Below are 270,766 nucleotides of genomic sequence, written 5' to 3'. Positions count from 1 at the left end.
ATGAGAGAAAGTAGATGACGACAGAATTTTTATTTTTGGGTGAACTATTCCTTTAATAACATATTGAGCCATATAGCAGATTTTTTAACAGGCGGTTTGGCTGGGTAACACGGCCCTGTTAGGCCCTGTTGGGTGATAACGTGACTGGCACCATCTGGCTGCAAAAAAAGCATCTTTCTCCATTGAGGGCCATTCAAAATTGCCATGCAGTACATTCTGATGAAGATGTTTTTGTAAGCAACATATTTCAGGTTGGAACCAGCAGTATTATCCTTTTATTTTCATATAGACAGAATACTTTACAGAAAGTTTTAGACTTTATTTTGTTTTTGACTTTTATTTTGTTGTTGATTTTAGTTTGTTTGTTTGTTTATGTGTACTTTGTGGAACAAGTGTTTTTGTATGCTATGCTTATCCATAGATTATGCATAATTTACCCCCCCCCCTTTATTCAGACAGTCTGAATGCCATTGAGATTGTAATAAATTGATAGATCGGAAACAAGGAGGCGGGAACTGGCGAATATTGAAACATGAATAAACAAATGAACAACACAAAACGAAAGTAAAAGTGACAGCCCCTTACAGACGACTCCCACCCACAAACAAGACAACGTAAAATCCAAGCCTGGTCCTCTCTCTTCCTTACTCCCCCCTTTTATCCTTCCTGAAGCTCCTCCGTGGGACTCGAGACAGTTGAGAGGTGCAGGTGTGGCTCATTATCATTTACTCGCTCTGGTCCCATGGCTCTCGCCCCCTACCCCACTTGTCACAGAGATGAATGGGGAAAGCTAACAAATACCTCTCTTCAGGTATTATAGGCCTCCTCATACCTAACCAGCTCAGATTTAATTAAACAGCAAGTAAAATGCTTCCTCATAGAGTTTAAAGTTCAGAAATTTCTGTTCAGTAAATGAACAGAAATCGCTGGCAGTATCGTAGACAGGTTTCCAGTGCAGCCCTTATTACAAGCACAAAAAGAAGTACACTTAATCTTAGACTTCATCTGATCTTTTTTTATTTTCCAACAGAAAAGTAATGGTCCTAATGTGAGCTTAATCAATTACATGCTATTATCTTTAGATTTCTGTATACTTTTCTGTAATCTTGTATAACTTAATTAACGAGAATAGATGGTGGTGAAGTGAACGCATCAACCACCGCAAGATATTTAATCTAAATAACTATATGGCTGTTAGTTGTAAGTAATGCCAGAATGAAAAGGAAAAGTTATTTATTATGATTTAATGAAGTATTATGAAGACAAACCATGTTTTCCCTTTGTTATAATACATATTTGTGTATATACATTCATTAAAGGTGCTGTAGGGAACTTTTGTAAAAAAAAATGTTTTTACATATTTTTAAACCTGTCATTATGTCCTGACAGTAGAATATGAGACAGATAATCTGTGAAAAAAATCAAGCTCCTCTGGCTCCTCCCATTGCTCCTATTGCCATTTGCAGAAACTCCATCCCGGTAAGAAAACAACCAATCAGAGCTGCGGTCCGTAACTTTGTTTGTGTTTAAAATGTAGAAAAATGAACATAATAAGCGCCATGAATCCATTTTCCAAACCGTGTTTTTAGCTTGTCCTGAATCACTAGGGTGCACCTATAATAAGTGTTTATATTCGGACTATTTTAGATTGCTTCGGGGATACCGCGGCGGAGTAACCCAGTACCTTTGTGATTCTTCATAGACATAAACAGAGAGAAGTAGTTCCGGCTACGATGTTCTTCAGCAAGACGCAAGCAGTTCTGTTTATTAACCGCTAGAGCGTCAAAAGTTCCCTACTGCAGCTTTAAAGACCATTAATTAATATGAATTTAGAAAAAGAGTACTGTACATTTTTATTTCATCTTTTTCACATCATAGTTTACTTCAATGATAAACTTAAGATAATTGATTTTAAAACCTGTCTGATATTCTTTTTTTTATTTATTGTTATTATTATTTCTTAAAATGTTTTGGTGTTCTGAATTCAAATTAAGTTCAAAACATTTTCCTTTCATTCTCAAAAAGCTATATTGTCTTAGAATTGTCTGCTAGCCCAGTTTTAAGGCAGCTGTTCAGATGTGCTGTTCATCAGGAAACGTGAGGCCAATAGGGTTTGTTTGGTCCCAATGGTCATCCTAAATGTGCACTTATCTTTTTAGCTATGGCATCGGCTTTCTTCCTCAAACAGCTCTCCTCTCTCAGTCTTCCTATAGTGGGGATGGCTTTTAAGTAAATCACATAAAGTGATCCACATTGTAAAGAGTATATCCCATGTTGCTATGCTCCTAATGCCTCTGAAGTGGAACTTGTTTTATATTCTCTCTCTCTCTGTCTCTCTTTATCTTTCTCTCGATGTATATGATACACTTTACTCATATTACTTAGGTGATTTATCCAAGCCTAAGTAATAGCCACTCATTAATAACCTTAGTACAATTTTCCAACACTGTGGTAGAGTATACAGTATACTCTGTTTAAAGATTGGCCGGGATGAATCAAGACCAAAAAAAAACAAAACAAAAAACTATGAAATCTGATTGTAATGATATACATTTTTCTTCTGTTTATCTCAAATCACCCTGAAAAAACTGTTGTATGAAAGTATGTATGTATTTATTTATTAACTGGTCTATTTGAGGCACATGTACCTTCTATAGTAAACAGAATTCCATTCCTTCACTTGACATTTAGAATTCTGCAGTCATGATGTATTTTTGCCAACTTTAAGTTAGTATTACCTTGGTTTTCTTGACAAAAACCCAAGAGTATCTTTCAAGAAAAACTCAAGAGTAAATAAGCTCAATGAATATCAAAAGTTATTCATTCAAGTTTTCTTCATAATTATTTTCACAAATGAACACAACTTTTATGAATTTTGAAGCCTAGATGCAATCAGAAGAGATAAAAAGTGAAACATATAAATCATTAACATGAACTATATATAAACTACACCATGGTCAAATGATTTCAATGTCACCAACATTAAGCTTTCAAAGACTTGGTCGTGTTTCAGTCTTTACTTCATGTGCTTCGGTCTTTACTTTAAAAACATTTTGAGTTTATATATATATATATATATATATATATATATATATATAGATAGATAGATAGATAGATAGATAGATAGATAGATAGATAGATAGATAGATAGATAGATAGATAGATAGATAGATAGATAGATAGATAGATAGATAAATAAGTTTGCGGGAGAATAATTTGAATGGATTGCAGGAACAAACACAATGAGTCTGTGAAAGTCCCTGTGAAACCTCTGAAGTCCCATTTACTCCCTTGTTACCAACCGCCTTTTTCAAGACAGGTAAAAGCTTTAAAACAAATCAAAATGTGATGTCATGGATGTATTTTATGCCTTAGAATAATACCTGAAAATGTCTTGAGTTTGTGTTAACCACAGTGTCAGGGACAGAAGATGACGGAGACAGTTTCAAGGTTAACTGGAAGAGTTTATTGAAATCAAAAGTCCGGTGATTGTGATCGGGGATAGTGAGTAGTGTGTGTGCAAGGACCTGGCGCATCCGTGACACACAGGGCCTATTTTATGAAAACATTTGAAAAACCCATTGACTTAAGGACGATGGGACCGGAAGTGTTAAAATAATAATTTCCTGCAGAAATATATCAACCCAGTGGCACTCTACTGTGAAAAATATTTTACATTAAAGTATTTTATCACTTGGTAAGATAAGGGCTAAGACGCTTATCCTAAAAACTTGTTTACTGCACTGGCTGCATGGAGTATCAAGAGAAGTGACATAATCTTACATTTTTAAAGGAACTGAAGCAAGGACATTATGAAAGCAATGAGCTAAAAGTTATCTTTAGAAGCACGGATAAACTGTAAGCATGATCAAGTCAATGTATTATTTAGCAGCTCTTTTATACAAGCAGTACTATATTATTTTGCTTGGTTGTTCCTCTTGCCTTGCTGCCTGTTTCTCACTTCACCTGGGATGTGTGAGGGTGCTAAAGTGTTACTGTGCATACCTCTGCAGCAGCCCAGAGCTACACCTCTCTCCTGACTGATAATAGCTTTTCAGAAAACGGAGCATCTGCTCTGTGCTATTTTTATCTTCTTGATTCCCTCTCCGGTTCTGTCTTCAGGGGGGCTGAGCTATCACAAAGATATACTGTCTGAGGCACCAAGGAAGATCCAGAAACCTGTTTGGCAACACAAAATTCTGGGAATCCTCCCATCAAGGAGTGTTTTCTCAGAGGAGGCAAGAGATCAGAAAATAAAACAAAATGAGATGGTAACAAAAGGTGTGTAAATACAATGATGATAATAAAAAATAAAAATGAATAAATAAAATCCAACAACAACATTGTCTACCAATGACACAAGCAGATAATGATTCAGAGGGAAGCATTTTTAGAAGGCCTCCTGAGGTTGTTGATTCTCACTGAGGTCAAGGGGTCATGTTGTGGATGTGTGGATGGCCAACATGACCCCATTAGCCCCTGCTGGTAAACACGGAAACTACAGTAGATCATCTCTTTCAAATCCATCTTTCTCCATTTCTCTGTTTAAATCATCTGCATATTCTAATACAACACACACACACACACACACACACACACACACACACACACACACACACACACATGCGTTTGTTTTTGTGAAAAGTGGGGACATCCCATAGGCATAATGGTTTTTATACTGTACAAACTGTATATTCCATGGCCCTACACCCCTAACCCTCACAGGAAACTTTGTGCATTTTTACTTTCTCAAAAAAAAAAAGAAAAAAACTCATTCTGAATGATTTATGAGCGTTTTGAAAAATGGGGACATGGATTATGTCCTCATAAGTCACCCTCTCCTTGTAATACCTGTGTCATACCCATGTCATTATACACAGTTCTGTCCTGATATGTCACAAAAACAAGAGCACACACACACACACATATAGTATTATTTAACATCTCTTGATATATCTGTGTGTGTTGTATCATTGTATACTTCTGTGTGTGTTTACATTGCAAATATTTCATATTAGTTGACATTTTAAGGTGATTCAGTCATCAGATTCAAAATCATCTCTTTCTGTTCCTTTATTTAAAATATCTATGTATTCTGAAACAATAATGCAAGTAGATTTATTCTACAGATATATTAGATATTATATTAAATATTATATGCAGTGTGTGATTTTGAAATTTGCATATAGAAATTTTGACAATGTACAAGTTTTATTTATTATACAATTAACAAAAGCAAAAAGGCCTCTAATTCTAACTTGCGCTATCGTTTTTTCTATTCTATCTGTTTTTTATTTATTATTATAAAAAAAAAAAACTTGCTATGTGTACTGCTTTAAGCTAACTGAGACTTTTTTTATAGAACCTGCATATTGCTCTCATTGTCCTCATTTGTAAGTCGCTTTGGAAAACAGTGTCAGCTAAACTGTAATGTCAATTTTATTGTTTTATTGTGTTTGATGTTTTGTGGTTTCTTATTTGTTTTGTTTTAGTAATATTGTACAGCAATTTGGATCAACCGGTATTTGTGTGAAAGTGCTTTTTAAAGAAAGAAAGAAAGAAAGAAAGAAAGAAAGAAAGAAAGAAAGAAAGAAAGAAAGAAAGAATCCATATAATCAGGGTGTGATTTGTGCATATACCGTAGATATAGATAAAGTTTGTTACTCTCACCAACAAATCACACCCAGATTATATGTATTTTTAATCACAAATGTTTAAAGATGCATAAATATTATAAATTATAGAACAAATATCATAGAATTTGTTGTCTGTTATGGAAAAAAATTGTCCACCATAAATCTGTAATCTGGTAGCTGTGTAAAAATCCAATGTAAATGCAAAATGAATCCATATTGGATTTAAAAACTCAAACACAGAGAAGGACTTGTCTCCACATTTTAGATGTTCACCACATATTACCGTTTTCGGGGGGCTTCTCCTTTGATGCCCCACTTCCTCACCTATCACACCTGACTTCACCAAACCAAAAGAGTTGATTCTTTTTATTTGATTCTCTGATTGGTTAGGACACCAAAAGTGTATTAAATTAGTTGGGGAAAGTGCTTACATCTCTATAAAATCACAATTACATGTTGCCAAGAAAATAAAAGTGAGTTTCTATGCACCACCTGTTCTCGAGGGTGATTAGCAGAGAGGAATATTGCTGATTTGCATATAATGGATCTTCATAAGTTAGGCTGTTCTCACCCTGAAGAATCCCGCTCATTCATAACTCAGCAGCTGCATCTAAGATGACTTGTTTCTTTGATGGATACTATTTCAGAATCAGGAAGGAAGAAATTATTTAAGAGCTTACATCACAAGGGGAAGAGATTCAGAGATTTCAAAGACATTCAAACACAGGGAAGCATGTGGAACAGTGTGCGTTCTGTCGAAGAGAGAAAGGTCATGAGAAATTAATCGTTGTGCAGAACCTGTTTAATGGGAGGTTTTGGACAGTAATGATGCCTTTTGAAATGCAGTTTTCCAGGCACGATGATGACAAGATGAAAGTCTGAAAATATTTATTACGGTCGAGTCTGTTGCAGAACAAAATGCATTTGTTTTAACTAGATTACAGCAGTGGTTCCCAACCTTTTTAACTCAAGGCCGGCACAAAGAAACACATATGTTTGTGCGGCCCACTGCAAAAAAATTGACCCCACTATTATTAAGTTAATAATTTAGTACTCAGAAGCTAGATTGTTAACTGTTTTGGCACACACATACATGCTAAATGCATTCAGGATGAATTTGAAACAAGTATATTGTGGTAAATGCATGTGGTTGATCATGCAGAGACAAGTATTGTATCTTTAATTTCACCAAACTGATTACTAAAAAACTCCCACATCATGTTTTCAAGCCTTTTCAAGTTAGATTTTGATGTGACATAAAAGCAGTGATATCTAAGACTGTGAGTTACACACTTACTTTTTAATTAGTGTTCCAGTTAACACCATTATTTATTAATTCAGACTGATTTGCAAATGTAGAATGTGCACAAAATCAGGCAGGATTTACAATAAGCCAGTCATAGTGCAACAGAGCCATTGACTCCACTGATATGACTTTTCCCCATTCATTTTCAAATACCCCCAACCAAAACCACGGGCCACTTTATAGGGTCTATTAAAACTCTGCGGCCTCAGGATAGGCAAGAGAGATGCTGCATTCCACTGAATCTTTAACCACTGATGTTGGACAGCCTCACTTTAGAAAAACGAGTAATTTATATTATATTTCAAAGCATTTGCAGTGTTCACTTAAATATTTTGGTCCTCCTTGAGAAAACCCTCCTGATACACATGGATGAATCATTCATAATAAGACCTATAACATGCATTTAACAGGAAGGTATGGTGAAGTTTCATTTCAACTTTAAGACATTGCATTTTTATTTGATTTTATTTGATTTCCTGCTACATTTCTCATCTCTTGCATGCAGTACCTGTTTTCCTGCACTGCCCTGAAAAAAAAAGCATTTTTAATCTATAATTTTTTGCTTGTTTTCCAATAAAAGTTCCTGAACATCCTTAAAGCAAGATATATTTGCTTGAGAAGCAAACTTGTGAAAGATATGAAGATTTCAAAGGATAATTTTTCATTTTCTTACCCCACTGGACTTTTTTACGCATCAACCTCACAAATTATATTAGATTTATGCTGAACGAGAAAGAAAAGCAACATGGTGATATTTTTAGCAGAAAACCAAAGATGATTTTGTAGGTTATGGTGGACCGTACAGCAGTGTTGCACCACTGAGCACTTAGCAACATTTTTCACCTGAGGGATCTTTTGTTCTGTTTTCTTCCCTCACCAATCAATACTGCACTTTCTCCTCAGGATAAAGATAGTTCAGCAGACTGAAATACATGCGATGTGCTATCAAACCGAGGGCTGATTCCGACTGCTATTTCTGGATGTGCAGTTTGAAAGAATATATGATATTTCAAACGTTATATGATATTTCTGAGGGGCTTACGGAAAGGATGACATCATAAATAAACTCTTTACTTGTTTTGCTATTTAAATCTTATTTTCTGTTCCATTTGTTTTTTGAAACCCAATTACCCAATAACCTTCCTAGAGCTCTCATGATCCCACCGCTAATCTATCTGACCTACAACTGGCTTTGTGTTTTCCTCTTTTGAAAAAAAAGAAAACTATTTGGAGATGAGGCGTTTTGTCATTGGTGCAACCTCTCTGTGACAGATACTTTGAGCTGGTTGTCTTTCTGAAAGAAAGGAGAAAATGTGAAAAGAAAGAATGACGAGAAATGAGGAGACATAGAAATAGTGTCAGAGAAGGAAATAGAAAGCTGAACTGTCCACAGGAATAATTTCTCTGTTATCCTCCAGCATTACTGTTAAGCTCTGAGTCTGACAGAGTATGTGGTTATGTCTCAGGACATCGCATCTGAACCAGTCCGACATGTCAGAAAGCCCCAAACAAATGTATTTATTCGGTTTTAAAACACCTTTTCTATTTAAAGAGAAAATTCAACAATGAACTTTGGCTTCTGATCAAGTTTGGTTTAACAGTAATAACAGTCTTACCTATATGTTAAAAATGAAAATAATTTTTGCAGATTTAGTCATTTGCAATTATCCGTAGCAAATTGACTACTGAATTATTTCTCAGGGCACATAAATGTTTAATTATTTAGAGACAAAGAGGAATGAGAACTGTAGAAGCTAACTAATTAGTGCCTAATCAAACCATTTTTTGTAATGAAGCAATCTTCTTTCAATGACAATCAATTGAAAATCCATAGTAATTTGAAATATTTCTGTGTAAATCTTTAGTCTTTTTTTTTTTTAATGTGAATTGCACAGTATGTTAAACATGTTTTGCTCTACTTCAGCTGCTGGTTATTCCTACCGTTTTCATGGTTGTCTTGCCATGCTTGACAGACAGGGAACAGTGTGAGTAAATCTCATGCTGAGTTTCTATTTACGTGCTGAGTTTCCATCTACGTTTCTTCGGTTGGTTTGTCTGGGTGTTAGATGGAGTGCAGCATTTGTGCACACTGCTGCAATAAAGCAAGTGTCTGCATGAGGCTTCAGGGGCTCAACTGTGCATAGAGGACAAGCTGACAGTTCCATCTGCCTCACAATTTCTCCACAGATGTCCACACACACTCGTACACACACACACAAGCAGGGCAGAGCTGTTTCGTTCAACCCATCACTCATTACAGTGCTGTCTTTGGCATCAGTTTCTGGCAGTGTCATACAGGGCAGCAGCAAAAAGATAGACGGGTTCGAGAGAAAACTAAAGCCGCCCACCCGGTTGTTCTTCCCCATTAGTTTAACAAACTATTGAATGTGTGTAAAGGCTATGAGGATTGCAGCAGCTTAAAGAAACAGTTTTGTCATCATTTACTCACCCACATGTTGTTCCAAAGTATGCTGTAATTGAATGAGACTTCATAGTGACCACTAGTGAACATCAAAAAATGACAACTTCTATTTGCAGTGTGCTGTTCCAAGAGGACAGTCCATCAACACTGGGGCTTACCATTGTTTATATCATTCCACCTGTCTGTGTTTGAGTGTTCTAGATAAACTGTGTATTGGTGGTGGGGATTTTTCAGTGACTCTTTCCGCAGACTACCGTTACATTCATACGGTAGTGACATGAGCCTGCCTTTATTCATGAGCCAATTTAATCATTCATTTAACCGATTAGTTCAAAGCATTAATCCATTCAGAAACAAAATGTCACTGATATGTGTCATTGCATTATTCACTCAACTGATCATTTTTTTCAGTGACTCAGTCTGCAGGGGAGTCATTGAACCATTTTGAATCACTGAATCATTTACTCACCTGATTCACTGAAGCAAAGATCTATTAATCTGATTTCTGCTGCTGCTTTGTTTGGGAATATTTTATTGGCAAATCAAAAATAGACAAAGAAATTGGCAACATTGTGTCTAAAATGTTAATCAATATTCATTTTCTGTTCATTAAATTGTTGTATATACATATGCACAGAGTATTCAACTGGGGGCTGTGGGATGATGTGCTGTTTAATTAAATAAAACTTCTGATTCAAATCAAATTCTGCTTTTGTTTTGTTGACACAGTGTATGTCTATTTTCTTCAGTCACATTGGATCTTGGTATACATACACACACTGAGACAAGACCTGCGATAGTTCACCCAAAAATGAGCGTTCTGTCATCATTTACTTAACCTCGAGTTGTTACCAACATGCATGAATTTCTTTCTTTTTTTTTATGAATACACACATAAAAATATTTTACATAAGGACATAAGTGAACAAACTTACATTTCTGGTCACCACAGAATAATAATAAAACAACATACAAGTTAAAAACATAAAGGTGAGAAAATAATGACTACTTTCCTTTTTGGATGCACTATCCTTTTAACAACATCCTACAAAGGACTGAGTTGCTGTCAGTTTCATGAGGACATTAGAATGAGGAAAAAGACGAGGGAAGGGTGAGATGTCCTTCACTGGGTGAAGAGCATGAGAGTGGGTGTGTTGGGAGAGATGTCAAAGGAAACAAGGGCCACATGGCGCTCACGCTGCTTCACTCAGCATGCTACTGCACAGACGCCTTCACAGGTATTTCTATGCAAGGTTAACAAGACGCAAAATTATGAACATACAGAACGAGTCATTCTGTCTTTCTGCATAGCATGGGACCGAAGCAGAGCTCTCCTGAGATTTCAGACACCACAGCACTGCAGGCTCTGCAGAAACAGCATTCACACCGGCATCAAACATGAGTGGATGGCAGCTTCAGTTGGAGATTGCACTTGCAGTGGGATTTGTGTGAAAATGGAAAGATGTGCTCGCAACTGAGAGGAGACAAATAGCAGAGCGTTTCTCACTTGTTGTCTTTCACTTTCCATCATCACAGTACCTGCTTCTCCAGAGCAAAGACAAATGAAGCATCTCCCCTGCCATCCAAGCCTAAAGTGATTTTAATACAATTGAAAAGCACAGAGTTATTACTTTAGGTAAAAATGTAAATGTCTTTTATTTCAATTTAATAAAGTTAATAATCTGGGCCCGAGAAACACAGTTTCCAGTGCCATTTAAAATCTTTATCACGATATGCCATCCAAATGGATTTGATTTGTGTGATCTTCCATACATCTGGTTATTAATTCAATATTGAAACAGGAAATATGATTTTTGTTCCCTTTGGTCAGCTTCAAACAGCTATTGTATGCAATAACTCTAATGCTCTCAATCTCGTTGTCATTTCCTATCAGCCCAAAGACCCGAATGGTGTAATTTACATCTCATTGTCCTGAGAAGGAAAAGAAAGGAAAAAGTCACGCTTTTCAATTTGAAAGCAAGCGTTTTTTTGTTTGTTTTTTGCCTTGTAAATTAAAGAAAGGCGGCTCTACCGATGGCTTCAGCCCTTTTGGTGCCTGACAATCAATGAATCGGGAAAATTGCTCTGCCTCCCAAGAGTACCATGTACTCTCTAAAACAGCCAGAGACGTCATTATCCCACTCCTCTTCCCATCTGTAGGTCGACTAGATACATCACACCGCAAAGAGCGAAAAAAAGAAAAAAAGAAACTGCAAATTGGCGAGAGTGGATGTGTGAAAGCAATGCATTACAGAGAAGCTCTCTTGTTGTGTAATTAGATAATTTATGCAAAATCATGCATAATGAAAACGATTCAGGGTGAATAATAACGAGGCCTCTGCGGAATAAGATTGTGTAGGATCAAAAGATCAGCAGATGATTTAAAAATAAATCAATAAATATGTGAAAACACCTCTACTCCAGTGAGGTGCCTGTGTCACTATGGGATCTCATTGCTTGCTATGCCCCAAAGAAAAAAAAAAAAAAAAAAACTTAAAGCCCAGTTCAAGTAGAAGAAAATTAGAAAATTAGAAAGGGGCAATTTAGCATCTTATATAACATTATCAATTCCCACTAAGAGGACACATACCCATCATCGCTGTAGCTCAAGATTTCTTGATTTAGGTTCAATAGTTTCCTAGCAACCACTATGATGAAAAAAATAATAAATAAAGTTGAGCAAAACAAGATCTATTATGGCCTAGTTTTGTGCACTGTAAAAAAAAAATTTTTTGTCATTGCCATATTCGTATCCATACAATTTGTTAGTCATTTCTGTTATTTTACTTGCACTAACTTTTTTTTCAGCATCAGTAATTCAATTAAAAGTTGTCAAAAGCAAAGTCCAATGAACTTATCACTACTAAACTCTGGTTTTTATTAAAAAATTTAGTGGAGTTTGTTTTTTAAGTGGACATTATTTCAAGAAGATGTGGTGGAATGGTTTCTTCCTCTTATGATCCTTGATGAGATTAGTTGTTATAGCCAAATGTAAATGAGAAAAAGCTCGGCATGCTTTTCCCACTTACATTTTGTTGATTATACATCGAAATATTAAGTAAAAAAACAACGCCAAACAAAAGCTACACAAGAAACAATGACAAATCATGTTATAAATTCTAGTCAACACAGGAAGCCATTTTAATGGACATTAGTCAGGGTTACCATTTTAATCAAAACATTGCAAACAGGTCCTACATTTATTCACAATTACTTCTACAAAGGAATGATTTTAATTAGCAAATGTTCAGTAGAAGCTGCTTAGGCGTGTGTATTTGTTTGGAATAAAAAATGAGTTAATCACATTTCTAGTCAAGAACGACAATAAAAAATGAATAATGACAGTGCTGTTAGCGCTCCTTTCTGTTAAATTAGGACAGACACTTCATTACAAAAGTACAGAAACAGCGTCCTCTACTGGCAGACTGGCAGAAGATCAAAACAACCACAAATAAAAACGTACTCGTGCAGATAGGAACTCTCTAAACATTTGTAAAACTAACACCAGCAAAAAATATATATACATCACATCTTTATTACCATTTTTATGTGTTAAAATGCACAGGAAATTAAGAATATGTGCTACATTATAGTTTCTTTGGAGAACCCAAAGTTGTTTTTCTATAGCTTGGCTGTGAACATCACATTTTGGAACCTGTGTTTTTAAAGGGTATGAAAGAAGACTGAAAAAGCTTTATTGATGCCACATTATATAAAAAAGAACAGTATGTACAGTATATACATTTTGTCTCACAGAGCTCACTCCATTGATTCTCTATCACTCTCCTGAGAGTGACACTGACAGTGCTCAGAAGTATTGGTCATACTCTCCTCCAGACAGTGTCCCTCCTGGGCATAGTACTCAAACTCAGTCTCTTCCCTCCAGGACATCTCCTCACTCTGGTAGCCCTCCAGATCCTCAGCATTAGCGTGACTGAGAGCTAAGCTCAGGATTTCTTTCTTCTCCTTATAGAAACGGAGCTCCCTGCCGATTCTGCGGGCCTCCCCCAGCTCCTTCATGGCCAGCTGCAGCTCTTGGGAGAGCAGGCCGGGCGATTGCTGCTCCTTCTGTAACCAGTCCAGAGCCATGTGGCTGCGCGTACGCTCGTCCAGACGCTGCTGGGAGTAGTACAGGATCACCTCCTGTAAAACATGCATTTGAACAAGATTGAAAAGGTGTGACATAAAATTGACAAAACTGGATCTATGGACAGTAGAGACTTGCTGGAAGTCTCACAACTCTAACCTCAAAGCAACATACTAATAAATACTCAAAAAACTTTAACAAGTGCATAGCAACACTCAGGCAACCACCTACAACACCTACAGCACCACATCAACAATCACATTTTTTTTTTCAGAAAGAAAATAGTTCATTCTTACCTGGCGGCTACATCTCATCTGCCGAAAAGTCTTCAGAGTGCCATTCCAGTGCAGAAGTTGAAAAACAGTCATAATTTCCTTTAAAAAAAAAAAATAATAAGAGACAAAAAGTTGTTATAATAACTAATATTATAACTAAAACGCCTGTTTTTGTTGATATGTATAGTCAAAGTTCATTTAAAATATAGCCCATTTAAAAGTGTAAACAAGTACTTTTAAATGGACTATATTTTTCAAAAAATATAGTGCATTTACTTATTTATTTATTTAGTTAAATATATCATTTTCATATCAACCTATCAAAGTATGAGGACAAAACATTTTGGTACAATTACCAGAACTAAAAGACCTGCAGCATAATCAAATTCCTGGAGACATCATCACATGGTGTTATTTTTGAAGTATGCTGATCATATTTAACCCTTTAGTGTCTAAACAGTTGCCGTATTGCTTTAGCATTTCTTCTTCACTTCAGATTGATAGCATACTGAGAATTACTGTAGACTTGTGTGTGAAACAAAGCCTCATTCAGCATACAGCGTGTGAATTATATATATATATATATATATATATATATATATATATATATATATATATATATATATATATATATATATATATATATATATATATATATATATATATATTTGTCCTGTTTTCACACTTTTGACAGAATGTGTACCATGAGTAAAGTTCTGACTGCTTAAATATTATAAACATTTCCTTGCAGCTTTTATGAAAAATATGCATGTGAAACATCAGCCTAATTATGGAGTTTTTAATGCTAATAAACCCATAATATATATGTACCAATTTATCACAGTGTAGCTGAAGCTTTCAAGCTTCAAAGAGGACACAAAAACCATAACCATAGCATTAAAGTGTTTCAAGTGACCTGTGCACTGATAATTTTGAGTGAAAAGCAGACTGAAGTTTATTATTCACAGATAATCTCGTTCAAATGTTGAAGGACTGGAAAAGATTGTGCAACTCATTAAAGAAGTATCTTATGCTCACCAATTCTGCTTTTACTTGATCAAAAGCATGCCAAAAACAGAAATATTGTGAAATATTATTACAATTTAAAATAGCTGCATTTGAATGTTTTTAAAATGTAGTTTATTCCTGTGATGACAATGCTGAATTATCAGCATTATTACTCCAGTCTGCAGTGTCACATGATCCAACAGAAATAATTTCAATATACTGATTTGCTGCTCAAGAAATTTTTCTCATTATTATCAATACTGACTCTGCATAATGTGGTTGTGCTGCTTAATATTTTATGGAAAATTAATTAACAACTCCAACCGACAACTACTAAAGCAATTATACAGAAAATCTAAAGTGTCTAATTGTTTATATTGTCACATAATTTAAACTATATTATGATCCAGCAATATATTTAATCTTACATCTAGTATTTCCAACTTTACCTGCAATATATTATATAGCAAATCTGCACTCCATGTTATCACTGCAAAATGTAAACTACATTGGTCTACTTTTATGATGTTGCTTTTTACGTTGCTTTTGTATCCGTAGCTTGAATGGTCCAGTGCTCATTCACTGTCATTTCATTGAAAAGAGCAACCGAAACATCATTATGAATATCTTCTTTTATATTGTAGTAAACAGATTCGAATGACATACATAATGACAGATTTATGGATGAGCTAATACTTCATTAACCAGCGAGATATCTTTTGGTCAACCTGCAAAAACCAGTCTGGACCAGCTGGAGTTTTCAGCAAGGTTACATAAAGGCTGTGTTTTTTTCTAACCTGAAATTCCAGCATGGTTTTCCCAGTGTTCAGCTCCAGCATGAGACAGTACGCTCCTATGCTGGTACTGGGGTCAGATGCATCTGCAATGTTACTCTGTGAACAGCGGGACACAATGACTTACAGACGTCTCATCACTCAACCCGAGCAGACACAAATACAGAGGGAGGTCTGGGTTTCATTAGACACCCCTTTGCTTTGTTATTCAGCTGGAGCAACTTTTCTTTATTGTTGGAGAAAAAAAAAGGCCAAGACTGCAGAGCAGAGGATAAATGACATGAGAGTGAAGGGAGACCACACACACACACACACACACACACACACACTCCTACAGAATGTGAAAATCTTGGCAGCTACATTCAGGTTTGGGGTGAGGGAGGGTGACATGACTTTTTCTTTGTAGGAGGTTTTAAAACATTTTTATTTTTTATTTTGTTCTGGTACAAAGCCAATTTATCATTTGAATTGCATCTTGGCTCTTCATTATACGGAACAAGGTGGAGCAAGTTGGATGGAGCCAGTGCGAAGACACAGATCTATAACTATAGTGTGGGTGGCCTTCTGTACTTCCAAATTAAACTGTTTCTACAGACTGGAAAGCTTTTAGAGCTGTATACACCAAAAGTAATCTACATCTGAGCAGGAATGTACAGATGAGATTTCTTGCTACTGTTAATAATGTACTCGTCTGCCATAAAGGCCTAAACATCATGTAAATCTCATGATTTGTTGATAAGCAGCTTAATAGTACTGAGACTCACGCTGGTGGTGCTGACGGCTTCCTTCACGCTGCGTGATATGAACTCGGGAGTGATGCGGCGGCAGGGCAACTCGTTAAATGTGGAGTTCATCAGAGCAATGCGAGCTGCATCACGTCTGGCCTCGGCTTTACTGTAGCAGTACTGTCAGAGAGAGAAAGGATTTCAATTCATCATCATCCTCAAATGCTGAAATATGATAATCTACACCGATCTGGCATTTTTTTTAATGTCTTTTGTTCTTGATAACATAAACACTCTGATTGTGCTTCAAAGGAAAAGTTCACCACAAAATGTTCAGTGGTTAACAGGTGAAGGGGAAGGTTATCAGTGAATAATGACAAGTTTCACTATCTTTCACTTCAAAATAAAAAGCTAAAAAGAAGAAAACTTAAATGGAATTTTTTGCAATTTAAGTAATCTTTGGTTTAATTACAACTTTTTTTTTTACAGTGTATATTTCAACAACAACAGAAGTAACTGCGAAATAACATAAAGATATACTTAAGTGGGTCAAATTCCATTCATTCTAATTTCTTGGAAAAGAGCAGCCAGCACATCCTCCAAAATATCTCCTTTTGTCGTCCACACAATTATGAAATTCATACTGAGCTGGAACATGAGGGTGAGTAAATGACAGAATTTTCATTTTAGGGTGGACTAATCATTTAAGATAAACTAGTCCTTGCATGTCTTGAACATAAAGCCACAGAATTCCTACTAACCACATCAAAAGATGTTTTAGATGATGTCTGTGGACCACAAACACGATTAAAGACAGATTTGAGGCTAGCACCGCTGAGATTAGTTTCTGGATTTGTTTTATAGCTGAAAACCCTTACAGTGCAAAAAAAAAAAAAAAAAAAAAAAAAAAAGAATAATAATCATTATTCTACAAGCAGCCATTACATTTACAAGCAGTGCTGAAATAAAGATGAATATGTCTGGAGTTTTGAGAATAAGAAAGGAGAAAAGAAGAGCACAAATATATGAGAGCAGTGTTTTGAGCATAGAAGATGTTGCAAAAACATTCTGGGCTGCATTTCCCAAAAGCATTGTATTATAGAAACCCCTGGCACCAATGGTCTCTATCTACTTAGACTTAGAGGTTTTGGTAAATACAGCCTTCGTCTTTGATCTAAAAGGAAACTCCTCTATAGAATTGGGCTGCTCTTTGTATTAAATAATCAGTACAAAATGTAAGAGTATTTTCAATGTGCTCAATCACTGATCAAAGATTACAGTCCATTCAGAAAGCAGTGTCACTGGAGTGGACATTCGCTGGTGTGCGGTGTGCTTCAGTCTTTTCAAAGAGCAGCAGCTAGTCTTGAATTTTCCTCAAAAGTCATTTAAAATATAAACTATATATATATATATATATATATATATATATATATATATATATATATATATATATATAAACTATATATATATATATATATATATATATATATATATATATATATATATATATATAAATTCTAGTTCCTAGTTATTTTTTATTTTCTTATTTTTTTTTATATTAAAAATGACAAGATCTGTTTGCGGTCATGTTATGTGTTTCAGAAATGAATAAACAGACTCATTATTTTTTTCGAGATGAATTTCATAGAACATTCCATTTGAACTGAAGGAAAATGCCACATACTGATTTGCGGCTGGCAGGAGTAATTTAGCAAATAAGAACCACCTGTTGGCCCTCCTCATTTTCACACAAGAGCCTTTTTTATGGCTGAACTGAATAGTACTGATGAGATGCTGTTCATAAAGACACTAGATCTGATTTAGTAATGGGATAAGGCCAGAATTGCACCAAAATGAAGGGATTAAAGTACATTTTAAACAAAACCGTTGCTCATAAATAATAATAAATAAATACCATATTATAATAGCAAGTATTATGTGCATGAATGCATCCCTTATAGTACATGCAGAGTTCACTCACCTTCAGATTTCCGAAGCAGCTGCCACCTGGTAAGGTGACATAGCATATGTACGGAGGGCCGGGTGAGGGAATGGACTCATAGACTACCAGATTCTCTGTCTCCATCATCATGCCTTTCATTTGCTTCTGCTCCCAAAACTGGTGAAGCATTCCCACAACATTTACTAGAAGCAGGAAAAGAAGGAGAATATTTTGAAATGTGATCACATTAAATATATTTATTTAATATTGATGTGCAAACTATGTATCACTACAGGTGAGGAACTATGATTTCTCTTACTCATTTCCTAAGTCACCTTTTGTTTTTACTGAAAAAGAGTTTTAAGTTTCGAAGGGATGGTTCATTTAAAAATGGAAATGCTGTCATGATTTACCACCCACCCCATCAGTCCAAAATTACGTCATGATGAGAAAAAAAAGATATATAAGTCGCACTGGACTATAAGTCGCATTTATTTAGAACCGAGAGAAAACATTACCGTCTACAGCAGCGAGAGGGCGCTCTATGCTGCTGAGTGGTAGACTACAGGAGCACTGAGCAGCATAGAGCGCCCTCTCGCGGCTGGAAAAGGTAATGTTTTCTCTTGGTTAATTTCTCTCAGTTCATGTCAAATTAATTTTGATAAATAAGTCGCACCTGACTATAAGTCGCAGGACCAGCCAAACTATGAAAAAAGTGCGACTTACAGTCCGGAAAATACGGTAATGTCATTGTGTCATTTGTCAGGTTTGGAACAACCTGAGGGTGAGTAGATTTGAGTGCACTATACCTTTAAGATGCTTTGTGATGATATTGTGTATTTTATTAAAATCTTGTCTGTTAGTATTCAATCTTTTACCCCACAGATCACTAATTTGCTACAGAGGCTCAGCTGTTTATAATGTCAAAGTGGTTACAGAAGAGGTTTTTGACTGCTGTGTTTATTGAAATTGTGCCTGTTCATCAAACAAAACCAGACAGTGTCACTGCCAAACCTTTGAGATGAAAGTTACCCTTTTACGCTGATCTATGTCTGTGATACACAGAGTCACCCGATGCATTAGTTATAATCATTGCAACAGGCAAATGAAAACGCATGTTAGAGTGCATGCTTCATCATTCTGCATACTTTTCTCTCTTTACTATATCATCAAAAAGCAAAATGGTAAATGGTCATCAGAGTAAAATTCAAACATGAGGTTATGGTTTGCAGCATTTAAAAGAAAATTATTCAATAATTAAATCATGCTTATGCTTTTCTAAACCTTGTAGTTCTGTTTTGGAGCACAAAAGAAGATATTTTAAAGAATGTTTGAAAATTGTTTTGTCCATATAGTTAAAGTAAATGGGTCCAAAACATTTTGTGTTCACAGAAGAAAGAGAGTCATACAGGTTTGGAACAGCGTGAGAGTGAATAAATGATGACATAACTTTTATTTTAATGTGAACTATGCCTTTTAGTGTATTTTAGTGAGATGTGACAGTGTATTTCCCAATACAACATTTACTTACATTCACACATTTGGAAGACACTTTTATCCAGAATCGATTTGCATTGCATTCAAGGTATATGTTCATCAGTTCATTTATTCAACTTACTTGGGAATCAAACTCACAACTGTCTGAGCTACGGGAATGGTATTATTATACATTTTGTTCGCTCATTGTAATTTTACCATTTTACTAATTTAAGTCATTATAGCTAATTTATTAATTATGTTCTCATTTTTAACACAATTGTAACTGTTTACATCCACGTCTAACTTTCCACTTGTACCAACATTCACTGTAACATCAGTGTGACGGCTGTCCGGCGTCAACACATGGAAACATTTTCCCAGCAAAACAAACAGGTGCCCATGAGCTCTGTGAGGTGGACAAGCATCACACATCAGGGAGTTTTGGTGTGATTTCAGAGTTTCACACCCACAGTAAGTGCAATATTTGTGCAGTCTTGCTTTAATCAGCTCAGGCATGGCATGTAAAACACACCCCCTCTAAAGGGGTCAGCAATAATATTGAGAAAGGGGAACCAAAGGTATATTTTTGTAAAAAGCCCATGTATATGGGAACACAGGCTTGTTTTTACAGCATGAAAATTTCCAACTTTTTGTTTGTTTGAAAGAGTCAGCTGCGGCGAGCACCACCCAGTCTGTGTCTGTATGCTTCAAAACACACTTACGTGAGTGTTTCATTTCAGTCTGCTGCTACAGTATGAGCTGCCATGTTTGTGTTTGTGTATGGACTTTGGTTCAATCAAAAGACTGTCGTTCAAAAAAGCCCCTAAAAATTCTGAGGTTATTTCACTGACTAGCTTATAAAAATTATTATTAAATGTCATTCTTTCCCCTAGTGAATGGCAGCCAGTCATAGATTGTTCATCACAGAGTGTCTTGTCAACACACACAGAATTCTCATCTGAATACTCTTCATTCCAATAAAATCCCACACACACTTGTATATTTACAGGAACTCTCTGTTGGTGTAATGGTTTTTATATTGCACAAACCATATGTTTTATCCCCTTACCCTCACAAAAAACTACTGGCATGTTTACTCTACCAGTCAAAAGTTTGGTAACACAGAGTTCGAGTTGGTAACATAATGTTTTTGAAAAAGGTCACTTAGTCAAAAAAATACAACAAAGACAGTAATATTGTGAAATTTTTCTACTTTAATATATTTTATAAACAGCAATTATTCCAGTCTTCAGTGTCACATGATCCTTCAGAAACCATGAAAACAGTTGAATATATTTGTGCTGCTTAATATTTTTTTCAGAATTTTTTGATGAATGGAAGGGAAATTGAACAAAGAACAGCATTTATTTTAAATATAGCTATTTTGCAACATGTTGACATTACTGCATTAAAAAAAATAATTACTTTCTTTAAAAAATAAATAAACAAATCAGAGGCAATTTTTAATTTGTTTATTTAAGTTGTCAATAGAGCAAGACTAAAACACATAACCTTCCACAATTAATGGATAAATACTCATCATCTCTTTACATTTATTTAATGGGCTGAACCACCCCTACTGAAATCTAACAATTTTAATCCAGAGCTAGGCATATTATTTATTCAAAAAATAATAAAGTTAGTCTTAGTCTTGTCAGTCTTGTTCGTCAACAGGACACATAACTTCCCTTATATAATTCTCATCCATGCTGCATTTCTTCTTCAGACAGAATATGAAGCATAAGGTGAGGGATCAGAACATCCACACCAAATATATTTGCTACGTCTTACTCACAGTCTTTGAAGGCTCTGTCATCATCTGAATCTGGTCCAGACATGATCTCCAACTGCTAGTCCCACACGTCCCGCAGCAATCCTCCTTCTTCGTCTCCAGCTCTCACATGCTCCGGAGAAGTTCGAAACATCAGTTAAGCTCCACCTGTATTAGCCTTCTCCTCTCTAGCCTCCAGAGCAGTCTGTGGAGCCCCCAGGGGTTCTCTTCACTGGCTGGCCCAGCTTTTATCAAGGGTTGAACTAATTAGCTGTGAGGTTGGTTGTTGCGCTGCACTCCCTTATATTCACGCACACTCTCACCACATACACACTCTCTCAGCCTGTTGCACACTCCCACTCGACTGAGTCGACTAAGCCCCGGCCCAGGAATGCAGCCCCCTTCTCCATTCATTCACAGCATGCCCCTGCCTTCCCTCACAACTCGCTTTACATATGCAGTGCCCAACTCACTGAACAAACATCCAAGATGGACAGCAGACAACTTCTGACTGTTTTATTGACCACTTAAATAGCTATTTAACTTAACAAGATTCTGAAATTGGTGGGGGGAAAAAAGACATTAAAACAGTACATTTTTATTTTTTGGTGAACTTTTCCTTTTAATATAAAAAGTTAATTGCAAAAATGTCTCATGCAAAAAATTGTACATGCTACTTGGTGTGGTGTTTTATATATCTAATGTAATGACATGCAGACATTTTTAGAGTCCAAAAACCTCTTGAAGCCACTGATTAAATTGCATATTAATAAAAATGACCATACTGTGTCTAAAACATTTGTTAGTTTTTTATGCATTCCTTGTTCAACCCAATGTTAAGTTTTGTTTTGTTGTTGTTTTTTTAGACCATGATGTAATTTAAGTGATGATCCTGCTCAGACTGCACTGTGTAGTAATACTCTATGAGAAACATTTCAATTTAGCAGCTCTGAATGCTTGAATGGCTATTGTTCTGAGAACAAATCCAGGCAGCGGAGGGCATTCTTCTGAATGGCTCACTCAGTCTGGTGAACTAAAAGCGCACTTTATTCCCTTTTCTCCACTTAGAATCCATGAGCCTACTTCCTCAATGTTTGAAGCTCAATTCACTTTACATCACTGCCTAAACCACATTTTTCACGAGTCCGATGCCCCTTTTTCAACTTTCTTGTGTTTTTCGTCTTGGGAATAAGGGCTCCATTCAGAGTCAGGGTCTATTATGAGACGCCTTGGGAAGAGAGAGAGGTGTTTAGCATAAATGACAATCACAGAATCACAGAAAAGGGGCTTCAACACTGAGACAAACACAACTTGAAGCTGAAATGACAAAAATAAAAGGAGGAGATATATCTGTTTGCAAGAATTCACAGAACTGATTAATTGGCTGGATGTTTTATGAAAAACCAACAACTGTATTAAAAGTTTTTTTTAACTATTCTCTGTCACTTTTGGTGATAAACAGCTGCAAGGAATTCAAGACCACCTGGTGTGGGGGACCACTGAGGTCACTGAAAGCTTCAAGTCTGCAGCTGTCAGATCAAAACCAACCGGGAACCTGAATGTCAATCAAAAGAAAAAAAAAAAAGAAAAAAATCCTGGGTGGGTTGCCAGGGTTGAGTGGCCTTTCAAAGTGTGAGTGTTCATTCTTTTATTTATGTAACTCCATTCCTCTTTGAAGGTCACGCTCACAATAAATGTTTAGTTCTATTCACTTTCATTCATACACATCTTGCTACATTCTAAAGTTCAAGTTTTGTGAACTCTGACTTGCAAAATCTGTAAATAATATAAGATTTATACTTCACAGCATGACCTCTAAGCTGAACTAGAAGAACAAACTTTAAAGCTGCAACATTTCAAACTTCTGAAGTTTGCAGCATTGCAGCATTGCAGAAAAGTGGAGCAGATTATGTGTTATATATTTTTTTGTTGCTATTGGGTCTTGTGGCCTTGTCACAATATGTTAAACATCACCTTTGTTTTCAATTCTCAAAGCAACTTTTTTTTTTTTACCATTTAATACTGTTTATTAATTATGATCATATAGTCTGTTGTTGAGGGCAAATGACAAAATAATAATAATAATAATGTTTCCATGTGTATACTGTTAAATTGTGAACAAAATCAATAATTAGACATAGCAAAAATCACACACACATACAATCCCAAACAGGCCATCTTCCTGTCTATAGGCAGCTTTACTGCACTGTGAATCAAAAATGGACCCTGCACTGGTAGTTAGTGCAATGCATTACTGAAAATCAACATAATAAATACATACATACATAAAACTATTTTCTTTATTGAATACAACCATGTATTTGGTAGAATTTAACACATGTAAGTAAGCAAGCCTATTTATTTACTTATTAGAAGGTAAATTAGTAAACTAATAATAATAATATTATGTATGTTTTCATTGTCTTTTTTACTGAATAAAGCTGTCTGAGTTCAACATTGTATGCTGCATGTTCTGGTTTAGAATTGGTTTCGAAGGCATGTTGCCTTTTAAATGAATATTTGCTCATATCATACAAATAAATACTAAAACAATGTGTGATACTTTATCATGGAAAAGGACCATAATACAAAATATTAATATGATAGGAATATGACAGATAAGCATACTTAGTGACATTATTAATGTAAGGAAACAATACAGGTGAGGAATTGTTTTATCCACCTTCAGACAAAAGACATATGTACAGTATAACTGATTTTGCAGAGCTATGCACACCTAAATCATAATACATATGATAAATGAACCATTAAAGCATGAAATGGGTTTGCTGGGGTAACACGAGCGTTTAGATAAGGTTTAAAGTCCTTAGAAAAACAGCTAAACGTTTCTGAGCACTCAGGTTGTGATTCCCGCTCCAGTCCAGTGTGTGGCGATAATGAGACGTAAAATGAAGCTGATGGCAAAATCTAAAACTCATTTCGCAGTGCCCTCTAGTGTAATGAACTGATTATGAAATACATCTGATCCCTGCAGCTGAGCTTCGCACTTTGCGCTGTCCGTCTCGGTTCGGCCACTCTCCTTTCTGGCGATCCGAGCTCATGAGTCCGGCGACAAGCTCATGCAGCAGAGCTGGCAGCACACAGCTGGGTGAGTCAGTTACATGATTACAGTTTTCCTCGACGAGTAAAACAAAGACACTCTGCCCTTTTATACAAAGACAAACAGCGTATTAATAATAACACATGCAGTCATTCATGTGCTGAGCTGCGGGTCTCCTTATAATTACACAGAATAGGACGGTGCCTGTTTGTTTGTTATTGTTTCCAATGCATAAACAATATTTTGACGATATAACGTGTGGGAGACTCGCCATATCTAGCTGAGAGGATTCCGATATGAACTGGTTTAATCTAGTTGTCTAGCCTCTTAGTAGTCGGTCAGCATCTTTATTATTATCTTAATCTTCTTCTTCATCTTCTTTGAAATTTAATATCCATCATCATAATGTTGTCTTTCCACCCTTTGTCATTATGTGTCAGCTTTAGTCTGCGTCTTATATAAGCACAAGTCAAATATATAATTTAACCTAAATGGTTAAATGTAAATAGAGAGGAAATAAGTTTTCAACCTGTCCCCCCCTCAAGGGAAAACTACGATTGAAACCGCTTCAGAAAATGCAGAGTGCACATATTAGACATTGTATTGTATGCTGTTTTATCACGACAGGATATCTGTGTCCCATCCTAACAAAAAGGACTGTGATGAGTGCCAGTTCCTGACTGGACATGTGGAGTATTAGGTAAGATCCAACTGAGGAGACACTGCTTCAGACACTGCCCTGCCTTAGACAAACAGGATTTGAACCTCGGGGTCACGGACTCGCCATACCCAGAGGAGACAATTCTTCAGTGTTATTATCGGAAATGGCTAATAATAGATGACAAGAAAACCAGAGCGGTCTTTTGGCGGAGTCTTCTTGTGTAGCCGCCACAGCCGGAGAAGACAGACGTCCTCGACTTCGGTAAAATATGTTTCAGTGTTTGTGTTGGGAGATGATGTAGAGTTAGTTTGCAACAGTTTTAAATATATTTCCTTTTGTATTGCATTGACATTCAAGGCATGAACAGTGTAGATGTTTTAAAGCCATGCCAATAATTTCGTTTCAGGTGAATCATGATTCCCATAACTGAGCTGCGCTACTTTGTGGATACGCAACCTACGTATCGCATCCTAAAGCCATGGTGGGACGTGTTCACAGACTATTTATCCGTTGTAATGCTGATGATCGCTGTATTTGGGGGCACGCTTCAGGTCACGCAGGACAAGATGATCTGCTTGCCCTGCAAGTGGGTAGTTAACAAGACCTGTAGAAAGTATTTCAATGCAACTTTTTCTGTGCCCTTGACCCTTGAGCCACAAGGAATCCAGTATGACCTTGATCGCCACCAGTACAACTATGTCGATGCTGTGTGCTATGAAAACAAGCTACACTGGTTTGCTAAGTATTTCCCATATTTGGTGCTGCTGCATACCCTCATCTTTCTGGCTTGCAGCAACTTCTGGTTCAAGTTCCCTTGGACGAGCTCTAAACTGGAACATTTTGTTTCTATCCTACTGAAGTGTTTTGACTCGCCCTGGACCACGAGAGCTCTGTCCGAAACCGTCGTGGAGGAAAGCGACCCCAAAGCGCTGGTGAAAATGAACGGTTCCTTCGATAAGAAGGCTTCGTATGTGAGCGAAGACGTCGAGGCGAGTGTTCCCATGCTGTCGACCACCAGATCTCGTTTTGAACAAGGAATCGTGGACCACTCTGAGACAGGTGTCCTGGACAAAAAGGAAGGTGAACAAGCGAAGGCATTGTTTGAGAAGGTGAAGAAGTTTCGAACTCATGTGGAAGAAGGCGATATAGTCTACCGACTCTACATCCGACAGACTATCATCAAAGTTGTTAAGTTTATTCTTATTATTTGCTATACCGGATACTATGTCCACAATATTCAGTTCAGCGTCGACTGCAATGTGGACATCGAGAGTCTCACCGGTTATCGCATGTACAACTGTGCCCATCCCCTGGCAACTCTCTTCAAGATCTTAGCCTGCTTCTACATTAGTCTAGTTATCGTGTACGGGATGATCTGCGTGTACACCCTCAGCTGGATGCTACGGCGCTCTCTCAAGAAGTACTCGTTTGAGTCCATCCGAGAGGAGAGCAGCTACAGCGACATCCCAGATGTGAAAAACGACTTCGCCTTCATGCTGCATATGATTGACCAGTACGACCCCCTCTACTCCAAACGGTTTGCGGTCTTCCTCTCGGAGGTGAGCGAAAACAAACTTCGCCAGCTGAACCTGAACAATGAATGGACTTTGGAAAAGCTTCGGCAGAGGATCACGAAAAACTCCCAAGAGAAGCTGGAGCTCCATCTGTTCATGCTCAGTGGGATTCCAGACACGGTCTTTGACTTGTTGGAGTTGGAGGTTCTGAAGCTTGAGCTCATCCCTGATGTCACCATCCCACCGATCATTGCCCAGCTCACGAACCTCCGAGAGATGTGGCTGTACCACACACCAGCCAAAATAGAGGCTCCGGCTCTTGCGTTTCTGAGAGAGCACCTGAAATCGTTGCACATCAAGTTCACTGACATAAAGGAGATTCCTCTGTGGATCTACAGCTTGAAGAACCTGAGCGAGTTGCACCTTACTGGGAACCTCAGTGCTGACAACAATCGCTACATCGTCATCGACGGTCTACGCGAGCTGAAGCGTCTGAAGGTTCTGAGACTGAAAAGTAACCTTACGAAGCTGCCTCAGGTGGTCACGGATGTTGGAATGCATCTCCAGAAGCTGTCCATCAACAACGAAGGCACCAAGTTGATGGTGCTCAACAGCTTAAAGAAGATGGTGAACCTCTCCGAGCTGGAGCTTGTCCGCTGTGATCTGGAGCGCATACCTCATTCCATCTTCAGCCTGCACAATTTACAGGAGATCGATCTTAAGGATAACAACCTGAAAACCATTGAGGAGATCATTAGTTTTCAGCATCTTCATCGACTTGTTTGTCTAAAGATGTGGTATAATCAGATTGCATACATACCTATACAGATAGGTACCTTGGTCAACCTGGAGCGCCTCTATTTAAACCGCAACAAGATCGAGAAGATCCCATACCAGCTCTTCTTCTGCCGGAAGCTGAGGTTTCTGGATCTGAGCCATAACAATCTGACAGACATCCCGTCAGAAATAGGAACTCTACAGAACCTTCAGTACCTTGCTGTGACTGCCAACAGGGTAAGTTGGGTTCAGGCTGTGAATTTGTCCATTTGTTTTTAATCTGTTATTGGTACTTTAATATTATTGCTTTTCTATCATTATTTGTTTATAAAACATCTAGGGCTGCCAAAGTTAATGCTCTACCTGGTACAATTTAAACATGTTTAACAGCAGTGAATTTGTATCTAGTGTTTTTATGTTTGACAATATATTGTGCATCAAAAATATTTATTTTACTTTTGTTTTAGTTTTTATGAATGATAATACCACTGCTTAAAACTTTTTATTATATAGCTTGTGTAATTGCCACTGATGCAGATTTTGTTGAATGTTTCTTGCATTATGATCAAAATGTACTTAATTTAAACACAGTTTATTCCAAAAAAAATCTACTAGATGGCAATTATACAACCAGTTCAAAGATGAAGAAAAAGTGCTACTGCTCTTTATGATTAGATGCAAGTAGTACATTCTTTGCAAATCCCATTAAATTAATGAAATGTTGATTGTACTTTAACTCAGCTTAGGTTTTTTTTTTACTTTCTGCTGTCATTTTCCCCCATAGATTGAGGCTCTCCCCCCTGAATTGTTTCAGTGTAAGAAATTGAGAACACTGAACCTCGGAAACAACTGCCTGCAGTCCCTACCCTCACGGTTCGGGGAGCTCACCAGTCTGACACAGCTGGAGCTGAGGGGCAACAGGCTGGAGTGCCTTCCTGTAGAACTTGGGGAGTGCAGACTGCTGAAGAAGAGTGGCCTAATTGTGGAGGACAGTATTTTCAACACTTTACCTTCAGAGGTCAAAGCGCAGCTGTGGAGAACTGACAAAGAGGCTTCTTGAAGCAGATGCGTGAACCTGAGAGCATTTGCCTTTGATGTGAGGAGAGGAATTCAATCCAAAATTTGATGTATGTTAAATATTTCAGGGATCATTAGAATGTTTCCTGAAAGACATAAGGGGTATTTCACGTTACGGCATGTGATGTTTTATTATAAACGAAAGCCATGGCATTTCCATTGACAGACAGTGAGGAGTGAGCAGACCAAATATTACATCAGGATTAAGGTGCTGTTAATTGTTGCCTTAATTTACACTATTCAGATATTGTATTATAAACATTTTGACTCAATTTTATACCAGTGTTACTGTGTAAGTGTTACTGTGTGTGTAAAATCACTCTTCTATTGCCTGTTCTTAAATCCATGTCTCTGTACATTAACTGATTAATGTATTCTAAAACTTTGAGAGCACTGGATAACTTTTGAACATTTGTTTATACAGGCCCTACATGTTTCCTGCTGTACAGTCTCTTTCACATACTGATAATGCAAGTCATCTCTGTTGCATGAATCATTTTACTTTTAAGAGTTTATGAACATGCATAATTCAATATTCATTAACTTTCACCCAATAGTAAGTTGCTGTTGTCTACAGTCAGTCCTTGGAAAGTTTAATAACCTGTGTTAACTGAGTATTTAAAATTGTACAAATAATTTTTGATGTGTGCATGCTTGCAGTATTTATTTAGTTGATGCAAAACAAAAGGTAAGTACATTTATTAAATGAAGAAAGTGAGATGTGACTATCATCTACATGCATTTTTATTTGTATAAATGCATAATGGTATTGTTACTGTAGTAATATTATTACTAACTTTTTCTAAGATTTTTATTATAACTTGCAAACATTATACCGTACAAATACAGCACCTTATTTTTACCCGTCTGCTCACTTTGAAATGCCATGAGAAGTACCTTTGAACAATAATTTCTAATGAACAGTTACTTCTTTGTAAAGGTAGATTATCTAATGTATTCAGCTAACAGACATTTGAACATTCAGACTATACCCTCGACTTTGAACTAAATGTTTTCTGCTCCCTTTACACTCTTAAGAAGACAATCAGAAGTATTTAGTGAAGTGTCCGTGTCCAATGTGTGCAATGCAGTTTTGACATTGACTGAATTATAACTTTAGAGTGTGTGAGATGCAGGTTAATACTTATGTTACTTATTTGCTTCCTGTAGGATTTACAGCTGTTTTGTCTCACCATTGTAATAGCCATAGAAGTTTTATTACTGTTGATCAATTATTGAACATAGATTGTTTCATGTTTACTATTTTACCTCATTTATGAAAAAGTGTAGGATTTTAGAAGAAAGCTTGTTGTTGTGTATATATATACAGATATATATATATGCGCACACACACCACACATTGGAAAATAAGCTAACAGAATTCCAGAAGTTACTCAGGTAAATGCCAATCAACTTTCTAAAAGCTTGTCAAAAAACATTTTTCTCTCCGATGTTAGTGTTATTTTAAATAAAACCAGTGTTTTGATGGCTCCAGCGCTCACGTTTTTGTAACTATGATATAAATTGATGTATTCAATAAATCCAGTGTTTTCTTTTTTCGTTTTTTTTTTTCATTTAGTTTGTTTTGCAAAGTAAATGTACATTTTAATAGAAATTAAGTAAATCCCATTATATATAGCAAGCGAATAAACACTCGATTTTCTTTGTATGTCAATAAAGAAACTTTTTTTATTTTATATTTACTCATGATATATATACAGTTATTATATGTAACACGTTATTTTTAAATATTCAATCAACTTTATTATAATTATTTGTTTACTGTTGTTAAAACTATTCGTATTTATGTATAGAGTGCGATAGGATCTTTTTTTTATTATAACGGTGATAAATGGGAACCAATGTTTTCAACGTCATTGAGTTGCGTCGGACGTTGTTCAGTGAAACACTTACTGAAGGCGGCTTTTTACAATGCTGGACTGTAGTGTCTGTAAATCCTTATCATTTCTGCTTTGCGTTTAAGAAGATGGTAAGATTTCGCTTTACTTTGAATGCTGAACTTCACGAAAAACAGTTTTTAATCCTTATATTTAAGCTTGTATAGAATACATTTGTTTAACGCTTTAGCTGTTTTATGTTAGCATTGTGGTGTAGTATCTTACTCTGGCCATATTACAGTTAACGTTAGTCAAATATTTCATATTTTGTGGCAGGCTTACCTTTAAGCAGGGTGAATTAATTATTTGCATTAAATGAGTAATTAACTTTATATTAAGAATGTATTTACTGACTAATGTTGTAGTTGTAGTGTATTAATGAGCTGAACTCGTTCATCTTCTCGCAGGCTGTTACTCTGCACACGGAGCTCGGGGATTTCAAAATAGAACTGTTTTGTGAGAAGGCACCGAAAACCTGTGAAGTAAGACTCTTGTTTCCATCACACAGACACACGTCTCGAGGCAATATAATTGTGTTGATGCGTTAGTTTTCATTTTTATTTTCTCATAGAATTTTATTGCCCTGTGCGCTAGTGGGTTTTACAATGGATGCATTTTTCATCGAAACATCAAGGGCTTTATGGTCCAGACTGGAGACCCAACAGGTAACTGATCCTGGATTTCATTTCTTATCTCACAGCTTTAGTTTATAGCTTGTAAAGTTGTACATTTAGTTAATGCTAGGTTCATTATTTGAATTTAAAAAAAAAATCATTTCATGTTGAGGTTTATTTGGTTGATTTATAAAAATGATGTTTTTCCCTCAGGTACAGGCAAAGGAGGGACCAGTATTTGGGGAAGAAAGTTTGAAGACGAATTCAGTGAACATCTGAAAGTATGTATTGACATTGAAGTATTATAATATTATGTACATTATTATACTTAAAAAAAAAATGAACTCAAAATTGTATTTAATTTGGACACGTTCGAATTTTAAGGCATTAATTTTAATTGTTTATTCATATGTACAGCAATTTAAAAATATTTTGTATGAAGGTAATTTAATGCCTAAAAGATCTGCATATGTAGGGCAAGAGTTGTGGAAATGTACATAAGACAATAAGTGTAAATTAATTTTGCATGTACACAAGAGGCTTTGTAAAGGTGTAAATTGTGTTTCATTCTTAGGCATTAAGCCGTTAACTGTCACCCGGCCCCCTATGTGGGCCATCTACATTTCCTTTACTATTTTACAGTTAAATCCTAATTTTATCATGACAAACTATATATCGTTGGAAAGGTAAATGGATATTTTACCAATCTTTTTTTGTTAAAAATTATGTAGGAAAAGTAATCGATTAATTTATAACTTGCATCAAAAAAGAAAAAAAAGTCTTATTCGTTATTCGTCTTATTCGTTGTCTTTTTCTCATACTTTACAAATCATCAGAAATGATATATCACTTGAAAACTTAATCTCATAATTCATCCTCTGAAACCAATTTTTAAATCAAACATTGCATTGCCATGAAAATGGTGCATCAAAATCATGTTACAAAATGTTTTTAGTTATATAAAAATTTAGGTTTGGATCATGCACTTTCAAGTCTATGTTCAGAAATGTGAGTGACAGTAAGCAGGTTAAATTACCTTCATACTTTTTAGTCCTATCTAACTTGATCTTTCTTTTAATGTCTGTGTAATGTAGCACAATGTCCGGGGCGTGGTGGCAATGGCAAATAATGGACCAAACACAAATGCATCACAGTTCTACTTTACATATGCAAAACAGCCTCATTTGGACATGAAGTACACAGTTTTTGGAAAGTATGTTTATTTATTTTTTGCTAGTGTTTTCTTTTCAGTTTTTTTATTTATTTATTTTTTTCTATTTTTATTTTATTGTATTGATGGTAATAAATTGTAACACAAGCTTATTCTTTATTACAGAATTATAGATGGACTTGAAACTCTGGATGAACTAGAGAAACTCCCTGTGAATGAAAAGACTTTTCGTCCTCTTAATGATGTCCATATTAAAGATGTTACTATCCATGCCAACCCGTTTGCTGGTTGATTGATTTCATTGTGAAATATTCATAATGCATAATGCCTTGTGTTGTAAATAATAAAAAAAAAAGGTTTTAAAACATGCTGATTTTGTATGCACTGACTTGAGTCTGTTTTCCCTGTAATCTCTTACGTTGTGTTTCAAATGTATGGTATTTTTTTTATTAAAATGATAGTACATAAACTATTGTGCTTTGACAAAGGAGTATTTTCAATAAATTGATAGATTTTCTCATTGTTTTCTGAAGTGGTTTAAATATATAATGCGCATTTATTCTGCAATTTTTTTGCCTCTCTTGTTATTTAGAGGAGACCAGAGCTATTTGTCACACAGGGAAGTGTCTTGAATCGAAAGTCCAGTAGTTTAAGTCTATCGAATGAAGTTAGATTTGAAATATAATGCTGAACTGTATACCCAAGAAAATGGTATTTGCTTTATAAATTTCCTTTTGGGCAAAGACTATAGATTTTAAAGGACTTTGCTGTTGGGCAAGATGTCACATGTTTCACATTCAGTATTATGAGATACACATATAAGATATACATATGTTAATTGCAATATATTTTTGACAGAACAATGGTTTGACATGTTGCCTTATACATATTTGCTCTTTCATTGGCTTTGAATTGTTTGGTTTCATTATTGTTTCACTGTTTTACTTTAGCTGTTAAATAGCAGATTCCACCGTGATTCCAACTTACCCAATAAAGAGTGTGTACTGAGTAAAAAGTGTGACAACTAGCCCCAGTCTCCTTTACCATTTGTAATTGATGCAAATGGCTTGGGTATTATTACTCTACAACACAAGTGTGGTTTTTTTTTTTTCATCTTATTTGAATTATAGAGTTGGCATCAAAGCAAGTACGTGCCAATGCAGTATGGTAAGTTTCTTTCTGTTGTTTAACATGCCACAGAATTGTCACATTGAGGTAATACAAAATGCTTCATTTTAATAGCCAAGGAGTAATTATAACAGAAGTAAACAAGCGTGCAGGATTTGATGAGGACCAGTATACTCAGGAGATGAGTGAAGATCAAATGCTCATTTTACTGTAATGAATGTTTCAAATTGATAACACTAAATTGTAAACATGCATTTTCTGTAAAGCTGCTTTGAAACAATGTGTATTGTGAGTTTGAATTGAATAGCACACTTTCCTTGAGAAGTGCAAGTTGATGCATGCTCTCGGCAGACCAGGTGAAGTAGTGGAAGTAGCTCATGCAGTCGTCTTCCTGACATTTATAACAGATATCAATTCTGGATGGAGGTCGACATGCTATGTGTCCACGGTAATGCTTTGCCACCATGATACAGCTCTGTCATAGTGGTGTCTCATAAAAGCAAATAAACATAGTTGTAATCAGTCTGAATGTAGAAATCCCTAATGTATTATCATGTTGATTTGATGTAGCATTTTGATGAACATTAACAAAAAGAAGTGCACATTTCATGCAGTATCTGCAGTTATTTATTAGTGAGCCAGCAATTTTCTCCAGATTCTGGCATATTTACACAGATGGAAGCATGGAAACATTTATTACAGACAAAGAGTTGCACAACAGTGTTCAAATACAGCTGTCTGCAACTGAGGAAGTTATACATTAGCATTCAAAACTGAAATATGGTATGATCAGATATACTTAAATCTATTTTAATCTTTACAAAAGATAAAACACAGCCAAATGATGCCACAGCAGCATTCAAAATCAACTCAATACATTTCCCTTGATCTGCAATACGCAAAAAGAAAATATTAAACCTGACTTTGATTTTACATGTATCTACCAATCAGCGGACACTTCATTATTGTAATTTAGTGTATTCATTTACAGCAGTGGTTCACAATCTTTTTTGTCTTATTTGATGCACCTGTGTTAATGATGTACCTCTGATCCTTTCTTTAAAATAAATAATAAAAAATGCAACAAGTTAATCTTTGTTTTTGTTGGTTTTTAGAATTTTAATTAATATTATCTGTGATGTGTGCAATGCAGTCCTGCAGTTGGCTGCTTTAAATGTGTGTTTTTTTTTTTAAATTGAATTGATTCTGATTGGCTGTCAATGTTTTAATCGTATATCATTGGAAAATTAATTTGTGAAAAAAAAAAATAATAATGAAAGTGATTCCAACAATATTGTTCCAATGAGTCGTCATTGTTATAGTACTGGTGTGCACTCAGCTATTCGTTTACATTTAAAAATGATATCTTTATCGTTATAATTATCGTCCTTACTGAGAACAGACCTCCTAGTTGAGAACCACTGTTATACAGAATTATGTCTGCATCATGTATATTAATAGAATTTATTTAGACAACAATATGATTTTATATTCCTTCCAGCAAGCTGCCTTCATTGGCATTATCAAAACTGTTTTTTCCATGGATCTGCTTCAGGTGTTTACGGAGAACTGGTTTATGTGCAAACACCATGTCGCAGTAATTGCAACGGTGTGGTTTGTCCCCACTGTGAAGGTTCAGGTGGTCTAGCAGCGAGCACTTCTGAGTAAAAGTCTTTCCACAGATCTTACATTGGAAGGGTTTGATGCCGGCGTGGACACGCATGTGCCGGTGCAGGTTTCCTTTCTGGGTAAATGTTTTCCCACACAGGAGGCACATGAACAGCTTGTGCATCTTCAGATGGTTGGCGTAGTTCTCCAGCTGACGGAACACGCGAGCACATTTCGGGCACTGGTGGTACCACTGCATACTCTTATCGGCATTCCTTGAGCATCCCCAAAGATTCCCTTTCCCCGAGCCACTGGGTCCAGGTGGGGACAGCGAATATTCAGCTGTGGGCTTGACAGCGATTTCGGCGGGCCGGGTTTCCACTGTGGAGTTTATTAGGGAGTGTTGTGGCTCAGGTGAGCGCAGTGTTGGCGAGCGACTTGCGCGACTCTGAAAGTTATCAGGCATTCGCTCATCTATTGACTCCACCTTAACGATGCTGATGGGACTCTCCTCTCCTCTGCTGTTGCTCTCAGAGTTTCTAAACACAGCTGGAGACTTGGGCTGTATTATTACATCATCATCGTCATCATCATCATCATCAAAGTCATCTTCTCCATCATTGTCCGCCTCATCCTCTTCATCACATGCTGTCTCCGCAGCCGGTCGGCCACGCTGTGAGCTGAAGTTGGATGGCTGTCGAGATGATGCATGCTCGCCTTTGACCTCGTGTGGTTTTATGAATTTATTGAGAGCTTCGGTGCACTGCTCTACAATATGACCCATCTGTAGGAAACTAGCAACTGTTAAATAGTGTACTAATTCAAGCTCCGGGAACTCCAGTGTCCCTGTGTAGCAGGACAGGAGAAGCCTCTGTCCAACCTCTGCGTCCTGCTGTGTAGATATTTGCACTTCACGAGAGTCCTGAAGGACAAACTGGTCTCTAAGGAAAGGGGAGCCAGCGGCAAAGACCACTTTGTGTCCAGGCACTTCCAAGTCATTGATGCGGACCACAACATCACAGAAGCGTTTGTCTCGACGAAGAGCATCCATCTTTTGAAGCATGGAGTCCCCGAATGTGGGAAAGTTGAATTGCAGTATCACCCCATCCTGGGCCATGGTGCGCTATTAAATATACACAACATATTTTGCTAAAACATTTAAAATGCACATAAATGTCACGGTAGCACAATGTTTAAAGTGTACACGATGATGTTAGTGTGGTTAGTACAGGCCTGGAAACTGTAACGTTACAGAGCTAAACCAGAAACATTGGATGGACGTCTGCAAAGAATGAAGGAAAACTGACGACGAAGACACATCGTCACGGGAATGAGGTGAATATAAGTGTTTATTTAAAATATGAATACCTGCAGCAATTTGTTTTTGGTTATTTTTGTTTCTGTCTGGGTGTTTTGCTGTCCTGGGGATGAGCATACAGCGCCTGTGTGTTTAGTGTGTGGCTTGAGACGGAAAAGGATGTGTCGACTTTCTCGATTGGTCGGCGAAATTTAAAGGGGCAGGACACAAATACATGTGGCTTAATTTTGTATTGTCTGTATTAAGATTAATTTGACTTTACTTAACGACAGACAGAAAGAAAGATTTATCAACAAACCCGTACAATAAAAAAATGTCATCCAGCAATGGTTTTGAATAGTTCGCAGTAATTACCGAAACTTTAATATTCCAGACATACATTAGTATTACAATAGTTTATTGTTGTTGTTGTTGTTAGAAGTATTAGTAGTAGTATGATTAGGATTATAATTATTATTTCTAGAGTACGATTTAGACTTTTAAGGTTTAATATCAGTTCAAATTAACCATGGTTTTACCACAAATTAAACCAAAAAAAAAAAAAAAAAAAAAACATAAACCATGCTAACTACAAATTAACCACGGTTTTGCAACACTAACCATAGTTTAATCGTGGTATTTTTAGTAAAACGGTGATTATACAAATGTTAATCAATGCGCCAAAAAGCATGGTTACTACACCTTCACAGTAAAACCATGGTTAATCCGTTCATGCTTTTTTGGAAGCCTCTTGAATAATACATACATTATATTAAATGTACTATTACTTTAGTAGAAGTACTAATAGTAGTATTTCATGCTGTCTCTCTGGAAACCACATATTAAAATAGTTTTATTATTATTATTAGAGTAAAAATAAAACTGTCAATGTTCTAATCTTGTTGTGTTTTGTTGATCCCACATGAATATTAAAAAAGTCAATTTGGATGATGATTTCTTGAGTATAATTAATTATTTAAAAGTGCGCTCTACTCTTAAAACAGACCACGTTATGTGCTTCTTGCCACAAGGAGGCAATGTTGTAAAATGGAAGCGGATCTATCTATCTATCTATCTATCTATCTATCTATCTATCTATCTATCTATCTATCTATCTATCTATCTATCTATCTATCTATCTATCTATCTATCTATCTATCTATATTGATAATTGTCTGTTAAGTAAATCATACATTTAGAGTACAGCAGTATTCGAGATTGTTATGGCCACCTGTGGAGGGGAAGTGGGCTGTAAAAAACAAGTCGTTTTGAGAAATTTCTAATCAATGGAAGGATCGTGATGGAATACACCCTAGCAGCTGCACAGAAACCCTCTTCATTTGCCAAAGGCAGTGGTAGAAAGCCATGTCACTTTTATTGTCAGTAATATAGCCCAACAGGCAGCAGCTTGTAATGGCATTTGTAACAATAATAATGTCTGTGGTTCATAAACAATGGTAAAGCAGAAAAAACATAATCTGATGTTTTATAAGTCACTCATGAATAACAGAAACCAAATAAGAGTCTGAGGCTGATAGCTGACAGTCTAAAGTTTATTGTAGAAGCTTCATTTTATGTATCAGTATTTTTACTCATCTGCACAATATGAGATAATATACACCAGGTGCTAGAGCCGAGCTGTCACTCTGAGCAGTTCACACAACTTAATTTGCCAGATGTGCACTCCACATCCATAAACATAAAAAAAATATGACAAAAAGAAATGTCAAAGTGTTGTGAATTATGAGCCCCGTAAAAATTGCATAACTGGTCGGGGCTTCCGGGCCTCCTGTCCTAACATAAGTGTTACATTTTCATTATATGAGCTAACTGCCTATATATTTATGGATAGTAGATTAAAAAAATTATACAGACTTTTCATTGAGTATTTTGGATATAGCATAATGTTACTTCAGCACTGAAAATGAATAATAAAATCAGATTTTCAAGTAATAGAAATATGAATTTGACCTGTGTAAGATTGCCAGAATTTAATTATTTTATATCTGGCAATGATAGTGGAGCAAACCAAAGTAAAGACTCTTATTAACAAGGACTATGATGGGCTGGGACTATAATAGTTGTTTCACCCAAAAAGCCTCACAAAAGCAAGACATTTGACACTACAGAGGTTTGGTGTCAGGGCTTTTTCGGTCTTCATTATCAAAGTGAGGCTGTCTTGATTTCATCCTTTAGCTCGGTTTCTCACACTGAACAGACAGGTTCAAATCCCCATCCACAGCTACATATCATTTTTCTACCACTGTCTCTAAAACTAGTAGTATTCATTCAGGAAATCAGCTAGTATCATATGTATTCAGTTTCACTGTGTGACTTTCGGTCTGTGCTACTTTTAAATGACTCGCTCTACTGCGACTCGCCTTACAGAATCAGACCTAAAGAAAGTGAAGAAGAAATAACATCAGTGAAAATAAATGCAAGACATTAAAATGATTATAAGAGAATGCAAAGAAGTATGTCTTGTAGCTTATAGTCATATAAATTATTGCAATCTCTACCTTGATGAAAAAGAGTTTGTAGAAAAAATAAAGACAGCTGACACATCACTACTTTATAATATCTGAAATGTTTATTCAGGTTTTTATTTATTTATGATTTTTTTTTTTTGGTGGAGTGATGAACAAATCCCTGAGAATAGCCTTGTGATATCTTGTGTAAAGAGTATCCACTGGTAAAGCACAAGAATCTAGGTGACACTTGTGAGCAAGACTCACTTTTTTCGTTCTTCAATCTGTTCAACTTCGCTGGACTCATCCACCACCTTTCCATTTACCATTGTCTGGGTGACCACCTTCACAATCTTCCTTGTTCTCACTTCAGGCTCTTCTACAAAAGGCAGAAAAACAATGCTAAAACTATGAGCAATTGAATTAAAATAGAGAATTTATTCAAGTTCAGTGCTTCAAATGTAGTATTATGCTACTGTAGGTAACTTAAATGCTCTTTTTAGGCAGATCTCTTCACTGTAACTAATTTATTGTGCAGAGATACACTATCAAACATCTGTTGACAACTACAATATAAGCAAACTTAAAGGGGTCATATGTTGCGATTTCAGTTTTTCCTTTCTCTTTGAAGTGTTTCCAGCCCTTGGTGCATAAAAATGATCTATAAAGTTGCAAAGACTAAAGTCTGAAATCCAAAGAGATATTCTTTAAAAAAAAAGTTAAGAGTCAACTGCGCCCTCCTAAAACTGCCCATTGTAACACGTCCCCACATGTCTACATCACTTTGTGGGAAGATTTGCATAACTCCGCTCAAATGTTCACGAAACGAAAGAAGGCATAACTTTGATTCTTTGTTTGGCCTTCCAAAAGAGGACACAGCTAGAAATCAGTGGTTAAGTTGTATTTACAACACTGTTCCAGAACAGTTCAACCCAAATATTCAGATGTGTGCAGCACATTTTACGGAGGACACAGACTGTTTCCTGAACCAGTAGCCTGCAATGCTTCTGTGCACAAAGTCTGTTTCTATAAAGTGGGGCAATTCCAACTTTGCAAGGACAGTCTGACGATTGTAATTCACAGCCTGTAAGTACATTTACATATTTAAAGAATTTGCCAATGATGATTCAAACACAAGTTTTAAACAGTTTAGGGCAGGACATGTGGCATTCAGTCAATCACAATGCACTGGATAGCTGGCCAATCAGAGAACACCTTGCTTTTCAAAACAATGAGCTTTGTAAAAACCAATGCGCTTCAGAAAGGCGTGGCATAGAGGAGCAACAATAGTGTACATAATTTACACAACTAAATGTAATGTACTATATCTTAAACCATCGTTTTGGTCAAAATAAGTTACTAATAAAAATTTTACTATTGTATTTACAGATATAACACATGGAAAAATGCTCCAGTTTCTAACATAACCTCTGTACCCTGAGATAAGGGATTGAGCATTGTGTAATAACATGCTAAGGGGGAAACTCTTGTTTACGCTGGAATTGATTCCTGATTTGTTTATGTTTGTGTAACTGCTCGAATAAATGGTGCCTCAACTAGCTAAAAGCGCTCCCTATTGAACAATTTCTCCCGTTGCATTTAATACGCTTATGGAGAATGTATTCAATAGCGTCAAACTATAAGCAAATGCAGAACTAAGTCAGAGCACCCGTAATGAGGGCTTCTAAAACCATAAGCTAATTATGAGACCCAAGCCATTTGGATGGGGACTACATAGCAGAACCCTTCCACTCAAAGAGAGGATTAGGTGAATTAAGCAGTCATGTGCCTCGAGTGTAGGGACGTCTAAGTTGTAAAACTTAGTAAAGGTTAATGACGATGACCCTCCAATGGCCTTAGAGATATCATACATAGAAATCATGCTAAACCATGCCTGTGAGGAGGCCATCCGTCTGGTGGACTGGGCCCTACTTGCTTGATCGACTCTAGCGCAAAAAGTAGGATGGTCTTGAGCACTAGGTGCCGCAAGTCAGCTGACTGGAGCAGCTCAAAGGGAGTTCCCTGTAGGGCCCTGAGGACTATGGATAAGTACCAGTTCGGTACAGCATGAGAAAGAGGCGTATTCAGTTTCTGAGCTCTCCTCAGAAACTTAATGACGAAGTAATTTTTGTAGACTGACGGGCCTGCCACGAAAGCATGATTTGCAATGATGGCTGCCACATATACTTTGAGCATGGAAGGGGTGTGCCCCATGTCTAGCAGCTCTTGCAGAAAGGTTCACACATCACAAGAGGATGGGACTGTACACAGGTTAGAAAAGACCCACCATTTAAGGGTGTAAAGGTGTTTTATAGATAGGGCACTAGCATCCAAAATTTTATTACTTACACTCGCGGGGAGCTGTAAAGGTTCCCGTCAAGTGGCCAAACATGAAAGCTCCACAGCTCGTGGCCAGGGATGACAAATCATGCTTTTTGTGATCTGTCCTCAGTGGTATCAGTCAAGGGGCCGCAGATAACAGCTGAATCAACTCTGAAAACCACGTCTGATTCCTCCAGAGTGCCATAATCTCAAGGCAGTTGATGTGCAAGTGTTGCTTCAGGTTTGACTAGGATCCACATGGTGGTCCCCAAATTGGATGTTGGATGCATCCAAATAACTGCAGTAATTTTGTTGGGCCAGCCCTGAAGCGAAGGTCCCATTGCAAACAGAGTTTCTGTCACCCACTAGGCAGGGGAATTGAGAGAAGACTTGAGCATTCTTTGAAGAAATTCCACCCTCGGAAGGACCTGACCCTTTCCTCTCTGTATACTGAACGGCCAGAACGGCTTTTGAGGTTCAGGATTCAGTGTCACTCCTTGGTGCTTGGGAAACGGGTAGCATTTCCCCGCCTGGAAATGCTGTGCAAGCCAGCAGTGGAAGGCTTGTTCAGTGATCTTCCACTGCTAGGGGCTCTTCCTCTCCAGTCTTCAGAGTCCAGTGAGGAAATTATCTTTGTCGCTGAAGGAGAAAAATTCTAAGTCGAATTGTATAGCAGTTGGCTCCTCCCCTTTTGGCAGGTTGAACATGAAAAAAATCAGGCTTCAGTATCAGAGTAAACAGGAGTTTCCCCTTAAGCATGTTAAATGCAACAGTAGAGACCATTCGATAAGTAACTTGTCTCATTTGGATGTTTAGTTACGATTGCATGGTGATGCTTTCCTGAAAATATGCCAGTGTTTTATTGTGTTCGCTTATTTATAATCTGTCACAAAAATATGATTATAAAGTAATTTTAGTTTTAATAATAGGACATCCCAGTTTAAGATGATTTTGTACTAGATGTTTGAAAGTAACATACAAATTCCCTGCTAAAGAAACCAGCATTTTATGCAAATAGACCCTAGTCTCCCCTATTAGTATCAATATTAAATAGCATTTTAATGTATTCAAGAAACTGAATACATCTTTAGTTCTATAATAGAACTATCCATTCAAAACAGACTTACTTTTAAGAGTGGGTGTTTCTTTTATCCTGAAAAATAAAAATGAAACAAATGTCATCAGAGACGTTTCCTTCAGCATTATCTGCATTTCCTATCAGCATTATCTGTGAACACTGTGTATACTTGGGAAAGTCATGGCCTAGTGGTTAGAGAGTTTCACTCCAAACCCTAGGATAGCGGGTTCGAATCTTGGGCCGGCAATACCATGACTGAGGTGCCCTTGAGCAAGGCACTGAACCCCCAACTGCTCCCTGGGCACCGCAGCATAAATGGCTGCCCACTGCTTCAGGTGTGTGTTCACTGCTCTGTGTGTGTGCACTTTGGATTCATTAAATGCAGAGAACAAATTCTGAGTATGGGTTGCCATACTTGGCTAAATGTCACGTCACTTCACTTCACTTAAGGAACTTCCATATATAAACAAAAAACATATCAAAAAGCATTGTTCGGCTTTGAAAAACCTCTCTCAGTTCTTACACTTCCTCTCCATCCAGCAGCCTCCGGTAGGTGGCGATCTCCAACTCCAGATTCTGTTTGATCCGCAGTAACTGCTCGTAATCAGTTTTGATTCTCTGCATATCCAGGCGCAACTGTGAGAGTTCGTCCTCCAGCTGTGTTAGTGTGCCCTGAAGATGCTCGATCTCAAGCGTGTACTTCTGATTTGTCTCTCCGAGGTTCCCCTCCAGAACACCAACCTGAGGTCAATCATAACATTAACATTTTCAATGAGAGCCCAAAATACTGTATGTAGGACTGTAGTATGATTAGTTTAAATCCAAAATTAGAGAAGGAAGAATGAACTTCCATAAATCTGATCTAAATCCAGTATGTGTGAACTAGTAGCTGAACAACCTGCTGAAAAGTGTTTGAAAAGGCCATGAGGATCCAATGTGTTTTTAGACTGTCGTCACATGTATTACAAAGTGTTTTTTTTAATACAGGAGTAAACATATATGGTTGTTGTTTGCATGAGGATGAACAGCAGATGGAGAGGACTGTGGTTTTCTGTGCTGAAGAGCTAACCTTGACACGCTCTCTGGATATTTGTTGACAAACTATAGGCTAAATTAGGTTTAAAAAAAAAAGGTAAAAAGAAAAACTGCACAAATATGATGCTTCAAACAGCTCACTGACATATTAATTGACCTTTAACCACATGATAGAGCATTTATTTGTCTGAAGAATGTTTATCCAAACAGATTTACAAATGAATATATTAACATAAGCAAATGATCATAAGAAGGTTGGAAAGAGAATTTTTTTTCCATTCGCTCTTGACTTCAAGCAATTAAATATTGTCCCCTCTAGAAGACATTTTGAAAAGGAACTTTTTCTCACGTAGTAAAGAAAAGTAGGTAAGCAATTTGCCTTTATTATCTTGTACATAAACCTCCCAAAAATACTTTAGAACATTTTAAAGGCAAGACACTGCACACTGCACAATGAAAGTCTGGTGCATCAGAAGAACATATGAGATGTATAATTTTCAAACTGGGGTGCAGCATTTGAGGATCTATAAAGAGTCTATGAATATTTAATATATTTAAATATGTGATATATATATAATAATAATAATAATAATAATTATTATTATTATTATTTATCTATCTTACTCGTGCATAAAGACTTGTGTAAAGTGTTAATATTAGATGCAGTTGCACTGTAAATTTAAAACAATAATAATAAAAATAATTTTAATAATTAATATAATTATAAATAATTTAATTATAAATAATTAAAATTTGGTTTAGTATCAAGTCAATGATCTCATTATTTAACATGAATATCATCCATAATAGTTTAAATTTTTGTCAATTAAAAGTATTAACAATAACATACAAAAAAAGCTTTCTTATTTTAGGAAGGTGATAATCATATTTTTGGTTCCTTGGCATCATAACGTTGGAAATCCCTGTCATACTTCATGAACATGCAACAGAAATACAGTAGAATTTCAACATGTAAGCTCAGTTCAAGTTTAGATAGAAAGTTTGTGAAAGATCTAAATTTGTCCGTTTTATTTTATTTTTTTTTATCTCATTTGTTGATTGGACTCTGTTCTGATTTCCACTACAGTGAAAATATTTTTTTATTATAATTTTCTATTTTTTCAGCATGTTCGTTACAATCCAAACAATTGGAAAAGTTCAGAAGACACATCTAGTGGACATTTCATAGACAAACAATCTCTAGGATAAACGTTCATTCGTCTTTCACCTGTTTGCGCAGATTGTCCAGTTCCACATCTAACGCCTGCAGAAAGCGTCGTCTTTCATTGAGTTCACTCTGAGCACATCTCAAAGCTTCGTTACTCTCCTTTACCTCCGACTGCAAAGTCTCCAGCTGTCACACAGACACACATCACACAGTGCACATATTAGTTCAAACACACCTGTGTTTGCAGTGAAATCATCAGTCTATAAATAGCTTGATGTTGGCAGTGGAGTCTGTGTTGGATTGTACTCTGACCTTCTTCAGGTACCACATTTCAGTGTCCTCTTTATTCTTGCGTGCAATGCTCTCATACTGCACCCTTAGCTCTGCCATGATGGCTCCCAGGTCTGGGCCCTGGGCTGCATCCACCTCCACATTCACTTGCTCATTGGCTAGACGGGACTTCATTGTGTTCTTCTCCTTCATGGAGACAATCATTTACAATCTCACCAAAACTCACAATAAAGCACTTAAAATGTGTGAATTGCATTAGATTGCAAAATATCAAATGATACTACTAGCTGAATGATACTCAGTTAATGATAGTCAGAAATACTAACCTTTAGTATTTAGTAAATCGGCAGTGTGTGTATTATTTAAAATTGAGCAACAATATTTTTGCATAGTGTTTTATTTAAAGTGTGTATTTGTGTTATCTTTCTCTAAGGCAAGACAGGCACAAACATTGTTTTTTCATTCACTCCTCAATTTTTTACATTAGGCTTTTAATAAAAATTTGTAGACTAGTGAAAAGACAAATACAAATCCAAAATACATGTTTCAGTGTTTTTATTTATTTATTTTTTTTATTTTTATTGCACTTATCTATTTGCATCTGTAGATTTCATTTTCTCAAAATGACTTTTAATTCTCCTACACTAAACAAGAAATCTAGACCAAACTACAGTTTTTTTTTTTTATGTATAATTGTAAAGATTTTTAGATTGGCATTTATTCATACCTCATTTGCCTGATTTTATACATTTTATATCTAAAATTGTATACCTGTTGACAGTATTACCTAATTCATATTGCTTTATTAAGTGATAAAAAGATATCAGCTTTAGTTATATAATGACTCATTTTCATATTTCACCATAACCTTTCTAAAGAAAACTGTTTGAAAAAGATGTTTCTATATTGTGCAGCACTCAAAGGACCTGTATATAACATATATGTATATAAATTATATACAGGATTCCCAAATTTGTGCATATGTAAATACTTTTTAGTTTTAGTTGCAGTTAATATTTCCATATAGTTCATTACATTCATTATATAAATATGCAAAAATGTATGTTGTGCAAACTTTACCTATGAATATTAATGAGATCAAGCTGAATAATGAATGTTATTTGATAAAAAAAATATAGCAATCATTTTTTACATTAATATTATTAATGTTATGTTTTTGTGTCAGTTATGCGTTTAACCTCATCATGATTCTTCTTGAGGAAATAGAGCTCCTCTTTCAGACTGTCCAGATCTCCTCGAAGGGTTGCGATGATCTGATCATGATCAGATTTTGCTCGTCTCAGAGCATGACAGTCTCTCTCAACCGACTGACAAAGAGTAGCTTCTGCCTCCCATCTGTTTATGAGCAAATAATACAATAAACCTTTCAACCTAGAAATTAGTACTAAATAGCACAATACACTTCGCAATGGATCTTCTCAGGGAATAGAGGAAGGAACAAAAAAAGCAAAACTCACTTGACCCTAAAGTCATCTGCTGCAAGCTTGGCATTGTCGATCTCCAGCATTATACGAGCATTCTCCAATGTCTTTTTCCTCACCTGGAGAGCAGAAGTGTGATGTTAACTAATAAAGGATCTCATGCAATGACATCACTGAACGTTCCTTCTGCTTTCTTATCTATGAAGCAACTTAAACCAAAGAAAAAAACAGAACTCTTAGTTCCACTAGATCATCAAACCTCTTGTCCAATCGCATGTGCTTGAGCCATCAGTCCCTCGATGTCGTGACCCTTGGGTGCTCGCTCCAACATCAGCTGTTTAATCTTCAGCTCCAGGTCAGCGTTGGACTTCTCCAGAGAACGCACCTTTCCCAGATAGCTGGCAAGTCGGTCATTTAGACCTTGCATGGTCTCCTTGCCACTGGCACCAACTCCTAGACCATTCAGTGAGAGGTTGCTTAGGATGTTCAAGCCATTTCCCAGAGAAGTGGAACGAGACAGAGACAAAGTACTGGCTGAGGAGAGGGACACTGGGATTTTAGAGCGTCCCCGAACCCCAAAGTCACGCATAGACATGCTTGAAAAAGACGGCTGCCGTCCCTGAGAGTGGCTGTGCACAGAGAAGCTGGAGGTCATGGTGCTCGCAGGACCAGAGAGTATGCGCACTGCTGGTGAACAAAATATTCATTGGTTGTTAGTCTGAATTCAGCCTGTTGTTTCCTTATGCCATATGAAAAGTACTATGAAAGCACAGAAAACCAATAGCTCTCCTTCACACTCTTCATCAGACAGATATCTAATGTTTAAGGAACTATTTAATGATATTTAATATTATACTGCAGTGAAGAATTACATTTGGAAAAATGATCCTGCAAATTTGTTGGCTTTAATAAAAAATAAAAAAATAAAAGAAAGAATAGATGGTAATTTGGTTGCAAACCAAGAAGACTTTGTGAATAAGAAATCTAATACTTACATGGATTGTGTCCAAATGTAGTGCAGCACCTGAGTGTGGTTTCACCCGGGGAAGAACTGGTGGCTTTTATTTGTACTTGTTCAGGTGAGTCAGAGTATTTATGCTTAGACTCCTCCTGAAGAGCTGTTGACTATGGAAGTCAACATCCAATCACATCCCTCCACAGGTGAAAGGATATTTTCTGACTGAAACCGATAAAACATGATAAAAATGTTCCCAAAGCACCATCCACATATTATATTGCACATTTGTCTTTGAAAACTGTCAGTAACAAATTATGTGATGCTTAACTTTTATTTGATGAAGCATTGCTAAAATAAAGGCATAGTAAGACTTACAGTTTTTCTATGATTTAAAGTTAAAACAACACAATTCAATAGTGTCCATTGTGATTCTGACTCCAAATTTTTTTATTTTATATTCCACATAAGGTTTGCAGTGACATGATGGTGAGCAAACGATGACAGAATTGTCACTTTTGGGAGAACAATCACTTTAAGATAAATAACACTACTGACAATTTGTTTATAAAAGAAGCAACTTCATATCCACTGTGGGACAGGGTGTACTGTGATAACCATAACCCCATTTTTATTTTCTGAACTGGGTGTAACCTGATATGCTTTAGGGAAGGGGAAAAGTCCATTTCTATACACTGACACTATTCAGAGAGCGTACAATGACCTGTAATGAGAGAACTGCGCTTCACACGGAGACGGTCCTCCAAAGCCTCACTAGCCAGGAAGAGACTCAAACAATGAAGAGACCTAGAAAGAGCAGAAAAGCAAAACCTATGAGAAATATTTGGTTGACCTAATCAGCTGAATGAATTCTAAATGAATTCTTGAATTAAGATTATACTTAATTTAAGTTCAGTTTTTCACTTTGTTAAAACTTTCTTGATGCTTGAAGTTTATACAATATCACTAACAAAAAGTACCTTTACCATGTTTTTTGGACACTGTATCATGGTGTACCATGTATTTTCAAGTACAATATAATAAGAATAAGATGGTGATGCCATGCTACTTTGATGTGAACCACGATACCCTAATTTATTGCAACATTCATGTACCATGGTAGAAATCAAATTAGCTCCATGGCACCATGGACTAATTAGAAGTATAAACGAAATATCAGTATATCATAAATAACAGTTACTATTATAAATAGAGTCTGCACCCTCATGTGGGCACAACAGAAATTGCACATTGTATCAAAGCTGCAAAACAAATGAATTTACCCTGACCCTGAATATATGATGACTGTTACTGACAAACTAGATCTACATTGAAAAATACATGTATTTATGTGCACTTCCATTCAAAAGTTTGTTATCGATAATATATTTACAAGGCATTAATAGTTATATTCATTAAAACTGATCAAAAGTGACATTAAAGATGATTGTAATGTTACAAAAGATCATTTCAAATTAGTGGTGTCAAATCCATTAATCTCATCCATAACAAAAGTTTGTGTTTACATAATATATGTTTGTGTACTGTATATATACACCACTATTTCAAATAAATGCTGTTCTTTTGAGTTTTCTATTCACCAAAGAATCTTTAGGGGAAAAAAACTTAGCACCATTTCCTTAAAAACACTAAGCAGCACTGTTTTGATAATAGTAAGAAATGTTTCTTGAGCAGCAAATCGGCATATTACAATGATTTCAGAAGGACCCTGAAGACTGGAGTAATGATGCTGAAAATTCAGCTTTGTCATCACAGGAATAAACAACATTTTAAAATGCATTAAAATAGGATCCAGTTATTTAAAACTGAAATCATATTTCACAAATCAAATATAACGTTTTTTATTGTATTTTAATCAAATAAAGGCAGCCCTAGTGAGCATAAGAGACAACATCTTACTGACCACATATGTTTGAATAGTATTGTATGCTATACATCTTTGAGACTTGAACACAAGGTCTATTCAATATGTGAAGTGCAGGAAAGAAAATACCCAAAATGACCAGGAAAGATAATCCATTTTAGATCGTTTTTGGCCATTTTGAATTACTGTAAAGCTTAAGTGTCTCCAAATCAATACAACAATTTGAGATTATTTCAAGAAATTGTGACATTAATGGACAGTGCAGTATAAATCAATTAATCATGCAGTATTCAATGCCTGTTACCGCTTGTTGAATTGCTCAATGGATGAATAGTTTAATGGTCATTATTTGATTGGACATTAAACACACACAGACAAAATTGGAGACCTTCAACTTCCTTTATAATTATTTCATACCAATGAACATGGGTGAACAAAGGACCTTGATGACTGGATTATATTGGTGAACTGACAGATAACTGACAATTATTGCTAGAGTGCAATAAAACAAATATCATTAGGCTGTTTTAATTGTGTCACAATTTTAAGCAATGAGAATTGAAAGGTTTTGACCTTTTTTTTCCTTTTTTTGTAGCAAGTGATAACTAAAGATGAAAAGAACGCACTTCAGCATGACAATTAGGAAAGCTTAAACCCAATCAAGTAACAGTCTTTCACGGTTCATTTGATTCATCTCACTTGTTTGGAGCAACTTTCAGCATCAAATTGGCACCAGACTATTAAAGTTGTCAAATACAGATGTGTTCAGTATTATTAAATAGACACCCTTTTCATAATGTACTAATTTCCAGTCGATCATATAATACCTTTAAAACCACTCCATCGCTTATAAATATTATACAGTTTCAAATACTTTAAGTGGGCAAACTTATAAGTTTATATATATATAGAGAGAGAGAGGGGGGGGGGGGTATAGAAAAGGATCTCCCTTTAAAATAATCAAATTTTCCTTTAATTAGACTGTTGCCTTTAGTCTATTGGGATACGTCTCTAACTTTGAACATCTAGACTTTGCAATTTCATCTGTGACTTGTGACCATCCACAACTTTATCCCTGAGATCTTTTGACTGTGCCTTGCCACCCATAGTTGATTGATTACTCTAGCTGCACTACCAAGGACTGACAAGCTCCATGCTGAGCTAATCAAAATGACCACAGTTATATAACGGACCACAAACTTTTGAACGATGGTATACAATTATAAAGCTGTCACTATAACCTAAGATACAAAAGCTAAAATGTAGCTTACCCCAAAATGGTACATATTAGTTCATTAAAAGTACATATCAGCACCTTAAGTGTATGTTAGTATTTATTTATTTTTTATTTTTTTAAAATGGGTGACAGTGACCGTTATGTACCTTTTTGTTCTGAGAGTGATGCTAAAATAGTGGTCAGTCTCTGTGAGTCTCAGGGCTACCTGAGGGCAAGAAGTACTGGTTATGTGACTGAAAGGGCATTGCAGAGGTCTGGTATCTTCATTTTTAAATGTCCCTCATATTAGTGTATTAGAGATGGTTGTTTCTAGTTAGCATGTAAGATACTGTTTTAATGTCCTTTTCAGTTATTATATACAATATATATTGTCCTTTTCAGTTAAAATAATCAAAAGCAGATTGTTAGTGTACACATATCCAAGAAATAATCAAAATTACCATTGTCTGACATGATCTGTAGGTTTGGCAGCATTGTGTCGTAGTGAAGGAGACAGAGAACTTGATTCTCCATCAAGCCGAACTCTTCTCCTGTGGAAAGCTGCCTTTTGCAGACGAAGCAAGCGAAGCAGGCGAGATGATATATATCTTTGCCAGCCTTCTGAACCCAGTCATTTGCACTGACTTGAAGGCCACATCGAGCACATTTTATGCCAAAAAACTATTTTGCTGCTGGTAACGTTTCACCAATTTTGTAATCATGGCATTTGTCAGAACAATTATGTGTTTCTCTTAATCTGTAACAATCTATTTTATGTTTTTTTTATGAGTTTGAACTCAATTTTCTTCAGTAATGTCATTCAAAGTTTACAGACTGTAACTCTAGCTGCACTTTCATTTCAAAAATTATTTTAAAAAGCAGCAATAATTTTAAAATGAATCCCTTTTCCTTTTATAAATTAACATTTTATTTTAACTGAAAGTTTTCTGTTTTCTATAAAATTATGTAAAATATAATAAGCCACATTTGCAGCATGTTTACAGCATACTATAAATGTCAATATATGATGAACGTGATGTAAATAAACGTTTTACCTGTTATAATCCGTTCTACAGAAAATCTTTTTATTTCTGATGAAGATGCTGTAATGTTGACTCAAGGACTCTCCGCACACAGAGCACTGCAAACATTTCGGATGCCACGTTAATCCATTCATCTGCGATAAGAAAAATAAATATCATATTAAACATGTTTTATGCGTCATATTTATTGCAGCAATATTAAATTTGTTAAATAAAATCATTATCACTATTCTTGATGTTTCTTTCTCCGTCATTGCGAGCTCCATAAACACTTTTAGCACTTGTGGGTCCACAATATCCATCGTGCAGCACGTGCGTATGAATAAAGATGAAGGCGATGAACACCTTGATGCCAAAACTGACCCTTTCTCCCTCAAACTCCGACAGTGATGGTTCGACGATGACTTTGGAAAAATATAGGCTATTTAGAATAAATCTAATTTATTTCGTTATAAGCTTTTATCTGGTTTGGCGATCAAGTGTCTTAAAAATTAAAACCTCAGCCTAATTAATTTCATTAATGTCATCAAACGCCACCAGTTAACATTGATGCTGAATATGTAGGCAATGCTACACTTTTATAAAACCAGGTCCAATTATGACAGAATTATCGACTACACTCTTAACTTCTAAGCCTTTCAGAATTGTTATCATGCCATATAATAAGAGTACAGAGAAATTCCATATAATTAGGATGACTTGAAATGTTCAGACTGGAGACAGCCAGTACATTTTCGCTGTCAGTCAAAGGCAATAAGCATCATCAAAAAAAAGCAGAGAGGGAATTCAATGCAGGCAGATTTTGTGCCACTGTGTTTGAGCAAAATGGTGAAAAAGGCCTTTTTTTTTTTTTTGCATATAGTTGAAATGACTAACCTGTGAGCATTAGATGCCAAATCAGAATATTACAAATACAGTGTTAAAAACATGCAAACGCATGTTATATCAGGAACAAAGGAATGTGCAGTCTGTTACCAGAAGTATTGAGCAGACTTTTTTTTGGAAAATGCTCTGCAGTCATGCTTACCTTTTCAGGTAATTCTGAAGGAAGACGCACATGATGAATTTGATCGATCTATCTATCTATCTATCTATCTATCTATCTATCTATCTATCTATCTATCTATCTATCTATCTATCTATCTATCTATCTATCTATCTATCTATCTATCTTTTTTATTGTTTGTGTGAGTGATATTTACATGATTTTTACACATGCGTTGAAGAAAATGCAGGAATTTATATTGGAAATGTGTAAAAGAGTATAGTAAACACATGAAGTGCATCCTGGGAAGCACTTGTTTTCCTTCATTATAAGTCATTACATGTAAACATATACAAATTGACTATACATATCTTATCTCTTTTTTTTTCTGGAAAGAAGTGTAACCAGATGTCTTATTATTATGAATCCAGGAGAGACACTGATTCTAAAGTTACTTTGTAAAAGGTGCTTTCTGAATGACTTGATTATAGGGTTAGTGTCAAAGAGGTTTTTACATATAGTTTATTAGAGTCAGTTATTCCTAAACACATGGGACTGAAAAATAATTTTTGTAAATACTTGTTTAGAATTCAACAGTATCCTGTTAGGCCTTGTTGTTGCGCTGAATAAACATCTACAGATATGATGGTGTTTTGAGAAGAGCTGCAGTATTTTCAGGAATTGCATTGTGAATTGCATTTCCATGCTAAGGCAATAAATTGTTAGATTTTGGATGTACACAATGCATTTAGATGCATACAATGCTGGAGAAGCACAATGAACCAGCTGGAAGCACTGAAGGACTCAAATTGTGCTGTTTTGTGATTTTTAGTTAGGGAGGTGTAGGTAATATTTACAATAGGGTAATTTATGAGAAACTTACCCTGGAGGAGCAAAATAGGAAGGGTGTGGTCGTGGAGCAGCTAGAGATCGTAAAATTTAAGATTGAAAGAGTTAAAGAGGCTTTTTATTTAAGGGTGCCTTTTCAATGTTTTTCAAGCAGATTTAGTGGAGATATTTCTTTCAGTAGGCTAGTTTACAATGTGTTATTTAGTTCCAAAACTGATGTGTGAACAAGTTTTAATCGGGCATACTCTCAGTGCCATACTCATCCTTCAATTTTACATTCATGCCATGTTCTTTCTTTGAAAAAAAAGGGGGTAGTTTCTGTGTCCATCCCATTTCCCTGAAGTTCAGCCCCCTACAGGGCCTTCAGCCAGAATGGTGAGCAATCATTCTGAACCGAGCTATATTAAATTCACCTGCCTGCTGGAACAGGATTCATAGTGATTTGAATATTATTCGCTTTTTCCAGTTTAATGTGTATGACCTTACAGAAATGCTTCGTTTATCTGTGTCATTTACAAAATGATGAAATTGGTATTGCTATATTTTCAACACATTGTCTGTATTTGCAAGAAGCAACGAAACCTGTCATTATTATTGTAATTAATATAATATAAATTGTTACATTTGTTCATACATTTACATGTAGTCATGTAGCAGACGCTTTTATCCGAAACGACTTACAAATAAGGACAATGAAAGCAATCAAACAAAACAGCGAGTGCTGTCACAAGTCTCAGTTAGCTTAGCGCAGTACCATATAGCAATGTATGTGTATGATGTTGTTTACGTCATATTAGGATGCGATTTCATGAGTATTAAGTTAAACTCAACAATATGCTTTTTTGGAGTGCCGCGTTATACAAGTGCGTCTGGTTTTGCTCAGCAGATTCAAACACACGGTGGCGCCCAAGTTTTTTCTTCTTCCTCTCAACTCGCTGTCCAAACTGAATTGCTGTTACATCCTTTTCTATTCTGCATGTTGGTTTAAATCGTGAGTTTGTTCTAGTGCAAGCGTGAGTTTGGTGTAGTGTTTCATGTTGCTGCCACTATAAAAAAGTGAAGTTCCTTTCAGTCGTTTTTTTTTCCATATCAATCTTCAAAAAGCCTCCGCGAGTCTGTGTTTGCACGACAAGACTTTGGCAAGCGTCTGTGTTTTCATGTGAAGATAAACGACATGGAATTATTTATTTTCAGTCTTTTCCTTCTTTAACACGCCACTTTTGAATTAGAATTTTGTGCATTCGAATTGCAGTCTACTCATATTCGTTCTGTTCCAAACTAAAATGAAAGGTGAGCAATGAACATTTTCATTACTTCTATAATTTGTATATAATCTATATCAACTTTTGTGACAAGGCCTATCAGATATTTCGCTTTGTAGTGTTTAGCTTTATACTGAAGTGGACGTTTATCCTTCCGCTGAGTCTTTCCTTGTGTGCCGGTGAAGAAAGCCCAGCTTCATCAAACATTGGTAAGTAGCCTACATATCCATTATATAGCCTATATATATATATATATATATATGAAAGCATTTTTAAATTTTTTTTATACTATACTATACTATACAATATTATACTATGCAGATTCTTCAGTTTTCCAGCATCTTTGCATATTTGAACCCTTTCCAGCAGTGACTTTATGATTTTGAGTTACATCTTATCACACTGAGGACATTTGAGGGACTCAAACACAACTATTTAAAAAGATTCAAACATTCACTGATGCTCCAGAAGGAAACAAGATGCATTAAGAGCTGGGGGTGAAAACTTTTGAACACAATGAAGATGGCCAAATTTGTCTTATTTTGTTGAAATATATTTTTTTCCCATTTATTTCTGCCCTTCGTAAGCAACAGAAGATACTTGTATGTTTCCCGGTACACAAATTAAGTACAATTTACCTTGATCTTCAAATTCCAAAAGTTTTCACCCCCCAGCTCTTAATGCATCTTGTTTCCTTCTGGAGCATCAGTGAATGTTTGAATCTTTTTAAATAGTTGTGTTTGAGTCCCTCAAATGTCCTCAGTGTGATAAGATGTAACTCAAAATCATAAAGTCACTGCTGGAAAGGGTTCAAATATGCAAAGATGCTGGAAAACTGAAGAATCTGCAGGAGCTTAAAGATTTTTATGAAGAACGCTGCTCAGTTTAACTGTTCAGAACAAATAAGGGACTCATGCACAACCATCACAAAACAGAAAGACAGTCGAGGATCATCAGGTAACAGAACACGGTATTAAGAACCAAGGGTTCCCAAACTTTTGAATGGGGTTATTTTAATAATTTCAGCATTTTTTTTGTCTTGTGGTATAAATGTTAAAATATTTTATGTCCAATATCTTACTCAGGACAGTACTAAATAAAAAATAACATGCATTTAGTATGATTTCTCTTATTTATTGAAAATTACTCATATTTTCACAGATTCTGCAAGGGGTGCCCAAACTTTCGATCCCCACTGTATACAGTATATTAAGTACATTCATTTTTATGCTTCTGGGAGGTTTAGAGGTGATTTTAATTCCTCAGGATTTTCTCTCAAGTTAATTGTCACATTTATTCATTTATTTTAATCAAAAACGAACTGCATTTTTTTTGCATAAGCATTAAATTAATTATTAAAGCATGTACGTCTGAAGGCTCAACAATGCATTGAGCAAACTTATTCTGTTTTATTAAAGTGTATTATTATAAGCGTTAAAGCATGCAAAACGTAATCGCAGAGCTCTCCATCCATCATGACTCCTCTTTTCCTTTCATCCTCATGGAGGTATGTGTAAACTGCAATAAACAAGTCTGATCTTGGTTAGAAAGTTGTGTATATTATCTTTGCATCAGTCTCTCTGTTTACATAGTTTAGTTTACTGGAGGAATAAACTGTAGGGATTTTTTGTTTGGTAGATGGATTAAGAAATAAATATGCAAGTGGTTGTCCTAAAATTTTGTCCTGTAATGGTTGTGTTTTTCTACTCAGAGTTAAATTTTTAGGGGGAGTTTGTTGTATAATGCACTGATGGATAGAGGGAGAGAGAGAGAGAGATCTGCTGCACAGTCTGCAATCTTCTATTTTCAGGTTGTGTCCATCATACTGTTGTCAAGTGAAAGAGGGTCATGCATGCCACTGACATCCTTGAGCAAAGATATGATGTCACTTGTATTAATGAATAAGCCTTATCGGGGAAGACTGTTGTCTCATTTCCATTGAGAATGACTGACTGATATTGTGAGAAATATACTCAAAACCGTATTTTAACAAACTACTCTATAAGGCTGGTAGTTAATGAAGAAATTAGTGCGAAGTTCAAGACATTTCAGTCATGGTTCAATGATCATCTATTACTATTGACATTAATCCATTAAATATTTTTATTTAAAAAATCATCCTCAGAGTTGCAAAAACACATGATGCAATTGCCTTGAGGTTTGTAATGAGGATTGCGTAATTCTGAGATATAATGTCACATCTAAACTATGCTTGAAATTCTGAAGTGAAATACATTAGGGAATTCTGGAGAGGATGTTAATGTAACAATTTAAAGTCAAAACACCAGTGAAACCTTTTACAACTTTGAATGTATTATTATGGCTTGTTTTCTTGTTTAGTGAATCCTTGTTGCCATTACCCTTGTCAAAACCGAGGGATTTGTGTTCGATATGGCCTGGACAGATACGAATGTGACTGCACCAGAACAGGCTTCTATGGAGAAAATTGCACTATACGTATGTATTTTGTCTTTTATCTCAGTCCGATTATATGTTTATACTGTATGATGTGAAAACATGGACTTAGCTAATTATAATATTTTGCCTTAAAAACAATTAAGTAATTTCATCAGCTTAATACTCAAGCTGTATACACATAATGGCGTTACAAAGATCACTGTAAAATGTGCTGAATTATTTAAACAGAAAAACTGTTTTGGAAGCATATGCCTCTTTAGACATAGTCCAGCATCTGAGCCAGCATATTCCCGGCAGAGAGAAAGGTTCAGGACTAAGTCATTTTCACTCTCTCATAAACCCCCACCTCATTGTCTGACATTCCCACAGTCTGTCTCCCTTTCCATTTATTTTTTTGCTAATTATATTTCCTGTCTCTCTTAACTTGTTGGCACAAATGAACTGGCGCAATGAAAGGCTTTGCAGAAAGTTCCAGGGAAGTTGCCATAAGCTATTTGCTGCGGTAGGATGATTGTGTTAAATAAAAGATTAAAAAAAAACAAAAAAAACAATGACACTTGTGTTATAAAAGAGCTTTGTATTCTGGAGTAATGAGTTTGCTTAATTAGTGTCATTCCAGTTTGTGTCCAATATTTCAAAGGAATTCCAGGACATCTCATACATATGTCTTATATATTGCTATTAATGTAGGGTGATTCATAATCCCAGACATTAAAACACACACTCTCCACTTGTTTTCTTCTTCAGCTGAGTTCTGGTCTCGAGTCTATCAGCTTTTGAAGCCCAGTCCTAATGTTGTCCACTACATCCTCACCAATTTTGACTGGCTATGGGGCATCATCAACAGGACGTTCCTCAGGGATTGGCTCATGCGCAAAGTGTTAACAGGTTAGTTTTGTTACACATACTCATTATGAGTTGAGTGTTCGCATTCATAATGTTGTTCATGTTTATTTATCATTACAGGCATACATAGGATAATGCCTGTTAGTAGATGGAAAACAAGGTGCATATTTATTGTTAGGTTCAGTTTGTCTCCTGTATAATTCAGAAATCAGTTAGAATAGTTTTAAAGAGCATGATTATAAACACATCAAGGTTGTAAAAGTGGCTTAGATGAGTTTACCTGTTCACAAAAATCACAAGTGGGACATTACTGTTGTATTTTATGTCATACAATTAAACGGAAATGAAAATGTGTTGAGCTCGTGTTAACCATTATTGTGTTAAAGACCTTATTTCAGCAATTTAACCAAAAAACTATTCTGAAAACCCACTGACCTCAGGGTTATGCAAAATGCTCAATCATTTCCGGGATAGTATAATGGTGAAATGCATTGAATTGAGGTGATGCAACTCCAACTTTAACGTTAGTCAGTGTAAACTGTTCGTAAGCGCGGTCTTCAAGTTTGTTTAGGGAAAGAGGAGAATAAGTTAAATCATCAAAAAACTTTGTAAACATCAATGTTTTATCAGTAAAGAAATTCAAGTCTTTGGCTGAGGAACTACTTCCAGACCACATATTCTGTTTGAAGTCTCGGTCAGTAGATAAGATGTTGTCTGTTTTCTTTGCTTTGGCATAATTTTCTATAATCGAAATGGCTTGGATATAGTTCAGATAGCGGTGTGTTTGACCAGGGTTTGCGATTATTGTTTTTTATCATGCTCTGAAGTGGTTGTCAGAGCAAATGGCTGGGTTTGAATGAATTTGACCTAGTTGAGTTTCGTTCTTATAAATGGGCATTTCTCCTTTAACTCAGCATCCTTCCCTTATTTACTCAGTCAGCGCTTTGTCTTAAGAGGCCCTTTCCAACGTACTGCCCCTTTTTTTATCATTTCCTCCCAGTTGGTGCTGTGTAATGTCTTCCTGTAAAGACATTAGAGTCGGTTAAACTTCATGTAATGTAAATGTAGTGGCAAGATACATCAGGATCATAGGAGGCTGTCATTTCAACATGTGTTCACTTTAATTAGTCCTCTGACAGTTGCCATGGCTACACTCATGTACTCTGCAAGAGGCCCTCAAATTCCTCATGTCCTTCACACTGCTGTGGGCCAAAAGAATTCATTGTGTGAGCCAAGTTACTGACTATCCTTAGGTATAGCTTCAGGAAAGAACGGAGAGCATGTTGGCTCAGAATAAGGCTCAAGGCTCTTTTTAGCTGTCTTTAACTACAATGTGTTTACATAAATATATATATATATATATATATATATATATATATATATATATATATACTGTATATATATATATATATATATATATATATATATATATATACTGTATATATATTTACGTATAATGTGCTTATTGTATTCATGTTGTATTGAAAGATACTTGATGCTTTTGAGGTGGGAAATGTATAAGTATAGGTATATTCAATCAAATGATTACTTTAAAGCTTAGTAAAAAAAAAAGAAAAAAAAAAGCAATATAATATAAAGAGGGTCCTAATTTTTTTTGTAATGAATAACAAAACTTAAAATGATATGTTCTTCCAGTTTTCACTATTTTGTTGTTTCAGTGGCATATAACTTTTCATTATTTTATTAAAATGAATAAAACATGAAAACATTTTGTTATTTACCATATATTGTCTGTGTTGCATACAAAAACAAAAACAATAATAAATGATTAAATAAAAAATAAGAAAGGAAAAAGATAGGACATGAAAGAAACATCTCCTTTTAATCTCTCTCCAAACCTGTATGATGTTTTGATGTGGAATGAGAGGATGCTGCTTTTAAACAATCTGTATTATATTGAGCAATACATAAATAAAGGTGACTTGACTTGATAAAGGTACTATAAAAGTAGCCCGTGTGTTATTTATTTGCATGCATTACTTTATGTTGAAAACAGACCTAAATGTAATTTTGTCATTCACTAAAAAAAACTGAAATGTGCATTCAACACCAAATAAGGAGTTGAAGGCAAAGCAGAAGACACTGCACTCAAACCTTATTGGTTCATCTATTGCATGTATCCTTAGCACATATATTTAAATGTGTTAAATTGAATGAAATTTGGAAACTAGGAGTCTCTCATGCTCTCTTACAATACCTCCCTCCTTAATTTGGAGAACCACAGCTGTATGGGAAGATTATGCAATGCTTACTCATATTGTTGCTGCAGTTTTTATGTTGCAAATCACTTGTTGGCTGTAGACCCATAGATGGGAAGGTAAATGTGTAATAAATCCAGTGTCAGTAACAAACCTTGATGCTTTAGGCTGTTGGCTTTCAACCATATTAAATAGGAGAGGTTTTTGTGTAGTGGTTGACTAAGATCTAAATATATGATAAAAATATATGACAGCAATTAAGATGAATGCATACTTTTTGGACTTTGTTCCACTGTTTTTTTCTAAATATTGTTTTGTGTCTGATGGTGTTTTTGAATATTCTTTCCCACAGTAAGAGCCAACTTAATCCCAAGTCCCCCGACATACAATTCCAAATATGATTACTTGAACTGGGAAGCATATTACAACATCACCTACTACACAAGAATTCTTCCACCGGTCCCTCAGGACTGCCCCAAGCCATTGGGAGCCAAAGGTAAGAAACTATAATCAAATTTTACTCCAAATCAGTGGTGCCTCTTCCTTCTGAAGGACACGTGATCTGAAAATGCATTTTTCCTCATAAGAAGCGATACTAAAATACTCTCAAGTATATCAGAATACCGAAAGTCACCGGAAATACCTTGTCTTCTGAGGCTGTGGTAAAATCATTCCGTGTGTCTCTCAGGAAAAATGCAGCTTCCAGACCCCAAGCTTCTGGTAGATAAGTTCCTGTTAAGGAAGAATTTCAGACCGGACCCTCAGGGAACAAATTTGATGTTCGCATTTTTCGCTCAGCACTTCACACACCAGTTTTTCAGGACTCACAACCGTGTCGGACTTGGGTTCACAAAAGGTCTGGCTCATGGGGTGAGACACAGTTTTTGCAATTTACCATTTTATCTCTTAATAAACAAATCAAATAAAATGTTTGATAGCTCTACCTGCAGGAAAGTTTTTTTTTTTTTTATTCTGTGCATAGAGTTTTAGAAAGAGAGAGAGACAATAAAATGTTTCTCTTGGACACTGAATCCATGTCCATTAAATACCTTCTCAAGCAGAGAAATAGCTTAATGCTGTTTTTTCACATGGGACATCAACACATCAACACTCATGTTAGATATAGTGTTGGAAGGAATGGGAGAAGGGACAAAAAATCTTTATCTCATTGTCAGCACACAAGCTTAATATTATATACTATTTTGCAGGAAGGTGGAAATGAATTTATAATTGATTGTTTGCGTGTTGTACAGTACACTCTCAGAAAAGTGGTATAAAACTGTCACTTTAAAGTTTTACTAATTTATTTTATACATTGTTATACCCTGTAGGTACATACCAAGACTTTAAAAGAACATGCTAATTCTTTAAAAGTACATAATAGTATCTATTGAAATGGTATCACACCAGTGACAGTTTTGTAACTTTTTTTCTGAAAGTGTATGCAGCGAAAGCTAAAAATGTTTGACTAATTATGTTTTGTACGGCATAAGCTTATTAGGATGTCTGTATTTGATTGCATATTGAAAACTAGGTGGATGCTGGACACATTTACGGAGACACTCTTGATCGCCAGCTAGACCTCAGACTGCATAGAGACGGGAAGCTGAAGTACCAGGTACCGTTCACCAGTTAAATGTCAGGCATGCTTTAGAGTCATCAGTGGTGACTCCTGCTAGGCTGAGTATGTCTCCAAATACATGAGATATGTCATTCTGATCATTTGTAGGCTATATATCATCTGTAAAACGTTAAATTATGATCTGTCATTCTATTCTTTTCCATTACAGTGGATCACTCAGATTAAAACTGCTTGCAGCTCATAATAAAGCCTCACTTTTACCTGTTCTTATAATATAACTAAAAGTTTATACTAAATCATATTTACCTGTTTTACAAATTATATACACATTCTTTCTGCTTGTGTTTCATGAATGGGGCCCTGTACATTTTCAGTTGCTTCATTTCACTTCATGTGTGCAAGCGTTTCCTTCTGCGGATAACCTCATAGGATTGTGGGTGTGAACATGTGGTTTTCGTTAAGCCTCGGTGATGTAATATAAGATATTGCACACTGTTCAGTCTAGTTATAGTGAGTCTAGTGTGATAAGTTAGTGTGATCATATAGTTATATACTAATCAAAACCAAAATTTCAGGACAGGCCACTGCTGTTTAAAAAGGGGGATTGATATTTTTAAGATTTTTGGAAAAAAGTATTTTCTGCTCATAGAGGCTGCTTTTATAAATAGAAAAATACTATAAAACAGCGAAATATTATTAGAATTTAAAATAACACTTCTCTGTTTTAATATATTTTAAAATGTAATTTATTCCTGTGATGGCAAAACTCATTTTCAACTACTGTTACTCAAGACTTCAGTGTCATACGATCCTTCAGAAATCATGCTAATATGCTGATTTGCTGCTCAATAAATGTTTCTTATTATTATCAATTTTGAAAACAGTCGTGCTGCTTAATGTTTTCATGAAAAGCATGATACATTTTTTTGGGATTCTCAGATCAATAGAAAGTTCAAAATAATGGCATTTATTTGATTATTTCTGGTAGATTAATACGAAGTGATAAGAGAAAATAAATCTGTATTTTACCATGATGTTTCTGTTTGGCACTGATGTAGGTGGTCAGTGGTGAGATATACCCCCCCACGGTGCTAGATGCACCGATCAAAATGAGCTACCCACCATCTGTCCCGCCAGAGCAGCAGCTAGCCATTGGGCAAGAAGTGTATGGACTGCTGCCGGGTCTCAGTATGTACGCCACCTTGTGGCTGCGTGAGCACAACCGTGTGTGTGACATCCTGAAACAAGAGCATCCAACCTGGGGGGATGAGCAGCTGTTTCAGACCTCCAGGCTCATTATTATAGGTAAAGATTTCCTCAAATCCTGCTAATTTTATCTTTTGCTTGGGAACTGTTAGATTATATAATATTTGACTGTTACAATAATTAATATAGAAATGGGCATATTACAATAACTATGTAGAGAGAATACTTATATAATTATATTAATATATTACATTGAAAAATATGTACTTGTGTACTTATAATCAGAGATGGTCATACATAAATGAAAATATTTAAAATAAAGATACAAAATACTGTGTGGAAAGATGTATTTAAATACAAATACAGTATTTTGTATTTTAAAAATACACAAAATACATATGAAATTGGCCATCCAATGTAGATATCCCTGAAATATGACCTATTCTGAATGCAAAAAAACAAACAAACATTTAGATGTGTACAACTGGTTAGAAACTGTTCCTTTTCACTCAGTCACTCTCGACGTCCCGTCGCCTTCGATAGATCAATCTACTTCTACTGTAAACTAAACAAGCCAATGCACATTTTTGGATGTGGTTGTTACCTGGTGCCGGGTGATGGTCACAATCACTGCCTCATGTGTCTGGGCATTAAACATGCTGAGGTGGCTTTTGTGGATGTATTTTCATGACTCATCATGAATGACGCATACTTTCATGTGTCGATCCTTCTGCACCACAGACCTTTTTCTGCGGTTTGCGTTCGAAGGATGGGGCTGCCCCTGTCACCCCATGTCTCCACGGAAAACGTGGAGGCGGATCGTGTTCCCCTCAGAGAACTCTTAATGACTTGCTTATACGAGCACAGTCTAGGGATCAGCTGTGCGAGCACAGAGACCACAGAGACATGGACAGGCCCCCATCTGCACTGGCACATCAGTTGCCTGGAGTTGCTAGCAGTTCACCTTTCCTTGAAGGTAAGCACGTGCTGGTCTGAACGGACAACACAGCGACCATTGCGTGCATCAACCTGCAAGGTGGTCTGCGCTCCTGTCGCATGTCGCATCTCACCATCACTTCAGCGAGAGCACCGCCTATGAGACACGCTTACGCATTGAAGTGGAACCTGTTCGTTGAGTGGTGTTCTTCTCATTGAGAAGTTCCCGGAGATGCCCGATCAGGGTTGTGCTGGAGCAAAGCCTGTCTCCCTCAAAGTTCCAAGTTGCTGCTATTGCTGAATACCATGAACCTGTAGAAGGGAAGTTGGTGGGTAAGCATGACCCAGTCATCAGGTTCCTCAGAGGGGCCAGGAGGTTTAGTCTTTCCTGGCCCCCTCCATATCCTCTTGGGACCTTACTCTAGTGCTTAAATCACTACAGCAGGGACATTTGAGCCTTTGCTTAGTCAAGAAAAAGTTTCTTTCATTGAACACTCTGCTCCTGCTTGCACTGCCCTCTATCAAGAGGGTAGGGGACATGCTACTTCCTTCAGGGATCAGGTGGTGTTCCTGCAAGTGCTGTCCCCAGAAGAGGCAGACCCAGCCCTAGCTTTGCTCTCGTCTAAGCCTTGAGATGCTACGTAGACCGTAGACACAAAACTTTAGGACCTCAGACCAGCTCCTTGTCTGTTACAACAGCTGAAGGGGAATGCCGTCTCTAAGCAGAGGGTGGCTCACTGGTTGTGGATGCCATGACCCTGGCTTATCAGGCACAAGGTGTGCTCATTCTACTAGAAGGCTGGGCGACCACCAACACATTATCTATATTCTATAGCCTTCGCGTGGAGCCAGTATCCTCCTGTGTTCTTACCTCAAACGGTTAGTAGCACTGAGAGGCCCCGGTTTGTGTCGGCCTGCTAAAACCACTCCAGAGCATCCATATCGTAGACCCTATCGAGCTCCTTCATCCCCTCAGCAGCCAGACATGAGAGTTCATCGCCATGGCTTCAGTCGCTGAATTCTTGAGAACAGGTAGAAGGCTGGGTTTCATATGAGAGACATAAGTGGATCCAATATGTGTAAATTCCATGGTACAGCCTTAGAGTCTGTGTTTCCCCGGCCATTTTCCAGTAGGGTTTCAATCACCTCAATTTTTCCATATGCATTTTCATATGTATATTTGCTCCCGAGACTTCCTTCAGGAAGGATGGAGCTTCCGCACTTGGAACAGGAACATTTTCCCAGTGTTATCCAATCTCACTGAGTGGGTAGTGGTTCGACAATGGTGAATGGAACTACTTGTTGCAAGCCCCGGCCTACACCAAAAAGTGTTGCAGGCAGCTCGCACAGGGGACTGGAAATAGCGACATCCATGGTGCTTTGGTATGGAATCCCAAGTCTTTGGTCACTGGCGTGACGTCGAGAGTGATTGACTGAAAGGGAGCGATATCCCAATTCGTTGGTCAACTATGTGATGTCTCCTTTCCCTCCCTCAGGGAATAATGGTAACCATACATAAACGAGACATTTTCATTTCGTGCAGAGTTCGTGCAAACATCCACATCACTGAAATGTGTCCTTAAGTGCTGCTTTTACATCGCGGTCAGTTTTTGTTGTGTTTATTTAGTTATTGAGAGGAATGGGTGCAGTAAATATTTACATATTCATCCAAACAGCGCTCAGCAGTCTCAGGTTCTCAGGTTAACTGAAGTGTTGTATTCTTCTTTTGAATTGAATCAGGAGAGCTGTAATACAGTCTTGTGCTACAGCACCACACTGATCAAACCACATTATTGCAGCCTCTCACATTAGGTAGATACGAGATCAAACCGCTACTAAAAAACATTTGCACACAATTTGTTTTATCGTTGACGTTGTCGATAATGTCGACTAATTGTTTCAGCCATACTATACATATACTAAAGTCAATGTGTTACAGAGAGTCATGTGCTTTCACATCTCCCAACCGCTCAAAATCATCTGTTAACGTCGCAATAAACCGATTAGACAATACTAGAATGCAAAACAAAAGCACCCCCAAACAGAAACTCAAAGAGAAATTAAAGACTTTGACTTAACACAAGGAAAATTTCTTGCGCTGACTGACGCCATTAAGTTGCACATATACGCATATATGCAGCATATATATTATCATATATGTGGATATAAACTGCATATAGGTTTCATATATACACATAGTATATCCTCATATAAGTTCTTTTCATGCGGGTCTCACTGCTGCTTTGTGATGGATTGGAGAACAATTACTCTGAGTCGCCCCCTTGTCGTATCACATTATAAAAAGGTTCAAGCCAGTGTCAAAAAAGCTGTGACTGTTTAGGGAGGATTGCGCCCAGTCAGCAGGTTCACAGTGAACAGCTGTGGCCAAGAGTTTTGGCAGTGACATAAATTTTGTGTTTTGCAAAGTTTGCTGCTTAAGTATTTGTAGATTATTTTCCCCCATGTTTCTATGGTATACTGAAAAACAATGATAAGCATATAATATGGTTTAAAGGTTTTATTGGCAAAAATTTGAGTCAATATTTACAGTGTTGACCCTTGTTCTTCATAACCCCTTCAATTCACTTTGGAATACTGGACATAAGCTTCTGGGCCAAATCCTGACTGATGGCGATACATTCTTGCCTTATTAGTTCTGGGAGTTGATCACACTTTGATCACACAGTTCTATAGTCTAATCTAAAGGGTGAACTCAAAAGAGATAAATCATACAACAAGGTCGTTTTTGAAGATTAGAATCCACTGTAAAAAACAAACAAACAAACAAATCAAAGTGATTTCGCCATCCTATGGACAAAATCTAAAGCATAACCAACTCTTTATTACCACATCCATTGTTATGGAAAAGTACCATCATGACAGAAATTAAAAGCAACAATTAGAAATGCATCATGTAACTGTAAGAGTAAATAACAGTTAGAATAAAAAAATATTAATAGTAAGTACCATGCACCCATTTGTAAGGAAGGTTGTAAATTAACTAATTACTCCAGCCAATGCTGTCACGTCACGGGACAAAATAACGATGAACTAATCAATTATCTTTCCGGCTCAAGACTGCATTGGTTTAGCGTATGGGTCTGTCACGTGATTAAGGAACGAGTCAAAAACCCCAAAGACCCAAAAGATGAACTAATCAATTCTCTTTCCGGCTCAGACTGCATTGACTGACAGGTGAATTACTACTAGCGGAACAGAACCTATAGAATATTGCACATGCGCTACTGAACGAATCACCCCTGAGATGACTCGTTCTTCCTGGATCACATTAAAGATTTTTTTGCTCTATATCTGCTCTCAGTTTGTGCTTGTCACAACTGTCTGACTCTAGTCTTGCTTTGTCCAGTGCTCCAGTTCTCTGCCGATTTTGACTGCTCATCTCAACACTGCATGTTCATGTGTTTGGTTTTGTGGGCTGCGAGTTGAAAAAGGTTGGGAACCACTGGATTAGTCAATTAATGTTAGCTGGTCATTTTGTGTCAGCATCAGAATAATTCATTTATTTATTTTTATTTTTATTTTGGGGCCAAATTTATTTAAAATGCATCTGATCACTTTACACACTAATCTAGAAACAATGTGAATGAACACCACAATAGCTTAAGCAGCAAACTTTGCAAAACACAAAATTTTATGTCACTGCCACAAATTTTGGCCATGACTGTAGAGGCAGGCAAAGTATGAACAAGGCTTCAACTGCTTAAACCGCTTCCACTACAAGAGAAATCAGCAGCTATGCAGTGATTCTGCATCCTGTGTGAAAGGGCCTATAGTCAAAAGTGTCTGCGTTCCACTTGGTCAAAAAACTGCCTGCCAACGTGCGTGTGTGAACTTGAATATTCTTCCGTGGAATACTGCACTTATAATAAATGCAAATGCATCAAGGACATAACACTCTTTTACTCAACCATTCATCCATGCTTCTTTTCCCGCTCCAACGTTTTTCCACTAAAAGCTGCAAAGATATATTTGCTTTCCCAGATAGACATTTTTATGTGTAACAATGAAGAAAAAGTTCAATAAATTCACACTTGATTCAACTATTCACACAAAAAACAACCACTGTTTAACTATCAAAAATGTTCTTCCCTTGTTTGGTGCTCTTTTATTCTGTCATGTTAACTGAAGCCCAATCTGAATTGTGCACTATTTTACTTTAATCAACAAGTAAAATGGACCATGACATCTTCAACTTCTCAGAAAACTGACTCACCCAACGCTGAATGGAGGCATGGCTGAACTAGTTGATGCACAATATCAGCACCTTGATAAAGAGGTTGACTAACACAGAGTATTTATGTATTTTGAAAATACAGTAATACTAATCTTAAATGTATTTAAATACAAATATTTTGAACGCTTTAAAATACAAAATAGCTTTTTTTGTATTTCAAATCCGTATTTTAAATACATGTATCTGAAATACTAACCATCTCTGCTTATAATTGAAATAAGAATGCCATTTAAATTCCAGTTAATTACAATTAGAATTACAATTTTTTTTTTATTGTTCTAAGTGTTGCTTTTAAATGTAAAGTTCTATAAAAAAAATTATATAATTATATACGCTTATATTATATAAAATTATATTTAAAAAATGTAAATCTATATATAATTTTAAAACATAATATATTATTATATAATATATGTTTTAGTAAAAACATTACATAATATGATTGTGGAACTCATGAATTGAAAGCCTTAATTCTGGATTTTCCTTATTTCTTTATGAAGATATTATATTATATTATATTATATTATATTATATTATATTATATTATATTATATTATATTATATTATATTATATTATATTATATTATATATTCAGATCTTTTTTTCTTTTTCAATGAAATCAAGGTGAGACCATTCGTATTGTGATCGAGGACTATGTGCAGCATCTAAGTGGTTACCGGCTGAAGCTCCACTTTGATCCCACGCTGCTGTTCACCTCACAGTTCCAGTACCAGAACCGCATCGCTGTGGAGTTCAATCAGCTTTACCACTGGCACCCGCTCATGCCTGACAGCTTCCACATCGCTGGAGATGAGATTCACTACCCTCAATTCCTATTCAACACCTCTATCCTCACCCACTATGGGGTGGAGAAGTTGGTGGAGGCCTTCTCAACCCAACCTGCAGGACAGGTAATGGCACCATGAGGGATGCAGTCTCATGTAGCCAGACCTTCAGACTGACGGCTGAAGACTGTGGAACTTTTTTGCATAGTTCAAACACACATTTATAAAAGCATAGCTAAAGCTTTACCAGTGCATTATTCACTTACCAAACCACAACCAGCATACCTTTGGCAATGTTAGGAACACATTAACCACAAACATGATAGAAAAAGATTTAACCTTCATGCATGAATTCATTTGTCCATTAACAGCTGAGTTTGTGTAAGATGTTGCACCACACATCACTGAGAATATTTATTTCTCTGAATAAGTATAAGATATGTAGGTCTTCAGGAATTTTTATGGTGGTCAAAGGCCAAAACCTGAGGAATCAGTCTGTTGGTGGGTGAAGGGCAGAAACTGCATTTTGACCAATAGGAAGTCCCGTCCTTCCCGGGTTTTGTACCAAAGATCTTCTTCTTTCCATCTAAGAGGTGTCTGGCTGATGTCCTGGCATCTTTATCTGATGCCATTGGACAGTTTACTTATGTTAGTCCACCAAGATCCAATCAAAATGTAGTAAACCTATGTCCACTATTGTGGTAGGAGAGGGGCCCCACAATAAACTGGGCCCTGGAATGTGCTGTCCACTAGACATACAATATGTACTCACAAGGATTATTTTTCTTAAAATAAAATAACCTTATACATCAGCCAGTTCAACCGTTTCATCATCACCACTCACGGGAAAGGAGAGGTTTAGAGAGATTGATTTTTTTAACTACTTCACACAAGTCATTTATGAATCATTTAGTTAATTAGGTAAATTAGGTAAAATAAAATCTACTTTTTGAGAAAACTAAAGTTTTTTGACCTTGCATGCATGTAAACCTGTTTTAGGACACTCCTAAAACAATATTTGCAACCTTAAAAATTGCATAATAGGAGCACTTTTATATAAATGTTTACTAATTTTTAGTAGATTAAAATACTGTATAATTTCACTAATTATTTTTTTGTATTTTTAATCATAAATCTCTTTGTGTTGTGACAGATTGGAGGTGGTCATAATATTCATCCAGTGGTGCGCAAAGTAGCTGAGGGGGTCATCATTGAATCTAGGGAGCTTCGTCTTCAGCCCTTTAATGAATATCGCAAGAGATTCAATCTGAAACCCTACACATCTTTCTCAGAATTTACAGGTATTGTTTTGCCCTTTTTAAAGCTTAATTTTCAAATTACACACAGGGGAAGACAAATCATCATCATTGATGCCTGTAAAGAGCTTCTTGTGATTTTTTTTAATTCACTGTTGACTGTGTCTTTTTTAAGAGGTTCTGAATGTAGCTGATCATTATTTTTAATGGTGTTATAAGAGAAATGAGAACATGCTGAAAATTTGGGTCGAGTTTGGACTTTTGGATTAAACCAAAACCGAATATTTGCTGAAAATGTAATCATGCCATCCAAAATCTAGATTTTGCTTCGTCATTTAAACAGATGTTTTAAAATAAATTTAGCATTACATCAATTGCTCATCCTTGGATCCTCTGAAATGAATGGGTACCATCAGAATGAGAGTCAAAACAACTGATAAAAGCATCACAAGAATCCACAAATAATCCACATGACTCCGGTCCATCCATTAACATCTTGTGAAGTGAAAGGCTTTGTATTTGTCATTAACTAATCCATCATTAAGATCTATTTAACTTCATGTCATTGCTTCTGATTAAAATACCAGTCCTCTATCCATAATATTGCTTTCTCCAGCAAAATTGTCATCATGTCTGAACAGGAAAGACATACAGTATATTCCTCAGCTGGCAAAGGAAGTACAATCTTTGCTGGGCCTATTTCACAATTGAATTGATGTGATTGTCCCAGTTCAGACCCTGAGGAATTGTGGTGCCCTGAAACCTGAATGACATTACTGCTTCCACAGTACTATTCATGATGGTGAGTGGGGGGAGTGCAGGGGCTTTCTCCTGAAGTCCATCATCTCCACTGTTTTGAGCGTGTTGAGCTCCAGGCTGTTATATCTGCACCAGACAACCAGCTCTTCAACCTACTGTCTGTAAGCAGACATGTCTCCATCCTGGGTGAGGCTGATGACTTTAGTGTCATCTGCAAACTTCAGGAGCTGACAGCGGGGTCTTTAGCGGTGCAGTCGTTGGTGTATAGGGAGAAGAGCAGTGGGGAGAAAACACAACCTTGGGGTACACCAGTACTTATAGTGAGGATCCTGGATATGAGTTTGCCCAGCCTCACTCTCTTCTGCCTGTCTATCAGGAAGCAGGTGGTCCACTGACAGATTGGGGGTGCCACAGAGAGCTGGGACAGTTTGGCTGAGACATGGTCAGACATGATGTTCGGAAGCACGTGTGGAATCAGTCACAAGTAGGAGTGCAAGTTAGCTTCAGCTCTTCAGCGAGCACGTTATGGTGTGTGTGAATGTTTGCAAAGCATCAGTCAGTCAGAAAAACACTGTTGTTAGAGAAGTTACAATGGCAAAGTGTAAAGAAAAATCTAATAAATTGGGGAGCGAACAGCACTTCAGACAATGTGTTCCTCCCTGTCCATGCTATCTTGGCATGCACGATCAGCTCTCGAGTGGGGCCATCTTCAAGGAAAGTTTGCTTTCCCATTTGCTCCGGTCCCGTTGCTGCTGAGGCATTGTCATGGGAATCAAAAGTTGATTTAGTTGAAGGATCTGAGATGGGCTCCTCCTTATCTCGGTCCTCACCTGCTAAATCCACGGCTCACTCTTAGGGTTTGGATGCATGTGTTGCTATTTCTTTCCCCAAGAAAGAGAGCCAGACAATTAATTTATCTTCCTCTGAGGAGGTTTTTAAAGAAACAGAGTGTCGCAGAGTGTCCAAACACATTTGTCAGCTTCTACAACCTGGACCTGACATCTACCCCTGGGTCCCAAGTTCCTTCGTCTTGATGTGCTTGGCAGATACACACCAGACAGGGAATGTTAATATGGCACATGTGGGTATTCTCGTTCCCAAAGTTCCCAGCTCAAATTCCTGAAGGGGAACGTCCCTACGTGTGTAACCATGGTTCCCCAAGGGAATGAGTGATCTTTGAAGCTGCTGCCACCGATGCTCACAGAGACTATAAAATCTTATATCAGTTTCTATGAGGATATGTTTATTCCTACCATGATTCATCTAACTTACAACAATGACAAAACGTGGTTCACTGCAAAACTCAGACAGCTCCGTCAGGCCAAAGAAGACGCTTACAGGAAGGGGGACAATGTCTTGTATAAACAGGCTAAATGCACACTGGAAAAGGAGATCAGAGTGGCAAAGAGGAATTATTCTGGAAAATATAAGGACTCAGTTAACTTCCAACGATTCAGCATCAGAGTGGAAAAGTCTGAAAGAGATCACCAACTACAAGACACCCCCCCCCCCAGCACTGTGGAGAATCAACGACTGGCAGATGATCTGAACAAGTTTTACTGCAGGTTTGAAAGAAGAACACCCCTCACCTGCCCTGAACGCCTCTCCACACAACTGTTCACATCATTAACAACTCCTGCAACCTGCCCTGATCACATCTCCAAACAACCGTTCACACCATTCACACTTCCTGCAACCCATCCTGAATACCTCTCCAAATAACCGTCCACACCATTCACAACTTCTGCAACCCATCCTGAACACCTCTCCAAACAACCGTACACACCATTCACACCTCCTGCATCCCTGCATCCCAGTCATCCAGGTTTCCGGGCACCACTATCTCTCAGGACCTGAAGTGGGACATTCACATTGACTCCATTGTGAAAAAGGCCCAGCAGAGGTTGTACTTCCTTCGCCAGCTGCAGAAGTTTAACCTGCCACAGGAGCTGCTGAACCAGTTCTACTCCACCATCATTGAATCCATCCTCTGCACTTCAGTAACTGTCTGGTTCAGTTCAGCTTCTAAATCAGACATCAGAAGACTACAGAGGGTAGTCCGAACTGCTGAGCGAATCATCGGTACAACCCTCCCTTCTATTCAAGAACTGTACTTATCCAGAGTGAGCAAAAGGGCAAGTAAAATCACTCTTGACCCCTCACATCCAGCACACTCCCTCTTTGAACTGTTGCCATCTGGTCAACGCTACAGAGCACTGAGCACCAGAACGACCAGACACAGGAACAGTTTCTTCCATCAAGCAGTACACTGATATTGTACATTCAACCGACTATGTGTGCTAGGAAACTCACCAAGACAGTCATTTTGAGTTTTTGTGTGAATTTATCCTTTCAAGCACGACTTGAAAACTAACTCAATATTTGCGGGCGTTCTGAGATGCGGGTTTGGTGCTTTGGATGAGCGTGCATACAAATCTTCTCAAGGGTTGCGCAAATTCTCATTTGCATCTTCTAGCTCTTTAATATTTAAACTGGGACGGCTTTAATGAATTAAGTTTAAACATACTGTTCAGGTCTCACATGTGTGCATGTGCTGTCAATGCCCGGGTGATGATATCATCAATGTCAGGTCATATTTCAGCATACGGCACTTGCATTAAACACAAACTGACAGGTTTGTCCACATCTTTTTTTTTTTACATCATTGTCTTTATGTATTGGGAACCCAGAAAGCATATCCATCAACAGAAACAAACATTAACTGTATATACAAAAAAACAGTTTTATGTGTTTTTTGTGTTTTTATTTTTAATAAACAATTTAACAGATGAGTTGTCATTTTTAAGTTGAAACGCGGTGCAAGTGTGTGGCGAACCGGTTGGAGAAACTTACGGTTCGATTTTTCTTGAGAGAACCATTCCACCCCTATTTCTTAAAAAAGACACAGCATTTCTCTGACATTGATGGATTTTTGTGGTTTTTATTAGCTGTTTGAAGTCTTATTTTGATGGCACCCATTCACTGCAGAGGATCCAATTGTAAGCAATGCTTAATCTGTTCGGATTAAGAGTTAAACTCATCTACTGTCCTGAGGGTAAATACATTTTCAGCTCAATTACATTTTTGGATGAACTATTCCTATCATGTTTACAAAATGTGAGTGGGTTTTTCTCACTCAACATATGAACTACTGCACCCGGCCACATTAATGTTTATGTTTTTATGTTTTACAGGAGAAGAAGAGATGGCTAAAGAACTAGAGAATCTGTATGGTCATATTGATGCTCTGGAGTTCTACCCAGCTCTTTTGATAGAGAAGACACGACCTGGTGCGATATTTGGCGAAAGCATGGTGGAAATGGGGGCCCCATTTTCCTTAAAAGGCCTTATGGGAAATCCTATTTGCTCTCCTGAGTACTGGAAGCCCAGTACGTTTGGGGGGAAGACAGGTTTTGATATAGTAAACTCTGCTACTTTGAAGAAATTGGTTTGCCTGAATACAAAATGGTGTCCGTATGTATCTTTCCATACTCCTCCATCAGATTACAAACACCAAAGGACATCTCACAGTGAACTTTAACACAGTGTACTTCTGGAATCTGTTTAAAATCACTGTTCAAAAATTTGACTTCTATTTACATATGTGAATGAAAACAATTATCTCGTAAATCAGAAATTAATTGGTAATGACAATTATTAGGGTAATTATTTGTAACAAGGTGACTGAAAAATGGATTTTTATAGTATTACAATATTATTAACATTTTTGGATTATAAAAATAATGTTTATTACAACATACATGAGAATTGTATGGATTTAAAGCTGCAGTAGGTAACTTTTGTAAAAATATATTTTTTACATATTTGTTAAACCTGTCATTATGTCCTGACAGTAGAATATGAGACAGATAATCTGTGAAAAAAATCAAGCACCTCTGGCTCCTCCCAGTGCTCCTATTGCCATTTGCAGTTACAGACCGCTCCCGGTAAGAAACAACCAATCAGAGCTGCGGTCCGTAACTTTGTTTGTGTTCAAAATGTAGAAAAATGTATATAATAAAACCGTGTTTTTAGCTTGTCCTGAATCACTAGGGTGCACCTATAATAAGTGTTTATATTCAGACTATTTTAGATTGCTTCGGGGATACCGCGGCGGAGTAACCTAGTACCTTTGTGATTCTTCATAGACATAAACAGAGAGAAGTAGTTCCGGCTACGATGTTCTTCCGCAAGACGCAAGCAGTTCTGTTTATTAACCGCTAGAGCATCAAAAGTTACCTACCGCAGCTTTAATTAGCCCTTTGCTAAGCTACACCATAAAAAAACATTACAGACCAATCCTGCTTAAGCAACTGTTGCCATCTGCAAGCTTTTATTATTTTATAATACAATGCCACAGTACATTCCTGCCCGCTTTACAAGCATATTTAACCAAAAATCATGCTATTTATGGTAATCTCAAAAGGGGTGGAACTTAACAAAGGATCAGTTAGATCGACTAAAAGGTTGGTGATTTATTGCTACCTAAAAAATGGTTGTAACCTTATATCATCGGGATGATCCAGTTATATATAATTCTTTCTTTTTTTACTTTGTTTACTGGTATTGCCCAACAACCACTGATCCATTTTCCAAACCCCTTGTTCTATGTAGGGTCATATCCCATGGAAAGACCCTGGACGGATGACCAGTCCATCACAGGGCAAAAAAACATTTAGCTTTAATTTTTATATATATATATATATATATATATATATAGACACACACACACACACACACACACACACACACACACATATATATATATATATATATATATATATATATATATATATATATATATATATATATATTATTCCGTCCATTTTATGATGCTGGAAAATACATTGTATATGCTGCTTCATATCTGTTTTGTTATGGAGATTTTTTAATTCTAATGCACTGTTCAACTTGAAATATGCTTTTTCCTGAACTGTGCCTGTGATGGCCAGTTATTTTGCTGTTGTTGTTGTTGTTGTTGTTACAGAGTGTTCATGTTGTATACATTTATGATCTTTGATATGAATAAATGTAACCTCATAATATTCATGTTTTTCCAAGCATAATATATACATTTGTAGCACCATTAATATGAGATTTGAAATGTACCTGTATCTACCCGTATGTCTGATCCTTTACATAAGAGGTTTAAAGAAATAAAATAGTAAATCATCTATTTTACAACAAAATTATTAAATTGTACAGTTATATGGTTCTTTACCATTTCCAGCAAACTTAACATCATTAATTTGTGGCCATTAACTATTACTATAACACTTCACATAAAATAACCAATCGATAACGTTTTGATCTGTTCTGAATAAAATTATGTAAATAATATGATACTTGTGTTTCAGCTTGTAAATTGACTTCAAAAAGTGGAGACTTAGTTTTATTAATTGTATTAATTGGTATTTTTACTTCTATGTAAAAGCAAAATACAACAGCTGGTTGCCCATGAAGTACAATACTCCCAATATCTTAAGATTAATTTTCAACAATACAAGTCACAGAAATAACTAATGGTAAGGTGGTTTAACCTTTGGCACAAGCGGAAGTAACAGTCGAGATGTTGCACAAATAAAAACCTTTTTACAACTTTAAGTTCTATTATGCCATTGCATTTACTCTCCATTACTGTGGATACCTTTTTCAACAATATTTTACATAATGCTATGGCTAGGTTTGTAGAAGTCATTTCTTATTTCAGAAATACATTAATATATACATGTAATTACTCTTAAATACTTGCAGTATTATAAATTCCTTGGCATTAGAGAAAAGACTTATTACCTGCGATTGTTCCCTGCATCTGAATATGCATCCTTGCCTTCTGTGCAGTATTATTAAAGTTGTAGTCATACGGAACACAAAAACTCAAGCTGGGGCTCTTTAAGATTTCAAGGTTGGCATCAATACATGTAAATGAATGCATGACTTTTTTCACGTTACAATTTCTTTCTAAAAAAGTATTAAGTTAAATACTGTGTTGTTGTTTCTATATATTGGTGGATATATTAAATATGAAATATTAAATGACTCCATTATTCAAACTATACTTAAACAATTTTAATCAAATTGGGAAAAATAGCTGTTTGGAAAAAAAAGTGTTCCTTTGATTTGAAAAAAAAAAATATATATATATATATATATATATTATCATTTCAATAATAATAAGAAAATACACTTTTTCTTTTAAAGCTAACTCATAAATATTTATATCAAATACAATTATCAAATTTTGTCAAAAGACTGAAAAATCTTTAAACATTTTTAGTCATATTGACCTTTCCTAATGCCACACCAAAAAAGTGCTATACTAAAAACCTGTTAACGGGTTAACTGTAAGATGCCTTACCAACGATTTAACATTGCATTATATGCAATTTTACTGTAAAATAATGTAAAATAATTATATGGTTTTCGTAAATATGAAATGCCATATAATTTATGGTTAAAGACAGTAAAAGGACATAACCAGACTTTCTTGTGTGAGACATTATATATGATTATAAGTCTTTTTTTTCTTCTGTCTGGCAATATGGCAGATTTGGCATGCAAAATCATTTCTAATCAAATCCAGTACATGCTGTGAAAGTAGTTAATTCAGATGCAGCCATTCTAATGCATGGATCCATGAGAGCTCATGCTACCTTTCATTAAACTGACATCATACGAAATATGACAATCATTTAAAAAAAAAAAAATTAGAGGGAGAATAAAGCATCAGCACCATTTTTATCCTTACTGCCTGAAGTAAGCGATTTAACAGAACTTTCTCATGACTTCAATGTTTGTCACACTCTCTTGTTATTTACTGTGGCTAGCAGAGGGTGCAGACAGATCGTGCTCCAGCCTGGTGTTCACCTGCTGGCCTGGAGGTCCAAAGACAGGGCACGGAGGATGACTGGCTGCCGAGGGACCTGAAGGGTAGAAGTGCACATCCACAGCCACAGTGGTCATGCCCAGGGACACACAATGGGACAGCATGAGGGGAGAGAAACCGTGGGAGATATTGATGCTGTGGCGTACAGGAGTTGAGGAAGGATCGCTGGTCTGGAGAGTCAGGGACGAGCGCAGGCTCTCCCCCTGGACAGGTGTTGGATGGGCTGGAGGAGGTGAGGGGGCGTCCTGACCTGGGTCAAATTCTCTGCTCCTCCAGTCCTCCATGCACTGCAGCTGAATGTCAGAATGTGGTGAGGGAGTGACCTTCCCCTCCTCAAATATAGTCTCCAGCTAATTCAGAATGGAAAAAAAAAAAAAAAAATCAATAAACGTTGCTTCTTTTTTAATAGCTGTGATTTAACCCACAGACTGACTTCTTTATGTCTGGATGGAGTCCCCTAGACTGCAGTGCTGTATGTGTAGAAATAAAACTATTCATCTCAAAATGAATCTATTAATTCAATAGAAAAGGAAAAAACTTTGAAGATTGATCATGCTGCTTTATTCCACAAAACAAAAGTGAATGATGAGCAGGAGCTGATAAGCTCCATAAAAAATAAAATTAGGACTTTCTATGCATAGGGCCCAGGATGTTGTGCAGCGCCCTTGAATAGAAACCAGCTCTTGGTTACTTTTTACTGTATTTTTGATCAAGCCTTGCAGTCTTGGAAAGCATAAGAGGCATTCGATGTCAGGTATCAAGATTTTCCTTCATATGTTTGGAATAAATTTAGTTAAAGAGGTGAAAAACACCCCAAAGGTTCAGACCTGATCCTCTTGTCTGGGCTCTGGGTGAGTCTCCACAATCACTGGCAGTCCCTGGGTGGACTGGACACACTCTTGCACATCATCAGACGGTGGCTCCATCATCAAGATGGATGGGCTGGCTTCTGTTGGGAGCGCTCTCGTCTCCGATGTGTTGGGGCTTTGCTCAATAACAGCCATCAAATTATCATCTTCAAATGCCCTAAAATGTGGCATCATTAAGAAAGTTACAAAACTTCTATTGAATTAATAATACAATGTTGACAGAGGCATTATACAATTTCTTTTATGCTCTCAACAAGACTAACTTGTTATCATATGTTGTTTCCATTGCAACATGTTCCCCATGCCTGCAAGGCCCACATATTCCCCTCAGAGCTATGAGAAAAAAATAATAAATGTCTATATGTAACATTTTTTCGATGCACTTGAACATCTTATTTATGAACTCATCACAGACTGAGAGTAAAATGAGTATCAAGGTTTGTTTTTAGTAAATAAATGATATATCACCTGCCCTCCCTGTCGGTAGAGCTGCAGGATCATTTTTCTGAACCAGAGAGTAAAAGGTCATGGCAATGAAGATGAATGCCAACGAAACACCAACTCCAACCACAATAGGAATATCATGCTTCTCAATCACAGGCAACCAAGAGTGAGATTTCTCCTTTTCCCTGAGGAAAAGAAGGTAATATAATATGGAAAAGCTCAAAGAAGCCACTATAGTTTACTGAGAAGGAATTATTTCAGGACACTGAAAATGTATAAATACCTCTTAATCCTTGCAGCAATACCATAATTAAATCATAAAATCAATATACGTAGATACTAATAAAATTTCAGATGGTCTTACAATTCTCTGCAGTGCAATAATGTGTTTTGGTAAACGTCAGTAATTTTGTGTTCATTGTTAATTATTTCACAGTACATCGCCTGAAGGAACCAACCTGAAACCAAACACTTTCAGCACGCTTCAGCAATTTCTCAGATAAGAAAAAAAGGAACTAGATCTCGTGAGAACATGTTTAAGTACTATGGCACTGCTGACAAAAGGTTGTCACATTTCAAGCTGTCATATATCAACGATCATCTTGGATTTGAACCAACAAGAAAATATAAACATGTTCCTAAAATAATTGCTTTTTTCTGAAATTGCAAAATACACAGTGTAACTGTCTTCCATCCTGTGTAATACATAGGTCTAAAAAAGGTATTGTCATGATTTTTTAAGAGCCCACACAGAAATATATCGAATTCTGTCACATTCAATGTGTTTACAAATAGGAAAAAAAAATATGGCTTTTTGTTTAAAAGATTACTGTGAATAAATGACTTTTAATATTATTATATAATTATATATTATTACAATAATATTAATATTAGCAAATATGCAATATACAATATGCAAGAGAAGACTGCTGTAAATGGCAAAAGAACTGAGAAGCTCATTAACAAAGAGGTTAATTGGATCACCAAACCTGTTCTTATTGTCAGTGGTCCTCCTAGGGGCTTGTGAGGTGTTTTTCTTCAGTGACTCAACAGGTTCTGTGTCATTCGTCACTGGTGACTTGGTTCTTCCAGACTGCTTGATGATTTGACTCCGATTCTGATGCTGTTCTACAGGAGCCGAGGCAGTGAAATTCTCTTCTTCCACTAAAGTTAAACCTGTAGTCTGAGTTTGTCCACTAAAGGACTGGGCACTATTCACGGAAACACTCCGATTTTTTGTAAGCTGGGTATGGGAATATAGGTCTGCTGGGAAAGGGGTGTTTGTGTTTGGTTTTGTTACTGGAGGTTTTGTGACCTGCTCTGTTATTTGGATATGTTGACGTGCATCCTGTAAAAAGGTATCTTTGAGTGGGGGAAATGGTGTAGGATTGATAGGCACAGGGGTTGGTTTTTGTGTTTGAATGGGTTGTTTGTTTTTCTTATTAAATCCTGTGCTAATGCCACTTGGCTTCAGTGAAATAAACTCTGTAGTGTCTGGGGTAGATTCAAAATTCAGGTATGTTGGTGAGTCCTCCACAAAAGCATATAACACTGCACCAAGGGAGAAAAGAACATTTTTTTTTGTTTGTTTTGCAAGAAAAAATTAAGAACATTCTCTAAGATGTGCTATTATCCTGTTGTTTATTGAACAAGGACTTACGGGAAATCTTTGTGTAATCTTCAGTTGTTTGTTGAAGGTTTTCATTTATCTCTCTTTTACTCAGAGGAAAGGAGCCATAACCGTAAGGAAGGGAATTAGTAAATAGCTCTTGCTCACTCTCTGGAACCTGCAAGGTTGGAAGAAAACAACTAATCTTAGATCCGTGATTTTTTTTTTAACAGATGCATGTATTGCAAGGTATTATTCAACCAATTTTAAGAACTAAACCAATGAAAATGGTCAAGATGGTGGATAACGTTAATGGAAATGGCAAAGTACTCACAAAACAATGACAGAGTCAGTCACGTGTTATGAGGCTTATGTCACGGATGGAACAGTATGACTATCTCTGCATATTGCATTACTCACAGGGGGCATAATCGTTTCACTCTGTGCTTCCTTATCAGCTGGGGCATCAGAGTCAGCTTTAAGTTAGAGCATTTGGCTGGTTAGATAAAACCAAGATGTGCAAACATGAAACTGATGTTTATTGACTGGAGCTATGAGAACTAAAGCAATCATAGTTCTCCTGCATTTGCTCACCAGTTACAGTTATGATGACACTTCTCACATCCTGACCGACTCTGTTTTCTGCAGTGCACTGATACGCCCCTGCATCAGACCGATGGATGTTGGAGATTACTAATGTCCCATTATCTGTAAAATTCATTTTAAATTGAAATATCAAAAATGATGGCCTACAAGAAGAAAAAAAAAGAGGGTAAAACCACAGTCTGTCTAATATGTAACAAACCATCAATGTGTATCTGTTGTGGGAGTGACACCAGAGAGTTTGAACCAGACAGTTTTGGTGAATTTTGTATCGATGCAGTTCTAATCCAAGTGTACTTGACAGGAAATTCTCCAACAGCTCGACAAGGGAGACTAACAGCTGATCCCTCTGAGACAGTGAGCGATGCAACGAAGGAAACAATGACTGGTTTCACTGAAAACAAGAAGATGTGTCAAATTTGATCTAATTTTGAGAATTAGTTGACTTTACTTAAAAAAGAGAGGAAACCCATTGCCTGAAAAGTTAAGAAAATAAACCTCATAACTAACTGATAAACATCAGTTATGTTAACTTGACTTTTCTGAGTTACACTGGCAATATAAAGTTATAAAAACAAATGATTATTTTTTTAAATGTTCCAATAACTTAAGATGATTAAACCGCAATTATGTAAACGATGTAAAGGTATATAACCTAAAACAAGTCTTAGTTTCCAAACACTTTAAGTATATTCTCAGCTACAAATGGTCCAAAATGCAGCAGACAGAGTTCTTACTAGAACCAGGAAGTATGACTGTACTGGCCCAGGTCTGTCAACACTGCACTTGCTCCCTATCACACATTGTATAGATTTTAAAATCTTGCTAATTACTTATGCAGCCCTGAATAATTTAGCTCCTCAGTTCTTGAGTGAGCTCTTATCACATTATGGTCCTTCACATCTGCTGTCAATTCATAACTCAGGCCATTTGATCACCTAGATCAATCATAATGAACTGAGGGTGGCAGATCCTTTTATTTAGCACCCAAACTCTGGAACAATCTACCTAGCATTGTTCGGGACATACTCTGTCAAATTAAATCTAAATTAAAGACCCATCTGTTTAACTTGACATACACATAACACACTATCACATTTCTAATATTCAAATCCATTAAAGGATTGTTAGGCTGCATTAATTAGGTCAACCAGAACCAGGAAAACTTCCCATAACCCCCAATGTATTTGCTACGTCGTAAGAAGAAAGGCATCTACGCTAATATTAGTCTGATTCATTCTTATTTCGAGGTCACCATAGCCACCAGATCCAGTCCGTATCAAGGCAGATTCTGGATGAGCACTTAGAGACAACCTCTACAGCCCTGAATGTCAATGGAGACCTCTGCACAATCTGACCTGTGTTGCAGCCTGGAATTAAGCCACATCATTTTGTTTTTGTCAGGCCAGAGAAGAACCCCATCCCCCCCCCCCCCCCCCCCCCCCCCCTCCTTTCTAAGCCTGGTTTCTCTCAAGGTTTTTATTTTCTCCATATCGGTCACAGATGGTTCAGATGGTTTTGGTTCCTTTCCACTGTTGCCTTTGGCTTGCTTAGTTGGGGACACTTAATTTCCGTCAATATTTTAGAGCTTTGAAGCATGAAAAAATCTAGCAATGACTTTGTTTTACTATTTTCCAGCTTTAATTGCCAGTTTCATTGCCAGTGTTTGTTGTCAGGATTAGCAAATCAAAACATTTTTTGTTTAATGTTTAGAGCCTTATTATCAAATTAATTTGATTGTTACCATTGTTATGTTTTGCATGCTGAATGTTGATGTCTGTGTGTGGCGCAATTAAGATTACCAACTAGCTCCACGGTACCCATTAATAGTATGATGTTTATGATTGAGGTGTTAGTAGTACAATTTTAATAGACCATAACTTTACATTGCCACACAAAATGTGAATGAGTTTATGATCTGAAGTGTATTTATACATCCTCTTATTTCAAAGAATATCACGGGACATGTTAGTTCATGCTACTATGGTAGTTTTGCAAAGGGAGATTACCAGCAACCCGAAGAGTCACAGTTTTCTGATCATGACCCAGTGTGTTGGAGGCTGTGCATGTGTAATGTCCTTCATCATACGTTCTCACTGATGAAATGTAGAGAGTTGTGTTTCTTAACCTGGGAACAAAATGAATTCACATGCACCACCTGCTTAACAATAACTACAAGTATAGTTAATAAACTCTTCATGCAAAACATACCCCATTATAATTTTGCCTCCAGTTTGGACAGACCGGCCCTGCTTTGACCACCTGATAAAAGGAGCAGGGTGTCCTAACACCTGGCAGTCAATCGTCACTTTAGCACCTACAGGAGACGTCACCACAGTTGGCCAGATAGTCACGGATGGAGGTTCTGAATAATAAGTGCAGATTGACCATAGAAAAAAATAAAATTATGGGAGACGGGCAAACATAATGAAGAGTACAAGTCACAAATGATCAGCCAGTCAGTTTTTTTAAGTCAGGGTTTTATGGATTAGTCAACTTCCATCTCTCCATTATAAAACTACAGGTGTTTCAGGACATTGTAGTAGAAATTACAAATTAAATTTAATAAATTGATTGAAATCATATGATTCTTAAAAAAAAACTAGAAATGTAATCATATCATTTTTATACAGGATTTAAACAAACATTATTTACAATATTCACACTTAACCCTTTCAAGCTTTTTATTAAATACTCAGGGTTATTTCAAGAGAAGTGGAGAACTCTCCACAATTTTTAACAAATGTATAAACTATGATTAATAATTACGAATTATTCTGCATTAATAATTACATAGTCATTCGGGAGATTCTGTCAGATCCTAATTTCAGTAGGCAAAAAAAAAGTGTTTTTTTATGATTTCATAATCCTTTCTCAGAAAACACCTAAATCAGGATCCGACAGATCTGTGGGTTTTAAGAAGGCCAAATAATTCCTTACCAAGAACATCCAGGAAGATTGTTTTTGACGTTATAGCTCTTTTGAGATGTGAATTAGAAGCTGTGCAGAAATACAATCCACTGTCTGTCTCTTGTACACTGAAAGACAGACTCACAATTAAAATATGCATACATTTTGACTGTTTTCTCTTATTACACGATTCAATTTACTATGCAAGTTCAAATATGAACACGCACATAAACATCACAGTTTAGCAAAAACAGAGCACATAAATGGACCGATAATAATGAACTACAGAAAACTAACAAATCCACACAACACACCTGTGGAAGACCAGGTCTCCGTTATAATCAAAATTATAATGCAGTCCTGTCTGGAGGAGTCTGTTGTTCTTAAACCAGGACACTTGAGCGTGGGGTCTGCTGTGAGGAGGCCTACAGGAAAGAGTCGCAGCTTCACCCTTCCTCGCTGTAAGGTTGGCAGGTTCAAGAACAAAGCTCCAATCCATAACTGTGTGAAAAGAGATGATAGGACATGCTAAATAGAGGACAGGTGTGAACAGCTGCCCCTTGGAATGAAAGTGGGTTCATCTGAAAAGGAAGTACCTGCAGGAAGGAGGTATGCTGGTTCAGATATCACTTTCTGCCTCTCATTGCGAGCTTCACAGAAATACAGGCCCTCATCTTCTGACAAAACTCTCCTAAGAACATGATTTTCACACTTGCTTTTACAATGTCTTTTATTGTAAGTATTTAACGGAATGGTATTTTTTAAATATGCATGTATTAATGACTGTATATTTCATAGGACTCTATTTAATTGAACCCATTTATTCTTGAAAATATGTATGTATTCTGTTGTTGTAATTGCACACTTGTTTATTCATAATCAGCCATAGAAAACCCTCACTGAAAAATCAGCAGTTGTCCGTCCTTTTGCAGATCCCATCTAGAAGAATTGGGTAAGGAATTTCCATCCTTAAACCACTGAACTGTGGGAATGGGGAAGCCTTCAACAAAGCAGTGCATTGCACTTTCCATTTCAACAGGTACAGTGATATTTTGGGGACCTTCAATAATCTTTACATCTTCATTGGATTCTGTGAAATAGACACAAAGAAACTTGTATTAATATACCAGTAATAAGCATGAGTCAGAGTTGAATATGCAAATATATATCTGAGTTGTATATCTCTCCATCTTACCATGCACTGTCAGAGTTGCTGCTTGACTTGCTTTGCTTATATTCAGCAGGGGATTGTGGGTGACGCAAATATAGACTCCTTGGTCTGCTTTGGTGATGTTAGTCATGTGCAAAGTGCCAGAAGTCTTCCTTTGACTCCCTCCTCCATACTGTCCCTAGTGTTAATATTTAGTACTTAGCAATGAAAGATTATTAAACTTATCCCTGAGTCCTATATAATTTCTACTTTTGATGATAAGTTATTGATCTGACTGCACAAGACTGACAATCTCCATGCATTAGTCATAGTCGCACTAATCGAGTCATTTAGTCTTGTTCTGTACTAACCAATCATTTCAACTACATATCAACATTCTTCAACTAGCCAAATTCTCATCTGAACTGTTCCTTTAACAGGAAAAATATCACCAAAAAATATATCATTTTGTCATAACTTTAAGTAAACTAAAGTAAATTTACTCTGTAAATATAAATTAGTCTTCAGATCAATGTTTTAAAAATAGCAAAACTAAAACCAGTTTTGATTGTATTTATTGTAAGTTATTTAATTATAGCCCTCATCTGGTGGGCTAACAGTCTAGATTTAGGTGTTTTGTGGTTCTGTACCTGAATCTGGTTTCCTTTGGTGAGAATTCTGCCATTTTTTAACCAAGAAATCTGAGCGGGGGGAGAACTATCACCAGAGACACACTGAAGGAAAACATCATGTCCCACTTCAGTTCTCATGGACTGAGGGTGAAAGAACACATCCTCCAGGCCTACAAACAAACAAATTACATTACAATCAATGAAAATTTGTAATACACTCTTAAAAATGAAGGTGTTTCAAAAGGTTCTTCAAGCGATGCCATAGAAGAACAATTTTTGGTTCCACAAAAAACCATTTAGTCAAAGGCTCTTTAAAGAACCATCTCTTTCTTACCTTTTTATAATCTGAAGAACCTTCTTTTGCCACAAATAACCTTTTGTGAAATGTAAAGGTTCTTCAGATGTTAAAGGTTTTTTATGGAACTATTTAGACAAAAAAGCTCTTCTATGGCATCGTGAAGCACCTTTATTTTTAAGAGTGTACACACCTGACTTGTCCTGTGTGCAGGTTTTTGTGTGTAACCATTAAAGGGATAGTCCTCCTAAAAAAGAAAATGACTCATCTTCATGTTTTTCCAAACCTGTTTGACTTTTGTTTTTCTACTGAACAAAATATCAAAAATATATTTTGAATTAATAAAACAGTTTTGGTTGCCATACATTTCCGTTTGGAACAACTTGATGGTGAGCAAATTATGACAGAATTTTCATTTTTGGGTGAACCATCCCTTTAACAACATATGTCTTATTATTGTTTCATTAATTAGTAGAAGTATACAATATACATACATGCTTTGCTGACCATGACAGTGGTTTGGATCTTTTTGTTGCCTCTTTTTGCACTACAGGAATAATTTCCGAAGTCTTCCTCTTTTAATAGGGGAAAGAAAAGTGTTCCATTGGCCAATTGATGAACCCTTCTCTCCAGACTTCCATTGTGTCTCTCCCATTTGACTGACAGAGGATCCCTCAGGCCAGAGTCAAGCACTGTGCAGTGCAGCATCAGAGACATATTTACAATCCCAACTCCATCTTCAGGTAACACTGAAAATACTGAGCAAAAGAGAAAAGTGTGCAAGCATGGAAATAAAATAAAGAAACAATTGTGATTCATTAAATAAGATTATGATATATATATATATATATATATATATATATATATATATATATATATATATATATATATATATATATATATATATATATATATATATATATATATATATATAAATTAAACAACATTTGTTATAAATACATTGTAAAGCGTGAAATGTTTGCATTTCTACCAGCTTTGAAAAATTACTTTTGTTTTTGCACCCTAATGTAATCAGGCTGATTTAGACATATTGAATACTATTTTTGAATTGATTATAAAGAGTTAATTTAGATACTAGATGTTTAAGATGTTTTAATATAAAATGTAAAAAAATATTAAATGATTATGTTTACAGCAGTTTTTTTGCATTTTGCATAACAATGTGTTTCCACATATTTACTGAAAAAAAAAATTCTATATATATATATATATATAAAATTCTTAATTTAACAAAAATGATATCATTAACCTGGCAATTAGTAAAAAGAGAAGTGTAAATATGTCTTATTTGTAACGGGACTCTTTAGATAGAGCCATGTGCAAACTTTATCAATACAAAGGCGTAGTCAAACAGGCAAGGTTGCAATCCAGCAAACAAAGTAATCTGAGGCAGTGGCAAAAGAGTAATCCAAAGGAACAGGTAAGGGTCATAATCCAAGTGTACAGTCCAAAGTAACAAATTATCAAAACAATGAAACAAGGCAATGGAGGTGGCAAATAAAAACACATGGTAGAGCTTGCAACAGCAAAACAATACTTCGCAATGTGGATGTGAATGAGTGCAACTTAAATAGTCCTTATATTAATTTATTTATTTTACAAACAGATATACAATTTACCGGTGACAAATCAAATACAAAATAACCAAGGTCAACAAAACATACATGACAGCCAACATGATTGCTTAAGTGAGTGAGTGAGTGAGTGAGTGAGTGTGTGTGTGTGTGTGTGTGTGTGTGTGTGTGTGTGTGTGTGTGTGAGAGTGTAGGCGTTTCTCAATGTCAAGGATACTTCCTTGGTAAGACTGATCCTTCCAAGTCACTTCCTTCAGAGGCTTGGTTGAGACTTTAGCATATGGAGAACACGTAAATGGAACAGGCTAGCAAGTGCACGTAATTGCGTCATTATGTCAGTGAAAAGGTCCGTTTGAATAACGCTGTGAATGGTATCATTAAATTACTTTGGACAACTTAACTAGTTATTTATAAAAGAAATGCCGATGACGCAACCAATTGTTAACTGACAGGTCCGGTTCAGTTAACCATTTGTATTTGTATAATTTACAATATCAATACGGTAGTAATTTGTATTGGCATTTAAACGTTAAACTTTACTTATATTTACTACAGTTATAACAAATGTTTGGTAACGTAAATAAAAACCGTTAACGCTCCGACTACGTTAACGTTCGACATTTTTTAATTTTTGAACTAACGTTAGATAGCAAAGCTGCGCGCATAGGATTGTGGGTGATTTGAGAGTGCAAAGAGTGCGAAGGATACACATATGCATCCTTTCCTGTGTATGGGATATTCTTTGAACGAAAGACTCAGTCCTTGGTTGAAATTCCAGGATCCTCGACATTGGAACAGTCCTTCGACGGATGTCGATGATGTAGCATCCTCGAAATACTAATCAGTTCGTGGCATGGGGTGTTATGGGAGATGTAGTCCAAGAAACAATGGTACAGTTTAAGGAGGGGGTGCCCTCTATAGGATCTCATGGACACTCCAGATGGAGATCCTGACAGTTCACTTTACATTACTTTGTTCTGTTTCTTTTTCAATCATAAAATTGTTTAAATTAGATTTTTAATCCCAAATTTTAATGTGGTGTCACGTGTCTTCTATATGTCTTAGAATATAGTACAGAAAACACAATGTATGCATCAACTGTAGCCTAAATGATTTTATATCGCATTAGCATTTGCTTACTGTTTACAAAGTAATAACCAGCTATTCAATATATTCAGTGTATGTTTCAGCACATTAAATCTCATGTTAAATGGGGATCACTTTGAGGAATCAGGGCTAGTTTGAAGTCCACTGTTGCTAGGTTACACGTGGAGCAGCACAATGTTTTGGCAAGCCTTTTGTCAAATTATGCAAGTGCATAAAACATTTGCATGGCACACATGCATGTTTATGGGCCTGTTTAGCAGAATAAAATCTAGCAAAACAACAAAAATACACTTGCAGCCAAAATACACAGGTACACTCACCTAATTCAGACACGGCTGGATTAATAAACCTTATAGAAGAGGACAGAAGTAGTAGCCACAGTGAACAGGACATCTGAACTGAGCTCCATACAGGACGAGACATGCTAGCCCTCTTCATCTGTGCCTTTCAAATTAAGATGATGGTCCATAGCATAATTCCTCATCTGACCAAATGCATTCATGCACTGCAAAACAAAAAGTCCAAAGTTCTCATGTTAAATGCAGTATTCAACATAACTGCCGTTCATAAGATATGATAAACAGATAGCAGGCATAAAGTACGTAGTGCATATCAAAACATTTACTGGTGTGAGCGTGTCTTCAAAGAAATCACAATTCTCACACAGTGCACCAGCACCTCCTCTCTCTCTCTCTCACACACACACATACACACACACACACACACACACAAACACTGCATATTCCTATTTTGGTTGTGTTTCATTACCACTATTATCATCACAGCCAGCCTTTGTATACTACAGACCTCTTTACTCTCTTCAATAGACTGGCCACTTTACACCACACAGCAGCAAACCCTCCATTTACTGATCGTAACATGAAAAGAGCAGGGGCGCTTTGTACTTAGAGGATCAGTGGGAAGCTTATAAGGAATGGTTTGAACTTTATCACATAAGCTTTCATTGCCACTGTGTCCATGTAGGGCGGTCTCAGTTGATTGTTTCCCAAATATGGCTAGTACATGGGAGGAATGAGTGATGCTATGATGCTGTAAATATGCTTTTCTCTAAACAGACCACAGTAGATGAGTTCAATATAGTGAAGATATCCATAATTAGACCTTAGAAGCTTATCATTTAAACTGAATGAATGTGCATAGTTTACAGTTTACATTTGTGGAAAAATCAGTAATCATTGGGAATTTGGTACAGGTTTTCATCTGCAGCCTTCCGGTCCTTCAATTTTTTCTAAAAAAGAAAAATTCGGATTCACACATAATGTGTAAAAAAAAAAAAAAAAAAAAAAAAATGTATATATATATATATATATATATATATATATATATATATATATATATATATATATATATATATATATATGTAAACATTTATTAGCATTTTATTATATTTTAAGTTATGGTCTAAGAGGAAAATTAAGAAAAAAAATGGGAGGAAGAGTATGCTGGCATTGTTTTATTATTGCTTTGTCTTTCTTTCTTTATTATAATTTTTTTTCATAGTTGTTTTTAGGTGTATGCTTTACGTGCCATAGAAGTCATCTTTCTCTGCTTATAACGTGTTATAAATTATACAACATTTTGACATTTTTAGACCGTCCAGTGTATTATGACATTGGTACATGAGTATTGGGAGAGCAGGTGAGTACTCAAGGGCAAACAGAAATCCCATGAATGAGTGCTTCAGCCTTATGACTCATCTGGATGGCCCATAGACAGCAGGTGGGTGAGCTAATGGGATCTAATGCCAGGAGCCGGGGGTGTGTTTTCTTTAGCCAAACAACACCCCATTAAATGAAGAAGCAGTTTAGCAATTCATTAAAGTATTAAATATTTGATCCCCTTACAAATACAATCTAAGCACTGCAGAGAAGGAATTTAATTTGTCGGGCATGAGTCAAATGAGGATATGTGGGGGGAAAAGTAAAGTAAAACTTTAGAATGACATTTCATAGTTTACCTATTTATGTAAATCTCTGAATTAAAGTTTAGCTTTGATGACTGATAACATATACTTTTAGTTGAACTCAGAATCCACCTGCAGTCATTCTCAAAAATGAAAATATAGAAAAGCATCCAGCTGGAATACAGAAATCAATCTCTACATTTATTTGTTTGTTTGTTTGCGATTAGAGCAGTTAGCTGCTGATTTTAAAGATTCGCTTATGTGTACTGAATGTTCATTCTATTGATAATGACTGCTGTTTGACACTATTAATCTATGAATATTTTGAAATTATTTTCATTATGTATTTTTTTTTTACCACGTAGACAGACAGTAAATAGTGGGTAAAATTATTTCTCAAAGGATATTGAAACTTTTTCATAGAACTGAATTGTTGAGCATTTTAACCAGTTTGATTTTCAATCTAAACAAAGATTAATATCCTTTTCATAGTCTATAGATTGAAAAAAAAAAATCTAAAATTTACTTTAAACCATTTTTCAATTATTTTTGAGCAATACATACTCCCATAATCTTTGAAAAAATTTTTTATATATATACATATATATATATATATATATATATATATATATATATATATATATATATATATATATATATATATATATATACATATATATATATAAGCTGTAAACAGTTAGAGTTGTGTTCACTGTCAAGGTAAAAAAAAAAAAACAAAGAACTGTTGTATATACATAATTGTGTTGATTGTATATTCTGTTACTGTGTTGTGTACACTGCATCTGCGTGTCAAAATTTGTCATCTACATGAAAAATCATTGCATTTACAGTACCAAGAGAAGTCTTATGTCATGATTAATTGAAAATTAGTAAATTTATGTTTGTATACACCATTATATAAAATGTAAAATAAATCAATGTAACTATTTTGCATTGACTATGCATATATCATTATTTTAACAATTGCAAAAATACTGCACTTACCCATGAAGAGCAGAAGTGTCAAGCCTCATGCAGTGCAGCATCTCTGTCAGAGAGCACTTGTGTGTCTTCTGCTTTATCAAAGCAACAGGCTTGATCTAATGATGGAGCAGCAGACACACATACAGCACACAGATGGGTTCTGTGGCAGAGCACCACCCCTCCACCGTTATGAACAATATGAGAGGACTAAAGCACCACTCTGCATGTGTTCTGACACTGAGCAAAATGAATGAGGCCACAAATAAAAAAACCTAAAACATGCAGTTTGAGAAAAATGAGAACAATTGTGTTCCAATTCCCCTGTAATGGTTATTCATAAAAGGTGTCCACAAGTCTAATAGCATTTGTTGTACACATTGGCATAAATCATTTCACACCTGTATGTGTGTTTGGCTGCATGAAGCATTAAATTATAGGATAGGCTCTGTTTAAAGTACTAAAATACTTATCACGTATATAGCAATAGTGGTTTTTAATATTACACATATGTTTTATAATGTATGTGTTTAATTACAGTGATATTTTTTATATATTTTATATTAAATTACCTGATTCAAAATGATCTGATTGAATTTTCCATTCCGTATATACTGTATGTTTAGAACTGGTTCAAAAATCAGAGAGAGAGGAAAAAAAAAGAAAGCTGAAGGACAACATGTTCCATCCAATAATCGAACACAATTCTTTAAGATCAGATTATTATAATAAATTATCTGATTTTAAATGCAAAATCTTAAATGTAAACCATAATGAGACAGACATATACAATTTTAATAACAGGAGTAATAATTTCGTAGAATTACTGTACATGTTTTGACAAGATTTTAGGAATATAAAAAAAAGTTAGTGGTTTTGAGCAAATGTAGCAAGTCTTTGCAAATGTAAATCAACTTCATTTCTTTTATCAATTCAGCACAATCAGATGTAAATTAAAGTACAAATAGCCTGATTTCTAATCTATGCAAGAGGGTGATTTTAATTAACTGAACAAAGGCCAATTCTTTTGGCTAATGTGATATTTGCAGTGTGGAACATCAAACACCCAAAGTCTGCGAACGGCTCCAGATCATTTCATGTTGCTACAGTAATTATCAGCGAGAAGCAACCTCTTCATGAACCAGAATCAACAGAGAAAACATCTTTGTTGAGACCAAAAGCTGTGGTTTAAATCAGAAAGACCTGTTACTGATGATCTGAAATCCACATCTGTCCAACAAATAAACTAAAAATGACAAGAAAGACAAATTCAACACATTTTTCTTCATTTTAACAGCTTACACATTTTAACCTCCCCCTCCCCCCTCAGAATTATTATTATTTTCCACCAAATATTCTAAAGAAATACAATATTACTCCAAACGTAAGAATGTTAAAGTAGATAACGTAGGAAATAAGAAGCAGCACAACTGTTTTCAACATTGATAATAATAAGAATCATTTCTTGAGCACCCAATATAAAGCATTGTGTGTGCAGGCATTTCAGTGAACATCTTTTATTTACACTCATCACACATGATTATATAACAAAGCTTGACTCGAGTTTTACCAATTAATCCAGCAGGCAAGAGATTGTTTCTCAGAGTTCTGTGACCTAAATAGACAACCCACTGTAAAATATCACAATAAGTGTAAGTCAGCTGACTAATCAGTGAAATTGCTATTTAATTGAAATGGTTATATAAAATGTGAAAGCATTATTTATTTGTTTATATAGTACTACCTAACAATAATGTAAGGGTGGTCTCCCTACAGTGGTTCATGCTAGGATTGCAAAGGGACTAAAGAAACGTTGTCAGCACGATCATATAAAACATGTACATTTCTATTCTGTTACCACCCACCCCCACTTATACCAATGACAGAAATAAGCACAGGTACAATAGCTAAATATGTGCGAGAGCGTTGCTATTAAGTGACTATATTGTATTGCAATAGGTAGCACTTCAAAGTTAATATTGAAACAAGACTAGTTAATACACAATTAATTATTGAAATGGTTTAATAACAAAATTCGGTTATGGTTACACTTTAATTGGTTACAAAATAGATGAAGGATGGTAAAACATATAGTTAATTGTCCCCAACATGTAAAATATTACCTGAGATGGGAAAAGAAAGGGGGAGATAGAGAGAGGGAGAAAAAGGGGGAGAGGGCAAGGCCCCGAGAAGAGAGCTCCAGCAAAGGAAAGAGCCAACAAAGAAAAGCCTCCAGAGAGAAAGAGACAGAGCTAAATTTACAGTCTTCTTTGATCCCTTCCTTGACCATGTGACTGAAACCCAAATGTGAGACATTAAAACTGACCAATCAGCAGACTACAGCTTCACCCACTGTATACACATGGTGGCCTACAGGCCTTGATCGATATCAGCATGATATCAGGAAAACAGAAGTCTTTGATCATTTTTTTTTTACTACAATATGAGTACTTTTAATAAAATACATTTGTTCTTTATTTGCATTAATTCATGTTAATCAAAAAATTTGATTAGCAGATGTTAAAATTTAAACAGATTCATATATGCTGTAGACATTTTAGAAGTGCTGCTTGTTTAACTATTGTAGTTAACTAATATTAGCAATCCATTAGCATGAGCCTCTCTGATTAATATGAGTCAACAAAAAGTTTAAAAAAGAAGGTTAGGTTAGGATATTATGACCATATTTACATGGAAAGAATCCCAATCCAAGTGAAGCTTGACAGAACAAGAAGAATTTCTCCTAGGGAATATAAATCAGCCTTGGCATGAAGAACAGAAAGCTTGTTCTAACATGAGACGAATCTCTGTGCTGATACCTGAAAAACACCACAGTATCTTAGTTTGTAACAGAGTGAGGACCAGTATGCTTTGATACACTCAAGTAGCTGTAAACCAACACGATTAAGCTCATGTTCAATCATATACTGCGTTATGTCAGGAAACAGTTCATCGCACATGCAACATAACGTGAGAAAGATTTTCATATTACCCTTCTTAATCCATTCATTTCAGGCATGCAATTTGTCACTTTCATGATCCACAGCAGACTCTGTGGAAATATAAATTATATTTTAATAAAATACAGAAATGGATACAGAAATCTTTACAAACAAACACTAGACCATAGATTCATATATATTATCAAATGTCTTCATCGGTTAATTAAATGAACAAACGGCCAAGTTATTCTCACCATGTGAGTGATCCAGAAGTTTTCTCAGCTCTCGCAGAGTCTGCGTAAGGTTTCTCACTCTGTGATATAAGTACATGTTCTCCTCTCTCAAAGTGTGAATTGTATCTTGAAGCTCGTATGAAAAGCTAGTCTGTGGTATTAAACATATGGCCAACAAAACAAGAGCCAGATGCATTGAGTTCATTCAGTGAAATAACGATTGTGTGGCCATGAACAAAAAAAAGAGCTTAGAGCTACTGCCTGCAGTTAGAAATCAATCCAATTCTCATGCACCATTTATTTTGGTTGCAATACAAGATGCAACACTGAATGTTACTAGAATACTAGAATACATGGAGACAAGTTGTTAAACTTTTGTGAAAGAAAACTGGTTAGAAAGCCTCAAAATGTTACTTCTTTCATGTCAGGTATTTGTCTCAACAGATTTGTTGTACTTCAGTGGCCTTTTATTTAACTCTTCGGCAGACTCAAGCTGGTTTATACTCAAATACACTGGTTTATATTTAAAAGTCTGTTTCTGTATAAATACCCTATATAAATAATAAAATAAAATCCATTGTTATTGCTCATCAGGGGCAATTAATCAATCAGTCACACACATGATGAAAGTTGTCACAATGGCATAGATGGAATGGTGCATCTCAAAACAGTATGTTTGAGAGTCATCAACTCGATCTGTGGAAATAATGCTGGAGCGCACTGGGGAAAAAACAGAGAACTCAGTCTCATGTGAGAGGAGAACTCTGAATTCAGAGTAGCGCGGTCATAGGCGACCCTTCTTAGAAAAGGAGAGCGCTGCTAAACTACCATGAAAATCGCCCAAATAGCCCCTCATGTTGAGGGCAGCAATGCTTGAAGTGTATAAACAATGGAGCCCAAGGAACCAAGGTCTAATCATCTCAAGAAAGGGAAAGAGGCAGAGTGCCTAACCCTTACCGTTCAGGATTTTCAGAAAGTGCGCAGTCTTGCGTGCACACTTACCACATACGTGGATTTTAGAAAGTGTGCAAAGTGTTCACATGCACACTGACCACCATGTGGTTTACAGAAAATACACAGAGCTTAGCGTGTGTACCTAAAAGGTTCCTAAGCATCACAGAGGTGCAGAACAACATGGGAGAGGCAAGCTCAAATTTTACAAACCTCTGGCGAGGGGAGCGTCACTTGAGGCAGCAAATACAAGAAGACTTCAGTAACTGCCACATCCACGTCCCGCTGGATGCAGGGCCAGATTAACACTTTGTTGTACCCTGGGCAACAATATTCAAGGGCCCCATCATCACGACCCCAGGATCACCATAATATGGTCATATACAGAATTTATTACTGTAATAAACAGTAAATATACTCAATACTTCAAATTCTAACTGTCATCAGGTGTATTTTGATTTACAAATATTTAAATGCTCATAGAACTACAAATGCACTACTATGTCCCCTATCAAAGACATTCACTCACATATGATGCTATGAAAACAAAACTCATCAGCATCTGTATAATCTGGTAAAATTGACCCACTACATTGAGAGGGAAGGAAATATCCTCCATTTTCACAAAAATGAATAAATAAGCAACCACTTTCAAACCATTGTTTATTAAACAACATTTATTCCCAATAGAAATGTATTGAATTGATAGAGCTATAACAGAAGACCACAGACAACACATCAAGAAACAATTTGGTTCTCAGCTCATTTTAAGCAGAAATCACCCTGACAGGGTGACCCTGTTTCCCCAGAATTCAACAAGGCAATCAAGTTATTAGTCCAACAAACAATTTGAAATCTGCCAGTTGTCCCTCCACAACAATTTACAGCATTTTAATGAAGCTGGCACCTCAAGGAAAAAATAAATAAATAAAATGCAGTATCACGATTATCTGCTTATAAACATTTTTATCCTAAGCTCATTTTAACTTGTTTTAAAATAGAACAACAACATATCACAGCACAATTAACCAGTTAAACATTTTTGCTACATAAACATTTAAAAATCTGTCAATTTCTCTGAAGAAGACAAGACAGAAATAAATGCTACATAATCTGGCAAAACACACATTTTTAGTCCTAAATAATGACAAAGTGCATGTTTGAATTTGAAATGCTCTTCGCTCTCGGGGCTGTAAATGTAAGCTGGCAGTGTAGAAAAGTCCTGGCTACCTGAGTTGTCCTCGTCGTTGACGGAAGCTGACTTAACAGATCTGTCGGCAACATTAACAGGAGTTTAGAAATTACATATTTTAGGTATATACTTTCAATTTTCTATGTTTCTGATGTCCTTTCCTTTTTTAATTTCCGCTTCGCGCTCCCACTTGGCTTCTCCATGTCAGATTTTTTTCTGTTGTAGCAACGCCTGACGTAACCCGCTCCGGCGTAACATTTGACCCGCCTCATGCGGACTGACCAATGAGGAGAGGGTCTTAACTTGAGGCCCTCTCTTCATTGGTCAGTCCGCAAGAGACTGACTCTCAACCGCTCAAAACTCACGTTCAAAGTCAGAGGCAGCGCAGCGTCGCTCTGTGCAGCGCAAAAGCCCGTGTTGACATTTTGTTTAATATAAAGCGGGAGATTACCAGATACAGTATTTTGCTCGTGCCCTAGCTGCCCTGGGCCCTTTAGAGGTCTTGGACCCCTGGGCAATTGCCCAGTTGCCCGTATGGTTAATCCGGCCCTGGCTGGATGCAACAGCACAACTAAGTGGCCAGGAGACCCCTCAGGGTGACCTGGCCAGACATCCATGAAATTCCCTGCAGTGCTGTGCCAGGCCTGATGATCAAAGAGGCTCCCCGCAGGAACCTATGATCTCAACCACCTAATACCGGAACATGAAGCTGGACGGCTTGGTGCTTACAAGTGTTTAGTAAACACTGTTACTGAGCACTGCGAAGGAAACTCGCAGAGTTTATTAGCAGAAACATAACCACCAGCAATTTAATACACATAAGTATACACAGAAAGGGTCACATACTTACCCACCCTCCTGCGCTGGAGCCTCGCTCAAGGGGCGCCTCCTTTTAATCCGGAACATCAGTAAGGTGGTTGCTATGAACCAGCCAATAACATTATAGGTCCAGCATAGGAGACTGTTATGTGAGAGGTTTCCACCTAACCTCGATCAGGTGGAGAGCTGGTGGTAACAGGGGAACTAGGAAGCGGAGGATAAAAGCAGAAGTTAAAAATCCATAAAGAGAACAAGTATCGGTATTGCTCAGTTTCAGAATGCTGCCTTGTCTGGATCACATCCCTTAGGTTCTGCTTACCTCCTTGTGACCCACGATTCCTCTTACCCTTGCCCGCAGGTGGGAGGAAGCGCGAGCCACGACACTAGCCTTCTGTGCCTGTCTGTCTTTCATTCTCAGATCGAGACAGGCCAGGACCCCTATGTGGTTCGGGCTCAGACCTGGACCTTCATGGAACGAAAGATCTGAAAGCAGCGGAGTGCGCCTTCATCTCCCTGAACTTCTCGATCACTGTCTCAACAGAAATACCAAAATGTTCAGAGGGCAAAACCTAAGCACTGAGAAGAAAGCCTTTTCTTTCTTCCCGATGTCTACCAGGTTCATCCACAGATGTCTCTCCGCTACCACATTGGCCACCATAGTCCCACCCATGGCGGAGGTGGCCTGCTCGGTAGCCTGGAGAGAGATCTGTGGCGTGGCGCAGCTCAGCTACCTGATCTGGAAAAAGGCCGTCGCCTCTATCCAGTTCTCTTATCAGATCAGTTTGATATGCTTGAAACACCACCATCATGTGTAATAAAGCCACAGCCTGACCTGCTGCTGCGTATGCCTTGCCATTTAATAGATGTATTTCTTGAAGGGGCTTAGAAGACAAGGAGGTAGATTAAGAGAGGATGTCTCCCCCACAGAAAGAAAGCTCTTTCTACAGCTTCACCTCCAGCTCTACATACGCAGGGCATGAGAACTGAGCATTGAGGAGAATTGAGAACTGAGGCTCAGCCTCAGCTTCTTCACCATCCTCAAATATCTCCTACCTTTCCTGGATGAAAACTAATGGAGAGCACTAACCTCAGTATCAGAAAGTGTTAAAGATATAACATAATCCTCCCGAGGCTCTCTCTCGTCTGCCGCCATTAAGAGAGCGAAAGGGCAAGTCCCTCTCTAAACCTTTCAGATAGATCCACCTGTATTATCATGAGCTCATTCTCCTCCTTGCCTCAGCAGCGGCGGGCCCTGAACCGCGAGTAGTAGATGGCTGTTTTTTTTTTTTTGGGGAACGAGAGACTAACGAGAGCGGAGCTTTTTCATTGAAAAAACACTCACAATTCATGCAGATTGCCTCCTCAAAGACATCGCATGCATGCTTTTCACACAAACAAATGACGCAAAGATTATGTGTGTCATCGGGTGTCAAATAACGCCGACACGGATGCACACATTGTCTAAACGCTTGCTAGTAGTCGGCATGATAGACAGAGGAAGATCGCTCTTACCAGTTCTTTCAGATGCACGCTTTAAACAGAACATTTAGTGAAGACGAAGAAGAGAATGACGTGTTCTCCCAGTGCCTGTTTATAGTCGTACCGGTAGTGACATCAGAGGCTGTCGTCGCTCAACTAGTTGGTGTTTTTCAATGTATGCTTCAGACATGGGTCATGACGGGGTGTTCCCCATAGTGACCCCTAGAGGACGCAGTTCGAAGTTCCCTTGAAAGGGAACTACAGTACTTGGCTTGCTCACACTGTACAAAAAGAATTACTTTTATTGTGTAAGGGGTAGGTTTAGGGTTGGGGTAGGTGTAGATGTTAATAAATCACATTCTAATAGATAGAAATTTCAATTTATTGTTAACTTCCTGTTTTTGCTGTATCCCTCTAGCCACAACCAGAGCCATTGAGAAACATGCTGAGGAATGCAGAAGTAAAGCGTGTAAAGGAGCTACCACTGATCTATAATAGTGAACATATTCAATTCAATTCAAGTTTATTTGTATAGCACCTTTTACAATACAAATCATTACAAAGCAACTTTACAGAAAATTACGTTTCTACAATATTTAGTTGTAGCTTATAAGTGGTTACTGTCAGTTTGTGCGCATATGAGGATTTTTCAGAAAAAATTAATACAGGACGTAGTCAGCCAAATGATTAACATTATTAACAGCAGTAATTATATGATGCAGTCACACTTGTAGCAATATTTGTTAGTTCTGTTTGTTGATTCAGGGTTAGCATCATCTGGGGTCCTCTGAGGGGTCAGCATCATCTCTTCTCAGGTGTTTTGGATCCAGACTGGAGCTTGTGTAAATCCTGGTTAGCAAAACATAGAAACATATAGAGACATAATTAGCATAGCTGCTGTTCCAACAAAGTAAAATTAATTAGTTTAACCCAAGCTAAAGAATAAAAATGTGCAGTTGATCAGATACAACTACAGTCATAATTTAAGAGAAACATTATTCTGAAAAATGATTGGCGAAAGAAATGCGTTTTTAATATAGATTTAAACTAGAGAGTGTGTCTGAACCCTGAACATTCTCAGGAAGGCTATTCCAGAGTTTGGGAGCCAAATGTGAAAAAGCTCTACCTCCTTTAGTGGACTTTGCTATCCTAGGAACTACCAAAGGTCCAGAGTTTTGTGACCTTAGGGTGCGTGATGGATTATAACGTGGTATGAGGCTAGTTAGGTACGCAGGAACTAAACCATTTAGGGCCTTATAGGTAAGTAATGATAATTTGTAACTGATACGGAACTAAATAGGTTGCCAGTGCAGAGACTGTAAAATTGGACTGTCATATTTTCTTGACCTAGTAAGGACTCTAGCTGCTGCATTTTGGACTACCTGTAGCTTGTTAATTGAAGATGCAGGACAACCACATAGGAGTGCATTACAATAGTCCAGTCTAGAGGTCATGAATGCATGAACTAACTTTTCTGCATCAGAAACAGGTAACATGTTTTGTAGCTTGGCAATGTTTCTAAGATGGAAGAATGCAGTTTTTGTAACATCGGAATTATGATTATAATTTGTTATAAGTTGCTGTCTAATATAACACCCAGATTTTTGACTGTAGAGGAAGTAACAGTGCATAAGTCTAGTTGCAAATTTTAATCTACAAGATTCTGTGTACTGTTTTTTTTTTTTTTTTTTTGGTTCAATAATTAATATATCTGTCTTATCTTACTGTAATAAAGAGAAAATTATTGGTCATCCAATCTTTTACATTTTTAACACACTCTGTTTGCTTAGATAATTTAAATGTTTCATCTGGTCTCATTGAAATATATAGCTGAGTATCATTAGCATAACAGTGGAAACTAATCCCGTATTTTCTAATAATATTACCAAGGGGCAACATGTATATTGAAAATAGGAGGGGACCTAGGACGGATCCTTGTAGCACTCCATATTTTACTGGTGATAAATGAGATGACTCCCCATTTAAATAAACAAAATGGTAGCGATTGGACAGGTAGGATCTAAACCATCTTAGAGCCTGCCCTTGAATACCTGTATAGGTTTGTAATTAATCTACCTGTATAGGTTTGTAATTGATCTATGAGTATGTCATGATCTATGGTGTCAAACGCCCACTTTTGCTCTGCAGAGACCTAAGTCTCCAGGGGTGCTTCTCAATATCCCTCCTCGTCTCCTCGCTCCTCCGTCCTCCATCCTATGACCCGGAAACCGATCAAGCACAGCCATCTTGAAGGACATCTCAATTCTCTAATTGCACCACGAGGAGGCGAGGAGGTAGGAGGCTTCATTAGGAGCAATAAGCGAGGATAACCCGGTGTATCCTATGCGGAAGTCTTTTATCGACTAAACGTGACGCACGTATAAATTCTCTTCCCCCTTCTCATCTGCTGTAATAATTTTTATTTATATTTTACCTTTTCACTTCAAATAAACTATGCATGTCATATATTTCAAAAAGGGCATCTTGCTTTATTAATATTTATTATGAATGTCTTAATTAACAAACTTTAACAACATAAGGGCAGATCCCTTTAATCACAGCTGATGACACTTTGAAGTAAGGCTGAAGGGAGTGAGGATAAATAATTTCACTTGATTCAAGTCCTCCATCCTTACGTCTTTTCCTTGCATCCTTCCCTCGTATCCTGAAGAGGTGGAGCTAAGACACGAGTAAAGGAAGCGAGGAAAGGAAACAAGGATGCACAAATAAGAATTGAGAAGCACCCCATATCATTTCACTTGATTGAAGTCCTCCATCCTCACGTCTTTTCCTTGCATCATTCCCTCGCATCCTGAAGAGGTGGAGCTAAGACACGAGGAAAGGAAGCAAGGAAAGGAAACGAGGATGCACAAATAAGAATTCAGAATTCAGGGTTTCATATTTTATTGAAGCACCCCTGGGCGCCGCCATTGTCTAGCGGACCCCCACCTGCTGTTAGCCTTCAATTGACTCCCATTAATTTTGGCGTCACTTTGAGGCGTTTAAAGACTCCATTTGTCCATTAATTATTTTTAAAGAAACACGAAAATGTATAAAAGGCTCCATTACCTTGTATCTTATGTTATGGTCCCGTAGAAGCAGTTTTTGTAGAAAAATAGGCTAACGATTACGTCATAACCACCGACTCTCTGTCGCAAAGTAAAGAAATTACCATATGGACAGGAGGAGAAGCTCGCAGGCAATCTCTTACGAGGCTATCGGGGGACGTGGAGAGTTCAAGGGAGATAATTAATCAGAATACTTACCAAAATTTGCTCCTGTTCACGTTTGCCTTCTCTGCAAGATTCGGTGGGTGATTCAGATTTCTCTTGGCACAGCGATTAGAAGATTTACAGGTTGCTCACGTGACATCAACGTCATCAAGCTCAGTTTGAGTCTGCACAGTATGCCCGACCCCCAGGAAGTGCGTGCTTCTAATTGACTTCACTTGTCTCCATTGAAACCAGTTGAACTTCACTTGCGTTAGCATCCCATTGACCTCCCATTCATTTTGCGTTAGCATCCCATTGACCTCCCATTCATTTTGGCGTCACTTTGACAGCAAATAACTTTACATCTGAGGCGTTTAAAGACTCCATTTTTCCATTATTTATTTCTAAAGATCCACAACAATGTATAAAGGGCTCCATTACCCTTCTATGTTACATTATGGCCCCGTAGAAACAGTTTTTGTAAAAATAGGCTAACGATTGCGTCATAACCACTGGACTCTCTGTCGCACAGTAAAGAAATTACAGTACAGACAGGAGGAGAAGCTCGCAGGCAATTAACTTAATATGGCGTACTGGCGTTACATTTTAAAATACTATACAAAATAATTAATCAGGATACTTACTCCTGCTCACTCACGCCAAAGAACTCCCTGCTCAAGCTCACTGTCTCTGCAAGATTAATGATGGCAGTTTGCACGCACAGCCACTAGAAGATTTAAATCTTTCAGACAGGTTGCTGACGTCATCAAGCTTAGTTCGAGTCTGCGCGTCAGAAACGGAAGTGCTAAAAATTGCTTAAAATGGGCTTCACTTGTCTCAATTGAATTCCAATGGGGTCGCTGTGTCCATTTTTTTTTTGACTGTCTATGGTTCCAAAGGGGTCGCTGTGTCCATTTCTTTTACTGTCTATGGTTGAATCCAATGGGGTCGCTGTTTCCATTTCTTTAACTGTCTATGGAAGCACCCCAGGAAGTAGAAATTAGAATAGGAAGTGTTTAATGATCATTTCCGGGCAACGTTCATGGTCAAATCGAATCCAACATGGCTGCTCACATGTCCAGATTAAGAGGCTGGAGCCGAGCGCAGAGGTTTGATCTAATGCACTAATTATTGACGTATCGAAAGGAAGAGCGTTACATGTGTAGAGGCGTAGCAGCATGTTTGCACTGACTTTATAAAATAATATATTTTATATTCTCTGTTAACTTTGTCAAATCGTTTGTTATAGCGATAATACACATGTGAGAAACTTCAGAATCTCGCGTGCTTTCCCTATGTGTTGACAGCATAATCTGTCGCCGGTGTGGATAAGCTATTATTATTTGTTATAGTTTAACTGTTTTGTCGTGTGTTTAATGTTGAGATGTCTGTAGAAACAGTAAGTACAGTGAGTTTGTGTTTACTGCAGGTTTGGCGTCGCAGTATGTCGTCAGTACAGCAGCGGCGGCCCGTACCCCAATGTGTCCCTGTCCACACCGCTCACCGGGATCCCCAAACCGGTCTTTGCCTCCGTGGACGGACACGAGAAATACGAGACTAAAATCACCACCTTAGAAAACGGACTCAGAGTTGCATCTCAGAACAAATTTGGTCAATTCTGTACAGTTGGAAGTGAGTACAACATGTGTAACATGTACTATGTTGTTAGATTCAAATGAGCTGAACCAGACACGGATGGTTTGATTAATTCAATCTGCTTGTTTTTAGTTCTAGTAAACTCAGGCTCACGTCATGAAGCAAAATATCCCAGCGGAATTGCACACTTTTTGGAAAAGCTTTCATTTTCTGTAAGTCAGTTAATGTTCATGAGTTGGATTGCATGATTGTTCTACTTTCTGCTTTGACACAGTTTTTCTGCTTTAAATGCAATAAACCAATCTGAGTCTGATTGGTTCTTTCGATTTAAGTCCACAGCCCAGTTTGAAAGTAAAGATGATATTCTTCTAACACTTGAGAGGCATGGAGGCATATGTGACTGCCAAACATCCAGGTCCGGAGACTTTTTATTTTATTTTATTTTTTTTATTCTTTTCCATTTGATTCCGCATGTTTTATTGTTTCTTATCATGTACAGGGACACAACGATGTATGCAGTTTCAGCTGAAGTGAATGGTCTGGATACTGTCGTGAACCTCCTGTCAGATGCGGTTCTACAGCCTCGTTTACTAGGTTAGCATCTCAAACACAAATGTTTCAATGTATCTTTAATGAATCTTTGAAACCGTTAAAAGATATATGACAGGTTGAAATGTTGGAATAATTAAAATAGTTAAAAAAAATATATTATATATATATATATATAATTTATTCCAGGCTTTTAGTGTCACTTGATCCTTCAGGAATTATTCAGATATGCTGATTTGATTCTTAAGAAATGTTTATTATCAGTGTTAAAAGCAGTTTTGCTGCTGTATAATATATTTTTAGAAATCGTGATACACTACTATTCAAAGGTTTCGGGTATGTGAGAGAGAGCGGGAAAAGGTTGAATTTTATAATGTTACAAAATATTTATATTTCAAATGAATGCTGTTATTTTTACTCAACATTCTCATCAAAGATTGCTGAAAAAAATGTATAAATGTATCATTAGCATTAAAAGTCTTCAAAAAACTTTACAAAATGATTATATTTCTGACTTGTATGCACCTCATGTCTTCAGATGAGGAGATTGAGATGACCAGAATGGCTGTTCGGTTTGAGTTGGAGGATCTGAACATGAGACCCGACCCGGAGCCTTTACTAACAGAAATGATTCATGCTGTGAGTATGACTTCATACTTTGCTGTAGGTTATTGAAATGAGCTTCTAAGTCTTCTTTGATGGTCTCGTCAATATTTAGGCCGCATACAGGGGCAACACCGTGGGCCTACCTCGCTTCTGCCCTCCTGAAAATGTCGAGAAGATCGACAGGAAGCTGCTTCATAAGTACCTTCAGAGCTATTACTGTCCGCAGCGCATGGTGCTGGCTGGGGTTGGGATTGAACACGAGCAGCTTGTTCAGTGTGCCAGGAAGTATCTCCTAAATGTTAAACCAGTATGGGGCGCGAGCACACCTGCCAACGTCGACAAGTCTGTAGCACAATACACGGGTGGCATTGTTAAGGTGAACACATTTTTTAAGGCCAGCAAACATCATTTGGTTTTTTAAAGATTCCTAAGTGACTTCAGCTGAGCTGCTTGTCTCATGTCAGATGGTGAAGGACATGTCCGATGTGAGTTTGGGTCCAACACCCATCCCTGAACTAACACACATCATGATTGGGCTGGAGAGCTGCTCCTTTTTGGTTCGTTACACATCTCAGTCCGTCAAATCAGTACAGTTTCACACTTGCTGATAACGGTTGTGTGCTGACGCAAGTCTGTGAATTATAGGAGGATGACTTCATCCCCTTTGCAGTCCTCAATATGATGATGGGAGGTGGAGGATCCTTCTCTGCCGGAGGGCCTGGAAAAGGCATGTTCACCCGTCTCTACCTAAATGTGCTCAACAGGTGTGCCGTCATCTCTTTACGCTCCGAAATGCCACTGTTATTAATGTAGTGAACCGCTTACAGCCATTTTTGTCAATTGTACAGACATCACTGGATGTACAATGCTACTTCGTACCACCACAGCTATGAAGACAGTGGTCTGCTGTGTATCCATGCAAGTGCAGACCCCAGACAGGTACTGTAGTTAGGTTTATTTTGTAAATATGACTACCATACACTGCATTATTTTATTTATTTATTTATTTTCTTTTAGGTGCGAGAAATGGTGGAGATCATTACAAGGGAGTTTATTCAGATGACTGGGACAGCAGGAGAAGTAAGACCTTCCTTTTGGCCTTCTTTTGTTTATCGACCCTCGTCACATTTCTGGGGTTCTCCGAAGTGAACTACAACATGCATTTTTTTTTTTTTTTCGAGTTCGCAGTCAAAATCACATACAAAAAGGGTGTGTGTAAATCTTAGTCTTAATTCACCCTTCCACAAATTAAATCCAGGTCTTAAATCGGAGTTAAAGGTATGAAATTTAGGAAGTCTTTGCATTAAATGTTGCATGCACTGCTTAAAAAAAGTATATTTTTTCCCGTTCCAATCTAAACGTCTTTAAGTCAAGCTACGATTACTTGATGTAAATTTCTCGTTTCTAAGACATGCAAAATGAGTTCGATGAAAACAAGAACAAACATCTCTCAATAAGGCATTTATTTTAAACACAAATTAACTTAATATTGATCAATTTCTCATTAAATTTAAATATTTGCACAAGAAATCAAGACCTTTTTGCAAGATGTTCATAAAGTACAGTAAAAGTTATTTCCATATCCGAGTGGTTGCGAGCAGAGCTATTCAAGCCTTCATAAAACCTGCACAAACCCTGTGAAATCCACCATAGGATTTCCATGACTTTCCAATAGAGGAAACCGATATTAAGAGCTTGATTACAGTGTTCAGAACACAGAGAGATGTCAAATTTAAATGTGTATTACATTTTTTTTTTTTTTAATGAAAAAATGTTCTAGATGTACAATGTTAATAGCTGTGATCATGCGTCATCACAGTCTGAAAAGGTTCTCCTAGTGAATCTGTTGCATTCATAATCTGAAATCTCTCACTTGTGCAGATGGAGCTAGAGAGAGCCAAGACACAACTGAAATCCATGCTCATGATGAACCTGGAGTCACGACCGGTCATCTTTGAAGATGTAGGTCGACAAGTACTTGCGACAGACAAGAGGAAGCTGCCCCATGAGCTGTGTGAGCTCATCAGTAAGTATTGATGGTACTGCAGAGTATAAAGCCTGTATGAAAGCAAAATACTTAATACACAACCTTTCAAAAGTTTGAGCAAATCAGCATATTAGAATGATTTCTGAAGGAGCATGCAACACTGAAGACTGGAGTGTAATGACTGTACATATTTAATATGGTATATCAGTATCATACCATTCACTAGATTTTTCTTGGAGACGTCTGTTTGGTAAAAATATTAAATAACATGCTATTTCTCTCTCCACTTTTCTTTGTTTTAGATAACGTTACAGCCAGTGACATCAAGAGAGTTACAAGGAAGATGCTGCGTAGTAAGCCTGCGGTAGCAGCGCTGGGAGATCTGACCGAGCTGCCCTCGTATGAGGACATTCAGGCCGCTCTCTCTAGCAAAGACGGACGTCTGCCTCGCATGTATCGCCTGTTCCGATAGGGGACAGACAGCTGGCACCATCTAGAGGCAAAAAATGAGGACACCCCTAACAAATATTCTCTTGATGGAATTTAAGTGCAATGCTTCGAAGGACTGTGGTTGCATTTCCTCTATAAAGTGTTTAAAACATGACTTTAGTTCACTCAAACATTGTCATCATTTACTCAGCCTCATGTCATTCCAGAACTGTAGGACTTCCTACTGTGGAATAACAGAAGATATTTTAAACGAATAGTTTTTTGTCTGTACAAAGTAACTCAGAGGGCTCTAACGGGCTCGGTTCTTCCAAATATCTTTTTTTTTTCTGTTGCATAGAAGAAAGAAAGGTTTGTAATGACACGAGGCTGGTGCGTAAATGAGAATTTTCATATTTGGGTGGCAAATTCTTTTACATTTTAACAGCTTGGTGATGACTAAGTTTAGTTTTACACACCAGTGCATTATTTCACATTTCTATCTTAATTGGCTCAACTTTTAGTGCACTTTTCCATGTCATTTGTTCCCATTTCTACATTGTTGTTCATAGGCTGTGCTTTTCTGTGTAAAACTGGGCAAACCTAAATGGTATTCTGCACCATATTTTCCCCACAAATGTCTGAAATGATCCCTTGATATAAAAAAAACAACAACCTTGATCTAATATCTGAACAAAATGACACTGACTGTCTTATCTACCACTCAGCCTAGCAGCAAATACCTAGTGTATATAAAGATAAACTCCTTTTCTCTTGCTGAATCACTGTCAACATGAACACTTTCTTTTTCCAAATGTCTGTTTGGCCGTTTGTGTTGGATTATGCTACAATAATATATTTATTCCCTTGTACTTCATCAGTACAAGTGTACTGTTATATATTTCCATTACTCTTAAGATATTTCCACTGCCTAATAAGATGATGACAATGCTTGAACATTCATGAGCAAAAACCTTTGTGTTCCCTTAAAAGAATGAAAAGTTTGAGCCTTTGTATTATTTGTTTTCATGTACGATTTGAATATAGAGAAACCGTTTCCTTGGTTTATGTTTGAATCCCAAAATATATTTGGTTCAAAATGTGTAATTGAAACAAACTCTTCAAACACTTCAAGTGTGAGTTTTAATATTACTTTACATAGTAAACGAACATTTATAACAGGCTATTGTTTGGTTTTAAACAGCAGAATGTATTTGAAGTCACTGAGGCAGTCATGAGAACGATCGCAGGCACTTTCAGCACAAATAGAACTGAAATTCATGATGTGAATGCGTGACTTAATGTTACAGCACAGTCGATGAGATCCATGCACAAGCAAGCAATACCAATACTATGGACCGTTCCTGTCCCCATACATATATCACACTTGACATCAAGTAAGCTGAATTAGATTGGATATGTTAAGGAAGTAAACTCAAGTATAGTCTGTGCCTCCTCACTTAAGATTCTGCACACAGTTTAACCCAAGGTCAGCCTCTCAACATGATCCCACACTGACCTATCAATGTCAGTCCATAAATAAAAACTGGTAATGATGCTACAGTACAGTTCCCTTTTATAAAGGAGTACAACTGTTAGCACATTGTTAGCTAACTTTTTAAAAATGAGACCCAGGAGCCAATTAAACGAGCAGGATCAGCTACCTGGTACTGGTATGTGTTTACAGTATCAGTTAATGGTTTAGCAAGGCAATGAAACAATCATTTGAAACCATAAACAGAACAGAACCTTTTGGCTTGCAAGTTAAATACCAGAATATGAAATAATACAAAAAATGAATTAGGAATAGCAGATGTACAGTACAGTTAACAATTTACTCTGGTCAGTATAATTTATAGATTTATATCATGTTGTATAGTTCCATCATTAGCTGCTAAACGTCCAGCGGAAGTCTGTTAGTCCCTGGACTGTGCACTTGACATCTCTAGCACGGAGTTATCCTTTGGTCCCGAAAGTCCAGCTTTCTAAGTCAGTACCTTGGTGTTTGAAATGATCCATTTGATCACCCTACTGCTCTCACAAGCTGCTCCCTGATCAGGATATGGTGCAAACCGTGCTGTTATTCTGGTTTTTCATAGCTGCCTCTCTCTTTTTCAGCTCCCTGGTGATTCTCCTTCGGATTCCTTCTAGATACAGGCTTCTGTCAAACTGGCCAGCACCCAAAGGAATGCTGGGGAGGATAACGCACTGATTTAATGGTTTCTCAAACCTCCATGAAACATAAACAGACCTCAAAGCAGTACATTTTATTTTGTGAATTGACGAAAAGCTTGGAACAAAATGTACAAGTGTTAAAATCACCGTAAACAGATGCTTACTTATCTCTGCCTGGACGAAGTTTGACCTGAAACATCCCAATGACAGGCCGGTGATCTGATGTCTTAATGGACGAGCAAGATGCATACTTGACCACTTTAATGTCATCTGCTTGTCTGTTTCGATAAAGGATCCGATCCTGTCAACAAATGAGGAAAGATCAACGACTGTACTAAAGGGTATATAGTGATACACATGCAATTAGCAAGAAAGCCTACTGTATATGAGGGTGTTCTCTGCTTTGTGGTGGTGTCATAGACGTCACAACCGATGTCAAACTTGTACGTAGGAGGAAACTGAATAGCTGCTTCCTGAAACCCCTTAAAAATGGAACCTATAAATGCACAAACGCAGATTCTTCCTGTTAAAGTACTTAGATTTAATACATTTTTCTTGAAAGGAGCATAAATACTGTATGAATTACACAGGAATGTAATTTTGCATCTAACTTGCCTTCTTTCATCTCTTTCAACAGCTGGTCATGTTGTAATAGTGGGCTCATATCTGCACCCACACCTCCATTCAGAATGGCCTCCACCTCTCCTCTGGCTTTATTTAGGCGGAAGTTAAAATCTCCAAACCAGAAAACTTCGTCAAAACGGGTTGTGACATCAGCTGAGAATAAACAAGAAATATGCTCATTAGCAAGAAAAGTTACAGTCTAAATATGACAGATGCAGAAACACTCACATGTTGTGGAGCGGTAAGGGTTGGTATCAGGAAGGTTTCTAGGAAGTGCCAAAGCTTCTATGATTTTGTTGTAATCTAAGATCCTCTCATATACTTTAGAATCTCCAGCTGAAACAAACCAAAAGATTGTTGGGGTGGGTTTATTTATAGTTGGGTATAAATGGAATGCCATAGCCATTATAAACATTTATTCAAACGCCCTTTATATAACTGGGTGGTTTCCCTTTAGACTTGTTTAACATTTTCATGAAAAATTCCACTTACAGGTGAAATGGGACGTAATGAAGAGGAAGGATGTCCCAAAGAAAGTGAAGCCGATACCCACAGCTCCTTTAGTCTTAATTTGAGAAATAATTCTGGTTGTGACTGTAGCATGTTCCACCTCTGTAGCAGCAGAAATAGACCAACTTTATATTATATTGTATAATAAAAAAAAGTTTGGGGTCTGTGGGATTTTTTTACAAATAAATTAATAATTATTTTCAGCAAGGTAAATTAAAGAAATCAAACATTCATTAAAAGTGACAGTTAGGATTATATATTGTCACAAAATATCCATTTCAAATAAATGCTGTTCCTTTGAACTGCTAATATCATTATTAATTCAACACTGATATAATTAAGGTTTCTTGAGCGGCAAATTAGCATAATAGAATGATTTCTGAAGGATCGTTTGACGCTGAAGCCTGGAGTAATGTCTGCTGAAAATTCAGCTTTTCCATCACAAGAATAAATTACATTTTAAAATTACAAAAAAAAATGTTATTTTCAATTTTAGTAATATTTCACAACATTGCTGTTTTATTGTATTTTTGATCAAACAAATGCAGTCTTAATGAGCTTAAGATTCTTCTTTCAGAAGATTCAAAAAATCTTACTGACCCCAAACTTTTGAATGGTAATGCATAACATATTAATTTGGAGAAGGAAAACAAAACAAGCTTTACCTGAACAGAACCATATGAGATCTCTCCTGACAAATATAGTGAGGTAGAGAACGCCATGGGCTGCTGCATACAGCATCACGTAATACGGCCCGAGAGTTTCCTGCAGGCGGATCTCCCACTCCCTCCTGTGGAAAACATGAAGAGACTAAATGAGTAAATGTGCTGAGTATCAGAAGAAGACAACATAAAAATGCTGTGAAAAGCAAGGCAATGTCTTACCTATCCGGACACCCTTCCTGAACTCCTATAACGTAGACGTCCTGTGCAAAGTCTGTGTCGGCGGGGAGCAGCAGATCATCTAGGTTGTACGGAAGACCCTGAGACCAAGAGTGAAAGCTTAGGCTACTGCAGCTATGCACGCAACATTAGAAATAACAGTATTGTTCCCCACCTTCTCTCCCTGCATGTTCCATGTGGCGACGTAGATACCGAGCCGTCTCTCTGGGAAGTAGCGGTCTAGCTCTTCTGCCCCCAGCAAGGCACCGTTACCCAAAACACTGCCCTCCAGAAAGCTCCTAAAACCATAAGCAAGGACATTTTGAGGAAAACAGTGGCTAAATAAGACCAAAAGATTTGGGAAATGCTCCTTCTAACATCTGTCGCACAATGTATTCTTAATAGCAAGCAGATAACTGCATTATTTCATGAAGACAGAACAATTTTAAACTATCAGTCACAGGATGAAAGTAATTATTGGCTGATTTTTACAATGGTCTTGTGTGAGCCCATTGGCCATTCATATCTCGTGTCAACCTCAAGTAGAACATGAATGTTTGTTCTCCTGATGCAGTTTGTCAGTTGCTGAACTAGCATCTCACTGATCCATTAATCTCTTTTGCATTCGCACTGCTTCACCCTTCCTCTTCAATCTCTCTATAGACATTAATGATGGTCTACTTCCTTCTGAAACATAACATTTTAATTGTATCATGCATTCACACAAAAATGCTCACATGCTCACAGCGAAAAGGCTTAAACGCTTAGGACTCTTTAAGAGGTAATCGAGAAGCCACATCAGCCCGTGATCATGAGATGTTCAAGCTGAAGTTCTGAGATCTGCTGAGTGATCGCTTTCGAAGAAAAGAAGAAGCTTCTCACCTGTTCCTCACATCCCGGGGTCTGATGGGGTTCAGAACGCTATAGGTTGACTTCATGGAATGGACAGAGGCACTGTCCGACACCATGGTGTCCAACAGCCGGCTGTCGCTCAGATTCCTCTGAAGCCTCTCCGACCGCCCCCTTCTCCCCACCGCACTGTAATCCAGACAATCCCTGTCAATCCGATTAGTTGTCCTTAAGGACGTGGAGGCTGCGCTGTTCTCCAGAGGAGGATATGTGCCACTGGGCTGCAGTGGGGACAGAATAATTCGGGACGGTTTCAAACGCTCTTTATGTGGATCGCTACGCTCATTTTCAGTCTCGGAGAAGCTACAGGTCCTGATCCTGAACGGCGGTGTCTCCATGGGTGGGAGATCAAGGGGACGTCCGGATGCAAGGCTTTGGCCATTTGACGAGGTGTCTTCTTTCAGCGAATCGGTGGAAGAGCCTGTCTCTCCCGGGTCGGTGAGACTCTCCTGGCTGTTCCTCAATCTTCTCCCCCTCGCCTTCTCTTCAAATGAGATGTTTTTTCCCCCCATTCCCAATCCCACGGGCTTCGGCAGAGAGGGAGGTTGAGGATGTAATGAACTAAGCTTGGCGTCTTTGTTATGCTCATCCTGAAGTAGACTGGTACCTTCATATGGCTTCTTGATGTCTTTGAGCTCCTCCTTGTTGCTATTCTCTGTCCTCAGGTTTACACTCAGAACAGTAATATCTGTTTTACAAGCTGGCTCTCCTGACTGGAGATCTGTGGGGTTAAACGGGACGATGCTGTCTCCATGCTCACTCATCCTATTGCCAGACTTGGTTTTAGATGTAAACAAGTCCCATGGTACTCAGATGATTACATCCTGTGGAGACAGCAAGAAGATTATTTTGAGGACTTCTGATTAATATGTCAATAGTCTAAGATGCAATGTTGTTTAAAATATAAAAAGTGAAAATACAAAGATGAGATTAGCCATTTAAAGTTGGCTAGCAAACGTTCTTATTTTGGTATAACAATAGATTTTTGCTATCTGCCAATGCACTAAAATAAAAATATTATTAAAATACTATCTAGAAAAATTGATTTTTTGTTATTGTGTAATTAAGTTGTTTATGCCCCTCTATTTAAGCATTTGCTAAATGCATAAATATAAATGTTAATGCAATTGTGTACAGAAAATATAAATCTTCTTCTACCCAATATTAAAAATATTAGAGAAAACCTTCAGATCAATATCAATAACAACAAATTATATACATATTGTCCCATATCAGCTTTACTTGGAATACTTCATTAGAAAACAAGAAAGATAACATACATCTTGTAAATCTTTATCATTTATTCCTTCGACCCCATAGCGCAGTTGGGTTTGGAAAATAAAAATAAAAAAATGGGTTCAATTTGGAAATTCTCAGTTTGATAAATGGACTAAATAATGAACACGTTTAAGTAAAACTCAACTAAAACACAAACCTGGTGATAAAAGGAAGAATGCTTTGCAGAAACACAAAAACAATTAGTTTCAGTCCTACGTTAAGCTTTAGTAAATCATCGACGGATAAATAATAAATTAAACATCTAACAAAATCTAAATTTAGCAAAAGACATCTATTAAACAGGCCTCGCAAATGAACAATATTATCAACAACAATCATCAGGCTACAATTAGCAACATTACCGTACAAACAGTAAAAATAAAAACATAACTATTATTAAAAATAAGCTCCAATCAAAGGCGAACTAAGCCTGAAATGTATTCTGATTAGTGATTCCAGATGACTGAAATCTGTTCCTCAAAGCGATGTTAAACTCTGTCATGCGATGGCCACATATATGTTAGCTACCGCTACACTCAAACTGTAGCGTTCTTCCCTTTGCATAATATAAATATACATATGTGTGAAGCATAAAATGACATATTTTGAGGGTGAAGCAGCTCTCCGTTACCTCCAGTTCGCTGAAGAAGCAAACTTTCCTGACTTCCTTAGCAACGCAAGACAACCATCAACAACTCCACAAGAGGGTGAGCAGGCCGCCAGCAGCAGCGCTTCATGAAACAGCGCCCCCTCGCGGTTTGATCGCTTTCGTATTTTTCGACAAATAAGTGGTCGGTTTACAGAACTATCGGCGTACCATTCGGTACTGTGGAAACCAAGCGTAATGTTTTACAAATCAGCCACTGAAAATCCTGTACTGATTATTGTGAAAGACATGTCGTGTGTGTGTGTGAATATAGAAGTAAATCTTCTGATCATTACACTGACCTACAATAATATCTTTAATTATTATTGGATTATTTTTCTCACCATTTAAATAACAGCATTCCTACAGTAAAGTGTGGAGGTGGTAATATCCTATAATAGGGGTGTTTCTCTGCAGAAAAGAATGCAGCATTTGAAAGGATAGAAGGAAAATAGAATACAGTCACATTCTTGAGGAAAATCTGCTGCCCTCTGTCAGAAAGTTGTCAGAGAAAGTCAAGAAGAGGGGTTAAACTTACAAACATGACAATGACCTAAAGTACACAGCAAAGCTGACCAGACAGTGGCTGAAGGAGAAAAGGTGAATGTCCTTGCATGGCCTATAGTCAGAGCCCAGACTTAAAATCAGTGGAACGACTAGAAGCCTGCAGTCCACAAACACTGAACTGAACTCGATCAGTTCTGCAAAAAAAAGAGTGGGCAAATATGGAAAAGTCTAGATGTGCAAATAAAGACAAATCCCAAATGACTTAAGGCTGTAATTAAAGTAAAAGGTGGTTCAATTAAACACTGATGCAAGGGGGTGATCCTTTTTTCTAACTCATTGATCCTTTTTTTTTTTTTTGACATGTTGGTGTTATATTTTCAATTGTTGCACTGAGTAAATACAACTGGATCAAACAAAATCTCAATCCATCTTCATTTCAGGCTGCGAAGCAACAAAGTGGCATTATTTTAAATGGGGGTGATTCTTTTATATGCCCAATATATAAAGTAGCCATTCTGGCAAGGCGTTATATGACAAGTAAAAAATAAATTATAACTAATGAAATAAGGTTACTAACAGTCTTAATAGGTGGTAGTTCATCTTAAGTGTTTATATAAACCTATGACCTATCAAATTAATCAAATTAAATTCAAATTAATGACTGAGTCTCATTGTGTATTGCTGTTGTGTTTCAGGTTGCTGGGCTGGGAAACCCTGGCAGGAATGGCTCTCGGCATAGTGTTGTTATGGCTGTGCTCACAATGTTAGCTGAACGTTTGGCAGCACCGTATAGCTGGAGATCTGACCGACAGGTTCCAGGGGAGGTCACTGTATCTTCAAGATATCTAGCTGGTTCTTCTTTGACCCAAGGTGCTCATGAATGTCAATGGCATGAGTTTGGCAAAAGCATGTGAGACGCATTGTATTGTGCTTTAAAATCACTGTAAAACTTTTTTCACCCTCCTCATTAAAATCCTTGGTTATCTGAATTTATTTCTTCTTTATTTCATTTGTTTTTTTTTTTTCCCCTGCTAGAAAATATTTAATTATTTATGTAGTGCTGCTCTATCTATCATAGAGCATCACTACATCAGTTGTAGTGTTTGTTGTAGAAATTCATTATAACAGCAAATGTTTATTGTCCCTGCAGGTAATAGCACGGCTGTGCGTTGATATCGGGCGACCGTTGGGTAAAACGCCTAATGAACGTCATGTTTTGGGACGTTTTCCACAAGAGGAACTAAATGTTCTAGACACTGTCATGTTCTGCTGACATATATCACAGACTCGCAACCCCAGACTTCACCAGCAGAGGGCAGAAGAGTATCACGCAAGAATAAAACCAGGACACTTTCAACGCCTCAGGACACCACAGACAGAAGAGCAAACACAGAGCTGACCTTCTGCCACTACACACGAGATGTCTGATTACTGTATTTCTTTTGTGAACGAGTTGAGTTTTGTTATGGTGCCATGTTTAGATCTCCAGAAGAGGGAAGGACATTGTCATGAAGGGCAAAACCAAAACTGACATCAGTGCAGAAACATTTTTTATAAATCTGCGCTAAATGAGTTTAACTTTTTTTAGGTCTCTGTCATATTTTAAAGTTCAGTATATTAGGAGGTAGCAGTCATGGTTACAAGCTGTATTATAGTATCTAACTGATTTTCCTAAATTTGGGTTTGCAAACCCCTAGAGGCTCCAGTATGGAACTGCAGAAGTTTCATTTAATTGCCAAGCAGAAAAGCAAATGCTGTATTAAAGGGTTAGTTCACCGATAAATGAAAATTATGTCATTAATAACTCACCCTCAAGTCGTTCCAAACCCGTAAGACCTCCGTTCATCTTCGGGACACAGTTTAAGATATTTTAGATTAAGTCCAAGAGCTGTACACAGCAAAATCTCCAACAATTCAATACATTTTGAAAGGTTAGTATTACCTCAAATATCAGAGTTTTTTTTTTCATAACTTATAGTGAATATGTTCATTCATTCATAGTGACAAAGCAGTTTGGAAACCCCTGGTTAAAACCTGGACAACATTGACCTCACTATGATCCTTATAGTGTTTATAAATAATTGTACTGTACTGTGATATTTTGTGATATGTTTATGATATTTTCCCCATTATGTTCAGCCGGAGGCTTCCAAAAACTTCAAACATTTCTGATATTCAGAGAACTGTACATCTCTGTATTCAGAGAATAGAACTTTTGAACTATTCAGAAATGTATGCTTGAATATTTATTATGAGAAAATTAAATCACTTCTACTAAAGAATTACTTACTTCTAAAGTGTCTGCAAAATACAGATAAATAAAATAAAATAAACATGACAAAATGAATGCTGCTGTCATCAAAATAGGCAAAAATGTAAACTTTTTACTCAAATGATTATGCTTGTAATTTGCAATGAAAAAAAATGCTGTATGAAATTCTAAGTAAAAGTATTTTGGAGCCTACAGTGATACCATTAAAATAAATACATAATTTCATCAGTTAGGCCTAATATAACTTCAACAAAGATGGTTTTCACTCAAATACAGTAGACCTTTAATTGCATCCAAAGAACATGAACAAAGGTTTTGTGGTTCTGAAAGAATCAATTATTACCAAATTAACAAATGCTGAATGAACACTCAATCGACGAAACACATGATCAAATGCAACAACACATATTATACAATGCATAAGGAGTCAGTTTCATATCTTTCTGCCAGCATGTTATTAGGTTATCTATGTAAAACTTTTATTATACTTAAAAATATCATAATTCTTCATTGGGCTCAGCACAACACTCAACACTATTAAAAAGAGATAATGATCAAAAAATAATATAATAATAATAATCTGTAGTCTGAACCAGTGCTGTTTGGAGATTTCTGACAGATGTGGAACATCCAAATCAAAGCTTTGCCATTTTCATCAATTCATCAAGACTTCAAAGACAATATCACGTGTAGCAGATTTTCATCACGTTCCAGACAAATACGCTTTCCCTGAGCAATCCTTCACAATGGACCATTCCCAGCTGCTCTGAATGGTCAGGATTTCTTGGTCCACTCTCAGCTCCAACAATACTTAAGGTCAGAGGTTGGCACGGCTGGACACACAGCTCACACAAAAGTGCAAATTTATTCAGGGTAATGTTCTAATCCTCCTAGGGGTCTTCCCTGTTTTATAAAAATATTTAAAGCAATACCACAATTTCTAAACTAGATCTCAGTAACTAAAAGTCATTTTACATTAATGAGTATTTTCTTTAGTAGTTATTATTTTTAATGTTTCATACTCAGAGTTCAAGAACCCTCTTAAATGTGATAATTTTTGTGAAATGTCTTTCAAACCTATTTTAATATATATATATTAAAATATATATATATATTTTAAAAATAGGTTTAAAAGACAATTCACACACACACACACACACACACACAGTCATGTTTGTTTTTGTGAAAAGTGGGGAAATCCCGTAGGTGTAATGGTTTTTATAATGTAGAAACTGTATATTCTATAGGCCTTCACCAACCCTACACCTAACCCTAACCCTCACAGGAAACTGTGTGCATTTTTACTTTCTAACAAAAAAAAAAAACAACAACAAAAAAAAAAACTCATTCTGTATGATTTATAAGTGTTTTGAAAAATGGGGACATGGGTTATGTCCTCATAAGTCACCCTCTCCTTGTAATACCTGTGTCATACCCATGTCATTATACAGAGTTGTGTCCTGATATGTCACACACACACACAAACACACACACACACACATATAATAATTTATATTTTTGTATTATATTATATAAATATTTTTACAAATATTGCTATAAAATTCTATGATTTATTTATCACAGTATTTGTTGGCAAAAAAAGTGGTTTGATATTATTGTTAACTTTAATATAATATTGTTAAAAATTAGTTTTGACTCCTAATTGTTTGACTCCTAATTGTTTGACTGTCTAATTAAAAGGCTAAAATTGTAAGCCTGTATTTTTAATTATTTATGTTTTTTTTTTTTTTTTTTTTTTTTTTGCGCAATGCCAATGTACATTTTTTTTGTAGTCAAGATTTGTGGCTTTATAGAAGTACACTTTCAAAATTTCACCTATTGTACCTTGAACATATCATTTTATTATAAAAAGCTTTTTTCATAAAAATTTTTTTTTGTTTTGTTTTGTTTTACGTTTATTTGTCATGACAAACGTAAAAAAGAAAAAAAAAAGTTTTCAGTAACCTGTCACATGAATTAATCTTTTTTTTTTTTTTTACGCAATTTATATTTGTCCATACTTTATAGTGTTTTCAGCCTTTAAAACCACTTTACTTGTGAAGTGTTATTGAAAGATTCCTTTGTGGTAAAGTGCCGGGTGATCCCTTACACCAGTAGCTTTTGAGAGAGGGGAAACGTCACCGAAGACACAATGCGTAATGGCACTGTCGACACTGTTGGGTTGTAATTGCAATAAAAAAAAAAAAAAAGTGTTGTTTCTTTAAGAGGTTGCTGGTCAGTACGCTGATTGAGACAGTGTGGATACTCACCCTCTTCTCACCACAATGGCCATTTATCACTCACTGGTGTGTTATTCAAATCTCGTACCAAGCAGCCACCGACCCCATTCGCGCCCTCGCCGTTTATTTAGAAAGCTGCAGTTGTCACGCGAGCTCTCGCGCCTTCTTGAGCCAGAAACGCTGCCAAAGTGTTTTGCTCCTCATTTACAACAGTCATCTGGATGGGAGTGATAAAAGGCTATGTATACATGAACATCGACCCTCACTAACATGCAGTGTGACGGTCACGCATATCGTGAACTTTATTTATTCTGCGCATTGAAGTTGGAGACTCGTAGCACCGCGGAGCGAGACCTCTGGAGGAATTTGATGCACATCAGGATGTTTCTTTTTTCTTCTTCTTCTCTTCTCGTTTCTGGGTCTTCCATACTTGATCAGAAACGTCTCGCAGGTGCAGACATGGCGAATCGGTGCCTTCCGAAGAAAGTGTCTCGTGATGGTGCATCACACCTCCTAATGATTCGCGAGCACCTCGACAGAGCGGCACATTCCTCGATTATTTCGTGCATTAAAAATGGTAATTTATTTATTACACCGGAACGAATTAATAGATAATATTTAGTGATTTATTTGGTTAATCTCAGCCTTTTTTCCCGGTAAGACCTGATTTTATTATTTAAGTGACCGACAAAAAAGAGCTGTTGTATAATATGCTATTGTTTTTGGTAAAAGAACATGCAGTCTTAAAGCAACATCCCAGGCTTAGACGGACAGTGGGATATTGAGAGTCAGTTTGGTCCTGTGCTATTCTGACATTTCTCTAGATAACGAAAAAAAGTGGACCGAAAAATATTGTGATGTTATTTCACCGCCAATGAATTTATAAAATAGGCCTACAGCCGATATGTTGAAAGACTGCACGCCTGAATTATGCTATGTGAAGAAGAAGAAAAAAACAAAACAATGTGCATCAAGGCCTTTCACACTGAAGAGAAGAAACACACGAGGACACAAACGCATGGATCCTATGCAGAAAAAAATATTACACAGATGTGCTGCTTATGGAAATATGAGCTCAAGCAATTGATTGTCCAAACGCAATTCTTGTGAAATGTCAAGCGATCAGTCGAGAATTGTGCCTGGACATCTGTTGCTGGAGGCTCCCACGCATCTCCAATCAGCATCTCTGTCACGGGGGGTTATTAATATGATTGTTTTAAAATAACGAAGAGCTGTTTAAAACAGACGCTTTAAAAATTCATGTTTGAAGAAAGCTGATTTTAATAGGCATTAAATTCTAATAAATAATGTAGGCTATCTGTTGTGTTTTCGTTACCATGAGCTAATGTGTTGAATTAACAATAGATGTTTTTGCTTGAAAGTTAAATTCATGACACGTAAAAACTGCATACAATTTTGTATATGATTAATTGTTTGTTTTACTATTATAGCTACGTTTTATATTCACATCATAACCTTGTTTGTTAGGTTTGTTTTGATTAGAACATTTAGCCTACATAATATATTAAATGTATAACCTAAAATATTGTCAATTCATTAGGCTACATCGTAAGATTTATTATAATTATTTTAAACTAATATAATACATAGTTGTCGCAGAAATAGATTTTACCTTCAATCATATGCACTTTTGTTCAGTAGAGCAGAACGAAAAATGCTTATCAAATTAATGTTAATCAATTGAATTGAATAGATTGAGTTTAAATAATTTTTTATTTATGACTGTATTTTTACTGTTAGACTCGTAAAAAAAGAGCTGACAGGATTTTACGATTTTGTCAGAGTTCTTTTCAGTGTATGAGGCGTCTGCTACAGACTTTAGAATAACAAAGAAATGGCGTGTTAATCCAATAGGATTAAACCAGATTAGTTTTACGCACAGGTCGGGTCTTTTGATCTTTTAAAATCAGCACGAGCAGAGCATTAAAAGAATACATAGTTGTCGTGTATTTGCATTAGACTTTCACTTTTTTTCACTTTCCATTTGAGATCAGTGCATCTGTTCAGCTGTTAAAATGCATTTGTAAAAAGCTAGTACAATACGTAAAATAGTTTTAAGAGTATTTTAAACCGTTTTCTTATATTTGATTCCATAACGTTAAAATTAAGATTTCATAAATATCGTAGCAACATGTTCTTGTTTATTGTAAAACCCTTAAAAAAATGACATTTGAGATTAAAATAAATAAAAATTAAATATAAAAATAGTTAAATTCTCAAAACAGTTTAAAAAGAAAACGACATATGTTTTGTTTATAAAATAACTTGTAGCAGCCTTGGACTGATATTAAACTGACATAATTTAAAAAATCCCTAATATTATTCATATTATCCCGTTTAGCACAAGCACATTTAAGAAATAATAATAAGAAGAATTCAGCAGTTTTCAGTTCTTTAGTAAAGCATTTCTTCTTCCTGTGCAGATGTGATTATTTCAAGCTTTCCACTGAAATTGATAAAATTCTTCTGCTACAATAAATGCCTGCTAAACAGAAATTATCTCATTTAAATTATGTAATCATAAACAGTTTCTATCTGAATGAATTCCATTGGTCCTAAAGACACTCTGACTCTCCTTGCACTGCTATGTGAGGTTTATGTCCATAGTTTCAGAATAGAGTCAATGAGCTGATATGAAAGACTATGCTGTGTTAGTGGAATTTGCACTTATCATTGCAACTCACATGGAAGCAAATGAGGCCATACATCATGTGGAGGGAAGACCTGACAGTTTCAGCATCAGAGTCTTATTAAGTTAGAGGATTATCAATCATTTCATGCTTGCAAAGTCGGACAGATTTTGGACATTTTCTTATAGATCATCCAGAGGCCCATGTCCCCCACTGACCACACAGAGGCCAAGGGCATCCCTGGTGCCCCCTCCAACCCTCTCCCAGCATTCCCCCCTCCTCTTGCCCTTTGTTCACCTGTTGTCCTGGAGACTCATTGCTGTGGTAACCACCCATTGTTTGGATGAGAACAGAGATGAAGAGACACACAGTCCACAAGTAATCTCACAAGAGCATGATATGATGCAAATACTTACTTCTGAAATCGGGATGACAGAAAGTGAAATGCATTTGCTCATTTAACATATTAAACATTTAGTATGGTCAAACCACACTCTAAAAATACATCCAGGGGACCTGTTACCACAACATAAAGAAATGCATGAAGACAAAATATAATTTATTGATTGACTTAAACCTTGCAGACAAGTTGCAAACATTACTTTGATGAATTCTGGTGACACAAACATGATCATTACATCAATCATTTTTATATTGTGTGTAATTTAAACAGAAATCTCTGCGTTAACTGATTTGATGTACTTCTAAATTATGAACAAATGTTCTTTTAGTAACCTTAACAGATTGTTCAAAGTGATGAGGTCTTTAATACCATTCTCATGTTGCTGGCATAAACATGATCTATGCATTGTTGGACATTCATTTAAAGTTAATAAAACCTTAAGTGGTATACTTATTATTCCAAAACATTTCCATAATGTTTGCAAAATTCTAAACTGGAAAGTTTCCTTCATGTTTTCGCTTTGCCAAGAAAATCATACAAAAATTATTTAGTGTGTACTTTAAAGACATTTAATGCTGTAGTGTCTGATATTTTAAAGTGTTTCTGTTGAACTTGTACATATCTTACTTGTTCATTACATTTTCATGCAAAATAATGTGTTATGCCAGCTGTAGATTTTAACTGAAATATATGATTAATTGGTTCTGAGATCACCACTTAACTTGTTTTTTTGAGTAATGAACATTGAATGAACAACCTTTTAGTAATGAACAAACTTTTTTAATGCTACAAATTAAGTTTGTTGGTTTAATATAATTTCACAATAAGTAACTCAGAAAGACTGATGCAAACTGTTATGTTCATTTTATTTTTATTGTTCAGCCAAACATTTGATTTTGGGTTGTGACTTTCTATTAATAAAACACTGTTTAATTAACAAGCATATTGTTAATAACCTCACAAAACACAACAGAGTAATGGATGCACAGCCAGGAGGCGGCAAAAGTTGGTTTAGCCGAGCGTCTCAGCTGAATGCACCTCAAAAGGACTTTGCTCAGTGTGCCAATTGTTTTTCATCTGTGGGCCACACAAGGCCCACCGCATCCTCCATCCCACCCCTCAGCCGGCGCTAACTCCGGCCTGACCCGGGCCATGCAGATGAAAGCCTCATCAGCTCTGTGGCTGGTCATATTTACAAGTGAAAGACATCCAATAATGGGGTGGTTAGGGAGAAAATGAGGAGACAGAGGGGCGCTCACAGATGTTGGGGGGCAGGGGCGATTCTAGGATTTTTTCAACTGGGGGGCACAAGAGGGGCCACGATTAATACAGAGGGGCCAATCTTGTGTTGTTTGAACTGTATATCCAAATCATTTCAAGAGTTCAGTAACCTTTAAAATCAGTAATAAACAGTGATACCCTATTATATTTTAATAGCAGTTATTCACTGCTCTAAATAAAAAAAAAATCTAATACAATTTGCATTAACTTTTCACTTTACAATAGTGAAAGAAAAACTGTAATAAATAAAATAATCCAATGTATGAATGGTGTACAACTCACAAATAATAATAATTTATTTATAATAGCCTTATATAATGTGTATATATATATATATATGTGTGTGTATATATATATATATATGTGTGTGTATATATATATATGTATATGTGTATATATATATATATGTATATGTGTATATATATATATATATATATATATGTATATATATATATATATATATATATATATAATAGCCTTATTTATATAAATGCAGAATAACATTAATAATTCATAGAAATAAATACACAATTAATTAATTAATATAACTAATATAAATTTAATATAATTTCATTATATGTTTTTGTTTATTATCCACATCCCATTCAATTTGCATAGCAGCAGTTGCAGTAAATTTGCATTGATGAATAAACAAAATCAACTTATGTCAAGGCTAATTAATCTTGAGCATATTGATTTAAAAATATCATATATCCATACTTTGTTAGAAAGCTACTTGTTCAAAAAGGTAGCTTTAATTTAACATGTAAAATATGTGGATCCTATAAAACAGTTTAGAATAGCTTAATTAGTCCAGTGTTATTTTAGTATTAGTTATTTATTTTGCTATTTAATCATGCATTAAATAATTATGTATGATTTTTTTGAGAATGTTTCTGGGTGTCATCAAATTATGTTTTGTCAATAACTTCTGTGAAGGGAGGGAGAGAGAGCGTTCCAGGGTGCAGACAGCAATCGCGGAGCACCATGGTGATTTAGAACGCCAACTGAATTTATTAGGAATCTACAGACGCAAATAGACTAAAGGTGTAGAAAAATAAAGACCTATATGTGCATTTTGGACTTTTTTTCACCACAAGTCTGAAAGAAGACATGTTAATGAAGACAAACAGCCCCAAATCTCAAAATTGACCAGTAAAAAAAACGATGTTTTTGCATGTGCCTCACCCATATAGACTTAAAAAAAAAAAAAAAAAGTCTCAAGTGTGGAGCGTTAGATAAACATTACACGATTTGTTTTCGTCACCTCACTTGAGTGAAAAAAGTCGCTAATCGACAGCATGATTCAATAATGACTTTAATTGCTATTATAGTTTTTTTTAAACCATTGCTTTAAATTGCGCGTTCGGCCGAGAAATAAAAAGTAAATCGTAACGCAGTAAACCCCTTTTACATTCAGCATCAGAGGAGCATAGTAAATATAATGATTAGCATCTTGGCAGTGTTGTGGGTAACGCGTTACAAAGTAACGCGTTAGAGTACTCTAATTACTTTTTTCCTGAAATTTCGTGCGTAAGTAATCAGTAACTTCGTTATTTTTTTTAAAAAAGTAGTCCGTTATTTTAAGGAAAGGAAAATCCCGACTGCAGCCTGCTTTTTGTCAGACAGTATGCCTAGGTCTACTGTGCCACCTGCGGATGTATCAGCGGAGCCGAAGCTCTGTGATCGTAAAGTCAATGGCTGTGATACGTCTGTGCCCTGCGCCTGACCCTGTGTGTGTGTGTGTGTGTGTGTGTGTGGGGGGGGGGGGGGGGTTTCGAACTCCCGGCAAGATAGCAGAGAGGACAGAGTTTGGTTTATGGAAGTACGTACATTATTTTCAATTTGTCAACGAAAAAGAAATCGACTGTCGGACAAACGTTTCGAAAATCTGCTTCTGCTACGTTTTAATCACTACTTTGAAGAGTAAATGTAAGAGGACTGTGTTACAGCGAATTTAGGCTTTTGACTGTGAGTGACACTTTAATAATAATTAGTTCGGCTATTAAGCGATTTGTCATTTGCCTGTGTGGCATTGAAGGATTTAATTCGATTTGTTATCATTTTTGTTTGACAGGCAGCTGTTAATTTCTGTTACATCGTTGGCTGGCTGGTTGTTCATCATTTCTAAATGGATTTAAATCTGCAAGCCTGTTTAAGGTTGTGTTTACAAGTAAGCATAATTGTACTTTGATAACTGCATTATGTAAAGTTAAAGAAAAATCAGGAGTTATCTTGTGGTGCTCATAATATACAGTAGCCTAGGCTACCCGGGCTGGGTAGGTGCGAATTTTGATTAATAATATGTTCTGTGATAATAATTAAATAAAACGCCATGTGGAATAGCCGATTGCTGACTGTCTTTCCTGTTATTGTTATCCTGCAGTGTTAATTTAGTCGGATGAATGACGTTATTCGTTGTCGGGAGTCACGACTTCTAGGTGCATTTAAAGGGGGTGGGGGGGGGGGGGGGTCTGTGTCTGTCATGTGTGAGCCGCTGCAAACGGCTTTTAATTTTTGGTAACGCATGAGTACTCTAACGCGTTACTTTTATGAATAGGTAACGCTGTATCATAACTAATTACTTTTAATTGATGGTAACGTTGTAACTTAACTAACTACTTTCCAAAGTAACTATACCCAACACTGCATCTTGGTCTGCTCTAGGAGATAACATCGTCATCGAACCTGGTCTGTCTAACACCGAAAGACGTTAACGTTAGTACCAAACACTTCTTGCACTGCAACAACTCGCTAATCGAAAAACATCAGCTATTTAAAATAGGTGCTTTTTTCGTTGGAAAACAGCAGCTCGCTATTCTTGGTCCTCGTTGAGAAGCATCGCGACGCAATCATGAGTTATTTACTAAACTGAAAGATTATAATTTGAATTTGTGAGTGACAGACAAGTAGAAGGGTGGGGGCACACTGGGGGGCCAATCAGTTTTCAGGAGGGGCCAGTGCCCCCATGGCCCCTCCCCTGGCTACGCCACTGTTGGGGGGTCATTGTAGCCTGGCCAGTGGGGACCAGTAGAGGGGGTGATGTGGTGCCTTTTTAGATCTGATTTAGGACAGAATGGAGAGGTGTCCGAAGCGAGGGCAGCCACCTCGGAGAGCGTGTGAACAGGAGCATGGGGGTCAAGCTAAGAGCAGAGGTTTGGGGGAGGGAGGTGGGTCACACTGTTATTATTCTGTTGCTTTTTGTAACTGTTGAAAATCCTTCCTTTGACTTGACACCACCAAAGGTGAGGGCCTCGTCGCTACACTTCCTCTTGGAATACTGGGATGAGACAGATGAAGTCATCAAACTGGGCATTAGTGCTTTGTGTGCAGGTGAAATGGTAGGGAAAGCTTTGAGGGCTTATCCACTAAAATTCAACATGGTCTCAAAAGCTTTAATGTCCAGCTCACAGTCACTTTGTCCTTCTTGCCAGACCTTCAACAGACCACCTAACACCTGCTAACAGTTCCTGCTGAGAAACATTTCATATCCTTTGGTAAGTGGAGGAAGACGGGCTGTCAGAGGGAGTTGGGGGGCTTTGTGTCATTCTGTCCATGTTCAACAGTTATGTGTTCACACAGTCAGGGACTTGGAATGGACAGAAATAGGGTTGGAAATATATGAAAAGCGCAGATTAACTCATGATACACAAGACAATAAGTGAAAAATGATGGTGTGGATTTCAAAAAGTGCAAATACACAAGTTAATAAAATGATTTTTCACAAAAACTTGATTTTATTGTCGTGCCTTTGATGCATAGTTATGAAAAGCACCATTTCATTTTGAATTACTGTACATTAAAAAAAAAAAAAAACAATACAGATGGATATGGCTGATCAATGAATCGAAAATGCATTAAGAAAATGGTTTGACCTTTAAAACGTTATTTACATTATCAGGGCACTTCAAGCATAAATTATCCTTTAGATTCCCTTTAGTGTTTTAAATTACATAAAGGAACTGAATGTTTGTTCTAACCATTTTAGAGTTTATATAGGAAGGTAAAAAAAAAGGTAAGAATATAGCATTAAGAAAAGAAAACAGAATTATGTATTAAAATATTTCTTAACTTTGATGTGGTACCATGAAATATTCTATTTTCCTAAGGTTCACTCAAAATGAAAATTATGAAAATGATATATTAACATCATTCACTCTCTCTCATCATGTTGTTCCAAACCTGTATGGCTTAATGCTGAAAAATTAAGAATTTTGGTAACAAAAAAGGCACTTTTCAAAATATCTTCTTTTTCGTTTGGAATGACATGAGGGTGAGCACATGATGACAGAATTACAATTTTGTGTCAACCGTTGCTTTAAGACATCTTTATTTATATTGTACTGAAAGAGCTGCAGAAACTTACTGACTTGTCTGGTTTAAAAAAAGCAACTATTTAAATACTAAATGAAAGCTATTATACATCATTTACACGATAAAAAAAACTTACTTCAAGTAGGCACTAAAAATACAGCACTTAGTACCATTTTCAAATGAATTTCCCATAATAAAATAAATTATAATTAAAGTTCTGAGATTTGTAGTTATTTGCACACTGAAACTGAGAATGTTGTAGGTTATTTCAGTGGCCCAGAGAACTGAGGTTGGCTCTGTGAATCTGCCCTTTTTATTAAATAGCAACAGGCTAATTATTCCTGCTTGATTAAAACCAGCAAACCAGAGCTAGCAATATTTATTGCATCCTGCTCATTCTTCATCAGAACTCATCCATATGGATGAAACATACAAACGTCCCCAAATTCCAAATTCAGGCAGCTTTACTCTGTAGTTCCTTCACCCAAAGAGCTCCCAGTTGCTGTTAAGATCCTTAAGGGATTTTACTCTGACCCTCAAAGGAACAGGTTAACTTTTGCCGGTACTAATTTGCAGCCAGTGCTGGAGAAGTATTGTCCATCATTTGGTGTGTAAGTCATGGCGCCCCCTACCAACAAAGTCACATCTGCACGCTGACACTCACCACGCTGGCAGAGCTCCCGCTGGGCACAGCGCTCCACGTGGCGCCGCAGCAAGGGAAGAAAAGGCACAAAACGAGTGATAAGCTTTTCTGTAATTATTCTGGAGTGGTAGAAGCCACCTGGGAAACAAAGTTCACCCACAGATTAGATTGATTTAACAGAGGAACATTGTGCAGCATATAGAAAGTACTAAGATCACTCACTGTTCTTGTTGTTGTACACTGCATCAGCAATACTGTCCTCCAGCTCTTTAGGAAGAATGTCCTCTCGATCTCTACCTGCCTGACGGCTCTCCAGCGCAACTTTGTTAATTACCTCCTGACCTACAGTACTGAAAAACAAAAACCAAAAACATCTATCCCTCCATTGAAAGTCCAAGTAACAAAACTTGATCCAAAAAAGGTAATTAAGGCATTGTAAAGGAAATCCACATGAATCAAATAGTTTAATACAAAGCAACTATATCTCTTCAAAAGACTTTAAACGATCAATTCATATGGATTCGTTTTCTAAAGCCTATATGACATTTTTGGATCTTCTAATTTTTAGTTACCTGGACATTCAATGGAGAGACAGAAATCGCTCAGATTGATCAAGATTAAGCTAATTCATGACGGTTTGGATTGACACGAAGCTAAGAACATGATGACAATAGTTTGGACTATCCTTTTAATACTTTAAATTCCTTGCTTTAGGAAGCAAGGTGCTTTAAGTGAATGACACATCATTCTGCCTTACATCTTTTGTAAGTCATATGGTGGATAAGAAACAAAATAAAGGTTAGTAATAAGATGTTTTATTTTTTGATAAACGATTTTATTCACAACATAATCTCTTTTAAAATGCCTTATAGGGTAATGATAATCAAAATAGTCATGAGCTAGATTAAGCTTTGATCTCTGCAAACCAAACTATAACTTTAATGAAACTTTTTCTTTCCCACTAATAAAAATATTTAATCATTAACTAGCTCCACATTGGAGAGCCGCTTTATTAGAGAAAATTAAGTTTTAATTCTAACAGAAAACAATACTGACTCTGGTTTTTCATGTTTTATAATGTAAAGCTGCTTTACACTGAAACATCCACATGGCTGTAATCAGATGTGTTCTTAACTGCTGCTTTCTCACCACTGTCAGTTTTTGAAGTGTTTATTTTGTTATTTGGAGGAAAGCATGCAGAATATATTTAAATATACATCCAAATGCCACACAGCATCTTCAGGTTTGGCTGTGTTTGCAATGAACTGAATAGTGATGGGTCGTTCTTGAATGATTCGTTCATGTCTCGGGAAGAACAAGTCGTCTCAGGGAGTGATTCATTCAGTACTGGAATTAGTCAAGTAGCTCCAGTGTTACGAATCTTTGGGTTTTTCGAGTTGTTTGTTTACCACGTGACAGACCCATAAGCTTAACCTATGCAGTCTGAGCCAGAAAGAGGTAAAAAAAATTAACTCTTTATTACCTTTGTGAACCATCATGACTGAAATTCACACATTCATAAATTGTAAGTAGTAAAAAGCTACAATTTGAGACCAAAAACGCATCAAAAGAGCAAACGATTCGTAAAGACTCGAGAGATGAACTAATCAATTTTCTTTGCAGCGCAAATCGATCACAATCTGACTTGAAGCAGTGCATGCTAGTTAGAAATTTTGTCCAACTTGAGATGGCACAGACGCCACATGACTATCACGTGTGTCATCAAAGTACCACGAGAGTGTTTCGAGAGAAGCCGGCTGACTGAGTTGCTGATGACGACACAGCTGCTTCATGTTTGGCAACATGACAACGATCACGGGTGTTTCAGTTAGTCGAACCTTTTCATTTCCAATAATGGCCACAAATCTGTGTTTTTAGAATGGATAAAAGTTTTCTTTTGTATTGTAGTCGCACGGTTGTACTGAGTCACGTTTATCATACAACACTGATAAAAGCATATATACACATTATTAGTAATTAAAAAATATATGATTATGTTGAACTTTATTCTTGAAAAGATGGTGCTGTATTAAGCAGTATATAAAAAGTGTTTCTGTTATTCATAGAAATGTTTCCGAAACATCTGTGTATTTGACAAATATTGCATTTAATTAACTTCATCTGTGATAAAGTATGCAAAGTGTCCGGCTTGACGTGTCTGTTTTCAGCTCCGTCCCCTGACTGCATCGCCGTCTGTAGCTGTGCTTCAAGTTGAACGCACCTTTTGGTTAAGTTAATGGGGCTGTCACGTGATGAAAGAACTATTATTTTAACTTTTCTGTTTCTTATAGCATTGTAGTTTTGTATTGTTTGTATTGTGATCAACGTTTCCGTAAGCAGTAGATGTGTTGGGGAAGTAACACATAACATATTAATTTTATTCTGCTAAAATGCAAGAAATGAACAAAATGACTCAAAAAAAGATTTGTTCATTTTGCTGAACGAGACTCAAAATTATTCCATTAATGAGTCATTCAGACTTACCTGATAAATATATAAATCGCCTTACGGTAGTTCGTCTGGAACAGAACATGAAAGGGGCCTAAATGCGGTTCTAAAACATCGATCACACCAGGAGGCATTTTCTCCATCTCATCAAAGATGAAGATTGAGCGAGCACAAGCTGTGAGGTTTCCCTCGACCCAGCGTTTTAGATCTGACTGTGCACAAAACAAGAACAAACAGATAAACAATTAATAAAAAACGGTATTCATCCAGGATGCAAAGATTAAACTGCACAAGATTTGTGTTAATATCAGTAAACATACACATACCCTGTATTGTTGCACCCTGTCAGCTAAAGGAAAGTGTAAAGTGGGAACAAACTGATGGATGTATGGGCTGCCCATAGCTGTTCCGTAGATGTGTCGTCCCATCATAGAGCTGACCAGACTTTTCCCAGTCCCAGATGCTCCATGGAATGACAGCACTAGCGGTCTGTCGGGGCTCTCATTCTGTAAAAACTTCACCACTGCTTCCGAGACGATATCCTGAGCCATATGTTGACCATAAAGATTTTTATAAAGGTCCCACTCTAAACCTGTTAAAACACAGGCACAGTCGGGATGACTGAGAGGGTTTGTGAATAAAAGCTTTCTGTTTCTCTGGAGCTTGAACAGCTGTCGCAGATTACCGTATGACATAATGACAAACCAATACATTAAAAACCTCCAAATATATAGATAAATAATCACGTCAAAGCAGAAGTTTGTTTAATGAGACATTTACTGTTACCTCATATTAAATTGGCTTGTTATGATTACTAAGATTGTAGATAATATGTTATGAATAAAAACAAACACAATGATTAAGTACTTACTTATAGGATAAGATATCAGTTATACGACTGCTATGACTGTTATGCTCTTCATCAGAAAGTCAATCATAATGTTTCATTTTCATTTTATTGGTGCATTTATTGTTATGTGAAAATGTTACAATTTGAAATATTTATGTGCAGTGGCTCTCTGGTGTTAGAAATTGAAGAGCTAAATTTATATGTATATAATTATGTGCTCTTTGGTATGACATCAAGCAAATCATACAAGTAATTTCATCTCAAAATTTTGAATTTCCTCCAGTCTAAACGAACACAGCTGCAGACACACTGTGAACTATGTAGCATTTCGTTTGTTTACAGTGGGGTTAACTTAGCTGTCAACTACCATTGGTTAAGTTAAATATGGCAATATGGTATAAAGAAAGTTTTTGTTGTTGTTGTTGTAGTTTTCTTAAAAGAAATAATCTACTGAAGCTGGAAAAAAAAGCCAACTGAGTACAGAGCACAGATGCTAATGTTAACTGTCTACATGCTAAAGAGACGGCTATTAACATCCCATACACCTTACCTTTTATGTCTGGTTTGAAGTCACAGTCGCAGCTGTCAGAAATTGAACAATAAATAGACTTCATCTCAAAACCGGTACCTAAGGACGAACAATAAATTAAAAGAAGTATAAATATCATTGTTGATAGCCTCGGAGCACAGCTCCACAATGATTTGGACGGCGGAAGCAGAACTACTACTGCGCCACTGCGCCACAGACAGTAGAGGGCAACAAACCGATTCTCAACACATTCTTTTTCTTCTTGTGTTATTTACGACGCTTCAATAGCGTATTGCCGCCCTCCTCAGTTCATCTGAAGAACTCTATCTCATATATTAAATCCTCAAATAAAGACCTCTGTGGAGTAACAAACTTATAACAATCTTTGTTGTTTCATATTCCTTATTTCCGAGAATTTATTTTAAAGATAAAGATGAGACTCCGGATACAAATAGATCAGAAAACATGCGATTTCTTGCAGCATGAAGAATTTCACACTCAATTACTAAATGCTTCACGGTTTCTAATTTAGGCCTACCACACAAACATTTGCCGTCTGGATGCTTGCCAACCCTTGCCAGCCCAATGACCCAATCTTAATCTAGTGATTATCACACTATCCCTCCTCTCTAATCTTGTGAATGATGTGTGCATTATTGTAGGCTAAATTGAAAAATAAAATTTTATTTAAAAATAAAAAAAAATTATTGCATAATACTCTTGCACTCAACTCTTCCATACATATCTTTCAAATCAACTTATGTGTAGTTTTTTTTTTTTTTTTTTGCCATCTCATCAGCCTCTTCCTTCCCCTGAATCCCTAAACGTGCTGGTTACCACATAAATACCACTTTATTTCCCACTTTTATCACCCGATTTAGTGCAATCAGAATTTCAATTATTAAATCTGGTCTGGCGTCACTCTTCCTAGTGCTTCAGTGGAATCTGAACAGAAAATATTTCTCCCAAGGTATTGTCATTTCACTTGGAAACACCACAGTAGAAAGTAAAAGTATAAATCAACTCTGAATTTATTTATAAATTATGTAAGTATGAAATAGTAGAGATAAATATATACAATTAAAATCTGCCAGTGTACCAATGAGTAAATATTACCCATTATTTGGTAATTGATTTTATGAACCAATAACAGTGCAATTAAACACATAGGTTACTTCAGAGCTCAAAGTTAACAATATTAGCAAAGTTAAAGTTATTTCCTATATCACATTATATTAAAAAAATTATAAAAATAACATTGAAAATCAAATAAGTTAAAATAGCAGTAGGCTGTTTAGTTTATATACAGTTGCAGACATCTTTCCCCCTCTATAAACCTATGAAAAAAAAAAAACTAAAAATGTAACTGTAAATAAATTTATAAAACAGGGGATATTCTGTGACTAGTGGTCATCTCTTCTGTCATTTTGGTGAGTTAGAAAGCTCAAGCCTGTTGGACAGAGCTGTTAGCACTTCATTAAACTTTGAATAACGTTCATCTTTATTTCTTTCCACTCCACGGCTTCCCCACAGGAGACGCATCTGAAACTCTGTGAGAAAGACCTCCCGAACATCTGCTTCCTCCTGAAATCCTGCAAATGAAAAAAATCTGAAATGAGTAACATAACATTCTCCTGATCTAAAACACAACCTTTATGTTCACTGGGTGTTCATTGAATGACATTTCTATTATAGCATGCAAATGTAATTTATTGATTATTTTAAACCTCGACTTTAAAGCGGACAGGGTTTGATAAATGCAATCCTGTGCTATCTTTATGAAAGTGTAGATATACTAAATTGTCCTAAAATTCTGTACCCATTAGAAATTGTTCATGCTATCAAGCATTACCCTGTAGTTTGTTCTCTGCATTTGCACTGAAGATCCTCCCATTGCATGCGATCGTACGTGCAGCATCCAGATGGCTCAAGACCATGGCTACTCCAGTGTCTGCACTTTCCCATGACTCTGGCTCCTCGAGAGCCACAACATTTCTTTCAAGAAGAGACAGCAGAGGGAGCACATGGGGAAAAGTTGTGTCTGTGGATCTACTAATCTCTGAAACAGAGTTTGAAGTTGTCACAGGAGAATTCGAAATGGTAAGCAAACAGAATCTTTAAAGCAACTTTGTGTAACAGACAGAACATGAATACATTAGAATGTGTGAATGAATACCTTCTCCATCATTCATCATCCTCATTGAGGGTCTAAGGGTTTTCTCATAAAGAACAGCACTTTCTGTGTACTTCTGACGTAAAACTGTCCATGTCTCATTCAAGCGAGCGATCTAAAAAGGAGAAGACTGATTGATCAGAACATTATAAACAAATATAATTATTATCCAATTTTATTTATTAACTTGTTTGTATTCACTAAAAATGTACTGCTAAACTTTGTCCTCATAGTTCAAGAGAAATGTTTTCATCAGTCCTCTTAACCTGTGGTAGTTCAAGGCATTTCATAACTGTGGCAAAGCCAAACAGATTGCCCAAACAGCTCTTGAGTTCAGAGGCCAGGCAGATGGCTCTATGCAGCAGGGTGGCTCTTTCATCAGCACTTCCTGTGCAGCCCAGCAGCTGAACAGCCAGCATTATAGACATGGTGTGGAACCTAAAGGGCAAGAAAGAGTTATTTGGTGTCATGTAATGTAGAATATGTCCTCTCACAGGAAGAATTTATTGAACAAAGTAGGGGTAACCAACCTTTCAAGCAGATCTTGACGGAGATGATGTCCATGTGGCAGGGTTAGTAGCTCCAATCCTGAACTCACCCCCATCCCTTTCATCATATCATCAGACGTATCCAGAATTTGAGCAACCTGCAGAGTGCAGATGAGTGATCTTGTTATGCAAGTGCACAAAAGTCTTCTTTACAGTACATAATATACTTGAAAAAGAACATACTTAAATGTTCAAAAGATCCTGATTAATAATAATAATAATAATAATAATAAACAAAATAAGATATATTAATATTTCACTGTAAAATAAAAAAAAAACATTAAGGAGAAACACTGAAAACACAAAATCATAAGCATTTTTTTTTTTATAAATTAACACTTCAATCTGAAACATGCAGCACATTGCATTTATGACATCATATATGCAACTTGTTAATTGCACGAAGCCAAACCATGATTTTGGGTTAATTTATATTAATTGTGTAGAAAAGTAATGTAATCTCCAAACATTTATCATTTATATAGTAAAACTTACCATGCAGTCAACTTTGGTGATATGCATTGCTATTGTCTTTATATCAACTTCAAACAGGATGTCCTTCACTTTTTTCAGTATTGTGGTCTCCAAAGGTTTATTTTCTGGGGGCATCAGTGGTGACTGGTACATAGTAGGTCTGAAACAGGAAACTGTGTCCATTGTGAAAGGCACTAAATAATCCTCATCATACTCCTCTCTGCAATCCAAAGTCTGCATCTCATGACTTAAAAAGGGATGATTTGTAGCCACAGGGTCATCTTGAGAAATCACTGGGTCATTTTGAGGATGGTTTGCTTCTCTGTTATTTTGATGGGAATGTGTCATGGAGGACAGAAGATGTACTGTTGGTTCCAAATAGATGAGAGTGTTTTCAGGGGGAGATGAACAAAGCTGTATCTCACTGGACTTGTGGAGAACAGGTGATGAAGGGACTATTACAAACTTCCTGTTTTCGGAGGGGCTTCGTCGCCGCCTGGCCACTGGAGACAAAACAGATGAACAGTCACAATGCTATTCTCAGATTTTCTGTTTTTTTGTTGTTGTTGTTTTTTTTTTGATGGGAAATGAATCTTACATGTGCTCATTAATACAGGGGAAGTTGACAATACAAGGTGCTGCTCCATGGTGCCATCAAAACTCCTCACAACATCACTGTTAAAATACAGTCCAGAAGACAATCAATTATTAAATCAAAACATGATTTGTTACAGGATGAGATTTAAAATTTTAATATGTTTTTGACAGAAGCCTCTTATGCTCAGAGAAGCTGCATAAAAAATGCAGTAAAACTAGTATTTTGGTTTATTGTTTATTCTTGTTTTGTTATTAAAACTACCTGCAGAGTTTCTGGAACTAGCTTACTACACACACTTTCTGGACTATTCCAGACATAACCTTTTATCGTGCTGGTTTTAACCACTACACAGACAACTATTCTGTGTTGGTCCTTGAGGGGCTTTTTTTAGCAATTTGTGGAGCACGTTCTTCAACTGGGTGGATCCCCCTTTACCTTTGCTGGAAGAGGATCTGTCCCCTAAACATTTTTTGGGGTGGATTTATGCTCCTCAAGCTTCGCCAAATGAGTAGCTTGGGCAGCCACTTATTTTTATCAGCCTACCAGCCACTGGATGAGACTGGCGTCCAGTGTGGTGGACCCTCCATTGATACTGGTCTGAGTAGCCGCCACCACTGAGTCTCATCAAGACATGGCCGCCACTCCAGAGTCTCCAGCCATCATGGAAACCACACTACAGTCAGCCATCATGGACACCACATCAGTGTTTCTGTGTGTTTTCAGTTTTTCCATCACAGCGGAGGCTACAAGGGTGATCCCTAGGCATTTGAAACTGGCTTCCAGTTTGTCTTGCTGTTATCAGTGTGGTATCAGCTGGCATCCTGGCATCCTTAGCACTCTCTATTCTGGCAGTCTCATTGATTTTTCCACTGTCTGCTGCCCTTCCAGTTATGGCAGAAACCATTTTGTGTGTCTGGGCCATACACACTTTTCCCGAAGCGGCGGCGACTGCAACAGAAACTCCAGAGACAGTGGTGGCCACTACAGAACATCCTAAGGTGGTTGCGGCCATCCCTGAGCTCTTTGCCTGTCCTGTCACAACCACACAGGTCATCTCTGAACTTTCTCCCTGTACTAATTTGACCATGGAGGCAGTTTCTGAACACTCTGCCTGTATTGTAAGGACCACAGAGGCTGTGAGCCCAAACCTCTCTGTGATTTCTGTGCGACTTCTGCTTGATTCCATCATGGTGGTGTCTACTGCTCTGCTTATTTTGTCCTGGCCGCCTGATCCACCAACTCTATGTTACATGTTCCCTGTGTGTGTTCTGGCCCTGTCCCTTGAACTTTCCTTGTGCCTTGTCAGATGTTGTATTTCTGCTCGTGTTTTGGTTCTTTGGTCATTGTTCCTATTGTTTTTGGTTGATTGTTTGATCTTCTTTTTTCATCTACTCTTCCTGCATTTAGATCCATGTTCCCATGTGCTTTACCTTTTCCACATTACAATATTTTAAAATGTGATCTATTCTTGTTATGACAAAGCAAAGACAAAAAATTTCAGCAGCCATTACTCCAGTCTTGGCTGTCACATGATCCTTAAAAAATCATTCTAAAATGCTGATTTTAATATACTCATTTATCATTTATAAATATTTATCATTTATAGCATTTATCTGGCTCTTATTAATAGCAATGTTTTTGATTGTGATAATTGCTTTCAGGGTTCTTTCTATTTATGAAATTTTCAAATGAACAGCAGTTATTTAAAACTGTTGTCTTTATTGACACTTAACTGTCATATTTGATCAATTTAATGTGTCATTGATGGATAAAAGTATTAGTTTACCAAGCTTTTGAATGGGAGTGTAAAAAAAGCAAAACCAGCATTGTTTAACAGCATTGTTCATAACGGGATGGCATATTTTTCTAAAATTGTAAAAGTGTGTGTATCTGTGTTGCTATTAAACATTGTTTAAGCACCCTGAACAGCCCAACAACAACAAAGATAGCTTAACCAACGGGATGTGGGATGTGTTTAACTGACCAATTGCAGTGACTACTTTTGTTTGTCGATGCTTAAGGCTCAGAATTACACACTTCACTTTGAATATCAGCCATTAATAATTGTCTGAACAATTTCTATCATAAAACTCACCTATGTGGTCTTATCAGCTCAATTTCCAAAGCCTCTGTCACAGTTATGCTTTCCCTTTTCTTTTGGCTTCCCTTCTGTCTGGTTGGTGAGCTTACTGGGCTGTTCTCCACACTTGGCAGCCCAAACATGGTTTCTAGGTATCTTAGTGGAAATGTCCTGTTAACTGGTGAGTAAATGTAGGCACCACTCTGCTTTGTCAGAGGCCTTTTATTTCCAACATAGGAATGAACCAGAGCTGGCACAGAATCAAACGTTTCCTCCTCCAGAATGTACTGGGCTTGAGTAAATGTGTCATAAGATCTGAGCAGAACCTTGTGGATGAGGAAATGAAGAGCTTTCTTGTTCCAGCAGCAGGTTAACACAAAGTCTCCGTTGCTAGTGAGGGAGTCACAGACTAGAAAATCTCCATCCCGTTGCACAAGAGACTCAGACACCTGTAAGAAACCATTATTAATTAAACAAATAATATGTATTTTGAGACTAGGAAACACATATTTACAAGTTCTTGGATATTACATATTACATTCTTTAAAATATTGGTTTATTGGCTTCTATGGTTCCATGAACAACCTTTAAAATCCATGGAATCTTGCAAAAGATTCTTTGTTGTGGAAAAAGGGTTCATAGATTATTAAAATGTTCTTCACATTGAGAAGAAAAAATGTTCTTTAAGAAATGTTCACTAAAATTTTCTTTTAGGGAATAAGAAATGGTTATCCCATTGTATCCCTGGGGAAACCTTTATTTCTATAAGTACCTAAAGATTTTTATAATCTCACCTCCCAAGGTGTGCGACCGTGGTACCAGCCATGACTTGATAAGTTACAGCTGCTCAGTTTGAGCTCTTTCTCCAACTCCTGCTTTAGTTTGTCTGATGGGGAATCTAGCTGGCATGCCTCTTTAGAAAACTAAAGGAAATAAAGCAATGATGAGAAACCATAAGAATCAAGTAAACACTAGACACTTCCTGTGAAACTAATGACTCACATCAAGACTGCGGTTCTGGTCAGCTGCTAAGGTGACATCATTGTGTTTACAATTCGTAATAGTCCAATATATCACTGCAGTAATATATTATTGCTAACAACATCATGTGGAGTCTTACAAGCACAGACTAGCACTATTTTCCAATATATTTATGTTCATCTGGAGCAATAAAACTCATAAAAGTGGACTTAAATGATGGGAAAATATACTGCATTTTAATTAACCACTGTACAGTGAGACAGTAATGATGAAAATACTGCTTTTGTTCTAGAGGCTACAACAGAACTACCAGAGGTTCAATGTGAAACATCTCTATTTAAATGTGAGCCCATTTTCAGTTGCTCTAAAATAAACAGCAACATTTGGCACAGGAGCTTCAGTAACCCTGTTTGTCCTCAACCTTTCTAAAGATATGGGGAGCAGACCAAGCCCTTTGTGCGACCCATCCTAATTCAATTAGAGTTTAATGGCTAAACTCTCAGATTCCTTTGTGACTAACACTTTGTGTCACCAGCAAAGCAAAATAACATTCATTCATAATTTAAACTTTAATAGCCAATGCTCATCATTTTTACCAAAAGTTAAAGAGATATTTCACCCAAAAATTAAAATTCTGACATTCATTACCTGTATGACTTTCTTTCATCTTCGGAATGCAAAAAAAAAAAAAAAAAAAAAAAACACATACATACATATACATACATATATATATATATATATATATATATATATATATATATATATATATATATATATATATATATATATATATATATATATATGTATAGTAGAATGTTGATGACTAAACAGATTTGTTCCTAATGACACAGAAAAAAAAAAATCATACAGGTTTGAATGGTAAAAGTTGACAGAAATTTCATTTATGGGTAAACTATTGCTTCATGACTGGCATGACTGAAAAATATAGACTAAAAACTTAAAGAACAAGTTTCCTTTTAACAATGTCACCCTGAAACTTGTCAAGTTAATATATTACAAGTATCACACAGTAGCCTACCTTTACATAAACGCCACTGTTTTCCATGAGATCTGAATGCCTGTAACTGAAGAAACAAGTGATAAAATTAGACCAGTGTGGTCACTGATGTCAAAATGTGGTAATGAGCTATGATTCATTTGTTTGTTTCTGAGTGGAAACACTTATTTTTAAGCATATCTTCAGATTAGAGTGACAGGCAGGTGGCTCCAAGGCAGGAAACTGTCACAGGAAAAACACACACTGCTCTTTCCCATGACCACTATATCCTCTGTGTATTAGGGGACGCATTCACACAGTAGTAACTGCTAAACCACAGACAGATCTAATGACTCCCAGTTACAGCCTGCTGTGTCCATTCCTAAACAAGAAGCCTCCATGCCAGACAACTTGAATATCTTTGAGATTACAACACCAGTTCTCTCTCCCGGTTTCACAATAAGATATTTAACACATTTCTCAACAGTCAGACCAGACGAATACCACAAAGACTCAAGAAATCAGAATTTCTTCACGAGTGTTTTTTTCTTCTTTCTCCAGTATAAAAATAGAAATGTTTAATTAGGCTAGTTTATTTTTTATTTAGAAAATATCTTACATATGGAATAATAAAAAAGCATTATCTGAAAACAAGTACATTAACAATTTTGTTTGCATTTTAATGTTAAGGATGTTCATTTTTATTTTCTGAAAAACTGGATACGTATTAAGAAAATTATTTTTAGCAGGCTACATTCCAAACATATGGCATAAACATAGAAGGTACTTTTAACACCTTATTTTGAATAATAATAATAATAATAATAATAATAATAATAATAATAATAATAATAAATCAAATACGACATTCGACATGACAGGATGAGGAAAAGCACGCATGTTTTCCTCAGAGAAATCACGAAAAAATTAAACAAAATTGGATAATTTTGAAAAAAAAGATAAACATATTACAAGACACTTGAAGGCCTGGAACATATGTTATTATTCGTTATTTATCAGACGTCTCCTAAACAACATTTGAACAACCATGAAATAACCTCCCACCAGAAAGGGATTCTCACCAAAGTCATTCTCTTCTTTAAAACACTTGTTCGACCCTCCACATGAGCGGCATGCGATATGACAGGACTAGGATGATCTCGTTGTTTCTCTGTGATCTGCTCTCGCTGTGTTGTCTCACCGAATCCGACCCAGAAAGCTGAGCGCGAAAAAACATTTCTAAACGGCAGTTACATAATGAGCAGACTCCCCTCCCCGAACCTCTCTACTCCTTTCAGACATCCATGAACAAGCACTAACGTTAGCTATTAATATAAACACAAAAAGACAATACGTACTGACAATGTAACTTTGCCCTAGTGACAGGTTACCCTTACTACAGAGTGCAGTTTGATTCGTTTCTTAATCAGAAGACCTTAAAAGTTCAACATTCAAGTAATTTTGTAAAATCTCACCCCAGAGCTCAGTCTAGAACTCATTGCTGTAGAATTTGACTCTCATTCCATGTGTTAAAGTTGTTTAATAACCGTAGCTGTCATTAACCGCTATTAACCCATGGTCATCATGAGGCTTGACCCGCGCGTGAGTGCGAGGGCGTCCTTCACTGTCGTGTGTTTCACGCGCAGTTCTGTGACACGCAGCGCGTCTATTGTCCTTCGCTACAATGTTGCAGTGTCTCACGATGGCGTCGTTTTTTTCTGTATCTTTCTACCCCCTTCCCCTTACGACTTGGCAACTTCATCATACTCACAAAATGCCTGTTTTTGTACGCCAAAAGCGTTTGTTTAGACAGTTGAGCAATACCAACTGAGGCTCACAGATGCCCATGGTCTCATTCAGATCACGGTTTTATTCCCCGTGCCAGTCTCTGACTGGATCAGCTTACAGACAAACCACACGAAGCTTTTATTTTCTTTAAAAATGTATAATAATGTATTTAGCATTCAAAAATGGCATAACTAAATAAAATATAAAGATAACACCAGTAAGCAACATCAGCTATCTTTTAGATAACTTTTACCAAGTTCAAGATTGTAACAAAACTGTATTTTCTGCAAGAATTGTTCAAGATAAATTAAAGCATTTTTAATTTTTATAATTCAATTATATGTAGCCTATGCAGTGCAACAGCAAAATATATAAATAAATAAATAATAATAATAATAATAATAATAATAATAATAATAATAATTAAAAAAAATAATAATAATTATGGTCACATTTGTTTATGTAGAGCATTTTTTATCAGTACAAATCAAGCTGCACTACCAAACAGGACCAGACAGATGCCTAAATATAAATAAATAATTAAAAAAATAAATAAATAAAACATTCTGAATTTGTTCAAATGTGGTGAAGGTGGTTCGACATGACCAGTCAACAGCTGTCAGAGTGAGTGTTGATGCCCATATAGCCTATATAAACAAAACACAGGGAATAGGCCCAAAGGTTGAAGATGACTTATGACATCGTCACAGTGTCCATTATAAATCACTTTTAAAAAAAATTATCAGAGAGTGCAGAGTTAGTTTGCACACTAACAACTAACTGTATGACACTGTATTCAGTCTTTACGTTATCCATCAAAACTTACTGCTAAGATACTGATTTGCTTTATTCAGTCCATACGGACTACTAATTCATAGAGGTTTTTTGTTTCCACCAACAACTAACACTGACTAACACTGTTAACTTTAATTACTAGCCATATGAAAATGGCTAATTACTAGCTAGCCATATAAAAACTCAATCTGCTAAATGTTTAAATGTAATATGAAAATGTCAATCCACACCAGTATTAAAACTCATAGATGTTTATATGGATATTCGGTTAAAAATATACTAATGTAAACGTATGGCTTCTTTATAACTTTGTAAAAAGGGAAGTTGCTCTTAGGAATCGCAACAGACATGTGGGCTATATACAGTGTAATGCAGTTTTTAAACGGGTCCTATAGGAAACTGCAGCCATGTGAACCTCGGGTCAGATTTGACCCATATTAACAACACTGAAAATCATAAAAAATTAATGAATTCTTTTCAATTCAATTTTTTTTTTTTACAATTTCTGGGGCAAAAAATAAATAAAATAAAAGGCCTTTCCCTGGATCAAAACCTTTTTGCATTTGCAATATTGCACATCATTTATAATAACCTCTGCTATTGAACAGTGTCAATCTTAAAGTTTGCAATTTAACAGAATTACAAAATAGAATAAATTTATGCACATCCATAACAACAAATCCAGTCCTCCACAATATTCCAAACATTTGGTTTCAGTATGTGTTTGTGTAGTATGTGAAAGTGCAGCAGTGATTTTGGTTATAAGGGGCCTTTAACCCCATGTTATCTATCACAGAGAGCAGTAGCTTACTGTATGTGTGGGTAAATATAAGTAAATGTAAAATATTTGTAAAAAAAAAAAAAAATAGACTAGAATTAAAGACAAAGGGTGTAAGACAAAATACAAATTTGACAAGTAACCTACAAATCAAGTAAAAGTGTAAAAAGCTCTCTCTCTCTCTCTCTCTCTTCTCCAAACAGTTTGATTTGTTTCATCGTCTTTTCAAATCCCAATACATGAACTCATTCTTCTTCTTCTCCTCTCTCTCTCTCTCTCTCTCTCTCTCTCTCTCTCTCTCTCTCTCTCTCTCTCTCTCTCTCTCTCTCTCTCTCTCTCTCCATATATTCATATATGAATCAATAAGGTTGCGTTTTTTAACATTAACATAAACTAACGCTTCGCATTTATATCAAACAAAGGGTTTCAACTCGATCAAAAATGAAACTGAAACGGCATTTTAAGATGCCCAAACTTCAGGCTCTATGTATAATATTTAAACTATTTTAGGTTTTAAAAAACTAAAAAAAAGGAAAAAAAAGCAGAAGGTAGGCTACTCTCGCGCACGTCTCTGCGCAGCGCATGACACAAAACAAAACTCGAACCTCACGACCATGGCAACAAGAAACAAATGCATTTGCAAGTTTGTATTTCTCAGGCTGTTTCGTTTCAATTACGTAAACGTTCAATGCCTCCTAAAAAGAATGGAAAAAGTAGCGGAGATAAATCACTTAAAAAGGAAAGTATGAATCCCGAGCAGAAAAACGATGAAGAACTCACGGAGAGTGACAAAAACTTTTATCGGGCTCAAATACGTGATTTGGAGGAGCGCCTGGAAAGGTCTGAGTCTCTTGAAAGTTACTACGAACTTATTTTACATGGCTGTTTTTTATGTTACACTAACCAGAGGTTAACAAGAAACTACTTCTGAATTTATTTAAGATAAAAAAACTCAGCAACCTAAACACAAAAACGCATGTGTAGCTAAATTAATGAAGCCTAGTAATCCAAAGTAATGGGGAGGTGCGCAGCATACACTCACCTAATAATAAAGTTGATTTGACAAGTTGATTGAAGTACCAGTATCTTTGGATTAAAATATAGGCCTCACGATTTTAGTTCTTATAGCGTGTCGCTCATGTAGGCTACGTGCCTTGGAGGAAACTAAAATGAAATAGACAATGGATATTATAATCTGCTGTTAATGATTAAATAGACACTATACTTAAACAAATACGTCATAAACCTCAACAGGAAGCACTTGCCACATACAAGCTATTACGAATTGCGAACTTGTTTTGTTCTTTCTTGCAGATACCAACATAAATGTGATGAATTGGAGGTTCAAGAAAAGGACTTGCACTCTAAAATCACTAATTTGGAGAAAGAGAAGAAAGACATAGTTCTCTACCTGAAACGCACACTGGCTCAAAAAGAGGATGAACTGACTGATCTGGCTGAGACCTTATCAAGACACCAGCAAGCCCAAGAGGTTGAGAGGGAGTCCTTTGAGTTACAACTGAGCCTGCTTAGACATGAACTTCAGGAAAATAGGGAAAAACTCACATCTGAGAACATGGCGCTTGGTACAAGCTTTTGAGCAGTCACACATTCACACTGAAAATAAAATCTAATGAAATGAAAATGTATATCAGTTATCACTAGCTGTCATATTAATAAATGCACCTTTCAACCAATAATTAATTCAAATGTGTTGACCTTTTTTGTGTTCAGCTGGTAAGCTGGCGTCTTTGGAGGAGTTTTCTACACAGAGAGAGAAGCTCATGGCTGAGTGCAGGTCTTTGAAAGAGACGCTTCAAAAGCAAAAAGAAGAACATCAAGCACAAATCTATAATCTGGAGAAAAAAGCTGTACTGGACAATGACAGGTGAGCATGTTCATACTCATTGTTCAGAGATCAAGGTCATGGGAGGTGCATTCTTTGGTGAATATGACTGGATCAACTCTTTTTCATAAATATTCTGCATTATTTGAGGTCTGAAGCCGAACATTAGAAATTACATATATGTCAATTAGACACTGGTTTCCATTCATCTTCTATTTTCAGTGAATGATTGCAATGTAAGGCCTCACAAAGAGGCATTTATTCAGTACATAAGTGGATCTGTTGCTTGGTATATACATACTGCATACAAATCATTGTACAAACACACATACACACACACACACACACACACACACAAATAGCATTAAATACTGGTTAACTAGAACACTGGTTAATAAAAATACAACTTTTCATTATTAGTTCATATTCATTCAGATCCATTCAGTAATACTAACATAAACAACTTTTGATAAAAAAAAAACGTATTATTAAATGTTAAAATGAACATGAACTAAGATTACAGTAATACATCCTTTAGGAGTAATTCTCATTATTAACAAATTGAACCTTATTGTAAAGTGTTACCTTTGTGTGTGTGTGTGTGTATTTATATATATATTTATATACTTTTTTTATGTTTACACATTATTTTAAATATTTATTTTAAATATAAAGTTGGTAAACAAATACATACATTTAAAATAAGATAAATACTGTATTTTACTTATTTGACCTGTTTGGCTGATGCAGGCTAAAGAAAGAAATGCTGCAACATGTTGCTGCTGTAGCAGCCGAATTCCGGTGGGTTTCAGACCAGAAGATGCCCGAGACGACAAAGAGGGCCATGCAAGAAAACCTCTCTGTCACAGCTCTACTTCAGCAGCTCTCAGACAAGACCAAGGAGCTGCTGAAGGAGAATGATGATCTGCGAGCAAGAGAAAAGCAACTCAAAATTGAGAATGCAATTACAGAACCGCTGATACATGAGATAACCAAGAAGAATGTTGCTAATCAAAAGGTTGCCAGTTTATACATCTATTCTTTCAGGCATTTTTTATGCATCTTTTTAGCTGTTTCGAAACCTGTGCATATTATATATCCTAGAGAGCAAACATGAAACCTATCTCTTTATCAAGGTAGTCCATCAGTTGACAGAAAAGTGCAAGCAAATGCAGTCTGAAGTGGAAAAATTTGCCAAACTTAAAGTGGAGCACCAAGAGCTGCTAGACAGTCATTCTTCAGTATGCACAGAGCTTGATGCTCTCAGGTTGGACTCCTGAAGCCACTTATAAGTTAAATAATTTACTTTAAATACTTTTTGCAGTGTATTTTAATTGTTTTACCAACACTACTTACAGAAAGAAACATGCAACAGTTATAGAAGTGCTGGACCAAACAAAAGCTGAAGCCAAGAGACAGAGGAAAGAGCTTGAAGAGGAAAGGACACTGAGAAAACAGTTAAAGACAGTTCTTGAGGAAGCAGCCGTAGCTTTAAAGGAGGCCCTAAGGGTAAGAGTGAACGTAAACAGATCAATTATCATTTGGTGTTACAGCCAAGTAAATAAACAGAGGTCTTCCTCTCGTTTGTGTACAGGAGGTCCCTATAGAGGAAGACTCCGAACTGAAGATTACTGTCAGACGAAATCAGATGATGCAGAAGCTGCTGGCTGTGCTGGACAGTGCTGCAGCTTTAGGAAACGGTCCAGCTCTTACTGAGTTCCTGTCAGGGGTGACTTGCAGTCATGATCTTAAAAAACCCTCTGACATAAAAAGGTACTGATTAATTCATTTTCATATTGTATTCATGTAACATATTGTAGCTCTAAGACATACTTACTTAATTATAATTTTGGCAGTGTGATACAATGACTCCCATGCTTGCTTTCAACTCCAGACCAAGTGAACTCCTCCAGAAACCCACTTCACATCTTTCTCACTTCAAAACTGGAGACCTTGGGTTGGTCCCTCGCAAAACACACACTGCATCAAAGATAGGAAATCTTGCTAAGAGTGCCTATGTACGGAAGTAAGCATATAGACTATGGCACATCAACAGTACACACATTATGTGATCATGGATAGAACATTACATATTGTTAATAATGCAGCAGATGAATTTAGACGAAACATAAAATGTACCTTTTTGACTGTTTTCTTGTCTTATAGGAAAAAAAATTAAGTGATAAATTACTGGCCTTTTCATATACTTTATCATACTTGTGGAAGTTATTTTTAATAACATTGTTAAAGTGTAAATTATTATGTGTCCATGTCTTATCACTAGGTGGCAGTGTTGTATCATTATGAATAAATAAGTAACATTGGTCAGAAACAGAAAGTGTATTTTTCATAAAAACAAAAACAAAAAAAACAAGTGTATTATTATTTCCCATTCTCTGCCCATGATACAGAGGAAAATAAAATGTTAAAAAAGTATTCTCATAGCTTCATAAAATTAAGGTTGACCCACGTCACATGGATTACTGGTTCCAAATGCTGGAGTCCTTAACTAGCCGAGCATGTCGAAGAATTATAACATGTTCATAATTCTTTATTCAAATGATACACAGAAATGGCCAGAAAGACAATATAACTTTAGTAAGGCAGACAGATATAAAGACCGCTGTCTGTTTCTGTGGTATCAATGATCTAATTCATACACTGAAATCTTTCTTCTTTGGTGTTTGCTGTTTTTCAAAGGACAATAGGAATATTTATTATAAGAATATCCAGCCTTCTTACTTTGTTTGCTCTGAAATCACAGAACACATATCACTGCAAGACTTCTAATTTACACATACATAGAACGTATTTTGCAAGATAACATGGCTCTTGACAGTTTTGATCAAAACAACATATATATTTCAAATTAATTGCATACATAGCTCCTTTTGGTTACAGCCATTGAAATATTTAGCTCACCATGATGCCAAAGCTGCTGCTCATTACAAACCAAATATAGTGTAAGATTCTAGTGCCCTCATTTTGATCAGCAACTCCATATTACAACTCGGGTTTGCAGTGTTTCTAACTGCAACATTCAGCTTTGTACACGCGCCTCAGCAAAGACATACAAAAATCAGTAATTATGATACACACAATTTCAAACCATTACTTCTGCAGTCAAATAGGGCTTATGGAATTGCATATATGTACTTAATGATGAAACAATCTAGGGCCGAGTGATATAAAACACTTTTAACACCATGTCTGCTATAATAATATAATTCTTGTGCCATTAAAGTTCAAATATTTGTACAAATATGACATACTAGAAGATATTAAAAATATGTTTGGCTGAAAAAAGAGATCATTTGATTTTTTTCCTTTTTAAGAATGTATACAAAAATATTCCCTTTCAAAGTATAAAAGGCACTTAAGTTCAAAACATTTGACGGAGACAGAAATCTAACCGCAGGATTAAATGCATGTGTATTCATTTACCGTCCAAAAAACACCAAAAATGAGAAATGAGAGGTAGAAGTTTATGTTACTTTTCAGGTCTGGAATCACCTCGACTCATATTCTGGCTGTGAATGAAAGCATATGTGTGTTTTATGTGCTGTATGTCGGTATCTGAGGCTTTTACAACAGACCTGCTGGTATACACAAGTACACACGCCAATGAACCTGAATTGAAAGATATGAGTGACAGTAAAACTGACTTGCCTTAAACAGCCAAACAGAAGTTTCCTTATTAAAAACTAAAATCTGTTCATTCTCTATTGCACTTTACAGAAAATATACATAAACACATGTACAAGTATAAATACACATGATCATGAGTAACTATAGAATGTAAAATAAGTACTTTGTTACATGAATCACGTGTGAAAAACACAACTATGAATAAATTAAGATTTCTATTAGTTTAATAAGCACTTCTAAGCACATATCAAGGCCTTGTTTTTAAACAGAAGAAACCCAGCTCTGAAAAGAAAGAATCTGTCATCGTGAGCTGCTCTCATAGGAAGTCTTGTTTTCTCCAAAGCTGCTCTAGTTTCCTCTTCCCCCGTGTTTAGAGGCTGCAGTCCACACTGTACAGGAGTTTTGTTTGCCTCTAGGCCTAAGAGAGGCTCTGTAATGCTGCTCATCATGGGTATTTAAGCTTTCTTTATAAAAAGCATACAGGGCCCACTTCAAGGTGGTAATGTGATCCAGATTTTGTGCTGGGCAAGTTGTAGACCTCCACAATGGGCAGTAAGTTTGGGTCCTGTGTCTGGAAAATGAACTGTGTCTGATGCCATTGGCCATCTATGATCTGAGAGGACAGAAAGTGGAAGGATTGGTTGTGATAATCAGATGTCCTTATAATGATGTGTGTTAAATAGTTAAAACCATTATTTTGTTGCACCAGGGTTTCCCAAACTTTTTTTGTTGATGTCAAATATTTCTTTGAATTTCTTTGATAATAATAATACTAATAATGATGAAGTTGCATTCCCAAATGCATGTTAAGCTAGCAGCACATAAAGGAGTTTTTAGCATTAACTGTGAACTGAGCTGCTCTTAGCCACTAAAAACACACTAAGCCTTATTTCAATGTTTGTGCAGCCCCATTTATTTATTTCAATTGGACTTTTTTATATAAATAATTATTAGTTTTTTTTATCAGCTTACAGTTACCTGCTACCCACTAATAATGTTTACATATAACTTTATGCATACCCAGCACTCATCCTTTATCAGTTCAGGCTCAAAGAATCCCCCAGACTCGATTATCTGTCCATTCCAGGCTTTAAAGTGCACTGCACTAGAGGAAGGTGTTTGGGAGTCCTCTGCCGCCCAAACAGAGAAGTTCAGGCAGTGAATGGTGATGATCTGCACCGCTTCAGAGCTCAGGAGGTGGATGAAGTTCATTTGGATCAGACTCACTCCAATCTCCAACTTAAGGATAGCAATAGCAACATAATCAAATGATTAGAACTATGGGACCACAAAAAAGAAATTTGACAGATTTTCACTTTTCACTCTCAGAAATAAAAGGTACAATAGCTGTCACCAGGGCAGCATCTTTTCAAAAGTTACATATTTGTACCTAAAGGGTCAATTTTGGTGCATATTAGAACTTCAACTGTACATGTTAGAACCTAATAGGTACAAAATTGTACCTTTTGAAAAGTTTTGAAGAGTTTTGAGTGAAGAACGGACACCAGGAGTTTGCTGAATCATAGCTATTTCTGTTCTGTAGGTTCAGATTCGGTGCAGTCCTGCTCATAATGTAGTTAGTTGTCAGCTTTACACACAGTACCTTGGACACAGCAACTGGCTTAAAGCAAGTTTGACCTCCATTGGTGAAGTTGCAGATCACTTCGATATTGTCAGAAGAGCAGCCCAGATTAGGATCTATCCAATAAGTGCCTACAGTAAAATACAAAATAACAGTCCATTCCTGTCCTTTTCATTTTTATCATACGTGGCAAACTATAATTGGTTAGCTACATAAAACTTAGTTACATAATTGGTGGTGTTAATGTAGCTTTAGTGCTCATTACAGAGCTAATACAATCAAATTTCCATTGAAAATAATTTACTATAAATATCTCACCATCGTTCAACTTGTGCTCGCATTCAAACAGATCCCTGCACATTCTGGCTGGATTCTCCTGTGTTCCCAGGGGATTCTTAATGCTGTGAATCAGAGTGCTGAGGTAGTGTAGAGTCTTAATGATCTCCATTCCCTGGTCCGGCATTGGAAAGTCAAAATCTTCATACTTCTGTGTGTTGGAATGAAAAAGTCAAGTTTACAATATTTTGCAGACTAACTGTGAGTGACCAAGGGATGACCATAATACACAAGTCTTTGTTATTGATGAGCTCTAAACATTACTTGTTACCCAGTGCTCAAGACATTCCATAAAAGTGAAGCTATTAACATAGGAAAAAAAATAGTTTGGTTCCATTCTTTCAATCATTTAAAAGTAATAATTTAAATGATAAAAAGTGAATAAATATTGCCCAGAGTCCTGACATAATGTTAATACTCATTGCTTATCTAACCTTTAATCGCTGCTATGAAATTGACTGTATAAAATTTATACAAACAAATTGTCACAGTCCGTGTGGAGGGATGAGGCGAGGACTCAAAGATGCAGTGGGTGGGCTCTTTATTAATAGCAAAAATAAATAAAACTAACAAAAGCTAGGGGATGGCTGATGTGAAACAATGTTTCGACATGGCAGTGTCGAGATCCCAAAGCGCAGATGTTTTGAAACACTGCTCTGAAGTGTGATTCGAAACACCCATGTCAGATGACTAAGGCAAATCAAATCATCATTTCACAACTGAGAGGTTTCAACACATTACAAAAACAGAAAAAAAAAATAATAAAAAAATAATTTTAACTTACAACTCCCCCAGACTAAGTAGGGCAGCTAAAGAGGGAGACACAGGTGGAATAAAAATAATGAAACAATAATGAGGTAACAAGATGGGCGTGGTCAGACAATGGACAAGAGAAAGTACATGGCACCAAACAAACACAAAACAAGCCACACAATGTCCTCTGGTGGCCATCATGGGCACACCAGATGAAGACTGTGATGCAAATGTCTTTAATTTATGATTGTTGATGCATTTCAAATGAACAGTAGTGGTGTTTACCTGATTAGGTTAAGTAAAGGTGCCACAGAACAGGCCAAGTTCAGTGCTTTGATGTCAAGTTAATCTGCTATGGTCTAAAAACTAAGCTTTTTACAGTGAAGTTACACATTTTGAACACTGCGCCACTTACCTCAGACCTTAAAGTAGAGCGGGAATCCATAACATCATGTAAAGCAGCATCAAGGGCCTCATTTTTCTAAGAGAAAACAAAGTAAAGTATGAATATAAACAGTTAACTCAATTTAACTGTCTTTCATCAGTTATAATGCACAATATGTGGTGTATATTTGGATTGTCAGAATGTACATGTGCACAGTTGAATTTGTCATCCGTCACCGTGACATCAAGTGGACTCTTGAAGCTGAAATAAGTGGATTAAGCTTGGACTTAACGAGAGGTGTAACATGGATAACTTTCTTGTCGGAGGATTGTAATGCATCATAGGCAGTCAGGTACAAGGAAGAGAGACTACAGCTCCTTAAATTATGTAAGACAAAAAGCTCTATTTTTTTTTGCAACCGGTTTATTGACTTAATAGCAATTTAAGGTGGAATATGTGACAATTGGGTCCAATCGGGTCTGTGTCGTCCCGGCGGGTTTGGGTCCAGCTTTCAAATAATATACGGGTCCGGGTCCGGTCCAGGTAGGCATTTCTCGGATCTACATGGGTCCGGGTCCAGCTTTTGAAATAATAGACGGCTCAGGGTCGGTTCTGTGTAGTACACTACGGGTCTCTTTCGGGTTCGGGCACAAATATTTGGACCTGTGAAGACTTCTAGCACCATCTAGTGATATGTTTTAAGACTAGCCCTGTGATTACTTTTGTGACCAGTAATCATTGTCTTTGGCATTTATTATACTGATAAATGCCAAAGTTCTGGGCCCTTAAAGCACATTAAATGCACTAAAGCTCTAAAACCGCTTCAGATTGTTTGAAGATAGCATATCCGATCTTTCATCATGTTTAGGAATTCACATGGCCCAAAATGGTTTATATAAAAATAAATATCCATGCAAAAATGTTACATATAATTTGGTAGTAACAGGCAAAGTTATGCAACGGCAACTGCTTTTTTTCACTTAATTAGATCCCTAAACAACACTGTTCCAGAACAGTTCAACCCTGGAGGAGGAGGACTGTTTCCTGGGAGAGTAGCCTACAATGCCTACGCTAGGTCTGTTTCTATAAAGTGAGGGAGTTCCAACTTCGCAAGGACAGTCTGATGCTTCTGACTCAAAAGCCTGTAAGTACATTTACATATTTAAAGAATTTGCCACTGATGATTTTGAGTAGTGTACAGTAGTGCTTGTTGTTTGTCGTTTCTCCGTTCACAAATGCAGACATGGTTTTATGTTTACACAGCGAGACACACAATGCATAAAAAGAAAGTATAAGTTATTATAATCCATACTTATTTCCCCACTGGATGACTCGTTTATAATGGGTTTTATTGTTTTTATCTTGTCGCACATGGACACACGGCATCACAGTATGGCGAGGGGCACAACATTTCTGTGTCATGCTTGAGGTATTCGGCCAATCACAATGCACTGGATAGCTGGCCAATCAGCGAACAATTCGCTTTTCCGAACGATGAAATTTTTAAAAATCGACATGTTTCAAAAAGCTGGGCAATTGAGGAGCAACAATAATTTACTTCATGTGGAAAATAATGTGTTTTTTTAAACCTTAAAACACATAAACCCATTGAATTACACCAAATACACAAAATAATGTTCTTTTTAGCAACGTTATATGACCCCTTTAAAAGAAATTAAGTGTGCTATATTATATAGTATATTTACATCACAGCATCTGTTGCTTTGACATGCTCTAGCTCTGTCAAGAATTTTTAGTGTTCATGGACTTAAATTTCTATCGACAGAGATATACAAAGGATACTCACATGAGAAAAAGATACACCAGGAAGCCCCTATAAACCAATGAGCGATAAAGAAACAGAAAGCATTAATTACAATGAGCTTCAGCTAAATGCATCCCAACCATGACACATACTATTCACATGACTGTTAAAATGCATCCAGACATTGATCTATATGTGGACGGCATATTATTATTTTTTGAAAATCCAATTTCACATTTTTTTTTTTTAATCTTCAATACCAGCTGCTCTAGATTGCCTAGAAGTATATGAATCCATCTCTGGATATACAATGTATTCAACCAAATCAGAAGTACTTATGATCACTGGAGTCTGGCTAGTAGAACTCTTCCATATGGTCTAAGCAGGGATTTAAATATGTTTGTTTGTCAGGATTGAGACAGTGAGAATGGATATTTCACCTAGACTGCTCTTCTTATTTCAGTCCCTGTCTGTATGTATTCCTGCATCTTCATGTAATGTACTAGATAAACTCATATCAAAGTTCATTTGGAAGAACAGACGACTCCTACCTCTCCCTAATTTAAATAGTATTACCCAACTGCTCAGCCCACAGCAATAGTGGCATGAATTAACAATGATGTTGAAACAGGATGAGTTTAACATGGAACAGGGCTCTGTACCAAATGCCCCTTTGTCAGCACTAGCCTTTGTCACCCCAATCTCAGAAAAACATGAAAATAAAAAATATTTGGGTTAAGCAACAGTTAATAACAGTTAAATAAAGGAATGGAAACCTTATCTAGAGCTAGTTTCCATTGCAGATAACCCAGGTGGGATGCTACTTAAAAAAGATTGGTCTGAGAATTGTCTTATCATAATCGATCAGCTATTTAAGGGTTTATGTCATTATAAATACTACATAACAGACATAATTGGAAAGAGTTTGACTGGAAAACAAAAATTTGTTTTTTAGAACCCCATTGGGAATTTCAACTTAACAGTCTAGAAGCAGAGAGATGTTGGAAGGGGTTTAGGAAGGTAGGAGATCACACACATATGTTTTGGGATTGTCCAAAATTATATACCCTTTGGCAAGGGGTAAAGATTGAGATTCTGAAAATGTTGGATACAGTCTTTTACTCACCTGTTTATACTGCATGAAGGGATACCCTATGATTTGTAAAGTAAACCAGAGATATATTCTGCATGTACTCTTATTAAAACTATGACTGCCCAACTCCAACTGACACTGGACATTTTTATACAAAGGTGGATACCTGTTACCATGTTATTAGACACATAGAAAATGAACTTATCAGTAAGGAACTTCGACTTATTCCCTGTTACATTATCTCACTATTTCACAATGTTGTATGTTTTCTTTCTCTTTTCTTTTTATTATTATTTCTCTCTTTCTTGGAGTCACTGCTGCTGTCAAGGAATGTTAAGGTCATTGTTTGTAATTTATTTGAATGTTTAAAAAAGTAAATAAAAAAATGCATCAAGACTGCTTACTGGAGGTCCAGGTGGTCCACGGTGACCTGGAGGTCCCTAATAGAGGGTGAAACAAATTTTTTTATGTTGGTTAAATAGTACCACTTTATCTATATGCAAAATGGCTAGTAACATTGAAGAACATATGGAAACATACCTGAGCACCCTGTTTAAAATAAAAGGACAAACAACAAAAAAAATATTTTTATTAAGGAACCCTTTAAAATCAAATTTGTTCTTGTTGCTCATATGATTGTAGCTTAAAGGTGTCTTAGGCTGAGTCTCATTCCACTCTTTAGTTCCCTATGATATTAACCAGTAAATCATGGACATAAATGATTAAATGACCTCAAACACAGTTATAAGATTCCCAGTGCATTCTGGGAATTTGTTGAGACTGAATGAGTGCACTTTTTCAAATTTGACAGTGGGACATTAATAGTTGACTCCCAGGAAGTGCACTTACTACTGAGTGGACTGAGACAAACCATCATAGTGACATCACTGAATGGAGACAATCAACAGTAATTTGAGCCAATGCCGATGGAAGTCTAACATAAGAGCCATGCAATATTAGAAGTTCAGTATTTCAAAATGATTCTTACCATTTCCCCTTTATTTCCTTTGTCTCCTTGTGGTCCCTAATAAAAACAGAGGAAAACAAGGATGTTTTTCGGAGTATACACCTAATTAGAAACCACCAACAACATGTCTCGGATCATACATACTGGGTTACCACTAGGCCCAATGATACCAATAGGTCCAATGGCTCCTTGCATCCCCTTAAAAAAAGATACACCTACAGTAGTTGCTGATCAAGAACTCTTCACCGATCTAATTTGTGATTTTAGGACAGTTCTCACAGTGGTACTTACCATTAAACCCTGAGGACCCTTTGGGCCTTGTATACCCACTGGTCCGAGGTCCCCGGGTGGCCCCTGTGAATGACAGAAACATTGTCGGGTCAAAACAGTTTGGCCTGAAAATCTGAATTTAGTAAACCCTTGCATCCATTACACAGAGCTTTTGTTTGGTTATATTGTTTGACAAGCTCTCTTAATCTTTTTATTATTATTATTTAGAACATTTAGATTAATCATTCACAATTAAGACACTTAGATTTGTCATTGACATATTAAAGCAAAGGGTGCATTCTGAGCATCAAAACAGAACAGGTTGATTTTATATACTAATGGTGGTGCAAGAAGAAAGTTTACCATTGGTCCAAACATTCCAAGAACTCCAGGAAATCCCTGTTCACCAGTGTCACCCTATAGAAAAATACAAACTGATGATCAATAGATGAAAAATATAAAGAGATAACAGTATTAGAATGGCATGTGGTATTATTCTTAAGGGTTAAAGATATGTCATTGTCAGTCATTCATCAACCATTAAATAGGCATAAAAAATGCAAATATACTAGCGTTTAGAAAGTTTAGGGTCAAATTAATACTTTTATTCAGTAAAGATTCAAAAAACTGATCAAACAAGACATTTATAATGCATTTACAATCAGGGTTTCCATTATAAGTATTACGTTTTCAATGTTGATAAGAAGAAACATTACTTGAGCACCAAATCAATATATTTGAATGATTTTGGAGGGACCAAGTGACACTGAAACTCTAAATAAAGTATTATAAAGAGCTGTGGAAGAAGTTACTTTCTGATTTTGTCAATTATGTTCTTTGTTTTAATCTTAGAGGTCCATCATTTAAGCTCAACCAGGATCATTGGAGTAGCATTCATTTGTGTATTTGTCATATTTACAAGGGATCCATTGTCATAACAGAGAAGCAGCACTTACAGGTTGCCCTTTGACCCCTCGGTCTCCTTGATTTGCAGGATATCCCATTCCTCCATTAAACCCTCTTTTTCCTGGAGGTCCAGTTTGGCCAGGGATGCCCCTTTCACCCTAAGTCAGAACATTGAGAAATATTTAAGATAGAACCAGCTAATACTGTTATAGATTAAATAATGGCGAAACAAAAACATAAAGAACAGGTCAATAGCCATATAACCTTTGGCCCCAAAGTGCCTTGAATTCCTGGCAGACCTGGCACACCGGGGTTTCCTTGAGGACCTGGTTTTCCAAGCAGACCAACCTCACCATCACTTCCATGCTCACCCTAATAACAGAGGACAAAAAAAAAAAAAAAATCACAAACAACAAAAAGCAACAGGGTGATTAAAAATTGTTATACTGAGAACATCGGGAATTACATTCATTGTCTTACTGGCATTCCTTTAGCTCCGTCTTTCCCAAGAGCTCCTTCTACCCCAGGATCACCCTCAAGACCCTCACGACCAACAACTCCTCTGGGGCCAGGAATACCAGCAGGACCCTGTGTGAGGACCACTACTGTTTAACATCAATCATAGGTTCTGTCATGATGACACTGAACACTGTAAGAAATTTACTTACAGGGGACCCTTGACTTCCAGATTCACCACTTGGACCGTTTTTGCCTTTTGGACCCTAAACAATTTATTAAAATAAAAGGCATATGTGTGCATTTGTATTTAAACAAAACAATATGTTTGTGTTCACATGGTCTTACTTTATTGCCTTTGGATCCTTTAGGCCCTGGAAAACCTTTTGGACCTGCATTTCCCTGTAGTTAAAGACAGGGAACATGAGATGAACAAAATTAAGATAATATCTATTTTATAGCTCAGTTTCAAACGGGGCTATTATCATGCATTAAAACTAAAACCATAATCCACATTGTGGTCACTTCTGAGAAAATTAAGTAAAACTAAAATAGACATATTTAAAAACAAATAAACGTGATACAAATACACCAAGCAAAATCACTAAAAAAAGACCTAAACATTTTTTTTTTTATAAAAACAATAAAATCTAATACAAAATATTAACAAGAGTATAACATTATGTTAATTATCCTAAAATAACACTGGTTTAAAGATTATTTGTCGATTCACTCACAGGGAGTCCAGGAGCCCCCGGGTTTCCTCTTTCCCCGTAAACACCTTCATGACCCTTATGATATAAAAGTTGACATTCAAAAACGTACATACAAAGTATATTTAATTAATTATCTATTTTGGAACCATCAAAAAATGTATTTAAAAAATAAAAAGCAAATCTAAACTCACTGCGTATCCAGGGTCACCCGGCTGTCCCCTTTCTCCTCTGTTACCAACAGGGCCCTAAATCCCAGTGAAAACCAAACACATTGATCAGGTTGGCATCCAGAATTCTCCCAAAACAATGCAAATATGTGTAGTAAATCTAGCGAACTGACTCACGATGTCACCTGAAGGACCAGGTGAACCTTCAATCTTCCCGTCATCACCTGGCTCTCCCTGGAAAATACAGACATTTATCTCAATATTGATTTCTGGATTTTTCTGCTTAAAACATCTGGTATAAATCTGACCATGTGCAATGTATATGCATGGAGAAGTACATTTACAATCCTTTAGTCAGTTGTGTGTGTGAATTAACTTAGTTATTTCGACTTTACTTAGTTGCTGATGAAGATAATGTAGCGATCTAGTATCAACGCTGTTTTATTAATAAGAGTCATGGGACAGCACCAAAATTAAGTTTGTGTGTGTGCGCAGCGTGTTCTGAAATCTCTGACCTCTCTCCCTCTCACTATGTTGACGTGTGTGTGTGTGTTAAGTGTGTGTATCAATTAATACTGTAGAACAGTGATTACACTTGGAACTACCTGTGCATTAAACTGTTTTAATGTCATACCCGCCAGTTAATCAGAATCAAGTATTCAGACAGACCATGGAATTAAAGCAACTGTTGTATTATTCAAATACAAAAAAAAACACTCTTTTGTTAAACTTCTTGGGCTTGTATTTATATAAGGCATTTACATTTTTTACCTTTTCACCTTTTGGTCCTGGGGATCCCATTGGACCTTGTGGACCTTGATGACCCTACAGTAAATGAGGTAATAATGAAAAGAAAAAGAACCAATTGAGCATTCAAGTCAAGCCAGCTAGCTTTAGCGAACCTAATTAAACAAAGAACTTCCCATATTGTAAAGCAGCTGTTTCGAATTTGTAGCACTTTATGCTGAGGTAAAATAAAGTCTTTTAAGACATGTCTGTGTTAAATAACGCTTACTTCATATCCCACTAAACCTGGTTCTCCTTGCCGTCCCATTTTCCCCAGAGCACCCTGAAAATGATAGCCATGGGATCAGACTTTGGATGAGATAGCACAATCAAAAACTGCGTTCTCGCCAAAACAAAACACAATTAATCAAAAACATTTTTCAAAGGGTCTTTATACAATATTTTCTCTGGGTTATAATAACATAAGTATCAGCATTTTATGTGTTCTGTCAATGATGTAATACACAAGGGATAAATAATAATAAAAGAAATTGGCAAAGGAAATGCTATTTTAAGAGAAAAGCATTTATAATTATAACAGTGACATCATTAGATCTTTGAAATCAATTAGACCTCTGTAACCTTGTCATTTCCCTTCACAAAACACTGACATTGAACATTCAAAAATAAGTTTTTTCACCATAAACCCAGTAGTTCCTCTGATTCCTTTTGGCCCAATTAAACCCATGGCACCTTGTTCTCCAACTGGTCCAGTCTCGCCAAGGTGACCCTGGTGACCTTTGCTGCCCTGAAATGAATTTTAAGTATTATTTATACTCAACATATGGAAACACACACACACACACACACACTGATATCTAATGATAAATACTGAGATAATGACGGCTAACCATGGAAACTAAAATGTCAAAGCTAAAATACCTTTTCTCCAGGTTTTCCCCTCTCACCAGTTTTTCCAGGTTTGCCCTCAGGGCCCTGAAATTACATTACAGAGTTGACACACTGCAAAAATCAATAGAGAGACATCTCTGAATGAACACTTTCAGTACTGACTTATGAGTTTAATCATTAAGAACCATCACAAGGAGGTGTAGTTTGTCTTTGCTGTCATCCAGCATTACTCAGGCTTCAGTAAGGCCTTAAAGCATATGCTATAGAAATAAAGTATACTCTAGAGTGAACCCATTCACATAAATCCTGCTGAGAAACTGCTGAAACCAGTCTAAGGTGATGAAAACTTATCTAAAACTTGCTACAAGTGCCTGAAATTTTAAACCAGCAAACCAAAGCAGTCTGAGAAGAGGAAACAATTAGCAGTAAACTTTTTTTCCCCAGCAGGCCTAGATTTACTTGATTTTCAGAAATGAATAGTCAGCAAAATATTCATATTTATTTTTCACTGAAAAAAATGCTAAAATAATAGCACTGTGAGTGTGATACACTTGAGAACCTTGACAAAATTATCTGTTATTTTGAAACATAAAAAGACCACACACCATGACACCTATTAAGCCAGGATCTCCGGGACGGCCTTCTGTTCCTTCAAATCCGATGGTTCCCTTTTCACCTGTTTCTCCTTCTGTTCCAATGTCACCCTTTTCACCCTAGAGACAACAACCCCTATTGAAACTTTCTTTAATATAAGCAAAGAACCAAATAATAGAATATTATTATAATAGAATATTAATAAAATTCTGTGATTTTGTGATTAAACTTTTTTTTTTTTTTTTTTTAAACAAGAAAGCATCTTTCTGACCTTAGCTCCATCTGGGCCACTCAGACCAGCCTCCCCATCAAGCCCAGGGTCACCCTAAATGAGAACTTCATTAAGATTCATTAAGATTAAAATCTCTGAACTATTTAAAAAAGACACAAATATAGACTTTAATCAGGGTTGATACCATATTTAGCACGACACAAATTAAAACAAAGCTGTGAGGGACATACATGTCGAGTTTTTAGGTTGCATCCCTTGTGAAAAATAAAAGCACTTCAGCATTTTTTAAAAGAGTACTTGTTAGGGGAATAATACATTTTAAACATAGTTAAGTGTGAACTGAATGTAATGCTTTCGCACACCTAATAGTAATTAAATAAAAATGTATTATAGCTTAAATTTCAACTAAAAGCATTAAAATAAACTTTTGAAGAGTGATTTTTTGATCCACTGAATTAGGATTAAGTACATATTTAAATACATTTGTAATTATACATTTGTAATAAAGTTGTAATTTAGTGCTTTTAAAGTATATTAACTTGAAAAGTAATATTGCATAACACTACAGTTACAGTTAAAAAACTACTTTACATATTCTTTAAAGCCAACATAAATGTAAAACTTTAAATTTAATTTGACATTATTGCACAAATTTAAATTACACAAAGTAAAATCATTAATAGTACATTATTTATACAGATTTTTTTTATATACTAAGTTCTTATTTTTTATAGAATCTTTCTATTGTATTCATTATACATATTTTGGAAAGACGTATTTTCAGCGCCACTTTCACTGTCACTGAGGTATACAACAGCGAAACCCACCGAACTAACAGTAATAGCATCTCTCCTGAATAAAGTTAAATATTATAGCTAACAAATTCAACCTACTCGAGGTCCAATCAAGCCTGTCTCTCCCATATTCCCAGGAGATCCAAATGCACCCTAAAAAGTGTGGAAAAAACATTACAACAAAAATTTGAGCAAGTTTTATAACAATACTGAGAGACTCTTAAACAGGAAAATTATTTATATCCAAATGTGCTGCATATGATCTCACTATGGTAAATGTCGGAAATGACATGGTTACACAGCCAATACACCACACTAATTTGCATTCAGTACCATCTATAGCAGGGGTCGGCAACCTTTTTGTCATGACATGTTGTTTTTAATGGTAAAACAACCCCTGGGAATTTGGTGCATTTTTAATGCATTCTGTATTATACAGAATTATTGATTTGTACAGTACATGCACATTTTTTTTAATTATATGATAAAATAGCACTTTTTGATTTTCATGCAAAAAGTTTCTGAAGATTTTTTCATAAATTGTTTTTTAAACTTTTCAAAAGTTTCTGGAATAAAATATATACAATGTGACCGTACTGAACACCACTGTATATGTGTGTGACAAGACCAATGTATTAAAATCGTTAAATTGAATCTGCGTTCTATATTAATGCACTGCTTAAATTGATGCGCCACGCACTTGCGCGCACACACACACACACACCACCCCACTCGATTGGGTATCGATTGGGTTTTATTTGATACCGGTGCCATTTTGATACTTTTAAAATGGTACCGGTGCCTAAACGGTGCCTGAACCGATACTTCTATAAAAATAAAAAAGCCTAAAAAGGATAACATTGAAGAACATTAAAAAGATGTAAAATAAATCCATAGCATTCACACGCTCCTTGGATGCTCTCATTTCCCAAGCTTCCCTTACTTTAAGACTAATAAATGTATTTCATGATCTGGGTCATTATTTAATAGAAAACCACACATAATGTTTCTACTGTATCCCTATCAATCACTCTGATATTTAGTTCAAATTAGTGCTGTCTGTCACTGTCTTTAATCAGTTGATACAGTGAATGACTGTATGCTCATTCTTTATAAAGTAGCAACAATGTTGTTTGTAAAGTACAGTCTTAGGCACATTAGTATTTTCACCCCAAAAAAGGGTTTTAAGCCAGTTATTTATATCTTTTGCTGTAGTGTGTTGGTAGGAAATATCAGTTTACATTTCCAAACATTCATTTTCACAATCTAATGAGATTGCTGAATGCACAAGCAGGCGATCGCAAATTTGTATACAGTTTATGTCAAATCACAAATCACAGTTGTTTAAACAAACAGAAAAGGATGTGAAAGAGCCCAATTCAGCACCCGCAGTGTTTTTTTGTTTGTTTGTCAATTTGCCTCTTTTTGCTGTTGCACCGACAAATACATTCAAATGTGTCAAAATACCCGTCTTGGAAAGTATGTTCGAAAAAACTGTTTGTTATGTCTTCAGTGAAAGTAAACAGTTGAAAAAAATCAGATGTGTATTATATTTGATGCATTCATTGTCTCTTAAAGTGACCGCGCCTAATTTAGCTACAAGCTGCTGTAATGTTAATCCAAGAAAATTAAAGAAAGAAAATCACTCACTGCTCTTGACTGAATGACTTTGTAATTTTAACAAAAATGAATGCACAGTCAAACCAACAATTATTAAGACGCCAGATATAATTTTTTTAATTTATTTTACTAGTAGGTTCAGGACACTATAGTTCATTTAAGTAAGGGAGTATAAAAAAAAGACATATTATACCCCAAAATTCTTCATACAGTGGACTACTAGTGAAATTGATAAAAACATACTAATAATTAAAAAAAAATTGGGACACAAAAAAAAAATGATCCAGACACTTTGACCTCACCATGTTTTGCTTACTTGTTTTTTCCTAAATTGCTAATGCAACCTTTTCACACCACAGACTGAACAAAATGAACCACTGCTTGGTAAATGGTCAACAAAGTACTGATAGTTGTGTAAATATTGTAATACCAACAGATGTCTGAAGTTTTGGTTGATTGTAATCCATTACATACATTTCTATCAAAATTATCTGACATTATCAAGATGAATTTGTTCTGACAGTTTAAATCTGAGCTCGTCTTATTTCATTAGCATGTTCTAAACTAAACTAATAAACTGTGATAATGTGAGAAGTGTTGACGGTGTCTGAATTAATATTGGTCTAATTGTATATTATATTTTTACAGCGAAGACTATGCAGTGCTATTTTACGTTTAATTATTCGGTTTCTGTACCTGGACACCTACAAACTTGAAAAAAAAACCTTAAACATTGTGTAAATAGCACAAATAAATAAATAGAACGAACATAAAAATTTAACAATTTTTAAACAGGGCTGACTGGTACATCCTGCACCAGGGCCCCGTTAACCCCAGCTACGGCCCTGGACACAGACAATTTACACATCTCTCTCTATCTCTTTCGCAATGTGTCCATATTTGAGAAAAAAAATTATTAATAGTAGATTGCATCACTGGATATAGCTGTCAGTCATTTAACATTTCTATTGTAAACGTATCGTTAAAAGTTGATTAATATTATATGATTTGCAGATTCATCTTACCTCCTCTCTACAGACACTTCATGCTCTGCTTCTGTGAACTTTGATTTGATTGGTCATCTCAGTTCTTTTGACATTGACGAGCACTGTTAGACTGATGAGGCTTTGATCCAAAGTGCAGCGGTTGGTCGCGCGCACATCTGTAGACTAGCGCAAGTTAATTCTCACACTTTAATAGTATTTATTGCTCCTAACAGGCTTTGTGACTATGATAAGTTATTACCTCAAAATGTACGGCAGTATTCAGTTTTTCCTATTGCTTGCATGCCAGCAATTATTCCTCTTGCGTGACACTGTTGGCACATGTGCCGCAGGTTGTCGACCCCTGATCTATATTTTAATAAAACAGCAGATGCTTTACCTTCTCTCCTAGTTCACCTGGTAAGCCCCGCTCCCCAACCTTCCCAGGTAAACCCTGTCAAACCAACCAAGAAGCCAATGAACGTGGAGTGTTTAGCTTTTTGAATCTTAATATTCTTTAGTTCCTCACAGCTAAAAAAAAACATGTGGGAATAATAGATAGGTAATTAGAAACAAAGGGACAATGTGGGACAAAATCTGTTTCTTATTCACCTAAGGACATTGTAATTGTATACAGGAACCACAACTAATCTGGCATTCACTAAATTAGGGCATAATGACAATTGTTTCTTTAAATACCAGTTAGGAAAGTAGGGCAGAGGAAGCACAGTATGAAACATATAAACACATATCTGAACATTATGTTAAGAATCTTACCTGTGCTCCAGTTTCACCCAATAGCCCTAATACTCCTGATGGCCCTTGTGGACCCTATTATGAGACAGAGAACATTTTCACTGACTGTGACGTCAGCTACTGAAACAATACAAATTGAACACTACCGTTCAAAAATGTGGGGTCAGTAAGATTTTGAATCTATAAAAATGATAGTAATTTATATTGTTTTAAAAAAAAATACTGTGGGGTGAGACAATGGTGCTGGATGCAGTGATGAAGGGATCCGTTGGTGAAGGGTTCAAGATGCTGGAAGTAGAGGACACACACACACGCACACAATGAAGTATTAGAGACATTGGAGACTGCTTGATAGAGGTAAGTAGAGAGAATGTTAATTCTAAGAGTAAGCACACAGGTTAGACCTTGTTGCGAAAGAGACCGGACGCTGACTGGGTGGTATGTTTGGTATTTGTAGTGAGCTGATGATTGCAGGTGGATGAGGAGCAGGTGGGAGTGATTAGTACTCAGGTGAGGGAGTGTGCTGTGATTGGTTGGTAATGGAACCTGGCGTGTCTGTTACAGTACCCCACTCCCCGCGGCCCGCTCCTGAGGGCCAAGGACCCCGACTACGTGGTGGATGTCCTCTTCCTCGTGGAGCCGGTCTTTCGGTTTTTCTGCTTGGTGATGGTAAATAGGCCAATGAATCTGTGAATAAGCTTGCGGCATAGTAGGCACTGAAGGATGTCCCGGGTTGACAGCCAGACCTTCTGTCCAGGTTCGTATTCCGGGGTGTCAGAGCGGCGAAGGCCTGCGCCTACGTAGGGCCCGTTGCAGTTGGTGGTGGACCACGTCCCAGACCCTCTCGTTTTCTCAGAACCAGTAGTCGATTGATGGGATGTCCAAGGGTTCACCTGACCACGGGAAGAGCGGTGGTTGGTAGCCGAGTACTCACTGGAATGGAGTGGGTCCAATGGTGGGTTGTCGTACTCATAGGGAGTTCTGTGCGTACTCGGCCCACCCTAGGAACTGGTTCCAAGAGTCCTGGTGGCCATGGCAGAAGGTACGGAGGAAGTGGCTGATCTCCTGAACCTTCCTCTCTGTCTGCCCATTAGACTGGGGATGCACCAGTATTGGAGCGGTAGTGAAAGCCTCCTTGAGGGAGTTGAAGGCCTCCGTGGTGGCTGGGGTCAAGGACAGAGACTTGGGTTTATTACAGAGAAGGCTGGTGAGAGGGTTGGTCATGGAGCTGATTTTTTGGATGAAACAGTGGTAGAAATTGGCAAAGCCGAGGAATCATTGGAGTTCTTTGATGCTGGTAGGAGTGGGCCAGTTCTTGACAGCGTTCACCTTCCCCTCGTCCATCTGGATGCCACTGCTATCGATGTTATACCCAAGGAACTGCACTGAGGGCTGATGGAAGGAGCATTTCTCAGCCTTGAGTTATAGGTGGAAGGCCCTCAGGTGTTGCAGGACCTCCTCAACGTGGCGACGGTGTTCCGCTAAGCTCCGGGAGTAAATGAGGATGTCAGTAGAGAGAATGTTAATTCTAAGAATAAGCACACAGGTTAGACCTTGTTGCGAAAGAGACCAGACGCTGACTGGGTGGTATGTTTGGTATTTGTAGTGAGCTGGTGATTGCAGGTGGATGAGGAGCAAGTGGGAGTGATTAGTACTCAGGTGAGGGAGTGCGCTGTGATTGGTTGGTAATGGAACCTGGCGTGGTGGATGTCCTCTTCCTCGTGGAGCCGGTCTTTCGTTTTTTCTGCTTGGTGATGGTAAATAGGCCAATGAATCTGTGAATAAGCTTGCGGCATAGTAGGCACTGACGGATGTCCCGGGTTGACAGCCAGACCTTCTGTCCAGGTTCGTATTCCGGGGTGTCAGAGCGGTGAAGGCCTGCGCCTACGTAGGGCCCGTTGCAGTTGGTGGTGGACCACGTCCCAGACCCTCTCGTTTTCTCAGAACCAGTAGTCGATTGATGGGATGTCCAAGGGTTCACCTGACCACGGGAAGAGCGGTGGTTGGTAGCCGAGTACTCACTGGAATGGAGTGGGTCCAATGGTGGGTTGTCGTACTCATAGGGAGTTCTGTGCGTACTCGGCCCACCCTAGGAACTGGTTCCAAGAGTCCTGGTGGCCATGGCAGAAGGTACGGAGGAAGTGGCTGATCTCCTGAACCTTCCTCTCTGTCTGCCCATTAGACTGGGGATGCACCAGTATTGGAGCGGTAGTGAAAGCCTCCTTGAGGGAGTTGAAGGCCTCCGTGGTGGCTGGGGTCAAGGACAGAGACTTGGGTTTATTACTGAGAAGGCTGGTGAGAGGGTTGGTCATGGAGCTGATTTTTTGGATGAAACGGTGGTAGAAATTGGCAAAGCCGAGGAATCATTGGAGTTCTTTGATGCTGGTAGGAGTGGGCCAGTTCTTGACAGCGTTCACCTTCCCCTCATCCATCTGGATGCCACTGCTATCGATGTTATACCCAAGGAACTGCACTGAGGGCTGATGGAAGGAGTATTTCAGTTATAGGTGGAAGGCCCTCAGGTGTTGCAGGACCTCCTCAACGTGGCGACGATGTTCCGCTAAGCTCCGGGAGTAAATGAGGATGTCAGTAGAGAGAATGTTAGTCCTTAAAGTAAGCACACAGGTTAGACCTTGTTGCGAACGAGACCAGACGCTTACTGGGTGAGTGTGTGTGGTATTTGTAGTGAGCTGGTGATTGCAGGTGGATGAGGAGCAGGTGGGAGTGATTAGTACTCAGGTGAGGGTGTGTGCTGTGATTGGTTGGTGATGGAACCTGGCGTGTCTGTTACACAAATAGCATATTAAGGCTGCATCCGAAAACTGAAAAATGCTGCCTTCGGAGGACGCATTCTAAGGTCGTGAGGCATCAAGGCACGTCCGAATTCAATGTTAGCTTCACTTCCTGTCTCCTGAGATGCCTTCATCTGGCTGATTTTTGAAGGCAGCATAGATCTATCCTTTTGAAGGATGCATAGATGGTGCCTTCGTGCAAAATCGCTGCCTGCAAAGTCATTGCCTGATAAGACAGCGAGGCAGCAAGTCACCTGCCTAAGTTTTCGGATGCAGCCTAAAACGATTTCTAATCATGTGAAGACAGGAGTCACATCACAAGAAACACAGGAATAAATGACATTTTAAAATATATGAGCATAACAAGAGTAATAATATTTCAAAAAAATGATGGGTTTTCTGTATTTTGATCTAATAATTGCAGACTTGGTAATCTAAAATTATACTGACCCCGCAAAATTTTGGACAGTAGTGTGTTAACCTGATTTTTTGCATTGCCTTGAGGGTTGGCACATCATCTCTTTAGTGTTCAAGCTAAATTTGATATGATTTTATAGTTTTAATTAATTATGACATTCTGTCTACTGAAAAAAAAAAAGAGTCTTTTTGTCCTATAACAATGGAGGTCAAGGCGTACCAAAACTGTTTCTTTCATCAACATACTTGCTACCTTCTGAGATTACCTTCTGGACCACTAAATAAAATGAACCCATAGCTAATTAGCTATTCAGACATTGTTTTAGCAAACTCTTGTCCAAACCAGGCTCCATTCTGGTCCGGAACAGTAACTTATCACATGTCACTCAATTCCAGATGGATAAAATCAAGTCCTGTTTCTGTTTTGTTTTTCCTGTTCCTGTTTTTCTCAAGAATGAATGCTGCCATTAGTTGTGTCACATCACAATGACATCATCAATTATGATATGTCACATGTAAAGGCACCACTTTTAAATGGATCTGAACAGCCGAGGGGAACATAGTGTTTAAAGGCTTAAATTTATGTCTGTTTCAAAAGACTTAAAATAGAAGGACTGCTTTATGAAGCCTTTTTTGTGTTTTTTGTTGTTTTGGAGCTTGACAGTCCATGTCCTCATTCTTTTTATATGAATCTTGTACTTACCGGTTCTGCTAAGATGCCCTTTGCCCCAGGAGGTCCAGTTGGCCCTTGAACGCCCTAGAAAATGGACATTTATTTTTCCAAAACAGTTTTTATGGACATTTAACTGCTGAAAATGTACTCACTGGATATCCAATTGGTCCTGATTCACCAGTTTCACCAATTTTACCCTATTTTACAAGAGATACAGAAGAAACACACTTATCTAAATGACCATCTATCCTATAAGATAACTGTCAGCTTAACTGCATTGTCTGTGAAATGTTATGTTGATCTTTCATGATCAGTTCATCAGGTTAATCACAGTGTCAGTTACACAAATAAAGTGTAATTTTACCATTATTCCATTGAAACCTTGTTTTCCCGGGGGGCCTCCAGGACCCTGCAAAAAGAGGACAGAACCCAAAACAGTCACTAACCATTTTCCATTGCAACAACCAAATCAAATTATTCTTCATTCTGTTTGATCAAAACCAAAACCAAGCGTTTTGGAAACATTTTGGGACAAAACTTAAATGCTCCCTGTTTCCAGCATTGTAAGGTTGATAAAAATGTTGTGTTGACAATTTAGATGTGTTTCATATGTTGTTTTGTTCTGTGGTAGGGAAAATACAGTGCATGCCAGCATGGAGGAGTCAAGTACTTCATCTTGAAACATAGCATTGCATTACAATGCTGCTTTCAACATGCACCATTCATTATCACGCACAGCCAGATATACTTTTTGAAGTTATTGACATCTCATGAGAAAAAAAATAGCAATTACTAAGATAAATGTTTCAAGATATCAATAGTAAATTGCAAGTAAAGGATAATATCAAATTACTCTCATGCAGCTATAATTGAGCATATGAACAATAGTGAAAACAAGAAAAACAGTAATGTAATAAAATAAAATTACAGGTTTATGAGTGAGACAGTTCTTGAACTGTGCACTTCCATGGCTTTGGTCCAAAAGGTGACTATTAATAATTCTAGTTTAAGAATATGTTTAAATCAGTATCATCACTGTAAGATATTATGCAGTAACTTAGCTGTAAAAGAATCATTGCTGAACGTTTCACCTTCATTCCCATCACTCCTTTCTCTCCGACTGGTCCATCTGGCCCCCTCGCACCCTGTGTAAAATATAGAGAGTTGGGACTGGCATTGAGGAGCAGACACATATGAGGGTAAAAAAAACTAAAGGAAACAACAATTAACTGAACAGCAGAGGGCACACTTGAACAAACAAATACATTCTGAGTTATCAGATAGAAAGGAACAAGTTAATATAGTCACCTAATATGTCGAGTGTGATTTCACCAAGTATAGCATGTTCCTGGATCAACATCCTGGTTGATCCTGGAACAACATTCCAATCAGCCATTGGGATATAACCTTCCAATCAGAATTGGGATATACATTTTTGGGAAATGTCTGTTTTAGGCTTGCAATTAGGGTTAGGTACTTCAACACCCTGTTAATCAGCTATAATTTCCCACTGATTTTAGGAATAAAGTGTGGTTAAGGTTAGGTTTATGGGTAGAGGCTGGGTTAAGTCTATATTTTTGGACAATAATTTTGATCCAGGAACATGTCTTACTTGGCAAAATCACAGCGACCACCTAGTATAACTATACAGTATGGCATTTTGTCAAAGGTTGATAAAACCCAGATGCATAGACAACTCATAATTTGTATGATTTTTGGTCTTGAACAAGCCAAATCCTCAGTTCACCAGGGGAAAAAATTGAATGAATGTAAGATTTCTGTGAAACATTAGCCTTTTAACTCATGCAAGTTAATTTATAATAAACGGAAAGCTACCATTATATTTCTATTGTGATGATGTCAGGAACACAACTGTACACAGATGCAGGTTACGGTGTGAGACCAATTTATTCAAAAAGAAAAAACTCCCTCCAACGAACAAAAACAGGCCGGGAAATTAGGAAACAGTTCCAACAGAAAAATAAGAGACTTCAATGTCCTTGCGTAAACACCCGGCAGGGGGCGCCCAACGGCGCAGCCGCGTAGAGAGAGGAGAGGGGAGGAAGACATGGGAGAGCCAGTAACGGAGCAAACCAAAACACTTCTGAGGAATGCAGGTGCCCGGTCTAGGAAATGAGGGAGGGGAAAAAATAGAAAACAAAACAAAACCAGTAGCAGTAAACAATGGCACGACAGAACAGGCTTGACAGGATCAGACGGAATAGCTATACATGGACTATAGACGAACAACGATCTGGCACCGATTGGCTTGACAAACGGCAATAAATAGAGCAAGAGATGAACAGACATTGAATTCAGGTGAGCGGAGTCAAACAATTAGAAGCGGAAACTGTAGTAATAGAGGGGGGAGGGAGGGGGAGGGAGGGAGGAACGCCACAGATAGGTGCAAGAAGAACGATCGAAACCAAAACAAAACACCATGTGCACACGAAATGCAGACATATACAAAAACACACACACACCGAAGAATGGGGTGATCAGACAACGGACATGACAGTACCCCCCCTCTGACGGACGCCACCAGGCACCGCAGGAAGGGGCTCACCTCTTCACCGGTAGAAGTCCTTGACCAGTGTCCGATCCAAGATGTCCCGGGCCAGACCCAGCTCCTCTCCTCTGGGCCATAGCCCTCCCAGTCCACAAAATATTGAAAGCCCCGACCCCTACGTCGGACCTCTAGCAACTTCCGCACCGTATAGACCGAGGAGCCATCCACTAGACGGGGGGAGGGGGGTTGGGGCAGATGGAACAAGAGGGCAATGGAACACAGGTTTAACCCTGGAAACATGGAAAACAGGGTGTACCCGACCAAGCGTGGTAGAGAGCTTGAGCTGCACCGCCGCCAAAATCAGGACCTTGGTGATCCGGTATGGGCCAATGAACCTGGATGCCAACTTGCGTGAGGCTACCCTGAGAGGCAGGTCCTTGGTGGAGAGCCATACCCTTTGACCACACACATAGCGGGGAGCAGGAGTCCGGTGACAATCAGCCGCAACTTTGGTCCGCCTATTAGCCTGGGCCAAGGCCGCCTTAGCTTTCTTCCAGGTGCATCGACACCGTCGGACAAAAGCCAAAGCAGACGGGACCGTAGCTTCGGGTTCCTGTGTGGGAAACAAGGGAGGTTGATAACCGACAGAACACTGGAATGGGGACATACCTGTGGCAGAAGCCGGAAGGGAGTTATGGGCGTATAATAGTGAAATAACTGTATAATAGAGTGAAATTGAACCGGCCAAAGAAGAGGGCCCAGCGAGCCTGTTGGGAGCTCAGCCTCCTGGCCGAACGGATATACTCAAGGTTCTTGTGATCCATCCAGACCAGGAAGGGCTGAGCTGCGCCCTCCAACCAGTGACGCCAGCCTGACCGCCAACATCCGATTACCTATGTCGTAATTCTGTTCTGGGGGACTCAGGCGGTGGGAGAAGAGGGCACAGGGATGCACCTTTCCATCCTCATGTGACCGCTGAGATAGGACCGCGCCACACCCACATCTGAGGCATCCACCTCAACAATGAATTGACGTTCAGGGTCTGGAATAGACAAGACAGGAGCAGAGATAAAACGGGACTCTAATTTATCAAAGGCCTCCTGTGCCCCAGTATTCCACTTGAACGGTACCTTTGGAGAGGTGAGTGCCATTAAAGGTGCAGCAATCTGACCAAAGTTCCGGATGAACCACCGATAGAAGTTGGCAAACCTCAGGAACCGCTGCAGAGCTTTACGAGAGTCAGGAGATGGCCACTCGGCAACGGCCCTTACCTTATAGGGGTCCGCTTTGATCTCCCCCGCAGAAACAACGAATCCCAGGAACGGAACTGACTGGGCATGGAAGAAGCACTTCTCCGCCTTAACATAGAGCTGGTTCTCCAGCAGCCGTTGTAACACCTGGCGAAAATGCTGAGTGTGTACCTGCAGAGATGGGGAAAATATCAAGATACATGAAGACAAAGCGATTCACCATGTCTCTCATCACGTTGTTAACCAGGGCCTGGAAGACAGCTGGGGCATTGGTCAGACCAAATGGTAGGACCCCGGTACTCAAAGTGTCCCGTGGGTGTATTGAAAACTGTCTTCCACTCATCCACCTCACGTATGCGAATCAGGTAATACGTATTTCAAAGGTCTAGCTTGGTGAAGACCTTGGCTCCCTGCTATAGCTCAAAGGCAGACGACATAAGAGGCAAGGGGTACCTGTTTTTAGTAGTGATGTCGTTCAGGCCTTGATAATCTACACAAGGACGCAAGGAGCCGTCCTTCTTCTTGATAAAGAAGAACCCAGCACCTGCAGGAGATGAAAAAGATCGGATGAGACTGGCTTTGAGAGATTCATTAATATATTTGTCCATGGCCTCTCTTTCAGGGCCTGAAAGGGAAAACAAGCGACCCTTGGGCTGAGAAGTGCCTGGGAGGAGCTCAATGGCACAATCATAAGTGCGATGTGGAGGTAACGAGGTAGCCCGGGACTTACTAAACACCTGGCACAGGTCGTGGTACTTCACCGGGACCCCCTTCAAATCAGCAGCCTCCACCTGCAAGACAGGACACACAAACACAGGAAAAGAGGCACTACAAGACGCAATACAATACTTACTCCAAGACAAGACAGAGTTGCTGGACCAATCCACGTGAGGGGTATGTTGCACCAACCACGGGTGCCCCAGAACTATGGGAGCACTCGGGGATTCAAGAAGGTACAGTGTGGTCACCTCGCGGTGGTTGCCCGAGACTATAAGATTAACAGGAGGAGTAGCATAGGAGACAGTGGTGATCAAAGTGCCATTCAATAAACGGGCAGGAATAGGTTCAGGAAGAGGAATGGCAAGAATCCCCCAACGGGTGGCTAGCGAGAGGTCCATAAAGTTGCCCTCAGCACCCGAGTCAACCAGTGCTGTACAGGAGTTAAAAATATCACCAAACTGAATTGAGACAGGAAGGAGAGTGCGAGAGGACGGGGGATGCAATAAAGGGGTAACGCTCACCCCCTCTTTACTGGTGAGCCTTGACTTGTAAGGGACAGCCTGCTGCGAAGTGACCTGATGTGCCGCAATACAGACATAGCCCTAGGGCGAGGCGTTGCTGCTTCTGTTGAGGAGTGAGCCAAAGGCACCCCACCTGCATAGGCTCAGGCTCAGTGGTTTCTGTAGGGGAAGCAGATGATGACTCCTCAGTCCTCCAGGGTGGACGAACTGCCAGGCGGAGCCGTGCTAGCTGGTCAGCCACTTCCTGACCTCTGACAGAGCGGTCAAATAGCCTCTCCATCTCCTGGGGGAAATCTTTAAAAGAAGCATAGCAGGGAGCTTGAGTCTCCCAGATGGAGGTTCCCCAGTCTCTAGCCTTGCCAGTTAGAAGAGTCAATACAAAAGCCACCTTGGACATCTCAAGCGCGTATGTGCGTGGCTACAAGGAAAACACCACAGAACACTGGGACAAGAAGGCCCGGCAGGAATTGGGGTCCCCATCATAGGGTGGTGGGTTATTGCATCGGGACACAGATGCAGGTTACGGTGTGAGACCAATTTATTCAAAAAGAAAAAACTCCCTCCAACGAACAAAAACAGGCCGGGAAATTAGGAAACAGTTCCAACAGAAAAATAAGAGACTTCAATGTCCTTGCGTAAACACCCGGCAGGGGGCGCCCAACGGCGCGGCCGCGTAGAGAGAGGAGAGGGGAGGAAGCGTGGTAGAGAGCTTGAGCTGCACCGCCGCCAAAATCAGGACCTTGGTGATCCGGTATGGGCCAATGAACCTGGATGCCAACTTGCGTGAGGCTACCCTGAGAGGCAGGTCCTTGGTGGAGAGCCATACCCTTTGACCACACACATAGCGGGGAGCAGGAGTCCGGTGACAATCAGCCGCAACTTTGGTCCGCCTATTAGCCTGGGCCAAGGCCGCCTTAGCTTTCTTCCAGGTGCATCGACACCGTCGGACAAAAGCCAAAGCAGACGGGACCGTAGCTTCGGGTTCCTGTGTGGGAAACAAGGGAGGTTGATAACCGACAGAACACTGGAATGGGGACATACCTGTGGCAGAAGCCGGAAGGGAGTTATGGGCGTATAATAGTGAAATAACTGTATAATAGAGTGAAATTGAACCGGCCAAAGAAGAGGGCCCAGCGAGCCTGTTGGGAGCTTAGCCTCCTGGCCGAACGGATATACTCAAGGTTCTTGTGATCCATCCAGACCAGGAAGGGCTGAGCTGCGCCCTCCAACCAGTGACGCCAGCCTGACCGCCAACATCCGATTACCTATGTCGTAATTCTGTTCTGAGGGACTCAGGCGGTGGGAGAAGAGGGCACAGGGATGCACCTTTCAATCCTCATGTGACCGCTGAGATAGGACCGCGCCACACCCACATCTGAGGCATCCACCTCAACAATGAATTGACGTTCAGGGTCTGGAATAGACAAGACAGGAGCAGAGATAAAACGGGACTTTAATTTATCAAAGGCCTCCTGTGCCCCAGTATTCCACTTGAACGGTACCTTTGGAGAGGTGAGTGCCATTAAAGGTGCAGCAATCTGACCAAAGTTCCGGATGAACCACCGATAGAAGTTGGCAAACCTCAGGAACCGCTGCAGAGCTTTACGAGAGTCAGGAGATGGCCACTCGGCAACGGCCCTTACCTTATAGGGGTCCGCTTTGATCTCCCCCGCAGAAACAACGAATCCCAGGAACGGAACTGACTGGGCATGGAAGAAGCACTTCTCCGCCTTAACATAGAGCTGGTTCTCCAGCAGCCGTTGTAACACCTGGCGAAAATGCTGAGTGTGTACCTGCAGAGATGGGGAAAATATCAAGATACATGAAGACAAAGCGATTCACCATGTCTTTCATCACGTTGTTAACCAGGGCCTGGAAGACAGCTGGGGCATTGGTCAGACCAAATGGTAGGACCCCGGTACTCAAAGTGTCCCGTGGGTGTATTGAAAACTGTCTTCCACTCATCCACCTCACGTATGCGAATCAGGTAATACGTATTTCAAAGGTCTAGCTTGGTGAAGACCTTGGCTCCCTGCTATAGCTCAAAGGCAGACGACATAAGAGGCAAGGGGTACCTGTTTTTAGTAGTGATGTCGTTCAGGCCTTGATAATCTACACAAGGACGCAAGGAGCCGTCCTTCTTCTTGATAAAGAAGAACCCAGCACCTGCAGGAGATGAAAAAGGTCGGATGAGACTGGCTTTGAGAGATTCATTAATATATTTGTCCATGGCCTCTCTTTCAGGGCCTGAAAGGGAAAACAAGCGACCCTTGGGCTGAGAAGTGCCTGGGAGGAGCTCAATGGCACAATCATAAGTGCGATGTGGAGGTAAGGAGGTGGCCCGGGACTTACTAAACACCTGGCACAGGTCGTGGTACTTCACCGGGACCCCCTTCAAATCAGCAGCCTCCACCTGCAAGACAGGACACACAAACACAGGAAAAGAGGCACTACAAGACGCAATACAATACTTACTCCAAGACAAGACAGAGTTGCTGGACCAATCCACGTGAGGGGTATGTTGCACCAACCACGGGTGCCCCAGAACTATGGGAGCACTCGGGGATTCAAGAAGGTACAGTGTGGTCACCTCGCGGTGGTTGCCCGAGACTATAAGATTAACAGGAGGAGTAGCATAGGAGACAGTGGTGATCAAAGTGCCATTCAATAAACGGGCAGGAATAGGTTCAGGAAGAGGAATGGCAAGAATCCCCCAACGGGTGGCTAGCGAGAGGTCCATAAAGTTGCCCTCAGCACCCGAGTCAACCAGTGCTGTACAGGAGTTAAAAATATCACCAAACTGAATTGAGACAGGAAGGAGAGTGCGAGAGGAGGGGGGATGCAATAAAGGGGTAACGCTCACCCCCTCTTTACTGGTGAGCCTTGACTTGTAAGGGACAGCCTGCTGCGAAGTGACCTGATGTGCCGCAATACAGACATAGCCCTAGGGCGAGGCGTTGCTGCTTCTGTTGAGGAGTGAGCCAAAGGCACCCCACCTGCATAGGCTCAGGCTCAGTGGTTTCTGTAGGGGAAGCAGATGATGACTCCTCAGTCCTCCAGGGTGGACGAACTGCCAGGCGGAGCCGTGCTTGCTGGTCAGCCGCTTCCTGACCTCTGACAGAGCGGTCAAATAGCCTCTCCATCTCCTGGGGGAAATCTTTAAAAGAAGCATAGCAGGGAGCTTGAGTCTCCCAGACGGAGGTTCCCCAGTCTCTAGCCTTGCCAGTTAGAAGAGTCAATACAAAAGCCACCTTGGACATCTCAAGCGCGTATGTGCGTGGCTACAAGGAAAACACCACAGAACACTGGGACAAGAAGGCCCGGCAGGAATTGGGGTCCCCATCATAGGGTGGTGGGTTATTGCATCGGGACTCAGGCTCATGGCGAGGAAGATGGTGAACTGCACCACCCTGTGCAGCCTTTCGTTGCAGCCCTTGGATGCGGGTGGTCAGCTCAGCTAGGAACTCCACCTCCCTTGTGGTGTTCTTCAGTCTAGCTTCGTGCTGGCCCAAAAGAACACCCTGCTGGGGGACTGCGGTTCTGACAGAATCTGCGCCTGCTGTGATCATCTTGGCCAGATCGTTCTGTCAGGAACACAACTGGACACAGATGCAAGTTACAGTGTGAGACCAATTTTATTAAAAAAGAAAAAACTCCCTCCAACGAACAGGCCGGGAAATTAGGAAACAGTTCCAACAGAAAAATAAGAGACTCCAATGTCCTCGCGTAAACACCCGACAGGGGGCGCCCAACGGTGCAGCCGCGTAGAGAGCGGAGAAGGGAGGAAGACACGGGAGAGCCAGTAACGAAGCAAACCAAAACACTTCTGAGGAATGCAGGGGCCTGGTCTAGGAAATGAGGGAGGGGAAAAAATAGAAAACAAAACAAAACCAGTAGCAGCAAACAATGGCACGACAGAACAGGCTTGACAGGATCAGACGGAATAGCTATACATGGACTATAGACGAACAACGATCTGGCACCGATTGGCGCGACAGATGGGAAAAAATAGAGCAAGAGATGAACAGACATTGAATTCAGGTGAGCAGAGTCAAACAAATAGAAGCGGAAACTGTAGTACTGAGGGGGAGGGAGGAATGCCACAGATAGGTGCAAGACGAACGATCGAAACCAAAACAAAACACCATGTGCACACAAAATGCAGACATATACAAAAACACACACACACCGAAGAACGGGGTGATCAGACAGCGGACATGACGGATGATTCATAAGCTTTATGAAAAATTTAGAGCCACAGCTGGGTGATCTCTGACTTTGAAGAATTTTATTTATTTTTTTTGTCTGGAAGGTGGAAACAGCACTTTTTTTTTGAGGGCCAGTGCAACACTGCTGCCTCTGTTCTTGTGATCTGATGTCATTCAGGAAACCTTTGACCTTTCAGGGGCTAATGATAACATTTGGATTGATTGGAATGAGGCCTGGACAGAAACTTCAAATCATAAAAGGGGGTCAAAAATAAAACCTTAAGGTTTCTTTCAGAATCCTAATTCTGAATAACATCTGGTTTCAAATACAATGGTTTGTAGATATTCAACAGAATGTCAGTTGAATTTGAGTAGCAGTTTCTTCGAATTCTATGCATTTTTCTTTTATTTTTACAGTGTATACCCAAACAATCTTTCCATCTGTTACTGTAAAACTTAATAAGCTTTTTTTTTTAATGGTTAATATTTTTGTCCCGCTAGCATCACCAAATTAAACTGCAAAAGTTATTACTGGTTTTCTGAATCTTCTCTAGTCTACCAAGCTGAAATCACAGACACACACACACACACACACACACACACACACACACACACACACACACACACACACAAACAGTGTTGATGTGTACAGAACTACCAAATTTTGCTATGTTTGATTGCATCATATGATAATTGCTGTTAATAGCGTTCATGGTCTGTTTGATTACGTCTTTTATTGATTACGTTTTTAATTTATTTTCCCATACATTATAAACTGACAGTCACCACTGATAAGCTACTACTAAATTTTGTACAAACTTAATTTTCTGTAAAGTTGCTTTGCAACGATTTGTATCATAAAAAGCAATATGCAAATAAACTTTATTTAATTAAATTTAATTGAATGTGAACCATTTTTATTTACAATAAAACTAACTGCAACATAAGTTGCAGATTCAGAATATGACAGAATAAAAAAAATTAAGCGAAAACACACCTGATGTGCATTCTTTCAGCATTTTGTAGAAAATGTACATTACCAAATTTTGCGGTACATTCTGGCTACGTTCACACTACAGGGCTTAATGCTCAATTCCGATTTTTTGAAAAAATTAGATTTTTTTGCAAGGCCGTTCACATTTCCAATTTAATGCGACCTTTTGTGATCTCCTGTGTGAGCGTGAAATGACCCAGAAGTGACCCGCATGCGTAGAAGAGTACTCAACAGTGAACGACGTCACTCGTTGTTTGCGGAAGTAGCTAACGTTAAACATGGAAGTCAACAACAGTGTAGTCAACAGCGGAGCTCTTTTTGCAATATTAAAGTTATTTTCCCAACGGAGCCAGCACAATTACAATCTTCTCGTTTTAAGAAGAAAATTAAAAAGAAGGAGGAGAGCAAGGTTTTTGGCCATGGCGTTTTGTGGAGCAGTGTTAGCAACGTCGGTACAGAGAAATGTGTGGGTGCGGAGTCGGAGCCAGGAGTGGTGGGATACTGATGTGAGTGGCTCTTCTCGTTCCCGCCTACTTCAACGCAGAATTATGACATTTGTAGCTTATCAATGAAGTACGGGTCGGACACATGTGGGCTGGCCGTTCAGACAGAGGTCGCATTTCAAAAGATCGGATACGTATCGGATTCAGGACCACATACCCAAGTGCCCTGGGTCACATTTGAAAAGATCGGATCTGTGTCGTTCAGACTGTCATGAAAAGATCAGATACAGGTCGCATAGGGGCAAACAAAAATGGAATTGGGTAGTTTCAACCTGCAGTGTGAACGTAGCCTCTGTTGCAGTAGACCCAACCCCTCTTAATTACTGTTGCTACGCCATGATCCTCTCACACCACACATCATATTCTCACAAAGTGAAAAATACATTGCAGAGCAAAGAGGAAACTGACAACACTCCAACAGACAAAACAGAGCAGGTTAATTTTGATATGAATCAAAGTTTCAGCTCTCAAATTATGTCATTTTGTAAGAAATTCAAACAATAAATACCATTCTGTGGCTCTTTAATGTGTAATCACTATAGTGCCTCAGTTTAAGGGGCACATGAACCGATCATCTTTTCCACTTTAACATCAGATCCTATTTCAACCACAGAAATGTTAATTGTGGAAAAATGGGAAGTACAGCATTATGATTGGTCAAGATCACCTGTAAGTCAAACACCTGGCGAAGGGTCAATTACAATTTCAACTCACAATACAAACTTTAATCCATCATAAGATTTAAGATTTTGAGATGATCTGACAGCACGTCCAGTGAACATTTAACTTTACGATCAATATGAGCTATTTTTAATTTGTCTGAGAAGACTTCATATTCCTCAATAAATTACATGAATATTGGCCTCTAAAAAGCAGTGAGATAAAAGGATATGTCTATGGGAATTTGGAAAATGATGAGTCTCAAATCCCAGACCTCCATGTTCTCCATCAATGGTAATTCAGTCCCAACTGCTGTTCATCTTTTGTTTGTTGAAAGATTAATGTTTCATCTGTAATGGTGAATTTAGTTTATGAAATGTGTTTTTGTGATGTGAGGAAGGATAGTTATGAGTGCTGAAATTTCTGACGGGAATCTAGAAAGCTATTAGAATCTATTAACACATACAATTTGAACTTGTGTGAAATTCATTAAGAGTGAAGCTTCAATGCAAAATTCCACATGAAATCACAGTGGACCCTATTACCTTTCCTAATGCATGTTACTGGTCTAGCTGAGAAAATAATTTATCAATGCAGGTTATTACAAAGAATTAAAAAAGAAAGAATTAAAATATAATAATAATGAAATGCTCATTTAATGTAGGCTGTGCAAGCTATTGGATACGATTAACCTAAAGCCAATTAGGTATGGCCACTTTTAACAATTCAATCAGTTCTTGAAGGATAAAATCAACCAATCCTAAAATATTTTTCCATTGGATATTGTGTTTCCCTTTGAAATGTCACATTACAGAAGTAGAATTGGTGCAAATGGCATTCAAATTGACTTGAGTTTTTTGATTGTTCTTGTCTGAAAATCATCATAAATCTGACATCACTGACATAATCCAATCTCCAAGCTAGGGACTTTCCAATCAGTACTTGAAGGCTGAACTCTTTGGCAACATCCAAATGTTCTCATTAGCCATAACACCATAAACTATGACACACATCCAAACAGCTAAAATTAGATCTTCACTGTAATCACAAATCAAAATATTGACCAAGCTGCTCATGAGCACTGCCACTTGTCTACAGAGGATGGGATTCTGTCCTCTGTTTGCCCTAAACTCCCGTGGCTTGCTTTCTAATTAGATCCCTGTGGATCCTTTGCCATGATAGTATTGCAGCTAGACTTTTTTTTATAGTAAAAAAAAAACCAAAAAGTAGAGTGTAAAGTAGATTTTTTTCCCAATCAGTGATAGTTTTGTCCCGATGTATTGCCATTGAGCTTTGTCGACATTATCATTACTCAAAGTTGTGGTGATAAAATTAAAATACAGGAAATTTGAATGTAAAATTATTGTGTAATTTTATAATTTTAATTAGTATTTAATGGTAATGTAATCAGAGCTGAATTGTAGGTCGCATCTGTCAAGCTCTTCTGCCACGATACTCTCATTGACTGTAAATATAAAGGAAATATAGCTCAGTATATCTTCCAGTAACCACTGCCTCTGCAGGATGCAAAACTATCCAAAGATGACAGAACTATATGCCAATGCAAAACTCATTACAGGCCTATGTGAACTTGAATCACTTCCACTGAGAACAAATTTCTTGAGCATACAGTGATAATCATCTAGAGAGGTTATATAAATATGTCAATGGATTGAGTTAGAAAGAAATTAAGACTTCTGTTCATGAGCTTGGCTTGAACTTTAAAGTATAATTAAATGATGTCTTACTTTTAATTCTTCAACATTTTTCTTTATAAAGCACATGTAATGACAGATAGTCAAAATGATCAGTTCTTACCATTCTGCCTTTGGATCCTCTGGTACCGCTGAAGCCCCTAGCCCCGGGAGGCCCCTGGAAACACCGAACAAAGTCCTGAATCAGGCGGCAGGAGATCTTTCTCTCAGAAATTCAGTTAGAGCCGGCAAGAGTCTCTAGCAGGCAAACAAACATCACTTGACCCGATTACAAATATAGGGTGAAAGCTCTGTCCTTCAAAGGCTGCTGTTTATGTTTGTACTCTGCTGCACTTTTTGCCCTCCTCACAGGGTCATCTGAGTGCCTCCAAAAGGTATTTTCTTCCAAACACTTGATATTCTTCAACATTTGTGGGAATATATTAGAAGAGGATAGAGTTTCTTTCAGTAGGATGCTAATTATGCTAGTGTCTGAGTCTATCATCAGTGTATTGTACATGGACAGCTCTAATGAGAGAACGTAAACAGGGAAAATGTTCATCTGATTACTGAATAAAGTAAGATGAACTTGGCTTTTTATGATACTTCCGTACTCTGGACCAGACCGTACGCTTGCCAGATGCTATGAAAATTACAACAGAAAAGACACAAAACACAGCTGTGATCTGGGCTGATGTTACTTTGTGCAGAGACTCTTGGCCAGGAATGAATAAACTCAGTTTACACACACACACACACACACACACATACACACACACACACACACACACACACACACACACACACACACACACACACACACACACACACACACACACACATATATATATATTACATTGACTTACTGGTGTACCTGCTGGTCCAGATGGGCCCCTCTCACCCGGGGCCCCTGGGTGTCCCTAAAACAATGATCACAGACACATGATTACAGAATAATCTCTATTACAAGCAACAATCTCGAATACCACAAAAAAAAAAAAAAAAAAAAAAAAAAAAAAAAAAAATATATATATATATATATATATATATATATATATATATATATATATATATATATATATATATATATATATATATATTTTTTTTTTTTTTTTTTTTTTTATTTATTTATATATATTCATTTAGTTGTATTCATTCAGTTGTATTTGTTTCATTTTAGCTTACCATTTTAAGTAAACTTGGTGGTGTGGCAAAAAACTTTTTATGTTTATGTAATTTAGTGAGTAATTAATTTGACCAATCACACTGCACAAATCATATTATTAATGGGATTTTTTGTCCAGTTAGCATTTCAAAAAATCCTTTCAACAAGATAAAAAAAAAAAAAAACATTGCATAAAATACAGATTTATTTTCACTTGTTTTCTTGCTTTCAGAGAAGAATGAATTTTATTTTGTCTTGCTGCATTGCCAGATATTTCACATATTGCACTTAAAAAAGTTAAAGTTATAAACATGTGAAAAAAATCTTCCAGTGCAGAAAGACAAAATTCATTACACTATGACAACATTTCTATTTTATTTGGTGTTGCTTCATTTTGTTGTAAGACATTTTTCAAGAAAACAAATAAAACACTAATTACTCATTATTTTATTTATAAAAGTTAATGAATGGAAATTAATACAAACTATTTTTTTTTATTGCTATGCGCAACAAATGCATACAGGCAGTTTTATGTGTTATAGGAAATATCAAAACATTGAAATGACGACAAACCATATTCGGAAGACTGGAAGGTAGCTCTTGGTTTGTCTTGGAGTGGCTTGGTTTGGTTTTGGTTTCAACTTTGACATTGTTCCCAAACCACTTTATACAGCAAATGGCTACAATTTCCTTATGTCATTGAAAGGGAAATGACTCTTTCAGTGGTCTAGCTGATTGTCTCTTGAATGGAAAATGGCTGATGGCATGTTCCCACATACTACTTTTCAAACCATTGTAACTGTGTGAGTTATAGTGACTGCTCAAGGTTAAGTGGGTATTAGAGATCCCCTGAGAGCAGAGACGAGATCCAGACTTACTCCTTACCATCGCTCCCTTTTCTCCAGGTGGCCCGGGCAGACCCATCACACCACGATCTCCCTGAGAGCAGAGAAAGAAACACAGCTAAACCAAACAACACAGCAGAAGATAATACTAAGCATCAAGGAAAGACATGACTGTCCATCATACAAAACCAACATAAACATCTGATGTTTGATTTATAACACAAAATATACAAAATTCATAACCTTAAATTGAACATGATTACAACAACATGGGAAAGCAAATGACCTACTAACCTTTTCTCCAGGAAACCCCACCTCACCAACAGGTCCGACAAAACCAGTAAGACCCTATTGTGCACAATAAATAAGGAAAAAGAAAATCAAAGTTTATTAACGCTAGATTAAAATGCATACGAACATACAAGTAGTATACAAAAAATCCTTTACCCTCTCACCAAGAATCCCAGGATTCCCAGAAAACCCAGGCTCTCCCTACCGCAAAGAGACAACATTTACAATTCAAAACTCAATTAGATGTTAATTTGTTCGTTGACAATATAATAGTCACTAATACATAGGACTCATTCACACAGAATTGTGTTCATTCAAGCTGAAATTTAGTCAAATATTAATTGTATTTAGAATAAATAATATGCTAGTTATGAAATTGTCCTTAAATGCCTCATATAAAAATGATATTTTCATCACAGAATGCTGTTAACTCCAAAGCCAACTGTATGATATTTTATACACACATTTCTAAAGCCTCAAAATGATCAATAATATCAAAACTTTGCAGATAAAACCCACTACACAACCTAATAAACACCTTCTATTGTCTGACTGATAGTTTATATCAAGTAAAGTTTTTTTTTAGCAAGTAAAAGGCCTTTTAATGTAATTGTAAAACCACCTTCATGTCATGGTACATGTCTCTTTATAAGAATATAAGAAACATAAGCTATAAGATCTAAAAAATATAAGAATAGCATACATTGTTAGTACTATTTAAATTTAGCAAACGCTTTTACCCAAAGCAACTTACAGTGCATATACTGTAGGCTAACCTTTTTTTACTTAACATGTTCCCCTGGGAATTGAACCCACAACCTTTTGCGCTGCTAACACAATGTTCTACCACTGAGCCACAGGAACACTATTCTAAAGATGAACTAAGCAACTTTGGTTTACGTGATTATCCATACAACACTTTTTTTAGAAAAATCATGTTGAAATGTGAGTATCAAATAAGAAAAATAAGACAATCTTTTGAGGAACATGTACTCCTATCTCTCAATCATCATTGGATTGCAATGCATTATATTAATACCAGATATACCAGATATAATGGCTGGTGTATCAAGTATGATACTCATTACAAATTCACCTATTAACACATAGATGTTTCTGACAAGTATTCCATAAATCAAGCTTTATAGGGTTAAACATGGTGTGATGGGGATATAATGTGATGGAAATGTTCATTAACAATAGATTACTTATTAATAAAAAAATAAAAACTATGAGCGAATGTACTGTATATTACAATACACTGTTAGTGAACAAATTAAACAAACTAGTGAGATTTTCCATTGGGCCAAACTTGGCCAAATAGTTAAAGAAACATTTAATGGAAAATTGGGAGTCTAAATTATAGTGGCCATTTGGCTGTCATGAATTCTTACCTTCATTCCATCCTCCCCTGGATTCCCAGAGAAACCCTTCCTCCCAGGTCTGCCCTGAACAGAAAGTAGAAATGACCCATAGTAGTGGACTCCCAATCCTCTAAATCTACTCCCTGAAATCTCATTAGCTTCCTGGGACCAGTCTCCTCCATTCACCAATATATCAGCTCTCCCAGAAAGAGCAATTTCACAAACAGATGGATCACCTTGAGTCTCACTAACCTAATAAACAATACTCAGAAGTGTTTATTTTGGAGCCTGGATGGATTTCCTCGAGTTATCTGTTAGGTAATGTCTGACCCCACTGCCTTATTAGCTAAATTATCCATACTGCCTTCACTTGGAAAAACTCACTGAAATTGTGGGCAAGATCTTTGGCAAGGTTTGTACATGAAAAAGTGGGTTAAATGCAATGAAGTGCTAATTTGAATTCAGCTCTTGCTGTCAGGTACAGACAGCTGTTTGTATGCAGGCTTTGGCCTGAGGACAGACTATTCTTTACTACAGTTTATACCATTATTGCTGGATCTGGGTCAAGTCCGGATGCAGCGTTTAGAGCTGTGAAATTGTTTTGGGACAGAGGAAGATTGTTGCATTTGGAGGGTTTGAAACTCACACATTATAAAAGACTTTGTTGAGTGACAGAAACTGGCAGGAGTGTGTGAAGCCTATTACTATACTATACAATCATCACACATTTACAATGTGGAGATGTACACAGAACATGAAGCAAGATCAGCGCTTTTAAATATTGTCTCCGATTATGAGCCGTGAGGTTCCATAAGAGTGTAAATAGGCTATAGCGCTAATGTTGCGATAGCAAAGATTAACTAATTGAAGTTTATCCAATGATATCCAGGTTTTTTTGAGAAAGCACTTACCTCTAGTCCTGGAGTCCCTGGTGGCCCTACTGGGCCCTGATCTCCCTGTGGTTTAAAACACGGTCATTTTAAATTTGAAGTAATAAGCATCTACAAAATTATATTGATAGGATTTTAACTTTTTCATCTTTGTTTCGATACGCATTTGAGCAGAGGCCTTCTGAAAACACCTGTAATACAATGACATCTTAGATTCTAATAAGCTTCTAATAAGCTATGTGTTGTAGCTTATTCCTTGCCATATAAATGTCATTTTCCACACCATGTAAGGCAGTATACCTCTAATCTGTTCTTGTTCATTTGATCTGATTTTGTTAAAGTTGTGCCTCATTGTGCTGGTTCAGTCCCACATCTTGCTCACAGATGCTTCTTTTTATCAACAATTTAAACAAATCTGGTTATTATATGCATTAATGTGTCTCCTATTTATCTATGGGGACATTATTTACCTCATGGCTGTATAAAAAAGGAATTTTACTGGCCTTTTACATAAAATTCTTAATTAAGAATGTATGCCTTGTTCTGATATGTATCCAAACATGGATAACTCTGCCTTTACCCAAAAGCCAAATATTTATTAATTACACTTACAACCGGACCTATTACATGCTGTTTTTGTGACTATAAATTGCTTCCTTGTATATGCCAACAAATGTAGTTGCATGAAGTAAAATTTTTTTTTATTACACATACAGTTATACACAGAGGATAATTATCACATAAATATGTTAAACAATGTTTTCTACTATATATACATTTATTGTATACAGTTGTACATTCAGATTCAGCTGTTAATTCAGGATTTACTCCTAAACCAAAAAAGTGTCCCTGTCTGACCCTGTCCCTGTTTGGTTTAGGAATGAACGGATCCTACCTCAAGTCCAAGAACTCCTCTAGGGCCTGGAATCCCTCTCATTCCTGCATTCCCCTGCAAGGTATCAAAAATCAGCATATCTGTCCCTGTTTTACTATATGGGAACCAATTACAAGTAATTTTGGGAAGGGGACCAAATACTTGATGCACACCTTTGGGCCCTCAGCGCCATTCTGTCCTGGTGGTCCAATATCACCTGGAAAACCCTGAGAAAAGGTAACAACATTAGTATAAGCACTACATTCATTATACTTTATCTAAAAAGACTCCCTCTGCAATACCTATGCAGCTAAAACTTCTCACTCTGAAAATTACTGGAGTGAACTGTGTGAGCTTTCTAAACAATAGCAAATTTATGTCTATCTTTGTGAACACAAAAGGAACTACTAAAGCCAAATTTACTGCAAGTGCACTTTTATGTTGTTGCTCTGTGAGTTGGCTATGTTTTGTTGGCTGATTAAAGAAATAAAAAGTGCACTTATGTGCAGCTGAAAGACACTGTGTCATGTTTTTATCTTTCACTTTAGTTCATTTTGTGTGAGTTTTTTTGCATGAGTTTGGTGAAGAACTAAATTGCAGTCGTGGGAGGAATATCATCTTGTAATAGACACTGATTTGGCTGATTTGTGATTAGATGTGTAGTGTAAAACAAGAAATTGTTATTTTTTAAATGTACAAATGGAAATGAGCTTCTGTCTTTGTAGAGTACACTTGGCCTGAAATGAATATGCAGTTACCTCAGGGCCAGGTGGGCCTGAAAACCCATCTGGGCCTTGATCTCCAGGCTTCCCCTGAAATACAATCAGCTTGCTATAATTTTACTCTCTGTCAAATCAGCACTAAACATTTAAGATTAATCAACTTGGTAAAAAAAAAGGAGAAAAAAAAGAAGGAAAATCTCATTAATTACCTGTTGTCCTGGCTTTCCTCGAATTCCTGGTAAACCTGGTGAGCCCTGATTACCCTGGAATATTCAATTCATTACCAGAACGTAGTTATTTAAATTAAAAACCCCTGTTTGGGTCTTTTAATGCACACAAATACAAATGCATGCACACACACTTTTTTTTAAGTTGTAAAAAAAAAAAACAAGGATTACTGCAGTATGATTTACAAGAAAATACAGACTTCCTATTAAACAATTTCACCGGTTAATTAAATGTAGTGATTTCTTTGTAATTAACTGTGAAATTTACTAGCTATTTAGGAGTGAATATTGTTTCTATATATACCGTTTTTTTCTTTCTTTCTTTTAGTGTACACAGACAGTGTGTGTGTGTGTGAATACATCAAAAGAAAAGCAGTTTGCTGAAATACCTTGTCACCTTGAAATCCAGGTTCTCCCAGTTCACCTGGCAACCCGACTTCACCCTGTCGACAGAGACAAAACTGTGACAAAACATCCCTTTCTGACCTTTAATCAGGATGTCTCAGCAGTTCAATCACAGCATTAGTCATTTTACTCAAGATAACCGTATCCATGTCTGTACTGTATCTGTATCTATTCTACAATGTGTCTGTAACTGTAGAAATGGAGATCAGAGTAGCTGTCCAAAACAAAGCCTGATATATTGCCAAGCAGCAAAATACAACATTTAATTACAGGGCTAACATCACCTGTCCAGCTGACAGATAGAATTGGGGAGCAGCAGGCCAGAGGCTTCCTTGAAAGTGAAAGCGAAAGTGACGTGACATTCAGCCAAGTATGGTGACCCATACTCAGAATTTCTGCTCTGGATTTAACCCATCCAAAGTGCACACACACAGTGCAGTGAACACACAAACAAACACACACACACACACTGTGAGCACACACCCGGAGCAGTGGGCAGCCATTTATTCTGCGGTGCCCGGGGAGCAGTTGGGGGTTCAATGACTTGCTCAAGGGCACCTAAGTCGGGGTATTGAAGGTGGAGAGAGAACTGTACATGCACTCCCCCACCCACAATTCCTGCCGGCCCGAGACTCGAACTCACAACCTTTCGATTGGGAGTCCGACTCTCTAACCATTTGGCCACGACTTCCCTGCAACTTGACGAGCCTGCTTTAATATTTAATATAATCTCACATAAAAGCACGCCAAACAATATTATTGCTTTACAATTATATATATATATATATATATATATATATATATATATATATATATATATATATATATATATATATATATATATATATATATATATATATATATATATATATATATATATATATATATATATATATATATATATATATATATATATATATATATATATATATATATATATATATATATATATATATATATATATATATATATATATATATATATGCTATAATAGAGTACCAGCACCTCTTTTGGGCCACTGGTTATATTGTTTGACAAGCTCTCTTAAAGCTTCTTAAATAACCAATTTTTCATCTTTATATATCCAAATTATATATATATATATATATATATATATTAGGGGTGTAACGATACGCGTATTCGTATTGAACCGTTCGGTACGACGCTTTCGGTTCGGTACGCGGTACGCATTATGTATACCGAACGGTTCGTTGGAGTAATTAATTATATTTGAAAAAAAAAAAAAGAGAGAGAAAGAAATATAATGATATGCGTTGGGTGCACTTTGGATTCCCTTTAAGCTATAATGGTGATGGCAAGAGAGTGGTGGATAAAAAAACAACGGTATGTCGCATCTGCAACATGACAGGGTACACCAGCGGGATTACAAAAAAAAAAAAAAAAAAAAAAACCAGCGGGAATATCTGGGATATATGCGTCAGTACTATCTGGGAAAAGACGAAAAAAAGGAGAAACATGCACGCAGCAAACTATCCCTGCAGCATTTAGACACTATAGCTTACAGGGAATCCAACCCAAACACCAGACCTGTTGGTTATTTTAGGATCTTATATTTCTGGTCTGTTAAATGCATTAGACATTTTGCAACGAGCCTTCAGCGCGTGCTGAGTGAGCGAGCGCCTAAGGGGCCGTTCACATATCGTGCCTAAAAACGCATGGAAAACGCTAAGCGCGTCTTTCTCCTCCTTTCCGGGAGGGGCAGAAGCGCTCATGAGGCGTCTGTCTTTGCTAAGCAACAATGACGTGCTCTCTCCATGAGACGCGGAAATTTCAGCGAAGGATAAATGGATTTGCAGCTCTAAAAATCGCTTGCAGTAGCTCTGCTACTGAATTTATTTCAAAATTGCAATCCATATACAACTATGATCAGCTGTTCCTTCATCTTGGCTGAGCTCTCAACGTTGTTACGGGAAAGGATGAAGCTGATTGGTTGGTTCTTGTCACATGACCCGCGGTGCGCTTGCGGCATTCTGAAAAGTTGAGATGTTTTTACATTTTGCTGTATCTAAAACGTATCGAACCGAACCGAACCGAACCGTGACATCAGTGTATCGTATCGAACCGAACCGTGAATTTTGTGAACCGTTACACCCCTAATATATATATATATCAGCAAAATAGTAAAAGCAATAATACTGTTAATTTAGTAATAATACATTAATTAACAAATTAACATTTAATAATACATATTAGAACAACATTTGTTACTGTATGAATTTTAAAGTAATTTTATAGAAAAAACTAAAATATCTCAAAATCTATTTATTTATTACATTTTTTTACAATCACAGACAGAGAGAGGGAACTCAACTGAGTTATGTGTGGAGTAGGTGTGATTACATTGCATTAATGTTTTTGTACAAATTCTCTTTACGATCACCAAGGCTAGATTTATTTGATCAAAAACACAGTAAAAACAGTACTTTTGTTAAATATTACTATTTAAAATAACTGTTTCCATTTTAATATATACTTAAACATTTATTTATTCCTGTGATGGCAAAGCAGAATGTTCTTGTCAAATGATCTAATATGTTGACTTGCCACTCAAGAAACATTCCTCATTATTATTGATGATGAAAAAAACAGTTGTGCTGCTTAATTTTTAAAAACAGTGATGCATTTTTATCTTCCTTGATGAATGTTCCTTGATGAAAGTTCAACAATGTTTATTTCAAATAGGAATCATTTGTAACATTTACTTTTGATCAATTACATGCATTCTTAATGAATAAAAATTATGACCAACTGACCCTAAACCTTTTTTTTTTTTTTTTATCTGTGCCTGACAACATTTTGCATGTCACATCTCACAGCTGATCTCGGTCTCCCCTAATAGTGGCTCTGTGAAATCAAAACCAGAAGAAAAACAAAAGCTAATAAAGCATACTCAGATCACCTTATCACCTTTCAGTCCAGACTCGCCTGGGTTTCCCGGTACACCCTGCAAGAACACCAAAAAGACAAATGTTAAGAAGAAGAACTGGCTCAGTTGCTTTATGAATTGAAGACTATTCATTTTAACCATCTGATGCCCCTTGAAGGCAAACTAACTTTATCTTTAAATTCATTAACTAGCTTTGCCTACAACATTTGTTGCTGTGAAAAGAATCAATATTAATATATGAGTCATTAAATGTATTGAAAATTGAAGTATTTTATAATTATGTAATACTGTGTGTGACCTAGTAACTGCTATAGCTGTTTAAAGCAATTGTTAATATAATCATGTTAAAATTCCAAGACAACTATAAGCAATTTGTAAGTTAATTTCCTTAGATTTCTCCCAACCTGACCAAGCTGGTTAGAATGGTGTTTTTCTTATTTAAGAGGGGATTTGGCAACTTTTTAGGCTGGGAGACCTAAATCAGCTAAATCAGCTAAGAGTTGTGAATCCCTTTAGGCTAGTTTGAAATAGACTTTTTTAACATTGATGTTCATTACAATTTCGGCGTAATCACCTTTGGCCCTATTAATCCAGGAAGACCCACAATTCCAACAAGGCCCATATCACCCTGCATGTGCAATATAAAAAACATTAACAAGCATAAAAATGTTCAATGCACGCATATATTTACATGCCAACAGAAAAAAATAAATAATTTAGAAAGCATCAGTGTTGGGAAGGAAATTACTGCAGCCAGAAGATTAAATGTTAATCATTGAATGTTGGTTTACTCACAATAAAACCAGGGATGCCAACAGGACCTGGGGCACCCATCTCCCCCTGTGAAAAACAGAGAGCAGATATTGAGCGATACTGGCACAACAGTCGCTCTGAGGCCGCTGGAGAAAGGGGGGTGATGCCTCTGTTCACTGATAACAAGCTAATCTGTTGCCTGCATCTACCCCTCAGTGAGCCAATGAAAAAGACACGCTGTGGAGTACAGAGAGGGGCTTGTTTTGTGGCATGACTGACCCGCTGCTACCTGCCATGCCTACTTCCTCCCTCAGCAGCAGGCCAAAAAAAACCCTGTGTATTCTCTCTCTCCTTGTTCTTTAAAAGAGAGCAGATAGATGTTAACAGGGTCGGCTGATCTTGCAGAGTGAGCACCGATGAAGGAAAAGGATTGCCGTGAAGGTGTGCATGGCCTCTACGTTTGCGATATAGGGTTACAGTACAACAGTGAGTCAGGCGGTCAGGCTAGCCCTATGCTACGCTACTGCAAGTGTATATTTGAAATTAATTGGTTGCAAAAAAAAAGAAGTACTTTTGTACAATCCACTTTTTTTTTTATAAAACTACTTTTGATAATATTTAAAATTCCAAATGTATTCTATCCAATTGAAAGAAAGGGCAGATTTTAAGCAGAGGAAATTAGTTTTCTTAATATAAAGGGACAGTTCATTTACTCGTTCTCATGCCTTTGTTTCTTCTGTAAAACAAAATGTAATAATTTAATAAACATTCAGTGGGATGAGCTACATCACAATACAATATACAATACAATACAATTTTATTTGTTAAGCACATTTAAAACAACCGAGGTTAGCCAAAGTGCTGGACACTGACATAATTGCAACAAATTAAAAAAAACACATAAAATGAGCACAATACACAGTTTAAAAAAGTGACAAACTAAAATAATAAAATGCAGAAATTAACTTTCAGGCTGGTTTAAAGGCCAATGAATAAAAGTGAGTTTTAAGTTGTGATTTAAAACTGTCAAGGCTGGGAGCCACTCTGACATGCATAGGCAGATCATTCCACAGCCTAGGGGCCACGACTGAAAAAGCTCGATCTTCCCTATTTTTAAGTCTTGTTCTAGGAACAGATAAGAGTAGTTGGTCAGCAGACCTCAATGACCTTAGAGGAGCATGCATCTTCAGTAGATCATCTATGTAAGACTGGGCTTGACCATGAAGAGATTTAAAAACAAACAATAAAATTGTAAACTGTATTCAAAAACAAACAGGTAGCCAATGAAGAGAGGCAAGAACAGGCATAATGTGCTCTCGTTTACGGGTTCCTTTAAGGAGTCGAGCGGCAGCATTCTGAACTATTTGCAATCTAGAAAGAGAGGCCTGGTTAACTCCTATATATAAAGCATTACAATAATCCAGGCGAGTGGTGATAAAAGCATGTATAACCCTCTCCAAATCTTTGAAAGATAGAAATGGCTTCAATTTGGGAAGTAGCCTAAGTTGAAAGAAACTAGCTTTTACAACTTCTCTAGGTGAAGATCACTATCCATCTTTACCCCAAGGTTCGTTACCATAGACTTTACGTAGGGCGTCAGGGGTCCCAGGTCCAATTTGGAGGTGCTAGTAAAACTGCTAGGTCTGAAAATCATAATTTCAGTTTTACTTTCATTAAAATGTAAAACGTTTAAAGCCATCCACGCTTTAATATCATAAAAACACTCTAACAGCCTTTTTATTGAATCCTCATCCTTTCGTTTTATAGGCAGGTGGATTTGTAAATCATCTGCATACAGATGGAAACCAATGTTATGCTTTTTTAAGGTGGAACCTAAAGGAAGCAAGTAAAGGGAGAAGAGAATCAGCCCCAAAATAGAGCCCTGCGGTACTCCACATGTCACTGGTGCTGCTGGTGAAGTAGAGCCCCCATACCCAACTTTAAACACTCTCGCTGAGAGATGTGATCTAAACCATTTTAATACAGTGCCTTTAATCCCCACGTTGTGCTCGAGACCCGAGATAAGAACACCGTGGTCAACCGTATCAAAGGCTACATCACTACATCAAAATCAGTACAAAAAGGTCATGTAACTTGTTCATCATATTTCAAATACTCTAAAAAACAACCTGATATTTAAGCAGATAAAGGTGTTGGAAATGCATCAATTATGTAAAGTGGCAGAAACAGCAGAAGCAACAGGTAAACATTTCTGCCACCCACTGGACTGGAGCAAGCAGGAGCACAAAGGCAGCCACTATTACACTGGTTAAACTGCTTAAAGATTGGGTCATTTTTCAACAAAACCAATCAGAGAACCATTAAAGTGAGTCACTATAAACTCGTTGTACTGAATAATATACTTACTTAATTACCTCTAATTGTGTTCCACCAAAGAAAGAAAATCATCTTGGTTTCAAACAACAGAATTTCTTTATATGTATATCAGGTAACTACCTGCTAAACAAACTATACCAGGTAAATGTCTGATTATGCAGTAAATGAATAGCTCACTCCTAACCATAAACATTGGCAATGGTGGCTATGAGTGGCTTAGCAAATAGCAAATAAATGTGGTTTTGCACTTGAATTTTCACCAGATTAAAAAAAAAAAAAAAAAAAAAAATGACTATACACATTTTATACATTACTAAGATATTATACTTATGTCTTAGAACAATTCCTAATATGCAAATAAGTGACAGAAAAATGACTTATTTGGATATTATGGTACATGGAAACATGAATAAGAGAGAAAAGTTGAAATTTTCAGTTAAGAATATGGTAAAACGATCAGAAGTGAAGCAACCCCTGTAATGGCTAAAACAGATTTCTGCTGTAGACTCCTGTAGTGACAGCTGATTTCCTCATTACCAATATTATTCAATGCTGAGCTGCACTTGATGGCCTGTGTGTGTTATTGTGGTGGCAAAAATCAAAAGTATTTATTAGAGTTGTGTGGTTTGTGTGGCCCAGTCAGCTTGTATAACCGTTTGTCATACTGAATATCAATGTATGACAGGCAGGAAAAGGGCATGCAGAGGCTAGGAGACTTTGCGATGACATTTTGTTGAACATTTCTCTCGCTGTGGGGCAATATTCTGATATACTAAACCTGATAATAAATATAACCACATAAATCTATGTGTTTAAATCTCTCTGAGCATTAGAAAACTGGAGTTGTCCTAAGAGACTGACATAGCCAAGAGGTTGATGTAGCACTACTTACTGGGTTTCCATCAGGTCCTGGTGGTCCTTGCTCCCCAAAATCTCCTGGAAAGCCCTAAGCACACAAATGTGAGAGACAGCAGAGCTTAGCAGAGCAAGACATGAAGAAACCACACTTAGACTTAGGGCAGTCACATTTGTGCATTGCTGTTTCCCGTTGACCACATGTTAAACATTGTCCTTTCACTCTAATCCTGCGCAAACCTCGGTAACACCAGAACCACTCCATAATCATGGGATATTGAAAAATTGGATCTCAAAGAACAGGAAAGCAGCAATAGGATAGAAGAAGGTCTAACCACAGACTATATCTCCTATACAGCCAACACATTCTAGAAATGTGGGAGACACTGCAGTATAGTTGATTTCACAAAGGTGGTTCTGGATGAAGTATATTAGTGGCCAGAATCATTTTACCACTATTTAAGTACTGTATGTGAATTAAACTAATTGAAATGAACACTTTTGTCTCCATGTCACCATGTCTCAAATATAGGAAAGACTGACTGTCACACATTACAACAATTCAAAACTTTTAATGAAAAGTTTGTAATTGTTTTTATGTGTCAATAAACTGTTCTATACAGAATATTTTGTATTAAAAAAGTTAAATTATCAAATCAAAAGTAAACAATTGGGAATGCTTCCAAAAATTACATTAAGTAGTATAACTGTTTTCAACACTGATAATAATAATGTATTAGAAAGCATATTAGACTGATTTGAATGAGGATGATGTGGAAATGAAGACAACAGTAAGACTACAGTCAACTTTACCATCACAGGAATAAATTACATTTTAAAACATATTAATTTCAAATAGTAATAAAACATATCAATTTTAAATAGTAATTTTATTTCACAATATTACAATTAATTTACAGTATTTTTGATCAAATAAATGCAGTCTATAAATAAATTCGAAAAACTACTTACAGGAAAAAAAACAGATTTTACCTGTAAACAGAGAAATTAAGAAAGCACTAACAAAAAAGTACGAATATGGCTGCTGCACTGAAGATTTGTTTTGTTAAAACACGGCCTGATGCCGAGTCACAGAAACAAGCTCAGTTCTCGTCTCCAGCACCCCTGCAGGAAATTCCATGGCAGGGATTCGCTGACAGCGCTGTTTCCCCTCTATCTACTGTTACGTTATATAAGAGGACAACAGCTATGATGTCACATTCCGCTATGTGCTAAAAGTCAACACTTGCATACTGTGGGGATCTTTTTTCATCCTCCAACAAGGTAAGGTACATGTGCTGCTTATCAAATAGAACTGCAGAGTCGCTTATTAAGAACAGATGAATCTGTGCTTGGCACCGCAAATGCGCTATGAATCTAGAGAGGACTGCACATAATTGGTAGTTATTTTGGAAAAAGATGAACTTGAATTCTTAATGTCTTTTTTCTTTTGAAAATATGCAGACTCAGATCACCAACTCCATTTTGGCACATAGAGAATGGTTCTAGGTGTATAGATGGTTAAGACTTTGTTAACAGTTAGTGGTAGTTTAGTATTATTAATCCAGACAAAATAAGACAGCTCTGTCTACTGCCATGGCAGACTTTCATTAACAACAAAAAATAATAGTTGCATTATGACTTATTCTATCCACTGGTATGCAGATTTTCTAATGCTTAAGATCAGGGCCAGCTCTAGCCCTTTGGTTGCCCTAGGCGAGATTGAGTTTTGCGACCCCAGGCTGAGTATCCCTGGTCTCAGTGGTCTGTGTTTCACTGGGGCCTGGAATGCTAGATGTCGCCCCTTCACCTGCAACAGCCAGATCAGTGGTGTTAAATTAAATTGTAACTATGTAGGTTATCAGTGAAGTTACATTTGCTAGTAATACGCACAGTGCTAAATTTTAAAATTGCGAGGTACCAGAAAAAAAGCGGGGCAACAGATCTGGCACGCGATTACAGTAGGGAGAGGTAACGGAGCACTCATGCTATCACATTGGTGGACCAGTTTAAGTGATTAAGAGCGTGCATCAGTTGCTTTTATAGGGTCTGTAAGGTCATGAATAACATGGAAATGCCATGCGATTTTAAAACAACAATTTCCAGGCCTAAAAACTTTGCTGAGAGGGACTATGTGTCGCATGGTTTTAATAAATCTCGCAGCTTTCAAGTTTAGAATGAGGGAAATTCCTGCTTTTTTTCAACATAGCTTGTAGGTTTAAATAATAAAAATCCACACAAAGTCTAAGATTAAATCAGTCATTTGAATCCATGAACTCTCTCAGAGCACGCTACTCATCAGCGCATTAGTGACCTGCACGCTGCGATACAAGACTCACTCACATTTCAGGACAGCTGACAGAACTGTCACATCATTAATCGGGTCATTGTTGCATTGTCACAAAAATGTCTAATAATTTGCACACCTTCTTAAGAATTTTAAGCCATTTGGTGCTCACGCGCTCCAAAGGCTGTATTATGTGCCCTCACAGTCACAAAGCTTGTGCATATAAAGCTGACTCGCGAGTATTATATATGAGATATTGTCCGTAGTTTGTTGAGTTTAAGCAGCCAAATACAAACAATATGATGTCTGATGGGTGTTGACAAATGAAACAGTTTCCTGGCACACTCTACTGAAATACAGGGCGAAAAAGAAAGAATAGGGGGAACAAATCAATAATTAAACAACACTGCGTCATCAGTGTTGGTGTTGTATCAGACACTTTCTGATACAACATCAGTCTATATGAAAAACAAGCTCAAATGGAGTTAACAACGACTTTGGCTAGCGAATGAGGAGATCTGTGTTTTGTCCGCATCTGAGGAAAGTGCAGGGCATTATATGCCATTATCACCTTTTACAGGTTAGGATATAACGTTTATTTTTTTAATGTGTTTTGTTTTTTCTTTCTGTTTAATACACTTGGTCAAAATCTCATGATATAAACAATTAAGCACTTATGCACAGGATATTTTAAATGTACAAAAGTATATTGGCTAGATGGCAAACAACTACTTCTCCAGTCTTTAAACACACAAAAACAATTGTCTTTACAGACATAGTGTTTGAGTAAAGAAAATGCTGTACTATTCAAAGTTATTTGTTTACCCTTGCTTTGCAAATAAGCGGAGATCTGTCTCCTCCAGGCTGTGCACGGCGCTCAATCTGAGTGAAGGTGTGTGAAGTGACGAGGTTTCGCGAGAGCTTGAGGATCCAATGGCGTTACAAAGTTTTACAAGCTCCTTTAAATACTTATTATTAGTTAAATATTTTTAATCCCTGTGATTTAAAATAGTAATAACAAATTATAATAGAAATATGAATTTTGGATAGTTTTTCGCGTCACATATCTGGCTATTCTCTGTCTGCCATACGGAAACACCGCCCCTGGAGCCCTGGGTTTATTAGACCGCTTCATTTTCTTCATCAACTGGGCACTTGCCTAACGTAACGTAACATAATGGCGACCCTAGAGGGCGCCCCCAACATATTTGTTGCCCTAGGCAACCGCCTAGTTCGCCTATAGCAATCGCCGGCACTGCTTAAGATATTATGTGGAATGTAGGCTGCAATAGGATCATGGAACTTCATTAAAGAAGAAGTTCAACCAGAAATGATAGTTTGCTAAAAAACAAAACAAAAACAAAACAATACTAACCCTCAGGCCATCCAGGATGTAGATGAGTCTGTTACTTCTTTGGAACAGATTTTTTGAGAGGTTCAAATACTGATAAAAACAACACAATAAACCAAAAGTAATCCATGTGACTCCAGTCCATCAATTAATGTCTTGTAAAGCAAAAATTGGTTTTGCTTCACAAGATTTTAACTGATGGACTCTCATTCTGACGGCACCCATTCAATGCAGAGGATTCATTGGTGGGCAAGTGATGTAATGTCACATTTTCCAAATCTGTTTCAATGAAGAAACAAACTCATCTACACTTTGGATGGTCCAAGGGTGAGTACATTTTCAGCAAATCTTCATGTTTGGATGAATTACTCTAATGTATCCACCCATTTGACTGTGGATCAATGGTTGAGAAACCCTGCTTTCAAATTGTAGATAATGAGGGCCTTAAGTCTGTGCAAACAGAATCAAACTCTCTCAAACATCATCGTTTTAAATAGCATGAAAGGAGTCACAAATCAACGAACACAGATGCAAGTCAATCACAGAAGTTTGTCTAGAGAGGATGGTGAAAGAAAACTTTACCGGCCTACCCATCTTGCCCTTCTTCCCGGGAACACCAGGTAAACCCTAAAAGAAGACGGCAGAGAGAAGGAGAGCATGGAAAGACAGGTAAAAAGAGACAGAAAAAAAATGATTTAATCAATTACTTATCCCAGCAGATGCAACCGACTGTGCTGAATGCTGAAAGGTCTTTAGTTTCTATTCTTCTGGACACAAAAGGGTCTCTCAGATCTCTATGAACTCTGTCCATCTGGGCCTGAAAAGAGACATGATCTAGCTAATCTGCAACAGGCCATATTTCAGGTCCCGGAAGTTTATATTGCTATTTCCACAAAGTATCGCAGGCCGGAATTCACTAGCTCAAGGTTCCCGAGCAAATATTGTGAGAACTGAGACAAACTACTGTTTTGAAGGGGGATCACTGTGGTTTTAGTGGAGCGTGCCCCTTTCACCAGGCTTCCTACTGAAAGCAAGTGCTCTGGATTTACAAGCCACCATTATAAAGAAGAATTATACATGTAAGGCACAAGTGTGTGGGTTTTCCTCTAGGGGCATCAAAACCAAGACTATATGTCTTCATTATGCCATACTGTTTTACTACACACTGAAGGGAACATCAATGGGAATATATATATACTCTTAATCTGTACATCATTTTAATATTTCTATTCAAGTTCAAACCATTTGCTGTGCATTTCTTTGTACCATAATTAGCAAAAAAAAAATTACTTTAGTGCAGAAACAACAACAAGACTCACTCTCTCTCCGTCAGGTCCAGGGAGACCGAAGATGCCTGGGATTCCAATGAAGCCCTAAAAAAGGGGAGTGTAAGAAGAGTTAAGACTTTAGAGTGATGTGGTCTGAATATCCCTTGATAAACTGCAGAGTGACTTGGAAGGTCTTTTGAGGGAAGTGGCTGCTCGGTGAAGATCGAGGCCTTGAGGCAAGTGTATATGCCCATGGACTGCATGGTGCTGGCTTCCACGATGTAGTCCAAGGGCACATACCCTCACACCAGGGATCACACTGGCATTCAGCAGGAAGACTAAGGTTGGGTCACAAGGTTAATACCGATGAACTTACAATGAAATCTTGAAGAGAAAAAAGAATAATGATGAGTGAATGATGAATTTCAAGGAAACATGAAAATGAAATAAAATAACAATGAAAAGCATGAAATATAAAGTAAACATATTAAATGAAAGCAGTATTTAAAAATATCTATTACAAATACATTAAAGTAAAATTGTGTTTTATATTCTTATATAAAGTAAAATAATAATGCAAACCCGATTCCAAAAAAGATGGGGCACTGTATTAATTGTGAGTAAAAAAGGAATGGAATAATTTACAAATCTCATAAATTTTTATTTTATTTACAATAGAATATAGATAACATATCAAATGTTGAAAGTGAGACATTTTGAAATGTCATGCCAAATACTGGCTCATCTAGGTACAACTTTCAAAAAAGTTGGGACTGGTAGCAATAAGAGGCCAGAAAAGTTAAATGTACATAAGGAACAGTTGGAGGACCAATTTGCAACTTATTAGGTCAATAAGCAACATGATTGGGTATAAAAAGAGCCTCTCAGAGTGGCAATGTCTCTCAGAAGTCAAGATGGGCAGAGGATCACCAATTCCCCCAATGCGGCGGCGAAAAATAGTGGAGCAATATCAGAAAGGAGTTTTTCAGAGAAAAACTGCAAAGAGTTTTAAGTTATCATCATCTACAGTGCATAATATCATTCAAAGATTCAGAGAATCTGGAACAATCTCTTTGCGTAAGGGTCTAGGCCGGAAAACCATAATGGATGCTAGTGATGTTCGGGCCGTTAGACGGCAATGCATCACATAAAGGAATCCTATTGTAATGGAAATCACAACATGGGCACAGGAATACTTCCAGAAAACATTGTCGGTGAACACAATCCACCGTGCCATTCACCGTTGCCGGCTAAAACTCTATAGGTCAAAAAAGCCATATCTAAACATGATCTAAAATTGCAGCCGTTTTTTTCTGGGACAAGGCTCATTTAAAATGGACTTTGGCAAAGTGGAAAACTGTTCTGTGAAACAAATCTAAATTTGAAGTTCTTTTTGGAAAACTGGGATGCCATGTCATCCACACTAAAGAGGACAAGGACAACACAAGTTGTTATCAGCGCTCAGTTCAGAAGCCTTGATCTCTGATGGTATATGGTTGCATGAGTGCGTGTGGCATCGGCAGCTTACACATCTGGAAAGGCACCATCAATGCTGAAAGGTATATCCAAGTTCCAGAACAACATATGCTCCCATCCAGACGTTTCAGGGAAGACCTTGCATTTTCCAAAATGACAATGCCAGACCACATACTGCATCACTTACAACATCATGGCTGCGTAGAAGAAGGATCCTGGTACTGAAATGGCCAGCCTGCAGTCCAGATATTTCACCCATAGAAAACATTTGGTGCATCATAAAGAGGAAGATGTGACAAAGAAGACCTAAGAGAGTCGAGCAACTAGAAGCCTGTATTAGACAAGAATGGGTCAACATTCCTATTCCTAAACTTGAGCAACTTGTCTCCTCAGTCCCCAGACATTTGCAGACTGTTATAAAAAGAAGAGGGGATGCCACACAGTGGTAAACATGGCCTTGTCCCAACTTTTTTGAGTGTTGATGCCATGACATTTTAAATCAACTTATTTTTCTCTTAAAATGGTAAATTTTCAGTTTAAACATTTGATATATCATCTATGTTATATTCTGAATAAAATATTGAAACTTCCACATCATTGCATTCCCTTTTTATTCACAATTTGTACAGTGTCCCAACTTTTTTGGAATCGCGTGTGTAAACGAAATAATAACGAACAAAAAAAAAAAATGTTGGCACTAAGGCAAAGAATAAAAAGGTTTACTCTGCTGCCGTACATTTTACAAGACCAAACAGGTTTTAAAATGTTAGTGGAATTATAATGTAAAACCCAGCTGACAGAGGTATGCTATCAGAGCTGATGTTCTGAGGTTTTATTATGAATTTATTTATAAATGTCTACAACTATTTCCTTTTCTGGTGTTGTTTCAGAGTTTCCAAACTGGAAAACAAGGTTTCAATACCAAAAATGCAGACACCCTTACAAACCTTCCTGAACATAAATGCTCTGTTACTTTTAAGCAAATTTATAAGTGGGAGCAAATGTGGAATGCAAAACATCTTATCTTAACTGAACTCAGCCAGTACATGATGATTAAGTAATAGCCAACACAGTCTAAACAAGTTCTTATTAAAATTATATACACAAATCTGTGCATAACTGGAAGACATTATATTTTTACCAGGCAATATAGAGAGTCGCTGTGTAATCTGTCCCTTACCTGTATGCCTTTTGGTCCCATATTTCCTATAGGCCCTGGCAAACCCTACAAAAGACAAATAATGCAATGTTCTCATACCTAAAGATCGGACCAATAATAATTTTGTTTACATAATTTATTTGAGAAAATCAATTTTATCGAGTTTCATGGTTTTGCAAATATGCTCATGAAAGGTAATACACACACACACACAAAAAAAAACAGCTTGATTGTCATGCTATTTTATCATATTATATATTATATACTATCATTATAGTGTTCCTGTGGCTCAAGTGGTAGCGCATTGGGTTAGCAGCGAAAGGTTGAAGGTTTGATTCCCAGGGAACACATTAGGTAAAACATTTTAGCCTAAATGCACTGAAAGTCGCTTTGGATAAAAGCATCTGCTAAATGCATTAATTAATTTATCATGAGGAACAGATTGGTGTTGATGCTGAACAGGTGGAAAGTAGCAAATAAGTTGATCTAGACCCAATCAATATGTCCTCCTGAAGTGTTTGGAGGACATTCTTGAGAAACTATTCTGGCAACACCTTTTACAATTCCAACCACAGACTTGCCAAACTTTAAACATAAACTGAACTGGGATGTGCGCTTTTACCTACCTTGGCCAAGGATAGTTCAAGCAAAAATTTCAATTCTGGCATTAATGGTGGCCACTGATCATAGAATAGTTTTTTTTCCCCTTTATATGGTCAATGTCTGCAGTAAACTTTTTGCTTACCAAGACTATTCAAAATGTCTTCTTTTGTGTTTTGAAACAACCTGAGGGTGAGTAAATGTTGTGAGTTTTTATTTTTTTGGGGTGAACTATACCTTTAAAAAGTTAAATCAGCTGAATCTCTGTATAGCCTGCAATGAATCCAGAAAATCGATGTAAATCTAAATTACAACAGGATTTTCTAAAAAATGCCTAATGGTGAAGTTATTTAAGAATGTAAACTACCAGAGGACCCACTTTATATTAAATGACCTTAACTACTATATACTTACATTTTAATTAATAATTTAGTACAATGTACTTATTGTGTACATACATGTTTTTACATTGTACTTATATTTAAAAAGAAAACTACATGTAATTACATCTGTATTTAATTTCTGTAATTACATTTATAATTACACTGTTGACTCATACTTTACACCCTAACCCACCCTTAAACTTACCCATACCTACAACCCTCTCCCTAACCTTACCCCATCCCACCTCAATAGCAGCAAAAGTGTTTTACAAAACAATATGAACATAATAAGTACATTGTACTTATTTTTTATGTAAGTACATAGTAGTTAAGGCCACTTAATATAAAGTGGGACCCTACCAGAAATGTTTAATTAGTAAGTAGTATGTATGTAGTATGTAGTTGTTTCCTTGGTAAATATGAACAGCTGTGGCTGATCACATGTACCGTATACTCAGCAGTGGGAGAACACCTATCAAAAGGGGATCTGGAATCATTCATGCCTTTGGCACTCAGAAAAATAAAGTGGTCATACTGGCAGAGCAAGCTGTTTTAGTCTCATGTACAAGCCGTGACACTTCACTATTAGTCTCACTTTACTCATATCTGTGAGAACTGTGCAAGCCAGCAGCACAACAGAAGATTTACTGCACCTGCCTGCCAGGATAACCTTTGGCACCCAGGCTTCCATCCGGTCCTCTTTCTCCCTGTAAAGAGAGGGCAAAGAAAAGAATATATAAAGCCAAGAAAATCAATTACAATAAAAATGTTGTTAGCATTGGAAGCTCTTGTGGAGAGCCATGAAAAAGGACAAAGGAGAAAGAGAGGAGTAAAAGGTATTTAAACAACGTTATGCTACTGCATGTCTGTAAATAGTGTTTTTTTCATGTGTTGAATGCATGTGTTGAATGCATCTCAACTGAGTAGCGAAGAGTTCTGATTAGATGAAAGATTTTTACTAGTGATATCAATTAATTTACTGTCACAGAAAAACTGCTAAAAAGACTACTTTTTAAAAAAATCCTTAAGTTTCATGGAAAAAATACTCTTGCGCTGTATGCATGCATACCATCTTTGGTCTCAAAAAATCCAAAAAGTTCTAAATAAGAGTACAATAAAAAAACATCATGGCTACTAAACAGACAAGATAATATTCAGAGCTAAGGTGTGGTCACATTTACTCAGTGAAATTTAACAGGTGGAAGAAAGCCAAAGATAAAATATGGGAATAATGACATAAAAATCCAAGCTATTCTGCCAGCTAGCAAACTTGAACCCAAAGCAAAATTTGCATAGGGAAACTCCATCAGGTGAAATTCTTCCTCGCATTGATTCACTTTAAAATGAATGGAATTTGGCCTTCAAAAGACTGCAGAGCAATGGTGAATGTGATGGCACTTTTAGAATTTTTCTGTAACATGAAACCTGTAGTGTACTTTGAAAAAAATGTATAGATAATAGTTTTATTAATGCTGTAGTTGTATATATATATTTTAAATTCTCCTGTGGAAAGTAAAAAAAAAAAATAATGGCATGAATGGGAACTCACTTGATCTCCGGGGTGGCCAGAGGGACCAGGATGGCCCTTCTGTCCCTAAACAGAGAGAAAGAGACATTTTGTGTTGCATAAGAATACTGTATAAATACCCCCATTTATAGTTTATCAGACAAGAAGAGGTAAATTATAGCCGGGTGAGGGGGGTTGATGGGGTGTTATCCAAATACAAAGACAAAAGAAAATCTTTGCATTCATTGTGTCTGCCAATGAGTCACAGGAGCAAAGTGAAACCAGCATGTACAATCCCAGTGATTTACAAAGATTCCTAGGATGGAGGAATGGAAAAGTAATAAATGTAGAGAAACATAACAGGTCTCAAAGCACACATCAACGGATTCTACTCCAACAGTAAACCACTTCTGAACTACCAACTCATTAATGGCTGAGTAGACGCTTAAACTGGGGACAGGCCAACTAGCTCTCATATTAGCCCATAATGAAGGGAAGACAACATTTTATGCCATAACGCTATATATTACAGCCCACAAATTGCAGAGCAACTAAACAGAATTTACAGTGTACCTTTTTTTGTTGTAATCATAGTGTACATATACATTACCTCCATGTAGATAAAAGGGATCAATGTGCAAAGTTTGGGGAATAAAGGGATAACAACCTGGAACATTATAAATTATTTATACTATAAGCATTTTAAAATTAAGGGGTACATAATCTAATATTATTTGGTATGTATGATCTATATGCTAAACAACAATCTTACATTTGGGAGCAATTTAGCAAGAATATACTTTTTGTACACCCTCCCTCCAAATCAATCAGACGGTGAACACTATTAACTGCAATAATTATATGTGGGATACATATTCAAACAGCATATTCATACAGCACAATTGTCACACCCCTGGACTCATTATGTTGTGTTTTCCATTCCCCATGTTCTCTGTGACCCAGTTTCTGTCTCCCGTGTTTGGTTAATTGATTAGTACCCAGGTGTGTCTAGTTCCCTATCTGTCGGTCACTACGAGTTATGTCGACCGACAAATGGGGTCTCACTTGGGAGGCCAATCATCTCTGATTTTAAGAGAAAACGCCAATGAAATTGGCAAGTGGATTAACACACCTGAGCCACTCCCCGTGCCAGCGGGTATAAATAGGGCGACAGGTGCATCCACTCATTAGATTTTTGCTTCGGAGCCGAGTGGTTGTATGAAAGCTGTTATACTCCACAAAGCCATTCATCTGCTGTGTCGGGAAGCTGTTCTGGTTGGCGGTACGGCGCAAACAGCGGTGTCCCTTTCAGCGATTCCCCTGGGCGCTTCAACTAAGAGAGCAGATTTCCTAAAAGAGCAAATCGCGGACGATTCGCGTCTTTTTCAAGACGCCGTTTCGTCCGCGTCCTTCTGGATGCGGTCGTTTCCTGTTCTCTGACAACGGCCACGTTCGCTCTCTTCCGTGTCTGGGCATTCAGCACGCTGAAGGCGCGTTCGTGGATGGTTCGTGCACGCACTGCGTGTGTGACCATGGCAACGCTGTGATCGCGTCTCCCCTTTCTTAAAGGGAAGGGAGCAGACCCCTCTGTCACTACCCGTTCTGGTTTCTCTGTCTCGAGCAGAGGACCGCCGGCTAGTGCTCTGGGAGATTTGAGGGTGACAGTGAGAGCTTCTCCGCCGGGCCACGCCCCACGGACCTCTTACCCCTTCCGCAGTGTTTGTCCTGTGCAGCTGCTGGGTGATTTTGCTGGGCTGTCTTATGGCAGTCCCAACGGGTCATTCAGTTTGCCGCCGGAGATCAGATGTCGATTGCAGCATCGAGGATGGGCTGTTGACCTCTGTGGATGAAGATTCGGCGGGGCTGCCCCCCTCGGGTGTTGTCGCCACTTCCGAATTGGACCCAGAGTTGACAGCCGTGCTTGCCCGGGCAGCTGTGAGCATCAGGATGGAGGTGAATGCACCGCCCAGCCCTGAGTGCTCATGGCTGTTTGATTGGTTCTCGGTGTGGAGCGCAACTCACAACCGCGTTTTACTCTGGTTCCTTTCTTCCCGGATGTGCATGGGGAAGTGATGTAGTCGTGGATGGCCCCTTTTACGGCCGGAAGCAGCTCATTTCGTTCCTCTGTCCTCACTACCCTCGATGGCGAGGCAGCTAGGGGTGTGTTGACATTCCCCAGCAGGAGAGTGCGATTGCGGTGCACTTGTGTCCGCAAAACGCCGCCACTGGGAGGGATAGTCCGCGCCCCTCACCCAAGGCCTGTAAGCTGTCGGCCGCGCTCGCTACCAAGGCTTACAGTGCTGCGGGCCAAGCTGTCTCTGCTTTGCATGCCATGGCTATCCTGCAAACCCAACAAGCCAAGGCTTTAACAATGCACGAGGGTAGGACCAACCCGAGGTTGATGCAGGAGCTGCGCATGGCGACTGACCTCCCCCTTCTGGGTGACGGAAGTCACAACGCAGTCCCTCGGGTAGGCGATGTCCACTCTGGTGGTCCAGTAGTGCCGTTTCAGGTTCAGCCTGGTCTGTATGAGAGACATTGACAAAGTGCATTTTCTCGATGCTCCCATGTCCCAGGCTGTCCTGTGTGGCGACGCTGTCAGGTGCTGTGCCCAGTAGTTCCTGACAGAACAACAGCAGACTGAGGCCATACAGCACATCTTGCCACGACGTGATCCTCCGGTTGCCACCATTCCGTCGCAGGCAGTGCCTCAGCCTGCTCGTCGCCGAGGGCGCCCCCCTGCGTCCTCCACACCAGCTCCGCCCCGTGCTGAGAGTTCTTCGAGGCCGGCGCGTCGAGCCCCGCGCAGGAGAGCGGCGCCCCCCGTGTCACTCCCAGCTGCAAAGTCCTCGAGGAAGTCGACTAAGCGGCCCTGACACGGGCAACTCGGAGATGCGGAGAACTGCTCTTCAGGAGATGGCAGAGAGAGCGCCACTCCCTCCCCCGGAGGAGGGCCGGGTGGAGAATCTTCTGGTTCTGTTCCGCCGCTGGTCGAACGGCCAGTGGCACCCACATTTTCATTGGAAGAGCAATTTCTCCTTCCTCCGAGTTGCAAGGCTCGTGGGCTGACAATGAGCGACGCACAGCTTCCTCATTCTCACCCACGACGCCCCTTTTCGCCAGCGGCCAAGAGGTCGCGGTTCGGAGACGCAACGCCTCTCCACGCATCTCTGGCCAGTTCCTCCGGGAACACGGGGAGTGTGGTTGCGATGACCCAGGACGCAGTGCCTTCTGGGCCTTCCGGCACGACTCCCCATCGCTGCACCACTGCGGGTATGTCAACTGTCCCTTTGGTGCCACTTGTACGGTATCTGGGAGCGTGGCTTGCGCTGCCCAACCCGTCACGCTGGCTCATCCGGACGGTTCGACTCGGCTATGCGATTCAGTTCGCCCGGCGACCCCCCAAGTTCAATGGCATGCTCGAGACTTCGGTGGCAGTCCAGGATGCCCCTGTCTTGCGCGAGGAGATTGCTGTCCTCCTGGCGAAGGATGCAATCGAGCCGGTCCCTCCAGCCGAGATGAGGACGGGGTTTTACAGCCCTTACTTCATCGTGCCCAAGAAAAGCGGTGGCCTTCGACCTATCCTGGTTCTGCGAGTCTTGAATCGGGCCCTACACAAGCTCCCGTTCAGGATGTTGACGCAGAAACGCATTATCAAATGTGTCCAGCCCCAGGACTGGTTTGCAGCGATCGACCTGAAAGACGCGTACTTTAATGTCTCTATCCTCCCTCGTCACAGACCGTTCCTGCGCTTTGCTTTCGAGGGTCAGGCATGGCAGTACAAGGTCCTCCCCTTCGGGCTCTCCCTGTCCCCCCGTGTCTTCACGAAGGTCGCGGAGGGCGCCCTTGCCCCACTTTGGGAAGTGGGCATCAGGATCCTCAACTATCTCGACGACTGGCTCATTATGGCCCAGTCCCGAGAAGAGTTGTGCGATCACAGGGACTTCGTGCTTCGGCACCTCAGTCAGTTGGGGCTTCAGGTCAACCGGGAGAAGAGCAAGCTCTCCCCTGTGCAGAGAATCTCTTATCTCGGTATGGAGTTAGACTCGGTGAGTATGACGGCACGTCTCACCAGCGAGCGTGCCCACTCAGTGCTGTACTGCCTGAGTTCCTTCAGAGGCAGGACAGTGGTACCACTGAAACACTTTCAGAGGCTCCTGGGGCATATGGCATCCGCAGCCGCAGTCACGCCGCTCGGGTTGCTTCATATGAGACCACTTCAGCACTAGTTACACTCCCGAGTCCCGAGATGGGCATGGCGCCGCGGTACACATCGTGTCACCATCACACTGATGTGTCGCCGCCTATTCAGTCCTTGGTCGGACCTTGCTTTTCTACGGGCCGGCGTGCCCTTAGAACAAGTGTCCCGGCACGTTGTTGTCACAACAGATGCCTTCAACTCGGGCTGGGGCGCGACATGCAACGGGCAGGCAGCTTCAGGGTCCTGGACAGGACCTCGACTGCTGTGGCACATCAACTGCCTGGAGTTGCTGGCAGTGCATCTAGCTTTGCGACGGTTTCGTCCGCTAGTGCTGGACAAGCACGTGTTGGTCCGCACGGACAACACTGCGGCTGTTTCGTACATCAACCGACAGGCGGTTTACGATCACGTCGCATGTCTCAACTCACCCGTCATCTCCTCCTCTGGAGTCAGACGTGGCTCAAGTCGCTGCGCGCTGTCCACATCCCGGGGGAGCTCAATCGTGCAGCCGACGTGCTCTCACGACAGCTCACTTTCCCCGGGGAATGGCGACTCCATCCCCAGACGGTCCAGCTGATCTGGAGTCGATTCGGGGAAGCCCAGGTAGACCTGTTTGCTTCCCACGAGTCCTCCCACTGCCAGCTGTACTATTCCCTGTCCCAGGCCCCCCTGGGCACAGATGCACTGGCACACAGCTGGCCTCGGGCTTTACGCAAGTATGCGTTTCCCCCAGTGAGCCTGCTCGCACAGACACTGTGCAAGGTCAGGGAGGACGAGGAACAGGTCCTGTTGGTTGCGCCTTACTGGCCCACCCGGACCTGGTTTTCGGAACTCATGCTCCTCGTGACAGCCCCTCCCTGGCGCATCCCCCTGAGGAAGAGACCTTCTCTCTCAGGGGCTTGGCACCATTTGGCACCCGCGCCCAGATCTCTGGAACCTCCATGTGTGGCTTCTAGACGGGACGCGGCAGACCTAAGTGATCTGCCCCCAGCGGTGGTAGACACTATCACTCAGGCTAGAGCCCCTTCTACGAGGCAGGCCTATGCTCTGAAGTGGAGTCTGTTCACAAATTGGTGTTCTTCTCACCGGGAAGACCCCCGGAGATGCCCGGTCAGAGTCGTGCTTTCTTTCCTGCAAGGTAGGCTGGAGCGTGGGCTGTCACCCTCCACCCTGAAGGTGATTGCAGCCCATCACGATGCAGTGGACGGCCGGTCCCTGGGGAGGCATGACCTGATCGTTAGGTTCCTGAGGGGTGCCAGAAGGTTACATCCTCCTAGGACACCCCTGATTCCCTCCTGGGACCTCTCTATTGCCCTGGCGGGACTTCAGAGGGGTCCCTTTGAGCCGCTGGATTCGGTTGAGCTGAAGTTCCTGTCTCTCAAGACAGCGCTCCTGATCGCGCTCACTTCCATCAAGAGGGTCGGGGACCTCCAAGCATTTTCGGTAAGTGAAGAGTGCCTTGTGTTCGGGCCGGCCTACTCTCATGTTGTCCTGAGACCCCGGCCTGGATACGTGCCCAAGGTTCCCACCACTCCCTTCCGAGACCAGGTGGTGAACCTGCAAGCGCTGCCCCTGGAGGAGGCAGATCCAGCCTTGTCGTTGCTGTGTCCCGTAAGAGCACTTCGCATATACGTGGACCGCACCCAGAGCTTCAGAAGCTCTGAGCAGCTCCTGGTCTGCTTTGGAGGTCAGCAGAAGGGGAAGGCTGTCTCTAAGCAGAGGTTGGCCCACTGGATAGTGGACGCCATCGCCTTGGCTTACCATTCCCAAGGCGAGCCGTGCCCCCTGGGGGTGAGGGCCCACTCCACACGGAGTGTGGCCTCCTCCTATGCGTTGGCGCACGGCGCCTCTCTGGCAGACATTTGTCGAGCTGCGGGCTGGGCTACACTTAACACCTTTGCGAGGTTTTACAACCTCCGTGTAGAGCCAGTTTCCTCCCGTGTGTTGGGTAACAGGTAATTGGCGGGAAGGGCTGGCTGGGTGTCTCGCTTGCTGCGCCATTCCCCCTAACACGGGGATGTGAGCGCCTTCTTCTCCCAGTAGAGTTCCCCGGTTGGCGTACCCTGGTCGAGCATCCTCCAGCACCCTCGGCGTCAGACTTGGCGGAGCAGTCTGTCGCCAGGCCCAGTACTGGCGTTAACATGCCCGGAGCCGGTCAGCCCCTGTACTGGGCTAGGTGTCCATATGGCTGGGTTCCTTACGGGTAATCCCATATGTGTATTCTTCCACGGTAAGGTTTCCCTCTTGGCAAACCCGTGTCTTACCTTGACAGATCGCTCTGTCAGTCTCTTCTGGCAGCCGTTCCATCCCTACTCCAAGGTAGGACCTGCCTCAGAGACCCTTTCCATATGCAGTACTGCCCCCTGGGTCAGTCCATATCGGTATATCCACATGTCACCTCCCTACGGGTAGGATGTGGTCTCCGTAGCGACCTTTCCTAAAGGCTCGCTTCCCCATTGTCTTGCCAGCTGAAAAAACAAATAGGGAAGATTTGAAGCAATCTTTCACTGAAGGTTGAAATCCCTTCCATTTACTTTATGTGGGCGGAACAGCAGCATGGCCTTCTCCAGCAGCGATGTACTCACCCTTTGGCCCCTTCGGTACCAAGGTCAGTGAATTTGCGCTGGGGCTTTGGGAAGGTTACGACCTTAAGCGTAGCTTTTGTGGCACGCCAAGGCTTGTCAACAATTGCAGCGCCTCAGGGTTGTGACGAGGTTCAGGTTATGGCGTTTTCCATAGGACCCCATTTGTCGGTCGACATAACTCGTAGTGACCGACAGATAGGGAACGTCTCGGTTACGTACGTAACCCTCGTTCCCTGATGGAGGGAACGGAGGTGTTATGTCCCCATGCCACAACCTTGAACCATTCGCTGTTGCCGGGACACGTTCTCGGCTCCTCAGCGTAAAACCTAATGAGTGGATGCACCTGTCGCCCTATTTATACCCGCTGGCACGGGGAGTGGCTCAGGTGTGTTAATCCACTTGCCAATTTCATTGGCGTTTTCTCTTAAAATCAGAGATGATTGGCCTCCCAAGTGAGACCCCATTTGTCGGTCGACATAACGTCTCCGTTCCCTCCATCAGGGAACGAGGGTTACGTACGTAACCGAGACGTTTCATTCCCATGTCTTCCATGTTCCCATTATTTTAGTAATTCCATGCACCTGTCTGCCCTTCATTATCCTGTCTTTATATACCATAGTCTTTCAGTTCAGTTTTGTCGGGTCTGCCAGTTACAAGTCAGCAGTGCTGGGCAGTAATGCGTTACTAGTGACAGTAACTAATATTGTAACGCATTACTGTTTAAATAAATTAACTCTGTTACCATATGGTGCGTTGTCCGTTACTTTTTTAAAAGTATAGCTTAAATTCTAACCTGTTTACAGCAGCGAAGCATTGTAGGATTGGTGGATGCCAACTTCGTAAACACGAATACGCACTTTGTTCATGTTTTCATTTATTCAAGTATGTGCGGCGGTCATGGCGAGTCAAGGAGAGAGCAAGACGAATTTCTCAAAGTGGAAATATGCTCATTATTTCACTTCAGTTGAGCATAAAGACAAAAACCTTTTAGTCAAATATAAGCTGTGTCTTTCTGGTTCGAATGTCCTGTCCTATCCTATCCCATGAATTTACACTCTGTGCGCTCATATTTTGTAAACTGCACCCTCGGTTTTTTTAATCCGTACCCATGAATTCATAATCCATGCGCACGCTTTCGCAATCTGTTCCCTCGGATATGTAAAATGTGGATTCATGCAGCAGTTATTGAAGTGCACAGGACAGACTCACTCGCTATGTTTCCATCACCCTGTTCTGTCTCTCTTCCACCCTCTTCCATTTAGAAGTATCATATCAGGAACGAGTGATGGGGGGGGGGATCCTTTAATTCGCAAAAAAGCTTTTATGCTCACTTAAGGTGGTTTGTGACTTGGGTTAATGTGAATAATGGGAGATGAAAATGCATCACCCGTGCACATCAAATAATTTATGTGACTTTGTGCTATGGGATGGCATAACCTGACTAACCAGCGGACTGATCTCATTGTACAGCATGTGAATAAATTCTGTATAATTACCTCCTATAACTGTCTTACATGACTGCCTTTCCAAACAGCAGGCAGGAGGAGCTGGGGATGGAGAAGGATATGCTCCCGAATAAGTAATAAAGCTGCTGAATAATACTGAATAGAACTTATATGAAAATGCCATGATGGTTATCATATTCTAGGAAGATGTGAATCAGCTGAGAGTCAACTGATGCAATTTTGACTCGCAGGCCCCACCAGAACTTACACTATGCTTGATTTTTGTTGTTGATACTAATATTTTCTAGTATTCTATTAGTCTGCATTTACACTGCGTGTATCTATTTTACCATATTTGTTTCCCATGCAGTCAATTGCAGCTTCAGAGTGAATCATACATGTAGAAAACTTTGCTGCATGTAATTGGCCACATTTCACGTTTTCCAGAGCTCCAACTAAAAAATGCAATGGAGCATTTGCTAAATCTGTTTCGCTGATGATATTATATCATTTTAATGTCTCAACTGAAGGTGCTCATGCTTTAGTTTCAGGGAGTTTATATTTAAAATTGACTTTGTCACAGACCCCTGGTTGAATACCCTTGATGTACGTTATATTCAGATATGGAATGACTTACGGTGATATCACTTTTGAGTGAAAACTATTACTTTAAGAAGAACACATGAAGAAACAATTAACAAAACAATTCATTGCAAAACAAATCGGAATCCACCTATGAAGCCCTTCAATTGGATCAGTGGTCTAATGCAAGAGAAACATTCATGGCACTCATTCATCAGTGTGCTAAGGTACTACTTCAAGAAACTTTCCTTAAATTTATAAGCACTGTGAATGTTATGAAGACATCATCGGCACTTTCACAGTGAGTGAAAAATCACGTGGTGTTATGTGTCTTGGCTGAGTAATTGGCAGTAACCTTTGGGATTACAATAACAGAACAGAAACTTCAATTGACTAGAATTCAGGAGGAGGAATGGAAATTCTATGGCAAGTTTCAGCTCTCACTAAAATGAGATGTAAATTGTCCAGAATGAGTAACAATCACACCCTCATACATTATACTGTTGTTTTTTTTAAGTACTATTTTTAATCTGCAAGGATTTTGATCAAAAGTGCCAACATTAAATCTTTACTGTCAAAAAAATCTATTTTAAATAAATTCTATTCTTTTGAACTTTCCATTCATTAAAGATTCCAAACATAAATTCTTCACAATTTTCACAAAAAATATTTTCGATATTAATTTTAAATGTGGTTTTTGTATCCCAATATATTTTGTGGCTACTGTATGTGATTTACAGCAAACACTTTTCCCGCAGCTGCTGTGCCAATGCCAACTGTTCCATCTACAGCTTTCTGTGTTTATCTGTGCCTGCCCCAGCAAATCTCTTTACAAAACACTGCTCATAGAAACCTAATTTGTAAGGACTCTTTTGAGTAAACAAAGCAAATCATAGTCTGGCACAAGTGATCAAAAACAGGTTAAATGCATACAACATTGGCTTGTGATCTCCATGCTGGAACTGAGTGATCTGCTGTGGAGGACAATGAACAATGCCTTCCCTCTTCCTAAACTATGGAAATATATTACATAGAGGGAAAGAAGCCACGAATATAGAGCTAAAGGGTCAGAGATGGAAAGAGGGACAGTCTTCATTGCAACGAAGAAGAGAATGTGTCTTGTTATTGGTGTTTATGCTTGTGCCATGCATAAACAGAGAACAAATAAATCCCAGATGTGTGAGCTAAAAGGACCTTAATGAAAGGAAGCAATTGTTTAGCCTGTGCCTGTGCATGTATGATTGTGTGTGGTGGACTTTTAAATTCAGAGGATAAAGTCTCCCTTCTGTGTTTGCCTTTTTTCTTAATGTATTTTATGTCATCATATTTTCATCTGGTTAAAGCAACTTGGAACACTATTTCACCTTTTACACTATCATAAGTTATCAACACTGCACATTTAAATTACCACCAATAGTTTTGTATGATTACAATTCGTAACATACTCTCAAGTTTGTTTTACATTGCCAAAGCATAAAAAACACAACTACAGTAACATATCTACTACACACTTTTGTTATTACATTCTTTCTTACTACTTTATTTATTTTTATTTTTTTTTACTTTTTTTATAACTCTATAACACATTACCATAAAGTGGGAAAAAAATACAGACAAAACACATGTAAAAATTACATACAGTATGTAAAATTCCCTCATATCCTTTTCATCTGGATGTAAATGACAATATGGAAGAAATATCTTGATACGTCTGTTACACTGTAACTTCATCAGAATTTTTGATGTGGTAATGCACTTTCCCTTATTTAAACAAAAATGTTTACATATTTACTGCATTTTAAACATTTGCACGTGTTCAAAATCACTCACTTGTTCATTCCTTCACAATTTACAGCATAATGAATGCCACATACAGTAGTCAGTGAGTGTGCATGAGTTAATGTTGGCACAGCTGTATGGCACACTGTGCTGTATCCCAACTGGCATGAAATCTGACATGAAATCCAGTGTGATTTCAACCAGATTTCAAGCCACAAGTAAATATGATAAGCAAAAATCTGATTTTGTGCATAAAACAAACAAAACAAAAAATAATTTTCTGCCTGGCTTCACAAAGCCCATTTGATGATACAGTTGAGCAGCAGATAGACTAAACTCAATATCTCAGCATCACTGAGATGTGAAATGTTTCCCTTGGGAAACTGATTCATAAATTTAAATCACTTTCGCTTCATGAAACTATTGCAGACACAGATGCTCTTCCAGGTAGCTATGAATGGATAACTCTAATTCCAAAAAATGCAGCTTGTTCTAGTTCCTTTTCACAGTATGTGCCAAATGACCATCTTTCTCCCAAATGGTCATTTACCTCTTGCTGAGTAAAAACAAAAGCATTTTTTTCCCCTGTAGAAACTGGCTCCCTTTTTCCATCTCATTCAGTAAATCTGTGACAAGGATTAGCAAAGAATACAGTTTAATATAATTATGCTGTTATAACCAAGGACATCTACTAGACTGATATCCAGTAACAGATGTGGTCAAGGGACTGAGTTAGTTGATGTTGAATGAACATATTCCTATTGCTCAAACAAAGTGGTGTATTAAAAAGCCCTCACAAAATGATAGTTAAATCCAGTGTGATTTCAACCAGATTTCACCAGTTAAACCGGTTCACCACACTAACCAAGTATCTGGTCAGAGCATTGCAAGGCCCCAGTCTGTCACCACCCGGTGCTGGCTCTACTTCAACAGCTGTTCCTAGCAACCCACTCCCAGTTCCAAAACCTCCAGTCAGCCCATGATTCGCTTTCCCTGAGAGATTCGATGGAGAACCCGCTAAATGCAAGGGCTTCTTACTTCAGTGTTCACTCTTCGTCAACCAGCAACCATCACTATACCCCACAGATTCTGGCCGCATTGCTTTCATTTGTTCACTGCTGACCGGGAGAGCATTGGATTGGGCTACCGCTGAATGGAGGACTGACGTTTCTTCCTTCAAATCTTTTCTCCAAACTTTCGAGGTTTTCAAAGACCCAGCTGAGGGGAGAGGCGCGGATGACCGGTTATTAAACCTGACTCAAGGAAGAAGGTCAGCAGGTCAGTACGCTCTGTCATTCCGCACTCTTGCGGCCCAGACTATGTGGGTTGAGGACACATTAAAGCTCTTGTTTAAGAGAGGATTGAATGCAGAACTTCAGTCGGAATTGGCCTGTCGAGATGAAGGAAGGAGTCTAAATGAGTTTGTCGATCTGGCCATTCAAATTGACAATTTGATCCATTCTCGACATTCAGCTCAAAACATGGCCCCAGAATATTCATACCTTGTAGACGCCTTCAGTAAGAAGAAATCATCACAACTTCCCTCTCATCACTCTGTCGATTGTGCCAACGACCTGATAGCCAGCACCACTCCTCCTAAAGGCCGGATATCCTCTGTCTGTCTGCCGCCTGCCCTGATCTTTCACCTGTCTAAGCCTAGTCTCCATTGTTCTGCCTTGTATTGTCTTGTATTGTCTGACTATTCTCAATAAAGCTGCAAATGAATCAAATGTCTTCTGTCACAACAGCTATAGGGTTGCTAGGGCATTTAGGTGGTTGCCAGGTGGTTATCTAATGGACCATATCAAAGTAGTACATCCTATGTTTAAAAGAGACAGACTAAACCAGCCTATAAACCAGAGTAAGTTGGTCTTTAATTGATATAGCTGGCCCCCAGCCTGATCAGCTCGGAAGTGTCCAAAAGCTTTTTAAAATAATAACACTTTACACTAAGGTTCTAGTTGTTAACATTGGTTAACTAACAATTAAAGTACTTTTAATGCATTTATTATTATCTTAAGCCCTATTCAGATGGGACTAGTTTTACAGTACATTTAAATGTATTGATCATTGTTAGTTAATGCATTAACTAATGTTAGGGAAATTCGTGTTTCATAAGCCCTATTCAGACGGGACTAGTTTTACAGGGGGTCATTAGAGAAATCTGCGTTTCACAGACGTACTTGGTGATTTTAATCCCGTCCGAATCTGCCACATCTGTGTTTTTCTCACACAACCTCTGTGATAATTCCAGAGCAAATTACCTACCGTTTTTCAGCAAACTCAGTGATCCTCTGAGAAAACTAATCCTGTCCGAATGCGAATGTCTGTTATTGTGATTTTATTTCACAACGCATTTCCTCATGTGTTTTGGCCAACGTGAATTACCGTAGATGCTCTTACCGCGTGGATGTTTGATATATTTAATTAGCGGCAAATAAATAATAATAATAAAAAAAAAAATCAAGAGCAAGATCACGTAAACTGTTAATACCGTCTATTGTAATATCAGCATCAGGTAAGATTACTCACGTTCATTTATGCACTCATAATGTTACATAATGTTTTAATTACATATGTACATTTATGAAAATTAAATATACGGTAGGTTTAGCCTACTACACACACACAAAAAAAGGAAAACAAGTTAAACTAAAGGAACCACACATTAACATGGTTTTGCTACACTAGCCATTTAGTATTTATTGTGTAATAATACCAATGGCAATCATTCTGAATGAATTAAATGCACGCATACAGAGCGCGTGATCTCTGTGACGCCCAGATGCACAAAACAGACCCTATCACCTCTGTAAAAAAACACGGAGATGTTAGTCCCGTCCGAATTGGTACATGAAAATCACAGACATAGTTTCGAAAACTAGTCCCATCTGAATAGGGCTATAGACGTACTTGGTGATTTTAATCCCGTCCGAATCTGCCACGTCTGTGTTTTTCCTCGCACAACCTCTGTAATAATTAAAGAGAGCAAATTACCTAGTGTTTTACAGCAAACTCATTGATCCTCTGAGAAAACTAATCCCATCCAAATGCGAATGTCTGTGATTGCCGGTGTTATATGTTTTTTCACAACGCGTTTCCTTGTGTGTTTTGGCCAACTTGAATTACCGTAGATGCTATTATCGCATGCATGGTTAATATATTTGACTCCCAGAAAAGAAATAAAAAAATAACAATAAAATCAAGAGCTAGATTGTGTAAACTGTTAATACTGGCTATTGTAATATCAGCGTCTAAATTACGTAATGTTATGATTACATATGTTCGTTTTCTTAAAATTACACACAGGTTTACTAAACATAAATAAAAAATAAAAAATTAATAGTTAAAGTACAGTAACCACACATTAACATGGTTTTGTTACTAGCTTTACCATGCTATTTGTAGTAAAACTGATTATACTGTTAATCAATCCGAATGACTATAGCCTAATTCACGCATAGAGAGCGCGTGATCTCTGAAACACCCATATGTACAAAACAGCCCCTCCCACCTCCGTAATAAACACAGAGATGTTAGTCCCGTCTGAATTGATTCATGAAAATCGCAGACCTCAGGTGGTAAAAATCGAAACTCAAACATAGTTTAGAAAACTAGTCCTGTCCGAAAAGGGCTTTAGTCAGTTAATTTTAGCATTTACCAAGACATTATTAAAATCAAATGCTTATTAATATTATTTAATGAACATGGGCTAGCATGAACTAACATAAACAAAGATGAATATATACTATAATAAATGTATTGATCATTGTTAGTTAATCCATTAACTAATGTTAAGTAATGGGACCTGGGTGTTAGTTGAAATCCTTATCCCCGATTATGAGCAATAATAATAGTGATGTTTTCCTTAGATGCTTTGCTTCAAAAACTGGTTCAACTATGTCTGAGAACTTAGATAAGCAAGGGCAACCAAGCACAGAGCAGCTGAGTGTGGGAATATGAGTAAGAAGAAAGGAATCTGGAGCTTGTAATGATGAATGATGTGGAGTCAGCTCTACAGAAATCACTTCAGGATACATCACAGAAAAAAAATCTAATATATATATATATATATATATATATATATATATATATATATATATATATATATATATATATATATATATATATATATATATATATACACACACACACATCGTGCAGTGGTTCACTGTTTACAGCTTGGGACTATAAAATAGTTATATGATCCAACTGACAAATATGGTGTATAAAAGATTGTTGCCAAAAGAGTCCCAGTGAACCTCAGTGAGAAACAGAAGGGGTGGAGCAGCACAATCTCCAAGCAGATGTTAGTAGCCTACGCTTGTCCTATTACAGCACACGTCCAGCGGTGTCAGAGTCCACATCTGTTGATCTCAAGGGCGTGATTGCGAAAGGATTAAAAGATTGTACATGGCTCAATATTTTGTAATGAAAAGCATAACTTATTCCCAACCTATCGTTTCCTGCTCATATGACCAAATGTGTCACTGCTACTTACTGTACACGTGTTACTTTACAGTAGGTTTGAGCATTAAATGTTTCATTTGTTTCATTCTTACAAGATTTTGTCTTTGGCCACGGCCCATGGATGGAATAACTTTCTACGTAGTTTACTGCCAGCAGTAATTTAGCACAAGTAGTGTCTGCAAATATTTTCAAACAGCTTTTAATATTTTGTTTGAAATCTGTGGCTGTGTGATTGGAAACACGTGGCGGTAAAGAAAATGCCAGATAATTCCTTTACAATATTTCAGGGAGTCGTCTTGATCCAAATGTTCATACAAACACCACTGATTCTGAATATATGTAAAACTGCTGATGTAATACAACGCACATGTATGGGTCTCTTTGTTTTGTGATGTGTGACTTCATCAACAGCACATAAAATGACTTCTTACAATCGTGTTTGCCAAAGTACTGAATGCCAAATTCTTAAACCCAATCGAAAATGTCACACTGTGTGAAGGTTTCCTAGAAATGTAATAGCAAATTTTCCACTTTGGATAAAGGGAGTATGGGCGTCTTTACAATTTGCCATTAGGCAGATTGTAGTAGACTGGCTGACCCAGTTTCATCTCAGCTGTGTAGATAGTGTACATGCTCACTGGAAATATGACTTTTCAGTTTTGAGGCAGGCCTTCTTCCCTTGCCAAAGCACTGTCGGTTCATTGATTTGGGACCCATTTACCTCTTTTGTTGTATAATAATGATTGTATAATAATGAATGTTGTATAATATTTGGTCCTGTTTTCACATTTTTTTTAAAAATACACACACTAGGCTGAGGTAAAACACAATATTTTACAAGGAATTTTCCACAGACATCCCTTGGAATTGGACTACAATGAGGTCATGCACTGGTTATCCCGTTCACAGTGGTGAGGACATCAAGGTCAGGTGGACATGTCTAAAACAATTTTGTTTTCTTTCCAAAAAACCAGGAAAAATGGTCTAAGCTTTATTGAGGTCTTCTACAAGAACATTTTCCAATGGCATTCCAAACATCTGATTTTAGAAGGAGTTCGACACAAGAACCTGTTTCACATTTGCTAAAATAAAGACTGATGTACCGCCATCCAGAATATGCCATGGTAAGACTGTATTTGAGGGATTACTTTAGCATAAGGCTGATAATGTTTCCTGGAAAAACATGATGTTATGCTGTTGCAAATTGAGTGTGCTGAACATTTCCAAACATCTGGGTTAGGAACTATCCTTAGATCTGTTTTGTTGCATTGGTGGAGTCTCCCTATATTAAAGAAATCAAAGAATGACTCTTACCTTCCGACCAGCTTGACCGGGTAGTCCAGGTAGCCCTAATACCCCAGGGTCCCCCTATAAATGAGAACACTAAAAATTACTTCTGATATGGTAAATTTGTCAGTGTAAACATATTCAGAGACACCACACATTGTAACTTTTTCTACTTGTTCGCTGCTATGATACACTGATTCCTGAGTACTGGTACAGAACAGGCAAAAAAGATTTTAAGCCTGATTTTGAGCCAAATTTGCACTCCCAAGAAATTAGGGGTGGGGTTACCCAATTCAAGGCTTGTAACAAATAATTTTTTGTCTAAAAAATCCTCAGTTGTGTGGTGTCATTGTGATTATTTTACTGCTCCTGATCATCTCAGAGCTTGCATGATCCCAAATCGTAAATATCAAACATTTTTGAAATTTATGACTCTTGATCAGGCTGCCTCTGATGTAATACCAATGAGAGCAAGCTTCATCAACCGGATGTTAAGTGCTTCTACAGCCGAAACTTCCCGGCCATAAACATGCCATGAAAGTGGAGTAAAAAGAAGATCACCCATGTCCTTTTTTCTCCTTTGTTTTTCTTCCTGTTAAAAAAAACTCACACCAGGACAACCAGATGATGTCGTTGATCATCCTCCATTTGTTTTTCTTTGCAAGTCACGCTTGATCACGGGAATCTCCATGAGATCTTGTCTCATTGTGAAAATGAGACTACAATTGGCAGGTGTGTGGTCTTGCAATCTGGCCAAATCATGTACTAGTGTGTGCATTCAGAGGATTATAATGTTAAACAATGTTTAATACGGTCCTTAAATCTGCGGTAGGTAACTTTTGACGCTCTAGCGGTTAATAAACAGAACTGCTTGCGTCTTGCGGAAGAACATCGTAGCCGGAAATACTTCTTTCTGTTTATGTCAATGAAGAATCAGGTACTGGGTTACTCCGCCGCGGTGCCCCCGAAGCAATCTAAAATAGTCCGAATATAAACACTTATTATAGGTGCACCCTAGTGATTCAGGACAAGCTAAAAACACGGTTTGGAAAATTGATTCATGGTGTACTCGCTTATTATATACATTTTTCTACATTTTGAACACAAACAAAGTTACGGACCGCAGCTCTGATTGGTTGTTTCTTACCGGGAGCGGTCCGTAACTGCAAATGGCAATAGGACCACTGGGAGGAGCCAGAGGAGCTTGATTTTTTCACAGATTATCTGTCTCATATTCTACTGTCAGGACATAATGACAGGTTTAACAAATATGTAGAAAATATATTTTTACAAAAGTTACCTACTGCAGCTTTAAAGCCCAAATAATACTTTATTTTTGCGTACAGTTTAATGCGTAGCCTTTCAAAATATATTCCATTTGACAGCATGTCTGAATGCAGGTGATATTACACATGCACTCTCGAAAGGTTCATCTTTAGCCAGCATCTGCTGTATTTTTCTTTATCGGTTATGACTGATAAAAATGTCTTTGTACTGTTTTAAACTAAAGTTGCGTCTCTCTCATAACCCTCTCACACAAAGCACTTGTCAAAGTGGCAATCTGTTGTTGTTGCAGTCTCTGCTATTTTATTGTTGTTGTTTAGCTTCTCTTTATTTTTATAAAAAAAATAAAAAAAACGGCCCGGGCCAGTGTTGCCATCTTGTGGAACAACTGATTAGTGCAAAACCAAGTCAATGCACATGTGTGACCTGCACGTACAAATACTCGAGTATGGGCAACAAAAAAAAACAACAACGAATACTTTGGCCTTAAGTCTGTGGTCTCCACCGGTTTTAAAATCGATTAAGATTTGAAAATTGTCTAGTGTGTCCCAGGCCTTAAGGCAGTTCCTTCGAGGGCTACAGCCCTGCAGAATTTAGTTTCAACTCCAATTAAACACATGATTCAGCAAATCAAGTCATTTAGGCTTATTTAAAAACTACATGGTATTTATGTTGGAGCAGGATTGGAACTAAACTCTGCAGAACAGAGTTGAAGGAAAAAAAAATGTATGTCAGGCCATAAACAATGACACTACAATTCAAATGATTAGGGTCAGTAAAGAAATATTTTTTTTTTTATTAAGGAATATGATGCGTTCAACTGAGCAAAATAAAGTTATTAATAATGTTACAAAAGATCCTAATAATTGCTGTTCTTTTGAGCTTCTATTCAACAAAGAATTATTTAAAAATCATGATTTCCACAAAAATATTAAACGGCACAATGACACATCTTTTCTTTAGAAGCAAAGTAGCATATTAGAATGATTTCTGAAGGATCACGTGATATGGAGTAATGGCTGCAGAAAATTCAGATTTTCCATCACAGGAATAATTTAAATGTTAAATATATTAAAAAGAGAAAACAGTTATTTAAAATAGTTTTACTTCATTTTTGATCAAATAAATGCAACATTGTTGAGCATATTACTCTATTTTCATAACAATACAAATCTTACCAGTACTGTATTTTCAGTTTTTCTTTAGCATGTCCCATAACCTTACCTCCTGCTGTTTTTATTTTTATTCTCAGGAATCAGTGTGCTGACTAATGAAAGAACATGCATAATTTTAAGCAGGAAAAAATAAAAACACTTAAAAACGGACATAAGTTTACCTAATTAATAGAGGAGGTAACACATGGTAACACATACCTTTATTCCATTTAGTGCTTTGCCAGGTGAGATTCCAGGGTCTCCCTTTTTTCCCTGCAACACACAGAGGACAAACAACTCATCTCATGGAAAATGTAAAATTTTACATTGAGGTGTGTTTAGATGATTCAAAGCTTTTATAAATGTTCAACAGAGTATGAATTTTTAAACGTTTTTAAATGAAAAGACTTTTTAAGCTATCTCACTCTTGTTTTGACTCATGTGTACATCACACAGGAAAAGATGAGGTTACTGGGGAGTTATTGTGACCCCTGCTCTCAAATCCATTCCAAACAGAATAGTGTAACAGGATTCATCTCCTACTTTTTATATATAGACTACATGGATAAGTGTAATGAAGGCTTGCAAAGGAAAGGAGTGTTTTTTACACAAGAGAGTGACCCATGTGCACTAGTGAGAATAAGTTTACAGTAAGTCTCTGCAACGACACTGGGGTTCACTCACCACATTCTTCTGCCTTTTCAGGCAATGAGATGAAGTCATGCTTTATGGTTGTGATTCAAACATGTACAATTAGTAGCATATTTTCCAATTAATTTAAGCTATTAATTTGCTGTTTTGCAGCTGTTTAACAAACGTAAATATGAAAAATCAAGTAAGAGTGCAATTTGTGCCCATAAATCTATGTTAAATGCAAACTGCATGGCATAATCTTGCAGGTTTTGAGTTCAGTTGTGGAGGATTCATCTGGCTCGTACTTTGCAGGGAATGTAAAACTTCCCTCCAACACTGCAATTCAGACACCAAAATATGCTCTCTAAAGCCAAAAGTGTGCTTGTCTACACCATGTGTCTGGATACATTCCAGTTATACTGCTCTTATCCATCATTTGATGATTTACTACTCAATGAATAACAAATTTACTGCTATTTGAATACATTTCTAGAAAGAAAGATCTGCTAGGAAGCCAATAACAAACTAATTGCAACAAAGTGTTAGTTTTCTATTAGGCCCCAAAAGTAGCCAGTGTAGTAGTGTTTTATTGTAGTACTGAAGTAACAGTAGCACGTTTGTACTGCTGTCTTTCTAGGTATTATAAAATATTAGTCTACCGTGTGATGCAACTGTTGTAAAAATACCCAATCACCTATTAAAATGCTACTTAAAGCACAAATGTCATATAATTAGAAGCTACTGAGTAGATAGATCAAAGCTCATGCATATGTTTAATGATCCCCTTTCAATTCGCTGAACTCACTAATAAGTTCAAGAAAGTTTTTTGTTATGGTAAGTCCAAACATACTGGGGTACGTTTCCCAAAAGCACTGTTAGCCAACTATGGTTATAATTATGTCGTTAGTAAAATAATTTAATGATTCGTTTTTCCCAAACCATAGCTCAAATGAACATTTGCAAAGAGCATTGCAAACTTATACGTTGTCATAACTACAGCTTTCGACCAGTGGTTTGCATAGTTTCTATATAAATGATGCTCTTGGGCACACTAACCAAGCTAACATGCAGTACAATATATATCTTCCATTCTATTTAAATATCTATCTATCTATCTATCTATCTATCTATATATATATATATATATATATATATATATATATATATATATATATATATATAGGGCTGCAACTAACGATTATTTTGATAATCGATGAATCTGTCGATTATTTTTACGATTAATCGATTAATCGGATTATGTACTTATATTTTACATACATACATTTTTTCCCCAAGTAAATTATTAATAAAGGGTCTTTATCATTCAGCATAGATTTTTAAGAGATTTTAACCATTTTGCATTGTCATATCCTCATCAAAAATATACCTGGAGTTGTTTTATTATGTTAGTAATCCTTTGTCGAACTCTTCTGCAATCAAAACACTGACCCATACTCTAGCAAAATTCACAAGGAGATTTCAAATATTGTTTTCACCATGGCAGTCCTTAGAGCTCCTAAAGTAGTTTAACATCCCAAACAAAGCTTAAGGAATCTTTGAGAACATATTTTCACGAAGTATAAGGATAAAACAGAATAAAATTGCAGTGCATTGCATTTTATTATTTACTGGGAAAAAGCTTTATAGCTTATGCTGTGAAATTGTAAACAATCCTTCGAAAAAAAGTGCCAATGGCATGAAACCTGAATGGAACTCACAATTTAAAGTAAAATCCATCAGAAGTTTGTCCAGAAAAAAAAAAAAATTGGGACACACACAAAAAACCTGCTGTGTGAAAAAGAGCAGTGAATACTTAGAAAAGAAGTGCATTTTAAATATACTCAAACATTTACCTCTCTCATTCAGTCATAATTAGGCTGCAAGCCTGAATTATGAACTGGTAAACGACAAACTGATCACATAACATGTTTGTAAAGCTTTAAATGTTAACTGTTAAAAAGCAATGTTATCAGCTTTTACGACTAAACTTTTGCAAACAACCTTGTACTGGAGAATCTGCACAAATAAAATTCTTAGGGGACGTTCACATATCGCACCTAAAAACGCGTGGAAAACGCTAGTCGCGCCGCTTTCTCCTTCTTTCCAAAGCGCTCGGGCAGAAGCGCCCCTGAGGCGTCTGCCTTTGCTAAGCAACCATGACGTGCCCTCTCCATGACGTGCCCTCTCCATGAAGACCCGGAAATTTCAGCAAAGGATAAATGGATGCGGTGTGGACGCGCCTGGAAAAACGGGCGCATCGCACCGCGTGCGTGTCGCGACTGCGTCGCTTCCATTATGAGAGTGCATACTGCGCGCCTACATAGGAAATAACGAACTTGAGCACGCAAAAGACACGATATGTGAACGGCCCCTTAAACAGTTCAGTAGTGCAGAGTTTACAGGTTACTCTTCATTTTGAAGGCTCAAAGTAAAGTTCTCCCACTTCCCGCTGAATGCTGCAGAGACGCTGTTCGGGAAGCACGTGACATAAAACGAGGCCAGCTATTGGCTATTCGCTACTTCACCTGCTGTACTGGCTGAGTAAAACCTCCGGTGGCTCATTACTGCGACACTTTGGTCACTGCAGATTTGAAATATGCACGAAATGAGCCGCTTATGGCAAATAAAATTTATTTAGCGACGAATCGATTACTAAATTAGTTGACAACTATTTTAATAATCGATTTTAATCGATTAAATCGATTCGTTGTTTCAGCTCTATATATATATATATATATATATATATATATATATATATATATATATATATATATATATATCAATTTAAGCCTCTAGCTCTAGCTTATATGTATATGTCCTCAATAAGCACCGTTTTTGAAGAGTGTGCATGTGTGTAAAAGCGTAAGGGTACTCTGCAGTATGACGTAAGAGGGAAGCCGTGATGAATCAAACCTCAAATTAAGCTAAATGACAAGGAACAGAAAATAATGTAGTCAATGAATTAGTAGAAGTTATTACTCCACTACCTGTGCGTGATATCATTATCGATTGTTTTACATTGTTGAACCAATGTGGTTTAAACAACGGAGATATGTTCAGAAAACATCAGTGACTACTTAGTTTGTACAGCAATGCATCGTACTATGGTGGTTAAGCAGCGAGTAACATTCATTGTATGGGAAACACACTACTGATCAATGTCCAAAAACTACACAAAATTCGTAGTTCCAACAAACATGCTAGTTTAGTAGCATCCACAAAAGCATCACAACACTGTATTCAATGGTACATACCTTGGGTCCAGGGGTCCCTGGTAGGCCTGGATTTCCATGTGGACCAGGGGGACCCTACAAAACAACACATGTTCACTTCTATTTGTGTGCTGTCTCCTCCATAGTTACTGTGCTGGGTCACAAGCCTTGACACACATCATTGTCTTTTTCCCAAACAATAAATGGCCAATAAACAGACAAGAAAAGAGGGGGGATAAAAGAGGATGTACAGAAAGAGAGAGCGTAAGAGTCTGTGAAATGAACACTCAAGACTTCTGTCAGTTCAATAGCTGCTATCGGGGTCCCAAATTAACACTCATAAATCACCAATTACAAATGAGGTCAAAAATGTACTTTGGCAGGTAAAATGAGTCACTCCCCTGTTAGGAACAGCAACATGATTTAAATCAAATTAGAAAATGATAATTTGACTCTAAGTGATGTAAGGAATATAATCTAATTAAATCAAAGACAAACCGCTTAATAAAAAATATGTCAAAACTGATCCATCTTCAAACAACTTTTTCCTTAGTGGAAATTAAATTGTGAGACATTTAATTTGGAAGCCTGAAAGTTTTTTTCTTCTACAGTATGTGGTGAAATATTTTTAAATAGATTCTCTCCCAAATCTCCCTGGGTTCAAGGGAAAGGATAAATGAATTTTAGAATGAAACAGATCAGATTAAATTGAATGTCTATGCCAGTGCATGTATAAACAGAGCCAGAATCTGGTTGCATTTAGGATAGCTGTTCACCGACTTGATAAACCTGATCCTAAAGCAGTGATGAATTCTGTAAATGCCTCACAAAGCTATGTATGGTGCTCTTTATTAATTTCAGACAGAAGCTTGGATAGAATGAGTGCAGAAAAAAAGAAAGCTCAAGGCAATAAATTAAGATTTACAATGGATTCCTTCATTCTTACAGGGGTTCAGGACCTCACAGCCCCCAACTTTTACTCCAAACACTGGAAAATGTTTTTAAACCAGAATCAGAACATTTACTTTAGTCCCTTAAAGTCGCCAAACCTGTCACAATCTGAGGGAAGCAGTTTAGTCAAATTTAGGGAATCTAGAAATGTTTAAAAACCTCATACATTTTTCATTATTCTGGCCCTCTAAGTACTATAAGTAAGTTGCACAGTTTGCCCAAGGCATGCATTCAGAAATGCAAAAAATAAAGTGTTGTGTTTTAAAGGGTAATTCTGGCATATGCTTTTGGCATATACCATATCATACCTGTCAAGTTTTGGATTTGAAAATAAGGGAAATTTTCCAGCGCCCATTGCGAGCAGTCCCACCACCCCAACAAAGCTCCAGTATCCCTTACATTTTAAGACAGGTGTTATAGCCCAAATTAAAACACAAAAGGGTATATATGAAGAGCATTTATTTAAAGGCTTATTTGCATATTTTCTGTAAATTTAACATTGATGTCTTTACATTTACATTTTATTTTAATTCCACACATTCTTTTCATTTCATATTGCTTTTCTTTAACAGTTTTTCTTTTCATTTCACATAACTTTTCTTTTACTCTTTTAGTGAGTTGTTGTACCAATTTGTTGCAGACTTTGCATTCTTTAAAAAAAGTAAATTCGCTGTCCCATTTATCACGGTATTTACACATGGGTTTTGGTTTTTTGGCAGGTGTGCCTTCACTCTCTATTGTAGCATCCATCATCCGTCTCTGTTTTTTCTTTTGTTGTTGTTGTTTTTCCCACGTTATAACTCATGTCATCTGACCTCACACACCCCTCGCGACAGGCTACTACAGGTGGGAGTAATCGCGAGACTAGTGACAGAGCTCAGATTGGGAATGTTTTTATTATTATTATTTTATTAATAACGCAGGTAAAAAAAAAAAAAAAAAAAAATACGGGAGATTTACGGGAAAATACTAATACGGGAGGACGGCGGGAAAGAAGGGTAAAATACGTGACTTTCCCGGCCAAAACGGGATACTTGACAGGTATGTACCATATGGACATGGTGTTCTTCATTAGCTCACTTTTCCAGCAGTGACCAGGGGGTTTGAGTAGAGAGAATGCAAGAAAGCTCCCTAGACACTGATTTATACACTCTGTTAGTAAAGCAGACAAAATAAATGTGATCTTAAACAGCAAAATGCAAAAGCCACAATCCAAATGGCTGTCACTTTGGAGTTTAATATGTGCGAAATTAAACTAAAGACCACACTGATAGGGAGCAAACACAAGGATTGGGGTGGTGGTGGGGGGTGATTTGTTCTTGATGATGTTGTTTATTTGCACACACTCCTTATCTGAAGTAAGCTGTGGAGGATGCAAACAGACTGCAATCTGGCATACTTGAGTGGGCCTGTACAATGTAATTCCACTGTTAAAATCCAGGAAATTTAGAAACTGGCTCAACTATATTTCATCTCATTATATATCCTGGTTATGCTGGTTATAACCATTCTCTATTGTTAAATCATCATTTGATAAATTACTGCTGTCAAGATCACTAGAAAATGTACACAAACAACTCCTGTGGCCCTGAGACAATGTTCAGTAAAGAATCTGGCATGGGAGGCAGGAACTGTCCATGTGTATAACATGTCTTTTGCAGTGAAGCTGGGCCTTTATAGTCATGGCTCTCCAGAATATCTAGATTTGTCACTCTGTCCTGCAATTTGATGTACATAATTAGAGACCTCTGATGGCGTAACATTTGCTATCGTTTACACTAGTCCGGCGTTTTCAACCTTGTTTTAGTTTGAAAACTCCTGGGTTGCGTTTCAGTGCATGGATCAAAATGGACACTTTTGAAAATTATGGTGTGGCGTATCCTTGATGACCGTGTGAACAATAACATAATGCGCACTGTTGTACCCATAGATATATAGCTAGATTCCCCGTTCGATCACTCCAAGCACGTAGACGCATCCGCGATCTAAATAATAGGGAATCTACCTATTCATATCTATGGCTGTACCTGCATGAATGGTCATGTGTCATGCGTTTTAGGTTGTGTAGTGTAAACGGAGATCGTTTCTGAAACACAGTAGAAACACCAGTGTAAACAAAGATTGTTTTCATTGTAAAACGCAGTTTTAAAACACCCTAGTGTAAACGGGGCCTAGGTAGTGGTGATTATGGAACCCAAGGGATATAGGTTTTCCTTGGTTACCATTGTAAACAAAGTAGGGAGTGCATAAAAATACTATTTCAGACAGAGGTAAGAGGAAAAGAAAGTGCCATTGCCATCGGAGTCAGTTCCCTTCAGTGAAACATTCATTCAACCCCTCAGCCCCAATTCAACGCTTCTGTTTTCTTCCTACATTGTGAGCATTGTGAATAGTGAGCTTGCTCTGTCTGCTGCAGTATTTTCTCCTCTTTGTGTCCTTCTTCAGCATCTCTGGACTCTGTTAATTTCCTGTTTACAGACTCAGTCACAATGTATTTTTCTTTATCACTGTCCAAGTAACTCGCAAAAATAACAGAAAAAAAATGTAGAAAAAAATAGTACAAAGACTGGAGAAATGTAATGTATTTTATTTGTGTACTTATTTTTCTGTTCTTTTTGGGAGCTACTGAGACAGTGATAAAAATCTACCTCTCAAATCCAAATGATGGGTTGGCAAACACTGATGTACTGCATCCAGGTTTCACAGCTATAAAGAAGACTGGTGAGCACAATTGTCTTGTACAGCTTGATCTTAGTAGCCAGCTTGATGTTCCTGAGGTTCAGGACTCACAGGCGACCAACGGATTGTCTGGATTTGATGATACAAGCTAAAATCTCCTTGTCTACTGAACCTTGTCTTTTGTTCCCTCTAGGGGCTCTGGAGCTGAAATGAGACCTAGCTTTTGCTATGACTGATGGCCAGTGTTGGGTGTAACGCGTTACAAAGTAACGTTACTGTAATAATATTACTTTTTTCAGTAACTAGTAGTGTAAGGCATTACTCGTCTGAAAATGGTAATATTATTACAGTTTTCCCGAGCTAGTTACTTGCATACATTTGCCAGTAGCACCTTCATCACACACAAGGCACACAACACAGAGAACAGAAGGGAAGGGGAGGAGGGCGTGAATGGAACAGTGATTGGTCTGGGTTTGGCACGAGGTATCATTTACCATCACTGATTGGTCGACAGCCGGCAGCAGAGCGGCACGCTCAGACAGATGGGGAAAAATGGAAGCGTCAACAACGGCAAGCTATGTGAAATGAAATCACGCACCTGATGGAATTAACCTCTGATTAGAGAACAGGTGTACTGACGAGCAGTAATATAAGTGAGTTGTGTAAACAGTGATTTATGTGACTTCAATTATTTCTTATTAAACTGAAATCGAAAAGTAAAAAGTTTTTTTTTGTTGAAAAAAACCACATCCTGGTGTTAGTCTATATGCTGCTGAATAGTGTTTAATACTATAGTAGTTCAGTTCCCTTTACATCTTTAACTACCCGTTAATTTATCAATTGAATGGGTGACCTCTCCTCATTAATAGAGCAAACATTTGCCCCCCAATTTGCCACTTTGCTACTGCTAATCTGGCTAATTGCCTTCCTTATTTCCTCCATAGTTGGGGGTAGGTCAAGGTTCTTCAGTCTAGAATGTTCAGTGTGAAAATCCAATGCCAAGGGGGCAACTAAGGAGGGCCTATTGAACAAGTCAGTGTAATGTTCTGTCCAACGGTTGATGATGCTTGCCTTATCTTTCATTTTAACTGAAAGATATATTGGAATTGTTGGAATGTGCAAAATCTTGAATTTCTTCAACCTTGCAGTCCTAAAAGCCATCATGCATTGCATGTGGCTCTTTCTAGGACATTAATCTTATATTTAAGTCAAAATATTTTTAAGTGATAGCTGACAACCATCCGGGAAGTTATTCACGTTGTAGAGAAAATACCATGCAACAGTGAGACTCAAAGACTAAATGCTGAGAGGCATACTTGTCAAGGCAGCGCTATATGTAATTTATATATGATCCATCAGGGGGTTAGCTATGAGTGGGGCACTTTCCTGCTGAGTACACACAAACTGGCCAAATGGAGCTACTTACAAGAAGCTCATGTACAGATTTCTGCCTTGTTTTTTATGTTTGGTCAGGTTTTCATGTGGCCATGATTAGTGATCAGAGGATAGTGAGAAAAAGGTATCAACATAGACTGTAAAAAAATATGGACGTAGTGTCCGTGACGTCACCCATAGACTCCTCAATAGCGGTTTTGAAGCCTAAAGTGTGCAGAGCGGGCCGTCGCCATCTTGGCAGCGCGTCACCGCGCAACTCTCCCGGATAATCGAAAATGGGCAAAAAGGCAGGAGCTGATTGCTGAAGCCACGCCCACCTAGCGCGACGGCATTGTCAGCAGCGGCAATCCACCTGTCACTCAAGTAGCCACACCCTTAATTATGCAGAACTTTAAGGCCTAATATAATTTAAACGTATGAGTTATAAAAAAATTCACCCCCCTCACAGTTGTCATGAAGGGCAAAATTAGCAATATAGACCAAAATCATTTTTTGAACCAGGCTGTAAACATGTTTTTTTTCTGCTGTAAAGTTGGGCATTTTAACATGGGGAGTCTATGGGACTGACTCTCTTCTGCAGCCAGCCTCAAGCGGCCAGTCAACGAATTGCAGTTTTAGTCACTTCCCTATTGGCTTCACGAGAGAGAGCGCGAGGTTGCCGCTCGGGTATCAAGAAAGCCTATCAAGTTACATATTGGCTAATCTCTCCTGCTCACTTTCAGATTCCCAGCAATCACTTGTGTGGACAGACGTGTGTGGTGGTTCTTACTTTCCGCTTTATATATTTGAGAATGGCACCAACTTATGGTGGGCTTCCCTGACCAGGCTCAAAGGAGAGCTCTGCTAATGTTTATCAGTGCACTTGAGGGAATATCTATCTGGTCTTGCCTCTTGACCAAAATAAACTATGTTTAAAAAAGTGTACTTTTTAGTGTTGGGGTGGGAAAGAGACAGGATCAAAGACAACCTAAGCAGTGTCAACCCCAATGGAGGTGCAAGGGGAAAGGGACAAATTTTACAATTTTACTGTGTGGATACAGTACATCCAGCACTCATGTCTGTCATCTATGAGGCTTTTATTCACACCAGACGACCCTGACAGACCACATGACCCAGAACATGGTGACACAGAAGGGAATGGTTTACAGTTCTGTATAGCTGGGAGATACCTGAGGGATGAATTACTACACGAACACTAACATACTTTGCATAGTCACTAAAGAAGTAGGGAAACTGTCAGAAATTGCTTTTTTGTTTTCAAAAACATTTACTAGACAAAATGTCCATGTGACCATAAGAAAATTACAAGGCAACAGACCAAAAAGCTAACACAAGAATGCGATTTCTGATGATAGAAAAAAAAAAACACTAAATGCTTGATTATTGTTCTCAGATTATTTAATTTGCTAGTATATAGCCCTGGATTAATTGGTTATGTGAAAGTATGGACAGGTTCACTGACAGGAAATTATCCATGACCTCTGACCCTTGCATGTATCATATTAATTTGCAGCTAGTTAATGTTTTACACTATTCAACATTTCTTGAGCAGCGTTAGAGAACTTTACTTTTTAAAGTACAGTACTATTACAAAAAGTTATGTTGTCAATTTTCATGGAGAGAAAGCTATTTCTGCAATACATTTTTATTTAGTGTTTCAGTAAAGATATTTATTCAAACAACTTGTAGAAACATATTTACAAAGACATTAATAAAAAGCAAAGGTGTGGTCACATTTACCACTGTTCATCAAATTTCATCAGGCAAAATCCAGTCATTTAAATCGGAATCCATGTGTCACTGTCATGGACTTTTAGTTTGTTTTATTTCCTCATGTTTCCCTTGGCCTAGTTTTCCCTCATGTCTGATTAGTTCATTCTGTTCACCTGTGTCTAGTTAATTATATTTATTCAATGTTTTCACATGTGCTAAGCCTTCCTCTTGTGGATATACCTTCTGTGTTGAATATTAAAGATTATTTGACCTTCATCATCTTCGTGAGTGTTTTGGGTGCACCGGAGGGTGACCAAAGATGCGGCACGTTTCACCTTGTTTGTTTTCTTGTTTTTAATGGGTTTTTTTATTTTAGTTTTTTTTTTCTTTTATGGATAGCCTTAAATTCCTTCTCCTTCTGCTGGAACACTGGGAACTTGTCCTCAAGTACCATGCCAGACTATTTCTGGACATTACCAACGATACCAGCTACCCGGATAACGCACTCTGCTCATTCTAAATAGCAAGCCTCAACAACGCATGCAGAGCGTGGTTGTCCGGGGGGAATTATGCCGCCTTTGTGGAGCGGGGACTGGCGAGAATTGGATCCCCGTTCATCATCTGCCATGCTGATAAGGAACTCACCAGACCCATTCTGGACCCAGAGCCCACCCAAATAACACCCGGCTGCACAGAGCAACAACCAGAGCCCACCACGACCGACAAGCTATTGCCTAATGGAGCGACAGAGCATGGAACGTCTGATCAGTTGCGTGAGCCGGCAACAAGGCCCACCACGGAGGATTATACAGTGGAGAGCAAGGGTGTGGAGAGAAGCCCCACCTACTATACCACCGCTGACAGTGAGCTGAGAATGGACTCTGGGATTTAACCCTTTCGAGTCGATTTAACACGCATACACGTTTTGAGTCATTTTCTCCCGATAACTGCGGAAAAGAAATTAAATTACACTTTCAGTTTTTATCGTACAGATAAGAGTGATACATCAATCAAATCTGCAAAGGGTCTACTTTTTTGTATACAGACATAATAACAACAACACTGTGCATTTATAAAATAAAGATAAAAAACAAGGTGTGTTGTTTTCAGCCTTTGTCTGCGGTGATCTTCATTTAGACATGCGTCATTAAAATGAACTGTAACTCAGTGAAGAGACATAAGAGGTATATCTATAGAAAGCTTGACATGTCTTCTTTTAAACTAAACAAGTGCTACCCGAAAATAAATATTCCATATGAAAACAACGCAATGTCCGTTTTTCACATCTCTCTTCATTATCTTCTAATGCGACCACGCCCTCACAGTGAACGCGCTATTCAGATTATAATGTTTCACTGAAGCATGCGGCTTGAATACACCCATAAAACAGAATTTTTTTTTTTTTTACTCTTTGCAAAGCAAAATAAATTCACCCCAAAAAGATGTGATGTGGATTAAATATGAGTAAGTCTCTTTTTATGTATTCATATACTTGTACTAGTTTTCACAACGTGTAAACATTTTACTTTTTCCAAACTATAATTCCTGACTAAATGTATAATCAAGTGAAACATTATGAAGTTTCAATAACAATATACACTACTATACCATACAAAAGCTTGATGTAAATAATATAAATGTAACAAATACATGTAATGGCATTACGTAATCAGGATACAAAAACCAGTAACTGTAATCTGTTACAGTTATGTCAAAAAACTTAGTAATCAGATTATAGTTACATTTTGAAAAAAGGGGGAATACTTTCAGGATTACAATGGTTTCATTTAAAACTAAATAAATCAGTATTTTGGCATACTAACACTATATTAAGCACAGCTTGATTAATGACTCACGCGAGTCACGTGTGCCACCCACTGTCTACAATCTCCTCAGACGCAGATTGAATAACTGCTGCTAAACGATATGCTGCCTGCGGGCAAAAACGCGTTCATTTCATTGAAATTCCGCTGCAATTACAGTGCAATCTGTGCCTTCCAGCAACGATATTCTTATCCCTTGGTCAAGCAGCTCTTCATGAAGTACAATACCACATTGCCTTCTAGTTCTCCCGTTGAACGTTTATGGAGGAAATGTACTTACATCATCTCGTAACTACGGAGCCCGGAAAATCACCTCTAGGAGAAAAAAGTAACATTTTTGCAATCCGTGCCGTCAATTTATAAACCATACTAACAAATTTATAAACTGTTCTCTCGGATTAACAAAGCATGTACACAAATTTCCAATCCGTGCACTCAGATTTTGTAAACTGTACCCTCGGTTTTTTAATCCATACCCACAAATTCATAATTTGTGAGTACGCTTTCGCAATCTGTTCCGGAATTCGTGAGTACGGTTTATAAACTGAGAGGACGGATTGCAAAACCATCGCCACGGACTGATTTTTTTCTCCTGCAGGTGACGTGCGGGGCTGAATGTCTGATAACCACATGGAGCAAGTCCTCTTCCTTCGTTACAACAGAAAATGTTGCCAAAACTGAATGAACAGTTTGAATACACATTCTATCTTCATTACCTATGTCAAATGCTGCCAAAAGACTAACTGCAATTTTTAACAGGATTAAACTTTGCAGTAATTTTATATCCTACACTTTTTAAAATTAGATTTATATTTGCAAAGGGAATTTTTTTTGTATTCTCTATTTTCCTTTTGAAGAAATATTTTCCATTGTCTAAAAATTTTTCTCATTATATTTTAATTGAAAAAAAAATTAATTGTATTATCTATTTTCATGTTGAAGAAACATTTCTATTGTCTTAAAATTCTTTATTATATTTTCTTGAAAATTAAACAAAATAATCTGTAATACCAATACCATGCACTAGATGTATGTATAGTCTTTTACATATATATTAATTCAGGGCTGTGAAATTATTAATTAATAAATGTTGTTCTTTTAAAAAAATAATATTTGACCTTGAAGTAATCCAGAAGTAATCCAAAAGTAATCAGTTACATTACTTTCATATTGTGGTACTTGAATTACGTTACTGAATAATTTTTTTATGAAGTAATTAGTAACTGTAACGGAATAAATTTTTAAAGTAACCCTCCCAAGCCTGGTTATATATATATTTAAACTTATACATGACTTTGTTACTTTGGGTTAACAGTAATTATAATTATTATATACTTAGGAACAGAGTCTGGGCCTAATCTAGGCTATCCAGGTTTTTTTTTTTTTTTTTTTTTTATATTTGATATTTGATTGGAAAATATTTGATATAAAGGTTGCTGTCCCATTTTATACAGGAATTGTTCATTTAAAAAAAAAATTAAAAAAAAAAAAACTTATATTGTTAATTCAAATTATATTGTTAACAAGTTCACTCAGGCTATTTAACATGCACTGTGACATTTTACCCTTTTTAACTTATAAACCAGCGGCATAACGAGATGGAAATCTAGACTAGAAGATATTTTTACACTTGCTCTGACCTAGTCCATGACACTGACTCACTGCGGAGCAGCCAGTTTTAATCTGAACAGCTCTTAACGCCAAGTGGATGGTTAGATGCATGATGGGCTAGTATTAAAATAAATAAAGGTATTTCCAGCATTAAGGTAATTACATTATTCATTTAGCTGATGCTTTTATCCAAAGCAACTTACAATTGCTATACATGTCAGAGGTCACACGCCTACACGGAGCAACTAGGGGTTAAGTGTCTTGCTCAGGAACACATTGGTGTCTCACAGTGGATTTGAACCTGTGTCTCTCACACCAAAGGCATGCATCTTATCCACTGCGCCAGTTATAAATTTGCCTGGTAAATAAAAATTTGTTTCTTGTTTTAGTCTAATTAGGCCTAAATAAGGGGAACAAAATTATACGTGCTTAACGTTTTACTAAAATAAAGGAAATAATTCATAAAACATGCAAGAATTTCTTAATTAGTGTACAGACAAATGTATTTTTCCCAATATGTTATCGGTCAAAATAGAGTACAGTTAACGAATAACAAAAATGCATGTTGTTTTATTAAAGGAATTTTAAAATATAAATTAAAATATAGGCCTAATATGTGAGAATATTGACATTTTTCATATTAATCCATGTAGCCTAGCTCACTAAAATACCACTTTTAATGCTCCGATGCAAAGTAAACCACAGTTCATTTTGAATAAATAACACATAATTCATATAATATAAATAATACTGCATACCTATTAAATGTGTCTAATCTAAAATATGGTTTTATACTATGTAGCTTAGAGAAAATATAAGCACAGGCTCAGGGACAGCTTGACATTTATCCTGCTTGAATGCTGTCTAAGAAATGCACATAACTTCATAAGTACCAAACTTTCATCGGTGAATATTAAATCTTAATTATTTTAAATATTTTAACTACAGTGTTTTTCTTTCATTTTCCCCAACTGCAGCCGTCAAATGTAACACATCAGCGAGGTAAAACTTACATCTTTTTGCGAAAATGTGCATGGATGCGCTTGTTTGATTAACTTGTGGTTAAAGTGTCACTCAGCGATCAAAAGCTGCAAATGCACTTTACAGACGCCAGGACGGTAGAACCGCCGTTTTGGTTGGCAACCTACTTTATGTGTGTGTATTGGCACGATTGTTCAATTAATTAGCCAATTTCATTCATCATTATAAGTAGGCTAGTAATAGGCTGAATTGCAAATAGGCAGCCTTATTCTAATACACGCAATGACTACCCATCAATACATTTTTATATTTATGTCGCCTACACAATATTATTTTACAATGTAGTCCTTTTGTTTTTAATATCTGGCATGGTTGTGGCTTAAGTAGGCTTAAGACCAAGACCACCAAAAGCTCAGAGGCAACAATGATGACTCCCTTTTCCAGCCTTCAACCTTCACTTTGCACCCAGACAAGGTTGTTAGTAAACTAGTAAAAGATGTAGTTGTGTAGTGTGTGGTGTATTATGTATTGAAATCCTTAAGAGGTAATGGAAACCAAATGACAAAGAATTCATATTAATACATTGCTACAATCAGCACTTATATAACACATGAAGGCAGATGACAAGGCCAAGGTGCACAGAACACATGGTCAATGTCATGAAATTCACATTTCACCATTCTTCAAAATAAGTAAAGCAGCGCACTTGCCATCTGGCTGCCATAAGTCACTGACTGGTAAATAAATGATAAATTTTAAGATTTTAAGTAGGGGAATTTTATAGGCCATATCGCCCAACCCTAAAAGCAATTAAAGATGGTTCCCTTTAAAATCAGTTTCAGTTACTTATAAACATCAGCCCTCGATGTTTATAAGTAACTGAAAAAAACACAAATGACAGGGCATGACAAAACTTCTCCAGGCTCCAAAAATACCCTTAGACCTCAGAGGGTTAATAGACTTTTATTTCTGAAATACCACTTTTTTTTAATAACTTTTTTTATATTACAAAATATCATCAAAATATTTATATATCACTTGTTTCATGGAATATTCTTTGTACGTTATCGCATTGAACAAGGGTTAGGGTTAGGGTTAGGGTTAGGTTAGGATCCCAACGCTCCTGACCAGCAAAACTGGAGAGTTTAAGAGCCGGTGAGCACCGGTGAGGCTTTAAATGCCTTTAATAAGAATGTTACAAAGAGCCCTTTCTTTAGTTCAACAGAATGGGTTCCCACAGTCCAGCCCTCAGGGGCCTCTCTAAAGGGCAGTCTCATAGGCCAGGGCAGGTTTCTTACACACAAAACGTCTAGATTTCCTCCCAGGGAAGTCTCTTTGAATCACTGACTAACTGATATCTCATTGTCTCAAGCTTTCTTTCACTCTCAATTACAAATTTACTAAGTAAAGAGTAATTTCTACAAGGTACTTGCTCCTCAAGAGTAAATCTTTTTCACAAAAAACAAAAAACAAAAACAAATAAAAAACAGTATATTCAACAAAAATATGTTAGTCTTGTAGTATGAACAAATAATTTCACTACACATTTTAAAAGCAATTTTTATATTTTTACTACACCATGCATACAACAATTTCTGACATAGTAATTAGCGTTAAATAGTAACTAGTCATCCTTGACCATAAACAAAATAATTTAGTTCAGTTCAAAGTCCTCTCAGCTATGAATGACATAGTTAGGCATAATCTGTTTGTAATACTTCCAACATATGGATTTCAAAACTGCAAATTTATCTTACAATTTTGTTATTTCATCTGACAAATAGACCATGTTTTTCTGGCGTCCTAGAAGAAGTAACTAGAGTGATATTGAAACTGGAACATGGTTGTCTGGTCTGTAGTGAAATTGCCAGTGTGAGGAACTACCTAATGCAGAAACACCAATTTCATCACCTTGTAATGCAGTTTTGGCAAACTTAAGTCCAGTAAAACAACATGCAGAGAAGTATTAGGTTGACTTGGATAAAATAAAAACTGAGATCTCCTAAGCAACAGAAACATGGGAAAAATAAGGGAAAGATTTTAACAGGCTTACCCTGGGTCCTCTCTTTCCTGGTAAACCTGGCTCGCCAGGAGGTCCTGGAGGTCCCTGAAAGTGAAGGGAGGGGAAACTGTGACAAAACGAGTGACATTGAATGAACTCTCAAACAAGGCAGTAATCGTCCTATTAGATGGAGGTAGTGAACCCTAGTCAGTGTTTTAGGATACTTTGGGACTTAAATTCTTAAACATGCAACTATATAGTGTTTCAGTGACTTGTTAAAAAAAGACAAGAATAAATTGAAATAAGAAGAAAAAAATGCTGAGGTACAGTATTTTTAAAATGTTACAAGTTGGAACTGGTTTATAAAAATGCAAGGTTTTCTTTGAAAACAACTTTGCCAAAACTAAAGTTCTTTTTTAAAGTAATTAAAATTGGACAGCCATGGTTTTCAATAAACTCTTACCATACCGCTGCGCTTTTTGGCTTGTTTTAGTGATACTTCTTACAGTCACTGGTGCCCTTGTTAATTTTGTACATCATCTAGCTTTAAATCAATTACACACATTAATTAATTCAGCTTGCATTTGACAAGAGATCAGTGTTCATTCGTAGAATTTTTTTTCCCTTGGGAGGTGGGGGGGGGGTTGGGAACTGAGCACAAGCAGGTCTAATATATAATATCCAGCATATCAAGCATTACTTGTGCATCTGGCAAGAAAGATCACAAATGTTTTGGAAATGTCAGTCAAGGACTTTAATCATTCATGTTAATTTTTATATAATGTAGCAGCAAGCATCTTTAAAATTAGCAAAATGGTTTCGGCACTTATCTAAGTGGCATATACATCTGATGACAACTTTGAGCAAATGGAGAACATTGCTTTTAAATATGTTGCTTAAAAATAATTCTATATGACAAATCCTGGCCATGTTTCATAACACCTGTAGTCCTGGCAAGAACCAAACATACTCATACTGAGAGCGATGCTGCCAGGACTGCACAATTTTTTTCAGGTTTCCTGTTTCTACTCATTTTGAAAGCAACACTCACTAATAAAAGATTATTTAAAAGGTGTCCGTTACTAATGCTTTCAAAAAATCTACTATAAAACTTGAAATAAACATGAATTTCATGAATATATTGACTCTGCCTTTAGTGTTTGTGCAATAAACATCCTTGTTCAAGTAAAATGAGCTCTGCCTCACTCAGCATTCTAATAATCATTAGGGCTCTATGGAGTAAGATCAACATAATGAACCAAGAGACATTGTCTGGTTAATATGAATGACATTAATATGGTAATATTGAGCTCCAAAATCAAATGAAAGAAAGACAGGAGAGCCCCACTGAGCCCCCTACACTTTCTCTTCCACATGGCAAAGTTCCTGAATGAAAACAATCTCTCTTTCTCTCTTTCTGCCTCCAGAAGAGATTGAAAATATTAGAAAAGGGGGAAACAATGACATTTTACAGTAGTTGCTTAAGGGGATGCTGAAGATGAAAATGCACAATGCTATCTGTGTGACAGTCAAACTGAACAGCGCATCTGACTGTTGTTTGTTGTTGGAAAATAGTTCAGGACTTCACTGTGACTGTATATAGAGTACCATATAATACACGGCATACTAGTGTTGGATGAAGTTGGCAGATAGAGTATATCAAATATCAGCTACTTTCAGTAGAGCACAATTCTTCTCCATTCAAAGCTTTGTGCAGCTACCATCACACTGCCACCATTTTGGTCCCTCATCCCGGTGACAGCTGTTAGGCTCCAAGAAAGAGTCTTTCTACTCAAACAAAAATTCCCAATGATTTACTGAATTTGTGGTCATCTAAAACGAATGTAATGTGAATGTTAAAACTGTAATAACTGATTTACATGATTACAGGGATTATAAATGATAAATGAAATTTTAGGCTTCACTGCACTGAATAAATAAATACAAATAAATATACAAATAAAAAAATTCAATACGTTTTTGTTTTGTTTTTGAGCAAACATTTTTTAACAAATATAATCTAAAATTGCATAACATATTTAACTTTTTTTTTTCTTGTTTTAGATGAATACATCTTATCACATTTAGAAAGGTTTATGTTTAAAACAAGAAAAAAATATGGCAATAAAGGGTAAATAACAATAAATAATTCAAAAAATATATTCTCTGAATTTATCTTGCTTGAAGGATGTTTAGATATGTTGAGTGGAAAACAAGACAAGCTGCTGACTAAGACTTTTTTTTCAGTTTAGTTTTTCTTAATGTTTTATTATTATTAAATTTTATTTTTTTTGCCCAGCCATAGGATTTTATAAACTAGGCTTAAGACCAAGACCACCAAAAGCTCAGAGGCAACAATGATGACTCCCTTTTCCAGCCTTCAACCTTCACTTTGCACCCAGACAAGGTTGTTAGTAAACTAGTAAAAGATGTAGTTGTGTAGTGTGTGGTGTATTATGTATTGAAATCCATAAGAAGTAATGGAAACCAAATATCAAAGAATTCATATTAATACATTGCTACAATCAGCAGCATATAACACATGAAGGCAGATGACAAGGCCAGGGTGCACAGAACACATGGTCAATGTCATGAAATTCACATTTCACCATTCTTCAAAATAGGCCAAGCAGCGCACTTGAAGACAGAAATGACAGAAGAAGAAAGAAAATGGTCTTCATACCATGAAGCACTAGTGGTCTGTTGCAAATTGAAGACCTTGTTGTTATGGTTGTGTAACCTGACTTTGCTTTGTATATTTAAAAAAGTAAATTCACAATGTCTTTCAGGAAAAATTCTGCTAGAATAACACTTTACTGTAAAATAAATCAATTTACTAGCTAATAGACAGATTGGCTTTTTTAATAAGTTGCACTGCATGGCAATTTACAACTTGAACTAACTGACTTTTCATGAAAGTTCAAATCATCTGGGCCCATATTCATTAAAATTCTTAGTGCAAAGTGTTGTTCCTAGTGACAGAATTCTGAGAAAATTCTTAGAAATGTGGCTGTTCCTTTAAAATTAAAGAAAATACCCTAGTAAAGAAGAAAGTAAAGAAGAAAGGATCTTAACCCTTAAAAGAGCTCTCAAGGTCCAAAATTGTTAGGAGTACAGACAAGGACTTTTACGTCACCCGCTGGAGGCCACTCTCTCGTGAGCGCGTGTTCGACAGTTAACGGAAGCTAGAGATTTAGGTTTAAGTTGTAAATAAGTGTATTTTTCCATGTTTCATCATGTCCCTTTAGAAGGCCTTTATTTACCCCCAGAGCCATGTGGACTTCTTTCATAATGGATGGGTAAAATTTTTTGGACTTAAAATTTTGGGCTACCATCCACTCCCATTATAAAGCTTGGATTAACCTGGACATTATAACTCCGACTGTATTCATCTGAATGAAGAATGTTATATACACCTAGGATGGCTTAAGGGTGAGTAAATCATGGGGTAATTTTCCTTTTTGGGTAAACCGTCCCTTTGAGCTAAGACTCCTATGTAGAAATTTTAAAGCTAAATTAGGAGCTCTCTTAGAGGATTCTTAGAATCTTTAAGAATACGGGCCCTGATGTTTTAAGAGACTTACTGATTTGACTCTCAGTCATGAGGGTCTGTAGGGGTCCTCTCAACGATATCATTCGTGTTTCAAGTTTTTTGCATGTTTCTCCATGTTTCTGGGACCACATGACTTTGTTATTTGGCTACATATCTTTGATCATATCTTTTTTCAAATATGAGTAAGCATTAAAGTAGTTAACACGTTTATAATATTGTTAAATGTTCCCTAAGAAATAATAACACTAATTTATACGTTTTTAACAGTTTATTAACCCAACAATTTTTACAAAGCTACTAGACCTGTTTCAGTCTGTTTCAGCGCATAGAAATTACAAAAATGGCAAAGAATATGTTAGCAATCTATATTTTTAGACTATATTTCAGTTTACGCAACAATTTTAACTTAATATTAGTATTAAAGAACATCCTACCGTTGGTCCTGGTTCTCCTTTCTGTACTGGTGACCAAGCCAAGAGAGAGAATTGGGTTGGTTCAAGGTCGAAGGTTTGGAAACCATCCGTAGCTGCAGAGGTGACAGGCTCAGAAGAGCTGGATTTGGAGATCTCCTTTAGTGAATGTCTCTGTGATGCTAATGTTGTCTTCTCTGACACCCTAGATGTGCTAAAAGGTTTAGGCTCTGTTGTGGCAGGGGTCTGGATATCCAGTTTATTCTTCTGTTGGCCTGTTGGTCCGGCAGTGACAGCCTTCTCATTCTCTTTTAATATCTGTGGCTTTACAGATGCCTTCATGATGTTCTTCCTGGGGCTGGTTTGATGAATTGGCTTTGGAGATATTTGTGAAGTCCAACTCCCAAAGGAGGCCATGACAGTTTGTGCTGTGGCCTGCAGGGGGAGCTGTAGTGTGGGCTGGGATATTGTTGGTGGCACCGTGCTTTGTACAGACTGAGATGTAATTAGAACAGAGGTGTTCAGGCCTTGTGAGGTTTCATGATTAACATGTACTTTGTCTTGTGTTAATGAAAGATGTCTGTCTTTAACCTCTGTTACCACATTTGGGGTCTGAAGGGTGACAGATATATTGGGATCTTGGGGTAATAGCAGTAAAAGTGGAGGGAGGTTTGTTCGGTAAGTGTCAGCTTCCCTGCACTGTTTTTTAATGTACTTACAATAATTGTGAGCTGCCTTAGCAGAGGGATGAATATCAAACTGACAGATGGCTCCTTCAAACTGCACCGAGTTCTGGCTCATTTTTCCCAATCGAAAGGAGCCCTCTGGATCCAGCATTTCCTCATTTTTAAAATGCAAATTTGCATATACACTTGTCGTCCCACAAGAAGTATATAATGTAACCCTTTGGGCTTGGATTTCCAAAGCCAGGTTGTGCCACTGGCCATTGTGAACATCATAATGAAAATGTACAGTGTTCTTCTGGCCCAAGTAAACTAAAATTTGCCCCGGGATGAACTGCATCCCTAGCTGCATTCGTTTCCTCTTTGTCACAATGGTGAAGAGGAAAGCATTGTTTACGCGATGTGAACATACGCTGAGGATTAGACAGAATGCCGAACCCAGTGATGCAGGGACGACGGAGCTCACTGGAACGTCAATTCGTGCCCTCTGGGTTAGGATGACTCCCGATTTGAATGGGATGACACCTTGAGGTGTAAAGCGTGTCCCAGATGGTCTTTTCCCAATCAACCCCAGTCTCTGCAGCACGTCCACATCTACAAAAAGGAAAACCACAGATAATTGCACAGTAGTCACTACAAATACATGTTCTGGATTTAGGATCTAGGAGCAAAATGGATCTCATCATAGCACCCAACTGAAGGCTTGCAGCTGCTGCTCACACACTGAGACACTGAGCTCATTACAGGAACAGATCATTAACAAAATGTAGAACATATGCGGCAAAGGTAATGTTTCATCTGGGGTAAGGCTTCAGTTTTTCATTTAATGCTTTGCTGATGTTGTTACACTTAGAAAAATAACACTGTGTGGGCTACAGATTAATCACCTACTGCAAATTCATTAGATCATTAGAGGTCTGCAATAAATTAAATCAAGCAAAGTGAGTGGGAGTATCAATCTCAAACGTCCTTGTAAGATTTACGAAACCACAAGTATATTATACTGAACTGACTGAAGTGTTTAAGTTTATTATGTGGTTTAAACCAGCAAAAATATATTCTTCTTAATCTGTATTTGTTTTATCTGGTTTCCCAATAAAAATATCTAAACAGAATAAACTTACTTTATAAGCAAATCTGTGTTTGATAATAAGTCATTTTTCTTCTTATAGTTATTTTTGATTAAAGCAATGGGGTTAAGAAAAAATAACATCTCTGAAGTCTTATAACAGTTTTACAGTTTTAATTGGAAATCAAGATAATATTTTTTTTTCTCTTTATTCCCACTGGTAATGACCAATATCAAAAACACCCCATGTGATCCCTTTTATAACAAATAAATGTAACAAAATACAGTGCATAAGGTAGCAGAAGGAACAGTCAATGCAATCTGTCTTAGGACTGTCACTTCTGAACAGACAGTATTGAGTTTAGGATCAAAACAAATGAGAGTATGCATCACAAAACCAAATCTAACCCACACATATATCAACTAAACAAAATCTAGCTCAAAGTTTGCAGTTATAAAATATATCAAATATATAAATGTATTGGCTGCTTCATTGCTGAGCATGTTAGAAATAGGCGACAGATCATCTCCTGACAAACAGCAGGAGAACAACTGCTCTGAATTTAAAATAAATAACGATCTGAATAATTTCACAAACTCTAACAATAACTCCAGTGATGCACTTCAACTAAATACATGATGAACATCCACTGGTTCTGCTCACAAATCACAGTAAGGAGTGCTGTCTGAAAGAGTCATGAACAGCATGAAATAAACTTCTTCAAAGTAGGGTTCAACGATTAGCATGACCTGCTGACCAGGGCCAGTGTGAGCTAGTTTAGGACTAGTTGAAGCAATTGATACTTGCCCTACCAGTTCACATCTACAATTAGATCTCACATTTGTTTTTATGCTTTGAAAACTTATCTTTGACACCAGGCTAAAGGTTTTCTAGCTGGCTAAACTCCAATCATAAGTGTTTAAAAACAACCTGGTCTCCTTGCAGTTGGGTTTTACAAAAACACAAGGCCCAAACCTATCACTTAACCATAAAGTCCAACCCTTAACCAAACCCTTAACCCAATCATAATTGCAATTTTGGCTAAATTCTTATATCATGGGAGTCATGTGAGTGTGTTGGTTGTAAATGATAAGAGGAATGTTTGGGACCTGTGTGGATCCTTTTGGTGACATCAGTCAGTCAGTCAGCTGCAAAGACTACAGCCAACTGCCAACTATCATGTTCTGTGCCTGCATGAGAGGAAATAACTTTTTGTACCAGCAGGTGGCAGTAGTCTACATTCATCTGCTGTGACGTAACAATTGTGTTGCACTGTGGTATATGGAGCTGCTTGAAGTGTACATATGAATTTGAATTTCTCCCTCTGTCCATATCAAGGAGTCAAGGGACTGTCCAAATAAATATCCCTCATCCAAACACTTCAAAATGGCAACAGGGATTTCCCTGAGGAGAAGTGCTTAGGGAAGTTTTCAAGTGTGTGTCTGGAAGCAAAGTGGAACAAACCCTAGGACTAAGAATATACAAACACAGCAGCGCTTGCTTATAATTTTATCTTTGAATCATGTTAATCAGTTGCTCTTCACATTTTTCCTTCCAGTCAGCAATGCCATTTCAAAAATATTCAAGTATTGGAAGACTCAAATTCGATGTTTCTTTGTTTGTCCTTTATACATCGTTGTGTTCTTTCTTTCAACATGTTCATTTTTTTGTGTGTGTGTACTGGTTTGCTAAGCTAAACAGCCAATCAGAGTAATCTCTTCTGAACCACTGCAATGAATGGGCACCTTGCTTTTTCCATGTATATTAATTCTCTTTGATCAAAACATAGGGTGAAACCAAAGGAAGCGGCCTGTTACAGGCCTTAAAGGGTTAGTTCACCCAGATAGCAAATTTATGTAATTAATAACTTACCCTCATGTTGTTTTAAACCCGTAAGACCTCCGTTTATCTTTGGAACACAGTTTAAGATATTTTAGATTTAGTCTGAGAGCTCTCAGTCCCTCCATTGAAGCTGTGTGTATGGTCTACTGTCCATGTCCAGAAAGATAAGAAAAACATCATCAAAGTAGTCCATGTGACATCAGAGGGTCAGTTAGAATTTTTAGAAGCATCGAAAATACATTTTGGTCCAAAATTAGCAAAAACAACGACTTTATTCAGCATTGTCTTCTCTTCCGTGTCTGTTGTGAGAGAGAGTTCTAAACAAAGCAGCTGGATATCCTGTTCACGAACTAATCATTCAGTTCACCAAACCGAACTGAATCGTTTTAAACGGTTCGCGTCTCTAATACGCATTAATCCACAAATGACTTAAGCTGTTAACTTTTTTAATGTGGCTGACACTCCCTCTGAGTTCAAACAAACCAATATCCCGGAGTAATGCATGCACTCAAACAGTACACTGAGTGAACTGCTGTGAAGAGAGAACTGTAGATGAACACCGAGCCGAGCCAAAATGCAATCAAAATATAAAAATAAATTAGAGCAATGCCATTAAAGGTAAAAAAAAAGAATAAATTTAGCAGCATTATTTCAGTAATCATAAGAAAGAGTAATAAATTTATCTTGATTCTGAACTTTGAATAAAAAAATTAACAACGATTATATTAAACAATGTTTCTGAACTCAGAAGATTAAATGTCAAAAGATAAATAATATCAATTTAAGCAATGGCGTTCAAGAAAAAAAAAAAAAAAAAGGAAAAAAAAGCAAATAAAATTTAGCAGCAATATCTCAGATATTGTAACTTATCCTGTCAGTTGTACAACATTTTCTTTCAGAGGAAAAAACTCAGCCAGTGAGCTTTAATGAGCGTCATCTTTTTTTTTTAGTCATTGTGCTCACACATGCAGCCTAGTGATGCGCGGGTGCGTTTTTTTTCCAGCTGCGGGTCCCGCTTTTATGAAATTATTTGGCCCGCCCCAGCCAGCAAATAAAGTAAAATTTATTTACCCACCCGGACCCGCGAATCGGGGACATCACGGAAGATACGTTGCTACTTAGACCTTCGTACTGTAACCTCATCAAAGAACCTAATAAAATATGAAAATATATATTCCAAATATTTCTTGTTCACTGAAGTTTCTCCCTCCAGCAGCGCCCGAGCTCGGCGCTATTAGCAGCGCATGCGCAGCTCGTGAACAGCTCTGTTTCCTCCTGTCAAAGAGTTACTCAAGATGTGACGGAGCATGTGATTTGCTGAATGTAGTGAACGAATCCGCCCTTCACTGAACGAGATCGAGAGATCTTCTCATTCGTGAATGAGTTGAATGAACCGATACATCTCGTTTATGAACGAAATGAATGAGTATACAGGGTCAGTGAGCCAAGCATGTAAATCTCGATCAGCAATCAGCAGATACAAAGCGCAGTTATAGGAGCTGTGCAGATACGCTCGTTTTCATATTTAGCATACAGAACACTTTAAACTCCACGTTTAATCCCCGATTAATGTGGATATTATATATGAAACCTCGTGCTTCGTTCATCTGAACAATTTATTTAAAGTAGTTAATGCGATTATGCACACATTTTAGTAAAGCCAAAATACTAAAAATCAGTTTAGTAAAGCCACTAATGCAGCCATCTCTGTAGTTTGCTGCTTGCGTGAGGATAAAACACACAGACGTCCATAGGGAGGCACTGGAAGCTTGCGTTGCACACACCAACATGAAATCTGTCTCTTACAAAAGCATTCGATCAAATATCTTAAACTGTGTCCCAAAGATAAATGGAGGTCTTACGGGTTTGAAACAACATGAGGGTAAGTTATTAATTACATAAATTTGCTATCTGGGTGAACTAACCCTTTAATGTTCCATAGAGTTAATACACTGGATGTATTTGAAATGGAGACATAAACGGTGTAGACCACTGGAATAGGGTTGGGTATTAAAAACCTGAATAGCGCTTTCTTCCACCCTCAACACCCATGGCTGAAGTGCCCTTGAGCAATGCACTGAACCCCCAGTTGCTCCTTGGGTGCTGGATATATAGCTGCCCACTGCTCTGGTTGTGTGTTCACGGTGCGTTCACTTCTAACTGCAGTGCGTGTGCACTTGGATGGGTTAAATGCAGAGCACCTATTCTGAGTATGGGTTACCATACTTGGCAAATGTCATGACTTGGGAATGGAAAGCACTTGCACTCTGTTCATCTGTAGCACGAGCGCGTTTTGAAGATATCGTCTTTTGTGCTCAGCTGAAGAAAAATGCATACATGTTTGAAACAAGTGGAGGGTTAGAAAATCATGGCAGAATTTTCATTCTTGAAGTGAGGTAATCCTTTTATTTAATGTTTGAAGTTATATTAGTCTAATTGTTTTGCTGTGTTTTTTTTTTTTGTTAAAACCACAGTCAATAGATGTTCTTGTAGGCCCAAGTGTTCTGTAGGCAGCTGCTTTTTGGTCATGTTGTGCAGCTGCAACAGAATGCTTTGTAAAACAACACAGAATATGTTTGACATCTATTTTTTTTTTATTTTTTATTTTGGAATTGGAATTAATAAGCAGATCAACATCAATTAAATTAAAATGATACCTAACTCTACACTTGAATCAGCATCAGATCCAAGAACCAGGCTAATACAGTATCTACCAAAACTTCCTGTTGCCTGTGAAATTTGTCAGAATTAAATGCCAGTGGAAAGTGGAACATCATACACTGGAAAACATATTTTACATGAAAGATAAGAGCAACGGCCAGAGAAGAATTCCAGAAACTCTCCAGCTAAGGCTTACAAAGATGACTTGATCATAAGTCATGCAGCAGATACCCAGAGAAATCTCAGGCAGCAGAATGGGAATGTGCTATATGGACTGTCTCACATATGGGTAAAAACATACACTCGAAAAAATGTTCATGCCTTGTTTTAAACATGATGGCAGTTGCATTTCATCAATGTCTGACACATTAGCACCATATGTTACATGTACATCAACGATTTAGACTGGATGTGTCGGATAATATGAACATCCCACCACATAAAATCTGTACAGAGCAGATGTGGGAATTCTAGACACACCTTGAAAAAGAAACCAACAGGTTTAGGCTTCCTGATTGAAACAAAAAGCCAAAAAAAGTGAACATGCTAGTCCTTCATGTCATGCATAGCTTCTCAATTCTGTACAAAGCACAAAACCTCAAAAACCAAAAACAAACACAGAATATATCCAATATTATAAACTCATTCATCTATAGCCAGTAAACGACTCAGGTTACGAATGTAACCATGGTTTCTTGAGTAGGGAATGAGACACTCCGTCCTCTAGGTGTCGTTATGGGGAACACCTCGTCGTGGCCCGTGTCTGAAGCATACATTGAAAAAACACCAATGAGTTGGCCGGTGACAGCCTCTGACGTCACTACTGGCACAACTATAAATAGGCACCGGGAGAACACGTCATTCACTTCTTCATCTGAAGCTTGCGTCCGAAGCATGGCAGGGAGCTAGAAGACGCAGTGTCTCTCCTCAGGCAACCATGGTTACATTCGTAACCTGAGATGTTCCCTTTCAAGGGAACTTCAAACTACATCCTCTAGGGGTCCTTATGGGGAACAGTATACCCAAGATGCCATGCTGAGGGGAGTGCAGGCCAGAATCATGGCGAACACTAAGTACCAACCATTTCCATGGGAGTTGCCCCTGGGACGTTTAGACGGCTGTCCGTGACATTACCCCTTAAAGCCAAAGGCCTAAGCTGCATACCCAACTTATTTGTTAGGGCTTCGGCCCAGGGTAAAGCTGAAGGCTTGGAATCAAGAAAGATTCCTTTAAAGGGATACGGCTAAGAACCAAGCATTTTATTCTAAGTTTTGCCAGTCACACAGGGGCTACCGCTTGCTCTTGCATAAGCTTGCTGAAGGAGCTGTATCAACAGATCCCAAGTATATGTATCCAAGGATACATAGGTGGAGTGGAGCCCAAGATGAACAGGGCTTTTACCAACTCAAGAAAGGGCACAAAGCAACCGCGCAAAGCCCTCACCATATAGGATTTTAGAAAGAACGCAGAGCACTAGTGTGCGATCTTACCACAGTGTGGATTTTAGAAAGTGTACTTGGAAAAGCCACTTGTAATAAAAGGTTTCTCACCCGAATTAAAGGGTTTTTTTTTTTTTTTTTTTATTATATGAAGAGAGCGTGCCATATGTTTGAGATAATTTGATAATTTGTTGACTGTTTCCCATCAAGGAGACCGCTGAATGTGCCTCTTTAAATGGTTTCGTGGTGCTTGTTGTTGCAATTTAAAACGAAATTTCAATATTTTCAAATGACACTATAGTAGTAAAAATAAAATTATCCCAAACGTAACTGTGGCGCTTGTGGCTGTGCTGCGCAGGCAATGAAGCGCTTTTTTCACATCAAACATTTTATGCAAGTATTATGACCAGTACTTTTTTGTTTGATCCTGTTCTGCAAAATGTTCGATTTTAAATTTATGCGTTCGGCTAAGCCTATTTGTTTTATAAAATCCGGCATTTACAGTGCATTAGATACGAGGACAAGCGAGCGCGGGTTTGGCTAGATGTATTTGTAGGTTATTGCTCACGTCTCGTTCTGCACATATCCAAATGTTTCCATATTCGCAATGTATCTGAATGTTAAATTATAATTTATTTTTTTATTTTATTTTTGTATGTAAACTAGACGGAAAAGATCATCCTCTTCACATGAGCAAAAACATCCTTGGTATAACAACAGAGTGGACTGGTATACTATACTACTTTATTTAAAGGGGGGGTGAAATGCTATTTCATGCATACTGAGTTTTTTACACTGTTAAAGGGGGGGTGAAATGCTCGTTTTCACTCAATATCCTGTTAATCTTGAGTACCTATAGAGTAGTACTGCATCCTTCATAACTCCAAAAAGTATTTAGTTTTATTATATTCATAAGAGAAAGATAGTCTGTACCGATTTTTCCCGGAAAAACACGAGTGCCTGGAAGCGTGACGTGTGGGCGGAGCTAAAGAATCATGAGCGCGAGTAGGCTTTTGTGTTGAGCACGTCTGGAAGCTGTGACACTGTGAGGACAAAACCAACCAAAACAAACCACGGCTAACAGTCAGATTCAGCGTATATTTATGATCCAGAATCAGATCCAGAGGCTGAAATTGAACAAGAGCAGCATCAGCAATCAGTCTCTATGTGGTATGTACTGAAACTGTATATATTTGCTTAGCGGTTTTGGAAAATGACTAAGTTCCACTTTCTTTGTCGTCTTTTTTTTTTCTTTTAAGCTGTAGATGTGGAAAGGGCAGTTGGCAACATCGCATGTTGTTTACTTGATGTGCTTACGCGCCGATAGCTAAGTTAACAACACAGAGATATTTGAAGCAGTTTTACTCGTGCAGTTTGATGACAAAATCGCATGTTGTTTACTTGATGTGCTTACACGCGGATAGCTAAGTTAATAACACAGAGATATTTGAAGCAGTTTTACTCACCGCATGCGGTTCCAACACACGATCGTGACCCTTTTTCGTTGGGACTGCATTATCCTTAAGAAATAAGCGATGTGCAAATCCATGGGTCAAACTGGACCTTGTTGTAAAACAAGCATCTTCGAAATGCAGGGAACAAACATAAACACTTGCACAACTCCGTTGATGCTCTGTAAAAATAAACTCCATCCACTGGTCCCTTAATGCTGTTTCTCTTTTGGTAATCTGTGCAGGGTTGTCTTGCCCTGGCAACCAAAAACACACTTCTTTTGTGACATTTCGCGTCGCTCTGATCAGTGAAGTGTGTTGTGCTCTCAGTGCTGTGCTATACAGGAGCGTGCGCTCTTCTTCTTCTCTAGTAAAGAGCGCGCGCTCTTCCGGCAGACGTGCCCTCATGACCCATATAAGGAAATTCCGCTCCATTTAACGTCACACAGAGCCATACTCGAAAAAAACTTTCCGAAACTTGTGACAAACCGGAAGTAGTATTTTTGGAACAGAAATACTCCTTCAAACATACAACTTAATTTTTTAAACTTTGTCCATGTTTAGCATGGGAATCCAACTCTTTAACAGTGTAAAAAACTCAGTATGCATGAAATAGCATTTCACCCCCCCCCTTTAAAGAGTTGGATTCCCATGCTAAACATGGACAAAGTTTCGAAAATTAAGTTGAATATCTCCCTAATTCTGAGGTCTCAAGGTTGGCGGACCCGGGTCACGACGAAGTGTTCCCCATAGCGACCCCCAGAGGACGCAGCTTGACGTTCCCTTGAAAGGGAACTCAGTGACATCCAATCAGGCACAATGCCATTCAAATGAGGTTGGAATCAAATGCAAAACATATAGAATTGTGTAAACAATGGCTTCTGATTGACTTGAGAAATAACCGACTCAGAGCAGTTTATACGTTGCTGATTGAATGCTTTTCCATATATCATTTTAATATAGTTAACTCTTCCAAATAAGGAGCACACTGCTCCTAAAAATATAGTGCCTGTAGCCTTTTTTATCTTTGACTTATGGAAAACTCCAGTGGGTTGTAACATTACAGGTCTATTTATCCAAGTCCTGTCAAGTATCCTCAAATACTATTGCAAGGCAGAGTAAGGTCTTTGGACTTCAATGAACCCGTGTGCTCATGTAACATACTGGGTTATGGCACGGATGTCAAGACCATGGTAGAACTGAACAGACATTTCGCATGTTGATCAGGCACTAAAATTCTGTTAGAAATGTAATGTACAGATTTAGGAAATGTATTAATGAAAATTGAGACTTACCTGCAGACTGTGCTTCTAAAAACATTAGACAGCATGTACAGTAAAGAACAACGGAGAGAAAGACAGCTCTCCTGTTTAAAAAAAAAGAGAAAAGAATTACAATTACAAATTGAACAGGTTAAACATTTAGCTGACATCTATATGTGATTTTACAATATTTCTTGACAACTTCACGGCTCAAGCAATAATGTAAACAGAAGATTCAACTTAATAGCATGAAATTGACTCATCTAAAAAACATCTGTTGGAACTAAAGTGATTTATTTCCAGTCATTTTGATTCAAATTTTTCTAAGGTTAATATTTTTAGCCTTTACCCAGAGTTTTAAACCACTTAAGAACTACCCAGATAATGCATCTGACATAAAAACAGGTTTACACAATACTTTTGAAAGGTTTGGGGTTGTTACATTATGTTTTTGAAAACATAACTTATGCTCAAGTCTGCATAAAAAAAATACAGTAAAAACAAGTACATTGTGAAATATTATTACAATTTAAAACAACTGTTTCCTATTGTAATACATTTAATATTGTATAATTTATTTCTGTGATGGGAAAGCTGAAACTTCAGTCTTCAGGGTCACATGATTCTTCAGAAATCATTGTAATATACAGATTTGATGCTCAACAAACATTTATTATTATTATCAATGTTGAAAACATTTGTGCAGCTTTTATTATTTAAATATTTTTTCTGAAAACCATGATACATTTTTGCGATTGTATAATAAATAGAAAGATTAAAAGAACACAATTTATTTTAAATTGATTTTGTACCAACATAAATGTTTTTACTGTCACTTTTGATTAATTCAATATGTCCATCCTGAATATATTATTCATTTCTTAAAATAAATCTTATTGACCCAAAACATTTGAATGGTAGTTTATAACCAAAGAGTTTAGTTAAGTTCAAAGATTTCTTTAATTTCCCTCACGAATACTGATAAGAAAACTGTAAAGAAAGGGTAGCCAATCAAAAAGACAAGCACTTTATGTTAAAAACTCCGATATTACAACAGTGAGAAAACAACAATGCCTCTGATAGTCATTTAAAACCCCTGAAAGGTCAAACCAAAGAACAAGAAATGCCTTTGCCAATGGTCTTTTTCTTTCTCTCAGTTACTGAAAAAAAAAAAAAAAAAAAAGTATTGGGATCACATTGTCCCATTCTACACTAAAGCATCACCACACCCATTACCAGTCTAGTCAGTGTCCAAAAGCAGCACTTTTTCTGCCCCCATGTGCTGACAGTGTGGATGTGGGGATGCCATTTGTGATCAAATATTGTACTGTATGCAGTTTTACTTTAGTCAGCATTTTCAGTCATAGCCACAAGAACTGTACGCTTGCCATTTTGCCCCCTCCCATATCCACTTTAACACATAATACAGTTCAGAGAGTGCAAGAGAGAGAGAGAGAGGGGGGGGGGGGGGGGGCAGAAATCTAAACACAAGATTTCACAGTCCCCTCAAACAAATTCCTATAATGGAGAACAGTCAAGATTTGCAACAGCTGATCTCTCTTTGGCAATTACACATGTGTCAAAAGATAGAAAAAGACCAAACATGGCTTTTGAAAAAAAAAAAAGATAAATTAGTTTGCCTATAAATATTATTAGAACCTAAACAATGAAATATTAATAAAAAATAATTCCACAAATAATCCCTGAAAACAAGAGTTTATATGTTAAACAATTTTCACTCTTAAGTCATTTGATCTGGTTTTTAAGATTTTTAAAATATTTTTATGATAAAAAAAATGCTGAGCAAAATAAACAGCTGAGCAGGGCTGGTCATTCATTCCAGAGATTAAAATAAATTAGCCTACTATTCTAAAACATCATTGGTTACAAAAAATAAAAAAGCATTTAATGCATTCATTATAATTCATTATAATTATATTCACACCCATATATAAGTCATATAATAAAAAGATACAAATAAGTTAACTTTCCTCCAGCAAATTCTTTACTTCTGGAGGAAAACTATTTCTGTGTCCCATTCATTCATCAAGTTTCCCCAAACTCCAGAATGGACATCATAACGGACCTCCCTTCGTGAACTCATTCTTCCTTATGTAACGGAGCTGACAGCCAACAGGCTAATTTATGACCAATTTAACGTTTGTGTCAAATCTATCTAAATATCCATTATCATGACGTGAGAGCGCTGTTACTCACCCCCCGACTCCAGCTGCTTTGAGTCTGGAGCTCGGAGCATTGTCCGGCTCCATCGCGCTTACTTCATTCTTCCTCGGGGGTGTTTGCTGCTGCAGTCAAGACATGACAGAGTTGCTGAATTACTTCCATAGCACAATGTCCTTTAATAAGGTCTTAATGCAACACAAATGCACAATACTGCATGCCGTGGTCTCTCCCCAGAGCCAAATGTAGTACTTTCCAAAGAGTGGATGCAGCCTTCTTCATCTGACAGTAACAAATCAGGTGATGCTGAAAGCTGGAAAGTTAAGTCCCAAGCGGCATAGACATGGTTTGCTGAGGTGAAGTACAAGCACTTAGTCAAGTCGCCGACTAAATCAAGAACTTAGTAGGCATGCTGAAGATTTGGAAGCACGTTTCTCTCTGTCGCCCTCAACTGTCTTCTGAGAAAGAAACACTTCAAATTCGCTCTGGAAACTACAAGGGATTCAATGGAAGGTGTGTCTTACCAAAAGGTACCCGTTTATTTTCGTTTTCGTCAAAAAAAATAATGAAGCGGAAAGAAAAAGAAAAAAGAAAAGAAAAGAAAAATAAACATCGATGATAAAAGAACGTCAAACAAAACAATTTAAATACAAAGCTGATAATTTATCACAAATGTGCATCATTCTCCAACTTGCCTTTCGTTCTTGTAAGGGTAATTTAGCTTTCAACAAGAAGAAATAGGCCCTTCTCTATTTTTTTTATTTTTATGTCTATTTTTATATTTTGGTATTGTGCGTATAGCAACTCAGTTACTTTACCATGTGGAATACAGAATTAATCAATGAAAATATTCATTCCTTCATTCATTCTTTAACAAAATGTGTATTTAATTGTGTGGGGTTTTCCACTGTGATGACAACTTCCTTCATCTTTAATGTCATTGTCTTGCTCAGATCTTGCTTTGAATGTAGTTGCATACTGTGCTATGAAATTCCCTCTTCTCCCTCAAATAAATAAATAAATAAATAAATAAATAAATAAATAATAATGATAATGATAATGATAATGATAATGATGATAATAATAATAATAAAAATAATATACCAAAAATTCCAGGCTTCAATGGCCGGGCTTCTTGAAACACAGTTGACAGTATTCTACGTGGATCCATCATAGCACACATTTAGCTGTGATACAGCATAAACATGGTGCACAAGGAGAAAAGCATTGACTGGGGCTAGTTGTCACAAAAGGCTACATCTCAGTAACAGCAAGACCTTTCGTCAGAAGTCCAATACAATGTCTCTTTTTCCTAGCAGTGGTTTTGTATGCTGGTTTGTGCAGCTAATTCAAACCTGCCACCTTAGAACATGATTACCTCATCTGCAACAATGATTGCTTCAATGTGCTAGTTCAAAACACAAATTGGTCCAAATGTGTTTGTGGAAACGGATTATTCAAGTAAACATTCTCACCCATTTATTTGTTAGCATTTACTTTCACATCAATATTGAAATGAACTTTGAAATTTAAATCTGTGAGCACGCAGCTTGGTGACATTTCAATTAAACATAAAAAATACATGATTTTAATACACATGATTGTTAGCCTAATATTGTAATTATATATATATTTTTTTATTTTTAAGTGTTAAAATGTTTTAAAACATTTCTTTCCTACATCCTTCCTTTCTTCCCCAATTCCTTAACACAGAGACTTTCCTCAAAATATCTTTTTTTTTTTTTTTTTTGACATGAGGATTTCATGACATGTGGCCAGTAAATGATGCCAGAATTGGGGTGAGCTGCTGCTTTTTAGCTTATTTCATACACATTCTTTAAAGTATGGAAGCCGATTTATATAAATAAAATATAAATAAACTACTTACTTACTAACAAGAGCACTTCATCACATTGCAACCATCACATTATACTACTGTAGAGGATGTTCTTACAGTGGAATACTGTATCTTCTTCACTCAACAAATGACAAGACCTACATACAACCTCCAAAAACATTTCATTTTGACTCATCTGTCTTAGAATATCATCCCCAAAGTCTTGGCCATAATCCAAATGGTTTTTAGCAAGCATGCAAAGAGCTTTGTTGTTCTTCTTGGTAAGTAGTTGATTCTTAAAGTTGTATGTGAGCATTAACCTTAGCTGATGCCTGAGGAACTTGCAGTACAGTTCTTTTTCAAAGATCATTTGAAGGACTTGGTTAAATTTGGCGGGTTGGAGTCTTCTGGGAATTCTCTTCTCCATTTAGTGGTTATGGCTCACATAGATTCAGATGAGTCAAAGAACCTTAGAAAAAGGCCTTGTACATTTCTGAACTACTTTTCTCAGCAGTTATGGAAAGTTGTTTGATTAAGGTATTGTGTTGAAGCTTTGTAGTGATGACTTGTCACTGATGAAAGGGTTCAATATTTGAGCTATTTTAATTAAAAATGACAGGCTGCAGTCAAACCTGACTGTGTTAATCTCCCAATCCAATTACAAACTCCAACCTGCCTGTTAAATATTTTAATCATCTGCTGTATTATAAAATGAGGTAACTATATCAGTAATGCAGATATTGGCTGCACTGGCTTACCTGTGAATGTGAAACTGATGCATATTTTAGCCTTTTATACCTCTCATACAAAAGGCAGCATAAAGATCTCTGCAACTACAGGTGCCATGTTAATTTAATTTTGTATTCTTGGCAATATAATAATAATGGAAGCCAGTTGATTTTATGTCTTATTTTCATAATGGATTCAAAAGTTTAACCTGTGCTTTGAGGGTTTTGTAGACAGACTGTCCGTTACTTTGGGGATGATAACCCGAAGACAAGCTAACTGACGCTCCTAGCAATTTACAAAACTCTTTCCAAAATTTGGATATAAATTGAGATCCCCTGTCAGAAACCACGTCTACCGGGAGGCCATGAAGCCGAAAGTGATCTAGGACAGTGACCACTTTCTCCTTGTCTGTCGGTAATTTGGGCAAGGGAATGAAATGTGCCGCCTTCGAGAACCGGTCCACTACGGTCAAAACGACCATCATGCCATTAGAGGGCGGGAGGGCGGTAACAAAATCTAGTGCGGTGTGGGACCAGGGTCTCGAAGGGACAGACAGCGGTTGGAGGAGCCCATCAGGAGGTTGGTTAGATGACTTACCACTGGTGCAAACTGAGCCAGCCAAAACAAAATCGCGGACGTCATGAACCATACGTGGCCACCAGAATCATTGTCTAACTAACCCATTAGTTCAACTCATCCCGGGGTGACAAGCCACGTTAGAGCAGTGACCCCACTGGACGACTTCGGACATTAACTCCTCCGGCACAAATAAATGGTTCGGTTGACAACCGGGCGGAGGCGTTACCCCTTGTAATGCCGTCTTGACCTTCGACTCGACCTCCCATACGAGTGCTGAGACCACTATTTTCTCAGGTAAAATACACTCGGAAGTCACCGGGCAGGCGGAGGGATCAAAAAGACATGATAAAGAATCGGGTTTGACATTTTTGTAACCCGGGCGGTACGATAAAGTAAAATCAAAGCAACTGATAAAAACTGCCCACCGAGCCTGCCTGGAGTTGAGTCTTTTGGCTGTTCTAATTTACTCTAAATTCTTATGATCGGTCAACAACTCTCTGTTACCAATGTCATAATTGTGTTCAGCAGGAGATAATCGTTGGGAAAAAAACACGCAAGGATGTACCTTATCGTCCGAGACAGCACGATGGGACAACACTGCTCCTACCCCCACCTCTGACACGTCGACCTCCACAACGAACTGCCATGTGGGGTCAGGGGCCACAAGGATGGGAGCCGAAATGAAGTGGCTTTTGAGTTTAGTGAACGCAGTCTCAGCTGCGTCCGACCACCTGAACGGAGTACTGGGAGAGGTCAAAGCTAGTTGGCAATGCGAATGAAATGCCGATAGAAATTGGCGAACCCCAGAAATTGCTGTAGTGTCTTACGGGAGTCTGTAGATGGCCAATATATCACAGCCTTAACCTTGTCAGGGTCCATACGTATTCCATCGGACGAGACGATATACCCTAGGAAGGGAACAGACTGCATGGAATACGCATTTCTCTGCCTTGACAAAAAGCCCATTCTCAAGTAACCTCTGGAGCACTCGTCTGACGTGCTGAACGTGTTCCTGCAGAGATGAAGAAAAAATCAGTATTTTACCCAGGTAAACATATATAAACTGATCTACCATATCTCTCAACACGTCATTAATGAGTGTTTGGAAAATCCCTGGCAAGTTGGAGAGCCCGAACGGCATCACCAAGTATTCAAAGTGCCTTCTGGGGGTATTAAAGGCGGTTTTCCCTTCATCCCCCTTCCTGATGCGGACCAAATGATAAGCATTACGTAAATCCAATTTTGCGGAGGAAGAGAAGCAGCACAGGACTTACTGAACACCACTGTTTTTTGAGAATAGGACTTTAACTGCAGCTTTTAAAAAGACTTGAACTTTGGTAAACACCATGCACAGTGCCACCATAGAGCTAAAGCATCTGTCTGTGGTACAGCTGTACTCAACAAGTCCACTCCTGTTGGTGTATTTGTTCTTTCCACAAATGTAAACAGGAAATTTGGAAAAATGTCTACTTTCCAACTGAGGTAGATCTATGAAGGGTAGAATCCTAGCCCAGCAATGGTGTTATTGTCTGAGCTGTGAATGTACCAGCTGTGAATACTGACCTACTTCCATAACTCCAGGATTGTTAGACTGCAAGTTGAAAGAATTGAAGTTCCTAATTACAATAAGAGGCAGTTTGATCTTCAGTACAAAGTGTATTTATAGCATTATGTGAAATTTTGAACTTTTATCCCATGGAAACCCTTGACCTGATTAATGGACACTGGAAGCTTTTTATGTCAGCTGGATCAGAAGGGTCTATGAAGGGGTTGTTTGTCAGAGAGGCATTTCAGGCATTTGGGGCTGTAAGGTAGATCCTACATGTGAGAAGGTGTATTGTTGGGCTAAAGTCAAAAAAAGGGGGTTATTGTGAGGTCATTTCCTCCTTTTGAGTTTCTTTTCTCTGAAATGTGGACCATTACTAATGGAAACATAAATGGTGCTCAAATTTCGATCACGGAATTGTTAAGGAAACCTGTTTTATCTGATTTAACCATTACAAATCCACAAGACATAAAAACATGACTTCAGTTATTTATCTTATTCAGTTATGAACCGCCTCTACAACTATGTGAAGATTTAAACAGCAGAATAAAACTTAGGTACTTGAATTTTTTTCATTTTCTTTTTATTTTTTATGGTTCTTAGTTATAATGCAACCAAACAAACTAGACAATAATGAAGATGTTGATGATTTCTGTCTTGGGGAAACTTGTACTTGAAACTTGGGGATGTATTCAAGAGTTAAGTTGTGCAAAGAATAGATGATTTTTGTACTTTGGTGATATTTATGTTCACAGAAAACATTCAGTCATTTAAATTATAATTTCCTATCCTATTCTACAATAGTCTTCAGTCTAATGCATGCATAAATGTTCCTCTAATTACTATAAATTGATTCTTTACAGTGTGGTCTGTCAAAAATGAGTCATAACACTTCACAGAAAAATCATGCATCAGTAATTGAATGAAATGGAAAGGATACTTTTGGGGAAATTTTTAAAAGCAGTGAAGACCAATGAGACATTGTTGCATGAAGAACGAGTTTTAGTATTTCCTTCGATGATTCCAAACAAAGTCTGTAAGAATTTCAGCGGTTTCAGAAAATAAACCACTTCATATTTCAACCTGACCTTAATGTCTGTGACTCAGATGTCAGTTTTCTGGCAGCCCAATAACTGTATTCAGAATAAATGTAACATTTTCTAGCAGGTCAATACTGAACTGTAAACAAATTCAGCTAATCCTTTTACTGACTCACATCACTCCAGTAAACATTGGATGAGAAAGATTTAAAAAGTTTCACATGGAATTATCATATTTGAATTTCAAATGCAATAGCTGATAATGATGCAGAAAAAAGCACATTATCATTGATTAGAGCTTCTCAGCCATTTGAACATTTCTTCATTTCAATCTAATCATTCACATACTCAACCAGGCGTTACTCAAATCCAGTACATTGATCTGAAGCTAATTGTAATTAATTGCCAGGAAATTTAATTTCAATCACACAGTTCAAGACATCTATTATAGGACTTCATATTTCAGATTTTGAGTAAACAGCCACTTGAACTCGTGCCAGTGCAGGGCTGGCCAATTTGGTGCCCTAGGCAAAATTTTAGCTGGTGCCCCTTGCATCGCAGCCAATTCCACCATCGATCATCATTGATGCAGAAACTGCATAGCTTTATGAGATAAAACAAATTACACATGAAATAAGATGCACAATAAATAAGCTGACATGAACTCAGCTAGGTTTTTATAAATATCCAGTGTGGATCCAGCCTCATATTAATGTGACTTCAGATGACCCAGCACCTTTGAAGAGATGATTCTAACCCCTGCGAGATGACGTCTATCCCCAGATGACGTCAACTTGAATCGAAATCCACAACTGCCGAAATTTTGATATATTGTAATCATTATGATCACACTTGTAATAATTGCTTTAATGAGCTTCTGCCTAAAATTAATTCATGTTAGCTAACTGTATGATTCTATTACCTTGAACAGTTCATTTGTGAAACGAACGATCACTTGGACACATTCACTTCGGTTTTGTAAAGTAGAAACATATATTTTCTGTAAAGCTGCTTTGAAACAATGTGTATTGAGAAAAGCGTTATACAAAAAAATTAGAATTGAATTCAATTTAATTGAACTTTATCGTGCAGCTACAATACTAACATTTACATTTCATTTCTTCATTTCAGACATTCATAAATGTAGGGATGTACTGATCTCAACTTTTATGAATATTTAGAATATGTTAAGTTGGTTTTTTGGTGTATATTTTGATCTAAATTAGATTGTAAAATATCATAGCCTGAAGCAAAAACAGAATAGTCTGACTTTAGCTTTGTGAAACTAGGCTAAATAAAACATAACAAACAGAAGATGGGCTGAATGAAAATGCTAATTCGCTCTCTGTCAGCAGGTGGCGCTTAAGGAACAGCAGTATTTTTTTCCTTGATTACCACTTTAAACACTTGATGCATTATACAAAGATGAAAGGAAAATGCCATCTAAACATTTTGTTAAGCTTAACTTAGCTCATGAACTTAACTTGATTTACTTAATGTTTTTATTAGGTATCTATCTAGTGCTATAACAGGAATATTAAATATAAAAACTTTCTGATTAATGAATTTACAGAAAAGACATTAAAAAGTTTCCTGGAAAAAAACAAGATATAATTTATCCCACTTAGGCTTAAGAGGATTTGCTTGTTTTGTTGCAGTCTGTATCCACAGAAATATGAACATGGCTGCTCTAGTTGCACTTGCCCTTGAACAAGCTCTGTGGATCAGATTCAGCAACGCATTCCTCTGAGTGTTTCATCTCGTAACAGAGCTCTTCCTGGCTTATTTGGACATCAGTTATAGCTTGGCAGAGACCTGCCCTAAACAACAAGTGTCTTGTTTGGATTTGGCTGCAGTGATATGCAGTTAACCACATGCCTTGAAAATATTCACAGAACCTTTGTGAATCCTGCACTTGATTCAGCCAGTATTCTGGCCTGTTCATTTTAAAATCATACCAAGAGTGAAAAGAGCATTTAGATTTTGAGTAAATATATGCTGCTTCATATAATCCCCAGAGAATTTTGACAGATGTTTGGGGTTAAAATATTACATAAATGTGTTGTATTTATGGGACCAAATGCTGTCACATACATTTTTTATGACCCTCAGAAATTAAGTTTGCATGCATTTCTGTAGGAGCATATGCTTGGACTCTTTAATATGGGTTTATTCTTTAATATTAATTTATTCCAGTTTTTAGTTTTATTATGTATTTTATTTAAACAACGTATGTGAAAAAAGCCATGTGTTTGAATTCACTCATACTACTTCTACTACTTCTCTTTCCCATGTGGCCATGGGAGAGCATTTGTAAATGGCAGTGAAATTAGGCAACTGATACTGATTGCTCATGTGATAATGAGATCTCCAGATTACATACAACACACATTCATACTATATAGAACATACTTTTTTGCAGATGCAAAGTAAATACTGATTGAAAATAATTCATTACTCAAGAGAGTATAAAAATAGTACGTACACTAGTCATGTGAACCATTTGGCCCCAATATACTTCAAGCAAAATCAAAGAACAAACTGGTGTGATATCATTTCAAACAAAACAGGGCAAAATAAAGTTCCTTTGGAGTTTGTAATTCTTGTTGTGTGTTTTTTTTTTTTTTTATTGAGAGGAAAGTGTAGCACATATTTACATGTTCAGCTAACAGTATACCGGTGCTAAGTGTGTTTCTGAGCACATTGAAGCGTTTATGCTGTGTTTGTGTATTTTTTTAAACATGAAAAAGTTTTTTTTTTCTTTTTTTTCTCTAATTATAATAATAAGGCAATGATGAATCTTGTTTCAGGCTGATGGATCTCTAAAGCTCACACTATGCATTGCGTTTAACATGCAAGGAATATGTGCATGGCCTTTTAGAACTGAATGTCTAGCAGCATGAGATTCACAATTCACAAGTCTAAGGCATCGAGTAAACTGAGAAAGCAAACAGAAACTCTGCTGTCTGCTGTCTCAATTAAACACATGCCAGCTGAAACTACGCACCCTCCACACCAAGACTCTGTTGTCTGTTACCATCAAAGAAATGAATTTATACTAGCTCAATCACCTTGCTTTTTTTACAACTGTCCATTGAAAATGGGTGGATCCTTTTCCATGTTCTTACACATCATTACCATGGAGAGGACCGATGCATACAAACAGTTGTTTATGTTTTAAAATACCGAAAGTCTTTCTAAACCACATGGTTACAGCTTCCACCCAAATTATTTAGTATAGGAAAAATGTAATCTCAGTTCTTTTCTTCACATTTTTGGTTTTTGTATAGATATTTCTTATTAAATAAATGCACATTTGTGAAAACCTTTGCATACTCATGAAAGCCATAGATGAACAGAGTGTACTGTCTCCTGGCACAGAAGTTGAAAAGGATTTCTCTTCAAAACATATAATTTTTTTTAAGGCATTGGGATCAGAGCTTTGAAACCAGGTATGCCTCATAAGTTGGGATCTTATTTCATTGCTTTAAAAAAAAAAAAAAAAAAATTAAACAGTTTATGTGCTTGTTGAGATTAATGAAACATTTCGAATTGACATTATTTATTGGATTATTTATATTTCAGTGGTACAATGGATTTTGCCCACATCGCTAATGATATATTTAAGTTATTTTGCAAATCCTTAGCAGTCACATGATACGGTTGAATATTCACACCTTAATGACCTTAATTTCTACTAGCCAGAACTTCAGACTGATGTCAGAAGGGCTGCACTCCATAGCTGAGACTAGGCTGGCAATGTCACTAACCGTGAGAATTACTATGAAAATGTTCAGATATAAATGGATGTAATTTTTCTATTATGCCAATATGGGAAAAATGTCATTAGAGCTTCTCCATCTCTTAACTGAAGCTTTGTAGATGTGACATGATACTTATCAGCAGATAAAGCCAAAAAGGAACTTCCAAAGAAAACACAAAGGGTATGCTGGTGTTTCTTGCTGGCACAGTTACAACCTCCAGCAGAAATTACTTCTGTGAAAAGCTTTGATCAAGGTTTTCACAAATGTTCTTGCTGATGGAAGAATGTTATGCCACTGTAACGTGAATGTCTGAGACTCTGTCAGGGTTCTGTCACTTCAGTCTAGTGGTTTTCATGTTTTGTGACAGAGCCCTGATACTCTCCTCCTGTCATTGTTTTCATGTGAGTGCGCGGCTTCGAGACCGCTCGAGCTGTGCGCTCATGTCTGCGTGTCCTGTTTCATGTTGGAGCGTGGTGTTCGGATCCCGGCACTCATGTCTTGCTGAGTTTCGGTTTCGTGTCGGGGACCGAGCACTCGCGCTCCATGTTCTGTTTTATTGTGGCATTGTTGCACACAGCTCGAGTGATCGGCTGTGTGCTTGTTATATTTTGTCTTGTGCTGTCGCACGCAGCTTAGTTTTTACTGGCTGCGTGCTGTCTTGTGTGAACACGCGGGTTATGAGCTTGCTCATTAGCTGCGTGTTTGTGTCCGATTCGAGCACATGGCTTGCGATTGGTTTGCTGGCCATGTGCTTGTGTTTTTTGTTTTGTGTGAGCACATGGCTTTTGTCTTCGTTCCCATGTGCTCTCGTCAATTGTCTTGACCCCTCCCATCTTGTTACCTGATTATTGATATAATTTTCCCCACACGTGTTCCCTCGTTAACCTCCTCATTAGCTCCCTATTTATTGCCCTTGTGTTTGCAGTCTGGTTGCGAGTTCGTCGTCGAATCTTTGTCTGTGTATGCCTTGCCTTGCCTTGCCTTGCCTTGCCTTGCCTTGCCTTGCCTTGCCTTGCCTTGCCTTGCCTTGCCTTGCCTTGCCTTGCCTTGCCTTGCCTTGCCTTGCCTTGCCTTGCCCTGCCCTGCCGTGCCCTGCCCTGCCGTGCCCTGCCCTGCCGTGCCTTGCCCAGTCAAGTTAGTCTGTTTTCCCCCACGGGGTAGTTTTTGTTTGTTTGTTTTTATTTTTATTGCTATTAAAGAGCCCTTCTCTCTGCATCTTTGAGTCCTCGCCTCATCCCTCTACCCAAAACCCTGACAGACTCATTTAGTTATGAATCAAGGCATTTTACTCAAGGTTTCAACAAAAGACCCCAGAATGCTTGAGAATTATATATTCATGGAACATTTTTATTCCTACCATTTTTTTTCAGTTAAGGGTGAAATAACACAAAATAGTGATAATGTGTGCAGGTTCAACATTGTTCTGCCAAACTCTCAGTATTCACACTGTGAATATTTGTATTTTGAATATTTGAATATAATGTTTTTTTGTGTTATTTTATTTTATTTTTTACAGTCTGCTTATATGGATGTGGGTAAGGTGATGAACGTAAGATGAACGTATATATATATATATATATGTATCATGTATGAAAACAAAATTCATGATCAATGGGTCTGTAAAATATATATATATATATTTTTTTTAAGTATTTGATATTGAGGTCAGACACTGAATTCAGACAGTTTACCTTTAAACATTCTTTGGTGGGATGAATGCACTGAATGTGTGAAAATAACATCTGATATTTCAGGTCTGTTCCTATCTTTTAAACCAGAGGCAACAGGAAAGACAGCCTTTTTATGATCTATATAAATAAAATGAATGAATATAGCAGGCTTACAGTCCACTGCAACAAATTTCAATGAGAGCTCAATTATTAAGGCAAATTCTGATCAAGAACTGTTTATTTCTGGTCTCCGTGTACAGCTCATTTTACATATCATCCAATAAATGGTGTTTCTCAAATATCCCTGAACCAAACTGAACATCTTACCTTCTAGATGCACGGACAATTCACAGACTTCAAAGAAATGAGTGGGAGAATCTGTTGGCTTGTGGCATAAAGACCGGGTCAAAAGCCCAAGCAAATATTTCTTTGCCTCCGCTGTTTAAACTCCCAAGTAGATGGATCACTGAATAAAGTAATTCATTACGAAAAATTGGAAACCACCCACATGCCACAAAGTTTCTTCCCACTGTCCTGCTCTAAGATGCCAGGCTTATTTACTGTACATCCCGCCTGCAGTTGGAAAGCACAAGTTAATTGATGATACATCTCAGTTTACAGAGCAACTGGTCTGTTAGATTTGAGCTCCTTCTGTATGTTGGCCATCAGTGCGGTGCTGATGTAGTTACCCCCCAGGCTAAGGTGCTCAAGGGAACATTTTCCCCCAGAGCATAGAGCCTCCAAGAGATAATGTCCTCCAGCCTCGCCGAAACCATTATTATCTAAGTCTACCTTCCTCAAGGTCTTATTTGATCTCAGCGCCTCAGCAAACAGCTTGATACCATTGTCCCCAAGGTCGCTTTCATCTAAAATGATGTGTGTCAGTGCAGTGTTCACTTTCAAGCTTTCAAACAAGACTACCCAAGCCTCCATGTCTGAGCAGGGTGTTTGTGCCAGGCCCAGATACTGAAGGTAGGAATGATACCTCATAAAAGTGGCCAGCACTCTCAGGCCATCACTGCCAGTGCCGTTTCCACCTAAGTCTAACTCTTTGATCACAATGTTAACTGGAGAGAAGCGGATCTGTTCAGAGTTTCCATGCAGCGCTGCTGTTTTATCTTGAAGTTCAGCCAATCCACTAAGCAAGGTCTGCACTCCAAGATCACCAAGTTGGTTTCCAAACAATCTAAAGAAGAAGAAAAAATAACCTTCATTATTCGTAATGATTTATGTCAACTTTGAAGAGTTACTTTATTAGAGCAGTT

General features: G+C 37.7%; 13 protein-coding genes and 1 long non-coding RNA gene across 20 annotated transcripts; 5 read left to right on the top strand and 9 right to left on the bottom strand.

Annotated features, from left to right (window-relative positions):
- Nucleotides 1-12,490: 12,490 nt before the first annotated feature.
- LOC113079745 (protein limb expression 1) lies at nucleotides 12,491-21,807 on the bottom strand. The gene is made up of 7 exons (XM_026251951.1): nucleotides 21,470-21,807; nucleotides 18,235-18,398; nucleotides 16,293-16,433; nucleotides 15,532-15,627; nucleotides 13,748-13,825; nucleotides 13,092-13,507; nucleotides 12,491-13,046 (listed from the first exon to the last, which is right to left on the bottom strand). The coding sequence occupies exons 1-6, from the start codon at nucleotides 21,510-21,512 to the stop codon at nucleotides 13,124-13,126; spliced, it is 906 nt and encodes a 301-aa protein (XP_026107736.1). The 5' UTR covers nucleotides 21,513-21,807; the 3' UTR covers nucleotides 12,491-13,046; nucleotides 13,092-13,123.
- Nucleotides 21,808-24,351: 2,544 nt separating this feature from the next.
- Nucleotides 24,352-30,098, top strand: lrrc8ab (leucine rich repeat containing 8 VRAC subunit Ab). The gene is made up of 4 exons (XM_026251941.1): nucleotides 24,352-24,554; nucleotides 25,134-25,428; nucleotides 25,574-27,695; nucleotides 28,243-30,098. Exons 3-4 carry the CDS (start codon nucleotides 25,581-25,583, stop codon nucleotides 28,516-28,518), a joined length of 2,391 nt encoding a protein of 796 aa, XP_026107726.1. The 5' UTR covers nucleotides 24,352-24,554; nucleotides 25,134-25,428; nucleotides 25,574-25,580; the 3' UTR covers nucleotides 28,519-30,098.
- A 325-nt stretch (nucleotides 30,099-30,423) lies between these two features.
- LOC113079672 (peptidyl-prolyl cis-trans isomerase-like 3) lies at nucleotides 30,424-32,589 on the top strand. The gene is made up of 6 exons (XM_026251928.1): nucleotides 30,424-30,525; nucleotides 30,841-30,915; nucleotides 31,005-31,098; nucleotides 31,261-31,328; nucleotides 32,142-32,260; nucleotides 32,384-32,589. The coding sequence occupies exons 1-6, from the start codon at nucleotides 30,523-30,525 to the stop codon at nucleotides 32,508-32,510; spliced, it is 486 nt and encodes a 161-aa protein (XP_026107713.1). The 5' UTR covers nucleotides 30,424-30,522; the 3' UTR covers nucleotides 32,511-32,589.
- Nucleotides 32,590-33,327: 738 nt separating this feature from the next.
- Nucleotides 33,328-36,565, bottom strand: LOC113079587 (zinc finger and BTB domain-containing protein 26-like). Its single transcript, XM_026251831.1, has 2 exons — nucleotides 36,323-36,565; nucleotides 33,328-36,077 (listed from the first exon to the last, which is right to left on the bottom strand). Exon 2 carries the CDS (start codon nucleotides 36,069-36,071, stop codon nucleotides 34,833-34,835), a length of 1,239 nt encoding a protein of 412 aa, XP_026107616.1. The 5' UTR covers nucleotides 36,072-36,077; nucleotides 36,323-36,565; the 3' UTR covers nucleotides 33,328-34,832.
- Nucleotides 36,566-37,718: 1,153 nt separating this feature from the next.
- LOC113079564 (keratin, type I cytoskeletal 18-like) lies at nucleotides 37,719-47,226 on the bottom strand. Of its 3 annotated transcripts, none has more exons than XM_026251805.1 (10): nucleotides 47,051-47,226; nucleotides 46,315-46,742; nucleotides 46,092-46,174; nucleotides 45,813-45,969; nucleotides 44,635-44,799; nucleotides 44,383-44,508; nucleotides 42,643-42,860; nucleotides 42,169-42,194; nucleotides 38,987-39,098; nucleotides 37,719-38,647 (listed from the first exon to the last, which is right to left on the bottom strand). In XM_026251805.1, the coding sequence occupies exons 2-10, from the start codon at nucleotides 46,708-46,710 to the stop codon at nucleotides 38,605-38,607; spliced, it is 1,326 nt and encodes a 441-aa protein (XP_026107590.1). In that variant the 5' UTR covers nucleotides 46,711-46,742; nucleotides 47,051-47,226; the 3' UTR covers nucleotides 37,719-38,604. The 3 variants fall into 3 exon arrangements, with proteins under 3 accessions (XP_026107590.1, XP_026107606.1, XP_026107597.1); XM_026251821.1 differs by having other exon boundaries at nucleotides 46,315-46,739; XM_026251812.1 differs by lacking the exon at nucleotides 47,051-47,226 and having other exon boundaries at nucleotides 46,315-46,836.
- A 6,709-nt stretch (nucleotides 47,227-53,935) lies between these two features.
- Nucleotides 53,936-74,414, top strand: LOC113079489 (prostaglandin G/H synthase 1-like). The gene is made up of 11 exons (XM_026251750.1): nucleotides 53,936-54,278; nucleotides 54,370-54,459; nucleotides 56,591-56,707; nucleotides 57,416-57,556; nucleotides 60,086-60,229; nucleotides 60,422-60,603; nucleotides 61,268-61,351; nucleotides 62,374-62,620; nucleotides 68,337-68,623; nucleotides 69,651-69,798; nucleotides 73,707-74,414. The coding sequence occupies exons 1-11, from the start codon at nucleotides 54,272-54,274 to the stop codon at nucleotides 74,051-74,053; spliced, it is 1,794 nt and encodes a 597-aa protein (XP_026107535.1). The 5' UTR covers nucleotides 53,936-54,271; the 3' UTR covers nucleotides 74,054-74,414.
- Nucleotides 74,415-76,736: 2,322 nt separating this feature from the next.
- On the bottom strand, nucleotides 76,737-91,654 carry LOC113079385 (titin-like). 3 transcript variants are annotated; one of them, XM_026251642.1, is made up of 20 exons: nucleotides 91,542-91,654; nucleotides 88,933-89,117; nucleotides 86,405-86,668; nucleotides 85,634-85,785; nucleotides 85,029-85,182; nucleotides 84,734-84,923; nucleotides 84,430-84,524; nucleotides 84,148-84,334; nucleotides 83,864-83,961; nucleotides 83,135-83,288; nucleotides 82,933-83,051; nucleotides 81,126-81,317; nucleotides 80,915-81,028; nucleotides 80,741-80,796; nucleotides 80,372-80,498; nucleotides 79,701-80,262; nucleotides 78,736-78,896; nucleotides 78,531-78,600; nucleotides 78,226-78,424; nucleotides 76,737-77,748 (listed from the first exon to the last, which is right to left on the bottom strand). In XM_026251642.1, exons 2-20 carry the CDS (start codon nucleotides 89,048-89,050, stop codon nucleotides 77,323-77,325), a joined length of 3,438 nt encoding a protein of 1,145 aa, XP_026107427.1. In that variant the 5' UTR covers nucleotides 89,051-89,117; nucleotides 91,542-91,654; the 3' UTR covers nucleotides 76,737-77,322. The 3 variants fall into 3 exon arrangements, with proteins under 3 accessions (XP_026107427.1, XP_026107438.1, XP_026107432.1); XM_026251653.1 differs by lacking the exon at nucleotides 91,542-91,654 and adding an exon at nucleotides 89,238-89,306; XM_026251647.1 differs by lacking the exon at nucleotides 91,542-91,654 and having other exon boundaries at nucleotides 88,933-89,268.
- Nucleotides 91,655-94,036: 2,382 nt separating this feature from the next.
- Nucleotides 94,037-94,915, bottom strand: LOC113079728 (uncharacterized). The gene is made up of 3 exons (XR_003281748.1): nucleotides 94,714-94,915; nucleotides 94,510-94,569; nucleotides 94,037-94,336 (listed from the first exon to the last, which is right to left on the bottom strand). It is a non-coding gene; the product is annotated as an uncharacterized LOC113079728 (long non-coding RNA).
- An 8,492-nt stretch (nucleotides 94,916-103,407) lies between these two features.
- LOC113079538 (mitochondrial-processing peptidase subunit alpha-like) lies at nucleotides 103,408-108,566 on the top strand. The gene is made up of 13 exons (XM_026251775.1): nucleotides 103,408-103,454; nucleotides 103,775-103,977; nucleotides 104,074-104,153; nucleotides 104,274-104,356; nucleotides 104,441-104,535; nucleotides 105,029-105,129; nucleotides 105,209-105,472; nucleotides 105,561-105,653; nucleotides 105,742-105,860; nucleotides 105,945-106,035; nucleotides 106,114-106,176; nucleotides 106,978-107,122; nucleotides 107,386-108,566. Exons 1-13 carry the CDS (start codon nucleotides 103,408-103,410, stop codon nucleotides 107,553-107,555), a joined length of 1,554 nt encoding a protein of 517 aa, XP_026107560.1. The 3' UTR covers nucleotides 107,556-108,566.
- A 72-nt stretch (nucleotides 108,567-108,638) lies between these two features.
- LOC113079462 (72 kDa inositol polyphosphate 5-phosphatase-like) lies at nucleotides 108,639-114,616 on the bottom strand. Its single transcript, XM_026251728.1, has 11 exons — nucleotides 114,518-114,616; nucleotides 112,582-113,432; nucleotides 111,875-111,998; nucleotides 111,703-111,800; nucleotides 111,484-111,608; nucleotides 110,801-110,920; nucleotides 110,537-110,644; nucleotides 110,300-110,461; nucleotides 110,065-110,180; nucleotides 109,849-109,985; nucleotides 108,639-109,700 (listed from the first exon to the last, which is right to left on the bottom strand). Exons 2-11 carry the CDS (start codon nucleotides 113,370-113,372, stop codon nucleotides 109,565-109,567), a joined length of 1,917 nt encoding a protein of 638 aa, XP_026107513.1. The 5' UTR covers nucleotides 113,373-113,432; nucleotides 114,518-114,616; the 3' UTR covers nucleotides 108,639-109,564.
- A 12,984-nt stretch (nucleotides 114,617-127,600) lies between these two features.
- Nucleotides 127,601-132,926, bottom strand: LOC113079604 (torsin-2A-like). Its single transcript, XM_026251851.1, has 5 exons — nucleotides 132,692-132,926; nucleotides 131,618-131,883; nucleotides 131,328-131,503; nucleotides 129,066-129,193; nucleotides 127,601-128,981 (listed from the first exon to the last, which is right to left on the bottom strand). Exons 1-5 carry the CDS (start codon nucleotides 132,807-132,809, stop codon nucleotides 128,737-128,739), a joined length of 933 nt encoding a protein of 310 aa, XP_026107636.1. The 5' UTR covers nucleotides 132,810-132,926; the 3' UTR covers nucleotides 127,601-128,736.
- Nucleotides 132,927-133,438: 512 nt separating this feature from the next.
- On the bottom strand, nucleotides 133,439-142,267 carry LOC113079438 (SH2 domain-containing protein 3C-like). Of its 3 annotated transcripts, XM_026251715.1 has the most exons (12): nucleotides 141,997-142,267; nucleotides 141,604-141,740; nucleotides 140,564-140,609; nucleotides 139,338-139,466; nucleotides 138,559-138,992; nucleotides 136,464-136,540; nucleotides 135,887-136,368; nucleotides 135,374-135,489; nucleotides 135,110-135,281; nucleotides 134,847-134,958; nucleotides 134,523-134,729; nucleotides 133,439-134,262 (listed from the first exon to the last, which is right to left on the bottom strand). In XM_026251715.1, exons 3-12 carry the CDS (start codon nucleotides 140,588-140,590, stop codon nucleotides 134,093-134,095), a joined length of 1,926 nt encoding a protein of 641 aa, XP_026107500.1. In that variant the 5' UTR covers nucleotides 140,591-140,609; nucleotides 141,604-141,740; nucleotides 141,997-142,267; the 3' UTR covers nucleotides 133,439-134,092. The 3 variants fall into 3 exon arrangements, with proteins under 3 accessions (XP_026107500.1, XP_026107508.1, XP_026107495.1); XM_026251723.1 differs by lacking the exon at nucleotides 141,604-141,740; XM_026251710.1 differs by lacking the exon at nucleotides 141,997-142,267 and having other exon boundaries at nucleotides 141,604-141,828.
- Nucleotides 142,268-144,527: 2,260 nt separating this feature from the next.
- LOC113079547 (cilia- and flagella-associated protein 157) lies at nucleotides 144,528-148,082 on the top strand. The gene is made up of 8 exons (XM_026251784.1): nucleotides 144,528-144,722; nucleotides 145,197-145,468; nucleotides 145,617-145,770; nucleotides 146,479-146,746; nucleotides 146,865-146,995; nucleotides 147,087-147,237; nucleotides 147,323-147,501; nucleotides 147,623-148,082. Exons 1-8 carry the CDS (start codon nucleotides 144,571-144,573, stop codon nucleotides 147,756-147,758), a joined length of 1,443 nt encoding a protein of 480 aa, XP_026107569.1. The 5' UTR covers nucleotides 144,528-144,570; the 3' UTR covers nucleotides 147,759-148,082.
- A 179-nt stretch (nucleotides 148,083-148,261) lies between these two features.
- LOC113079701 (collagen alpha-1(XXVII) chain B-like) lies at nucleotides 148,262-258,839 on the bottom strand. Its single transcript, XM_026251931.1, has 61 exons — nucleotides 258,373-258,839; nucleotides 256,189-256,259; nucleotides 245,772-247,024; nucleotides 241,836-241,889; nucleotides 228,672-228,725; nucleotides 225,004-225,057; nucleotides 222,374-222,427; nucleotides 206,040-206,084; nucleotides 205,144-205,197; nucleotides 203,529-203,573; nucleotides 200,924-200,977; nucleotides 200,187-200,231; nucleotides 196,004-196,057; nucleotides 192,817-192,861; nucleotides 192,596-192,649; nucleotides 192,034-192,078; nucleotides 189,098-189,151; nucleotides 188,691-188,744; nucleotides 188,518-188,571; nucleotides 187,933-187,986; nucleotides 187,781-187,834; nucleotides 186,907-186,951; nucleotides 186,026-186,079; nucleotides 184,788-184,832; nucleotides 184,635-184,688; nucleotides 184,381-184,434; nucleotides 183,197-183,250; nucleotides 182,455-182,508; nucleotides 170,363-170,416; nucleotides 169,636-169,680; nucleotides 169,424-169,468; nucleotides 169,302-169,355; nucleotides 165,411-165,464; nucleotides 165,034-165,087; nucleotides 162,130-162,183; nucleotides 161,276-161,329; nucleotides 161,016-161,123; nucleotides 160,441-160,494; nucleotides 160,199-160,306; nucleotides 159,788-159,841; nucleotides 159,544-159,597; nucleotides 158,950-159,006; nucleotides 158,797-158,850; nucleotides 158,627-158,680; nucleotides 158,238-158,291; nucleotides 158,102-158,155; nucleotides 157,914-158,021; nucleotides 157,698-157,805; nucleotides 157,484-157,591; nucleotides 156,891-156,944; nucleotides 156,549-156,611; nucleotides 156,402-156,455; nucleotides 156,279-156,314; nucleotides 155,831-155,839; nucleotides 155,695-155,730; nucleotides 154,240-154,266; nucleotides 152,463-152,528; nucleotides 151,277-151,445; nucleotides 150,980-151,089; nucleotides 150,397-150,615; nucleotides 148,262-149,989 (listed from the first exon to the last, which is right to left on the bottom strand). The coding sequence occupies exons 1-61, from the start codon at nucleotides 258,423-258,425 to the stop codon at nucleotides 149,843-149,845; spliced, it is 5,043 nt and encodes a 1,680-aa protein (XP_026107716.1). The 5' UTR covers nucleotides 258,426-258,839; the 3' UTR covers nucleotides 148,262-149,842.
- Nucleotides 258,840-270,766: the final 11,927 nt, after the last annotated feature.

This window comes from Carassius auratus, chromosome 5 (assembly GCF_003368295.1).
Source record: "Carassius auratus strain Wakin chromosome 5, ASM336829v1, whole genome shotgun sequence".
NCBI classification, from domain to species: domain Eukaryota; kingdom Metazoa; phylum Chordata; class Actinopteri; order Cypriniformes; family Cyprinidae; genus Carassius; species Carassius auratus.
This window is presented reverse-complemented; position numbering and strand designations above follow the sequence as displayed.

Bases quoted from the DNA above. Each gene is read 5' to 3' on its own strand.
- LOC113079672 (XM_026251928.1), top strand. The intron at 31,329-32,141 runs GTATGTATTGAC...TGTGTAATGTAG, and splicing joins AATTCAGTGAACATCTGAAA to CACAATGTCCGGGGCGTGGT. The intron at 32,261-32,383 runs GTATGTTTATTT...TCTTTATTACAG, and splicing joins AAGTACACAGTTTTTGGAAA to AATTATAGATGGACTTGAAA.
- lrrc8ab (XM_026251941.1), top strand. From the start codon at position 25,581: ATGATTCCCATAACTGAGCTGCGCTACTTTGTGGATACGCAACCTACG. The intron at 27,696-28,242 runs GTAAGTTGGGTT...TTTCCCCCATAG, and splicing joins TTGCTGTGACTGCCAACAGG to ATTGAGGCTCTCCCCCCTGA.
- LOC113079547 (XM_026251784.1), top strand. From the start codon at position 144,571: ATGCCTCCTAAAAAGAATGGAAAAAGTAGCGGAGATAAATCACTTAAA. The intron at 144,723-145,196 runs GTCTGAGTCTCT...TCTTTCTTGCAG, and splicing joins TTGGAGGAGCGCCTGGAAAG to ATACCAACATAAATGTGATG. The intron at 146,996-147,086 runs GTTGGACTCCTG...CACTACTTACAG, and splicing joins ACAGAGCTTGATGCTCTCAG to AAAGAAACATGCAACAGTTA.
- LOC113079538 (XM_026251775.1), top strand. From the start codon at position 103,408: ATGGCTGCTCACATGTCCAGATTAAGAGGCTGGAGCCGAGCGCAGAG. The intron at 103,978-104,073 runs GTGAGTACAACA...GCTTGTTTTTAG, and splicing joins TCAATTCTGTACAGTTGGAA to TTCTAGTAAACTCAGGCTCA. The intron at 105,130-105,208 runs GTGAGTATGACT...GTCAATATTTAG, and splicing joins TAACAGAAATGATTCATGCT to GCCGCATACAGGGGCAACAC.
- LOC113079564 (XM_026251805.1), bottom strand. From the start codon at position 46,710: ATGACCTCCAGCTTCTCTGTGCACAGCCACTCTCAGGGACGGCAGCCG. The intron at 44,509-44,634 runs GTCAGAGTACAA...TCTGTGTGACAG, and splicing joins AAATGTGGTACCTGAAGAAG to CTGGAGACTTTGCAGTCGGA. The intron at 42,195-42,642 runs GTAAGAACTGAG...TTTATTTTTCAG, and splicing joins CTGCTGGATGGAGAGGAAGT to GATAAAAGAAACACCCACTC.
- LOC113079701 (XM_026251931.1), bottom strand. From the start codon at position 258,425: ATGGAGCCGGACAATGCTCCGAGCTCCAGACTCAAAGCAGCTGGAGTC. The intron at 189,152-192,033 runs GTGATCTGAGTA...CTCTGTCGACAG, and splicing joins CTGGACTGAAAGGTGATAAG to GGTGAAGTCGGGTTGCCAGG. The intron at 186,952-187,780 runs GTAGGATCCGTT...TTTAAACCACAG, and splicing joins GAGGAGTTCTTGGACTTGAG to GGAGATCAGGGCCCAGTAGG.
- LOC113079385 (XM_026251642.1), bottom strand. From the start codon at position 89,050: ATGAAGAGGGCTAGCATGTCTCGTCCTGTATGGAGCTCAGTTCAGATG. The intron at 85,786-86,404 runs GTATGTATATTG...GTTTGTTTGTAG, and splicing joins TGTCATGGTCAGCAAAGCAT to GCCTGGAGGATGTGTTCTTT. The intron at 77,749-78,225 runs GTCTGAACCTTT...ATTCTGAATTAG, and splicing joins AGCCCAGACAAGAGGATCAG to CTGGAGACTATATTTGAGGA.
- LOC113079462 (XM_026251728.1), bottom strand. From the start codon at position 113,372: ATGAGTGAGCATGGAGACAGCATCGTCCCGTTTAACCCCACAGATCTC. The intron at 111,999-112,581 runs GTGAGAAGCTTC...TTATGGTTTTAG, and splicing joins CCCCGGGATGTGAGGAACAG to GAGCTTTCTGGAGGGCAGTG. The intron at 111,609-111,702 runs GTAAGACATTGC...TGTTTTCCACAG, and splicing joins CAGGAAGGGTGTCCGGATAG to GAGGGAGTGGGAGATCCGCC.
- LOC113079604 (XM_026251851.1), bottom strand. From the start codon at position 132,809: ATGATATTTATACTTCTTTTAATTTATTGTTCGTCCTTAGGTACCGGT. The intron at 129,194-131,327 runs GTAAGTCTGAAT...TTTGTTTTTCAG, and splicing joins GCGATTTATATATTTATCAG to TACTGTAGGTCAGGAGGTAA. The intron at 128,982-129,065 runs GTGAGTGATCTT...TTTGTTTCCCAG, and splicing joins AGTGTACAACAACAAGAACA to GTGGCTTCTACCACTCCAGA.
- LOC113079587 (XM_026251831.1), bottom strand. From the start codon at position 36,071: ATGGCCCAGGATGGGGTGATACTGCAATTCAACTTTCCCACATTCGGG.
- LOC113079489 (XM_026251750.1), top strand. The intron at 54,460-56,590 runs GTAAGTAGCCTA...TTTCTTGTTTAG, and splicing joins CCCAGCTTCATCAAACATTG to TGAATCCTTGTTGCCATTAC. The intron at 57,557-60,085 runs GTTAGTTTTGTT...TCTTTCCCACAG, and splicing joins CATGCGCAAAGTGTTAACAG to TAAGAGCCAACTTAATCCCA.
- LOC113079745 (XM_026251951.1), bottom strand. From the start codon at position 21,512: ATGTCTGGACCAGATTCAGATGATGACAGAGCCTTCAAAGACT. The intron at 15,628-16,292 runs GTGAGTCTCAGT...CGCTGTTCACAG, and splicing joins AAGCCGTCAGCACCACCAGC to AGTAACATTGCAGATGCATC. The intron at 13,508-13,747 runs GTAAGAATGAAC...CATGTTTTACAG, and splicing joins AGATGAGATGTAGCCGCCAG to GAGGTGATCCTGTACTACTC.
- LOC113079438 (XM_026251715.1), bottom strand. From the start codon at position 140,590: ATGGAAAACAGTGGCGTTTATGTAAAG. The intron at 138,993-139,337 runs GTGAGATTATAA...GGTTTCTTACAG, and splicing joins ACGGTCGCACACCTTGGGAG to GTGTCTGAGTCTCTTGTGCA. The intron at 136,541-138,558 runs GTGAGTTTTATG...GTATTTTAACAG, and splicing joins GAGCTGATAAGACCACATAG to TGATGTTGTGAGGAGTTTTG.